The following is a 277,800-nucleotide window of genomic DNA, read 5'->3' on the forward strand; positions in this document are numbered from 1 at the left end:
TCGCTCGGGGACTCCATAACGGTTTACAATGCAAATACTTGATGTAACTACACCATGGGGCTCCGGTGATGTGATAAGTGAGATCAGCATCTGACCAGCATTTCAGCATTTCTAAACACCAAACACATTCGCATCAACTTCACATCTGTTCTAACAGTGGGAACACACTGGTGAGCCAGCCTGGTTCCCGGCTCTGCATTTGTCAGTGTTCAGTGAGGCCTGGGGGCCTTGGCATGAGCTGGCTCCTGGTCTGCCAGCAGCACAGGGCCTTGCTGCTTCCTCAGCCTCTCATGCCGAGTCCCTCCTTGCGGAGGTCAATGGCACTGTGGCCATAGGTGCTGACTTCTGCTGGTGCCGGTGGGTGCTGCCCCGCCCCTGCGCCTGGCCCTGCCCTCACTACACCCCAGCCCTACCTCCTCCCACTCATGCCCTGCCCCCATTCGAACCCCTTCCCCAAAGTCCCCACCTTAACTCTGCCCCCTCCCTGCCCCTAGTCCAACCCCTTCCCCAAATCCCTGCCAACCTCCACCTCCTCCCCTGAGCGCGCTGCGTTCCCGCTCCTCCCCTTCCCTGCTGGAGCTTGTTACGCTGGCAAGCACTGGGAGGCAGGCAGAGGAGCGGGGACGCGGCCCGCTCGGGGAAGAGGCAGAGGTGGAGGTGAGGTAGGTCGGGGGGAAGCTTGGCTGCCAGTGGGTGCAGAGCACCCACTAATTTTTCCCCATGGATGCTCCAGCCCCGGAGCACCCACAGAGTCAGCGCCTATGACTGTGGTAGACTGGAGTCCCATTCCTCCAGTCCCCCTTTGTCCTCTCCCCATGCGGCGTGAGGGCCTTCCCTGCAGCTCCTATCAAATGGATCCAGAGGCTGCTGCCGCCAAGTGCCCTGCCCCGAGCACCCCATCCCTTCCCTCTGCACCTTGTTAGCCCATTACAGCGCACTCGCCAGGGGTTCCCTGTGCGTGCCCCCCCCCCGGGCTGCAGGCCTATTGGGCAGGTGGGATGGCAGCCCCCCCTTTCCTCCCCCCGGGTGCTGGGACTCAGGCCTAGGAAACATTAAACCCTGCACAGCTGGAATGGGGAAGGGGTTGGTTGCCATGGAGCTGGGGGTATTCATGCTGGGCTGTGGCTCTGCTGAGGTTAGTGGGGTGCTCCAGAGAGTTCAGGCTCGGCTGGAGCTGTAGGCTGTCCCCCAGGTCTCCTGGCAGCCTGTCTGTGGGTGCGCACCTTGGGGGCAGGCCTGCCCCTCACCCTGGTGCTGGGGCTGACGTTCCTCTCTATCCTCCACCCCACCCCCCAACAGGACGTCAGCCTTTACTTCATGCTGTGGGGCTGCCTGCACGTCTACCAGCGCATGACTGACAAGGCGGAGGACGTGTGCCACGTCCTGACGCACCCGGCAGGATGGTGGGCCAGCTGGCTGTGCCGACCGGGGAGCCCCTCATCTTCACCATCAAGGCCAACCGTGACTGCACCTTCCTCAAGATCTCCAAGTCGGACTGGTGTCCCCCTTCCCCTCCTCATCCTGTGGGCAGGCTCTGCCCACCTCCCACCCCACTTCCATCTAGACTGGTGGCCCTGCCCTGGCCAGATTGGGGCTGTGTCCCATTCCCCACCCCCATAAACCAGCCAGTTGGGCAGATGTCTCTGCTGCAGCATTTTAATTGTGTGTCCCCAATCCGCCGCCCACCCACCTGGCAGCCGCACAGCAATTATCCAAATGGGCTGGCCTGCCCCCTGCCCTAACAGCCAAGCAGCCTGGGGGTCCCCCCCAGCCCCTCTCCCATCCCACCCCCAAGAACCGACACCACAGCCAGGAGTAGGGGGGAAGGTGCCTTGTTGAGAAAAGCAGGTGGAGCTGGGGGCAGCGAGCTGTGGGGGGCAGAGTCTCTGGGAGGAGGGGGCTGCTTCTAGGCCTCCTCGGGGGCCAGCTGGTCGAGGGTTTGGACGTCATCCAGGAAGCGCCTGGGGGTCAGGATGTGACTGGAACCTGCGGGGGAGACAGTTGGTTGGCAGCAGTGGGCACAGTGGGGGAGGCATGAGGCTGGCATCACCATCTTCCCCATCCTTGCAGTTGGACCCTGCTCTAGTGCATGGGGGGATGAGACAGCCCCTCCTACCCACCGCGGCCTGGCACCGCACCCCTCGTGCCGCTGTACCCTGCATGGCCAGGCAAGAATCCACCCGCTGACAGTGTTCCTCACCCTTGGGTCTTAGAGGGGTGTGTGCAGGGGGTGAGCCATATCCCCATGGGTGTTCCTGGGGGTGTCTGACTGGGCCCCCACACATGGTCCCTGGGCAAGGAGAGCCCTGGGGAGCCAGAGGCCAGGAGATCAGGTGGCTAGATACAGGCCATGTGGGGCCCCCATGCGGGCAGGTGGGGCCAGCACATCTGTTCCCAGGCCCCCCGGCTGCAGGAGGACAGAGGGTGGCATGGGCGCCCTGTGGGTGCTGGGCAGGTGGTTCTAGGGTGTCCACCTCCCAGAGGGTCCCGACTGTCCCTGACCTGGGCATTCCAGCCACCCTCCCCCCAGGACTCGCCCCACTCACCGATCACCACCTCCCACTTGCCCTCGCTGGCCTGGGTCACTTCGTAGGCGCAGCGCATCTCAGACATGGACACCCCACCCAGCACGTAGATGATGAGGCGCTGGCCCGTCAGGTTCTCAGCCGCTGGCCTGTTCTTGTGCCAATGCCAGAAGCGGGTGCTGGGGGGACAGAGGGGCAGTGTGGAGACCAGGGGCTCGCTGAGGGATGCCAGGCGGAGGGGTGGGCACAGCCAGAAGCAGGTGCTGGGGGGAGAGAGGGGCAGTGTGGAGACCAGGGGCTCGCTGAGGGAATACCAGGCGGAGGGGTGGGCACTGCCCGAAGCAGGTGCTGGGGGGAGAGGGGGACAGTGTGGAGACCAGGGGCTCGCTGAGGGATGCCAGATGGAAGGGCAGGACCCCGAGGAGGCTGGGGGGCAGGCCCTGCCCAAGGCCGTGGGACAGGAGACCCAAAGCCGGCAAGAGGGAGTAGGGGAGGGCGGCACCTGCCCTGGGCTGGGGGTACTGTCTACAGCCCGGCCAGTCCCATCCCTCCATCCTGGGCCCTGGTGTGCTGAGGGACTGCTGGGGGCCGGGAGACATGCTGAGAGGGGTCCAGGGCTCCAGGCTCTTGGGCACCCCCTCCCCTGTAGAGGGCCGGGTCCTGGCCACACACTCCCAGGCACAGAGGCTCCTACACCCTGGGGTGGGAGGGGGGAGGATGTCAGGGCTCTGCCCCGCACAGCCCAGCCAGGCTCAGCCTTACCTGACAGCAGCCTGGGAGCTGGTGGAAGGGACCGGGTCTGAGAGGAAGGGCCACAGCTCCCTGTCCAGTCTGTCCTCAATGATGTCCTGGGGGGGGAGGGCAGGGGGGAGGACAGGTCAGCAGGGGCCAAGCAGCAGGAACCTTGGACCTGGTGGCCAAGCCAGGCCCCACTGGGGGGAAGGGCTGGGACAGCTCCTCACTGAATTATTGACAACCCCTGGGAGGAGCAGCCTGGGGCCCCCTTTCTGGGGTGGCGCATGGGGAGCCAGCAAAGAGCACACGGACTCCTCCAGTGATGCCCCCCATCGCCCCACATCCCCCTCAGCCGCTCAGTGCCCTGCTGTGAACTCCCCACCCCTCCATCATTATGGGGAGGGCAGAGACCTCCTGCAGCTGGATCCAGGGCCCCTCACTTGGGGGGGGAGGCTGCCCTCAGTGCCCTTTCCATGCTGCAGGCAGATCCAGGCCCTGCCTCTTGCCCCATGAGGTGTGTCCCAGCCACGCGGGGGCCCAGGCTGTGAATCCGCTGCGTTGACTTGTACAGGGAAGCTTAAGGCCTGACGAGCTGCGGCTGGCGCGGGGGGGGGGCAGCGCCCCTGATTGGATTAGCCATGGGATTGAGGCTACCGCAACTGCCTGCTCCAAAATCCCACAGGAGGAACCATCACAGCGCTGGAGCAGGGGCCTGGGAGCCTCCCGCCTGTGATCTACCAGGGACAGGAGCTCGGGCTAGGGGGTTAATCCTTGGCCTGGAGGATCCCCAAGCCAGTAGGCTGAAGGCAACTAAATTTGCTCCCCTCACCCCCTTGAGGAGTGCCCCACAGGGCAGGGCGACGAGGGGCTCAGGCCCCAGCAAGCGTTGGGGGGAAGGAGCGACCATGTCACCTCTCACAAGCTAAGCAGGTTTGGGCCCAGGCAGTGCTTGGACAGGAGACCTCTAAGGAAAAGCCACTGGGTGCTGGGGGGTGCTAGTGAGTCAGCAGAGGGTGCTCTGTGACCCCAGTGCGGCGCTAAGGGGCTCTGTTCTGCAGGGAGCGGGGAGGGGGAGGGCTCAGCAGGGGGCGCTCTTCCCAGTCAGTCAGTGTTGGCCCCAGTGCGGCGCTAGGGGGCTCTGTACTGCAGGGAGTGGGGAGGCTCTGCAGGGGGCACGCTCCCCGGTCAGTCAGTGACCAGTACTGTGCTGCAGGAGTTTGTCCTTCAGATGAATGTCAAACAGCTGCTCCTCGCTGGAGGTTAGGCCAAGGACCCTGCCGGCCATTCAGATTCCAGTACCAGTCATGACAGTGTGCTGCCTGGATCCCCTGCACTTCCAGCCCTACACACTGATCACCTCCTGCCCTAGACTCCCAGGCAGTGTTGCTGTGCGGCTGTTAACAGCTGCCTGCCACTCCTCAGGAAGAATTCAGGCCTGGTGAGGGACCCCTGTATAAACCGCCCATGCCCCCCCCCTCCCAGAGGTGGCAGCATCGCAGCACCGGGTAAGACAACTCCCCAACACTCGAGTCTATGATATAAGTCCCTAAGGATGGCAGCAGGAGAGGGCTCTCTGATGAGCCCCTCACATGGCTAGAGCCTTGCACAGATACAAAAATGTGGATTTGCATCAGCCCACGATCCACTAGCCCAATGGTCTCCAAACTTTTCTGATCGCACCTCTGCTGGGAGTAGGCCACTGCCATAGGGGCGCACCCCCAGGATGGCCTGGGCTTCCCAGATCTGCCCCCTGGCATGGGTACAGCTACCGGCCCCTGGCCCCAGTCCCTTACCCCAGGCATGAAGGAGGTGCCCAGGCGCTCCATGTTGTAGATGATGTCACCCTGCTGCTGGTTGCTGGCTTGCTGGATCAGCCTGCTGATGGCCTCCGCGCTCACACCTGCATGGGGAGAGACAGGTCAGCGCTAGCACCCCTGGGACGCACCCACAGCCCAGGCACATTCAGTCCGTGGCCCAGGAGTCCTAGTTCCCCGATCAAATCCTGAGATCCTGCTCTTCCCACCCCTCTCAGAGCTGGGGATAAACCCAGGAGTCCTGGCTCCCAGCCCCCTTCTAACCACTAGACCCCACTCCCCTCTCAGAGCTGGGGGTAGAACCCAGGAGTCCTGGCTCCCAGCACCATCCGCTCTAACCCACTGGATCCCAGACAGTTAATGATTGAATTCAGGTTCTTGCTGCTCCTGCCTCCACAGGTTCTCTCAGCGCTGGGGGCAGGGGTCTCTCTAGCTCCCCCTGGCAGTGCAGTGGGAGCCCCCCTCCCCCAATCTGGGCTCCCCCTTCTGCAGCCAGTCAGGTGCAGTGTCAGAGCCGAGGTCTGGCTCTTTAAGGCTGTGAGGCCTTGAGCTGGAGGGAGGGCAACCCCCCCAAACCATTTACTGCAGCTTAGTGCAGAGGGGGAGGCCTGGCAACTCCACAGCACCCCCTGGCCAGGAAACTGGGCAGCCAGAGGAGCCACATGAGGGCACCTGGCCTGGGCAATGGGCGCAGGGGCCGTGCCTGAGCAGGGTTACAGGAAGGGTCCCGGAGCAGGGCCCTGCCCCACCGAGCCAGCATGGGGCAGGAACCGATGGGGGAAGAGGGACTGTGCCAATGTCAGGGTCAGGGAGATTCCCCAGGCCCTGGTGAGCTGGGGGAAGGGGCTGGATGCAGCAAGAAGCAGGGAGCTGGTCCAGGGAGGACACAAGGGGTGGGCAGGGAACTGGTCGCAGGGGGCTCAGAGGCAGAACATGGTGTCTGAACAGCCTGCAGGAAGGGAGGGATGTTCCCCTTCCCTGCAGAGAACGGGCCGGGGGGCTGCTCCTGGTGTGTCTCCCCATCCCCCTCCCTGTAGAGAACGGGCCGGGGGGCCGCTCCGGGGGTGTGTCTCCATCCCCCTCCCTGCAGAGAACGGGCCGGGGGGGCCGCTCCGGGTGTGTCTCCCCATCCCCCTCCCTGTAGAGAACGGGCCAGGGGGCTGCTCTGAGTGTGTGTCTCCATCCCCCTCCCTGCAGAGAACGGGCCGGGGGGCCGCGCCGGGTGTGTGTCTCCATTTCCCCTCCCTGCAGAGAACGGGCCGGGGGGCCGCTCCGGGTGTGTGTCTCCATCCCCCTCCCTGCAGAGAACGGGCCGGGGGGCCGCTCCGGGTGTGTGTCTCCATTTCCCCTCCCTGCAGAGAACGGGCCGGGGGGCCGCTCCGGGTGTGTGTCTCCATCCCCCTCCCTGCAGAGAACGGGCCAGGGGGCTGCTCCGGGTGTGTGTCTCCATCCCCCTCCCTGCAGAGTACGGGCGGGGACTGCTCAGGGCGTGCGTCCCCTCCCTCCCTCCCTCCCTGCAGAGAATGGGCCTGGGGGCCGCTCCGGGTGTGTGTCTCCATCCCCCTCCCTGCAGAGTACGGGCGGGGACTGCTCAGGGCGTGCGTCCCCTCCCTCCCTCCCTCCCTGCAGAGAATGGGCCTGGGGGCCGCTCCGGGTGTGTGTCTCCATCCCCCTCCCTGCAGAGTACGGGCGGGGACTGCTCAGGGCGTGCGTCCCCTCCCTCCCTCCCTGCAGAGAATGGGCCTGGGGGCCGCTCCGGGTGTGTGTCTCCATTTCCCCTCCCTGCAGAGAATGGGCCTGGGGACCGCTCCGTGTGTGTGTCTCCATTTCCCCTCCCTGCAGAGAACGAGCCGGGGGGCTGCTCCGGGTGTGTGTCTCCATTTCCCCTCCCTGCAGAGAACGAGCCGGGGGGCCGCGCCGGGTGTGTGTCTCCATTTCCCCTCCCTGCAGAGAACGGGCCGGGGGGCCGCTCCGGGTGTGTGTCTCCATCCCCCTCCCTGCAGAGAACGGGCCGGGGGGCCGCTCCGGGTGTGTGTCTCCATTTCCCCTCCCTGCAGAGAACGGGCCGGGGGGCCGCTCCGGGTGTGTGTCTCCATCCCCCTCCCTGCAGAGAACGGGCCAGGGGGCTGCTCCGGGTGTGTGTCTCCATCCCCCTCCCTGCAGAGTACGGGCGGGGACTGCTCAGGGCGTGCGTCCCCTCCCTCCCTCCCTCCCTGCAGAGAATGGGCCTGGGGGCCGCTCCGGGTGTGTGTCTCCATCCCCCTCCCTGCAGAGTACGGGCGGGGACTGCTCAGGGCGTGCGTCCCCTCCCTCCCTCCCTCCCTGCAGAGAATGGGCCTGGGGGCCGCTCCGGGTGTGTGTCTCCATCCCCCTCCCTGCAGAGTACGGGCGGGGACTGCTCAGGGCGTGCGTCCCCTCCCTCCCTCCCTGCAGAGAATGGGCCTGGGGGCCGCTCCGGGTGTGTGTCTCCATTTCCCCTCCCTGCAGAGAATGGGCCTGGGGACCGCTCCGTGTGTGTGTCTCCATTTCCCCTCCCTGCAGAGAACGAGCCGGGGGGCTGCTCCGGGTGTGTGTCTCCATTTCCCCTCCCTGCAGAGAACGAGCCGGGGGGCTGCTCCGGGTGTGTGTCTCCATTTCCCCTCCCTGCAGAGAACGGGCTGGGGGGAGTGTGGAGGGTGGACACTGCTGGGAAGGCAGCAGCAGGGAGCAAAGGCCGCTCGCAGGCACCGAGAGGTGGGCAGAGGGGAGACAGGGCCGTAGAGCCAGGCTGGACACAAGCCCCGGGAAGCAGCTGGCCAGGAGGCACCCAGCATGGCTGGGGGGGTGCCAGTCTAAGTAGTGCTATTCCCCCCCAGCCCCACCGACCTGGGCACTGCCTCCAGGGGTGCCCCCTGCAGCAGCAGGCCCCCCAGTGCTGCCCCCTGCAGGCCTGTGGCGTTACCGTTGTTCAAGATGTAGAGCAGGATGATGCGGAGCTTGTCGTAGGCCTGCACGCTGGGGTCCAGCAGGACGGGCACGATGATCTTCATGGGGTCTTTGATCTTCTTCCCATCCACGTCCATCCCCATGGCCAGGTCCTGCGGGGCGAACACACAAGGCCCAGGTCAGGCCACTCCGCTTCCTCTCGCCTTGCAGCAGGATGGGAGACGCGACAGCCCCACAGACCACAGCTCGCCTACCCCCTGTGCCAGGGCCCCCTCCTCCCTGGGGTCAGCTCCCCCTGGGGTGAGCAACAGGCCCCCAGGGAGTAACCCGAGCACCATGTCCCCCTTCTGCACCCCTGGTGCTGCATGGTGGGGCTGGCCCTGGCTCCAGCGAGCCTGTGGGTCTGAGACCCCTCTCTCCGGGCTGAGTCATGAGCCAGACTCTGCCCCCCAGCCAGGCTCTGCCCACACACCCACCTGCTCCACGCCGCACAGCTTCTCCACCGATCCTATGAAGTGCTGCATGCAGTGCTCAGCCAGGTTCAAGTGTGTGGCGTACTGCGGGGAGAGACCAGGGCATGGGGGAGTTTACCGCATCACCGGCTGGTCCAGAGCACCTGCACCCCCCAACCCCCAAGGAGGGCCCCTCGGCCAGAGGGGCAGCCCCAACCGGCTGTATAAGGCCAGTATATAGGGATTGTTTTGCCCAGCACTGATGTGCTGCCACCTCTGGGGTGGAGCGGGGCAGCTGGAGGGGAGGATCAGGAGGAGGAAGCACCTTCCAAAGGTAGTGATCAATGGTTCCATGTCTAGATGGCAGCCGGTATCAAGCGGAGTGCCCCAAGGGTCGGTGCTGGGGCCGGTTTTGTTCAATATCTTCATTAACGATCTGGAGGATGGTGTGGACTGCACCCTTAGCAAGTTTGCAGATGACACTAAACTGGGAGGAGTGGTTGATACGCTGGAGGGTAGGGATAGGATACAGAGGGACCTAGACAAATTAGAGGATTGGGCCAAAAGAAATAGGATGAGGTTCAACAAGGACAAGTGCAGAGTCCTGCACTTAGGACGGAAGAATCCCATGCACTGCTACAGACTAGGGACCGAATGGCTGGGCAGCAGTTCTGCAGAAAAGGACCTAGGGGTTACGGTGGACGAAAAGCTGAATATGAGTCAACAGTGTGCCCTTGTTGCCAAGAAGGCTAATGGCATTTTGGGTTGTATAAGTAGGGGCATTTCCAGCAGATCAAGGGATGTGATCATCCCCCTCTACTCAGCACTGGTGAGGCCTCATTTGGAGTACTGTGTCCAGTTTTGGGCCCCACACTACAAGAAGGATGTGGATAAATTGGAGAGAGTCCAGCGGAGGGCAACAAAAATGATTAGGGGGCTGGAGCACATGACTTATGAGGAGAGGCTGAGGGAACTGGGATTGTTTAGTCTGCAGAAGAGAAGAATGAGGGGGGATTTGATAGCTGCTTTCAACTACCTGAAAGGGGGTTCCAAAGAGGATGGATCTAGACTGTTCGCAGTGGTAGAAGATGACAGAACAAGGAGTAATGGTCTCAAGTTGCAGAGGGGGAGGTTTAGGTTGGATATTAGGAAAAACTTTTTCACTAGTAGGGTGGTGAAGCACTGGAATGGGTTACCTAGGGAGGTAGTGGAATCTCCTTCCTTAGAGGTTTTTAAGGTCAGGCTTGACAAAGCCCTGGCTGGGATGATTTAGTTGGGTTTGGTCCTGCTTTGAGCAGGGGGTTGGACTAGATGACCTCCTCAGGTCCCTTCCAACCCTGAGATTCTATGATTCTATGATTCTATGATTCTAAAGCAGCCCATGGTTTCTCTGTTAGCCACCACGAGGCTGGGGGCTTGGAGACCAGCAGGTGTCAGGGTACCTGTGCCAGTGGCCAGGAGCTTTCCATTGGCACATGGCCCAGTGGCACCAGGAGTGGCTCCAACGGGCTGGTTTGGAAGCCCACCAAGGCCATCTCCTGAGAGCTGCAGCAGCAAGGCGTGGGCGTTACCCCAGCGCTGCCATTGCTGGGGCATTGCTGCTGCCCATGGTGCCACACAGCACCTGGGGGGGAAATGGCTCTGCCCGACGGGACAGGTCAGCAGCTCTCATCAGGCAGTAAAGCGGAGTGCCCCAGAGTGCCCTGCCCCCCAGAGAGTCCCTACTGTGCCTCACCAGCCCCACAGAGCACCCTGCCCCCCAACAGCCCCGCTGAATGCCCTGCCCCCCGCCCACTAACAGCCCCAGCCCCGTTACCTTGTTCAGCTCTTTCTGGTACTGAGGCAACTTCTTCACCATCTGGGACAGGTCCTTGATGGTGGCCTGGAGGGAGGCAGTGGTGAGATCCCGGCCCCTCCCAGTGCACGGAGCCCCCTGCGGGGCAGAGGCCTCGCCTGAGGCCAGCCACAGCAGCCCAGCCACGCATGCCAGGGCCAGGGCGGGTCACTCAGGCCACACGGAGCTGCGGCTTGGGTTAGACCTGCTCTTCCCAGGCGAGCTGGAATAAGACAGGAGCCCCGCAACCCGAGCGCCCCTGAGGTGTAAAGCGGCAGCAGGCCGGGGAGATGCCAGCGTTGGCTCTCTGCAGCTCTTCCTGCACGGCCCCGATCCTGCTGTCTGACCCCGCCCCATGGGCCTCTGTCCTCCCACACCGTGGGGAGTTCCAGAGCTCTGGCTGGGGGCTCCACATACACTTCTTAGCCCTTTACAGGCAAACCCTGGGAGCAATGGGACAGCCCCACCTCCGCCAAGGCCTCCTGGGGCAGCAGAGCAGCCTCCCCTCCCCATCAATGGCAGTGGGATGGGTCCCCCCATCCTGGACTTCCCAATCGCTCCCCCCACAGCCCCCGCCGCACCTTGTCCGTGGTCAGCCTCTTGCTCTCAGAGAAGGTGTGCAGCAGCTCCGTCACCTTCCTGCAGCAGGGAGAGGGGTCAGACTGAAGCCAGGCACTGCCTTGAAGGTAGGGGGCGCCCTGTCCTATACTACAGGTGATAGAGCCCCCCGCCCCACAGCACCAGGGTTTTTTGCCTCGAGAGCCTCAGATGGGGCCGGGGGAGTTAGGGGGGGGCTCTTCCCAAGTTACCCCAAGGCAGAGAGTTCAGTGCACCTCTGGGGGCTCCTGGCGCCTTGCTGGGTGGTCTGGGGGCAGCGGCAGGCCCAGCAGGAGGTTGGTGAGGGACTCCCTCAAGGGGACTGTGAGGCGCATGGGGAGATCCTGGGATCGGGGGAAGACAGTGTCCAAGGGGATCCCCGAGAGGAGCTGCAGACAGTGGCTCTGGAAGGGAGCACTCAGGGGTCCTTTGGGGAGAGGGGCTGGGTCCAGGAGGTCTCAGCACTCAAAAAGGAGCATGTCTGAGGGACCAGCCCCAGCACTGGGTGGGAGGGGGAGGGGAGTCCTGGCAGTGAGCAGGAGAGGGGTGTGTTGCGGGGGGTGTCCCTGCACTGGGTGGGAGAGGAGTGTATCCAAGGGGGAGCAGGGTGGGAAGGGAAGGGGAGGGGTGTGTCCGAGGGGGCCCCAGGGTGGGGAGGGGTGTGTCTGGCCCTGGGTGGGGCACGGTGGGGAGTGTCCAAGGGATGGGTGGGGCACTGAGGGGCGTGTCAGGGGCAGGGCTGAGCGCGCTCACTTGGAGACGTCAGCGATGTGCATGTGGCGTAGCTGCACCCAGAGTTCGTCGTTTTCGTCCAGCAGCGCCTCCTTCTCCTGCGAGACGCTGGTCCCTGTCGTCTCGTACCTGCGGGGGAGGGGAGATGGGGTCAGACTGCGGCACCCCTCCCCCAAGCCTGGGGGCTGCAGAGCAGTGCAGGTGCCTGGGTCACATCCCCCCCAGCCCGCCTGAGGAGGAGTGCGGGGCGCCCCCTGCTGGCAGCCAGGCCCTACTTGTAGGTGTCGTTCTCAATGCTGAGCAGGTCGTAGGCCATGGCCTGGTAGGTGAGCTCGTGCAGCAGTGGGGACACCAGGTCGAAGCTCCGGTCCACAATCAGCAGCTGAGAGCGGGCTTTGTCGGGGCCCTGGGGCAAAGGAGAGAGAGACCCGTCACCCCCTGCTCCAGCGGAGGGGTCCTGGCCTGGCTCACACGGCACAATCCAACGGTCCCTGGTGGCCTGAAACTTCACCACCTGCCCTCTCTGCGGCCCAGCCCCCAACCCCAGCAGGAAGCCAAGAGACACCTCCCAAGCTAGCTGGGACGTGCCCTGGGGTCCTGCCCTGACCGGCAGGGAGAGCTCCCCACTCAGCTGTGCTGCAACGCCCCCTGCAGGGACAGGCCACCTGCCCCTCGTGCTAATAGCAATGTCCCCCTCCCCCAAGCACGCTCTCAGCTTGTGCTTCTCCACCAACGGGACCATGCCCCTTGCAAGGCAGCCCCCCGACTGCCCCCTGCCCCATATGCTGCGTGGGGGCCGGGGGAACTACACCAGAAGGCCCTGGCTGGTCTATCGTTAACCAACACCAGGCCCAGAGACTCTTTGATACAAGGTCCCAGAGGGGGACAATGGGACGTTATCCCGATGCCCCACCTTGCATCTGAGCTGGGACCCCATGTGAACCTCTAGCTCCCCGCTCCCAGCCTGGGTGGCCCCCAGCATCCAGTTGGACAGAGACCACTCAAATGGTCAGCAGCTCAGACCCACATCATGGGCGGGCTGGCCCAGCCCCTGCTCCCTGCCTGATCAGCATGCACTGCCCTCTTGGCACAGCAGGTGGCGATAGGAGACCAGCCCTGCGCTCCCATGGCAGGCGGCTCTGAAACCAGCTCCAGCAGCCCCAGTGGAATCCAAGCCCACCCAGGAGCACCTCGGCAAGGGGCTGCGTCTGCTCTTCGCTGGGTAGCACAGACCGTCTGGGGGGGGCCGAGACGTACAGCCCCTGACGCTTCCCCAACTGTCCCACCTCAGTACATGGCCCAATTTTCAGCCACACTTAGAAGCAGAACCTTGGACCAGTCACCACCCACTCGCTGGCAGGTCTCCACAGTCTCTGGGTAAATGGGTTGAGGTTAGGGTGACCAGATGTCCCGATTTTATAGGGACAGTCCTGATTTTGGGGTCTTTTTCATATGTAGGCTCCTATTACCCCCCATCCCCGCCCTGATTTTTCACACTTGCTCTCTGGTCACCCTAGTTGAGGCTGACGGGGAAGCGCCTCTCTTGGAGGAATATCTGGCCCCCACCACTGTAGCACTATCATTGCTTCATCCTGCCTCCCCCCAAACCATGCACGTGGGGCTGGGCAGCGCTGTCACCCCATTGCAGAGGGGGATGGAGGCCCAGAGAGGCTGGGTGACTCACCCAAGGTCACACAGGGAGTCTGGGCAGAGCAGGGACATGACCCCAGAGCTGAAGCCATCATTGCTCTCCAGCCCTACCCAGCCTGGGTGGGTTGCTATGCCCCCCACCCCTGGACTCTGCTCACACCTTTGCCAGTTAGGCTCTGCTGGAGGGATACCCGACTGCAGATGGGGCCTGGCTTAACCATTGGGTCACCCCACCTTGCCTAGAGCAGAGGGGTTTGAGTCAGCACTCCTGGCCCTGCGGTGGGCGAGCTGTCTGGATTCTATTGAAGGGGGCTGGGCAGTCAGGTCTCCTGGCTCCTATTCCTGCCTCTGCCACCTACTCCTGGCACGCTGCTCCATGCCTCAGTTTCCCCCGGGTAACATGGGGATAGTGCTTACACCTGTGACAGGGAGGCTTGGCAAGAGCCTCAGGAATATCCCTAGGGGGACTCACAGGAGTAAGAGCAGCAGGGTGTGTACGGAGCAGGACTTTGACCTCCCCAGCACCTCCCAGCTCCTGAGAATAGCACAGATCAGACAGGGGCTGCAGGCTGGAGCCAGCTCTGCTGCAGCAAGTAGCTCCGGTGGTTAACAAGCATGCTGTCAACCCCTTCCCTGTGTAGACGGTTTGGGCAGCCAGGTGTGCGCGAAGCCGTTGCTTGCTTCTCAGCCCTCCCAGGCTTCCCACGTGAACAGCTGATTTGCGGGAAGCGGTGGGGGTGGGGGAGAAGCGGGGCGGAGCACAGGTGAGCTGGGGCTGGGGTGGGGAGCTGGAGCACCCACGGGGTCGGCGCCTAAGGTGCCACTTTTAGGTAATGTGCTGAGGGGGAGCGGCTGCTCCCCCCAAGCTACGCTCTTGGGTCACTTAAACTTACCGGTTGTTAAATTTAGAAGCCCTTTTAGAACTGGTTTTCCCGCACAGGACAACCGGTTCTAAAAGGGCTTCTAAATTTAACAACTGGTTCCCGCGAACCGGCTCCAGCTCACCACTGTGTCTACATGTAAACCGCTGCAGCTGCGCCGCTTCAGTGACGCCGCCTTTCTCATGCCCCCGAGCGACGCAGTTACACTGACCCAATTGCCTCATGTAGACCAGGCCTCAGTCTGACCTTGGTCAGTTCTCAGGCGAGAGCTCCCAGCTTCCCTCACTTATCCCCCAGCTCAAACCTTCCCAACTCTGTGTTCTCGAGCTGGGGGCCCTGCTCCGATTCCCTGCTGGGAGTGTCCAGCCAGGAGCCCTTGGAGCTGGCACGGTCTTTCTGGCTCCCAAGCTGATCTGGGTTGGATTCTCTTCATTTCACCAAGACAGGGAGGTGACACCCCCTCACACACCATGATTCTTACCTTCCCTGAGAGTCCTTCCCCCCCCATGTCCCGCCAGAGAAGCCATGCAACATATAGGGGAAACTGAGGCACACATCAGCTTCATAAAAGATATTACAAACATTCCCAGTTGGCCACAGGTGCACAGTCTCCCAGCAGCTCGGCAAAGGCTGGAAGCAAGAGCAGAAGCAACAGGAGGGAGAGATCTGGGCAGGCTTTGGATTTTACATCACTTTGCTTCTCCTAGGGGGACAGGAACCTCTGAGTTTCTTGTGCGAGAATCCAGGGCGGGGTGGGTTTGCGGCTCCCCTCTGCTGGGGGTGGGACGGGGATGGCAGAAGTTGGGGGGAGCCCACAGGCCAGGGCTGACTTGTGGCTAAGGCTCAGGAGAGCTGGGTTCTAATCCTGCTCTGGCAGACTCCCTGCATGCCTCAGTTTCTCATCTGTAACACAGGCCACCCTGCCTGCCCTGGGAGGCTGAATTCATTAGTGAGGTTCCGATACCGTGGGGATGGGTGTAGGCGCACACACAGACAGGAGTGTCCAGGTGTGGAAGAGGCTCCGTGTGCAAAGCTTAGTTCTGTGATCGAACTGCCCTGTTTATAAACAGAGAGATTGTGCTGGGCACACACTTCCCCAGGCGGTGCCTCGGTTTCCCCATCTGTACAGAGGGGATAAGGACACTGGCCTTTGTAGAGCACTTTGAGATCTGCCCACGGCCAGTGTTAGAGAAGGGCTGGGGCCATTAGTCCCCACACAGGGAATGCTATTGTTCTGCCAACCCCTCAGGATCTCCAAGCAGGTCTAGACCCCACCCCTCCCCCGGCCAGGATCTCCAGGCAGGTTCGAAATCGCTCCTCCTTCCTTCTACTTCTCATGTGCTCCCCCCGCGGCTCTGTCCCAGGGCGAGGGCACGGCCGGCACAGCTCACTCACCTCTCCCATGCTGGGCTTGTATTCCTTGAACACCTTGAGTTTGGCCAGCACAGCGCGAGCCAGGTCGAAGTTCTCTTCATGGTCCCTGCAGCAAAGACAAACCCTATGGGTCAGAAACCTCTCCTCCCACAGGGGCACACACACTTCCTGTAGGAGATGACCAGGTACCCTTCTCCCGCTGGGCACACTCACTTCCTGTAGCGGATGGCCGGGTATCTCCCGGGCACACTCACTTCCTATAGGGGATAGCTGGGTACCCCTTTCCCTGGGCACACTCACTTCCTGAAGCAGATAGCTGGGTACCCCTTGTCACAGTGTGGGGGAGACAAGGCCCTGCACCCCCAGCTTCCTGCGACTCACCATGACTCTCAGCCAGCCAGTAAAACAGGTTTGTTTAGTTGACAGCAACACAGTCCAAGTCAGGTCTTTCAGGTACAGACAACAGGACCCCCTCAGTCAGGTCCATCCGGCTAGGCTCCCCTCCATTTTCCCAGCCAGCTCCAAACTGAAACTCCCTCCAGCCAGTCTCACCCAGCCTCCCCCCGACTCCTCCTCCAGCCTTTGTCCATTTCCTGGGAAAAGGTGTCACCTGGCTCCAACCCCCCTCCTTGTTCTCAGGTTACATGCTCAGGTATCTGGCCTCAAGGAAAGTCTCCCATCCCCAATGCAGACAGTCCCAGCAAAACTCCCCTGTAACCTGCCCAGGTCAATACTCCCCTCTCCCTGCTGCATCACAGGCACCCACGCAGTATTCAGAGAAAACATTAAGAACATTCCCACTTCATCACACCCCTTCCCCCGGCACACTCACTTCCAGTAGCGGATGGCTGGAGACTCGTCCAGGGTTTCGCACAACGTGGCAATCTGCTCTGCCAGCATCTCCTGCTCCTTCTTCTTTTCCAAGGCGCGGTAGGGGCTGAACCAGATGTGGAAGGTCTGTGGCCTGTCCAGGGAGTACACCTAGGGGACAAGGGGAGCAGAGATCAGACCCTGGTGCCAACCGCTGGCAGCCAGGCCAGCTATGCCCCACACCACACCCCTACGATGCGCTGTTGGACCAGACCAGCCTGGCAGAGCCATAGCGAGCCCCTAGTGAGGGAGATCCCTTTGCCAGAGCCACTCCTGTTGTGGCAGAGGGACAGCGGCCCAGAGATTCATGCACCAGCCTGGGATGAAGACTCCCTGGCTTCAGGTCCTTATTGAGCTGCAGACTCCCAGGTGCCCTTGGGGTGTGTCTCTGCCCTGGAGAAGTCAATGTTGGGGGAGGGGGGTTGGCCACACTTCTAGTCTGGTGAAAGCCCCAGTGTAGCCACGGGCAAACCTGGCATCAATGCGTGCCTGCCGCTGTCGCTTATTTCACTGGCCAAACAGAACGAGCCATTGGGGCAAACATGCCTGGACACCAATAAAACAGTATCGGCCATGAAGGGTTTGCTGGCGCAACGGGACGGGTGAACCAGCAAAGCCTCCTGACGGACACTCAGCTTATACCAGCCAGAGCTTCTCTTGGCACAGCTGGCACCGGTACCCCAGATGAAATAAGCTACAGTGGCGAAAGGACTGCTTGGCCAGCATATTGGCATCTACCCAGGGGCTCTGCCACCACAGCTGCATCAGTTACAGGGGGGATTTTTTCTCTCATGTCTCCGTGACAAACCCAGACCAACAAAGCTTGTGTGTGTAGACCAGGCTCATGTCGCTCTGTGCCTCAGTTTCCCCATCAATGCAATGAGGCTGACAACACCGCCCTCCCCTCAGGGGCGTGAGGGGGGAAATCCACTGACGACACAAGGAGGGGATGGGGCGGTTGGGCAAAGGGCAGGCGTGTGGAGTATCGGGCTGTCTTGCAGGCCTGGTATAAACCATCAGTAAGAGCTGGTAAAGCCGGGGAGGCAGGGCCCTCCTCCCCCAGACATCTAAGCCAGCGATTCCCCGTCTCACAGGGTGTGAGCAGCCGGCTAGTCCCTGCTGGGCACGGCCGGCACAGCTCACTCACCTCTCCCATGCTGGGCTTGTATTCCTTGAACACCTTGAGTTTGGCCAGCACTGCGCAAGCCAGGTCGAAGTTCTCTTCATGGTCCCTGCAGCAAAGACAAACCCTATGGGTCAGAAACCTCTCCTCCCGCAGGGGCACACACACTTCCTGTAGGAGATGACCAGGTACCCTTCTCCCGCTGGGCACACTCACTTCCTGTAGCGGATGGCCGGGTATCTCCCGGGCACACTCACTTCCTATAGGGGATAGCTGGGTACCCCTTTCCCCGGGCACACTCACTTCCTGAAGCAGATAGTTGGGTACCCCTTGTCACAGTGTGGGGGAGACAAGGCCCTGCACCCCCGGCTTCCTGCGACTCACCATGACTCTCAGCCAGCCAGTAAAACAGGTTTGTTTAGTTGACAGCAACACAGTCCAAGACAGGTCTTTCAGTACAGACAACAGGACCCCCTCAGTCAGGTCCATCCGGCTAGGCTCCCCTCCATTTTCCCAGCCAGCTCCAAACTGAAACTCCCTCCAGCCAGTCTCACCCAGCCTCCCCCCGACTCCTCCTCCAGCCTTTGTCCATTTCCTGGGAAAAGGTGTCACCTGGCTCCAACCCCCCTCCTTGTTCTCAGGTTACATGCTCAGGTATCTGGCCTCAAGGAAAGTCTCCCATCCCCAATGCAGACAGTCCCAGCAAAACTCCCCTGCAACCTGCCCAGGTCAATACTCCCCTCTCCCTGCTGCATCACAGGCACCCACGCAGTATTCAGAGAAAACATTAAGAACATTCCCACTTCGTCACACCCCTTCCCCCGGCACACTCACTTCCGGTAGCGGATGGCTGGATACTCCTCCAGGGTTTCGCACAACGTGGCAATCTGCTCTGCCAGCATCTCCTGCTCCTTCTTCTTTTCCAAGGCGCGGTAGGGGCTGAACCAGATGTGGAAGGTCTGTGGCCTGTCCAGGGAGTACACCTAGGGGACGAGGGGAAGTTAGTTCCCGAATCTGTAAGGATGTCGGAAGGCCAACCTACCCTGGCAAAAATGTCTGCCAATCCCTGGCTCACACTTTTAGCCCTGGTGTTGCTTAGAGCTACTGTTTCATAGAACCATAAAATGTCAGGATTGGAAGGGACCCCAGGAGGTCATCTAGTCCAACCCCCTGCTCAAAGCAGGACCAATGCCCAACTAAATCATCCCAGCCAGGGCTTTGTCAAGCCTGACCTTAAAAACCTCTAAGGAAGGAGATTTCACCACCTCCCTAGGTAACCCATTCCAGTGTTTCACCACCCTCCTAGTGAAAAAGGTTTTCCTAATATCCAACCTAAACCTCCCCCACTGCAACTTGAGACCATTACTCCTTGTTTTGTCATCTGGTACCACTGAGAACAGTCTAGATCCATCCTCTTTGGAACCCCCTTTCAGGTAGTTGAAAGCAGCTATCAAATTCCCCCTCATTCTTCTCTTCTGCAGACTAAACAATCCCAGTTCCCTCAGCCTCTCCTCATAGGTCATGTTCTCCAGCCCCCTAATCATTTTTGTTGCCCTCCACTGGACTCTTTCCAATTTTTCCACATCCTTCTTGTAGTTTGGGGCCCAAAACTGGACACAGTACTCCAGATGAGGCCTCACCAATGTCAAATAGAGGGGAATGATCATGTCCCTAGATCTGCTGGCAATGCCCCTACTTATACAGCCCAAAATGCCGTTAGCCTTCTTGGCAACAAGGACACACTGTCGACTCATATCCAGCTTCTCATCCACTTAACCCCTAGGTCCTTTTCTTCAGAACTGCTGCCTAGCCACTTGGTCCCTAGTCTGTAACAGTGAATGAGATTCTTCTGTCCTAAGTGCAGGACTCTGCACTTGTCCTTGTTGAACCTCATCAGGTTTCTTTTGGCCCAATCCTCTAATTTGTCTAGGTCCCTCTGTATCCTATCCCTACCCTTCAGCGTATCTACCACTCCTCCCAGTTTAGTGTCATCTGCAAACTTGCTGAGAGTGCAGTCCATGCCATCCTCCAGATCATTAATGAAGATATTGAACAAAATCGGCCCCAGGACCAACCCTTGGGGCACTCCGCTTGAAACCGGCTTCCAACTATATATGGAGCATTGACCACTACCTGTTGAGCCCAACGATCTAGCCAGCTTTCTATCCACCTTATAGGCCATTCATCCAGCCCATACTTTAACTTGCTGGCAAGAATACTGTGGGAGACCGTATCAAAAGCTTTGCTAAAGTCAAGGAATAATGGATTACTACTTCCCCTCATTCACAGAGCCAGTTATCTCCTCATAGAAGGCAATTAGGTTAGTCAGGCATGACATGCCCTTGGTGAATCCATACTGACTGTTCCTGATCACTTTCCTCTCCCCTAAGTGCTTCAGAATTGATTCCTTGAGGACCTGCTCCATGATTTTTCCAGGGACTGAGGTGAGGCTGACTGGCCTGTAGTTCCCCGGATCCTCCTTCTTCCCTTTTTTAAAGATGGGCACTACATTAGCCTTTTTCCAGTCATCTGGGACCACTCCCGATCACCGTGAGTTTTCAAAGATAGTGGCCAATGGCTCTGCAATCTCATCCGCCAACTCCTTTAGCACCCTCGGATGCAGCGCATCCGGCCCCATGGACTTGTGCTCGTCCAGTTTTTCTAAATAGTCCCGAACCACTTCTTTCTCCACAGAGGGCTGGTCACCTCCTCCCCATGCTGTGCTGCCCAGTGCAGCAATCTGGCCATCGGGTGGCAAAATCCATGAAGGTCAGTATGTACAGCTTTCCTCTGGGTGTCTTCTTAGGGAAAGGACCCAGAATATCCACAGCTACACACTGAAATGGTACCTCAATTATGGGGAGTGGCTGGAGAGGGGCCTTGATCTGGTCTTGGGGCTTTCCCACCCTCTTTCATACCTCACAAGACCGGACATAGGTAGAAGGAATTACTTTCCCAAACGGTCTTTGGTCCAGCATGGCCACTAGGGTGATCGTGGGCTAAGCTCAAGAGCTTTTTCCTCCTTGTGTCCACCAGAAAAGGTCTCCTTGTATGAGAGTCCTCCTATAGAATTGACACACCACACAACAAAACCACTAATCCAGAAACCTATCCTTGCAACAAGCCTGTTGCCAACTTTGTCCACATATCTATTCAGAGGACACCATCATAGGACCTAATCACATCAGCCACACTATCAGAGGCTCGTTCACCTGCACATCTACCAATGTGATATATGCCATCATGTGCCATGTACATTGGCCAAACCGGACAGTCTCTACACAAAAGAATAAATGGACACAAATCAGACGCCAAGAATTATAACATTCAAAAAACAGTTGGCGAACACTTCAACCTCCCTGGTCACTCAGTTACAGATCTCAAAGTCCCAATACTCCAGCAAAAAAAATTAAAAAACAGACTCCAATGAGAAACTGCAGAATTGGAATTAATTTGAAAACTAGACATCATTAAATTAGGCTTGAATAAAGCCTCGGAGTGGATGGGTCATTATACAAAGTAAAAACTGTTTTCCCATGCTAATTTTTTCCCCTTACTGTTATTCACACCTTGTCAACTGTTGGAAATGGGCCATCCTGATTATCCCTACAAAAGTTTTTTTTTCTCCTGCTGATAATAGCTCACCTTACTCTTGTTACAGTTGGTATGGCAACACCCATTTTTTCATGTTTTCTGTGTATATATATCTTCCTACTGTATTTTCCACTGCATGCAGCCAACGAAGTGGGTTTTAGCCCATGAAAGCTTATGCTCAAATAAATGTGTTAGTCACTAAGGGTACGTCTATACTTACCGTCCGGGTCGGTGGCTAGCGTTTGACTTCTCGGAGTTCGATATATCGCGTCTAATCTAGACGCGATATATCGAACTCTGAACGCGCTCCCATCGACTCCGAAATTCCACCACCGCGAACGGCGGTGGCGGAGTCGATGGGGGAGCCGCGGACTTCGATCCCGCGGTGTCTGGACGGGTGAGTACTTCGAACTAAGGTAGTTTGAGTTCAGCTACGCTATTCGCGTAGCTGAACTTGCGTACCTTAGTTCAAACCCCCCCCCGCCCTTAGTGTAGACCAGGTCTAAGGTGCCACAAGTACTCCTCATTCTTTTTGCTGATACAGACTAACATGGCTACCACTCTGAAACCTCCTTTTACAACAAACCTGGACCTATTAGAAGAGCTGAGAGGCAGTGGGTCGCTCCATGCCACCATCAAAGCTTCCTTGAGGCTCTCATCCACTTCCTGCTCTTCCTGGAAATGCTCCCTTGATGCTGGAGACGTTAGTTCCTCCTCACTGGGTTGTGGACTTGGGCTTGGTCCCACTGGAAGCGATGCAGGTGATGGAGTATCTCCATCGATTGTGAACCGCTCTCTGCTGGTGCACTAGGTTGTATTTCAGTCTTCAGTTGAGCTTGCGCCGGTTTAGCTGCAGGTGCAGGCTCTGTGGCGCCCTTTGGTGCTGGCTCCCCTGACTCTGGTGGGATTGCAAGCACGGGCGCTGGTGCCGACTGCTCTGCCAGTTCCAGTTCTTGGGCTGGTTCCAACTGGGTCCCACGCCAGGAACTGGATTTACAACCGCTGCCATAGACTCTGGTCTGGGGTCTGGTTCCACCACCTCTGGCTGGGTTCCCAGACCTGTAATATCACGGGATGCAGACTGGGCCCTTGTAGGGGCTCAAGAATAGAGTTGGGTGTGGAGGCCAGTTTAGCCTGGCAGTGGGTGACCATCCCCACCCTTTTTGTTAGCCTCACATGGTTGGCTACATCTTCTCCCAGCAGCATGGGAATGGGATAATCATCAAAGACTGCAAAAGTCCATATTCCTGACCAGCCCTTGTACTGGACAGGGATGAGATCAAGTACAAATACCCAGCCTCTCTCAATTCATTGGGTTTTGGAACCCATGTCCCTTGTCTAGCGAGTGCTACTTAGTTGATGTTGAGTCCCTCTGTCATAAAAGTTTCATAGTCATTGATTCACATAATCAGGGTAACAACACTTTATTCTTCCTGCCCCAATAACAGAGAAACTGAGGATCCCACAGCAGCCAAAATGACCATTTGGGTTGCTGTGGGCTCATGCTAGGCGGGGTGGGTGTGCCTGTGCAAACAAGATCAGCCCCTGAAGTTCTTTTCCACAACTTGCCACAATTCACCACCAGATGTCAGGGTAATGTTCATCCTGACTCTGCTTACATCTATTCTAATGAAAAAATGGGCCCTTTTCCCACAGAAATGGTCTGTAAAAAATTGCTGCAGGCAGCAAACAGCCAAATACTCTGATCTATATTATTAAACTATTAAACAAGTTAATCAAAATCACTCAAAAATGTAAAGAGTTTCTATTGAAACGTAACTTGACTAGCTCTAATTGCACAAAATAAAAATGTAATCGAAATACAATTATATAAACATCATAAAAGCAGTGCAAGGGGTGTTAAGCAAAAAAAAATGGTGTGTAAATCTTTTTATATAACTATATAATGTTTTAAGGACCTAAACCAGCACTCATGGTTTATAAAATTCTGTTTGTAGGTTTAAAATAAATTGGTTTGGTTTCATTTTTTAAATAAAAAAAAAAATCAGTGCCACTAAAATTCCATTTCAATCTCTCAGTCAGAGTTGCAACACTAACAGACCCTTGTGCTAGACACAGGCAAATAGTGTAATGTGGCTTTAGTATTTAGCATTTAACCCTTTGGGTATTTCCATGTTTTTTATAAAGTATAATAGATTTTTAAATAAGAACCAAAGAATATGTTCCTGTCTGGGACAGCCAGAACTAAAAGAATGGGGGAAAAAAATCTTTTTTTTTGTAATAAATAGCACTAAAAACTGGAAAAAAATAGTGCACCTCTTAAAAAAGAAAAAAAGGCAAGAGTAAAATGTATAAGGGAGCAATGTTAAAAACACTGAGTCTTGCGGTTGCTCTGGGTAATCAAACTGTCGCTTTAGGGGGGTGCGTGAGAACTCTGTGGGCAGGGGGAAGGTGGTTACATCTTGTGTAAAAGTTAATGTGGCTAATATAATGTAAAGTTAAACTGTGAAGGGGGTGTGTGCATTTTCCAAGACTATGTGCAGTATATATTATAAAAAAGGTTAAAAAAAATGCAAACAAAATATCCTACGTAATTAAAATCCTATTAGGACTCCAAAAGGAGCCGCACTAGGCAGTGTTTTCTTTTTCAAATGGCTGTGTGTTTTAAAAGCAAACGTTAAAAGTAAAAAGTAATCATAACTCTGGTAAAAATTAATTGTGTCCCTTTTATGACAGAGCCTCTGAGCTGCTAATAGCTTTGAATCCAAAAGCAAGCCAGACAGCGTCTGTGTAAATGCAAATCACCTCGCTAATAGGGGAAGGAGAAAACTGCCCATAAATGGCAGCACAAAGGAGCTGCAAATAATAAATAAACCTGGTCGGTTGTACAAAAGGGGAAACTGAGGTACACAACCTCATGAATTTCATAAATGAACAGTGGAATAATTCACCCATTCCCTTTCAGGGTAAAACCCTAGCCTGCCTGTAAAACATAACAAAAAAGTATAAAGGTAATTCTTCTGTTTTCCTGCAGTCAGCGAAAAAAATTGTAAAAAAAAAAAAGAAAAGAAAAGAAAAAGGGGGGGGGTATTTTAAAGCAATAATCCGTCCCCACCAAGGGGCTGGGAAATGTTTGTTTTTCAAATACTGTGGGCAAGCTAGCGCCAGTGAAAGAACAACCCCGAAAACCATGGGTCTCCTGTCGCAACAAAAATTGTGTTGTGTGTTTTGTCTTGTTATTACCATTATTTTGGTAAATAGTGTACAAAAAATATTAATGCACAGAGCAGCAAAAATTAGTCCATGGTATAGCCTGCCTAAAAAGCACGGTCTACCCAACGGGGGGAATCAAGTAATGTACCGCATTCCAGGAGAATACCATCCATTCCCAGTTCCTAAATAAAGGATTCCTTACCTAGTCTGTAACCTGTTGGGGCCCAGCCTGCTGCTATTAAAAACAAAAAAATGAAGGATGGAAATGGGTTTATTGCACACAAATAAAAAGGCACAAAATGGGGATTTTTTAATATATATATATGTATATATATTGTTACATGCATATTACAGGTGAACCTACAAAAAAAACCCAAAAATTCCTGGCCTCGAATGGAACAATCATTGTTGGTAATCACAGTTGTCACTACTGTAAACCCTGCCCAGATCCTTTAATGTTAAGTAGCAAAAGAAGGAAACACATGAGCTGTTACACCCCAAAGAGGTGGTAATGAAGCAGAGAAGAACTTGAAGGATTTACCCGTGAAAAACTACTACTAATCCCCCATGAAAATTTAGTAGTGTTAATACGTAGTGTATAAAGTGGAAATCCTAACTCAGTAAAAAATAGCAAATTTATCAAAGAATATTGCATAGTATTCCTTAAAATGTCATCATAAATAACAGTGGGAAACACAGTCATCTGGACATGTGGTTTGTCATGGAGGGCCCCAAAAACATATAGCCCTTTGGTCTCCTGGGGTGTTTGGGTTATGGGGTTCCACAATGGGGGGTGTGGTATTACCATATGTAATCAGAATGGTACCTCCATAAAGAAGAATCCTTAGGCTTGCAGTTATGTACATACCAGACTGGGCATAAAGTCTCCCCTGGAATATAACAATTTAACCACTTTGCAGAATGTAACCCTACGGGTAATATGGATGCCAAGCTGAAAGGATTCTGATTTAAGCTGGCTGCAGCCTGGGCTGGAAATATTTCCTTACGGGCGAACATGTGGAAGCAGGTGCAACCAGAGCTCGTCAATGTGTCCTTTCAGTCCATTACATGGATGTGTGGTACACCGCACAGAATGGTGGGTGGACCAAGTACACCTCAACTGCAGCACATACATAAGAGGGTTAAAGCAACAATTTAATTGGTGGGTAAGGGAATACACATTAAATTGTCGCTGCAAAAGAAATCTCTGGGCAGTAGGAACCACAGGGTTGGGTGTATGGAATTTGGGGAACCGTTGGGTAACTAAATAATTAATAAGCCAATATGTAAAACTTCAACAACAAATTAATAAACTACTGGCACAGCAACTATCTGCAATTGCAATGACATAAAAAAGGATGGCAAAGGTAAACCTGCAGTTAACTCACTAAACAGGAAACCCTGTAACATGGGTAAAAATAGCTTAAAAAAGCTAACTTAAAAAAAAAGTATATATAAAAATGCAAAATGCTCAACTAGAGGAGCTGGCACCTGAATAATAATTGCAGTAAAATAAAACAGCAACTAAGGTGGTCCCCATAAGCCCTATAAAATAATAATAAATAAAAAAAGCTCACTAAAAAACATTAAAATAAATACAATAATGTAAAATAAACAATAATTCAATTAAGTACTTGTTTGTCCCAACAAAATATTTAAATATGCCCCACCTCAATGGCAATAAAGGAACAAACCCAGTAGCCGGTGCCAGGGCTAAACAATTAGGTATAATGTATATGGGTTATAAAGTGTTCTGCTACAAAGGTGCACAATTCTGTAATATAACACTTAAAAGTACAAGTGCACCAGCATCTGGCACAATTACACACCGCTACATGCTGCCACAAAACTTTAGTGCATGAATGGATCTGTGGAACTCATCGCTGTGGACAATCGAACCAGTGGATTACCCCATTCCATACTAAGTGGTCAAGCTGGTTTGGACAATCCCCCCTTTCTCTGTAAATATTCAATATACTCATGATACGAACAAGAGCACATGAAGACTGTAGGGGCCGCTTGCTGCAACTGCCAACAATGGGACACATTTAATTGGGATACACTCCAAAATGGTGTTACAGAATTTTAACCCTGTCAAAGAAGAAGACGCAGTGTTTCTGGTGGTGGTGGCCCAGATACAGGACTCAAGTCTTAAAAGTTTTGGAATGCCTTCTAACGGGCTACTAAACTGCCTACTGACTGTACTTGGGCTCAGGGCCGGTGCAACCATTTAGGCAACCTAGGTGGTCGCTTAGGGCACTGGGATTTGGGGGGGGGCGCCATTTTCTTTGGCAGTGACCGCGGAGGCTGGATCTTCGGCCGCCCCGGTCGCCACTGGCATGTAGGCAGGGGAGCGCAGGGAGGGCCGCCTGCAGCAAGTAAGGTGGGGGGCGGCACACAGGGGAACTCCCCGCCCCAGCTCACCCCTGTCCCGCCTCCTCCCCGAGCATGCCGTCGCTGCTTCACTTCTCCCACCTCCCTGGTTTGCGGCACCAATCAGCTTAGGTGCCGCAAGCCTGGGAGGCGGGAGAAGTGAAGCAGCCACGGCGTGCTCAGGGTGCTCGGGCGCGGACCAGGGGTGAGCTGGGGGGGTGCCTCAGGGCGGAGAGCTGCCTCAGGGCGGAGTGGGGAGCTGCTGTGGGGGGGGGAGGCGCCTCAGGGCAGGGGCGCGGGGGGGTGTGGCGCAAGGTGGAAGTTTTGCCTAGGGCACGAAACATCCTTGCACCGGCCCTGCTTGGGCTAATGTAGCCGGTGCCCTTTGGACAGGCCTGACGGACACTCATTTGCTTCTTGGTCATATTACTCATGTTGTGAAGATGTTATTTCTATTAATTGTATTAATTATATTTATGGGGTGTTTACAGTTATGTGCTGCCTTAGCCTCTCCCCAAAAGCCATATTTGTAAATTCAGCAGCTTGCCCCTTTTATGACCCCCCTTCTCCCTCTCTCCTCGTAGCAGGGCTGCCCGGAGTGGGGGGGGGGGGCAAGTGGGACAACTTGCCCCAGGCCCCGGGCCCCACAGGGACCCCCACAAGAATATAGCATTCTATAGTATTGCAACTTTTTTTTAATGGAAGGGGCCCCCGAAATTGCTTTGCCCCAGGCCCCCTGAATCCTCTGGGCGGCCCTGCCTCGTAGCATAACCAGTGGATCAAGGTATCCGGCTAACTGGAGCCAGGGCCTCCAGCCTGAATGCTCTCTGCTCAGTGTGCAGCAGGGAAGGACAAGGCCAGGGCTGTGCCCCAGAGCCAGCTGCACTGCTCCCGGGGCACAAGCAAGGAGTGTGTTCATAACCTAGGAACAAACGCCGCAGGCCACGCCTGGATAGGAGCTCAGCCCAGCCAGGAAGAAGAGGCTGATCATGGGGGAGGGATGTGGCTAATCAGCTCCCAGCACCAGGCTGGGGCCGCAGGGGCTAGGGCGAGCTCCCGGCTGCACGCACAGCGGCCGGCCGCTAGGGGCAAGGGCGGCGCTGTCCCCTCTGCGCGCCGCTAGGGCGGCGGGAGACTTTGTCGCGAGGGCCGAGCCAAGAGGACGCGGTAGGGGTCGGACGGACACATCACTCCCCCCCCCCTCCCGGAAGGATGGTCCAGGCCGGGACCGTACCAAGCCCCAGCAGGCGCATAGCGGAGCCAGTGCTCCCCCTGCCAGGCCAGTGAGTCTGCCCGGCGGGGGCGGGGCTAGGGAGCGGTGGCCCCACGTGGTCTCTTCCGCACGCTCAGCGCCTGCAGCATGGAGCGGGCGGAGCTGGGGGGTGAGTCGGGCCGGGCCGGGCCGGGGGGTGAGTGACCCGGGGGGTCGGGGAGTGAGTGGGGCTGGGGGGTGAATGGCCCCGGGGGGAGGTCGGGTCGGGTCGGGGCGTGAGTGGCCCCGGGGGGAGGTCGGGTCGGGGGGAACCCCCCTCCCCTCCTTAATCCGCCCTTTACCGTGTCCTCCTGGCAGGGCTGCCGCGGTTCCAGTGCCCCCCGGATTTCTCCCCGAGCCCCTTCAGACCCGGGGCGCCCTTCGCCCCCGAGGAGCTGCGGGGCAAGGAGCTGTGGCTGATCCGAGCGCCCGCTGATTTCAGCCCGGACAGGTGAGGGGCAGGCCGGCCGGCGGCCCTGCCAGAGGGGGCTGGGAGCCGGGACACCTGGGTTCTCTCTAGGGTTGCCAGTTTTGGTTTGATGTATCCCTGGAGATTTCATCACATGACATAATCTTTAATTCCTGGTGACTCCAGGCCAATCCTGGAGGGTTGGCAACCCTAGTTCTGTCCTGGCTCTGGGAGGGAAGTGGGATCCAATGGTTAGAGGGGGGGTGGGGAGAGACTGAGAGCCAGGATGCCTGGGTTCTATCCCTGGCTCTGGGAGGGAAGTGGGGTCTAGTGGTCATTCACTGGGTGAACATGATTCTTCCCCTCTGTATGGTGAGGATCAGATGATGTTCCTGCCCCCCTGTGCGGGGCTGGGTGGGGTGCTGAGGCTTTCCTTGTGATCTGTCCATCATGCCAAGCTGCTTGGTGGGGGCTTGTTACCTTCCTGTCCAGTGTTTTCTCCCTTGGGTAGGGAGCGAAGCCTAGAAGGGCCCGCAGGACTGTGGCTAGGTGAGGTGGGGAGATCGCTGCTCTTCCTCCAAGCTCTGTACTGGCTTTGGTCCTTCAGGAGCTTGTGCAAAGCCTGGGACTCGCACAGCGGCCAGTTCTGAGCCCTGGTCCGCCGTGGGGGCACAGAGCCAACGGCCTGTGGGTGAGGCTGCCTCGAAGCTCATGCCCCCGGGTTACTGTGCTGCTCCAGCCCAAGGCTCACCTGAGGTTCTCTTGCTTCCCCTTCAGCCTGGATGGCTGCGCTGTGCCCCTGGTCGGGTTCCAGACGCTGAAGTCAAAGTTTGATGGGACACAGCAGGTCTTTGACATCCACAGTGCCCTGGAGGAGCCGGGCAGCCCCTACCTGCTAGTGTCCTCGACCCGCTCTGACCAGCTCTCCTGCACAGCCTCCTTCCACGGCTGCATGCGCATCTGCGAGAGATTTGGGGACCCCAGCAGCAGGAGCCCTGGCCAGGCTGTCACAGCCAGGCCTCCCCCCCAGGTCCCAGAGGGCCTCCGGCAGCGTTTCCTGCCCTTTGGGGGCAGCCCAAAGCAACAGTGCCCAGAGGCAGCCACATCCACGCCAGCGACAGACGTGCGGGGGTCTGCCAGGAAGAAGAAGAAGAAGAGAGTGAAAGAGGAGCCCATGGAGCTGCTGGTCTCGATAAAGCAGGAGCCTCTCGAGGAGCCCTGGGGCTGGGGGAGCGGTGATCCTGGCCCTGAACTCCCCAGAGCGGAGGATGATGGCTTGAGGGGGGTAGAGGAGTCCACTCTGGAGCACCTGAGCCCCAAGCACAAGAAGAAGAAGAAGAAAAAGAAGCACAAGTACGAGGCTTTGGAGGGGGCAGTCTGGCCATGCAAGGCTGAGCTGCTGGACCCCAGCTCCATAAAGCAGGAGTGAATGTGGCCAAAGCCTGAGGGCAGGGGTTTGGCTGAAGACGTGTGGTGGGGACGTCCCATCGCTGCTCCGAACCCTGTGGTGTCCGCCTGCTGCAGAGATGGGAATGGCAGCTTCACATGGGGTGCCCCAGACTACCTGTCTAAAGTGCCAGCGTTCCTCCGTGGGCATTAGGTGCATCAGGCCCCCTGCTCCTGCAGGGCCACCCAGCGGTGCCAGTGCAGTGCCTGCTGCCATAGGAATAAGCAGGAGGCCTTGGTGAGTCCAGGCAGAGGGGACACGTTCTGGGCCCCAGCTGGCGACTGTGTGGCCAGGCTGCTCTGGGTGCGCTTGGTGTTTGTGGCGAGTACTGGCTGAACCCTGCTGGCTGCGGGATCCTGCCCGAGGCTGGGTGGGGCCGCAGGGAGTTGTGGTGTGTCTCTGCCTTCAGTTATAAATGCAAATACATGCGGGGATATGTTCTGTCTCCTTGAATCGCCATGGCTGTAGGGTGTTCCCCACCACCAGTGATTGTTCCCTGTGGGGGAGGGTAGCTAGCTCCCCCTAAGACCAGGCACCCCCCCACACACCCTGGGAGGAAGGGCTGAGTCTGGTGCCTTGCACTGGTTTCCCCAGGGTTCCTGCTGGGGGAGCTGGGAGGTTCCTAGCAGCCCTGGGGCTAGAGGACATGCTGCCCCAGGGGAAGCCTTAGCTCAGGGGCCGGGGGAATCACCCAGCTCGTGTCCCCATTTATCCAGCTGCCGGGGGCAGGGCTGTACTGTGCTCCCAGGCAGCATGGCACAGCTGGGCAGGGGCCTGTCAGGGAAGGTGTAGGGGACCGGGTGGGAGATGGAGGCTGAAGCCTGTTTGTTAAGGGAGGGGAGTTGTGCAGTGGGCCAGAGCCAGGGATGGGGCAGCAGTGCCTGGTGCGTTCCTGTCGGGCTGGGGGGCAGGGGCCTGGCTCAGTGAGCCCCCCTCCCCCCCAGGGGGATCAGCAATGCCCTGTGTGCCGAGGAGCTTCCCCATCCCCTGCTAGGCCTCCCACTTAGTGCCTAGCCCAAGAAGAAGGGTGTCAGTAGGGGAGCTGGGTGCCAGTGGGGCTCTGCCTTGTAGATCCTGCCCTAGTGTGACTCCTGGAGGGAGAGGGTGTCAACTCAGGGCCCATGTGCCTGCCGGGAAACTAGGCCAGGGTGCTGGAGGTGAGTGTGACCAGTCCAGTCACCCCAGCTGAGGGGGGGGGATATCAGGCCAGGCAGCAGGGCGGGTTCTGGGCACTGCTGTATGTGTGGCCACTGAGTCACTGCACCCCCAAACCTCAACCCCCAAGCTCCACCAAGTCACTGCACCCCAAACCTGAGATACTGCCCCCAGTGGATCACTGCGACCCCCAAACCGCAGCCACCATTGAATCACTGCGCTCCCAGATGCCACTCTCCCAAGCTCATGGGAGGTATTTTATTTAACTTGCCTCATTTTAAACCCCAACGCTCCATCGGTCTTAACTTGGTGAGCTAAACCTGGGATGCTGTTATGATGTACCGTGTGCTGGGCGTGAGAGAGACCCTCCCACAACCATCCACTTGTTTCAGCTCCAGTTCTGGGGCTGGCCCTGGAGCCCTACCCTGCTCCCATGGTGCCTGTAACTTGCCCCAGCTGCTCCCATTCTCTCAGCTCTGACGGCTTGAGCAGCTCCCTGGTGTGTGGGGGACGGTGGGGTCTGGCAGTGGCCGTGGTTGGAGTTAGTAACTCCTGAGACAAAATGAGGATTTTTTTGTAATGTTTTTATGAGGCCTGTTTGTGTTTCAGTTTCCCCCATGGGTGGAAAGGGACTGTTTGCTCTCAGGGCAGAGTAAGCCACAGGGGTGAATAGTAACCAGCTGTTAGGGTGATCGAGGTCCACATAGACCCCCTTAGTGGAGCATTTGAGCAGACAACGGCAGATCCAGGGGCCTGGACACTGACACCTAGCAACCAAGGACCCAGAGAGAAACAGATTCCCCCGCCTCTCCACGTGGGGCTGGGCTGCCTCTCCCCAGCTTGGGGAGGTGGGAGCTAAGTGCAGGCTGTGGGAAGCTCTTGGGGGCACACCTGGAGTCTGAGGGACGACGGAGCTTGAAGGAGAGGATTCACTGCCGCTTGGTAGGGCTCTGATTACCCCCGATGGCCTATGCTTTAATCCAGTGCTTTTCAAACATTTTTTTCTGGCAACCCAGTTGACCCTGCTCCCACACCTCGTGACCCAATGGAGCTGGGGGTGTGGGAGGGGCTCAGGGCTGGAGTGCATGGGTGAGGGCTGAGGGGTTTGGGGGGGGCGGTGTTCAGGGCTGGGGCAGGGGATTGGAGTGTGGGCTTACCTCGGGCGGGTCCCGGTCAGCAGCACAGCTGGGGTGCTAAGGCAGGCTTCCTGCCTGTCCTGGCACCACAGACCACACTGTGCCCCAGAAGTGGCCAGCAGCAGATCCAGCACCTAAGCGGAGGCATGCAGCTCTCAACCGCAGGCACCGCCCCCCATGCCCGTTCGGAGCCGGTGTTTGGGGCGGGGGTAGCATGCGGAGCCCTGCGGCCCTCCCCGCCTAGGAGCCGAACCTGCTGCTGGTCGCTTCCGGGGTGCAGCGCAGGGCCAGAACAGGTAGGGACTAGTCTGCCTTAGCTGGGCAGCACTGCCGACAGGACTTTTAAAATCCTGGTTGGTGGTGCTGACCAGAGCCACCGCGACCCAGTCCCTGCATTTCTACACGTGTCTCTGCTAACCTAAGGCCTTCCTATGCTGCGTTCAAAGCGCTGTGAGTGGCTCCAGTGAGCCCTGGAAAATGGACAAGTCTCCTTCAGGGCCCTGCCTCAGTGGGACGTGCTGACGGGAGCTCGCGGGGTGAACCAGGGGTGCTGAAGGCCCAGAGGTCCAATCTAAGGAGCTGGTGAAGCCACAGGGCTAGCCCTGGAGGAAGAGTCAGACCCCTATAAGGGTTCCTCCTACAGCCTGTTTCAAAGCTGAGGCTACAGATCTGACAGCTCCCTGCTGGGGCCATAGCACACAAGTGGGGGGTGGCTTTCCCCACCCCCACTCCCGGTATCAAGGCAGTGCTGTAACCCCAGAGACCTGGAGTCCTTGCTCTAGCAAATCTCCCCTGGCTGCACTAGAAGCTATTGGCTGCTCCCTCCCAGGGGCTCGCTGCCCATGTGGCAGTGGAGCAAGGGAAGGGCTGGGAGGGTCCCCAGCAGGGGACTCCCCCACATATGTGCAGGGAGTGCCAGGTTGGCAGGGATTCCTGCAGTGCATGCCCCTGAGGCTGCAGGCTACAACACATGCTGTCCGTGCATTGGGTGGAGGGGACTGGAGCAGCTCCCTCACACTCCCCAGGCTGAGATTCCTGAGCCAGCCAGCACCCCTCCCGGGAGGATGTGAGGAGCCTAGATGCCAAAAACTCCTGCCCAGATGGGGCTGTGTCCATGTTTCTGCTTTACCCATTATCTGGCCCCTCGCAGTGAGGTTTGATGAGCCCCCCACTCCCTGTGGGCCTACACAGCTTGGGCAGAGGACTCCATGAGCCAAACCCGCGTGAGATGCTGTTTGGAGGCCAGGCCAAGCTGCGATGCTGCACAGAATGTTTAATTGTCAAAGTCCAGACTCAGAAACAGCTGGGCTTTGGTTCCTGGTGCTGCTAAGTGTCCCCCAAGGCCCTGGCTTCCTGGCAGACAGCATACGGCGCGCTGGCAGGGACACGTGGCCTGCTGGGCGGGGGGGGCTGTTTATTCCTGCTTGTCTGTGCTGCTGGCAGTGCTCCACTCATTTGGGGATCTTCAGAAAGGGCTCGTGGAGGGTGTCAAAGAGCCGCTTGGCCTGTAAGGAAAGCAGAGGAAACCCTGGAGCTCTGAGGTCAGCATCCTCTGCTGGGGCTTTCACCCAGGAATGCACCCAGCTGGTTCCATGCAGCCCCTCTGGTGCACAGGTAAGGCACTGGGGGAGGATGAGCACCCAGCTGGTGCATCAGAGAGAAGTTCTCTGTCCTGCTCCCACTCACCTTCTGGGGCCCAATACCTGGGCAGAGGGAGAGATCCTCCTTGGACGCTTGTGCAATGTTCGCCAGAGACTGAAACAACAACGTTCAGAGTCAGAGGTGGCCCCAGAAAGCCTGCGCCACAAGGAATGATCCTGCTGAGTCCTTCCATTTGGCCCCAGTACTCTGCCCCTCACGCTCGCTGGGAAGTAGTGACCCAGTCCTGCCACCGCACTGCAGTATGGTTCATGGGTTGGTCACACGTCTCCTGCCGGGGGGCCCCTGCAGGCTGGGAGCTGTGGGAGGTCAGCAGCTTGGGCCAGGCCAGTTTGCCATCCTATCCTTTCCTGCAGCTCTCATGCCTCTCCAGGGGCAGCATCCTGCTCCGACAGACAGTGCTCATGCACTGCAGGGAAAGCCCAGAGACCCAGCTGGCGACCTGTCCTGGGTAAACTGATATGAAGGGAGTGATGGGCCTAAGTAGTCCCAAAAGGCAGCCAGCCCTGCTCAGAGCTAGCAGCGGTAAGGCCCAGTCTGCACCCTGATGGGCAGCAGGTGGCTCACCCCAAATGTTGCGAGCAGGCTCAGTGCATCCGTCTTGTTAACTGACTTCACGCTGGTCAGACAATCTGTCACCTGGAAAGAGAAACAGCTGTTGCATAGAATCATAGAACCTCAGGGTTGGAAGGGACCTCAGGAGGTATCTAGTCCAAGCCCCTGCTCAAAGCAGGACCAACCCCAACTAAATCATTCCAGCCAGGGCTTTGTCAATCCAGGCCTTAAACACCAAAGAATGGAGATTCCACTACCTCCCTAGGTAACCCATTCCAGTGCTTCACCACCCTCCTAGTGAAAGTGTTTCCTAATAGAGGGGAGTCGCATCTTACGTGGGGGTTAAGTTCTGAAGTCAACACGTAAGGTGAAAATCACGTATAGTCAAACACTCATAGAGTGGAATGGCAGGCGGAATCACCTGTGCTACAGGTACAGTATTTAAATTTTTGTTGTTGTTTTGCTGAGCTCACGTAGTTAAAATCACATAAGTTAAATGCACCTATGATGCGACTCCACTGTATCCAACCGAGACCTCCCCCACTGCAACTTGAGACCATTGCTCCTTGTTCTGTCATCTGCCACCTCTGGGAACAGCCGAGCTCCATCCTCTTAGGAACCCCCTTCAGGTAGTTGAAGGCTGCTATTAAATCCCCCCTCCTTTTCTGTAGACTAAATAAGCCCAGTTCCTGCAGCCTCTCCTGATAAGTCATGTGCCTCAGCCCTCTAATCATTTTTGTTGCCCTCTGCTGGACTCTTTCCAATTTGTCCAGATCCCTTCTGTAGTGGGTGACCCAAAACTGGACACAATACTCCAGGTGTGGCCTCACCAGTGCCGAATAGAGGGGAATAATCACTTCCCTCGATCTGCTGGCAATACTCCTACTAATGCAGCCCAATATGCTGTTAGCCTTCTTGGCCACAAGGGCACACTGCTGACTCATATCCAGCTTCTGGTCCACTGTAATCCCCAGGTCCTTTTCTGCAGAACTGCAGCTTAGCCAGTTGGTCCCTAGTCTGTAGCAGTGCATGGGATTCTTCCGTCCTAAGTGCAGGACTCTGCACTTGTCCTTGTTGAACCTCATCAAATTTCTTTTGGCCCAATCCTCCAATTTGTCTAGGTCACTCTGGACCCTATTCCTGCCCTCCAGTGTATCTACCTCTCCCCCCAGCTTAGTGTCATCCACAAACCTGCTGAGGGTGCAATCCATCCCGTCATCCAGATCATTAATGAAGATGATGAACAAAAGCGGCTCCAGGACTGACCCCTGGGGCACGCCGCTTGATACTGGCTGCCAACTAGACATTGAGCCGTGCAGGTGGGAGTGCCCCTCCATGGCCAGGGGAAAGTGCACTCACACCAGTCATAATCTTAATTCCCCTCTCCCCTTCCCACCGCACGCTGCTGAGAGATACTTCTGCTACAGGAGACCTAGTGAGGACACTGCTGCGGGGAAGCTCAGGGCAGGGGGCCCCCTGGCAGGGCACTGCTGCGGGGAAGCTCTGGGCAGGGGGCCCCCTGGCAGGGCACTGCTGCGGGGAAGCTCTGGGCAGGGGGCCCCCTGGCAGGGCACTGCTGCGGGGAAGCTCTGGGCAGGGGGCCCCCTGGCAGGGCACTGCTGCGGGGAAGCTCTGGGCAGGGGGCCCCCTGGCAGGGCACTGCTGCGGGGAAGCTCTGGGCAGGGGGCCCCCTGGCAGGGCACTGCTGCGGGGAAGCTCTGGGCAGGGGGCCCCCTGGCAGGGCACTGCTGCGGGGAAGCTCTGGGCAGGGGGCCCCCTGGCAGGGCACTGCTGCGGGGAAGCTCTGGCCAGGGGGCCCCCTGGCAGGGCACTGCTGCGGGGAAGCTCACGGCACGGGGGTCCCTGGCAGGGCACTGCTGCGGGGAAGCTCTGGGCAGGGGGCCCCCTGGCAGGGCACTGCTGCGGGGAAGCTCTGGGCAGGGGGCCCCCTGGCAGGGCACTGCTGCGGGGAAGCTCTGGGCAGGGGGCCCCCTGGCAGGGCACTGCTGCGGGGAAGCTCAGGGTAGGGGGCCCCCTGGCAGGGCACTGCTGCGGGGAAGCTCGCGGCAGGGGGCCCCCTGGCAGGGCACTGCTGCGGGGAAGCTCAGGGCAGGGGGCCCCCTGGCAGGGCACTGCTGCGGGGAAGCTCTGGGCAGGGGGGCCCCTGGCAGGGCACTGCTGCGGGGAAGCTCTGGGCAGGGGGCCCCCTGGCAGGGCACTGCTGCGGGGAAGCTCAGGGCACGGGGCCCCCTGGCAGGGCACTGCTGCAGGGAAGCACACAGCGGGGTAGCCTTACTATGGACAGGAAGTCCTGATCCACCTTCTCCTTGAGCAGGTCAGCTGGTTTCTGCTCATAGGCTTTGTACGTTTCCAGGTAGCGTCCAGCCTCTTCGGGGCTGAGGGGAACCGGAGACCCAAGAATTAGCTCAGGAATCATGAGGCTGAGTTGAACAGGCCCGGCGCACACCACAAAGGGTTAAAGCCACAGTGCTGAGCCCAGCTGGACGGTGCACCCAGTGGTGCTCAAAGCCAGGCAAGGGCAGGGCCCAGCTGCCAGGTTTGCTGGGCAGCTGCTATGGCCAACGTTCAGCTCCATGCTTAGGCCCCAGCCCCGCTCCTGCCATCGGCTTCACATCGGGGTCCCTGGGTGCTCCCCAAGGCCCACGGGGGGCAGTCGAGCGGATGTGCCGCAGGTCATGGAGCTTTCAGCACACAGGCCGAGGCACGCGGTGAGGAGGACGGGGAGCCTTTGGGCAGCGCTTGAAAAATGAAACATGCTGCCCCGAGAGGACTTGCCACCTCCAGCCAGCCAGGCACGATCAGCCCCCCACAGGGAAAGGGACCTGGCCACAGTCACAGTGTTGGGAATGGAACCCAGGAGTCCGGTCACAATGGCAGCCAAATCCCCAGGTTACCCACCAGCTCCATCTCATTGCAGCAGAGATAGGAGCAGGGGCCTGGGTCTCATGCCCCTTGGCAGGACAGGCCTGACCCAGCCTCCAGCTCCCCCACACATTTTGCCCCATGGCAAGGCACTCCCAGCCCATCCCTGGCATGAAGCCCACCCGGCCCAGCCTCTGACTCCCCGCTCCCTGGGTCTGGGTCTCACCCTCGATGGGACGGGCCCAGCCTGTGGCTCTCACCTCCAGGCCAGGATGAGGGTGCAGTCGGCCAGGATGCACATCTTGGCCAGTTCCTTCAGTGCCTGGTGTGGGTCCTTCTACAGCAAAGGAAAGCAATTCCCCTCTGAGACGAGAACAATTCCCCTCTGAGACGGGAGGCAGTGGAGAGGGCAGGGAGTATATGAGGGGGGATGAAGGGGGAATTGAGCTGGGGAGGGGTGATGGGAGTGGCTGGGTGAGGCCACGGAGGCTGGAGAAGCAGGCGGATCACTGTGCTGGAGGATGAGAAACTGGGGAGGTGGCTGGGGAGGGGGGGAGCTGGTTCCATCCCCCCAGCCCTGCAGCAGGGAGGGGACAAGGCACTGTTGCAGGAGAGAGTCTGGTTCAGGGCTAGGAGGGGACCGAGGCTCCTTACCACATCGACCTGCACCAGCAGCACCTGCACTGCGTACGTCTTCCCCAGGAGCTGCAGACGCGCATGGATGTAGTTGGGGTTCAGGTTGTGGTACCGCAGGCTGCGAGGGGAGCAGAGAGCACCGGAGCTATGGGTAACCCCTCTCCTGCCCGCCCCACTGGCAACTCTCCTTGCCTGCCCCAAGAACCCGGCTCTCCCAGCCACCAGCCTGACCCGCCCAACACCAACCCCCCTGGAGAGCCCGGCTCTCCCAGCCATCAGCCTGACCCACCCAATCGCCCCAAGTGCCAAGCTCTTCCAGCCATCAGCCTCCCCCACCAACCCCCCACCCAGAGCCTGGCTCTCCCAGCCATTGGCCTGCCCCCCAACCCCTCCCCCCAACAGTCTGCCTCCCCCAGCTATCAGCCCACCCCCTAACCCCACCCCCAGAAAGCCCAGCTCTCCCCGACATTGGCTCACCCACCCACCTCAGGAAGAGGGCACACGTGCTCTGGCCCAGCACATAGTCAGGGACGATCTCTCCAAACTCCCAGGGAACGTTGCGCACAAATTTCAGGATGGGGTTCCCCCGCTGAGAAGAGAGGGGGAGTCCCCACAGCATCAGAAATGGGGTGCCAGCCCCAACGGGGCACTGGCAAGAGATTGGGAGGAGAGGCTGGGAAAGAGGCCGAGGGGTGGGGTGGGGGCGAGCCCTCAATCCGAGCACAAGGGAGAGGTTGGGAAAGAGGGGGTAGGTGAGTCCCTGACAGAGGACCTGGGGAGACGCTGGGTTTGGGGAGAGGGTGGAAGAGGCAGGATGGGCAAGCCCTCAATGGAGGATCTGGGGAGAGGCCAGGGGAGGTGGGGTTGGGCAAACCCTTGACAGGGGCACCCAGGAGAGGGCAGGGCAGGCGAGCCCTTGATGGGGGGCACCAGAGAGAGACCCAGAGTGGGCAAGCCCCCGATGGGGGGCGCTGAACCATGCAGCACAAGAGCCAGGGCCTGGGGAGACCCTCGCTCCACAGTCCTCTCCTGCAGAGAGTGCCCCCTCCGATGCCGAAAGAGAGCGAGGAGAAATGCCCCTCACACAGCCCCCCTCCCCCCACGCCCACTCTCACCTGGCGAGCGCTGACAATGATGCAGTTGCTCTTGGTCCCCGGTTTCGGCGTGGGGCTGGGGTCCGAGTCCCCACTGGCAGCTGGGGGTACAGTGCTGGCCTCAGTGCCTGGAGGGAGCGCTCCTGAGGCAGCTCCCTCTCTGGACCCCGATGACGCAGCTGTCATCCTGGCAGGCCGGGAGACTGGCATGGAGGCTGAGGACACAGAGACCTGTGCCACGACGTAATCGGCATAGGAGGTAGCCCCAGGCAGGGCAGGGGCCCTCGGTTCTGCTGCAGAGCAAGAAGATTTGAAGATGGGTCTCACCTGGCGGGAAGTAACAAACCCTGGGTGAGAGGGAGACAGAGCCAACTGTGCGTGGGCAGGGGCCTCTCCGGGGGAGCTGGGTATGAGTTGGAGTGACCCCAAGTGTGCCAGGGATCCCCTGAGCAAGCAGAGTGTTTCTTGAGGGCCCTGGGAGAAGCACAGAGCCAGCTCTCCGCTATGGCCCCCAGAATGAGCAGCGTAGTAGAAAGAGGAAGCCTGACGCATGAGCCTGGTGCAAGGCCTGAAGCCTGAACCAAAGTTAGCAAAATTTATGCTATGAGCAGCTGCCAGGCCCTGACAAACGCAGATGCTTGCCCGCAAGTCAGTGGCCGGTACACAAACTTGGCACAAGTATTGCTAGCATTACACACTGGCTGTGTAAACACATTCCAGCAGGCCAACACAAGAGCACCCCAACCTAGCACTTGAGAACATGGTTTGACAAAAGTAATAAATAGTGATATTTTGTCTGAAACATCAGGAGGAAAGTACAAAGACAGCTGGTGAATAGAAATGTTTTGTCTGAAACATCAGGAGGAAAGTACAAGGGGAGGTAACGAACATGTCATGAAACCTCTAAGGTGATATGTAAGTTGTTTATCCCAGATTGTTTTCATTTATAAATGTTGGAATATCTCACCTTAACCCTTCACCGGGCCTAGGGGGCAGTGGGACGTTCTGCCACTAACAGCTAGTCCATTGTCATGGGCATACATGTGTTAGTGTCCCTGTAACCATTGAGCTGGGGCATTAGCACTGTGCTTTGCTGGCAATAAATCTGGCCGGGTGCCCTCACTACTAAACAAGTCTCGTGGTCTCCTTGGGCAGTTCGATTGCAGCCTGATGTATCTGGCCAGGGCTAGTGCAGCACGCGGAAAAAACACATGCACACAACTGAACATCTGACGATGTGGGTGTGTCTGGGGGGTTCCTGGGGAGGGGCAGAGCCAACTCCATGCTAGGGGCCTCCTGCCTCTCACTGTGTGTGTGAATCTCAGCAGCCTCGGACACAACCAACTATCAGGTCCTCTCCAAGAGCCACCCCTGCCTCCTTTCCTACCATGGTATGTTCAGGATCCTGTGACTGCACGGTGAATCTCTTCCTCCCCTCCGGGGCCGGGGCTGACTCCGTGGGCTCCATCCTTCAGGACCCAGCCTGGCACAATTCCTGGGAAGAGTCCAGAGCAGACACTTCAGACACCAGCAGGGACCAGCCTCACCCAGCAGCCTGGCTATGAAGAGCTCATAGCCCTGTGGTTACGCACCAAAGAGCTCTCACGGGCAGGGGCTCGAGGCAGCAGGGCTTGAGCTCAGCACTGCACAGCGTTTCTCTCGGCAGCCGGCTCAATGCAGCCCATTCCTTGGGGTTACGGCTAAGGTCCCCCCCCAGGGAAAACATTGGGTTAGTGTCCCCTGGGCATAAATCAGTAGCATGTGACCAGGGGAGAGAGGCGGGGGGGTTTGTCCTACACTGATGTTTGGCTGGTGCCAGGAGCCACTCACTTCTACAGACTTATCTGTCACGGGGAACTACTGGATGACACAGATTCTCCCAGCCTGGTGTTTGTGACCCCCCCCCCCGAGGTCATGGACAAGTTCAGGAGACTTTATGGCTAGATGGGGACGGGGGGAAAGGTCAGCATGGCAGGAGCTGAGAGACCCTATTTCCCAGGGGACTCTGGGGTGCCTCACAATTCAGGCCTCCCAGCAGTAGGGCTAGTGCTGGCTCCCCACTGCAGCCCACGAGTCAGGGCGCAGTGGCCCCCAGCCCAGGTCAGGGCTTGACACCCCCCTGCCAGAGTTGGGGGGGGGCAGGATAAGTGCCAGGACTAGAGTTGCCAACCCCCCAGGATTGGCCTGGAGTCTCCAGGAATTAAAGATGAATCGTCCATTAAATATTCTGTCACATGATGCACTCTCCAGGAATACAGCCCATCAAACTTGGCAACCCAGGTCAGGGCTGGGTTATGGGTCTGGGGTAAGGCGCCCGGCACTGAGTCGGTGATGGGGTCGCGGTTGAGGTCAGAGCCTGATGCCCCCCGCTGCCGCCCAGTCACGTGACGGTTTTCAGCGTTCGGCGGTCACCAGGAGGAGCGCTCCGCCCTGTGATTGGCTGTGCCGCCGCGAGCCAGAACAACGCGCGTCTCGGACCCCCGCGCATGCGCATTAGTCTCCGTCCTCACCGGCGCCGCGTCACCCTAATTAAGGGGGCAGCGGAGCGGTTCCCCCGCCGAGCGCGAGCTGGGGGGTGTCCGCAGCCTCGCGGGGCTCTGTGGTGTCCAGCGATGGCCCGCGGGGAGTACTCCAGCTCCGACGCGCCTCCGGACTCTATGGTGTCGAGCCCGGGGAGAGCGGCGTCCCCCGCTGGCCGCTCTATCTGCGGGGCTGCCGGGACTCTGTGGTAGCGAGATGCGCTCACTGGGACCTGTCTAGCTTCGGGTCCTCCGGACTCTATGGTGTGGAGCCTTGGGAGAGCGGCTTCCCCCGCTGGCCGCTCTACCTGCTTGGCTGCCGGGACTCTGTGGTAGCGAGATGCGCTCACTGGGACCTGTCTAGCGTCGGGTCCTCCGGACTCTATGGTACGGAGCCCGGGACAGCTGGGACTCTAGTAGCAAGAAGGCGGAGGAGGTGTCGAGATGGGCTCATTGGGGGCCTGTCTAGCCTCGGGTCCTCCGGACTCTATGGTGTGGGGAAGGCTGGGGCCCCAGCCTGGGTGGGGTGTGTGGCAGCTCCGCGCTTTTCCCGGGCGGCCCGGGGCCTGGTGCCCTTCCCCTTCTCGGGCGGTTCCTGTGGGGCCCAGGCCTGAGCAGTCGCGCCAAACAGCTGGGCCTTGGTCTCAGGGGCAGCCCGGCATGCAAATGAGTCCAACAATTCCAACTGGGCTGAATTTATGCTAATAAATGAGCAATTCTAGTTCCTCTGGTTTGTTACCCACAGGCCTGGCCTTGGTGGACTGTTCAAAAATCATGGACGGGGGGGATTGTGGAGCGTAGGCAGGGAGCTGGGGGGATTTGGGGGTGGGAGTGGGACAGTTCGGATAAACGGGCCTAGAAATTTACTCTAAGGGTGAACTCAGTTGTAAAACACGTGTGTCAGTGCAGAAGATCTCACAATAACCTGTAACCACACCTGGGGCTGGGAAAAGGAGTGTGGGAGACAGAATGACTGACTGAATTAGTCCAAACAAGAAGGCCTCCTGCTCTAACTCTCCTAACTCCTCCTCTTCCCCCAGGCCTGACCACCCGGCACTGCCTTGTGTGGCTATGGGCCCTCGCCAATAGGTGGCTTCACACATCCACCCCCCTTGTGTGTAAGGACAATGCTGGGAGCAGCAGAATCACAGGGCCCTCACACCATCTGCTCAGTGCCCCCTCCCTCCCACACACATATAAAGCCCCATAGTTCTGAGATTCAGCCCCCTGCTGCAAGCTGATCCATCCCCACCCTCCCCCATTGCAGGGACCCCTGGAGTTCACAGACAGCCCCCAGAGCAGGTGTTCTCAAATGGGGGGTCAGGAACCCTTGGGGGTCATGAGGTTATTATATGGGGGGTTGTGAGCTGTCAACCTCCACCCCAAATCCTGCTTTGCCTCCAGCATTTATAAGGATGTTAAATATATAAAATTGTGTTTTTAATTTATAAGGGAGGGTCACACTCAGAGGCTTGCTATGTGAAAGGGGGTCACCAGTACAAAAGTTGGAGAGATGCTGCCCTAGCGCCTGCTGGGAGAGATGCATGTTGACTGCCAGTGACAGACACCTGACCACCGTGGAGCCTTGCAGCATTGGGGGCTGGGCTAGCTCCACCTAGGGCTAAAGACAACTCTCCATGGTGACCCCAGACATGCCCCAGCATGTCCCTCATCTAGCTGCCCTACAGGGAGGGCTGGGGCCCTGCACTGCATGCCTACAGGGTCCAAATCTAGTGTGAGGGCCCTGTACCAATCTACAGGGAGGGGGCCCTGGCTATGGCAGAGTTACAAGGCCAGACCTGCAGGGGCTGGGAGCTGGCAGAGCGCCATGCCCGAGAGCTCTTTGGGCAGGTTTCCCTGCACAGCCCTGCTCCTTGACCACAGGGGCAGAGGAAACAGCAATGGTGGGGGAGAGCATTTCTAAGGAGCCAGAGTTCAGCCCAGCCTGTGTGCTGAAAGCTGTAGGGTCCCCTGGGCCTGCCAGCAGGACGGGGTTTAGCTGCCAGTTCAGTAGCCCCAGGTGGGACTCGGCCTGAGGATGGCTGGCACTTCAGCCAGCCTGAAGGAGGCACTTCTCCCTCGCCCCTCACTCCCAGGGCCGCCCCCTCTGGCAATGGCTTTGGCAAAGCCACGGCCTAGGTGGGGAGAGCACAGACCTCACAGCTTCCTCCTGGTCAAAAGGAAGGTGTGTGGTGCAGATGGAGCCACAGGGCAGTAATGGCACATGCCAAAGGGCTGGGCTGGTGTCCTGAAAATCCTAGGAAGCCAAGTTGGTGCCACTGTCTCATTTGTGCTATCTAGCCAAGGCTGGTGGACCCAGCTCTGGGGCACTGCCCCATTCTCCCCACACAGGTCAATGCCCATGGCTGGAGAGCCAGTGCAGAACTGCACCCTGGGCCATGCGGGCAGCTGGAGGACCCAGCCCAGCTGTGCTCTGGGACGACTGCATATGCTGGAGAGTGCAGGGGAAGGGTCCTGACCCCACAGGCTCAATGCTCAGCTCAAGGTTGGTCCCTGCTTTCAATTGGTCCTGGCCTCCTGCCAGGCAGGAAGGGATAAGGCCAAGCGCCTCCTCGGGGAGTAGCGTGGTTCTGCTATGGCTGCCCAGAATATGCCCAACACCTCCATGCCAGGAATAAAACCATCTCTGCTGCACCAACAGCTGAAAAAGCTGCAGCCAGAGAGGCGGCAGCGCAGGGGCTGCAGGAGCCTCTTCTGGGGCCTCCTCAGGGTGCCAGGCCAAGCCAAAAGGGACACACACACACCCCGGCAGCGCTTGCCAGCTCCTGGAGGCTCTCTCCCGTGTGAAGGGACATAGAGTGGGCACAGACGCAGGCCAGCAGTGAGCCTGGCCCAACCTTCTGAACTGCTACCTGCACATCACTCTCCTCCCTGCTCCTTCGGGCCCCAACGCTGGACCTGAGCAACCCCTGCCAAGGAGCGCTGGGTGCGAAGGGGCCCAGGAGAGGCCAAGCAGCTCCTGGGACAGAGCCACAAGGGTGGGGTGGCAGCAGTGGCTCACTCCAGGGTCCCCAGGGCCTGCCCCCAGTAACACCAGCATTGTCTAAGGCAGGGGTCCCCAACCCCCGGTCCGCGGCCTCTTACAAACCGGGCCGCGAACCGACCCAGTGGACCTCCCGCAGGCGTGCCTGCGGGAGGTCTACCCGAGCCGCGGGACGAGCGCTCCCTCCGCAGTCATGCCTGCGGGAGGTCCGCTGCTCCCGGGGCTCCGGTGGACCTCCCGCAGGCATGACTGCGGCCGGTTCGCTGGGCGCGCGCCCCAGCTGCACCGCCCGCAGGCACGCCTGCGGGAGGTCCACCGGCTCCGGTTGAGCTGCCGCAGGCATGCCTGCGGGCGGTCCAGCTGAGCCGCGCAACCAGCGAACCGTCCGCAGTCATGCCTGCGGCAGCTCAACCAGAGGTCTACCCGAGCCGCGGGACGAGCGCTCCCTCCGCAGGCATGACCGGTCCCTGGTCCTGAAAAGGTTGGGGACCCCTGGTCTAAGGGACATGGGCCACCTTTCCATGGAGCCCAGACCCGCTCTGAGCATCCCTGGCAGGTGGGGGGCTACAGCCCTGTATCCACCCTGGCCCAACCCCCAGCTCCCCAAAGGCAGCAGTGACGGGCTGGGGGAGCCTGTCTGGGGCGATGCAGAAGCCCCGCTAGAGTCGGCATGGTCTCTGCCAGCCACGTACCTGCCCAGCTGAGGTGCCTGGGCTGATGGCAAACCCAGTGCGGGCAGGGACAGCTGACATGAGGGAGGTGCCCATTGGGGGCGAGGGGGCTGGAGCCATACAGAGCAAGCAAGCTGTTCACCCACGGGGAGGGGGGTGCAGAGCAGAGAGAGGAAGGAGCAGCACTGAGGCAGGGGACTCATGGGTGGTGGGAGCACAGTCCAGCAGGCAGCAGTTCTCATCCTCAGCTGCACTGGCACCGTCCCAGGGTCAGCCTGCAGACCAGGCATTGTGGGGGTGGGGGGAAAGGGGTGCACACAGACCAGGTGGTGCAGGGGGGAGGGCGGTGCAGGCATTGCCCAGCGGGCAGGGGGGGGAGCAGGCCCATCAGGCACTGCTGGGGTTGGGGAGGTGGACAATCACTAGCAGCTGCAGCTGTTTCTGACCAGGTCCCGTGGGGGGGGAGGACAGCACCTGCCTGGCCAGGCTCCACGCCCAGACCCTTGACCTGCATGGGGCACGTGAGTCCCCAGCCCCTCTTCCCATCACACACGGCCTCGAGGAGGCAGCAGGGGAGAGCCCTTCCTTGGGGCCCCTGCCAGCCCGTAACCCACATCCAGGAATTCTCCCGAGGCTGGAGCCCAGCAGAGCACCGCTGCCCTGGCACAGGAAGAGGCTATGCTGGTCACCACAAGGGGGAAGGACAGACAGACACATGCACACACGGCACCGAGCTATCCGCTCTCCCCATCGCACCCCCCCGGAGGAACGGCCAGCAATGCCCGGCCTGGCACACAGCCTCTGCCCCCAGCGCAGCTCATGTGGCCCAAGGCAGCAGTGCAAACCACAGGCAGCCCCCCCCAGGATGGAGCAGGCTCTGAGCAGGGACGAGCTCCATCTCCCTGCCTGTCCCGCCACAGAGGAGCGGGGCTGGCCCCGGGCCTGGGAACTCACTCGCAAGTGTTTGTTCAAAGCAGGTTTATTTGCTGAGCGAGCGGCCGGCCGTGCTAGGGCCTAAGGCAGGGCCGTGTGTGCTGACAAGTCCGGAGTGAGCGCCAGGCTCATGGGGGAGCCAGGCAGGGACTCCCCACTGCAGTCCCTGTGGGGAGTGGCCGCCTTGGCCTTGGCAGGCATGTTGGGGCCTGTGCCTCTCTGGGCCCAGTAGGAGGCAGACAGGCTCATGGCCGCCTGGAGCCGGGCCCAGGTCTGAGAGTTGTTGCTCTGCATGGCCTCGCAGAGGAGCCGGGCGTGCTCCCGCAGCTCTGCGATCTCCCGCTGGGTGCTGCTGTTCTGCCGGATCAGCTCCTTGGTCCGCAGGGTGACACCCAGCAGCCCCGACTTCCTCAGGATCTCCACCGTGTTGTGGAAGCGCCGCTGCTTCCCGAGGCTCGAGCCCAGCTTCTTGGAGGCCTTGGCCAGGATCCTCCCCTCCGCCAGGTCCAGGAGTGCTGGGCTCCCCTGGGCGGCGATGGAGCTGGGCGCCGGGCGAGCCAGCTCCGTGGAGGAGGTGACAGTGTTCTGGGACAGTGGCTCTGAGCTGCCAGCAGAGGGCACCTGCAGGGTGCCACCCTGGCACTGTTCCTCCCGCAGCTCACAGCTGGTGGGGGCATCCAACTCAGAGGACGACACCCAGGCCTCCTCCAGGCAAAAGCGCTTGCTCTTGGCATGGCCGGCACTGCCACTTGGGGGCAGGGGCCCAGCTGAAGCCTCGTTCTCCTGGCTGTGGCCCGGGTGTGGGGCGATCTTGGGGTAGGCGTTGAGGATGGGCAGGTAGGTGTCCTTGGCCTGTGGCTTCCGGCCAGGCAGCAGCGGCTTCAGCATGGCCGTAGTCATCGGCTGCTGGAGGAAGATGAGCCGGGCCGGGCCCTGCTCACTGTCCGGGCGGGCTTGGCCACTCCAGGTCAGAAGCTGGGTGCTGGAGGAAGCTCCCGGGGGCTGCAAGGGGAAGAGCAGGAGAGGAGGGTGAGCATCTAGCCAGCTACCTGGGCGCTGACCACCGAGAGCTGCGCACCTGGGCCACAAGGGGGCACGTGGGTGCTGGCTCTGCTCCTGCGTGGCCCCCTCACCTCGCAGCTTCACCTCTCCCACAGCCGTGTCTGGGGACAGCTCTGCGTCAGGCCCAGGGCTGCTTTTCCCTCCTCCCCCACCGACCATGCGGGACAGCGAGCCCCGTCCCCGTGACCTCGGGGAGCGGCCGATCTGCTGAGGCGCGTCCGAGCCCCAGGGACTCGGGGGGGTGGTGGGGGTTTGGGGCAGGAGGGCTACCTGTTTCAGGACAACGTTTTTGACAATGTAAACAGGGGTGAATCTGGTGAATGTGCTGGCGAGATCCGGCGCCGTCCGCAGCCTGGGCCCGTTGGTCGCCCAGTGTGAGGCACAGATGGACGGCTCCTCCGCTTCAGCCTGATCCAGCGTGCTCAGGGACTCCGAACTTGTGTCTGCACAGGGGGACAGGAGCAGAGTGTAAGAGGCCGTGGGGGGACAGTGGCTGGGCTGCCTGGTGGCAAGACGAGAGCCACAGGAAGGGGGCAGGCAACAAACCCCCCAGCTGCTGGCTGTATGCCCCACCCCCAAATGGCTTCAGCTCCAGGGGTATCTCCTGGCCAGCCCTGCAGCTAAGTCTGGCTCTGGGAGCCAGACATGGGGCCGTGAGGGCCCTGCCAGAGCCCCAGGCAATGGGTCCGTTCCTGTCTAGGCTGGAAGAGTCTGGGGCTGGGAGAGGTGGTGCCATGCAGAGCAGCCCAGAGTCTCCCCAAAAGCTCGCTTGGGGAGCAGAGGCCTGCTAGAGACGAGTGCCCAGCCCCTGCGCTGCACAGTGCCACCCATGGAGATTGTTCTGCTGAGACAGGACAGACCTTCCTAGGACAAAACACAAGCTGGGAGCCAGCTTCTAGTCCCACTCTAGCCCCTGCCAGTGGGGCAGTCTCCAGACGAGAGGGGCACAGGGGTTCCCCAAGACCCCCCGAGGCAGCTTTCCCAATCCTGCCAGCTGGCCCCGTCTCATGGCTGCCCCTGCAGTCTCACAGGGGTTGGAGGAAAGAGGAGCTTGGAGGCCCATGCGCAGGCTCTCGGGGGCTAGGAGAGGCTAATGAGGTGACATGGAGCTGGGGGAAGAGGACGCTGTTCAGGCCACTGAGTCAAACGCTCAGACGTGAGGAAATCCCAAGCCCCGGCCCCCTTGTGCGTCTGCATCGTGATGCCACTCGTAACTCATAGAATATCAGGGTTGGAAGGGACCTCAGTGACTGCACCTACCGCTTCTGATTTAGCGACACAGCGGGCCTGGCCTCCCATGCCCGTAGCCCATTATTATTGTGGCTACTGCTGAAGTTTTGCTGACAATGCAAGTGGGGGAAGGGACATGGTGATTTCCCCACAGCTCAGCTAAACGTGAGAGCAGAATTTCATGGGGAGAGGCGATGCCCTTCTCCAGCCCAGGCTCTCTCCCTGCCCAGCGTCAGAGGCCTGCTGCAAACACTGGGGGTGGCAGAGCCGCTATAATAAGGCAACAAAAACCTTTAATAATGGAAAGCATCAGGCAACTGAACTGAGAAGTCCCCACCAGCTCCCCTGACAGATCGGCTCTAAAACGGCCCCCGGGGGATGCAATAGGTGACAATATTCACCCAGGGCCACTAGAGGGCAACAGGGAACAGGCGACAGGAGGCACCAAAGAACTGACCCAAAAGCTGCTCCGTGGCTGGCCAGGGGCCTCTGGCCCATCCTGCTAAGGGGGCAGCACTGCATGGCCCCTCTACCCTGGGGCCTACTGGTAACGCCACACAATGGGTCTGGGGAGGAGAAGGGGCCCTGCTGCGTGCTGGGGGGGGGGCTCTGCAGGGAGGGAGGCCCAGGGGCCCTGCTGGTCATGGGAGCCCAGGGGCTTCATAACCCAAGGCCCCAGCAACCCTACGCCTCTCATCCCCAGACTGTGGGGTGCACTGGGGGACCAAAGCCAGCTTAGCCCAACTCCCCCTGCTCCACTTGGACCCCCCTGTCCTTCCCATGCACACAGCGCCCTTTGCGCCCTCTGCTCCCGGGGCAGGAGGGGATGGGGGGGCAGGCCGGGCCCAGCTCCAGGCTACCTGCTGCCTCCACCCCAGGAAACCAACTAGGCTCCTCGTACACCCCCACCCCTCCCAGTGGAGTCTCGTCCCAGGCGAAGAGTGGGGCAGAGGGATGGGGATGCGGCAGGGGAGGCCCAGAGATCGGTTGCTGCCCAGTGCTGACCCCGGGACACGTCTCTACCTGAGAAGCCAGAATCCTTCTCTGACTCGCTGGCTGGCGGGTGGGGACCCGGGGACTTCCTGCTGCCCTCGCCCCCCATGGCCGGCTTCTCCAACAGCCCCGTGCGCCCCTTGGAGCCGACGGTCGCCGCTGCTGTCCCCCCCACCGCCATGCCTCTCTCCAGGAGGGGCTGGCACGGCCTCTCTGTGGCGGGGGGCTTCTCCGCAGGCATCTCCAAGCCTGAAAGGGAAAAGCAGAGGATCAGGCGCCAAGGATGGGCTGCCCCAGGCTCCCCCCCACCCCCAGCTTCCTGCTGCATGAGGGAACCCCTGAGATAGCAACTCTCCTCATCCTGCCCCCACCTGAAGCACTGCATTGGGGGCAGGGGGAAGCCAGATGCTACCCAGCAGGCACTGACCCCCCCTGTTCCCGGGGACTACATGGGGTGGGGGGAAAATGCTTTTTGGGACAGATGTACCCCCACCCTGCCCCTCCCATGGGCTGAGCCTCCCTGCCACCATAGCCCCACACGGCCCCCCCAGACTCCCTGCCACACCCCCTAGCAACTCCCCGGCCCTCCCACCAGAGCCCCTCCCCACCACAACCCCATCAGCCCCCCGGAGTGGGAGCAAGGGCTGTTCCCTCCTGCAGCCACAGGAAACCCCACAGCAGGTCTGTGCACCCCCCAGCCTTCTCCAGCCACGCACCGAACCGCCCCCGCTTCTCCGGCAAGTGCAAACGCGCCCAGCCGCCTGCACCCCCCGCCCGGGGAAGAGGCCGGGTCCGTGCCCCTCCCGCGTGCATGTACCGACACGTGCGCGCTCCTGCCCGCCCCCCAGGTCAGGGGTGCGGCCCCGCAGCGCGGCCCCGCTCCCAGGGCAGCCGCCGCTCGCTCCCCTGTTACGTCACTAACCCGCCCGCGGGGAGGCCAAGCCGCCGCCGCCGCTAATCCCGGGGGGGCGGGGGGGGCGTGTCGCGCGGCAGCGGCCGCGGGCTGGCGCCGGTGCACGTGCCTGGCCACGCGGGGCGCCACGCGCCGGCCGGGAGACACGCGGCCCCCCCGGGCGGGGAGGGGCAGACGCAGGCGCGCTCGGCGCCGCACGCTCGCGGACACGTGGTGGGGGCAGCGCGGCCCGCGCAGTAACCGCGGGGGCGGGGGAGAGAGACACCTGTCCGCGGCCAGAGCCCCAGTCCCCGGCCCGCGAGCGCCTCGCTGGGAGCCCCGCTCCCGGGGGGCAGCCCGAGCAGGGGCACGGGGCAGAGCCCTGGCGGGGCTGGGACAAGGGGCCAGGGAGGGTGCAAGGAGGCCAGGCAGGGCACAGGGGAGGCAGAGCAGAGCCCTGGCAGGGCTGGGAGGAGCAGTCGGGCAGGGCACAGGGGAGGGGCTGGGAGGAAGCTCTGGACCTAGGCAGTGATGAAGGAGGTTCTGCACCGGTGGGCGAGGAAGCAGGGACACTTGATTTAAGAACTCCCCGTGGTGGAGACCTGCCCATAGCTCTGGGGGTGACACGCACTGTGGTGGCTTTCCGGGCTGAGGTTTCAGTCCAGGCATTGCAGCAAGCTGACCCTTTGCAAGATGAGCCAGTATCAAATCTTTGGCCCATCCGTCCTTCCACACTGATCATCACCCCTTGCTAAGCTCCATATGCTGAACTCCATGACCCCCTCAGTCCTTCCATCATCCTCGTGGCTCCTCTCTGACCCGCTCCACTTTACCAACCGCCAGCAGCGGTTGCACCAGAACCACTCCAGAGGGAAACTAACCTCCCTGCTCCTGCTTGAGGATCCCATTTTTGCATTCCCAGATCATATTCGCCCTGTGGGCCCACACAGCACTGGGCAAGCTCACATTCAGCTGATTCTCTACCCCTCTGTCAGCAGGGGCCTGGCGCTCGCAGGCATCCCTCGGTCTCAACAGACCACCCCCCTCCCCCCCCCCAGGACATCACCCCTTAGGCCAGGGCCCACGTGTGTAACAGGGACACAAAACCCCCATCAGCCCTTTGATCATCTTCAGCCTCTCTTGGCCTGTCCCCATGCAGACAGGGTGCAGCCTGCCTAGGATTCAGAGAGGAGCTGGGGGTGCCATCAGGGCCAGAGAGAAAGGACTTGGCTTGGAGCTCAGTGACTCAGCTACTTCTACCACTGCCAGCCATAGGGTGCTGAGGGGGCAGTGTCCACGGAAGGAAGCTTGGCCCGGTGGGGAGGAAACAAGGAGATGGGGGGCCAGGCCACTACTCTGCCACCATGAGCACTCGCTCCCTTAGCCTTTGTGTCTCAATCCCCTCTGTGGGGCAGGCGAGCAGCCCGGGGGCACAGGCGGATAACGCACTGGGAGTGGGCAGGCACTACTGCGATGGGGGGCAGAGCAGGACCACTGGCACTGATTAAGGAAATGCAGCTGCAGAGCCAACCTCCAAACAATGGAGCAGAGTAAGCGGCAGGGCTGGCGCGGGCTCCTCTGAGCTATCCCAGAGCACGCAACAACCAGCAGCCCCCACCCCCAGACACTGCAGCTACAAATCACAAAGGGAAACCATTGTGATCACCCTATCTGACCTGCCCCAGCACCCCACCCAATGCCCCAGCGGCTCGGGGGAATCCCTCGGCTTGCACCCTGGTTCAGCTTTGCACCGTACTCATCCCCACGGCCCCTGGGCACCTAACTGGCTTGGAGAGGCACGCGGCCAGGTGAACGACTGGAGAAGGGCAGCAAGCCAAGGGCAATGCTACTGGACCTGGGAGGGGGTGTCTCCGACACTCCTGCAGGACATTTCACCAGCTGGACGGCCCAGGGTGGCACAGTCATTCACTGGCTCCCACAGGGAAATCACCACCCATTTTCAGCCAGGGAGGTGAAGCCACTTGCCAAGGTCTCACATACTGGGGCAGATCTTCTGCAGCTCAGCACCCAGCACAGCCCACTGGGGGCAAACGCAGCCCAGCAAAGCTGTGATAAAGAACCCAGGAATCCCCTGCTCTGACCACAGGACCCCCTGCCACTGCCACTGTTGAAACACACAAGGCCCGGAGAGGGAAGGAGGCACAGACAGAACAAATATGGGTGAGCGCGCGCGCCTGGAGAAAGGCAGCTGATTTCCCAAGCAGAGAGCAAATCCACAGCAGGGCAAGCAGTGGGATCTGGCCCTGGCCATGAGGGGCTGCAACAGCAGAGCCCCCACCCCATCCTTCACCCTGTGGGAAAGCCTACACCACCTTTGGGATGGGCTCTCCGAAGAGGTCTGAGCCCTCTCACTGACCCCCAAGCTGCTCTCTCAAGTGCCAGTCCCCAAAGGTGCCCTGCAGTCCCACTCTTCTTGGTATCCCAGTGCTCAGGCCTCAGCTGCACGGTGCAATCCTACCAGCAGCAATACCCTGCCTCACGGCTGCCAGGTGTCAGGTGTGGGAAGAGGGCCACCCACTCTACTCCAGCCCAGAGCCGCTGCCCTGAGCTCCACCAGTCACACAGGGCTCCGGTGGCTGCTCTGCACAGACACGAGGGCGGCTGCTGGGCGAGCTGCGGCAGGTGCAGAGCCACGTGTGTGTTTACACCTTGCCTCCTCCGAGCCCAGAGATGGGAGTGCTCCCAGCTCACGCCAGTGCACTGCAAACACCTAGGAATGGGCAGGGCTGGGACTACCAGGGAGGGGCCTCGGCCAGTGCCCCAAGCGAGGTGCAATGAAGCTAAGGCAAGGGGAGCAGGCAGCCCCCAAGCTGCCGGCGGGGGGTGGGGAGGACATCCTCCTGGCCTCCCCGGGCTGCTGCTGCCCCAGGCCTCGGCTAGGCCACAGGAATGGAGCTCACCCCCAAGCACCCTGCCCAGCCGGACCAGCCCAGCAGTCACTCCCGGGCTCCCCAGTCCCGCTGCCTTCACAACCCCCGCACCCCCACACAAAGGAGCATGTCCACCCTGATGCAGCGTCTCCTGGGGGAGCCAGGCAGGTGGTGCCCTCCCTGAGACCGGACACCACCAAACTCTACCCAGGGACGGCGCAGGCCACGAGAGCAGGGAGGCCCAGCTGGCCCAGGCGCTAGGGGACAATGACCATCGAGGACTCCTAAGGGTGCTCTAGCCTAGGTGCACCCACGCTCCCCGAGAGCCTATAGCCAGTGTGCTCAGACAGCAGCCACCTCACCTCATTCTACATCAGGGGTCGGCAACCTTTCAGAAGCGGTGTGCCCAGTCTTCATGTATTCACTCTAATTTAAGGTTTCGCAGGCCAGTCATACATTTTAACATTTTTAGAAGGTCTCTTTCTCTTAGTCTATAATATAGAACTAACCTATTGTTGTATGTAAAGTAAGGTTTTTAAAATGTTTAAGAAGCCATCAGAGCCCCACAGAAGGTGGGAAACACCATTTGCCCCACATCACAGCAGCCCATGTGGGGAGAGACTCCAGCCTGCCTCCCCCAAGCCACACTGCTACCTAGTCGGCTCTGCCCCAAGCCCTGGACGACTGGGGAAGGCCACACCGGGTTGCAGCATGGGGGAAGGGGAAGACCACCCAGAAAGGGATTGGTGTCCAGCTTGCTCAGGGAGGGGGCTGTGGCCAGATGGGGGCAGTTCAAACTCCCTAGCTGTGGGCAATGGAGTTTAGAAAAGGAAGGGGGGGGGCAGAGGAGCAGGGGGACGTGCAGCCCAGAGGATTGTGGCACCTGAGGAGGTGGGGGCCGCTGAGCCCCCCCAATCATGCCACAGGCTGTGCCCACCTCTGCCCCTTGCAGCCCACCCTGCAGGCTGCCTGGCTCTCCCTGTGCCCACTCCAGCCCTTCAGTGGCACTGCTGGAGGAGGGAGATCGCAGCCCTTGTCCTGCTCAACCCATCCCTAATCCTGGCTCTGCTTCCCTGCCCCACCCAACCCGTGGGTCACAGCCCCTCCCCACGCTGGGAAGGATTCCAGGGCCAAGCCAAGGGACTGTTCACCCCGGCCAGCCAGGCGAGGCTCCCAGTCTCAGCTAGACATGCTCTCAGGCACAGCTCTCATGCCTCCCAAAGCGGCTTCTTTCCGCTGCCTGTTTAATCCTCTCCAGGGGCTTTCCAGTGGCCCAGCCCCAGCTGTCTGGAGAGCACAGCAGCCGTGCAGTGGAAAGGCCCAGCTCTGTCCACGTGGGAAGGGCTGAGCCACACGTAGGGGGGGCTCTTCCTTCACCCCACTCCAAGGTACTGCACCTTTCAGACATGCAGGGATCCCAGTTCTGGCACCAAGCAGGCCCAGGTGGTCCCGGCGTAGGGACACCAGGGAATTCAAAAGGGCTGCGAGCTCCACTGATGCTTCGCATACAGCCCCCGTGGGGAGAGAAAACTCAGCTTCCCATGTCCCAGCCAGGAGCCAGGGATCAGCGCTAGGCCCCACCTCCTCCCAGAGCTGGAAACAGAACCCAGGAGTCCTGGGTCCAAGCCCCGGCTCAAACCACCAACCTCTCCCCCGCACACACTCCCCTCAGTAATGTCACTAGTTCATTCAAGCCCTGACAACATCCAGATCTCACTCTCACTGTTCAGAGATGGGACGTCTCTAGCACAGGTTGGATCCACACAGAGCAGCCACCTTGTCTGACACATGCAGCAGGAGGCCAGCAGCCAGGCTATTGCGAAAGGTCCCGTGGCTCTCACCTCCCCCAGACACCGAGGGCTCTGCTCCTGCCCTGAACACTGGCACCCCCTGCCCTCGAATTCTGTCTGGGGGAGGCCAGCTGGGAAGTTCCCGCTCTGTGGGCAATAGAGCTGCCCAGTCCTTGTGGAGGGGAACAGGATTGCAGGAGACAGGGACAGGGGCTCCATCTGCGGGCAGCACAAACAGCAGCCTCCTCCAAGGAGCTGCCCTGGAACCAATGCCAAGGGCCCCCCGGAGCCAGCCCGTGCAAAGCCTGGAGAAGCAGCACGGCCCGGGGCGGAGGGTGGGACTGGGCGGCAAGGCTCCCAGGTACTGTCCCAGCTCTTGGATCCTGTCCCCGTCCCTGGGCTAATGCCCTCTGGGCGCCAGTCCTGGGGAAGGAAGTGCCCAGTGCAGCTGCTGCTGTGCACGGTGGGGGCTGGAGCAGAGGCTGTGCAATGCTGGACTTGGTGGCAAGGGCTTGATTGCTACTCGGTTGGGCGAGCGAGTTCATGCCCTCTGGGGGGTCGTTGTCTCTGTCTAGGGCACGAGCTAGTGGTCATAGCAAAGGCAGGGGCTCCCCCAGCTCCGCTGTCCAGTTTCACCACAGCTTGTGCTCCAGGGAGCAACTGGACTCCGACGACAACCCATCAACTACTGCACTGTCCTCTCAAGCCAGTGGCAATTGCTCCCACGGAGCAGCTGCACCAGGAGCAAGCACCGCCCCCCCACCCCCGAAGTATCCAGTCATCTCTACACAAGTGGCACAATGGAGAAATAACCCCACCCCAAGGCCAGACCTACAACCACAGCCTAAGAGCCAACACACCTCCCCCCACTGCCCAGTCCTTTCCAGCTGCCTCATGGCAGCACACGGGAGATTTGAGGCCATGCAGAACGGAGCACACTGCATAGCAGACTGGTTGGTGCAGACAGGGCAAAGCCTGTCCCATGGAATTCCCCAAAGCCCTCCAACCCCAATGGGCAACGGCCGCATTTCCCCGGAGCTGCAGCTTCCGCCGCCCAGCAGCAGGTCCCTGGTGGACAGTGTCTGTCTCTTCCCCCACAGCAGATCAGCCGTACTAACTGCCAGCTCCCAGAGCATCTCCAGCCTAGCACCTGCTGGGGGGTCGCTATGCAGACCACACAGTCAGTCCGGGGGAGGGGGGGGGTGTGGCTTGCAGTCTCATGGCCTGGCACCGAGCTGGCACAGGGTCCAGGCCTGTCTGCTGGGAGAGCCACTCATGCACCTTGCACCCATTCCTCATATCAGCCAGACACCGACTTCCTCCCCACCCCACCAGCCCTCACTCCACACCTTTGTCCACCAACACCTCAGAGGCACTGAGGTGTCCAGCACGTGCCTCGGATTCCCACTGGCCAAGGGGTGTTTTGCGTCCAACTCATCACCTCTCCCAGGACACACATTCCCCAGCCACAAGCTGGGTTGTTCCCCGGAGGAGTCTGCCTGCCCCACAAGTCACTCCTCAGGGGTCCCAGCCAGGCCGAGACTGAACCCCAGCAGCTCCCAGGAGATGCAAGAGGAGAGCGTTTACCCCAGCAGGGGCTCCTGGGCCCTGGCTTGGGACACACAATGGCTGCCCCGGGAACACCCAGACCTACAGCAGGGAGAGGGGGCTGGGAATTCAGCCAGGCCCCAGGCCACTCACTCTCCCTGCACAGGAGCACCCTTGGCACAGCCTGTACCCCCTGCACAGCGCAGCCTGGCCGGTGCAGGGCGCCCCAGGAGCAGGGGGAGGGCATCTTTCCTGGCAGCGGGTCCCCAACTGAGCCTGGCCCTTAGCTGTATTCTGAGGAATCAGCCAGGGGCTGCAGGGCCTGGGTTACGGTGCACGACAGAGTCCCTCTGGAAAGGCATTCAGCACGCCCTCCCCCGTCCTTCCACCCTTTTACAGTGCGGGGGAGAATCCGACACCCCCCGCAGCTCCACTGCCCCCACCCCCACCTGCCAGAGCCATGGCTAACCAGTGGCAATAGCACCCCCAGGACTCAGTAAAGGAGACTGAGCTGCCTTCAGATTGGGGTGTGAATGGGGGCAAAGCGTCTCTGCACCATGCAGCCAGCCCTGCATTGGACAGGGCCCTGGAAGCGAGGTCCTCAGCCAACCCCCAGAGGGAGGGGCCGCTCCCTCGCTCACCCACCCCATAGCTCAGCCCCACACACCACAAAGGGCATTTCGACCTGCCAGTGGGTGCCCAGGGTCCAGCTCCGAACTGAACAAAGCAACAACCCCGTGACCTGTGATCCACCCTGCAATAGCCTCAGGCCAGCTTCCCATGGCCCCCCAGCAGGTAACCCCGCCACACACACGCCCCACAAAGCAGCAAGTGGGAGTCCTAAAATGTCCCCCAACGTCCCCATATCCCCGGGGGCACCAACATCCTGAGCCCCCCACTCCATATCCTAGGGCACCCCCACCCCCACATACTGAGGGGGCATCCCACACACATGCACTCATCCTGAGTACCCCACCTCCACATCCAGGGAGAGCCCCATCCCAGGAGGAACCGAAGCAGCAGAACAGGTGTTGGGGGGGGGGGGAGAGGGAGAATTACCCAAGGTGCTCTGGTATCTATTGCTCGCTCAGGAGGGCTAGAGTTCCCCAAGAAGCAGGCCAGGATTCCAGGGGGAATCAGGTTCTGACAAGGAGGGATTAGGGGGGAAGTTTGGAGGGGGCAGGGGGTTGGCAGGTTTTGAGAGGTTCCAGGAGGCTCGGGGTTCCCTGGGGAACAGGGAGGTCCCTAGGGGGGCAGTTATCTACTTCTCGCCCCAGGGGAATTCAGAGGCCAAGGGGGTTAGAGGTTTGGGGGCATTCCAGGGGACTAGGGTGGTTGCCGGGGCGGGCCGTACCTGCCTCTCACCCCAGGAGAATTCAGGGGGGCCCAAGAGGTTTGGGGGGGCAGAGAATTGAGAGGCCCTAGGGGGCAGGGTGGCCAGTACCTGCCTCTCACCCTAGGAGAATTCAGGGGACCCAGTGGGTATGTGTGGGTGGAGGATTGGGGGTCCTGGGGGCAGGGGGTCCCAGTGGGCTAACACCCTGGGGGAGTTCAGGAGAGCCCAGGGGGTTTGAGAAGGGGAGGACTGAGGGGCCTCAGGAGAGTTGGGGGGGCAGTACCTGCCTCTTGCCCCAGGGGAGTTCAGAGGGACCCAGGAGGTCAGGGGACAGAGGAATGGGGGGTCCCGGGAGGCAGGAGGGTCAATTCTTACCTCTCGGCTCAGGGGTGGCCCAGCAGGTTTGGGTGGCAGAGGATTGGCGGGCCCCAGGGGTTTGGGGGCAGAGGACTGGGGGGCCCCAGGGGAGTTCAGGGGCCTGGGGGCAGTCGGAAGTGGAGGACTGGGGGGCTCCGGGGGGGGTCAGGAGCAGAGGACTGGGGGGGCCTGCGGGAGTTTCGGGGGCCTCGGGGGTTGGGGGTGGAGGACTGGGGGACCCCAGAGGGTCAGGGGCAGAGGACTGGAGATCCCTGGGGAGTTCAGGGAGCCCCGGGGGGCTAAGAGCAGAGGACTGGGGGACAGGGGAGTTCAGGGGACCGCGGAGGGCAGGGGCAGAGGACTGGGGAGTGGGCCTGGGGGAGTTCAGGGGGCTCTGGGGGGTTGGGAGCAGAGGACTGGGGGAGTTTGTGGTAGTCGGGGGTAGAGGACTGGGGGGGCCCCGGGGGTCGGAGGACTACGGGAGCTCGAGGTAGGCAGGGGGTCGAGGGCAGAGGACTAGGGGGGCGGGGGGTCCCAGGGGAGGTCAGGGGGCCCAGGGGGTTGGAGATGGAGAACTGGGAGGTCCGGGGGGTTGGGGGCGGAGGACTGGGGAGTCGGGGGAGTTCGGGGGGCGGAGGACTGGGGGGGCCCGGGGAAGGGCAGGGGAGTTCGGGGAAGGTCGGGGGGCCCCGGGGGCGGAGAACTGGGGGGGCAGAGGACTGGGGGTCCCCGGGGAAGGTCGGGAGCGGAGGACTGGGGTAGCCGGGGGGTCGGGGGCAGGGGAGTTCGGGGGAGGCAGAGAACGGGGGGGCCCGGGGGCCCGAGGACTGGGGGGTTGGGGGACCCCGGGGGGTTGAGAGCGGAGAACTGGGGGGATGGGGGGAGCCGGGGGGTCAGTACCTGCCTCTCGCCCCGATTCTTCCGCCGCACAGACTCAGACACAAAGACTCAACTGTGACCCCGCCCCTCGCGCACCCTGACAGCGCCGGCAACCAATTGGCACCTCCGCCGCGAAGGGGGCGGGGCGAGCGGCGCGGCCCCGACGCCACGTGCGGAAGCGGAGCCTGGTGCGTGTCCACGTGAGGGGCGTGGAGAGAACGCGGAGACATGTGCGGGGGCGGGACCCGGGGAAGAAGGGGCGGGGCCTCTTGGTCATACTCCCCGCGTGGGGGCGGGGCCCGTACGCGCGGCGCTACGGGGCGCCCGAGGGAGCCGCAGTATCGATGCTCCTGCCCCCCGGCATCCCCCAGGGGTCCGAATGAGCTGCCAGCCCCACCCCAACAGTCCCTCCAGCGCCCCCCAACTTGGGCTGCCGGCCCTGCCTCTCACCAGCCCCCAGCCTGGGCTGTTTGCCCTGTCCCCCAGTAGACCCCCCTCTCCTGCCCCAGCAACCCTCCAACCCTGAGCTAGTGACCCTGTCCCCTAGCAGCCCCCAATCTGGGCTGCTAGCCCTGCCCTCAGTAGCCCCCTCCTGCTCCCCAGCAGTAACCCACTCCTGACCCTGCCACCCCAAAAAGTGATGGAACCCCATCTCTGCTAGAAAACCCTTCCCCCTTCAGTGACACTTCCTCACTGGCAATGTGTTGTCGCAGCACAGCGCAGTGCTCTAAAAAAAAAGCACCTCCTAAGCGATAAAGTTGCAGCACTGTAAAGTGCCAGTGTAGACAAGCCCTAAGCCAGTATCACCAAGCTCAAGAATTAAAAAATCGTGAATCAGGTCCCAGTATGAATGAGTCTGGCTTAAAAATGTAAGAGTTTTTTTTTTTTACCAGTAATTCGCATGTGGCCTGGTTCTTTGCTTTCTGAGCATTAGTGCCATCCTCAAGTCACATTTTCCAGCTTCTCCAGAATCAGGGATGCAGGATACTTTTCTCTTCAATGAGGTTCTGCTGTGATCCCCTGACTCCTGCAGTTGGGGCTGCGTGAGCTACGCCAAGAAGTGCTCGAGTCTCTAGAGAATTGGCAAGACTTCCCACCCCCATTTCTATCAGGGACCCATCTGCAAACCCCAAATCCAGATGTATACATCTAAGAACAAGGAATTTCAGCCAGACCTACAGGATGGGGAAACCTATTCTGGGAAGCAGTGATTCTGAAAAAGACTTGGGGGTGATGGGGGAGAATCAGCTAAACGTGAGCTCCCAGTGTGATATTGTGGCCAAAAGAGCTAATGCCCCTGGGATGCATAAACAGGGGACTCAAGTAAGAGCACAGAAGTGATTTTACCTCTGTATTTGGCACTGGTCCAATCGCTGCTGGAATCCTGGGTGCCCACAATTCAAGAAGCATGTTGATAAATCAGAGAGGGGCCAGGGAAGAGTCATGAGAATGATTAAAGGATTAGAAAACCTGCCTTAGAGTGAGAGACTCAAAAAGCTCAACCTTGACAAAGAGCCTTGATTTCAGTCAATCACAGTCTCTCAGTACCTACCTGGGAAACAAACATTTAATAACAGGCTCTTCAATCTAGTAGCAAAAGGTCTAACAGGGTCCTATGGAAGCTGGAGCTAAACAAATTCAGATTGGAAATAAACCCTAATTTTTTCCTGATGAGGGTATTTAAACATTGAAAAGGTTGCCAAGGGTCATGGTGGATTCTCCATCAGCAGCAATAAATCAAGGTTGAAGGACAAGATTTTTCTAAAGCTCTGCTCTAGGAATTCTTGTGGGGCAGTTCTTGGGCCTGTGCTGTCAGGGGGTCAGACCGGACAATCAAAAAGGTCACATCCAGCTTTATAATCTCTGAACCCAACCCCAACAGGGACCCACTGCAAGGCAAGGGCTGCATCCAAGCTGTGAGAACCCCACGTTTAGCATCAGGGAAGCGACGCACCCTGAGATGAAGGGGAACATGAAGGTCATGCAGTTCAGCTCCAGAAGACCAGGAGATGGCAGCGCAAGCTGCCTGGCTAACCTCACTGCTGCCCTGGGGCCTGGGTTGGGCCATTCTGTCTCCAGCTCCCCAGCGCAGCATTACAGTGCAGGTTTCACCACCTCATAGCTCAGCCAGGGAATTGCCTCGCCAGCGCTGGGTAGCACAGCCCAGCTGTCTGATGATGGGAAGTGCCAGGCTGACAGTTAACCAGGGAGCCTTGACTTGGGCCCTTGTGCATCTCTGTGCTCTGGCATGGCTGCTTGCTGAGAGCAGAGCACTGGGGAGCCTAAGGCCCTGGCTTGCACCCACGCTCAGCAGGAATGGGCACTGCAGTGGGCACAGGCCCTCTGTCCTTGTCTCCCGTCCCCTTCAGCCTGCTTCTGTCCTCCACCACATGCCCAGCTTCTGCTCCCTCACACTCATTCACCCCCAGCTCCTGCTCCTCTGCCCTATACATCCCCAGCTCCTTCCCCCTCCTCTTTTGCCTCATCCACTCCCCAGATCCTGCCCCCTCCCCCTAGATCTCCACCCTATCCACCCCATCATCTCCTGCTCTTCCCCCTCCCCTTCTACCATATCCCCCTCCCCAGCTCCTGCCCCCTCTCCCTCCGCACCATCCGTTCCTGCTCCCTCCTCCTTTGCCCTATCCAATCCACCAATGACCCCCTGAATACCGCCTCCTCCCTCTCAGGGGCTGGTCTAGATATAGGTAAACTAGCTAGCTGCCTGGGGCGATAGATAGATACGGGTTGTCCCCCTTAGGATGCCACCTGGTGTGCAGAGATACCACTGAGCCCACCTGTTATGCCAGCCTGGGCACCCTTTTTACCTGTCTTGCTGAGCCAAGTTATTAAGCCTCCTCCAGCACACACTCAGGCAGGGCCACACCCAACTGCAGAACGAAACAGACACTGAGATCAGTTCTGGGAAGGCTCAGCTTAAGGGACTTGCCCCAGCACTCAGGTGTCCACCTGCCCTGGAGTGCAGACCCAAAGGTATATTTTGAAATCCACCTCCTCCCTCAATGTGGAGGAAGGTATGCACAGCCTCTTATCCCCCTGCCCCCCATTATGAATTGCACAAACTGGCTTATATTATAAACAAGAAATAAGTTTATTAACTATAAAAAGTGGATTTTAAGTGGTTAAAGAGATAGCAAACAGAACAAAGCAGATTACTAATCAAATAAAACAAAACACACCGGCTAAGCTTGTTTCACTAAAGAAATTGGTTGCAAATAGTAATTTCTGACCCTAGGTATTGTTGCTGGCAGATTACAGAAAGTCTTAAAAGGCAGCTGCACTGGCCTTGAGCTGGAAACTTCAGGTATTTCCACTCACAGACTGGATGTCCTCTCAGTCTGGGTTCAACCCTTCTCCCCTCAGTTCCATTCTTGCTTCCAGGTGTTTTTCAGTGTCTCTCTGGATGGGGAAGAAGAGGAGAACCCCGATGATGTCACTTCCCTGCCTTATATAGCTCTTGTGTATGGCGGGAACCCTTTGTCTCCCACTGGCATTCCAAAGGGTGGGTCTAGTACCAGGTGACTCAGACCCATGTCTCTGCAGAGCTGTGGCAGCCGTTACTCGTAGGCTGTCTGAAGGGTCTACAGGAAGACTAAGCTCTTTCACAGTCCATTGTCCTTGCTAATGGGCCATTAGCCCTGTCTGGCTTTTCCAGGGTTGTACCTGAAGGGCTAGTTGGGGGTGACACCCAAAGTAATACAGATACATAATCAATATTCCTAACTCCAGATATGGAAATGATACAGGCATACAAATTGGATAATCACATTCAGTAAAGTATAACCTTTCCAATGATACCTTACAAGACCCACCTGGCATAAAGTATATCTCCGTTATGTCATATCCATATTATAAGCATATATTCATAAAGAATATGGAGTGAAACGTCACAGATAGATTAGATAAGACTCATGTGCATGCTGCTACCCTGAGCATAGAAGTACCTTCTGCCACTTATCATACAGGATTTGTAAAAGTAGCCTCTGCACAGCCAGGCATGAAGCACATAAAGGCTGTCAGAATTAATGGCAGGGAGGACCTTGGTGGGAAGACACAGGTGCAGAAATTTCTGTGGTTAGGAGAAGTAATATACAAGAAAGTGATGTACTGCCAGGACAGATGACAGAGCTTTTATTAGGAGGTTACAAAATCCTTGTGCTTTTGGCTAAAGTGCACATAGAAACTGAGAATTTGGAAGCTGTATTATCTGTAGCATAGAATCATAGAATATTAGGGTTGGAAGGGACCTCAGGAGGTCATCTAGTCCAACCCCCTGCTCAAAGCAGGACCAATCCCCAACTAAATCATCCCAGCCAGGGCTTTGTCAAGATGGGCATAGAAACCTATAAGGATGGTGTGATAAATGAAAGGGGGAGGGAGGTAGCTCCCTTTTATGGACACCCAGCCAGCCAGTTAGTGATAAAAACCCTCTTAGTAGTTGTTCTCTACATACAGTAAAGGGTTAAAAAGTCTCCTGCATACGTAAAAGAAAGGGAGTGGGCACCTGACCAAAAGAGCCAATAGGAGGGCTAGAACTTTTTAAAATTATGGAAAAACTTCCCCTTTGTCTGTCTGTGTTGTTCTCCCGGAGAGCAGAGACAGGGCTGGAACTATGCTGTGAGCTTGGGCCAGGTATTAAAAAAACATCAGATCTTACCTAGAAACTGCTCATTTGAAACCCCAAATATGTAAGGAGATCAGGAAATGCCTAGGAAGACACGATTAGGTTTATTTCTTTTATTTCTTTGTGGCTTGTGGATTCCTCTGTGCTAACCCCAAATGCTTTTGTTTTGCTTGTAACCTTGAAGCTGGACCTCAAGAAGTTATTTTGATGCTTAATCCTTATAAGTGGTTCTTTTTAAAAACTAGCAATAGTCTGAGTTTTCAGATGTATTTTCTTTCTTTTTGTTTTTAATAAAATTTACCTTTTTAAGAACAGGATTGGGTTTTTGTGTCCTAAGAGGTTTGTGCACATGTTGTTTAATTAGCTGCTGTGTTACCAGATTTGCCCGTTACTTTGGGGTACGCTCATTTATTAATCTTCTAGGGAAGGGGGGGGGGTTCTGTCATTCTATCAATGTGCTGCCTATGTCACTTGTGTTTTCATAGGGAGCTCTACTTCTCCCTTCGGCAAATCCCCTCCCAATGGAGCTACCCTGCAGGACCTAGGTTCTCCAGCGCTGGGTTCCTCCAGCCCCAGAATCAGATGAACTCACACACAAACACACATTAACAGAGCAAGTCTGAGTGGACCGGCTCAATCAGCTCTCTCAAGCTGACCCCTTATATGTCCCTGGACTCAGTGGGCTGGGTCAAGCAGCACTTCCAAGCTGCCACCCTTATATGCCATAGGTACCGCCCCGGAATAGAGTATGCCTGAGCAGGCTGGGTCGAGCAGCACTTCCAGGCTGCCGCCCTTATATGCCCCTGGACGCAGTAGCCTGAGTCGAGCAGCACTTCCAAGCTGCCATCCTTGTATGTCACAGGTTCAGCACGTCCCTATCCCCACTTTCACGTTACTATTGTTCTGGTAGTAACCCACTTGATGAGCAAACCCCACAGGATTTTGGGGCACTGCAGGGATCTTTAGCTTAGGTAAGAGGAGCGTTGCTGCAGAGTAAATGAGGAAGCCAAAACAACAAAAGAGTAAAGTTCAGAGAGAGAAAGAGAGAGAGAGAAGGGGAAACAACCAGCTTAACCATAGAAGTTATTTATTATATTATAGGAGCCTAAACAGACATAACAGTTACATTATTACAGATTACAAAGGTCAGATATAGAAAACTAGACCTGATCAAACAAGTCAGGGTTAAGAAGTTATACCAGAGGTAGAAAAGAAAACAGAGAGAGAGAGTGCACTGGGGTCTCACCACTCCATGGAGCTTGAACTGGTCGGGGTTCCCAGGTGATGATGGTAGCTCAAGGTCCTGAGTGCTGGAGATAGGCAGAGCCCCCAGCATGATCAGTCAGGCGAAGACAAAGTCCCAGTGGAGCTAATGCCGAGATTGGATCCAGGCATCAGAACCCTTAAATTGAGCTTGGGTGGGGGTTTTTGTAGGGAAACAATAATGGCTCAAGGGAGAACACTAGATTTGTTAATGGGTAAACTGATGACTAGGGTGACCAGATGTCACAACTTTATAGGGACAGTCCCGATTTTTGGGTCTTTTTCTTGTATAGGCTCCTATTACCCCCACCCCCTGTCCTGATTTTTCACATTTGCTGTCTGGTCACCCTGCTGATGACTCAAGGCTAGACAATAGGAGCTGATCACTCCTAGCTATGGGCAGTGTTCCTTCAAGGGAGCTCACAATGCAATTAGGCAGCTTCACTATTTTGGATATCAATCAAGGATTCATTACTAGAATTGGTCTGATAATTGCTGAGCTGGGTGTGTGCAGGCCTGGGTTCATTAACATCTGGAGCAGAGCTTTCCCATGATGCAGTGCGTCCCTGCTTTTCTGGTCCCAGAGTTCAGTGTGGTTCTTGCCTTGGAATCTCTGTTCTTCATTCTGTATGCTAATGGAGATGCCTCCCTGTCCCAACTCTGATGCAGATGAGGCACGGGGAGTTGCCTTAATCCTGTCATCCTTGTCAGGAGGGGTTAAGGTGCGTCTCCCACAGCCTTTTCATTGCTTTCTGTAAGTCTTTCTTCTGACTGGTTTTGGTTCAAGCAGAGGCTGGGGGCGGCGGGTGTCCTTCATGAGTCAGACAGGCTGAATACTGCACCCTGGTTCCCCAAGAACACAGAGCTGACTGGTATCAGGTGGCAATAGCTGATTTCCTTTGTTTTTCTTTCTCAGCTCTTCCCTGGAGGGGGAGTGAAAGGGCTCGAGGGAACCTAGTGACAGAGGATGTGGAGAAAGCTAGTGTACTCAATGCTTTTTTTGCCTCTGTCTTCACAGACAAGGTCAGCTCCCAGACAGCTGCACTCTGCAGCACGGTATGGGGAGGAGGTGACCAGCTCTCTGTGGAGAAAGAAGTAGTTCGGGGCTATTTAGGAAAGCTGGACGAGCACAAGTCCATGGGGCCGGATGCGCTGCATCCGAGGGTGCTAAAGGAGTTGGCCGATGAGATTGCAGAGCCATTGGCCATTATCTTTGAAAAATCATGGCGATCGGGGGAGGTCCCGGATGACTGGAAAAAAGCTAATGTAGTGCCCATCTTTAAAAAAGGGAAGAAGGAAGATCCAGGGAACTACAGGCCAGTCAGTCTCACCTCAGTCCCTGGAAAAATCATGGAACAGGTCCTCAAGGAATCAATCCTGAACCACTTAAAGGAGGGGAAAGTGATCAGGAACAGTCAGCATGGATTCACCAAGGGCAAGTCATGCCTGACTAACCTAATTGCCTTCTATGACGAGATAACCGGCTCTGTGGATGAGGGGAAAGCAGTGGATGTGCTATTTCTGGATTTTAGCAAAGCTTTTGATACAGTCTCCCACAGTATTCTTGCCAGCAAGTTAAAGAAGTCTGGGCTGGATGAATGGACGGTAAGGTGGATAGAAAACTGGCTAGATGGTCGGGCTCAAACGGGTAGTGATCAATGGTTCCATGTCTAGATGGCAGCCAGTATCAAGTGGAGTGCCCCAAGGGTCGGTGCTGGGGCCGGTTTTGTTCAATATCTTCATTAACGATCTGGAGGATGGTGTGGACTGCACCCTTAGCAAGTTTGCAGATGACACTAAACTGGGAGGAGTGGTTGATACGCTGGAGGGTAGGGATAGGATACAGAGGGACCTAGACAAATTAGAGGATTGGGCCAAAAGAAATAGGATGAGGTTCAACAAGGACAAGTGCAGAGTCCTGCACTTAGGACGGAAGAATCCCATGCACTGCTACAGACTAGGGACCGAATGGCTGGGTAGCAGTTCTGCAGAAAAGGACCTAGGGGTTACGGTGGACGAAAAGCTGAATATGAGTCAACAGTGTGCCCTTGTTGCCAAGAAGGCTAATGGCATTTTGGGTTGTATAAGTAGGGGCATTTCCAGCAGATCAAGGGATGTGATCATCCCCTCTACTCAGCACTGGTGAGGCCTCATTTGGAGTACTGTGTCCAGTTTTGGGCCCCACACTACAAGAAGGATGTGGATAAATTGGAGAGAGTCCAGCGGAGGGCAACAAAAATGATTAGGGGGCTGGAGCACATGACTTATGAGGAGAGGCTGAGGGAACTGGGATTGTTTAGTCTGCAGAAGAGAAGAATGAGGGGGGATTTGATAGCTGCTTTCAACTACCTGAAAGGGGGTTCCAAAGAGGATGGATCTAGACTGTTCTCAGTGGTAGAAGATGACAGAACAAGGAGTAATGGTCTCAAGTTGCAGAGGGGGAGGTTTAGGTTGGATATTAGGAAAAACTTTTTCACTAGTAGGGTGGTGAAGAACTGGAATGGGTTACCTAGGGAGGTAGTGGAATCTCCTTCCTTAGAGGCTTTTAAGGTCAGGCTTGACAAAGCCCTGGCTGGGATGATTTAGTTGGGTTTGGTCCTGCTTTGAGCAGGGGGTTGGACTAGATGACCTCCTGAGGTCCCTTCCAACCCTGAGATTCTATGATTCTATGATTCTACCCTACAGGAAGGAATTCCCAAGTGTGCCTTCCTGGGCTCTCAAAGGGTTTTTGTTTTTTGGGGTTTTTTTTGCGCACTTGGGTGGTGGCAGCATCTACCCAGTCAAGGTCAGAGAAAAGCTGTAACCTTGGAAGTTTAATACCAGCCTGAAGTGGCCAGTATTAGTTTTTAGAATCCTTGCAAGCCCCACCTTCTGCACTCAGAGTGCCAGAGTGGGGAAATCAGCCTTGACAGATGGAGATTCCACTGCCTCCCTAGGTAACCCATTCCAGTGCTCCCCCACTGCCACTTGAGACCATTGCTCCTTGTTCTGTCATCTGCCACCACTGAGAACAGCCAAGTACCATCCTCTTTGGATCCCCCCTTCAGGTAGTTGAAGGCTGCTATCAAATTCCCCCTCACTCTTCTCTTGTGCAGACTAAATAAGCCAAGTTCCCTCAGCCTCTCCTTGTAAATCATGTGCTCCAGCCCCCTAATCATTCTTACCACAGGCTGGTAAGATACAAACAGCAGCTGTGAAAGAGCTACTGAGAAAAGCCACACCTCTTAGCTCAGAGAACACAGATCACAACAACCCTCTAGGGAAAGGGAGTGGGGAAAGTCCCAGTGCTGGAAGTGGAAATCATAAGGAAACCCCAAGAAGGGGGTGTAGATTTTTTGGACGGCTTAGCCCTGGAGATCAAATGCAGCTCCACAGAGGACCAGCCCAACATACAAGGTCCCCTCACATCCTTACTTCACCAAAACCCCAAAGACACACAAACTGAAAACCCTTACTGAAGGGGGACACTGGAAAAAACACTGGAGGGGAAGAAAGACCAGTAACCGAACACATGCTGAGGTTCTGGGAGGAGCTGAAAGGCACAGTGGGTGTTGAAGAAACCAGACTGTCTAAACAGAAGGTGTTGTATGATAAAGAAACTTAGAAACACCTGCCTGTGATCAAAACTTTGGTGTTATCATTACATCTCATGGTACAAAGTTTGTTGCTAGTGATAAACCTTATGACAAAAAATTTGGTGCTGAGGGTAAATTCTATAAAAAGGAGTAACATGCATGATCATTGGGAAAAGCTTTTGGACGTGCTAGGAGTGGTATCACCTATAAGGATACTGCTTCTCAGCTAATGCCTGTAAATAGGCTTAAAGCTTGTTGCAGCAGGGAAACCATAACAAACCTGGTCTGCTGTGTGGAAGGGGAAACTGAGGCACACCACATCATGGCATTAATGGCTAAATGCCACGATACCTGCACCAGATGTTTGCTGGCAACCCAGAAAAAGAAACTCAGAACTTTGCACGAACACCTGTGGGTGACACCACAATGTTTGGTAACACTTGGCAGTTATATAGCCAAAACCTGAAGAGAACCTTAGGCACATACCTCCACATTAGTCAGTGACTTAACCCACCGGCAGTAAAGTAAGTGGGGAGGTGACACACTCCAGGTCACGGAGTAACCGGGTGATGCTCTGGAACTACTCCATATGAGCCAGTCTGGACTCTGGGGGAGCCTCCTCTCTCTGAGCAGACTGTTGCCAGGGTAAGAAGCTTACGCAGTTTCGATCTTCCTGGGTCTGACCTCGGAGCATTCAGCATCCCCTTCCCCACTGTGCGCTTCCCACAGTGAGTCCACCCGGGCGGGGCTCCTGGAGAAGCCTGAGGGCCCTGCACCCCAACTCCGCAGTCAGCAGTGACTCTCAGCCAGCCAGTAAAACAGAAGGTTTATTAGTCAACAGGAACACAGCATAGAACAGAACTTGTTAGCACATAAATCAGTGACTTTCAGCCGAATCCATCTTGATGAGTCCTGGGTCAGACACCCTGGACTCCCCCTTTTCCAGTCCCCCCAAACAGACTGCCCAGCTTCCAGCGACCCAACCTCAGACACCCCCGTTGCTCCTCCTCCTTGTCTTTGTCTCGCTTCCCAGGCAGAGTCACCTGAATGCACCCCCCTCCTGGGTCTCAGATTACGAAGGGCACTAGCCATAGCATACAGAAGCCTCACCTGCCCCAAGGGTCTCACAGGCAAAGTCACACACCCCTATTTCACCACCGAGGCATTGGTGCAGCACACAGGGAAACTGAGGCACGCACAGTATTAACGTAAAACTTACATAGGCTCATATACAACATAACAAGGGAAAATCCCCAATTCATCACATCTCTCCCCCTTTGAGAGCAAACTGAGGGCTTGGCTACACTTACAAATTTGCAGCGCTGCAGCAGGGTGTGAAAACACACCCTCTGCAGCGCTGCAAATTGCGGCGCTACAAAGCGCCAGTGTAGTCAAAGCCCCAGCGCTGGGAGCCGCGCTCCCAGCGCTGTCCGTTATTCCCCACAGGGAGGTGGAGTACGGACAGCGCTGGGAGAGTTTTCTCCCAGCGCTGGCGCTTTGACTACACTTAGCGCTTCAAAGCGCTGCCACGGCAGCGCTTTGAAATGCAAGTGTAGCCAAAGCCTGAGTGAGGTCACTTTAGCCAATGACCTAGGGAAGTTCAGCCCCCCTCTCCGGGACAAGGCATCAGCTATAACATTTGCACTCCCCTTCACATGGCCCACCTCCATCTCGTATTCCCTGAGGGACAGACTCCACCTCAGGAGCTTGGCATTGGCCCCTTTCATCTGGTGCAGCCACGGGAGGGTGAGTGGTCAGCGTACACAGTGATGTGGGGTCCTAATAGATTCGGCTGCAGCCCTTTAAGAGCCCACCCCAGGGCCAGGCATTCCTTCTCTATGGCTGCCTAGCTCTGCTCCCAGGTCAGCAGCTTCCTGCTCAGGTACATGATGGGGGTGTTTCTCCCCCTTTGCATCAGGGTGCATTGGCACCGTGCCCAGCCCTGTGTCTGAGGCATCGGTGAACACCGTAAAGGGCTCGTCAAAGTCTGTGTTTCCCAGGACCGGGCCCTTGACCAGATCGTCCTTCAGCGCACAGAGAGCCCTCTGGCACTGCCCGGTCCAGGCCAGCTTGTCTGGCTTCCCCTTCTTGCATAACTCCATGATGGGAGCTGACACAGAACTACGGTGGGGCACAAACCGCCAGTAGTGCCCTGCCATCCTGGGCCTGTTTCTTAGTCTGGGGCAGAGGCCAATCTCTGATCGCCTCCACCTTGGCCAGCTCTGGCTTTAGGCAGCCGCTCCCCACCTTGTGGCACAGGTCAACATCTCTTCCATCCCACCTTGCGCTTGCCAGCTTTTACAGTCAGCCCTGCAGCCTGGAGGCAACCCAGCCCCCTCTTCACCTGGGACACACGTTCCTCCCGGCTCTGGTGAATGACACAAAGATCCATGTACACTAGGGTAAAATTCTCCATCCCCTTCAGTAACTGATCCACCTGGCGCTGGCGAGGCCGAAAGGTAGGACCAGGGATTTGTACAGCCCCAAAGCAGTGACAAAAGCAGGTTTCAACCTGACATCTGGATGCAAAGGCACCTGCCAGTAGCCTTTGGTGAGAACACTGGTAGTGGGGTCCCCCCCAACTTGTCTAGGATCTCATCAGGCCCAGGCATGGGGCAGGCACCAGACATGGTGATGGCATTGAGCTTCCAATAGGCCACACAGAATTGGATCAACCCATCTTTTCTGGGGACCAGCACCACGGGAGAGGCCCTGGGGCTGGTGGATGGCTGGATCACCCCTAAAGCTAGCATGTCTCTGACTTCTCCCTCCAGGGCCTGGGCTGTGTTCCCAGTGACTCTGAATGGGCAACACCTGATGGGAGGGCTGGCTCCTATCTCCACCCAGTGGACAGCTTGGTTAGTGAGCCCAGATCTCTGTCTACTGGGCAGGGGTTAGCTTGTTAGAGAGGAATCTGGTGGCACCTTAAAGACTAACAGATTTATCTGGGCATAAGCTTCCATGGGTAAAAAACCACTTCTTCAGATGCATGGAGTGAAAATTACAGAGACAGGCATAGATATACTGACACATGAAGAGAAGGGAGTTACCTCACACGTGGAGAACCAGTGATAACAGGGCCAGTTCAGTCAGGGTGGATGTGGTCCACTCCCAATAACTGATGAGGAGGTGTCAGTACCAAGCGAGGGAAAATTGCTTTTGTAGTGAGCCAACCACTCCCAGTCCCTGTTCAAGATTAAATGAATGGTGTTAAGTTTGCAAATGAATTGTCGCTCTGCAGTTTCTCTCTCAAGTCTGTTTCTGAAGGGTTGTTTTTGTATTTTTGGGAAGTGTTTTTTTACCCATGAAAGCTTATGCCTAAATAAATCTGTTAGGGCTTGGCTACACTTATAAATTTGCAGCGCTGCAGCAGGGTGTGAAAACACATCCTCTGCAGCGCTGCAAATTGCGGCGCTACAAAGCGCCAGTGTAGTCAAAGCCCCAGCGCTGGGAGCCGCGCTCCCAGCGCTGTCCGTTATTCCCCACAGGGAAGTGGAGTACGGACAGCGCTGGGAGAGTTTTCTCCCAGCGCTGGCGCTTTGATTACACTTAGCGCTTCAAAGCGCTGCCGCGGCAGCGCTTTGAAATGCAAGTGTAGCCAAAGCCTTAGTCTTTAAGGTGCCACCAGCCCCGTTATTTTTGTGGATACAGACTATCACAGCTACCCCTCTGATACTGGTCAGAGGGATGTATTGATTCCATCAAGGGGCCGGCTCCTGCCTCAGGGAAGAGACCCACCAGGGGATCTTCCCCCCTCTCCCACTGGCAACACACGGCCAGTACCAGCCTCTCCCTGTCACAGTACGGCTCCATCATGTTGACATGGTCCCCTCGGTGGCTGTGAGCCCGGTTGGGCAGTTCCATCACAACGTTCTCCACATTCAGCTGATTGATGACCTTGAAGGGCCCGTCCCAGGCAGCTCGCAGCTTATTCTTCCTCACTGGGATGAGAACCATCACTTGGTCCCTGATGGCATAGGAGCGGGCACGCGCTGAATGGTTGTACCAGACTATCTGCCTCCCTTGGGCCCTGGCTAGGTTTTCCCTGGATGGACCCATGAGCTCAGCGAGTTTTCCCCTCCCATTCGTCCCTCACCAAATCCAGGGGTCCCTTCACTCTATTCCCATACAGCAACTGCACAGGAGAGAACCCCATGGATTGCTGGGGCCCTTCCCTGCACACGAACAGCAGGTGGGGTAAATACTTATCCCAGTCCTGCAGATGCTGGCCCAGGAAAGTCTTTAGCATCATCTTCAGGGTTCCATTAAATCTCTCCACCAGCCCGTTGGACTGAGGGTGATACGCCAAGGCCCAGGTGTGCCAGACCCCACACGTCTCCCACAAGCACTGGAGCAGGGTTCACATGAAGTTGGACCCCTGGTCTGTAAGGACCTACTTGGGGAACCCCACTCTGCTGAAAATGGTCAGCAGCATGTCTGCTGCAGTGTCTGCCTTGATACAGGACAGAACCACTGCCTTTGGGTAACGGGTACCAAAATTTACCCCCACCAGAATGTATTTTTTCCCCTGCCTGGGTTGCCTTGCTGAGGGGCCCCTCTATGTCCATGGCCACCTTCTGAAAAGGCTCCTTTATGACAGGCAGGTGTCTCAAGGCTGCTTTACCCTTGTTCCAGGCCTTCCCCACCCTCTGGCAGGGGTCGCAGGACCTGCTGAACAGCGTCTCAGACTCCGGGTCAGTAAAGGTTCTGTAGCAGCCTCTGCCTGATGCGCTGGATCCCCTGGTGTCCCAAGGCAGGGACATCATGGGCCAGGTAGAGCAGCCTCCAGTGGTACTTCTGGGGGACTATCAGCTGCCTCCTGATCCTCCACGGTTCCACTTCCCGTGGGGGATCCCATTCCTGGTACAGGAATCTCTTCTCTCACAGGAGTCTTTCCCTGCAGCCAGCAAGTTTCTCAGCTTCTCTAAGGAGGGGTCCTCCTGCAGCTCAGCCTGGAATTCAGCAGCTGGAGAGGGAAGTGAAACCAGTTCCCTCTCACTGCCTGTGGTCACAGCCCTCCAGAGTCCAGACTGGAGCACTGGGATTTGGGCTCTCTTGGTGAAGAGCCCCCATCTTGATCTTGGCCACCCTCTGACCAGGCGTCTCCGTCACCAGCAGCGCTCTTTTAGCTGCTTCCCCTGCCCTGTGGCCTCTTGCACCTCTGGACAAGGCAGCCCTGGCTGGCAGCCATCCCGCCCTGACTGTGGTTCCCCGCACTGAGCTGGGATCTCCGATCCCCCCAGGCTCAACTTCACCCCTGCTGCCCCAGTGAGGGCAGGCAGCGAGCCTGCTGCTTTGCTCACAGCATCAGAGCCAGCATGAGCCACCTCCCCCGTGTTCAGGGGAGCGGGGAGCATCTCGCTGTCCCACTCAGCTCCGGGGCTCTGGTTACAGACAGGCAGGGCAGCTGAGCTTAGCAACTCCTCCCTCGTGCCAGCCAGGTCATTCGCATTCACATTGACTGCTTGTCTCAGCCGATTGGTTCCCTTAATTCAAACTCGTATCCTTGGCTGCTATAGGAGCAGGGCCTGGATCCTGTCCCAGAGAGAGACAGTCATCCCCCAACAGGACGTCACAGCTGGTTGTGATGTTCCCCTCTGGTGTTACCTGGACCAGTGATCTGCTAACACACCCAGGGTAAATATACCCAGCCCAGAGAGCACAAATCACAGCCCTCTGGGGACACCTTTCCCATAACTGCTCTCTGTGTCTCACCCGCCTGGGGAAAACACCCCCCTCTCTAGCCCTTGGACCATCTGTATTCTGGCAAACTACCACCTGGCAATTTCCTGGTCCCAGCTCCTCTGTTAGCACAGGCATTGGAGTTGCATCTTGATTTAAAGAGACTCAGTTACTTTCCAAAAACCTGCCAGAACTAGCATCCTGAAAAACAGGGACCTGGATTGGGTACCCTCCACCACCCCTTTTCTCTGTCCCTGAGAAGTCAGCTGTGTGACTGCTCCCCTCCAGGAGGTCAGGTACACAGTTCCTTCTCAAAACCTGAGTCACAGGCTGAGTGCTTGGGTGCACAGAGCCTGACCCAGCCATCCTCCTGGTCTCCTGGGCATCCTGCCCCAAATGACTAATGAGGAGACATTCCTGTACCCCCACTATTCCTTCCTCAGTTTCCTCCTCGGGCCCCCTCCTAAGACACAGTCCTCTGTGCTCCCAAGGAAGGGTTCTGTCTCTCGTTCAGCTGCAATAATCTGCCAGCTAACAACTAGGACAGTTTCCTTAATCACTGACACCACCTCTCCTGCCCCTGCGCCTGAGGGTATGATGCTTTCTGCTGGAAAGGAGCTAGTCTCAGCCCCTCCCCTACTTGGAAGCACCCTGCTTCCCTGTGTTACAGAATCACAGTAATCCCTACCCACCCCTGTGGTTTCTGAGATCCTCTGTCCCCTCCCTGGGCTCTCCTCTGGGACACGCTGCTCTATGCTCCCTAGAGCCCTCTGCCTTATCAGCTCCACCCATTCCCCCGACCCTCTCTTCCTGTAACTCCTCCCCTGCTGCCTCATCCTCTCCACCCAACCCTCTGTCAGGGAGTCCCCTGGCGATGCTCTGGAACTGCTCTGTGTGAAGCCAGTCCGGACTCTGGGGTAGCATGCCTCCATAGGCACTTGCACTGTTGCAAGGGCAAGAAGCCTACATGGCCTTCCTGTGTCTGACCTCTGAGCATTCAGCACCCACATTCGCTGTGCGCTTCCTGCAGCGAGTCCACCTGTGCAGGGCTCCTGGGAAGACCTAAGGGCCCTGCACCCCAATGCCGCGGTCAGCAATGACTATCATCCGGCATCGTAAAATGGACGGTGTATTAGTTGACAGGAATACAGCATAGAACAGAACTTGTTAGCACAGTTTCAACCAACTCCATCTTGGGGGAACCCTGGGCCAGATGCCCCGGACTTCCCCCTCCTCGAGTCCCCCACAGCAGACTGCCCTGGGCCCCGCTGCCTGGCATCTAACATGTCGGTTGCTTCCCCACCAGGCTTTGTCCTGCTTCCCAGGCAAAGTGTCACCACATCACATCCCCCTCCTGGGTACCAAGGGAATCGGCCATCCCCTACATGCAGGCAGCTGGGCAACCTCACCTGCCCCGAGGGTCTCAGAAAAAGTCACACACCCAATTCCCACCATCTAGGCATTGGTGCAGTACGCAGGGAAACTGAGGCACACAAAGTATTAATACAGGGCAGTAAGACTCACATGCAACATAAGGGGAAAAACTCCACTTCATCACATCTCTCCTCCCTCTGAGACCGAACTGAGCACGGTCACTTTAGCCAGTGACCTGGGGAAGTTCAGGCCCCCCTCTGCGTGACAAGGCATCAGCTATAATGTTAGCTTAACATGGACCACCTCCATATTGTAATCCTGAAGGAGCAGACTCCACCTCAGGAGCTTGGCATTGGCCCCTTTCATCAGGTGTAGCCACATCAGGGGTGAGTAAAGCACGTCCCAAATAGATACGGCTGCAGCTTTTCAAGGGCCCACACCATGGCCAGGCATTCCTTCTCCATGGCTCCATTGTTCTGCTCCTAGGGGGGCAATTTCTTGCTCAGGTACCCAATTGGGGTGTTTCTCCCCCTTCTCGTCAACCTGCACCAGCACCGCACCCTGCCCCGTGTCTGAGGAGTCGGTGAACGCCATAAAGGGCTTGTCAAAGTCTGGGTTTACCAGCACTGGGCCCCTGACCAGAGCCTCTTTCAGAGCACGGAGAGCCCTCTGACACTGCTCAGTCCAGACTACCTTGTCTGACTTACCCTTCTTCCATAACTCCGTGATGGGGGTGGCAATGGAGCGAATGTCAGGCACAAACCTCCGGTAGTGCCCTGCCACCCCAATAAAGGCCTGGGCCTGTTTCTTAGTCTGGGGCAGAGGCCGATCTCTGATCACCTCCACCTTGGCTGGCTCCGTCCTTAGGCAGCCACTCCCCACCTTGTGGCCCAGGTGCGATACCTCTGCCATCCCCACTTGGCAGTTCCCAGCTTATACAGTCAGTCAATCTTGCATCCTGGAGCTGGTCCAGCAGTTGTTTAACCTGGGATACATGTTCCTCCGAGGTCTGGCTAAAAACAGATATCAATTAATGCCAGGGCAAAATTGTCCATCCCCTTGAGTAACTGATCCACCAGGTGCTGGAAGGTGGCAGGTACCCCCTTGTGGCCCAAAGGCAGGACCAGGAACTCAGAGCCCCAAAGGGGTGATAAAAGCAGATATCGGCCTGGCATCTGGATCCAGCGACACTTGCCAGTAGGCCTTGGTGAGATCCATAGTAGCCAGGTTATGAGCACACACACACACCCAGCTTATCTAGGAACTCGTCAGGTCTAAGCATGGGGTAGGCATCGAACACAGTGATGGCATTGAGCTTCCGCTAGTCCACAAGGCCCAGGGGCTAGCGGTCGGCTGGATCCCCTCTAAAGCCAGCATATCCTTGACCTCCGTCTCCAGGTCCTGGGCAGTTTTCCCCATGACTAGGAATGGGAAACACTTGATGGGAAGGTGGGCTCCTGTCTCCACCCAGTGGACAGCTCAGTTAGTGAGCTCAGGTCTGTTGGAAAACAGCCGCTAATAGGATCGCAACATCTCTCTGATCTCTGCCTGCTGGGCAGGGGTTAGCTGGTCAGAGAGGGGAACTGATTCCAGTGGGAGGCCAGCACTTGTCTCAGGGAATAGATCCACCAGGGGATCATTCCCTTCTCCTCCCACTGGCCACACATGACCAGTACCAAATTCTCCCTGTCAAAGTATGGCTTCATCCTGTTGACATGGTACAATCAGTGACTGTAAGAGTTCCACCACATAGCTCACCTCATTCAGCTGCTTGATGACCTTAAAGGGTCCATCCCAGGCAGCTTGTAGTTTGTTTTTTCTCACGGGATTGAGAACCATCACCTGGTCTCCGGTGTCATAGGAGTGAGCATGCACTGTGCGGTCATACCAGATCTTCTGCCACCCTTGGGCCCGGGGCTAGATTCTCCCTGGCCAACCCCATGAGCTCAGCGAGCTTTTCTTGGCACCTCAGTACATATTCCACCACTGATTCTCCATCGGGGGAGGCCTCCCTGTCCCATTCATCTCTCCTCAGGGGTCCCCTCACTCTCCTCCCATATAGCAACTCAAAAGGGGAGAACCCTATAGATTCTTGGGGCACTTCCCTGTACACAAACAGGAGGTGGGATAAATACTTGTACCAGTCCTGTGAGTGTTGGTTCATAAATGTCTTCAGCATCATCTTCAGGGTCCCAATGAACTTCTCCACCACACAGTTGGACTGAGGGTGATAGGCCGAGGCCCAGGTGTGTCGGACCCCACACTTCTCCCATAAGCACTGGAGCAGGGTTGACATGAAATTGGACCCCTGGTCTGAGAGGACCTCCATGGGGAACCCCACTCTGCTGAAAACGATCAGCAGCGCGTCTGCCTCGATAGAGGACAAGGTCACTGCCTTGGGATAGTGAGTAGCGAAATCTACCGCCACCAGCATGGTGAGGTTTCTTCCCTCACCAGGTCGTCTTGCTGAGGGGACCCACTATGTCCATAGCCACCTTCTGAAAAGGTGGGCAGGGGTCTTAAGACCCTTCTATCATGGGGAGGGGTCTTAAGGCTGCTTTACCCTTGTCCCGGGCCTTCCCCACCCTCTGGCAGGGGTCGCAGGACCTGCAGTAGTGCTGGACTGTGTCAAAGACTCCAGACCAGTAAAAGTTCTGTAACAGCCTCTGCCTGGTGCACTGGATTCCCTGGTGTCCCAAGAGAGGGACATCGTGGGCCAGGCACAGCAGCCTGCGGTGGCACATCTCAGGGAGCACCAGCTGACTCCCGATCCCCCACAGTTCCACTTCCCCTGGGGGATCCCATTCCTGGTACAGGAATCCCTTCTCCCACAGGAATCTTTCCCTGCAGCCTTCCCCAAGGGGTTTCGCCGGCTGTGGCCAGTAAGTTCCCTCAGCATCTCTCAGAAGGGATCTTTCTGCAACTTGGCCTGGAATTCAGTAGCTGGGGAAGGGATGGGAACCTGCTCCCTCTCGCTGGCTGGGTCTGGGGTCACAGCTTCACCAAGCCCTGTCCCTGGTGGCTTCCTTCCTGCTGTGGTAGGACCTTGCGCCCCCGGCAGGGTACCCTCCCCAGTGTCCTGGCAGAGTGACTCTCGCTGGCTCTGGCTATGGGTAATGACCAGGGTACTTTGGGGTCCACCTGGCCAATCCTCCATGTCACTCCCCATCAGCACCTCGGTTGGCAACTGATAGTGCACCCTCGGCCCCTCATTTCAGATGTACCCTTTCCATAGGTACATTAATCGGGGCCCTCACATGCCCATCAGGGCCAGGTAGATGTAAGGCCCCACCTAGTCCAGGGCCACCACCTTGGGCCAGGCCAGTATCACCTCAGCGCCCGTGTCCCAGTACCCCTGGATCTTCTTCCCAACCACCTTCAGGAGAATGAAGCACTTGCTCCTCAGGGGCTGCCCTGCACCCACCCTGTAGGCTGAGAGCCTTGAAACTGGAGCATCAAGCCTCCTCGAGGAAGCTGGCCTGAGAGACTCCTCCCTCTAGGGCCATTGCTAAACTGCCAGCCGCACCTGCCTGGGAAGCCTGCCCCGCCTTGGGCTGGGGCCCCACCCAGTTAACCCTTAGATGAGGGCTCGGCTCACTCATCTTGTCCTGGAGTTTTTGGCATCGGACCCATCTGTAGCCCCTCTGCCTACAGTAATTACACCTCAGGTCCCATTGGTCCCCTGGGGGCAGTCGGTTAGCTCTAGTACTGGCTGTCTCCCTCAGGAGGGGTTTATCCAAGTCCTCCTTTTGAGGGATCCTTGGTGACCCCCCTTCTGTGGCTCCTGGGAACCCATCCATATCCCGACCTGCTGTCTACGCTCATCAGCCGGCCGCCCTGCACTCTGCCGGGCCTTCGGCTTCTTGTCCACCAGCCACGGTCTCAGGTTGTAGTTGTTCCAGCCCCATCAGCTCAAATACATCCTCCCTAGTCAGGGTCCCAGCCCCAACTCTCACTAGCAGATGTATTCCCCTGTCTGGGTGGCCAGTTCCAGGTAGGTCAATCCCTGCTTACTCTGGAACCTTTTCCTGTACGTCTCAGGGGTCAGCCCAAACTTGAGCCTCAGGGCTTTTTTTTAAAAACAGTTCATAGTCCCCTGCTTCCACCCCATCCATCTGGCTATGGCCTTGGGACCCAGTGAGGGGGTGAAATCCCAGAGCTTGTTGCAGGGTCAATCTGGTTCAGATTGCAGGCCTGCTAAAAGGCAGTGGGGTAGGTGTCTATAACCTCCCCCCTTCCTTAAACTGGGGCAACAATTTGATGATAGGGTTCCCTGCGGGTTTGGCCAGCCTGGGCCCATCCCCCCACAGCCTGGCAGGGGTCCTTCTGCCTCTCAGCTCTGCCAGCACCCGTTCATGCTGCTTGTCTCTCATGGTCCTCTAGCTCTTTCAATCTCAGCTCCACCGACAGGGAACTCGGCAATGAAGACCCCCTGCTGGTCGGGGAGGTGGGTCCCCATGTTGCCAATTTAGCTACTTTGTCACTCACTTTAGTGACTTTTGAGTTTCATTAGCGAGAAAATAAGTGTCAGTGACCAGTAACAAATCTAGTGACTTGCACTGCCAATGACAGTGACATTCAGCGAAAGACATCACCAATATGTGTAGTCACAAAATCATTCACAAGCAGCTCAGTAGTGTTAATGAAATCCAGTCCATGCTCTTCTTACTACATTCTGCTGCACACCAAGTCAATGTCATTATGTCTCAACTGAGCATGTCCTCAGAAGGAATCACATTGCAGAGCTTCTTGGGCTGAGATCACTATACTCTGCAGGCAAGGAACAGAAGTTTGTGGAGGCTAATTAAATACTTTGCTGAAACCAGGCACACTTTGGAGAGAGCAGCAGATTTGCCAGGGCTTGGTTTATTTTTTTTGAAGAATGGCTACTTTTAAATCTGTTATTGAGTGTCCAGGGAGACTGAAGTGTTCTCCTGCTGGCTTTTGTGTGTTACTATTCCTGATGTCTGATTTGTGCCCATTTATTCTTTTATGCAGAGACTGTCCGGTTTGGCCAATGTACCAGGCAGAGGGGCATTGCTGCCCCCCACTCTCACAGACCTTAGGAGGCAGGACCAGTCCTCACGTACAGACAGCCCCTAAATCTGACGCAACTACACACCACACCACAGAAACATTAACCCAGGAACCAATCCCTGTAACAAACTCTGTTGCCTTCTCTGTCCCCATATCTACTCTAGTGACACCATCAAAGGACCCAGCCACACCATCAGAGGCTTATTCACCTGCACATCTACTAATGTGATATATGCCATCATGTGCCTGCAATGCCCCTCTGCCATGTACATTGGCCAAACGGGACGGTCTCTACGTAAAAGGATAAATGGACACAGATCAGACATCAGGAATGGTAATACACAAAAGCCAGTAGGAGAACACTTCAGTCTCCCTGGACATTCTATAACCCATTTAAAAGTAGCCATGCTTCACCAAAAAACCTTCAAAAACAGACTTCAAAGAAACTGCTGAGCTACAATTCATTTGCAAACTTAACACCATTAATTTGGGCTTGAATAGGGACTGGGAGTGGCTGGCTCATTACAAAAGCAATTTTCCCTCTCTTGGTATTGACACCTCATCAGTTATTGGGAGTGGACCACATCCACCCTAACTAAACTGGCCTTGTCAACACTGGTTCTCCACTTGTAAGGTAACTCCCTTCTCTTCATGTATAATAATGCCTGCATCTGTCATTTTCACTCCATGCATCTGAAGAAGTGGGTTTTTTACCCACAAAAGCTTATACCCAAATAAATCTGTTAGTCTTTAAGGTGCCACTAGACTCCTTGTTGTTTTTGTGAATACAGACTAACCCAGCTACCCCTCTGATACTGAAAGGCAAAGGATTCTTGCCCTCTGTAAACCCTATGTAAGGCAGGGGAGGAAGATAATCAGGGTTCATTCTTCACTGAATCCCTGCCCAGGATAGATGTCTCCAGCAGTCAAGAAACAAGGAGCGGGAGAGAAGAGCTGAGCCCAGGCTGGAAAAGGTGTCTGGCCTGCAAAAGAAATGCCTAAAACAACAACATTTAGGGTGAGAAATTACTACTTGCAACCAGTTTCTTTAGTGTATTAGGCTGAGTTTGCATGTTTGTTGCCGTAATCTGCTTTGAGCTGTTTGCTATCCCTTATAATCCCTTCAGATCCATCCTTTGTAGATAATACACGTTTTTGTTTTCTCTAAAATCAGTTTGTGGAATTCGTAACGGAGGGGAGGGGGGGGGAAAAGCTGTGCATGTCTTCCTCTGCATGAGGGAGGTGGTGATTTTCAGGGGCTTACAACGTACAGTTCCCTGTGCAGTGCAAGACAATACAATTTGGGGTTCGCCCCCCAGAGGGGATGTGCACTTGAGTGCCGGGCAATCCCCTAGCTGAGTCTTTCCGTGCAGAGCTGATTTCAGTGTCTCTTTCTGCAGCTGGGGGTGTCCCAACCTGTGTGCGCGCTGGAGGAGGCTTGAGGGCCTGGCTCAGCAGAACAGTGTAAGGGAGCCCAGGAGGGTGGAACAGGCAGGCTCAGTGGTACCCCAGTATGTCAGGTACCCTGGCGGGGAGCCGGGGGGTGTAGCCTATCACAGCTGTGACTGCAAGAAGAGCCCCTGATGGCAGCATTTGAGAAACACTGTGCTAGGCACTGGTGGGCCTCAACTGGAGGACTGGGTCCAGTTCTATGCACCTCACTTCAGGAAAGGTGGGAACAAACTGGAGAGAAACCAGAGGAAGGCAACAAAAACGACAAAAGGTTTAGAAAACCTGAGCAGGGAGACAGGTTAAAAAACTGGGCGCGTTTCGTGTTGAGAAAAGACTGAAAGGGGACCTGAGAACAGTCTTCAAATATGTTCAGGGCTGTTAGAAAGAGGACAGAGATCAACTGTTCTCCACGTCCACTGAAGGGAGGACAAGTAATGGGCTTAAGCTACAGCAAGGGAGCTTTAGGTTTGATATTACAGAAGATTTTTAACTCGAAGGGTAGATAAGGCGTCCATGGGAGGCTGGGGAATCCCCGTCACTGGAGGTTTTTTAAGACCAGGTTGGCCAAACCCCTGTGAGGGAGGGTCTAGGTGTAGTCACAGTGGAGGGGGGATGGATTTGATCTCTCGGGGCCTGCTCCAGACCGGCATTTCTGGGATTCTAGATTAAGGCCACAGCGCTGCGCATGATGGGCAGCTATTCCTGAGCACAGGATGGCAGCATGGGAGACTATATGAAGAAGGGCAGGGGAACAGAGGCAGAGGTGGACAGTGGGATGAGGGGTTACATTTGGAAAGGGGGGCAGGGCAACATGGCCTGACATGTGAAGGCAGGGAGCTTGTGGGTTGGAGGGGGAGCCAAACAGGCCAAAGCTGGGAATCGGGCAATTATTTCTTGTTAGGAAATGCAGCGAGAGGAAGATTTTCTAGAACACATGGGCTCTGGGTCCAGCTTCACCAGTGACTCCTCCTAGAGCCTTCAGCAAGTCACTCCAGCTCTGTAGCCCGGCCTGCTTTAACTGAGGAACAACAGCCCTAAACTCCCCGGGGATTAGCAAAGGCACCAGTCCCTCCACTTGGGCGATGAAAATGGATCGACAAGCTTCCGAGCCAGGATTCCTGCCGCAGAAAGCAGAGGCCACAGGTCCAGCTGCACCCCAGACTACCTGTCCTGTGGCACTCGTGTTCCCTTGGCTGGCAAGGGCTCAGTTTCACCACTCTTCAGGGGCAGTAGAGCTGGCTCTGAAGCCCACAGAGCTTCTGGGCATGGCTGAGAGAAAAGCACCATGAGCACATACCTGCCTGCTGCTGTGGGTGCATCTGAGGACAAGAGACAGCCCCTCCAAGCCCCAGTGCAGATACTCAAGGGCTTCCCCTGCAAGTTAGTTCATTTTCCAGCTCAGTTCACTGCCGCAGATGTGGGGTGAGTTGGTGTTTGACATGCCATTTCGGTGGCTGGCATCTCCCGCTTCAAAGAACCTCCCTGAGCATGATGTGAATGGCATGTTCTCCAGGGCTCCATAGTCCTGAGATCTGCCCTACTGGGACTCCAGCTCTTCAGAGGTGGGGGCAGAACTGTATTTTCTGAATTTTCAATTTATGTTCTTTCAGGCATGTGTGCTAGACTCCTGGAGCCTGGCTAGGGGTCTGAGATGCACGGGAAGCAACAGCAGCAGCAGCTGCTCATTTAATAAGGTCTCATTTAATAACAGCAGAAGACCTGGATGGCAGCACCAAGGCTATGAATTAAATCAGCTGCCAAAACAATGCCCTCTCCTCCCACTCCCTTGGCAAAGGCACCTGCACTCAACAGCCTACTGAGCACCAAACGCCAACAGTGGGCTTGCAGGAGAGAGAGGCATAGGCGTGGACGGGAATGAGGTCTATATGGAGTGAAACGGAGCAAGCTTCCCGGGCAGCTGCTCCGAAGAGCCGTCACAGCATGGAGCTTCAGGCCACGGTGGTAACGCAGGGGCGGGCCGCGCGCGCGTCTCACAAGCAGCGATCTGGTGCTGAAAGAACAGAGGCCAGCAGCTGCAAAAAAGCTCCTCAGAAGTCAGCCTCCACCCACCACTATTAGGCTTATGCTCAAGCCAGTGTCCCTAAGGCAGGCCAATGCATCTGCCCCGCGGATGGCTGTAATCAAACCCCCTGGCAATCAAGGAGAGTGACCAGTGTCCAAGTGGCAGCGCAGCCCCTAAGCAATTTCCATGGTCCAAATGGAGCAGCAGAGAGGCCAGGACAGGGCACATCACACCTGTTACTCACCCTTGGGCACTCTGAACATGGCTCTGCTCACTGCAGAAGAGGTCCTGTCTCCTCAGGCAGGTACATCCGCTGACCGACTTGCCTTGGACTCCTGCCAGCCCTGCAGAGCCAACACAACAAACCAGCAAAGCCAGCGTGGCTCTCAGAGGGCAGGCTGGGTTGGCACGGCTGCAGTTGGCACCTCTGCCCTGGCATCACCTTCACTCTGCTAGCAGGGGGCTCCGGGAGGCAGCTCAGCCTGTTCAGACAGAACTGCATGCTGCAAGGTGATTTTTGAAAACAAGAGTTCTGGGTGCTGAAGTTAAAAATGTGGTTCCTGCCACTGATAACATGCTAGTCACCTGGCTTGACCCATTTCTGGGAGGTGCTCAGATGGGGAGGTCTGAGAACATTAGCTAATTCTGGCTTGCATAAGGAATGGGACAGCTTTAAAATGTTCTCTATTATTTATCTTACCAAAACTCGGTGGCGCGACCCCATTTGGACGCTGTGTGATCATCCCATTTTAGAGGACAGTGCAGAACTAGTGGGGAACAGAGAATGATCAAGGCCTGGAAAACTCTCAAATGAAGATACCAAAAAACCAAAAACAAAAAACCCAGATTGTAACCTTGGAGGAGACAAGATAAACGTCTGTAAAACAGTGACAGGTCCCGGAGAAGGTGCGCCTGTTCTTTCTGCCTCCTAACACAAGAACAAAGACCTTCCATTGAATTACAAGGTGGCGCATTCAAAACCGACAAGGAAATAATTTTTCACACAACGTGTAATTAAACTGTGAAACTCATTAACCACAGGAAACCACTGAGGCTAAGAACTTAAGATTCAAAAAGGGACTGGACATATATGGGAATTAACCAAAAAAAACCAATACATGTGGGCAGGATATTAAACCTTGGCTTCAGAGTTTAGAGACCAGGTTGAGACCTGAGGAGGAGAGGAGATTATTCCACCTCTGCTATTAGGGGCTCTCACACCTCTCTCTGAAGCAGCTGATGCTGGTGGCTGGGCTAGATGGGGCTCAGTTCTGATCCAGTCTGGCAAATCCTATGTTCCTAGAGGAGCCTGCATCCAGGGCAGATGTGTAGAGAGATGAAAGAAGAGGGCAAGGTTTAACTTAACACCCATATGAATTTATTCAATCCAGAGTCCATAGTAGAGTGCAATGATGAGAAATGGGACCTGTTCGGATAATCAGCTCTCTTTATGAAACAGAGACACAACTCTGAGAAACTCCTTAATGTCCTAAACACCTGCACAATGGAACGGCGCTCACAATGATTACTGGATGAGTTTGACTTTAAACACAGAGATACGGGGGTTCTCTCCCATGGATACAGCACATCACATGAATGTCACCAAATTCTCAATCCCTCCCCGCCCCAAAGTTACTGGAATAGAAAATAAAAAGCTTTGGAGCCAGAGGACCATAGCAGCTTCCCCGCTTCGCTTTCTGGCCAGGATCCAAGGGGGAGAGTGGAAAGTTAGGCTTTGTTTAAAAATTAAAGTTAGAGCAGGTTAGTCCTTTTTCTTGTCCTCTGCTGTTTTCTCCGTCTGTGCCCCAGGGGAGCCATCGGCCACATCCTCCGCTACTGGTGCAGGGGACCCATCAGCCAGGCCCTCCTTTATCACCCCCTGGGTGCTCGTCGCCTCCCCATCGGGTAGCAGTGCAGGGGCACAGTCTGCTGGGGTGGTACCTTGTGTTAGCTGAGGGACTTGGCCCTCCCCGCTTATCCCAAACTCGTTGACGCGTGTCAGATCCACCCGGTAGATCCAGCGCTGATAGAGGTAAATGAAGAAGACGACATCTGTGGGAGGAGAGCAGAGCGAGCGTAAACAGCAGGCAAACCCCAGGCCAGATGCACCCCTCTGAACTGCCCAGTTCTCGGTCCCCCGTGGCCTATAAGTGCCTCGTGAGCTGCTTGGCAAGAGACCCCCAGGCACGAGTGACAGCATAGCTCAGCTGCAGCCCACAAGGGAGTTGCTGAGGCCCTGGGGCAGAGGAGGAAGAAAGCTCTCTCTTCTCATCCTGCATGGGGAACTCACAGGCCAGCCCATGGAGCCATCACTGGACTCCTGGAAGGCTCAGTGGGAGAAGGGCCATGCAGCTGCAATCAGCCGAAAGAAGTGGGGTCTTGAGTGCTGGGTTCAGACACTGGTAGGGTCCCAGCTAAGCCTGGGTGATCCCCACACTAGCTGGGGAGACACACGGACATGCTACACCCCCATCCCCAAGTAGCACGGCATGCTCCAAGCCTGTACGACACATTTGTAAAGGAGACGCGTTGCCATCCTTACAGACAATGGCAGGGGATGGGAGGCTGGCACTGAGCCCCTTACCATCTCGGAGGCAGCCTATCCTGTACATCATGGGCATTTTGATCACAAAGGCAAAGAGGTCATCGATGAAGGTGTTGAGCGCTTTGTAGGTGAGCATCCTCCAGGGCAGGTGGGCCACTGACTTCAGTTTGTAGTTTATGAACAGCTGCGGCGTCATCGTAATAAAACCTGGGGGGAAATGGGGAGAAATCAGGCCGCGGGCCTCTAGGCTAACTCCGGCCAGTGTGCGTCTGGGACAGGCTGGATGCCAACAGAGCTGGCCCGGGCCATGGAGTTACATCCTGGCAGAAATGAGGGCAAACCCTGTGCACAGCAGCTCTGCCATAAAGCAGGCCCCAATCGCTACGGAGTTCACCACACTCAGAGTCCCAAGAATAAACAGCTGAGGCAGAGGCAGGGAGGAGAGACCTTCTCCGCTATCTGAAATGGCAGAGTCACGTTTTTAGCAGCGAAGCCAATCAGCCACCGAACAAGCTACTGAAGGATGGGGTGCATTCCTCATGACTTGAGCCCAGGCTGATGTGCGCTAGTCCAACTGCAAGCTGCTGGGCTGGACAGGATTCTCTGACCTGTGCTGGGCAGGTGATCAGACTGGATGAGCAGAGTGGTTCCTTATGGCCTTAAAATCTATTAAACACAAGGCGGCTGCTCAAAACAGCAGGCACGGCAAGGAAGAAGGCTCCTGAGCCCGTAGTGGTGAGATTACATGAAGGGCCCGAGGCAGCCAATGCTACGAGCAGAACAGTGGGAGGCAGAGAGGAGGAGAGAGGCAGGCAGCCACAAGCCCACTGAAATCTGAAAGGAACAGGGAACAGTAGCTTTGGGAGGCTGGTCAGCAGCAAAGCAAGTGAAAATAAAGGGAGTTTGGTTTTCAATGCAGGTCGGGTGTTCTGTGGGTAAATTGCAACACGTTAGCTAAGGGAGGTCATGGCAGCCTTGCAGAGATCAGGAGACTGCAGGTCAGGATGGACTGATTTAAATCACCTATCAGGAAACCTTGATTTAAATCACTGATTTTAATCTTGCTTTGCATTGGCACTGTTTAGTTCTTTTCCTAAAGAACGTTCAATTCTCACTGGCTGGTAACAATTAAAACATGCTGATTTGCAACTAACCTATACAGCCTTTACATTCCATTGGTGTTTCTATTGGCTAGCCTGGAGGATACACTGTATCTACACACATTTTAACCAGTTATTTGGCTTAACATACATTGATTCAGATTCTTAATAAAAGATTCTACATTTAGTCTTAACCAGGGGTTTTGCCAGCATAGCTTTGCTGGCTAGAGAATGTGAGAGTTTCCCCACACTCCTAAGGAACAGAGCTCTGCCGGCAAAACTTTGCAGTGTAGACTAAGCCTATGTGAGGAAGACACACTGCAAGCTTGGAAACAGCTTCTATGATCACAGCCTGCTTGGATTCCATCAGTTCATTTAGGCAGAAGAGGTTCCACCCGAGTTCAAACTAGCAAGGCTGGACTTTGACCTACACAGAAAAGGGAGTTGCCCAGCAATTCACCAGCACACACTGGCAACGCACGGGGATACCGCAGGAAACAGAACCTCTCTGAAACAGAAGCTGATGATTAACAGAGTCTGAAGTTGCTACAGTAGCTCCCCCAAGAGCAGGGAGTATGGCCAGAAACAGACTACAACTGTTACTAAGTGAGGGACAGTGAAACCTAGTCACTGCAGGCGAAGCCCATGGGGAATGTCAATACCCAGAGTCTGAAAGGAGATTGGAGGTGCCTACACAATACCGCAGGGCATGCTTCAAAGTTGGGGTTAGGAGACAGGAACAAAGAAACAAGAAGACTGCAATCATCTGCTCTGGATTGTGAGAAAGAGCACGAGAGAGAAATGAGAACATAGAACATAAGAAGGGCCATACTGAGTCAGACCAAAGGTCCATCTAGCCCAGTATCCAGTCTTCTGACAGTGGCCAATGCCAGGTACTCCAGAGGGAATGAACAGAACAGGTAATCATCAACTGATCCATCCCATTGCCCATTCCCAACTTCTGGCAAACAGAGGTGAGGGACACCATCCGTGCCCACCCTGGCTAATAGCCCTTGATAGACCTATCCTCCATGAATGTATCTAGTTCTTCTTTGAGTTTTTATACTCTCAGCCTTCACAACATCCTCTGGCAAAGAGTTCCACAGGTTGACTGCATTGTGTGAAGAAATATTTTTTTGTTTGTTTGAAACCTGCTGCCTATTAATTTCATTTGGTGACCCCCCGCTAGTTCTTGCGTTACAAGGAATAAATAACACTTCTTTATTTGCAGTCTCCACACCTATCATGATTTTATAGATCTCTATCATATCCCCCTTAATCGTTTCTTTTCCAAGCTGAAAACTCCCAGTCTTATTAATCTTGCCTCATGTGGAAGCTGTTCCATACCCCTAATTTTTGTTGCCCTTTTCTGAACACCTTTTCTAATTCCAATTAATCTTTTTTGAGATGGGGCGACCACATCTGCACGCAGTATTCAAGATATGGGTGTACCATGGATTTATATAGAGGCAATATGATATTTTCTGTCTTATCATCTATCCCTTTCTTAATGACTCCCAAACAGCTGATGTGAAGCCAGGCCCTTTGTATGCGATATCAGGAGCTGGAGGGCTCCTTACTGGTAAGTGCAACTCAGTATCTCTTCTCCCTGCTGAAAGCTCATCCTAATTCCAGCCAGACACACATGACCAGCCTCTAACGCGTGCAGAGCACTATCCACGGCCTCCCCCGAGTGCGGGTGGACCCCGAAGCTGGGCACGAGAGGCCGGGAGGGGGTCAGGAGGCCTCGGACAGGGCCCAGTGACTCCAGCAAACTCAGGCATCCAGAACGCTGCCTTGTGGGTGCTACTCACCGAACGTCAGAAGGAAGCCATAGAGCATGCTCAGGACCCACGAGTACCAGCCCTTGTGCTCCATGTACAGCAAGCTGTACACAGCGTAGCAGCCGAGCAAGGGGAAGAGAATCCACGAGAGATACCGGAATGCCATCTGGGGAGGCAATATTCAAAGGTGACCGGTCAGCTAGGAGCCACACAGAATCCTGCTCAGGATCGGGGGGGAGGGTACGTGTGTGCGTGCGCGTGTGCAGGGGCCCACTAGTCACAGACCCACCTCTTTGCAGGCCTGCTGGATCTCAAGCCCTGGCTTCACAGGGGAGACTCTTGTTAGAAGGGGGTTTCTGAACAGTGCTTGGGGTCACAAGGTGCTGGACACATCCCATCTCACTCACTCGCTAGCGCATCACAGCAGGGCTGGAAGCAGGGTCTCAATCCTTTTTCCCCTTCTGCCACCACAGCCACCAAGGAGTGAGCGTGCTCCATGCCCCTTGAACAGCTGTCGCTCCACCTCTCAAAGATGAGGGGTTGGGGGTGGTAGAGCTACCAGGGGTTCTCAAACTGGGGGTCCCGACCCCTCAGGGGGTCACAAGGTAACCACTGACAGCCCTTAGCCCCCATTAAATTACGCACCCCCCATTTTTTATGAGGGGGGGGAAATCACATTCAGAGGCTTGCTGTGTGAAAGGGGTCACCAATACAAGAAGTTTGAAAGCCACTGAGCTACTCTCATACACCGCCACCCTGGCTCTGGGGATCAGACCAGCAGAGTGGCCAAGAGACGCATCTTGGGGATCCTTTAGCAGTTCATGACTATGACGATTTGCTGAGATTCCCGGCTGCGTGAGGGTGGGACTGCACCACCACACACGTGGCTTAATGACAACTATGCCTCAGCACCTGCAGCCATGCCGGAAGGAAAAGACTGAAGGGTGTAACTTGGGGCAGCAGGGCCTAGTGCGGGCACTGGGCCACACACTGAGCTGATGGAGGGGATACCGTGGCTGCAGACAGGCACATGGAGGGCATGCGTCACTCAAGCAGCTGCCAGGGGTCAGAGGTGAGATAGACCCAGGGGAGTAGCAAACTGGACACATGAAAACCCACGCGTCCATCCAGCAGAGAGGAGAGGAGAGGAGAGGAGAGAACAGAACAGAACTCAGGGCAAACAAGCCAACAACTAGAACGTGCTGTGGGTTCAGCTCTCTTGCAGGGCCCAGTGTAGCCCAGCTTAGCAAGGGAGCTGCTGTCCTGCTGGGAGAGCAGCAGCTTCCCAAGGAATAAGCTCGAAGGGATGACCAGGGTACCTCTCCTCTTCCAGGAGCAGGATCCTAATGCAGGGTATACCTGGGTCCCCTTTCCCCGGTCAAGAGCTCCCATGTCCAGTGGCGTAGGAATCTAACCCACACTACCCCCGCCTCCCAGAGGGATCCTACCACGCGCTGAAGGAAATCCCCTGCCAGGCATTGGACTTACATCATCGTAGACTTTGGTAGACGATTCTATATATGTTGATTTGTCTTTGAAGGTTAAACGTGGAAAAATCCCAGCGACTTTGTTGTCTCGATCCACCTGTTTATTGACAAGAGCAGAAGTTACAGGGGAGGCAGTACATAATAAAGGCCCCAAAGGGGCTCCTCCTGAGAAGGCAGCCTAGCTAGGGGTGTGGATCTCACACTCTAGCTTTCTGCTTACTCTGGCAAGGTGGAGAATTGGGTCTTCTACACAGGGCACCCCTTCTGTCTAGTGCGTATGCGGCCCACAATGGGCCGCAGGGGCCAGGGCAACAGCAGCCCTGGACCCCTGACCCCGTGGGGCCTGCGCGGCTGCCCTGGACCCCAACCCTGCGCGGCTGCCCTGGACCCTGGACTCCCACCACATGGGGTGGGCCGGCAGCCCTGCCCCCTCCCCACAAGGCAGCGGGAAACCCAGCGGACCCTGGGCATATGGACCGGGCTTTAGCACACAGCTGTGGGCTAATTGGGCCGCCTGCAGGCTGAGAACCACTGGTCTAGTGCAACAAGCCATGTGCTTACCCTGACATCCATGACTTTTGTGATTTTCCAGAGGTCTATGAGGAGCCCGATGAAGACGCTGACTTGAACCACAAAGTTAGTTTCATTGTCCAGGATGTAGAGAAGGACCACAAGTGACTGAAATACCCCGAAGAACACAGAGCGGACGGAGAGCCCCTCCAGAGACTGCCTGCTGTTCCAGAACTGGATATCTAGGGGCCAGAGAGAAGAGCATAGAGGGAGAAATTCCTGAGCATAGGGGCCCCTTCAGAGGCAGCCAGAGCCCCACTGCAGGGAGGAGTTTCCAGCTTTCTCCTCTACCTTATGAAAGGAGCAGAGCACAGGTCTACTTGCTAATGCCTTTCACCTCCATGAGTGGGAGTGACTTGCGTTTCCCAGCTGTATGGAGAAGAAAATGGCCAGGCCAGCTCTGTGGGCCATGAAGGTGGTTCAGAAGAACCTGGCCAGAAACCCATCCACTGTTAGCAGCAGACTGACTTTGCCCTCTCCATTATGTTGTGGATACAGACTCTCCTGTGGCCAGTAGGTGTGTGGCTAGTATGTGATCATGGGGTCATTATACAGACTGAACTCCCAGCAGCGTCAGAGGCATGAAGCTTGCTGCCCACAGACTTTGTAAGGGAAGCACTTGAAGTTTGCAAGCCCCCACAACAGCTGAGGAGAGAGTTGTGAAACTGGTGGTTGGCAGAATGGAGAGAGTGCTCCTCCTGCCCTAAAGCACATGGGGGGGGGGGAGACGGCAAGGAGCAGAGTGCAGAGAGTTAGGGAAGGTAGCAGAGGGACAGGCCAGCTGAGTCACCCCTGTGGGGCCTCAGCAATTTATCACTGGAGAGCCTGGGCCCAAGTGAAAACAACTATGTTTTCCATTTAGTCACATCCATGATCTTCACCTGTCCCAGACGTTCTTCCTCTTACATTCACATTGCCCCCCCAACAGGGGCACTGAACAACTCTGCAAGGCCAACGCAGACCCAGGTTAAAAACCCTTCCTATGAGAAGGGCTGGAGCCAAAAGAGGAGATCTTCACTGCACTGCAGAACTTACCATTTTTGAAGGCAAGAAACTCAAATATGCTGTGAACTATGGAAACGACAATGGTCAAAGCCAGCAGATATGGATTGGTCTCCAAAAGAGCAACCTGGAAAAGAAAAAGATGTGAAGGGCCTATCCTGCCCCTCCAGCCAGGCCCCACCCAAAGGGACCCAGAGAAGGCAATCTAGACAGAACTGAGGGTTTCAGGTGGACAAACAGGAGCCAGAACATGTGTGGAAAAATAACCCAACCCAGAGATGCTTTAGTAGGAACAACTGGGGGGAAGCAGAAATGCCAACAGATTTCAGAGTCACAGGAAACAGGAAGTTAGATTACATCTAAGTGTGTGGGGGGTACTGTGGATACTCTCCCAGGGACTGAGCAAAGCCCGCTGTGTCTGGCTTTCACTCCAGCCACTGTAATGGAGCGAGGAGAGGCCCTAAGACTGTGACAGCTCAGAATAAAACTGCAGTGAGTGGCACAATCAAACCATTATTTCCTGCACTAGTCTCAGAACTTATTTCTGTAAGAAGGGATACAGCATTAATAGGATTAATTTCTAAACTAAAGTGAAAAGCTTTTAAAATAAACTATGCACTTACATCAAAAGGTACACATGTAATTTTAATTTAAGCCTTTTGTAAAACCATGTATACTGAACAATATGTCTCCTGAAAACACTGTTAAAGAGACCAGCGCTGCCCTGGTTCCTCATGCCCTTCCAGAATGCCCTTCCTGACACTCGGACACTGCTAGATTAGGAAACGCAGATCCCTGCCCCCTCGGGGAAAGCACAGTACCCGTCTCAGACCTCACCAACTGGCTGCAAATACTGCCCAGATTAACAGTGCTGTCCAGAGCGCAGGGAGATTCTATACGAGCAGCAGTGCTGATCTGAACCCCAGCTGGGCACAGAGGAAGTGGTGGGCTTTGTTAGGGAGGGCTGAGGTCCTGCTACAGGCCCAGATTCTGCTGCCAGCCTCACAAAGAAAGAGCTAAGGGATCACTTTCCATCCCAATTGACCTGTGTTTTTCCAGTGATGGAGTTTGGGGGATGACACCCCACATTAACGGCAATGCCCCAGGCAGCTGTTGACAGAGGGGGGGATGGGTTGCAGTGGCAGTTAGAGCCACATACAGCCATCAGTTCAACTCTGAGCACGAGTCAGAACCAACCAGCCAAGCACCTGACAGAGAATGCTCGGTGCCACCTCAGAGGTCTGGCCACCCCCACAATGTCCTACCTTCAGCTATGGCCAGCTCTGATGCTTCAAAGGAGATAAAGCCCTCCCAGAATACATTGGGGCAGGGGAATAAATCTGTCTGACCCCTGGCTGGCGGCCAACTGAAACCCTGAAGGTTGAACTTTAGGGACATAGGACATAACCCCCCAGGTTGCTGAGCCCTGCCCCCACCATCCCAAGCAACCCCATCAGACATTTGCTCTCAAATTTGTTCAGCTTTCTCCAGCAACTCTGAACCTCACCCCTCTGATGTTTAGAAACCTTCTTCTAATTACCAGCCTGAATTTGTTCCTGGCCAGTTTATATCTACTTGTTCTTGTGCCAACACTGTCCTTTAGCTTAAAGAGCTCATCACTCTCTCTGTGTTTACCTCCTTGCTGTATTTACAAGGAGCAATCACATCGCCTCTCAGCCTTCTTTTTTACTAGGCTAACAAACCAAGCTCTTCTGGTCTCCTCTCAGAAGGCAGGCCCTGCATTCCCCTGAGCAGCCTGGTAGCTCTTCTCGGCACCTGTTCCAGGTTGAATTAATCTTTCTTGACCATGGATGACCAGAATTGCACACAGCCTTCCAAGTGAGGTCTAAACAATACCTTGTACAATGGCATTAGTACCTCTCTGGATGTACTGGAAATGCCTCGCCTATTATCCTAGCATCGCATTTGCCTTTTTCACAGCCACGTCACACTGGTTGGTGGCTCAGCCATCCAGCAATGAACTCACACATCCAAGTCTCTCTGCACCCTAACTGATGAACCCCCAGCTTGTAGCACAGATTCTTATTATTAGATGATAAGTGCATGACCTTGCACTTAGTATTATTGAATTTCATCCCATTTCTGTCACTCTAGTCTTCAAGGTCATCCCACTGCCAGCTCCCCAGAGCCCCACTGTTCTAACAGCTGGGGGAGTCCCGGCCTGTCTTGAGCTAGGAAGACAAGATCCAAGAGTAAGTCCTGTGATGGTTGACACCATTTCTACAGAGCACTCGTCACAGCAGAACAGCGCTGACTACACTGGCCTCCGTTTCCTTGGCAATAATATCCTGGGGCCTGTCCTGTTGTACCCAGTCACAGGAGACACTGATACAGCTTAAGGCTGAAGCCCTTCATGTGTCCCAAGCTGAGTTCACCCCACCACACCGGAAGCACTGGCTGAGAACAGGAGCACTCAAAGCTGCCCTGTCCAGGCAAGGAGTGCTCAAAGAAACATCTCTCAGTCCTTGCAGAGGCCAGTTCACGACTGGGCCTGTGCATACTTGGAGCACTTCCTGAAGCCATGGAGTGGCCGATTCTCTATCCCAGAAGAAGAAAGGCGGGTGTTGGGCAGAGAAGGCAGGAATCAAAGCAGGAAGCCAAGGGGACCTGGGCAAGCCCACCAGTTGCAGGGCCAGAAGGGAAGGGCTGGATCTTCCAGATGTATGCAGAATACAGCAGCACGATCCAGACGCTGCTGGGATTTGACAGAAAAAGGAAATTGAAAGGGATCCCAGATGGTGGTGATGTGTGGGCCAGAGAAGGATCAGGAGGGGATAGGCCATTTGGGAATGTTCTGAAAATTGCCTGAACGACTTAGGGGCCTAAGATGCATTTTCAAAAGTGACTTTGCCATTTGGTGTTCAGGCTCCTAAGTCACTTAGTCTTTTGAAACTCTTATCCCAGCAGTTCGGGTTTGGCTATGTTAAAATTAAGCTGACAGCATGAAATGAGGAGCTATTGGAAAGTCAAGCCAAGACGGGGCTGGATGGAGGGGGACAGGCCAGGAGTGGAGAGGTACATTTGGGTGTCATCCACACAGGAACAGCAGTTGAAGCTCTGCAAGTGGGTTAGAAAGGGTGGAGAGGTGCGAGCCGAGGACAGAGGCCTGTGGTACCTCCGTGGAAAGTGGAAGAGAGAGGGACCCACCAAAAACAAAGCTGGAGAAAACCCCCCAGAGGAGATTTGTCAAGGCTGTCTAACCTTTACAGAATCCTGCTCCTCATCCGATTGCTCGTACAAGTCCTCTCCCAGGAAGTTCCACGGGGACTTGGTGCTCTGTGCGGCATAGAGCTGCCAGCGCCACAGCGAGAGTGGGCAGAAGGAGAGGCGGAAAGGTAGCCGCTCCACTGTCTCGTTGATGGGGAAGTAATCCTTCTGCAGGTTCCAGTAATCGTTGAAGTAGAGGATGGGGTAGTAGTCACCACTGACCGCATCGAACTTCACATCTGCAGCAATGGGAGAGAGCGCAGAGACAGGCCTGAGAGAGCAAACAGGGATGGGATAGCACAAAGAAAGCTACCTTCACTCACTAAGACAGACAATGGAGACCCACCTCATCCTGCAGCTACAAAAATCATCCTAGACCAGCACCAACAGAAACCCCAGACCAGCAACTGCTTCTGTACAGCTGGCTGCACATGGAGCCTGAGCCTCCCGGCCTTCCCTCGGGAGAAAGAGGCCAGCTCCTGCAGCACACAGGGCACTAAGTGACGGCCAGAGTGCCAAGGAGGGGGTCTTGCTTTGCCACAGAGGGACGGGAGAGTATAGCACCTCTCTCTCGGTGCCCAGAGCTCAAACCCATTCCCTCTGTATATTACTGACCAAGCTCAGACTCGGGTATTGAAAGCAGTCTGACAGCATCCAATTAACGCCCTCTGGAAACCAGGCCACGTGCAGAATTCCAGTATATCAAACTGGCTTCCAGGAAGTTTATGGTGCCAGCTATTGTCTTTTAAAGAGCGATTGTGATTTCAATCTCAAGCTGATGGATAGTGCCGGTCTAACAACCCTGGAGACGGATGTTTGTTTAGCCACAGAACGGCATGGGGAGCAGCAGGGAAAGTCTGCCACATACCATCCTTCCCTGATAGCGTAACAGAGTCCTTACTTAGGGGCCACCTGGTGAGAGTTTACGCTCCATGACCCATTCGGTCCTGGGTTGCCACTGAGACAGGCAACACGGACCCAATTACAAGGGTGAATTGGTTGGGGTTTTTTAGGGTATTTTTTGTTTTTCGCTGTGGAAGCCTGCCTCTTAGACGCTGCACTGAAGCCATTAACTCACTTCCCGTAAGCAGGCTTGGTAGAATTCAATTTGCTTTTTTAAAAATAATTTTGACAGCTATCAGTGCTTATTTCTTTAAGTGTTTATCCAATTTTTACCTATTTATTTTTTCACAGTTAAAGGATATTATGGAGGGAGGTGTCTGACAATAATTATTTAATGACACATGTTGAGATTAAGAAAGTTAAAGCTCCCTAAAAAGGTGCTCTGCTCTAGCTCTGCTAATGCCGGCATTATAACACCCTCTTAAGCACATTATGGTTGGACTCAAGTTTTCAAGCAGCATTTTTCTTACTTTGTCTACCTATCAACATCAATCATCACTGATGGAAATAGTGTGTGTGTGTGTGTGTGTTGAAGTCAGTGTTTACCAACATTTACTGCTAAAAATCCAATCCTTCCAAGCCTACTCACAAGGCAATGAACAGACAGGAACAATTTAGTTACTACCAACCTGGGAGAAATTTATACTACTGAACTAGAGGGAAAGTCTCCAATATTCCATTTCCAAGCCCCTCAACTGCCCAATCCACAAGCATGCTGAAGAAATTAAGCCAGTCCAAAGCAGACAAAACCAATTCCACTCGCATGCAACTACTACATTACAACAAGTGCCCCAAAGTGGGCAAATATCAGAGGGAAAGTCTGCAGAGAGCTGTGATGAGAGGAGATAACAAGACCAGCTACAAGAACCAGACAGATGAGCTGTGAAGAGACGAGTTCTTGGAGCAAAAACACACATTCCAAAATGGCATCTCAGAGAACGGGAAGTGCTGGCAGATCCCAAGTTCTTACATTGGTCCAGAGGCGGTGGCACACTACCCTTCACCCAGGGAGTATGATCGTCCACTATGTTGATGGTGAGATTAGGGTGCCAGTGTGAGATCACCTCCACAGGGCCAAAGTCTTCTGCTCTCTGCAACAAAAACACAGCCACATTTGGTACAGGGTGCTGGGCATTTCATTGCTCTAGCGATAGCAAGAGGGCGCCACATATATAAAAACAGCCAGTGCAGCTCATTAGATTTGGTCCTGGGGAAAGAGAACACAGATAAAGGCACTGGACTTCCATAATGCAGCTAGAGAGACCATCTGACAGGGATGTAAGGACCCGAGGGGTTTAGGACCATGAAGGAGACAAAGGGGAAGACAGTTTCACCCAGATCTTGGCCAAACGTGGGCAGATGTAGATAGATTAGAGGAGATAAACTTACTCCTGGAGGAATTCTGCATCATTGTGCAATTCAGAATTTCCTTTTCCCCCCCACAGAAATGAGCTGCAGTGCTAATAGCCACCACTAGGGGCCACTGGACTCTGCAGAGCCCAGCTCGCACATAGAAGGAGAGGAGGGCAGGAGAGGGAGCTAGAGAGTTTCGGGCAGCTGCAGTTCCCAGCATGCCCTGGGAAGGAGAGGGCAGCATGTAGGAAGCACTGTGCAAACCTGGGATGGAGCATCAGGCTGTTTGTCCCTCTGGATCCCTGGGTTTGGGGGGCCATGATTATGTAGTGTTATTTTGACAAATAAAATTTGTAGAATTTTAAAAGATTGTGTGCAGAATTTTTAGTTTTAAACTAGGAGATTTTTTTTACAATTTAAAACCCATAAGAACTCTGCTAGGTTTTAGGTAGCAAGGGTCTTCGTAATGCTAGTTACTAACCTTTCTAAAAGGCACCACTTTGACAGGGCAGCTCCAGCCCAAATTGAAAATTTCTGAACCAGGTCAGAGCATGTGTCTGGCAGCTCACTTCGTAGGCCTTTGGCTCCACGTCTCACTTCAGCCAATCAACCCCTTCAACTGTCCATCAGTTTTCCCCCTCCTATGGGCTTTTTGGGGGCTTGTGTTTTTGCCATCTTTGTTCTCCTCCAGCCAGGAGGGAGCGAGAGATTAACAGAAGTACATAAGAATGACCAGACTAGGACAGGCCAATGGTCCACAGCCCACTATCCTGTCTTTCGACAGCGATCGGCAGCAGAGGGAATGAACGAAACAGGGCAATTTACTGAGCAATCCATCCCAGCTTCTAGCAATCAGAAGTTTATGGACACCCAGAGCTTGGGATTGTCAGCACCAGCCAGTCACAGATAGGCAAACAAGGATTAGATCAGACCAGACCACAACCAGCAGGGTGGCCTCTAATAATGCTTTTCTGCATCTCATGAGGCTGTAAATCAGCAGCACCTGGGATCCAGTCTGGCACCCCGCAGCAAATAGCACTGGGTTGTCGTGGGCCCAGAGAACACTCAGAACAGGAAAGCACATGCCTTAAGGGTGAGAGCACCAGGTCTACCCTTTGCAATACAAGGGCAGGAGGAAGCCTTCTGTAGCTGGTTTCTACTTCTCTATCAGACTCAGATTTGTATCCATTTTCAACAGCAGGTTTAACTGGGCTCCCTTTCTGAGTTAACCCTTTAACAGAGTTCTGCCTGGGACCCTTCTTCTCCTCAGTCACAGACTGCTGTCACAGGACTAGAGAGCTGAGGCGAAAAGGGGAGATCCACAGGAGAGGCAGAAGGAGAAGTGATATAGCAGCAGCACACATATAGGAGCACGAAAAGGTAGTTGAAACAGAGTCAGAGTCCCCCAGTGCGATTGTCTGATAAAGGGGTGAAGGAAAACCTTGTATCAATACATCAGCGGGAGGACAAGGTAACGGTTCATTAAAGAGAAGGAGCAAAGTACCAGCCTGTGTAGGCAGGAGAATTCCACAGAAACATCTCCGCAGTACCAAGGATGGTGAACCAACAAACATCTAGGGAACGTTTTGGACTTATTCACTGCTGAGTCTAAGTTCTACTTCCCACTGTTTGGGAAAAGCTTTAACCCACAGCAAACAAAGGGATACACGGATGATAAAAAAAATCTGATTTCTTAATTTATCAATCCATTTGTAGCAAAGCAGCTATTCCCAGGGCAACGATACCTGGGATACAGGAAATTCTGCAGATGTCCAGGTTCTGCTAGGGAGTTAAGATGTACTTTGAAATGTCTTTACCATGTGCTTTACAAGTCAATTTGCTTCACGGCCTCTCTGGGAAATGCTGTAGGCCAGTGTAATCACTCCAACACCCCACCCCAGCAGAGATCCTGACCATTCATCCTATTCTCTCTCGAAGTGGAAGTTAGTACCTGACTGCAGCAAAGCCTAAACTTCTCTCCAAGCAAAGACGCACCTGGGTGTGGAAGCAGAGGTGAGAGAAAAGCCAGGGCCTTGATGAATGAGGAAAGCAGTTAGATACCTTTATCATTTCTGGATCTGCTTCTGTCTCCCCCGTCAGAAGATTCTTGGTTTTCTGGAACCGTCGACGTTTATATTTATTTATCACTAGAAGGAAAGAGACAGGCAGGCAGACGTGAGTAATGCTGAATTCTTCCATTTATCAGTAACACACTCTGCAGGAGGCAGCCGCCCAAAACAGATCCACTTCAAGCAGCATCTCCCTGCTTCTCCTGAGCTCATGATTTGGGACAAAGTGGACCACTGACCAGGTGAATGAAAAGCATCAGTTCTTAGCACTTCCTGAACATCCTTCGTTCAAACTGGACATCTCGTGACCCCCCCATGTAATAACCTTGTGACCGCCTGTGGGGTCACGACACCCAGTTTGAGAAAACCTGCTTTAGATGTATACAAATATTAAAAAAAACCCTATTCAAGGCTCACAGTAAATTAATATAAGAAAAGCATCCAATGGAGACAGAATAGCTTCTTAAGAACATAAGAATGGGCATACTGCATCAGACTAAAGTTCATCTAGCCCAGTATCCTGTCTTCCAACAGTGGCCAATGCCAGGAAATGAACAGAACAGAGAATCATCGAGTAATCCATCCCCTGTCATCTATTCTCAGCTTCTGGCAAACCGACGCTAGGAACACCATCCCTGCACATCGTGGCTAATAGCCATTTGAACCCTGTTATAGTCTTGGCCTTCACAACATCCTCCGGCAAAGAGTTCCACACACTGACTAGGTTGTGTGAAAAAAACACTTCCTTTTGTTTTAAACCTGCTGCCTATTAATTTCATTTGGTGACCCCTGGGTCTTGTGTTATAACACAGTAAATAACACTTCCTTATTTACTTTCTCCACACCAATCATGATTTTATAGACCTGAATCATATCCCCTTTAGTCGTCTCTTTTCCAAGCTGAAAAGTGCCAGTCTTATTAATCTCTCCTCATACGGAAATCCTCTGACTCCCTGTATTACACAGGACTTCACCTAGTTACTCCGGCATCGAGCCCAACGGTTTGTCTGGCTAAAGTATACCTTCCAGAAAGGCAGTCAGCTGGAGAATCTGCCCCTTCCCTTGGCAGTTTGCACCCATGGTTAATCACCTCACTGTTAAATGTGTGCCTTATTTCTAATAAAAGTGTTTGGCTTTATCTCAGTAGCAGCCTTGCATATTCCAAAAATGGTCTCTGCAAAAGCCACATTGGAGAGATTTCTATAAACCTCACTGAGATTATGCTCAGATGACATTCTACCTAGCTTCATGTTACATGACAAAAGACAGCCACATTCCCATCCTACGCAGCACAGCACACTCCCTTTCCAACACAAAATTGCACCCACTCACTTCTGATTCATAGCACATTGCTTTTCTGTAACCCTCTAGGATCATCCCAACTTCTTCACGACTTCTCAGAAATAAATTTCACTTACCATTCTCCAGAAACCAACTCCTAGGTCTGTTGATGCCCATCTGTTTGTTTGTTATATAAACACAAACGTGTCCCTTTCCAAAGGGCATTTATTCAAATTTGTATAATAAAAATAGAGACAGAATTTAAAGCCAGAAGGGACCAACGATCTCTAGTCAGACCGTAAAAGGCCCTTGAATTAATTCCAATCTTGATTTTAAAGAGAGAGTCAGTGATGGAGAATCCATGAAAACCTTGTGACTTTACTAAAAATAACTGGGGGGAGGGAGTGGGAGTGCGCAGAGGAATGACTGCTGGAGCTCCATGGGGGGGCACCCCTCCGCCACAGGGAGGCACAGAGCCCCCGCTCCAGCCCACAACCGTGTTGCATAGTCCTGGCTCCAGTCCTGGGATGCACAAACAAGGGAAAGTCAAGTACAAGTAGAGAGGTTCTTTTACCTCTGTATTTCCAACTGGTGTGACCACTGCTGGAACAGTGTGTCCAGTTCTGGTGTCCACAATTCAAGAAGGATATTGATAAATTGGAGAGAGGTCAGAAAAGAGCCACGAAAATGATTAAAGTATTAGAAAACCTGCCTTTTAGTGACAAACTCAAGGAGCTCACTATTCAGCTTAACAAAGAAAAGATTAAGGGATGACTGGATTACAGTACCTACCTGGGAAACAAATATTTGATAATGGGCTTTTCAGTCTAGCAGTCTAACATGATCAATATTTACTTGTTTGTCCAGCTGACAGGGCAAATTGTCCCAATATTTTGCACTCCAGTGCACAGGCGGAAGGGGCTCACGCCCCCAACTCAGCCCTGGCCCCCTTCCTGCCCCATTGGATCCCTCCCCAAATCCCTGCCCTGGCCCCGCCTCTTCCCCAAGCTCTCCACATTCCTCCTCCTCCTGCCTCCCTCCCAGGCTTGCATGAATCAGCTCTATAGCAGTGCAAGCGCTGGGAGGGAGGAGGGAGAAGCGGGATGGTCAGGGGAGGCGGAGGTGAGCTGGTGTGGTGGGGGGTGGGGAGCTGCCGGTGGGTGCTCAGCCCCCACCAGTTTTTCCTATGCTCCGGCGGCTTTTTTTTTTTTGCTCCGCCGTTGACCCCCACACAACCCCGTGTCCCGATATTTCATGTCTCTCATCTGGTCACCCTAATCCAATGCCTGGAAGTTGAAGTTAGAAAAATTCAGATTGGAAAGAAGGTATACATTTTTTAACGGTGAGGATAATTATCCATTGGAACAACTAACAAAGGGTCATGGTAGATTCTCCATCACTGGGAATTTTTAAATCAAGGTTGAAATTTTTTTAAAGTAAGATTTTCTACTTCAAAAGGAATAACGTTGGGAAAGTTCGCTGGCCTGTGCTGTACAGGACATAGCAGTAGTGGTCCTACTACAGACAAAAAGAAGGGGGCATGATCAAGTAAGTTTGAGAGCCACTGCTGTAGAATCACACCCTACTTCTGGCCTTAAACTCCATGACTGTCTGATTATATATATTTCCTATTACCCCCCACCCCTGCCTGATTTTTCACACTTGCTATCTGGTCACCCTAGCCAGAAGGGACCACCTGTATTCCCTGTAAGCTGCGCACTTGGGTGGCTGCACAGGAGAGATTCAAGCGCCGCTCAGCTGATTAGCAGAGTCCCCCAGCCAGCAGCATGTGTTCAGGTGCCCCTCCCCCAACGCTGATTTCCCCAGCAGCCATCTCTCACTCTCTCCCTGCCCCTCTCCCCATGTACCCCATCTCTGCAGAGCTGGGGAGGGGAGACAACAGGGCTCAGGACAGAGCAGGAGAACTTTCTGTGTGTCTTAAAGAGACAGTGCATGTTTTCCCCAGCAGCCAGCACACACACACACACACACACACACACACCCCTCCCAGCACATACTTGTATTATTGCTGCTGTTACTCCTTGGTACTTCCTGCAATGCACATATATCCTCTGTACTTTTATTCTTTCAAAAGGTGTTTTGACTGGTTTATACTTTTCATAATTTTTATTTCTCTTTAAATTTGATTCTTTGAGTAGTGAGTTCTAGAATGCCTAACCTGTCCTGGTGGAGTAATTATCCCGATGGTAACTTTTTAAAAATATATACAGATTATCTCTAGGTTTTTTGTTTCTACTGGTGGCGCACATCCGCACATACCTCGGTACACGTAACATTTATTCCGCACATGGCTAGAAAAAGTTAGAGGGAGCACTGGGGACCACCACCTCAGAGTCTGACCTCCTATATATCACAGGCCACCAACAGTACCCAGCAAACACAAAGTAAACTCAACAACCAACATTAGACCTAAGCATTACAGCTCACAGGAGACTAGGCTATTTCGTGCCACAGGCAGAGAACAGAAGGGACCAAGAGGCACCAGTGCCCAAGATCCCCACAATTGCAGGGAAATGATTATGTGAGATACACCCAGATAATCTTGGCAAGTGACCAGCACCCACCACTGCAGAGGAAGGCGAAAAACCCCAAGATCCCTGCCACGCTGACCTGGGGGAAAATTCCTTCCCAACCCCATGTATGGCAACCAGTTCAACCCTGAGCACGTGAGCAAAAACCAGCCAGCCCAGCACCTGAGAAAGAATGCTCAGTGCCACCTCAGAGCCCTGGCCCACCCCAGCCAATGTCCCATCTCCAGCCATGGCCGTCCCTGATGCTTCAGGAGAAGGAAATCAAACACCGTTGAACCCCACCACTCATGCCAGCATGAGCTGTCTTACTGCGTGATGTGTGAACCGTAGCAAGTCTTCTGTACAAGTTCTTCTGTTTGGGATCGGGATGGAAGCCACTCTTCGTAAAAAACACATGGACGTACATGGAGCCATTATGCTGCACGCTCTGAAATCACACACACCAACAGGACAGTTAGCTTCCTCATTCCCTGCACTGGAAAACAAGGAACGACATTGCCTAGGCTATGCAGAGCAGTAAGCAGCAAGAAGTGTTCTGCTCCTGTCAAGACACATTGCCTTCCTCTTCTGGATGCACTAATAGTATCCGTTATGCTCCAGTGAGTCCACTGGCCAATCCAAAGTGATACGGCTACTCCCTGTGCAATGAAAAGACTTAATACATAGAGCCTGTACGAGGGGAACATCATGACACTGGTTTTATAACTAGATTTACAGATCTCTACAATTCTAAACATAAAGCTTCATCACCACACGATCGTTGCTCTTTCCAGGCAAGTGCCACACCCCCCTACTCCAGTCTGCTATTTGTTTATATGACTACAGTGCCAAGGCGCCCCAGTCATGGACTAGGACCCTGTTGCGCAAGGTGCGGTACAAACCTGAAACAAAAAACAGCCTTGCCCATAAATTAGCTCTGTGCATAATACATATGAACGGTGGGAATGGCTGCTCTTGGAATGCTATTTGTCTAATCATGAATGGCTAAAGGAGGTTTCCCATGCACTGTCCGGTCATAAGAAAGGCCGGAGCCCACTCTTAACCATACACAGGCTGCAAAGTATTAAAGCTTTTGGGGTTACTCAAGAGATGAACCGGTGATGGATGAATAGGACTGTTTTGTATTACAGTAACACCAGGGGGCCTGAGGGAGATGAAGCCCCATTGTGTGGGAGCCGTTCAGACACGGATGGTTTGAAAAACGTGCAGCTTAATAGCAGACAAGACCAAGTGGGCATAAGAAAAAGAACGTGGGTGAGAAGTTGAGAACAGTGATGGGATCATGTGGCCCCATCACCTCAATGGCTCCACTTGCAACCTGGCCCCCACCACATCTTATCTTTGGCTTTACCCACAGCCCAACCCAGCCCACTCAGCGGCTCCAAGTAACTCTGTTTTGTTTTTAAATGTTTATAAGATTAAAAACTAAAAGACAACCAAGCCAGGCCTTGGTAATCCCCAAGGGCCGTCTGTCTGCCACTGCAGCGGTCAGTGTCCTGCAGCAGCAGATTTTTAGGAGGAGTTTGGAGAAAGGTTGGGTAGTGGCTATACAGACCAATTTAGAGACGATGATCCATGCCTACTTACGGCCCAGAAGCAAGCACTAAGGGAGCTTCAGGCAAGCAGCCTATTGAGGCAGACACTGCAGGAGTGGCAGAGGACCACTTGCTAGCAAACAGTAACAGCTCGGAGGAGGGCCCTGAAGAGTGATAGCCATGCAGCTGAAGTCTGACACAAGGCGAAAGGGGGAGCTAGCGGACCAAACAGAAGAGGGAGAGTAATATCTCAGCACTATCTCAGCAGTGGCATTTTGAACAGGCCAGAGGTAGCAAGGAGCCAGAGTCAGGATGGGACATGAGGGGCCTGGGTGAGAGTTTTAGTCATATGGGCAGAGAGAGATGGCTGGGTTCGAATAAAAGATGATCATAGAATCATAGACTATCAGGGTTGGAAGGGACCTCAGGAGGTCATCTAGTCCAACCTCCTGCTCAAAGCAGGACCAATTCCCAACTAAATCATCCGAGCCAGGGCTTTGTCAATCCTGACCTTAAAAACCACCTCCCTAGGTAATGTTCTAGACTTCATTATTACTGGCAGAGCAGTAGCTCGCCACCACCCAAAGACAGCACCCATTTGCAAACAAGGAAATGGGGCTGGTTTTGCAAGCTGACCAATGCCTTGTGCAGGTACACCTCAGCATGTGACTCCTGCTCTGGAACACAAGGACAGAAAGGATATTGCAGGCAGGGGAGTTTATTGCTGGCCAAATCAGGAGAGCGAAACTCAGGCTTGCAATACAATGCCAGCTACACCTTACTTATGGAAAGATCAGTCACTCTGTAAGATCCCTGAAGGCTGCAGAGGGAAAGCCTGCAATGCCTTAGCCTAAGCATTTCATCTGAGGCTTTAAAAGGAGGAGGACAGAGCAAAAAAGGGGAGAAAACAACTCATCTCCAAGTCAGTGCTCCATTCTATGGCCCATTATCCAGCGTCAGGAGAAAAACCACCTAGGAAGAGAGAAATCACAGTTATGTACTAACCTCAGGAATGTCTAACTCTGCATAGCGTTCATAGCACCCATCTGCATTCTCACCACTGGTCCAGTCACCATAGACAAGGTCCCGTTGCTCCCAAAACAGTGCTGAGGTGACATTAAAATCTGTAAAGTGCTCATGCTCTGAGATATACACGTGAAGATCCTGCAGGGAGAAGAGAGGAGGGTTGCTTCTGGCAGGCAGTTCAGCGTGATGGTGACATCAAAATAGTGCAGGGAGGGTGGGTGAAAGGGGATACTCCCAGAAGCAGATAGCCACCCCGGATGGAACTCCAACTAAAATGCTGTTTTACTTACCTGGGAAGTGCGGTTCTGCTCTGACAAGTGGCCTCTTTTGACTCAGCAGATGGCTCACAAGACAACAGAGTTCGCACTGCTGGCTAACGTAAGTTGCTCCTGCTTTTGACTCCTGTTAACCATGCAGAGGCAGCACAGGAATGAGAGGGGAACCGGGAGTCTGTTGTGGCTCATGTGTCATCAGGATCTTTAGCTGTATGGCAGGACTTGGCAGTTGGCCTCTGTCATAGCAATGTGATCCATGCAGGGCAACACGGTTGCAAAAGTTTACATGACTCTACAATCTTTATTGCTGAGCCAGAAAGACCCCAGCTTGACTCTCAGATCCCACGATGGGTTTGCAAGGAAAACAGCTCTATATCTGTAAGCTGAGCAGGTTAGCTATGCGATCACTAAGGGCTTGTCTACATGGGAAAGTTATACCAGTATAAGCTAAGGTCTGAATATAAACAGCTACAGTTATACCAGTATAACTCCCTGTGCAGACACAGTCATATTCCCATAGAACAGGGCCTTTTTTTTTTTTTTTGTGTTGCTTGGGAAGAGGTTTAAACTAAACTGAAAAAAACACTCTTATTCTGGAATAAGAGTGTCTGCACAGGGAGTTACACGGGTATAGTTATACTGATTTAATTATATCTGTACAACTGCAAACACTTTCCTAAGTAGACAAGCCTTAAGGGCTTTTACATAAAGCACTTCAGTGTAGACGCTACCTTCACTGACGGGAGGGATTCTCCCATCGGTGTACGTAATCCACCTCCCCCAAGAGGTGGTATCAGGCTAGAATTCTTCCATCAACCTGGCGCTGTCTACACTGGGGTTAGGCTACGTCTACACAGCGCACCTTACAATGGCACAGTTGTGCTGCTGCAGCCGCGCCGTTGTCAGATGCGCTGTGTGGCAGTTCTTTATCACCGTGAGAGTGCTCTCCCGGTGACAAAATAAACCACCCCCAACGAGGGGCAGCAGCTTCATCATCGGGAGTAGCGCTGTCCACACCAGCTCTTTTTGTTGTTAAAACTTTTGTTCTTTCGGGGTGTTTTTTCACAGCCCGAACAGCAAAAGTTTTAGCAACGAGAGTGCCAGTGTAGACACAGCCTCATGTCGGTATAGCTATGCCTCTCAGGGTGTGGATTTTTCACATCCCCAAGAGACATAGCCACACCGATGTAAAATTCTAGTGTAGACCAGGCCTAAGATAGAGAACATGGAATAAGTTCTGTGATGTGACAAATCCATCTATGCTCTGAGGCCACAGTGCCACGCAGAAGAACTGCTGCAAATCTACGTGCTTATGACACTGTCCAACAACAGACTTCAAAACGCGAGAGCCAACCTACAGCAGGAAATACACTAGTGTTATCAGGTCCCTTTTAAAGTTAAGAAAATGGAGACAATGAATGAGCACTTTGCTTCAGCTGCACCGTGGAGCAGAGGGTTAGGGGCAGGGCACCACATATTCAATGTCAAACTGGGACAACCCCCATGGCAAACACCTCCCTCCAGGCAGAAGGGAACAGAGACAGCTTCACTGGCTCATCTTCCTGGGTCTCAGCTGCTGCACCATTCTCCAGACAGCCCTGGTCACCACCTGCACTTCCAGCTTTCCTGTTGCCAACTAGCCCCCAACTCTTGCACCTGATCCCTACAGCTTGGTCCCACGGAGCAGTGCAGGGAACACATGCTGGAATCCAACCAGCTCTCCACTTGTGGGGAATGCTGCAGAGCAAAAGGTGGGTGCAGACAGGATCCAACAGAGCAGGGAGACAGGACAAAACATCAGCACTCAGGTCACAGCAAAACAACTCCGCAACCTCTTGGAAACATGCTAAGTTTGCAGGTGCAGAACCGTGGCGTCCATAGGGTCCTGAGTGAGTGGGGATTCACACCTGAGAGCTATTTTGTGGTCTCTCTGCAGCCCTGCACTGGCATCACAGCAGCAGTTTCTGCTTGTCTCAGTTTTAAGGTTATACAACTAGAAACATACATTTTTAAAAGAAATGAGAGCTGAGATTCTGAGCCCAATTCTGCAGCGAGAGGCAAAATCTCGGGGCCATGGTTAGAGGCACAGGCCTGGGAGACAAAAGACTGCAGCTTGACACTGGTCTGCCACAAGTTTCCCACGTGACTTTTGACAAGTCCTCTTGGTGCTTTGGTTACCCGGTGTGAAAATGGGGGAGGAGGGGGATGATGTGTGGGCAGGACGTGAGTGCAGCTGCACAAAACCGAGGTGACATGCATGGTCAGTCAGCGGAAGAGAACGGTGAACCTGCAGCGTCCCAGCCCCACAGCAGAGCCTGTTGGCACGGACCCATTTGGGAAGTTCCGATCCGTGACAACCACGGAGCTGACAGGGAGCAAAGTCAGCTGGGCGAATGCTTTACAAACTTTGCTGGACATGCTCAGCATGTGATGTCCAAACCCAGTGTACTCTGGAAAGAGGCAAGACACCGCTCCCCAGCAAGGGCTAGCCCAGCTTTCAAACCGCCACTACTTCAGCTCCAGGGCTGCTCGAATAAAGGCCACGGGAATCTGGCAGTGGCAGGTTAGGGCTCATTTCCCAGAATTCTATTTTCACTTCCCTTCTCCTCAAGCTGCTCAAACTTCAGAGCTCGAGCCCCCAAGTCTCCTAACCAGCACCTGGCTGATTTGCTGGGGGAAGAATGTTTCCCTACCACATCCTTCTCTGCGTCCCACCATGGATGGGAATTGGAAAGAACTCTTCCAGATTCCTATCCCTTAATGGAAGGAAGTTATTTCGGGGCTCAAAACCACTAGCCAGGAAACCATGGTTTGGGGACCAGGGTGTCCCTTGCACACTCAGGACAAGATTTCCCCACTGGCTCCCATTTTTCCTCCCTTTAAACCTCTCACTCATTTCCCTCATCCCCACTTGTTCTCACTCTTCCCCACCTGTCTCTTCTCATTCCCACTTTACTCCTGGGGGAATTCTGCGCCACTGCACATGTGCAGAATTCATGTCCCACAAGGACTTGAATTCCCTTTGCTTTCTGACGGGGAAGCAAAGGGAATCCACAAGAGCGGTCATGCAACCCTCCCCTGCAGTACGTTTTGGGTACCCGGGACAGCCAGCAGAGGACAGGACTGGGGAAGACCCAGCTGGTGGCTCCTACCCTGTGCTGGGCTCAGCTGCTAGTCTCGGCTGGGCTGAGGAGGATGGGACCTCCTCTTCCCCGCACAGCCTCCAGGACTGGGTCAGACCCACCCCCAGATTTCTTCCCAGTCTTCAAGAAGCTCTGCAAACACCTCCCCAACACCCTTTTTGCACCCACTGCTCGTCAGCTGCGGGGAGAGGGATCACCCAACCCCATTGCATCCAGACTCCCTCATACCCAGACCCTCCCTCCGAGCCTCACCCCCCTACACACCTAGATCCCCACTCCACTGAGCCCCACTCCCCCAGCATCTGGACCACCCACTGAACCCCTTACACCCAGACCCCCCTGCTGAGCTCTATTCCACACACCCCCAGACTCCTCACCCTCACTGAGCTCCAACTACCTTCACCTGGACCCCCCTGCAGAGTCCCATTATCCTTGCACCAAGATCTCCCACTGAGCTGCCCGCACCCAGACTGCCCCTCTCAACCTGCACCACGATCCCCCCATGCTAAGCCCCTCCACGCTTGGATCCTGCCGAGCTGAGCCTGCCTGCCCACACCTGGTGCACCTGGCACAGAGGGGCAGGGCTCTGGGGTGTTTCTGGGGCAGGCATGGTCCTTGCGCTGTATCAGGGTCGGGTGCAGCCTCACCAATGAGTCCATGTCACAGCGGGGAGCTGCAGAGTGATCGCCCACCTCCATGCAGCCAGTGGCCTGTGGTCCCCAATGCCATGCTGGAGCCTCCACATTTAAAATGTGCAGAATTTTAAAATAGTGTGTGCAGAATGTATTTTTTTTTTTGGCACAGTATGTCCTCAGGAGTATCACTTCAATTCCTCATCTGAGAGCGAGGCCTGGGTTTTCCCGCTCCCTAGCTGCTGCCTGGCATTCCTACAAGTGCTGCTCCTTTCAACTCATCATCTAGCCCTCTGCAGCAGCTGCACTGCTTGCCCTGTTGGCTACGTGACCACCTCTGAGGTGCACTGATACTCAAACTGCCCTGCCCTCACAGGGACCATCCCTGTAGCTGCAGCAGCTCCCACCTGGCCATGCCCAAGAGAGACAGGAAGGTTTCTGGGCTAGTTTATATGCAGGAGAGGAAGGGGTTGCTAGGTTCCCTCTATGCCAACCTTCCACACCAAGGAACAAGGCTGCTCAGGAAAGGGCCCTTGCCCCAGGAGAAGTCCAATATGGAGAGAGAGGGGCAGTGACTATGTAGCAGGCTGGGAACTGGAGACGCCCTTGGGAGCAGAAGAAAGGGAAATGAACTCCTCACCCCTAGATTCTATTTATGGCAAAATCCCAGTGGGATCTGGAACTAGGCCCACATAACTCAGCTGAGTTCACTCCAATCAGAATACACTGAAAAAAATGCCCTTGCCTCTGGAATTCATCAGCTGCACAAAGTTAAATGTACCAAAGCATGTCCTCCCTCCCTCCCCCATCACCAAAACAGCCCTTTCCTCTCAAACTCTTCTTAGAAACACTCTCCCTACCATGTCCCCCTTCCCAGAATTAGTCCTCTCCCCTCCATTGCATCAATCGCTTTTTCAAGGTTATTTTCACACCCACGAGGGCTAGAAGCATTTTTTTTTTCAAGGAAAGCTGAGATTCTGGAAGACGTCTGATACAGGGTGGATTCTGCAATTCTGTGCAACATCGGAGACCCATACTGCACTTTTAGAGCATCTTGAAGATTTTGGCCTGTGTCAGGTACATTGACTAATTCAGTCTTCCCACCCCTGGGAGATGGTATTATTTTCCAAGTAGGGGCACTGAGGTGACATGACTTACGCCAGGTCACACAGTGGCAGTGCAGGGTTCATTTCCCAGAGTTCTAGTCTTAGTGCGCTGCCCCAAGCACTAATTACTATCCTCCTAGGACAGGATGATACAGACACCTAGACCGGAGGCCATATTTGCCTTACCTCTGAGATTGGCCGTAACAACTGTCTGATACCCATGCAGTTGCAATGGCTACCCCTACTCAGAACCTGGGTCAGCTAACAGGCCTGCTCCTTTCACCATTACCATTAAAGTGTCTTTAGGGAAAAGGTTGCGGCTCGGAACGCGGGGTGCTCCGCCAGCGCTACTCTGATCCTGTGGTGCCGGCCCACGACGGAACCAACTGCTGATGGCCCAGATGATAAAGATCCTATGGAAGAAAGAGGGGGAGTGAATTAACACTGAGATTTTACCCAATCCTTTCTGACACAGCCAAATGCCCCCCTTAATCACATAACAGAAGCCTCATACCCCAAGCCTTCAACTGAAGTGCTGACAGATCTGTTAGGAGGACTGTGCCTGCTGGATGGCCAGCCAGCTCTGTAAGGAAGAAGCTTTCACTGGTTTCTCTCAGTCATGTTGCTTTCTCAGACTTACAGCCTGTGGTCATGAGGCCCAGCCAAGGCAAACTGGTTCCGTGCCAGTTCACGGTTACAAACTCCTGCTGAGCAACACTATGAAAAACTGACTAGGTCTGTGCTGGAAACGAAAACCAAGTACGCGCAGTACGTGCCATCGATACAAAGACCTGAGAGAACACCCAGTGAGATGAACGGGTCATTTCACACCTTTGCAAGCCTCATATGGGTGTGCAGAACATGGACCCCTAGGTTAGGCTCCAATATGGGGTCCCAAGTGTCTCCTCCCACTTGCTGTCTCTAGCTGGTAGATGTACTCTTCACAGCCCCTCTACCACCACTTTCCCTCCTCCCTCCGGCCCTTCTAGCTCTACCATGGAGAGGCTGGGCAGCGTTGGTAGCTGAGAAGGAGCAAGGTGTGCCCAGCAAGAGGCTCCCATATGCCCCACCCCCGCAGGTGCCCCATAGTCATAACCTCTTCACTGCCACCCCCACTTCAAGAGAAGACCAAAGGAAATTCACAGCCAAACAACTTACAAGCAGAACAGTAGTTGCCTCGTTTCCGACAAGACCCTGAACGAGGGGCTACATTTGTAGCGCCTGGTTTTCAGAAGTTTTAGGTTTAGCTTTTCTCCACATTCTGGTAGGGTACAAGGCAGCATTCACCAGGCAACCTGAGCTCTGCATTAACAAACCTCTTCGGCCATCCAAATAGTCCATGAAAAAGCCAATGAATTCTCACACCGCTCGACAGGGCAAGGCGATAGAGTAAGTGAGAATTTACTAGGATACACAGACCACAGAAGTTGGCAGTGAAGTCAGCTTTTAGTTAAATACCCCAAACCTAAATGCACCTATGGAAGGCTGTGCTGATGCTTGAAAATAAACTATAGCGATACCAGGGACTGAGAGAAGCCCTAATCACACAGAGAAATCTGCAGTACTGAATCCCTACCTAGTAGATTCCCAGATTCCAAGGCCAGAGGGGACCACTGCGATCAGCTAGTCTGACCTCCTGTATAGCATAAGCCAGAGAACTGCCCCAAGATAATTCCTTTTGAACTACAGCCTATCAAACGCTATTCAGCCCTTTGAGCTAAGAGAGGGCAGGCCAAGTAGATATTATAATGGATTTTGTACACTTAACACTGAAACAGCTAACTATGTGTTGCACATTTCCAAGTGGAAAGTCCTTACTGCCAGCCCTTCTGCAAGCTAATTTGCCTTAAGTTGAAAAGTTCAAAGTTCCAATTCTTTCAAGGTTCAGTACCGCAGAGCTATGCCAGTTACAATACTAAGTGCCATAGCCAATAGTTACACCGAAGACTTCGCAGGTAGGAATTTATTTTCTAGAGCAGTTAGCCATAAAAAAACTTGTTAAAAATGTGTTAAAGACACAGAACCAAGAGAGGCAGGACATTTCAGGCACTGAAGGGGTGTGCTGAAATGTGTGTCCTGCACGGCTCGCATCTATTCTGAGTGCCACATTCCAAGCTCAACGTCTTTATCTGACCAGCCCAAGTCAGCCCCCTCCGAGTCACTGGGCTGAATTCCCACATCTGCTCTGTTGAATGTAAACTTCCACCCTTTCCCCTCTAGGCCTCTGCTCTACTCTCACCTCACCTGTTGTCCCCACCCTCACTGCAAACAGTGCAAGCCCCAGAGTACACCTACACCCTGATTAAAAAAAACCCCACACCACCAAGTCTCAGAGCTCAGGCTCATGGTTTCAAGCTGTGGGACTAAAAATAGTGTAGAGACACAGGCTGGAGCCTGGGCTCTGAGACCCTCTCCCCTTCTGGAGTTTTATAGCCCTGGAGCCCAAGCCCTTGAGCCTAAGTCAGCTGATGTGCCAGTGACGGATGTGCCATGGGTCTTTTATTGCAGTGTAGACACCCTCAGAGCCCTTACTGTTCCACATGCCAGCCTGGCCCATGCATGGAACAACCCTCCAACTCTACTACCCCTGCGACTAGATGGTTTGTTCGAATCCCAGGATTTTTCAGGAAAGCAAAGCGGCCGAAGATTTAGTTCTCTCTCCTGGCTCAATGAATCTTTTTCCTGGCCCACGGGCAGGAAGCTGAGTTGCGATCACTCCCGATGAGAGTTTGCCAAAGCAGACGAGAGTCAGAGCAGCCCATGAAAGAGTAAGAACATGATCCTGGTGGTGTCAGGGAAAAAAATCAATTCCTCCTTTTTGAGAACGTGGCATGGGGAGGTGGGTTATTCTGACGAGGCTGGGTGCTTTGTAGAGGGAAGGCATGAAGGGCCTATGAGGCTAAAAAAGGGGTGGGGTGGGGCAGATCCCCTTAGAAAGTGGTGGGCAGTGGAAATCACAGGGGAGTTTGGATTCTGCCGCCTCTGGTGGAGATCCTCAGTCTGCTGCCCACTATAGCCATGTCATAGCCACCTTAAGGTGGCTCAGAGGGGAACACAACGCTACCATGTGCTGGATATACAGAGACTCGAGGGCAGGGTGGAGAACAAGTCAGGTCCTCAAGCCTGTGGGTTTTAGCAGGACAAGTCAAAGCACAGAGAATGTGTACAAGACAAAAAACAACAGCTGTGACCACAGCTCATCCTGCTGATCAGAATTGTCTCACTGGTCCCTCATGCTTCCCCATCGCTTTCATGTTGTATCATGTCTGTCTTTGATTGTAACCTCTTTGGGGGCAGGAAGATTAATCGATTCCAAGGCCAGAAGGGACCATTGTGATCATCCAGTCTGACCACAGGCCAGAGAACTGCCCCAAAACCATTGCTAGAACAGAGCTTTTAGAAAAACATCCTGATTTTAAAATGGTCAGTGATGGAGATCTCCAACCATTGGTAAATTGTTCCAATGGTTAATTACTCTCACTGGCCCAATCTGAATTTGTCTAGCTTCAACTTCCAGTTATTGGATCACATTAGACCTTTCGCTGATAAACTGAAGAGCCCATTATTAAATATTTGTTCCCCATGTAGGTATTTACAGACTAATCAAATTGCCCCTCAAGTCTCTTTTTATTAAGCTAAATAGATTCAGCTCGAGTCTCATTACAAGACATGTATTCTAATCCTTGAACCATTCTCATGACTCTTCTCTGACCCCTCTCTGATTTATCAACATCCTTTTTGAATTACAGACAACAGAACTGGACACAGGGTTCCAGCAGCAGTCACCAGTGTCAAATACAGACATAAAAGAACCTCTACCCTACTTAAGATTCCCGTTTATGTATCCTAGGATTGCATTAGCTCTTCTGGACACAGTGTCATACTAAGAGCTCATAGCAGCTGATCCTCCATAATCTCCAAACCTTTTTCAGAGTCAGTGCTTCCCAGGATAGAGTCCTCCATCCTGTAAGTATGGCCTAAGACTCATCAAGTCTAAGGGGAAAAACAATTGAAGACAGTTGGCAGTTTTTCAAAGAGACATTATTAAGGGCAAAAGAGCAAACTATCCCACTCTGTAGGAAACACTGAAAGTATGGCAAGAGACCACACTGGCTTAAACCAGGAGATGTTCAATGATCTAAAACTCAAAAAAGAGTCCTACAAAAAGTGGAAATTTGGTCAAATTATAAACGATGAATATAAACAAACAACACAAGTGTGTAGGGACAAAATTAGAAAAGCCAAGGCACAAAACGAGATCAAACTAGCTAGGGACATAAAAGGAAACAAGGAAAACATTCTATAAATACATTAGAAGCAAGAGGAAGATCAAGAACAGACTAGACTCATTACTCAGTGGGGGGGGGTGGAAACAGTACAGAAAATGTGGAAATGGCAGAGGTGCTTAATGACTTGTTTCAGTGTTCACCAAGAAGGTTGGTGGCGACTGGACATCTAACATAGTGAATGCTGGTGAAAATGAGGTAGCATCAGAGTCTAAAATAGGGAAAGAACAAGTCAAAAATTAGACAAGTTAGGAGTTTTCAAATCACCAGGGCCCGATGAAATGCACCCTAGAATACTCAAGGAAATGACTGAGGAGATATCTGAGCCATTAGCAACTATTTTTGAAAAGTCATGGAAGAAGGGAGACATTGCGGAAGACTGGAAAAGGGAAAATATAGTGCCCATCTATAAAAAGGGAAATAAGGACAACCCGAGGAATTACAGAGCAGTCAGCTTAATTTCTGTACCCGGAAAGATAATGGAGCAAATAATTAAGCAATCAATTGGCAAACACCTAGAAGATAATAAGGTGATAAACAACAGTCAGCATGGATTTGTCAAGAAGAAATCATGCCAAACCAACCGGATATCTTTCTTTGACAGGGAAACAAGCCTCGTGGATGGGGGGGAAGCATTAGATGTGGTATATCTTGACTTTAGTAAGGCTTTTGATACTGTCTCACATGACCTTCTCATAAACAAACTAGGGTAATACAACCTAGATGGAGCTGCTATTAGGTGGGTGCATTACTGCTTGGAAAATCATTCCCAGAGAATAGTTATCAGTGGTTCACAATCATGCTGGAAGGGCATAATGAGTGGGGTACTGTAGGGATCAGTTCCGGATCCAGTTCTGTTCTCATAGACTCACAGAATTTAAGGTCAGAAAGGACCATTATGATCATCTAGTCTGATCTCCTGCACAATGCAGGCCACAGAATCTCACCCATCCACTTCAATAACAAACCCCTAACCTATGTCTGAGTTATTCAAGTCCTCAAATTGTGGTTTGAAGACCTCAAGCTACAGAGAATCCTCCAGCAAGTGACTCCTGCCCCATGCTGCAGAGGAAGGCAAAAAACCTCCAGGGCCTCTGCCAATCTGCCCTGGAGGAAAATTCCTTCCCGACCCCAAATATGGCGATCAGTTAAACCCTGAGCATGTGGGCAATATGTTCAATATCTTCATCAATTAGTTAGATAATGGCATAGAGTCCACTTAAAGTTTGTGGATGATACCAAGCTGGGAGGGGTTGCAAGTGCTTTGGAGGATAGGATTAAAATTCAAAGTGATCTGGAGAAACTGAAGAAAGGGTCTGAAGTAAAAAGGATGAAATTCAATAAGGACAAATGCAAAGCGTTCCACTTAGGAAGGAACAATCAGTTGCATACATACAAGACAGGAAATGACTGCCTAGGAAGGAGTACTGCGGAAAGGGATCTGAGGGTCATAATGGATCACAAGCTAAATATGAGTCAGTGTAACACATTGTAAGCAAGACACGAGAAGCAATTCTTCTGCTCTACTCCACGCTGATTAGGCCTCAACTGGAGTATTATGTCGAAATTTGGGCAACACATTTCAGGAAAGATGTGGACAAATTGGAGAAAGTATAGAGAAGAGCAACAAAAAAATATTAAAGATCTAGAAAACATGACCTATGATGAAAGATGGAAAAAATTGGGTTTGTTTAGTCTAGAGAAGAGAAGACAGAAGGGACATAACAGTTTTCAAGTACATAAAAGGTTGTTACAAGGAGGATGGAGAAAAATTGTTGTTCCTAACTGCTGAGGATAGGACAAGCAGCAATGGGCTTAAACTGCAGCAAGGGTGGTTATGCATTGTAATAAATTGCCTCGGAAAGTTGTGGAATCTCCAAAATTAGGGATTTTTAAGAGCAGGTTGGACAAACACCTGTTAGGGATGGTCCAGATCAGTGTTTCCCAAACTGTGTTCCGCACGATGCAAATAAGTGTTCCGTGAAAGAATCATAATTAGAAAAAAGGGTCTAATTTTTTTTTAATTTTAAATTTGGCATATTGGAAGCATAGTTTACAACTCTTTTTGAATGACTATAATTTAACATAAAACTTTTTCCAGTTATTGATACATCTTGTATTGACTATCATGGCGTAAAGAGAATGTGGCACGTCTACCCCTTTTGGGCACGTTTCAGTTAGTGACGTCGTACCCCTTCCGCTCAAGGCTGCGCGAACGGCAGTGGTATGCACACACCATTCTCTTTACGCCATGCTGAATAGAACATTAACTCAACACGTTCAAACCTGTGGGTCTTTACTGTGTGTACGATAAGCACAACTAAACTAGCTTCGCTGGAAACAATATAAATATTTGTGACAAAATTTGACAAAAATCAGTATTTCTAAATATTGTTACTAAACCTAATCACCATGGATTTGTGGCTAAAAGAAGGAACTTTGAAACGAAAAGCAAGTTCTTCTGGTACTCCAACTGTGGCCGAAATAAACGAGCAAAATATTGTGACACTTCAAAGGGAGGATGAACAATCACAGTCTTTTGTTGCCGAAAAAACTGTTAGTACTAGTGAGTTATCCAAGGTGAAAGAATTTCCACTGAAGTATATCAAAAAACAAGAAGCAGGTGTTAAAAGACCAAAACGAAAGTATGATGAAAGTTATTTGCCTTTCGGTTTTACGTGTGTTGGAAATAAAGATGTTCCTGACGCGCAGTGTGTCGTGTGCAACAAAATACTAGTGGACAGTTCATTGGCTCCTGCTAAACTTTGTAGGCATTTGGAAACCAAGCATGCTGAATACAAAGACAAAGATATAAGTTTTTTCAAGAGGAAGCGTGACTCACTTGGAAATTGTAAACTTTCGATGATTAAAATTGCTAACAGACAACAAAAGTGCAACAGAGGCATCTTATCGACTAAGTTACCGTATAGCACTTGCCAGAGAAGCTCACACTATTGGAGAAATGCTTATCAAGCCTTGCGCGAAAGATATTGCAACGCTCATGTTGAGCGAGCAGTCTGGTAAAAAAATTAATGCTGTACAGTCGTCAAATAATACTGTTGCACACCGTATTAAAGATCTTGCCGATGATATAGAAAAGGAGCTAGTTTGCCGACTGAAAATTTGCCATGAGTATTCATTGCAGCTAGATGATTCCACTGATGTTTCAGGACTTGCTGTGCTACTAGTATCTGTCCGATATAGATTTAGTAATATTACTGAAGAGGACCTGCTCTTCTGTGAATCTCTGCAAAGCTACACAACTGGAGAAGAAATATTCAACTGCATCAACAATTTTATCAGAAAGCATGAAATTAGTTGGGGAAATGTATTGATGTATGTACTGACGGTGCTCTGGCAATGATTGGGAAGATGAAGGGAGCTGTAACGCGAATCATAAGCGTGGCACCAGAAAGCACTAAGAGCCATTGTGTTCTACACAGACAAGCACTTGCAGTTAAAAAAATACCAGCATATCTGAAAATTGTGCTCGATGAAGCTGTACAAATTATCAATTTTGTCAAATCTTGACCACTTCAATCAAGGTTATTTAAAATTTTGTGAGAGGAAATGGGTAGTCAGCACAAAGTGCTTCTTTTACATACAGAAGTGAGGTGGCTATCCAGAGGAAAAGTGCTTGTGAGGCTTTTTGAGTTTCGCAGTGAACTACTGGTATTCTTCACTTCAGATAATTCAGGAGGAAAATTTAATGACTGTGTGACAAATTCCTCATGGCTAATGAGACTTGCGTATCTTGCAGATATTTTTGCAAAATTAAATGAGATTAATCTGTCACTGAAAGGAAAGAATGTGACCATTTTTACTACAATGGATAAAATTTCATCATTAAAAAAGAAACCGGAATTCTGGGCATCTTCTGTAGAAGAGAATAACTTTGACTGCTTCCCTACTGTACATGAATTTCTGACTGAAATAAATTCTACAGTCCATGAAGAAGTTTCCAGCCCCATTTTACAGCACTTACGTGACTTGCAGACCTCTTTATTAGAATACTTTCCTACAACTACTGATAATGCTTGGGTTGGAAATCCATTTGTAATTACAGCCAAACCAGTGGGCTTTACTGCACATGATTATGAAAGCCTAATTGACTTAATTTCTGATTCTGATTTGAAACAAAAGTTTAAGGATCTCCCGCTGAATAATTTTTGGAGCAGCCTAACAGAAGAGTACCCTAATGTGGCTAAACGTGCAGTTTGAGTGCTCCTTCCTTTTGCTACAACTTATTTTTGTGAGACGGGATTTTCGTATTATACTGCAACAAAAAACAAATATAGGAATAGACTGGATGCTGCGCCTGACATGAGGATTCAACTTTCCAGCATTATTCCTAATATTAAGCGAATTTGTGATAGAAAAAAACACAGGAACACCAATCCCATTAAATCCAAATTTGTATTTTTGTTTATAAAAAGAGATTTTCCTAGTAAAAATTTAATTTGTTTGGTGTTTGTGTATATATAAAAATAGGGTTTTTTTTTTAAATAGAACACTTTTTAATTTTGACTCTTGCACTTGATTTTTGTACTACTTTAACTTTATACATGCTTTCCAGTTAGAAATTGTTAGTTCAAGTTATTTTAAATTTGTACTTTTGCTTTGTTTTATACAATAAAATATATTTGAGCATAAATAACGCAATTTTTTATTTGAAAACCAAACGACTACAAAATAATATTATAACAGCCGTTCTGTAACAGGCTAAGAAGTGTTTCGTGGCCAAAAAAGTTTGGGAAACACTGGTCTAGATAATACTTAGTTCTGTCTTGAGGGCAGGGGACAGGATTAGATGACCTCTCGAGGTCCCTTCCAGTTCTATGATTCTATGACTTGTAGGCTCTAAAGCAGGGGTCCCCAAGCAGTGCCCGCGGGTGCCATGGCGCCAAAATTCGGTGGCATTTCGGCAGCGACACCTCTGGATGACGCTGCTTGCCGCCGACAAAGAGCGTCATCCAGAGGTGTTGCCGGCGCCATTTCGGCAGCGATGCCTCTGGATGACGCTGCTTGTCAGTGGCATTTTGGCGGATGCTTGTCCGCCGCCACGGTCCTCCGTGGTTCGTTGTCTGGTGCCTGCCAGACAAAAAAGGTTGGGGACCACTGCAAAGGTTTGCATTGTTTTGTTTTTGAGTGTAGTTATGTAACAACAACAAAAATCTACCTTTTAAAGTTGCACTTTCACAATAAAAAGATTGCATTACGGTACTTGTATGAGGTGAATTGAAAAATACTATATCTTATTTTTACAGTGCAAATATTTGTAATAAAAACAAAAAGTGAGCACTGTACACTTTGTATTCTGTGTTGCAATTTAAATCAATATATTTGAAAAATGTAGAAAAACATCCAAAAATAGTTAATACATTTCAATTGGTATTCTATTAACAGTGCAATTAAAACTGTGATTAATCGCAATTACTTTTTTGTGTTAATCGCGTCAGTTAACTGCAATTAATTGACAGCGTATTTTTAATCTTGCCTCACACGGAAGCTGTTCCATGCCCTTAATCATTTTTGTTGCCCATCTCTGTATCTTTTTCAATTCTAATATCTCTTTTTAGTGATGGGGCAAACAGTATTCAAGACATGGGCATACCATGGATTAATATAGAGGCATTATAATATTTTCTGTTTTATTGTCTATCCCTTTACTAATAGTTCCTAACATTGTTAGCTTTTTTGACTGCAGCTGCACATTGAGCAGATGTTTTCAGAGAACTAGCCACAATATCTCCAAGATCTTTCTCTTGAATGGTAACAGCTAATTTAGATCCCATCATTTTGCATGTATAGTTGGGATTATATTTTCCAATGTGCATTACTTTGCACTTAACATTGAATTTTACCTGCCATTTTGTTACCCAGTCATTCAGTTTAGTGAGAGCCCTTAGTAACTCTTCGCAGTCTGCTTTGGACTGACGTATTTTGAGTAATTTTGTATCATCTGCAAATTTTACCACCTCACTGTTTACCCCTTTTTCCAGATCATTTATGAATATGTTGAAGAGCACTGGTCGCTGTACAGACCCTGCAGGACATTGCTTTTTACCTGTCTCCATTCTCAAAACTGACCATTTATTCCTACCCTTTGCTTCCTATCTTTTAACCAGTTACTGATCCATTGGATCCCTCTTATCCCATGACTGCTTACTTTGCCTAAGAACCTTTGGTGAGGTCCCTTGTCAAAGGCTTTCTGGAAGTCTAAATACACTGTATCCACTGGATCCCCCTTGTCAACATGTTTGTCGATCTCCCTCAAAGAATTCTAATAGATTGGTGAGGCATGATTTCCATTTATAAAAGCCATATTGACTCTTCCCCCAACAAAGCATGTTCACCTGTATGTCTGATAATTCTGTTCTTCACTATAGTTTCAGCCAATCTACCTGGTACAGAAGTTAGGTTTTACTGGCTGTAATTGCCAGGATCGCCTCTCCAGTTTGGAGTTTAATTTAAGAAGACTGTTAGCCTGGGAACCTATCTTAAATAGAGGACTGTTCCAGTCTTGAATGAATGATGTTAACTTAGAAGCATGGCAGGGGCCTACACCAGCCTGGAAAGCTTATCTAGTCTTTAAAAGACTTGTTCTAACTCTGGGGGCTGGGAGCTAAACAGCACCAAGCTGTATGGGAATCTTTAACCTAAGCTATTTCAGTTCCTATGGGACTTTTATTTTATTTTTTCCCCTGTATTTCCAATGCTCCTGACTCTTCACAATATTAGAGCCCACAACTCTCAATTCACACACAAACTGCTCTCATCACCACCAGCACCAGTGGTAGAAATCTCATCTGAAGCTGATCACGTATGTCAATTTTTTTTTTTAAATATTCTGTCACTGTGGCCATGCAAACGTTAAAGAAATTCTTTTGACTCTACCACATCTGCAAAACCTCCAGCAACAATTTCTTTCAGGTTAACAATTAACCTGCTTAATCCACATTCTTTCCACACACTGGCTGCTGTGAAGCCTTCCTGTTCACAAGAAAACTGAGCGGATTTAGCTTGAACTGTCTGCAGCCATAGAAGCAGGACAATCTCTGAAGGAAATAGACACTTGGCTCTCTTCAGTCACATTTTGACCAGCATTGTTCACTCAGATTCTGGATGTCCTGGGACAACACTCTACTCAACTCATACTTTATCTCCTCCTTCAGTGCTGCTGAAGGCTAGTTGAGAACATCAACATCTACTTAGAGAAGGGCACGATGCTCACTGCTCTAGTGGAGGCATCTCTTCAGACTCTGCTCAAAAGCTCTCACTTGATGCTGATCGTCACTGGAGAGACTAACTAATACCTACGTTTCCATTTTTGGTTGTGACAATGGAGAAGCTGTGATGAGACATTCTGAAGTAGCTCACTGCCTCGCACTTCCCACTGACAACCAGGGCTGTGACCTGGGTATGTACAGAGACATGGCTATCTCCTTTCAGTAATGGATACAGATGAGGTGCCTGTGCCAATACTAGATGATGAGGCATTAGTCTCTCAAGTGCAGTGCATGGCAGAGTGAAAAAGCTGAGCTCAGGTGGCTTTGTTCTTCTCCCTCCCACCTGGAGGAGCCCCAGAGACTAGTTTTAGGCAATGCTCAATAGGTACCCCAAGAGATCTCGGATGTGAGGGACTGCAGCATTCTGTGTGATATGAGACTGGTGGCAGAGCTGGCGGGTGAAGCGTTGAACTGTGGGTGAAGTGCTGTCAGTATGCAGATGACCCCAACTTTATAGCTTTGTCTCAGACCAGAACATGTCTTGCTCTTGCAGGAGTGGCTAGGCTGTGGGGTTTCTCAAGAGACCAGAGGAGCGGGAATTTTTAGTTGTCAATGTTCCCTTGCTGAATGGCAGTTTTTAATATAGGATGGGATCTGTTGATGTTTTGTTACTAAATGTATTTGTAATAACAGTCAGAGCACCTACAGCCAGGGGCAAGGGACTCGGAGGCCAAATTGAAATTAACATCAGGTTTTTAATACGTGATGAGCAGAGGGCAGCTGGGGAAACAACCAGGGCTCACCTGAACAACACTCCTTTGATGACCTGCCAGGCATTGGGAGCTTGTTGCTGGGGCTGGTTCTGCTGCTGGGTCTCTGCAGTCAGGGCCCCCGCCACAGTTCCATTACTCGTTACCTGCTTTGGAGAGAGGAGCAGATACAGGCTGGTAAGCAGTGCACAGGACAGCAGGTTATCTGGTATTACTGGTGGGAAATGGCCACATGTTGGGCAGTGCCAGGTGGTTCCCCCAGCTGGCTACACAGGACAAGCCCCCATCCAGGCCTGCTGGGAGAGCCCAGAGCCCCAGTCTGGAAACAACACGGGGGGCTCCCCTGGATTCCAGGACTGAAGGACCTGGGCCATAACAGAAGGGATGGGGCGGTCCAGCGAGACGAACCTGGGCGGGACAGGAGGCTGGAAGCTGAGTCGGGGCAGCCTGGCGAGGAAGGGGACTGAGGGTCTCAGGAAGCAGAGAATGGGGGGAAAGGGAGGAGGTGGGGAGCTGAGCTGGGACCGGCCTAGGGATGAGTGAGGATAAGGGTGGCCCGGCTGAGCAGAGCCGAGAGGCTCAGGAAGCCGAACCCGGCCAGGGGAAGGAGGAAGCGACGAGCTGAGACGGCCAGGCCCGGCAGGGAAGGGGGCGGAAGGGGGCCGAGCCCAGGGAAAGCAAAGTCGGGATGAGGTGGGAGCGGAGCCGCCCGGCCCGGCGGGGAAAGGGCAGAAGGGCGCCGGGAGGGGACCGAGCCCGGGGAGAGCGGAGCCCAGGGGCGGGATGAGGTGGGAGCGGAGCCGCCCGGCCCGGCGGGGGAGGGGGCCGAGCCCGGGGAGAGCGGAGCCCAGTGGGCAGGGGCGGGATGAGGTGGGAGCGGAGCCGCCCGGCCCGGCGGGGGAGGGGGCCGAGCCCGGGGAGAGCGGAGCCCAGTGGCAGGGGCGGGATGAGGTGGGAGCGGAGCCGCCCGGCCCGGCGGGGGAGGGGGCGGCAGGGCCCGGGGATAGCGGAGCCCAGTGGCAGGGGCGGGATGAGGTGGGAGCTGAGCCGCCCGGCCCGGCGGGGGAGGGGGCCGAGCCCGGGGAGAGCGGAGCCCAGGGGCGGGATGAGGTGGGAGCGGAGCCGCCCGGCCCGGCGGGGGAGGGGGCGGCAGGGCCCGGGGAGCGCAGCCGAACCCGTGGGGAGCGGTTATGGGGCCGGGAAACGACACCGGCCCAGGAAGGGGAGGCTCAAGGGGCCCGGCGACACGCCACAGCGCCGCTACCTGCTCCGGGCCGGAACCAGGAAGCGCCGCCTCCGTCTCCGGCGCCGCCATCTTGCTGCGCCGATACTTGCGTTGATCTCGCGAGAAGCTGCTCCCGGGCCCGCCCCCTTTAGAGATCACATGATGATCTGGTCATGTGACTGTGGCTCGCGGAGGAGCCGCGCCCACTTCCTGCCGCGAGTCTGAGCTGGGGCCGTGATGGGGGCGGGGCCGAGTTGAGGGGCGCGCGGCTGAGCCAGAGAGGGTAGCGGGGGGGGGAATAGTGGAGCCTCAGGAGAGAGTTGAGCCGGAGGGGGGCTGAGCCGGAGGGGGAGTAGTGGGGTGGGGGAGCTGAGCTGGGGGGAGTAGTGGGGTGAGGGGAGCTTAGCTGGGGGCGCGTAGTTAGTGGAGGAGCTGAGCCAGGGGGAGTAGTGGGGGAGCTGAGGGGGCTGAGCCAGGGGGAGTAGTGGGGGAGCTGAGCTAGAGGTGGAGTAGTGGGGTGGGGGAGCTGAGCTGGGGGGAGTAGTGGGGGGACCTGGAGCTGAGCTGGGGGAGCGTAGTTAGTGGGGGAGCTGAGCTAGAGGTGGAGTAGTGGGGTGGGGGGAGCTGAGCCAGAGGGGGAGTATTGGGATGGGGAGAGCTGAGCTGGGGGAGCGTAGTTAGTGGGGGAGCTGAGCCATGGGGAGTAGTGGGGGAGCTGAAGGGGCTGAGCCAGAGGGGGAGTAGTGGGGGGGGCTGAGCCAGAGGGGGAGTAATGGGGGGAGCTGGGGCTGAGGGGGAGCTGAGCTGGGGGAGTGTAGTTAGTGGGGGAGCTGAGCCAAAGGAGGCATAATGGGGCAGGAGGGGGAGGGTTGGGGTTAGGGTGGGGAGCTGAACTAGTGGTGAGGTGGGGGAGGCAATAGTTTTAATCTCTTATTTTATGTGATATTAAATGTTTCTCTGCTGCTACAGCTAAAACCTGAAGTGTGGGGCCCCTAATGCTGGATGCTCAATCCAGAGCGGGCTGTTCAGTCTCTGCACCTTGGGTCCCCATCCCCACACTGTGTATATAGCACTTCCCTATCTCACAATGGGGTTTTGAGGCTCTATGCAGAGGTGCTCATATTACAGTGCTGTGGGTCAGGTAAGGCCCTTAGGTAAACAGGTTACATTGTTTTAAATCAAGGCCATTTAAATCACTGATTGTAACCATGATTTACATCAGCAAGCATGAAATCTTGATTTGAATAATCAGTTTTAATCTTATTTTGCATTTGTACTGTTCAGTTCTTTTCCTAAGGATAGGGTTAATCTCATAGGCCTGGTCTGCACTGGGGAGGGTCAATGTAAGATACGCAACTTCAGCTACGGGAATAGCGTAGCTGAAGTTGATGTATCTTATTTCGACTGACCTCCTGTCCTCACGGCGCGGGATTGATGGCCGCGGCTCCCCCGTCAACTCCGCTTCCGCCTCTCGCCCTGGTGGAATTCCGGAGTTGACGGGAGCGCGTTCGGGGATCGATTTATTGCGTCTAGATGAGACGCAATATTTCAATCCCCGATAGACTGATCACTACCCGCCGATCTGGCGGGTAGTGTAGACATACCCATAGGCTCCTAACCATTAAAACATAGAATCATAGAATATCAGGGTTGGAAGGGACCTCAGGAGATCATCTAGTCCAACCCCCTGCTCAAAGCAGGACTAATCCCCAGATATGTTTGCCCCAGATCCCTAAATGGCCCCCATCAAAGATTGAACTCACAACCCTGGGCTTACCAGGCTGATTTGCTATAGTTTTTACACTAAAATTGGTATTACTTGTTGCTAGCCAGGGAGATATACTATATTACTCATAGACTTTTAGATACACATTTGTGCGATTAGATAGTTTAACATATATTTATTCAATTTCTTAATTTTTACATTTTTCTGTTTTGTGAGAAAATGGTGAATGACACATTTTACTAGATTAGTTTTTTTATTTGTGATATGTTTCCAGCTGCATGTGGATGGAAATTAGAATGAAATTAAAAAATCATAAAACGGCATTTAGAAAGTTTAAGATTATAAGAACGGCAATACTGGTTCAGACTAAAGGTCCATCTAGCCCAGTATCCCGTCTTCTGACAGTGGCCAATGCCAGGTGCCCCAGAGGGAATGAACAGAACAAGTGATCCATCCCCAATCACCCATTCCCAGCTTCTGGCAAACAGAGGCTAGGGACACCATCCCTGTCCATCCTGGCTAATAGCCATTGATGGACCTATCCTCCATGGATTTATCTAGTTCTTTTTTTAACCCTATTATAGTATTGACAGCATCTTCTGGCAAGGAGTTCCATAGGTTGACTCTGCATTTTGTGAAAAAATACTTCCTTTTGTTTGTTTTAAACCTGATGCCTATTTTATTTGGTGACCCCTAGTTCTTATGTTATGAGAAGGAGTAAATAACACCTCCTTATTTACTTTTTCCATACCAATCATGATTTTATAGACCTCTATTATATCCCCCTGTCATAAACATACAGCTAAGGGTAGTATAAAATCCCTCTTTACCCTGTGAAGGGTTAATTTCTCTTTTAACTGTAAAGGGTTAAGAAGCTCAGATAACCTGACCAAAAAAGACCAGTAAGGGGAGAAGATACTTTCAGATCTCTGGGGGAAGGTTTTTTTTGTGTCTCTGGGAGCCAGCCAGGAAACAGGGCAGGGGAAAATACATCTCCCTAGCTATATCTGAACTAAGCAGCTAGTCTTGCTAAAATAGTAAGTAATAGCAGAAAAGAAACGGGTTAGATTACCTTTTGTTTTAGCTTGTGAATTTTTCCTGTGCTAAGAGGGAGGTTTATTCCTGTTTTTGTAACTTTAAAGTTTTGCCTAGAGCAGAAATTGTCTGTGTTTTTGAGTCTTTTGTTATTTGGTAAAGTACTTACCATCCTGATTTTACAGAGGTGATTTTTTTACCTTTTCTTTAATTAAATTATTTTTTTAAGAACCAGATTGATTCTTCATTGTTCTTAAGATCCAAGGGTTTGGGTCTATGTTCATGTGTACCAATTCGTGAGGATGTTATTCTCAAGCCTCCCCAGGAAAGGGGGTGTACGGGGTTGGGGGGATATTTGGGGAAGGTAGGGCTCCAAGTGGCCCTCCCTGAATATTTGGTTAAATCACTTGGTGGTGGCAGCGATACTAAGGCAAGGAAGGAATTTGTGCCTTGGGGAAATTTTAACTTAAGCTTTTAAAAATAAGCTTAGGGGATCTTTCATGCGGATCCCCACATCTGTACCCCAGAGTTCAGAGTGGGGAAGGACAGTGGTGGCAGCACAGTGGGATAATTTTGAACTAAAAGCCCAGTAGGATTTTAAAAGGACAATTCCCCACCCCCACCCCCTTTTTTTTTGGCTGCTTAGAAAGCAGAGAGGGTTTTGGGTTTTTTTTTAAGCTGTGAGCAGCTGGAGATTTTTTTCTCTGCCTGAGGGCAGGGTAGTTAACTTCCTGCAAGGGAATTCACAAGTGTTTTTTTTTTTTCTTTCTAACTTTCAAAAGTTAAGCTAGGATGACAGAGAGTGATGTCCAGAAAAAACTGGAATTAGCCAGATTTGAAGCTGAGGAAAGAATAAAAGAACATAATAAACAGGTGGCCAGGGAAGAAGCTGCCCACAAGAGAGCTATGGAGGCAGAGGAAACTGCCCACAAAAGAAACTGCCCTGCACCGAAGGGTGGCTCTATAGACTCTAGCCGCTAGGCCATACTGCCCTGCACTGAAGGGCTGCTTTATAGACTGTGACCGCTAGGCCACACTACCCTGACCCTAGGGGTGTAGACTATCACAGTGGCTCTATAGGCTCTGGCTGCTGGGCCCCATTGCCCTGCACCAAAGGGCTGCTTCATAGACTCCGGCCGCTAGACTGCACTGCCCCACACTGAAGCTTTATAGACTGTGACCGATAGGCCACGCTGCCCTGACCCTAGGGGTGTGGACCATCACAAGTGGTAACAGCTCATTTAGACCCCATCATTTTATATGTATAGTTGGGATTATGCTTTCCAATGTGCCTTACTTTGAATTTATCAACATTGAATTTCATCTGCCATTTTGTTGCCCAGTCACCCAGTTTTGAGAGATCTTTTTGTAGCTCTTCACAGTCTGCCTGGGACTTAACTATCTGGAGTAGTTTTGTATCATCTGCAAATTTTGCCACCTCACTGTTTAGTCCTTTTTCCAGATCATTGATGAATATGTTGAATAGGACTGGAGCCAATATAGATCTCTGGGGGACACCACTATTTACCTCTCACCATTCTGAAAACTGACCATTTATACCTACCCTTTGTTTCCTATCTCTTAACCGGTTACCAATCCATGAGAGCACCTTCCCTCTTATCCCATGACTGCTTATTTTGCTTAAGAGCCTTTGGTGAGGGACCTTGTCAAAGGCTTTCTTAACATCTAAATACACTATATCCACTGGATCCCCCTTGTCCACATGCTTGTTGACCCCCTCAAACAATTCTAGTCAGTTGGTGAGGCATGATTTCCCTTTACAAAAACCATGTTGACTCTTCTCCAACAAATTATATTCATCTATGCGTCTGACAATTTTGTTCTTTACTGTAGTTTCAATCAGTCTTCCCAGTACTGAAGTCAGGTTTACCAGCCTGTAATTGCTAGGGTTACCTCTGGAGCCCTTTTTAAAAATTGGCATCACATTAGCTATCCTCCAGTCATCTGGTACAGAAGCTGATTTAAATGATAGGTTACAGACTACAGTTAGTAGTCCTGCAATTTCACGTTTGAGTTCCTTCAGAACTCTTGGGTGAATGCCATCTGGTCCCAGTGACTTATTACTGTTTAGTTTATCAATTTGTTTCAAAACCTCCTCTAATGACACCTCAATCTGGGACGGTTCCTCAGATTTGTCACCTAAAAAGAATGGCTCCGGTTTGGGAATCTCATCCTCAATTGTGAAGACCGATGCAAAGAATTCATTTAGTTTCTCTGCAATGGCCTTATCACCCTTGAGTGCTCCTTTAGCACCTCGATCGTCCAGCGGCCCCACTAGCTGTTTAGCAGGCTTTCTGCTTCTGATGTACTGAAACAAAAATTGCTATTACTTTTTGAGTCTTTGGCCAGCTGTTCTTCAAATTCTTTTTTTGACCTTCCTAATTATATTTTTACAATTCACTTGCCAGAATTCAATCTCCTTTCTGTTTTCCTCACTAGGATTTAACTTCCACTTTTTAAAGGATGCCTTTTTGCCTCTCACTGCTTCTTTTACTTTGTTGTTTAGCCACAGTGGCTCTTTTTTGGTTCTCTTACTATGTTTTTTAATTTGAGGTAAGTTGAGTAATTTAAGTTGAGCCTCTATTATGGTGTCTTTAAAAAGTTTCCATGCATCTTGCAGGGATTTCACTTTTGGTGCTGTTCCTTTTAATTTCTGTTTAACTAACCTCCTAATTTTTGTGTAGTTCCCCTTTCTGAAATTAAATGCTACAGTGTTGGGCCACTATGGTGTTTTCCCCCACCACAAGGATGTTAAATGTAATTATATTATGGTCTCTATTACCAAGCGGTCTGGCTATATTCACCTCTTGGACCTGATCTTGTGCTCCACTTAGGACTATCAAGAATTGCCTCTCCTCTTGTGGGTTCCAGGATTAGCTTTTCCGAGAAGCAGTCATTTAAGGTGTCAAGAAACTTTATCTCTGCGTCCCATCCTGAGGTGATATGTACTCAGTCACTATGGGGATAGTTGAAATCCCCCATTATTATTGAGTTTTTAATTTTAATAGCCTCTCTAATCTCCTTAAGTATTTCACAGTCACTATCACCATCCTGGTCAGGTGGTCAGTAATATATCCCTCCTGCTGTATTCTTATTATTGGATTAATTAAATTTATTAATTAAATCTGCCTTAAATGTTCTGGATACATAAGAAAAAAATAAATTTATCAAAACATGTCTTGCATTTAAAATTAACTGATTATTCACCAAGGGAAGTATTATCTGTTGTTAGTGAACTGAACTGATTGTTTTTGGTCACCATGTCTTTCAAGATTTTAGATCTAGTTTTCATCTCCTCATATCTCATTTTTATCTGTTGACTGGGAGAGGAAAACAAGCTTTCCTGTTTTTTTTAAGTCCCAGTCAGTTTCTTGACTTTGAATGAACTAGTCATTAAACTGAACTAGCTGAATAAAGTAAAGTGAGGAAAATATTCTCTATACACTGCAGAAGAGGCTACTGCTGTCCAAAGCTGGTTTAGCATATCAACAAACTTTGTTCCCAGCATAGGCGCCAACTTTCCCCAGTGCTGGTGGGTGCTCGCACCGCCCCTGGCCCCACCCCTGCCCTGCCCCATTCCAACCTCTTCCCCAAAGTCTCCGCCCCCTCCCTGCCCCTATTGGACCCCTTCCCCAAATCCCCACCCCGGCTCCGCCTCTTCCCCAAGCATGCTGTGTTCCCCCTCCTTCCCCCTCCCTCCCAGCGCTTGCTGTGCGAATCAGCTATTTTGCGGCACAAGCGCTGGGAGCCAGGGGGAAAAGCGGGCACGCGGTGCGCCCAGGGGAGGAGGCGGAGGCAGAGGTGAGCTGGGACGGTGGGGCGGGGAGCTGCCGGTGGGTGCTAAGCACCCACCAATTTTTTCCCTGTGGATGCTCCAGCCCTGGAGCACCGATGGAGTCGGCACCTATGGTTCCAAGTACTTAACCAGGGACTCCCCCAGTTCAGTGACTAGACTGTCTTTAGCACTTTGGCAGCAAATTTGTTGCTTAAATGATACTAGACCATAGAAAGTTTAGACCTTAATATACGTTGTCATAATTTCATTTCAAATAGGTTTATTTTAAAAAAGAATGATGTAATTAAATAAAAATCCAATATTTTAAAAAATGTTATTTGTATCCACCCTGACAGATGGCAGTCACTAATTTTTAATAGCTTCTGAACACTACCAAGTCCCCAAAGGTTCCCGTGAGATTAGCAGGTGATTAGCCCCTCTGAATATGGTTCAGGTGCCTACAGTCTGGTAATTACAGCCTGTGGCTGTGATTTTTGGAGGGGGTGAGGGCTGACACACCCATTGATTCAAACCAACTGGGGGGTGCTCAGCACCTCTTAGAAAAAGACACAGGATGTGATGTCAGTTTTCACGATCATGTACCACTGCCTTACATAGCATTTTTGTGTGCTGCATGTGTGGGATCAACAAGCAGCCCCCCAGGTAAGGCAGAGGGTGATTCTCCCCACTGTCAGGCATGGTTGCAAGATGTTTTGGGTTAACTTACCTGCCTTTCAGCTCTGAACAAACAGGTATATATCGTGCAAATAAGGGTCTGAAAATCTGGCTCAAGGCCAAAATTTGCAAAAGTGGCCCCCAAGTTTTGGTATTTTAATGTTTGGTACAAAACTTGAAATGCTAGAATGTGATTATAGTCAGGCGGTGGCACCATTATAGAGACTAGTGGAGACTAGTTCACTGTTCAACTGTCAGTTTTTCTAAGTGCTCTAAAATCTATGTGCAGATTTAGCTTTTCTTTACAAAACTTGACATCTTCAGGGGGATCTAGAGTAGCATTAATTATAGGCACCGACTCCGTGGGTGCTCCAGGGCTTGAGCACCCATGGGGAAAAATTGGTGGGTGCTGTGCACCCACCAGCAGCTCCCTTCCCCAGCCCACTCTGCCTCTGCTCCGCCTCCTCCCCTGAGGCACTGCTTCTCCCCTAGCTCCAGAGCTTGCCGCTGCAAAACAGCTGTTTCGCAGCAGCAAGCGCTGGGAGGGAGGGGGAACACGGCATGCTGGGGAAGAGGCGTGGCCAAGGTGGGGATTTGGGGAAGGAGTCCAATAGGGGCAGGGATGGGGTGGAGTTGGGGCAGGGACTTTAGGGAAGGGGTTGGAATGGGGGCTGGGCAGGGGTGGAGTTGGGGCAGGGCCAGGGGGGCGTGAGTACCCACTGGTGCCAGGAAAAGTTGGCGCCTGTGGCATTAATGGTCCAAACTTGAGGTCATTTGAGCCAGAGGTTCCTAACATAACAGCACCCCTAAAATAATCACGTGACATAAAAATGTTACAGTTCTTATCACTTTTTTTTGTCCACACTTGAGGTTCAAACTCCGGCTCTGATCCTTTCCAAACTGGAAAGTCTCCAATGGAGACTGATCTCAAATAATACACTGCATCCACTGCCCCTCTGAGGAAGCAACAGGCTAAAAGTTGGACTTCCACTGAGGCCCAAGCCATGCTGAGGAGCCAGTGAAAGTCAGTTGCATGGGAACCAGAGGATGACTGGGGCTCAGAGCCAGAGGGTTCATGGGCAGCCTGACATCAGAGTCAGTGAGTGGCTGGAGGTGGCATGCTGTGGCCATTGATCCTGCCCAGCACGCAGGCACTGTGTGAATCCTGCCCTTCACAGCTCTCTGAGGATGTGTGTTGTGCACATTAGTTGCTCTCTGCCTGTGTTTTGCAGGGGCTCATTCTAGAAGTTTTGCTGTATGAGCAAAGCTTCTGGGGTAAGAGATGATGTTTCAAAGTGCTCTAAAGTGCCCCCCACACTCCCAGATTTTGCATTATGCGTTTGGCCAAGGCAAACAGCATTAATTAGAGTGGGGAGGAAAGATTCTAGGAAGCAGCAGCATTCAGGGGCTGTAATTATGCCTTGTGCTCCTTCCTCATTTCCTGAACAATGGGACTGAGTGTGATCAAAGAAAACCAAGTAGCTGCAGTTCATCAATGTTGGCATGATCACAGGGGTTGTTGAGCAACAGAAAATGTACCCAGAATAGAGCCCTATTGTAATGACTGACGCAAGGTCAACATTGACTAATGTGGCACCTGGGTACTCTCCTCAGCCCAAACAGTAACTTATGTTTGTCGTGAAAAGTAAACATAACATCATTTGCAGCTTTCTATAATAATTCATCCAATCTGCACAAACCAAAGTGTCATGCCTCCGCATGGCCCCTCAAAATGTTGGAGCTTCTGGGAAAAAGGGGAAGAAAGAAGTCTGGCTGGCTGTGTTGCATACAGGGCCTGAAACAAATGGCTGGGAGTGGGGAGAAGCTTTCCCTTGCAATAATTAGCCCAGGGGATGGGGCACTCAGCCAGGATGACACCCAGTTCAAGTCTCCCCTCCTCCTGAGGTTGAGAAGGGGTTTGAACAAGGGTCTGACCAATAGGCTATAGAATGATTTTTAACTCTCTGGCCCAGTTAATATTGATGTATTCAGTTTAATTAAAGTGGAACAACTTCAATATGTGAGATTAAGAGAGGCCCATATTGGACTACCCCGAAGAGCCGTGTGGGTACTCACCTGAGGGGGCAGGTCACTGCTTAAATCTTTTTGCTTCATCAGGAGCAGAGGGGACTTGCCCTAGAGTCTCCCACGTGCAGGATGTGTCCCCTAGTCATTAAGCTAAGGGTTATAAGGAAGGGCCTCCTACAGCAGCATTGCCCTGCAACCTTAATTCTGCCCTTTCCCTATTAACGGCCTTGTCATCACTAGATTTGACCTTGTATTAGTTACCCTGTAGCATTAGTGAACATGACATAAGAACACCTCCTGTTACCTATGTGTGGCCTGCCTGGCCTTGACCACTTCACAACCCTGTGCAAAGCTGGCCCGTGTTCCCACTGCTTGTCCTAAGGATCCCTCTGGAACATCCACCCTTCAGTGCACAGGCATGGCTCCCACTGTTACAACACCCCTGGCCACAGACCATTGTACTCCTCTCTTTGCACGACCCACATAGGGGCCAGGCCTTTTGAGTGCAGGTGTCCCTCTTCTCACATTGCAGCATGGCCACCTGCTGCAAGCAATCCCTGACCAGTCACTGCAGCCATCCCTAGTGCAGCAGGGGGCATTTGGAACAGCTGCAGAGAGAATATGCTTGGGGGCCCCCCCACATCAAGGGCACATTTCCTCTGCCTTGTTACAGGGCAGTGCATGCAGGAGCCCACCTGCAGTACGTTCCCTGTGGCTCAGAGCAAAGTGAAGGTTGCAGGGCAGGGCTGATGTACCAGGTGTGACGAAGTTGGGGATTTTTGTAGTGTTTTACATGAATAGTGTGTGCGTGCCTCAGTTTCCCTTTGTGCTGCATGTTTAACAAGGTGGGGGGAGAGGGTTTGTTGTTGCAGAGGACCAGTGTGGCCTTGCCTAGCAGCTGGGACCCCGGCAGCCAGTTCTGGCCAGTGGGAAGACAATGGGTTGAGGAGAGAGGACCCCGGTGTCCTGACCAACCACTTCCAGCCGGAGGAGGAGAGAGGGCCCCAGCGACCTGTTTACCTGGGATTGAAGACAAAGGGCAGGGGAGGAATAGTTGGGGCCGGTGATATAGCATGGCCTCGGATGGAAGGAGGAGGCTTCTGGACTGGAGAGAGAGCAGCCAGTGCCCACCTGGAGGCTGGACAGACCTAGATGTGCTGTGCTGAGGGATGCTAAGCCTGAGGGTCCAGAGAGTTTCCTGTGCTGTGTTCAGACATTCAATAACCCCTCCTGTTTTACACTGGCTGGGAGTCACTCCGGTCTAGAGATCAGGATTGCATTATTCCCTCTAGGTGTGGAGGCCCCGGGGGTTCAGAGCAAGTGGACTCCTGGAAGGGGCCCATGGCGAGAGACAGGCGTGCGGTGCTTAGGGCTGAGAGAAGTGCGGATCCAGGAGGCGGAAGGGTCTACGGCTGAACTCCCGAGACAGAGTGGACCCCTGAGAAGGGCTGTTGCTCTGAAGGGGGTTCCTCCCAGGGACCGTACGGAGCCAAGAGAGCAGAGCCGCCCGGGGGGGCGGCGAGTGGGGCAATTTGCACCAGGTCCCAGGCTCCGCAGGGGCCTCCACGAGAGTTTTCGGCGGGTCTTTGGCAGCAGGTCCTTCAGTGCCGCCGAACACACCCAGATCAAGTGAAGGACCCACTGCCGAAGACCCGGAGCTTCTTCCGCTCTGGGTCTTCATCGGCAATTCAGCGGCGAGGGCTCCTTCCACTCCAGGTCTTTGGTGGCAGTTCGGCGGCAGGTCCTTCACTTGCTCCGGGACCCGCCGCCGAAGTGCCCCAAAGACCCGGAGCAGAAGGACCCCCGCCGCCGAAGACCCCAGGCCCCCTGAATCCTCTGGGCGGCCCTGCGAGAGAGTGCATGAGTCCGTGACACCAGGACTCAGTGTCCCCTGGGTTTCAGTGGGTTCAGGCTGGGTGCATTTGACATTCCTGAGAGGTATGAGATGCTGCCAGACAACTCTACCTCTGCATTAATGAAGTTTGGGCCAGTGAATTTTCAGAGGTGCTGAGCACCCCTTGGCTTCAGCTACTCAACACCTCCAAAAATCAGGCCCAAGATTTTTCAAGAGGGGCTTGCAAAACCTGAGACTGCAAACCCAGCAACCACATGTGTTACCTAAGGAGGTGGAGCAGCCCAGTTGTGCTCATTGTAACCACACAAGCCATTCCTGGACCTCTTCTCCCTCTATTTAGCATCTGCTCTAGTTTGAACAGAAATTCATTCAGGGGAGTTACATGACCTGTGACACGCAGGATGTCACTATATGAGCACAGTGGTCCCTTCTGGGCATAGAATCTATTAATATTTTGTGCCTTGTTTTAGATGGTAATGAATGCTTCAGGGCAGGGACTGTCTTCTCTGTGTGCCTGTACATAGCCCAGCCCCATGTTCTCTAATGCTTTCATAGCATGGGCCATGTTTTAGTAGAGTCTCTCAGGGACCTCCCTGCAATGGCCCATTCGGTGACTCCTTGTTGCAAGGGATTACTGTGATAGAAAAGGAATGGTAGGAAACTGCTTGCATATTTTTAGATTCTTTTAATGCAAATTTGTAGCAGCTGGAAACAAAATAGGAAGTTGTGGCAGAACTGTGCCACCTGCCACCTCCCTTGGCCGGACTGAGTCACCTGCCTCCTCCCCTGTCCAGTCTGTGCCACTGTCCGCCTCCCCCGCCCCCCGGCTGGACCGAGTCACCTGCCTCCTCCCCTGGCTGGACCGTGCCACCTGCTACCTCCCCTGGCCAAACCATGTCACCTGCCTCCTCCCCTGTCCAGTCGGTGCCACCTGCCACCTCCCCTGGCTGGAATGAATCACCTGCCTCCTCCCCTGGCCGAACCATGCCACCTGCCTCCTCCCCCGGCTGGACCCTGTCACCTGCCTCCTCCTCTGTCCAGTCTGTGCCACCTGCCTCCTCCCCTGTTGGAATCGATTCACCTGCCACCTCCCTTGGCCGGACCGTGTCACCTGCCTCCTCCTCTGTCCAGTCCGTGCCACCTGCCTCCTCCCCTGTTGGAATCGATTCACCTGCCACCTCCCCTGGCCGAACTGTGTTACCTGCCACCTCCCCTGGACAAGCAGCAAGTGCTAAACTGACAACTTGGCCTATGCAGGAGCCGCTGACCTAGCACCTGCTCAAAGCCAGTGAAAGGAATAAGGCCGGGCCTCGGGGCCCTTCCAGTAACTCACCAATGGGCTCCCCCAGGACAATGAGATCAGAAAAGCCTAGCAGGGACTGAGACACAAACGGCGGGTGCTGCACGATCCTGGGCATGGAACTGCTCTGGCTGCTCGCTGCACTCACTGCCACCTCCCTGGCCCTTTTCTGCCAGCCCGGGCCCCCTGTCCCCGGCCCGGACCCCCTCCGCTAGCCGCCCCCTCTCCGGCCCGGGCCCCCTGCGCGCCTGGCCTTGGCACCACGTGTCTGTCCCTTCTGGCCAAGCCGCTCTCTGCCGAGCAGCGGTCCCAGCTTCCGGAGGCCGGGGAAGAGCTGGCGGGTGTGGGGGAGTCGGCGCCCCCCGCCCGGCCCTTCCCTGCCTCTGCAGGGGGCCGGGAGCCCGGAAGCGCCGCCGAGCAGGGAGGCGAGATGCGGGCGGCTCAGGGGCCGGCGACCCCAGCCTGAGGGCCGCGGAGAGAGGGCGCTTGGCCGGCGAGAGCGCTGGGTAAGACCAGGTTTGGCCTGAGCTTCCTCCCGCCCGGGGGGCGCTAGTCCCACAGAGCAGGGGGCGCTGGGCTGGCGGGGCGCGGGCAGGGGGAAGGGGGCGCGGGCCGGAGGCAGGAGGCGCTGGGCTGACAGGGCGCGGGGAGGGCGCAGGGGGCGCGGGCAGGAGGCGCTGCGGGGCGCGGGCAGGGGGCGCAGGCAGGGGGCAGGAGGCGCTGCGGGGCGCGGGCAGGAGGCGCTGCGGGGCGCGGGCAGGAGGCGCGGCGGGGCGCGGGCAGGGGGCTCCGGGCTGGCGGGGCGTAGGATGGGGGCTCGGGGTTGGCGGGGCGCCGCGCAGGCAGGGGGCAGGAGGCCCTACAGGGCGCGGGCTGGGGGCAGGAGGCGCGGGCAGGGGGGCTGGGGGCAGGAGGCGCGGCGGGGCGCGGCCAGGGGGCTCCGGGCTGGCGGGGCATAGGATGGGGGCTGGCGGGGCGCCGCGCAGGCAGGGGGCAGGAGGCCCTGCAGGGCGCGGGCAGGGGGCTCCGGGCTGGCGGGGCGCGGCGCGGCGGAGGTCCCCGGGCACTGCCCGGCCAGCTGCGCCAAGCCCAGCCAGAGCGGGCCGCCTTCCCCAGAGCGGGGCTTTCCCGTTTTACGGGGATGAGCTCACCGGGGCCTGCAGCCAATGAGGCGGCGGCAGCCGGCGGAGCTGGGGAATTCCAGAGCCGTCGCCTCCTCGCTGCCTCCCTTGACCGGGGCTTTGGGGGAGCGAGCCCAGCGCGGGGAGCCGAGCGCTAGGCCCCGCCATGCGGGACACCAGGGGACGGCAGCCGCGGCCGGAGGAGCTGCCTCTCCCGCGGGGTGAGGGGATGCGGGGTCGGCGCTGCAGGCTTGGGGGGCAGGGAGCTGCGGGGCAGGGGCGGCCCCTGCCAGTGTTTGGGAGGGTCCGTGGGGATTGCAGCTTGGCCCAGGGGGACCCTTAGGCCTGGGGGGGGGCGAGCGACCCCTGTGGGGAGGCGTCCGGTAGGCACCCTGGGGAGGGGAAGGCGCGGGGCGACCCCCGGGGGATCGGCTTTGCTGTCCAGCGCAGCCTCCCCCGTATGAGCATCTGGGACCCTTCAATCGCTGCTTGGTGCCACCAGGCTGGCGCAGCCCCTTGCCCGCTCTGCCTGGCGTAGCCCCTCGCTCGCTCTGCCTGGTGCCCGGGACCCGGTCCCTAGCACTGGGCTCTCTGAGTCAGTGCTTGGCTGGGGTGAGGTCTCTCCTTGCTGTCTCTGCTCACAGCTGGAGCCTGGTGGGGGTGTTGCCTCCTTCTGGGCCAGGCGCTTGCGGGGCTCAATCTTTCTGGGATCTCCCTAAGCACCTGCCACAACCGCCGGGAGCCACCTGCTGATTCCTGCCAGGTGCTGTGTGGGGTGGCAGTGGGCGGGGCACAAGGCTGGTTGCTGTTGATTGATGGGGTAACAATGGGTCCTGTCTTTTTAGGTGCTGCTCTTCCAGACCCTGGCCTGGTCATGGCACATACAGCGCAGGCCTCTGGTAAGGGAGCTGCGATCTCAGATGAAGGTAATCCCCTTCCCCGCTAAAGCTGATAATGCTTCTGCCTTGGCTAGCGCTGTCCATGGTCCGAGCATGGAGCAAGGACGAGAGCATGAATCTGTCCAGCAGCCCCATCGCAGGGGCAGCATCATTGCCCCCATTTTACAGATGGGTAAACTGAGGCACAGAGCGAGGCCAGGCCATTGGGGGGGTGGCAAAGCCAAGTTAGACTCCAGGAGTCCATGCTCCTGGGCCTGTGCTCATTTATGCCAACTGTACAGCCTCCCCGCTCCCACGTCTGTAGTCTCTTTCCGCCATGTCTGGCTTGGGCCTGTTGGTGCTGCTCCCCCTCCCTTGGCAGCAGGGTCTCACTCCCCAACCTGATCTCCCAAGGGGGCTTGTGGAAAACGTGCATTTCAGTCATGCCTCTACATTTCCTCCCACTCCCCTGCAGCAGGGAGAATCTTGTACAGCTGCAAGAGTGCTGAACTTCAGCACTGTCCCTTGTGCAGCTCTCTGACACAAGGCAGAATCTCTGCAGTGTTGCATGGACACCCCTCCCCCCCCGGACCTCTCATCTGCGTTGGCACTTGCTGTTCAGCCCTCGGTCTCCTGGGGGAAGGGGCAGCTCTTGCTGGTTAAAGGCTCAGTTTGTACTTTCACTGCAGGCTGAGCGGTGCCAGCAATCCCACAGGGCTGAAACTGCCACATTGCTCCCATCTCCCTGGAGCAGACCGGTGACCCTTGAAATAGGAGTGTTCCCCAGCGTAGTGACCACCACAGTGCTGTCATAACTATAAAGGGAAGGGTAACAACCCTCCTGTATACAATTCTATAAAATCCCTCCTGGCCAGAGGCACCAAAATCCTTTTACCTGTAAAGGGTTAAGAAGCTCAGGAAACCTGGCTGACACCTGACCCAAAGGACCAATAAGGGGACAAGATACTTTCAAATCTTGGGGGGAGGGAAGGCTTTTGTTTGTGCTCTTTGTTTTGGGGGTTGTTCGCTCTTGGGACTAAGAGGGACCGGACATCAATCCATGTTCTCCAGATCTTTCTGCACAAGTCTCTCGTATTTTAAACTTGTAAACAACAGCCAGAACAAAGTAAGTCACCAAGCAAAATAAAATAAAATATGCAAATCTATGTCTAATTAAACTGAATACAGATAATCTCACCCTCAGAGATGCTTCAGTAAGTTTTTTCCTCAGACTGGACACGTTTCAGGCCTGGGCACAATTCTTTCCCCTGGTACAGCTCTTGTTCCAGCTGAGGTGGTAGCTAGGCAGGGCCGTCCAGACGGGGGAGCAAGTGGGGCAATTTGCCCCGGGCCCGCAGTGGCCCCCATGAGAATATAGTATTCTATAATATTGCAACTTTTGTTTTTATGGAAGGGCCCCCCGAAATTGCTTTGCCCCAGGCCCCCTGAATCCTCTGGGCGGCCCTGTAGCTAGGGGATTCTGCATGATGGCTCTCCTCCTTTGTTCTCTTCCACCCCTTTATATATCTTTTGCAGTGACAAGCTAAATTGTTTTTTTTTCTTTCTAACTCTCGGGTATAGCTAGCTTAGACCCAGAAAGGCTAAACACTGAATGCTGTAAAAGTCTCTGTTAACTAAGCAGCCCCTAAGATGAGTGCATCCCAGTTTCAGTGAACTGCAAAGGGGGTGTGACCCAGCACAAAAAAGCAGGAAAATAAGTACCAGTAACGCCGCTAATAAACTAGAGCTGGCCAGACTAAAAGCACAAAAAAATTTAAAAAATCATAAAAAACTGCTTGTATTAAAACAACTCAAAAAAAAAAAGCGTATAAAAAAGCAGAGAAAGCCAACGAGGCTGCCAACAAAAGAGCTATAAAGGCAAAAAAAAAAAGCCAAAAAGGCTGCCCACACGACAGCTATAAAGAAGAAAGAAAGAAAAGATGGAGGAGAAAAAAAAAAGAGAAAGCATAACCTGAAGTTAGAGAGGGTAAGGGCTAGGGAAAATATACCAGCCAACCCTAGCAACCCCTCTCCAGGTACTGCTTCCTATCCCCAAAAATTCCCCACCTACAAGGCAGGCGATGATACCGAGGCCTTCTTAAAAAATTTCAAAAGGGCCTGCCTTGGGTACAGCATCTCTACAGACTAGTACATGGTAGAGCTGAGGCCGCAGCTCCATGGACCCTTAGCAAAGGTGGGGCTAAAATGCCTAAGAAAAACATAAACTTTTTAAAAACAAAGAGCACAAACAAAAGCCTCCTCCCCCCCCACATTTTAAAGTATTTTGTCCCCTTATTGGTCCTTTGGGTCAGGTGTCTGCCAGGTTACCTGAGCTTCTTAACCCTTTACAGGTAAACGAACTTTGGTGCCTCTGGCCAGAAGGGATTTTATAGAATTGTATACAGCAGAGTTGTTACCCTTCCCTTTATAGTTATAACAAGCGCTCATACACTTTCTCTGGGCTCTGCTGTTGTATTGTCTCCAGCTGAGTGGGTGGCAGCCTTTACTCAGCCCCTCTAATGTGGGGAGGGGCTGGTTTGAGACGTAAACGTTTAAACACCTGAATCAGAAACGCTCTTGCTTTGATTTCCTTTGCAGATGAATTAGGTGAGTGGACTCTGGGAAACGGGGGTACAGCAACCTCAGGTAGGTGTAAGCGCTCTAGGCCCGTGCGAGTGCAGACCCAGTGCATGGAACCCTGGCTGGAGCAAAGGGGGCAGATCTCATGTAAGTGTGGTCTGCAAGGGCAAGGGCAACGCAAGGCAAATCCTGCAGGCCTGCCTCATGCTCCCTCCCCATGAAGTCAATTCCAGGACTTCAGCATTGGGCCCAAAGAGCAGGTAAGGGAATTCCTGGGAAATGGGACCACATACAAGCCAACAGCTTGCAGGGATGCCTCCTGCAGCATCCCAGGGATCCACCTGCACACTTTCCAAATTGCCGCGGGGCCTGGCAGCCAGGAGAACAGCGAGGGTGCTACAAAGCTCACACAAGCTGAGAAGAGTGATCTCATCAGTTACCATTCCATACATCCAACTTCTACCACTAGGAAAACAGTGGGACGTCCGGGAATATGAGAGGCAAACAAGTACGTTAAGAATGCTTGGCCTTCACCTCTGCTCCTGGCTCCTCAGCCAGCTTTCTGGCCATGGTATGATGTTTGTAGGCAAAAAGCCACTGCCCTGAGCAAATACCAGTTTCATGCCCATCAGAGAGAAGAGGCAGTTCTTACCCTGGCACAGGTTGTCTCTTTAAGGCGGGACCCACAATTAAGGGGGCTCTGTCAGAAACTGGGTTAGGACTTAAAAAAAATTAATTGGTTAGTTTCAAAAAAAGGAAGTTAATAATGTCCCTTGCATGGAGGCTCTGACCTAGTGGTAAAGCAGAGTGGAAGCTCTGGCGTTGTTCTCTCCTTACACTCTCTTAGGCTGATGCTTCTCAGTATGGCCTGGTCCATATGCGGAGTTGCACCGGTTTAGCTGAAAGCATGCCACAAAGTGCAGCGTTTGTGTGGGGACGCTGATGTCAGGTTCCGCCTGGTTTAGCTCGCAGTGATGCCAGCCATGTTCAGACTGAGGGTGGAAGAGGGTCTGCACGCAGAGTTGCACCGATGTCTCTAACCTGATACAGCGTCACACCTTTACCTGAACTGGTGTGACAGGGGCCTTTTTCATATTCCAAGCGCAGAAGGAACCATTGAGATCATGTAGTCTGACCTCTTGTGTACCACAGGCCAGAGGCTGCAAGGCGCCCGGGATGCTAGGGCTGCAGGGAGGTTGGGCAGGCAGTTCTAGTGGGAGAGGTGCCTGAGTGTTAGGGCCATGGGGTGGGCAGGACAGACGATTGGGTGAAGGACCTGGGTGCTAGGGCTGTGGGCTGGCAGGCCTAGTTGGTAAGGCATCTGGGCGCTAGGGCTGTGGGGAGGGTGAGCCAATCAGGTGAGGCACCAGGGCTGCATGGAGGGTGGGCTGATCAGGTGAGTTGTCTGTGCACCAGGGCTGTGGGGAGGGTGGGCCCGCTGGGTGAGGTGCCTGAGTGCTAGGACTGCTGCGAGGGCGAGGCACCTTAGCGCCATGGCTACGGGGAGCGTGGGTCCGTCGGGCGAGGCACCAGGGCTACATGGAGGGTGGGCCCATCAAGCAAAGGGCCTGAGCACCAGGGCTGGGGAGGGGCCCATCAGGCAAGGTGCCTGAGTGACATGGCTGCTGGGAGGACGGGCTGATCAGGTCTTGTGCCCAGGCCCCAGGGCTGCGGGGAGGGCGAGGCACTTTGGCCCCAGAGGGCAGGCCAATTGGGTGAGGCACCTGCATGCTAGGGCTGCAGGGAGGGCAAGGCACCTGGGTGCCAAGGCTGCGGGGAGGGCAGGCCGATCGGGTGAGGTGCCCAGTGTTAGGGCTGTGGGGGGCGCAAGGCCCATCGGGTGAGGCACCGGGGCATCAGGGCTGTGGGTAGGGCGGGCCGATCTAATGCATGAGGTGAGTGAGTGAGGGGTAGGGATACTTAGGCAAGTGCTATGAAGCACCTTGGCCAGATTCCCTGCTGCTTAGCACGTGAGCAGTCGCTGGCTTCAGTGTAAAGTGACCAAGTGTTATTCTTCAGTCAGGACTGAGGTGTTTCTGAGAGACCTGCTCTAGCTCGAACAGGAACGAATTCAGGGAAGCCCTGTGGCCCTTGTTACATGGGAGGTCAGACTGGATGTGCAGGAGGGTCCCTTCTGGCCTCACACTCTTGGTCTCTGTGAAGGCAGGTGTGAAACGCTCCCAGAGCGGAGCAGGAGCACTCAGCTCTGGTGTGGCTGGCGCCGGCCCTGCAGGGCAGCGACGAATCGGGCTCGTTGCTTTTTGGTATCTCCCGTGTATGTCCACTCACTCGCGCACGCACACAGAGTCAGCGCAGTACAAAGCACTGAACCCTCCAGCCCTTGCCTGGGGATCTGCTGCCTTGTTTGCTGGGGCTGGCCCAGTGGTGGCCCTGCAGTGGTGCATGGCTCCTCTCTGAGGGTCCCTCTTCCTGCGTGTGCACATGGAGGCAGGACATTCAGAACAAGATCAGTTTAGGCCTGCCCTTTCCCTGGGTCTTGCTAGGGCAGTAGTGAGGGTAGAGGTTGGCCCATCATGGCTCTCCTCCAGCCCGTTCCTAGCAGGAGGCCAGCCTGTCCTCCTGTCTCACTCTCTGGTTCTGTCCCCGTCCTGCAGAAATCATCGAAGAGTTAATTAAGGAGGATGGATTCCAGCCACAAGCCCTGCCCTTTCTCTCCAAGTCATCTCCCAAGAGCACAGCCAAGCTGGTGCCCAGGGGCTCAAACCCAGCCATGCCCACTGGGATGCTGAGGCTAATGGAGCCGACGGGACCTAGCCCACTGCAAGGTGGCTTGACCTCCTTTGGCAGCTCCCATCCCGCCGCGGCTCACGTCCTGCTACCGGACTCTCAACGTCCCCTGCTCTCGCAGAGCCTCAGTAGCCTGCAGCTGACGCCCAGGCTGGTACCCAGGGGGACGACTCCACCCCCTGCCAGCCGGCCCCACTGGGCTTCGCCCATGCGCTCGCCAAAGGAGCAGTTGGAAGACATGCTGGAGCCTCCCAGGCTGGTGATCACTGAGCAGCCGAAGCAGCGGGGGATGCGTTTCCGCTATGAGTGCGAAGGCAGGTCAGCAGGCAGCATCCTGGGCGAGAGCAGCACGGAGGCCAGCAAGACCCTGCCAGCCATCGAGGTGAGTGTGGAGGAGGAGCAGGGGCCAGTCTCCTCACAGCGGGGAAAGGGGCTGGGGGAGGGCCAGGGGCAGCCTTGGGCTGCCTGTGCCTCATGTGGTGGGGGCGACTGTTCCTCTGCCTGTCCGTTAGTGCCCCCCTCACAGGAGAGGCCGGGACCAGGGACTTGCTGCACTCCCCTCGCTCTCTTCCTGGTTCTTGGCGCCCCACCGAGGTTGGGGGTGGGATACCAAGGGCCCTGGCTGCTCCTGCTGAGTTCCCATGCTGCAGTCATAGCCCCGGCAGCAGTGCCGGCACCTGTGGGCTTGGAAGGGCCCTGTGACTGCCAAACCCTGCCTCTGTCTGCACAGTCCTGGCCAACCTAGCACCGCTGCTGGTGGTGGCCATCCGGGGTCCTTCGCTCCCAGTGGCCAGGCCCTGCCCTCGGATGATCTCTTGGGGTTTTGTTGACATTTCATGCTGTGGCAGTCAGGATCCCTGGCTGGAAAGTGGAGCTGGGCAGCTCAGCGGGTGCAGGGTCACTTGCAGGCTCTGAGCCGCTGAAAGGAGCCGCCGTGCCTTGAGTTCTGCCCCCTGTGGAGGGGGGCAGGCAATTTACTGGGCGGGTTAAATTACACATTGAACCCAGAGCCTGGTCTCTCACCCCCTTGGTGTGGTGGGGGACTCCCTGCGTGGCCTTGGCTCTGATCTCTTGCTCTTTCCCCAGCTGCTGAACTGCCAGAAGATCCCCGAGGTGAAGCTGATTGCGTGCCTGGTGTGGAAGGACTGGCCCTACCGCATCCACCCTCACAGTCTCGTGGGGAAAGACTGCAACAACGGGCTCTGCGAGGTCACCCTGAGGCCCCAGGCCAACCCCAAACACAGGTACCAGCTCCCTGCTCGGCACAGGGACTCCAGGGCTGTCGCCGGGGAGGGGGCTGCTGCGGCCCCACATGCAGTGCAGCATCAGGGGAGCAGGCGTGGTAGCTCCTCTCCACGCATGGCTGAGACCAGGCTGTGAGCTGGTGCTGACAGAGCTCACGTGGGGACAGGGCCTGCCGCTCGCAGCTGGGCGCTGCGCTCCTCCTCGCCCTCTCTGCGAGGCTGAAGGATTTTGAGGAACGCACGCACAGGTGGTTTCAGGGTGGCGGTTACTCCCCAGAGTGCTCCCCCTCCCGCACCATGTGATCAGCACCCAGTGTCCCCTTTGGGGCAGAGTGGGATATCTCAGGCCACATCAACTGAGCCGCTCCAAACCTCTCCGGTACTAAGAACAGGCATACTGGGTCAGACCAAAGGTCCGTCTGTGACGGAGTCACAGGTCTGGTGCTCTGGCTCTGCTCTGTATAAAGTCAGACAGGACTCTGGGTAGCCGCTGTCCAGGGCAAGGAGCCTCTTTGGCTCCAGCCTTCCTGGTCTGACCTTGGACCATTCAGCATCCCTGTTCACACCGTACACTTCCCCTTGGTGGGTCCACCTGGACGGGACCCCTGGGGAAGCCAGAGGGGCCTGCACCCCCCCTCCACAGTCAGCAGTGACTCTCAACCAGCATTGTAAAACAGGTTTATTAGTCGACAGGAACACAACATAGAACAGAGCTTGGGGGCTGAAGCCTGGGGCCCTGAACCCCACTACCCCGGGCAGAAGCCGAACCTTCAGCAACGTAGCTTCGTAAGGGCCCCTGTGGCATGGGGCCCCGAGCAGTTGAGCTGCTTGTATCCCCTAACGCCGGTTCTGACTTTTCTATGCAGAAAACCAGTTCTTGTGGCACAGGTGGGCCGTGGAATTTTTATAGCATATTGGGGTGGGGCCTCAGAAGGAACAAGGTTGAGAACTCCGGCTCTAGCAAACTGCCCCGGAGCTGTGGGGGGGGGAGACTTCCTTCACTTCAGAGGAAGTTAATTAGGCATCTGTTCAAGCTAAGCCAAAGTGAGGTACCCTGACCTGACGCCAGAGCATCCGCATGAGGACTGCTCAGATCTAAGTGAGCCGTGTGCCCACGAGAACACTATGAGCACCATTGGCACGGCCATGCAGGCATGTGCCTCCCCGGTGTGGATGCCCTGATTCTGGGACAAGAGCGGCCTTGTCCTAGGGCGGCCACACCCAGAGCACCCTCTTGTGGCAGGCCATGGCACAAGAGCACCTGCCTCAGTTTCCCCCTCAGGTAATCCAATAGCTTCACTTCAGGCTTTTCTCGCTCAGTAATACCCCTCCTTGGGGCTGATTTATTACAAAACCCCCAACAGAAGTCCCATATTCCATTTCCCATACCCAGGGAGGTGTGTGTGTGGGGTGGGGGGGAACACAACGACAGACATCCGCAAGTCACTGTTAAGGTGCAGGCCAATCGCTGGCAGGCTCTGGGCACCATAAGTGTGGGCCTAAGAGAAGCAGTGTCGTGCCAATCTCCTGACCCCGATGGAAGAGTTGCTTTGGCTGAAAGAGGGGTGATGCCCAGGCCCTCCTTGGGCTGTGGTCCCAGGTGGTGGCACTTCCTGTGCGGAGGTGGGGTTCCTCTCGCGTGGCGCCTGGCAAAGCCTTGGCTGGTCCATGGTGGCTGGCCGTGACCCCAGCCCCAGCCTTGCCTGCCGCGTCTCCAACACGTCTCCCCTTTGGTTCCCGGCAGTTTTAACAACCTTGGCATCCAGTGCGTGAAGAAGAAGGAGATCGAGGCAGCCATAGAGAAGAAGCTGCAGCTGGGGATCGATCCATTTAAAGGTGCGTGGCCCCAAGGAGCCCTGCCCGCCTGCTAACCAGGCAACTCCATCATGACGGGTAGTCAGTTTGGGAGCCATGGGAACCATTGCACCCCTTTAACCTCCCAGCTTGGCCGGCCTTTCCTACACTGCTCTGTTGGTGAGTCTCAGCCTCTTCAGGCCTTGTGGCACCCAACGTGACAGCAGGTGGCACCACACACCCAAACTGAGTTACCTGAGTGCCTTACTCAAAGACAGGCAGGAAACAACAGCCAGTTTCCCAGCTCCTCCCCCCTGCACCCTTGCTGGAGTATAAACCCCAAATTGTACCGTCTTGCACTGCACAGGGATCTGTACAATGTAAGCTCATAAAGTTTGCCCTCCCCTCAATGTGGGAGGGATGTGCACAATACACCTGTGTTAACCAAGCTGAGATTGTTCCCCAGACATTTCACTCAAAGGTACACGGGTTTAGGTAAAGCACAAGCCAGTTTATTAACTACAAAAAGATAGATTGTAAGTGATGATAAGTGATAGCAAACAAATCAAAGCGGATTACCTAGTAAATAAACAAAACCTCAGACTGAGCCTAAAATACTAGAAAGAATGGATATGAATTAGCAGTTTCTCACCCTGACTGATGATAAGCAGGCTTGCAGATTCTCAAGGCACAAGCAGCACTTGCTTTGCAGCTTGGGCTCCCCACCCCTGTTTCAAGTCTTTTTCTTTCGGAGCTTCTCTCTGGTGTTCAGTTGTGGGGGTGTGAAGAACGCCAGATGATGTCACTCCTTGCCTTATATAGCTTTTCCAAATGGTGGGTACCCTTTGTTTCAAACTTGGTTCCCAGACCAGTTTGTGGAAAAATACAGGTACCCAAAATGGAGTTCAGAGTCATGTGGTCTGGTCACATGACCTTGCAGAGTCATAGCAGCCATTACTTACAAGCTGGCCGAAGTGTTTACAGGAAGGCTAAGCTATTCCACAGCCCATTGTCTTTGTTGATGAGCCACTAGCACTGTCTGGCTTCTTCATTGTTGTACCTGAAAGGCTGGCTGTGGGTGTTTTCCAGAGTAAGCCCATTTGAAATACAGATCCATAGTCAATATTTGTAACTTCAGATACAAAAATGATATATCCATAGGATAATCATATTCAACAAATCATAACTTTTCCAATGACACCTTACATGACCCAATTTGTAAGAAATGCATCATAATTATGCCATAATCATATCTTAATACAGTGAAACCCCGCTATAACGCGATAATTGGGGTCCAAAAAATTCGATCGCGATAAATGCGGGGTTGCGTTTTAGCAGGGTTATGAAAATTTACCATTTCAAGCCAGTCAGTTTCAAGCTGGTCAGTTTCTCTTGGGCAGAAAACGACTTGCATTTGCGAACTGCCCATAACATAACTGAAAGGGTGTAGCAATAATTAGTGACAGCACAAGCTAATCAACCTATTAAATGAGCCAGAACCAGCCTGAGAATGGCTGGGTTTGGACTTTGAAAACTGGAGTTTTGAGACCTGGCAGACTGGGGCTGGAGCGGCTCTCAAGAGATCTGTACAAAGGCGCTCAGCCGACTCCCCTCCACCCGGAGAGCCAGTTGCAGCGTTTGACACTGAAGAGTTGCTGATATTCAGAGCAGAGTTCGTGCCACTGTTTCTGTGGCATCCCTCCCAGCTGTCAGCCTGCTCCAGCAGCGGGGGCTCTCAGCCATGCAGCGAAAGAGGGAAACACTTGGGGAGAGGAAGAGCGAGGAGCAGCTGGGGAGGAGAACGGCTCTTCTCGCCAAAAGGGGAAGTGGGGTCAGAGGGGAAGAGGCAGTGGGGAAGGCACTTTTTTTTTTGCTTCGGCGGCGCTCCGGCTGCTTTTTTCTTTTCTTATCTTTTCTTTTCTTTTTTTTGCTTGGAGCGGCCAGAGCCACCTTATGGTCGCATTATATTCAAATTTGTGTTATCGCGGGGTGTGTTTATAGTGGGGTTTCACTGTAATATTACTATATGACTACGGGATGCAGTGTCACACTCTGCCCCCCCCCCATTCACATGCCCAGCCTGGCCCCCAGAGCTGCCACCCCCTGCATGCCCCTGCCCCACCCCCAAAGCTTCCAGAGCCACTTCCCCAACACATGTCCCACCCAGAGCGCCCCCCAGCTCCTCCGAGTCCCCCAGGTTCCCCTCCCCAACATACACACCCACCCTGCCCTGCTCAAGTCTCCCTGAACCCCCACCCCCCACACACCCACCCTGATTCCCCCACAAGTCCCCTCCCCCCACACACCAGAATTCCGTAGCGCCCCCACCAACACTCGTGTGCATCCTTCCTCCATTGCCCCCAGAGCCCACCACCACCAACACACACTACCACCAAGTCCCCCCCAGAGTCCCCTCTTCCAACACAGGCTCTCACTCTGACTTCCCCCCAGCCCAACCACCCCACTGATTCCAATGGACTACAGGGCTGTCCCGGAGCCCCAGAATCAGGGCTACACCCCCAGCTTTGGAACAGCCTCTTGGAGGAACCCGTCAGTGGGCCAGCCCCCCTCAGGGGTCTCACTTATCCTCCAGGGCCAGACACGCGACCTCCCCACCTCCGAGACTGAACTTCTGGGCTCCAGCCCTCCTGCCACAGTCCCCTACTGCAGGGACTGACACCCCCAGCAGTATTTGCAGGGACGCCTGGAAGAGCTGGCAGAACAGTCGGGTTTATTGGTCCTTGTAGCCCAGCACGGGGACATCCCCAGGTTAGTGCCGAGACATGGAGGTTAAAGTATCATCTGGCCTGGTCAGCCCAGGCCCAGCCAAGCTGGAGTGACCCCCAAGGCCAGGCTCTGTCTCTCTCTCCGTCTGACCTCCTTGGTCAGTTCCCAGATGAGAGCCCCTGCTCCTTCCAGAGCCGGCTCTTACCCCCACCTCCCCGTCCTTTGCTCTCAGGCTGGGGGTTCTGCTCAGCTCCCCTGCTGAGAGGTGGGGAAATCCAGCTTTCTCTGGGGTGCGGGTTGTTAGGTGTCAATGTCCTGGTGACTGGATTTGCCATTATCCTTTTGGATTCTCCACTGATACAGAGTTGGCTTCAGCCAGTTCTTTTCCAATGACCTGTTCAAGCTCAGACAACATTCATAGCTATGCCTCTTAGCTTGCCCTGAGAGCAAACAGTCCTGGGTAACAATGCAACACACGGGGACACTGCGGGACACAGAGGCATCATCAAATATTACTGAAAATTCTCACTTCTTTGCAGAGGGCATCTGTTCACGAGTGGGCTGGAGCGGGCAGAGAGGGTGTGGTGGGGAGTCCCCTCCCCCTGACTGAGCACTGTGTGGATATATTTTTGAATCAGTTTAAAGCAGTGAGTGGTGCTGGGGTTCTCAGTGTCACCAGCCCCTGGCATTCAGAATGCCTGAGGCCGGCCCCCAAATTGTGAGATTGGCCTGGAAATCATGAGATGATGATCAACCTGGGGCTCTGCTTTCTTTGCCTTCTGGTTACGGCGCTTCTAGGGGTCCTGGGGTCCAGCTTGTCTCTGGAGGCAGGAGGGTAAGACATGCACTGTTGCTTTTTCTTGGCATGAGAGCCGAGAATCTTACCTAATCACCTGAATGGGTGCAAGCAAACAATAGGCGTGGTAATACGGCTAAATGTAAATGTAATACTGACACGGAGCCACAGGTCTGGTGCTCTGGAACAGTCCCGGAGAGGACCCCTTCAGTGTGTCAGCCCCCCGGGGTCAGAATTTTCACTAGAGCAAGCTCCTTGGCTTCACCACCTCCTGGGACCTAACCTCAGAGCCTTCAGCCCCCCTGCTTCACTCCCTGAGCTCCCCTCAGCGAGTCCACCTGAGTTGGACACCTGGGGAGACGTGCACACCCCAAGGGAGCAAAGCACCCCGACTCCCTGCCTCGGGAGTGACTCTCTGCCAGTGCTGGAAAAGCAGGAGGGTTTTTGGATGTCTGGAGCACAGTGTAGAAATCCCTTAAGTAACAAGTATCAGAGGGGTAGCCATGTTAGACTGGATCTGTAAAAAGCGACAGAATCCTGTGGCACCTTATAGACAAACAGACATATTGGAGCATAAGCTTCTGTGGGTGAATACCCACTTCGTCAGTAACATGGAGAACAGAAAGTTACAGCAATGTCCATCTAGGTCAGTCCAGAGCCCTCCTCTGACTCCTCTGTAGGCTCAGTCCAGAAGTCCTGACCTGCTCCCAGTCCCAGCAGCCTACAATTAACACACGCACCCACACCCAGACCCCGGTCCTGGGCCTCTCCTTTGTTCTTGTTCCCCGGCAAATATCACCATGGTCATCTTCCTTAGTCCTCCAGCTGGTCATAACATCTGGCTTCCTGCAGAGGGGCTGGGCCCCCCTGGTCGTTAGCTGCTAGATACCAGATGTCCAGGCCATTGTCTGGTCCCTGGTCCCAGACAGGTAAGCGACAGTCACACCTGGATCTCTGTGTCTCTGCAAAGAATAAACACCCTTCCCCCCCAACCCAGTTAACTATGCAGCACACATAGGGCACACGCTATTCATACAAACATTACGAAAAATTCCCGCTTTGTCCCATCTCTTCCCCTTTGAGACTGAACTGACTGGGGTCACTTTGGCTGGTGACCTGGGGAAGTTCAGGTACCTCTTTCCGTGACAAAGCATGTGCTATAACATTGGTGCTCCCACTAACATGAATCACTTCCTAATCCTAATCTTAGAGGATCAGACTCCGGCTCAGAAGCTTGGCATTAGCCCTTTTCATTTGATGTAGCCACCAGGGAGGGCTTGTCAAAGTCTGGATTTACTAGGACCCTGGCTTAGAGCTTCCTTCAGTGAACAGAGAGTCCCCCGGCACTGCTTGGTCCAGACCACCTGGTCGGGCTTCCCCTTTTTTGCATGGTTTAGTGATAGGAGCTGGTAGGGAGCTAAAGTGGAGTACAAACCTCTGGCAGCACCCCACCATCCCAATAAAGGCCTGGGCCTGTTTCTTGGTTTGGGGAGTGGGCCAATCTCTGATCGCTTCCACCTTGGCCGGCTCTGGCCTCATACGGCCGCTCCCCACCTTGTGGCCATCCCTCTCCACCAGGAGCTGGAAGGTGGCAGGCGCCTCCTTGAAGCTGAAAGGTAAGACCAAGATCTCAGAGAGTCCTATAGGGGCGATGGGAGCAGATTTCAACCTGGCATCTGGGTCCAAAGGCACCTGCCAGTAGCCCTTGATGAGATCCATAGTAATGAGGTAGTGCCCCTAATTTGTCTGGAATCTCGTCAGTCCAGGGCATAGAGTAGGCATGAGACTTGCTGATGGAATTAAGATTCTGATAGTCCATGCAGAATCTGCTCGATCCATCCTCACCACAGGTGAGGCCCACGGGCTGGTGGATGCTGGATCACACCAAGGGTCAGCGTGTCCTTGACCTCTCTCTCCAGGGCCTGGGCTGTGTTCCCAGTGACTCTGAATGGGGGAACACCCGATGGGAGGTTTGGCTCCCGTTTCCACCGGGTGGACAGCCAGGTTAGTGAGCCCAGGTCTGCTAGAGAACAGCGGCTGGTAAGAACACAGCACCACTCTCCTCTCTGCCTGCTAGGCCCGGGTTAGCTGGTCAGAGAGAGGAATTGACTCCAGGAGGGAGGCTGGCTCTTGTCCCAGGGAAGAGATCCATCAGGGGATCATCCTCTTTCTCCCACTGCCCACACACGGCCATTACCAGCCTCTCCCCGTCAAAGTACGGCTTCATCAGGTAGACATAGTATACTGGCGTCTCTTAGCCCGGTTGGACAGTTCCACCATATACTTCACCTCCCTCAGCTGCTTGATGAGCTTAAAGTGCCCATCCCAGGCAGCCTGGAGCTTATTCTTCTGCACTGGGATGGGCACTCCATCCCCTGGTCCCTGGTGCCATAGGAGTGGGCACACGCTCTGTGGTCATACCAGACCTTGTTTACCTTGGGCCTTGGCTAAGTTCTCCCTGGCCAGACCCATCAGCTCAGTGAACCTTTCCCTAGAAAGATAGGACATATTGCACCACCAATTCTCCATCAGGGGAGGCCTTCCCCTCCCACTCGTCCCTCAAGTCCAGGGGTACCCTCCCTCTCCTCCCATTCAGCAGTTCTAAAGGGGAGAACCCTGTGGATTCCTGGGGCACTTCCTGGTACGCAAACAGCAGGTGGGGTAGGTACTTGTCCCAGATCTGCGGGTGCTGGTCCATAAATGTCCTCAGCATCATCTTCAAAGTCCCATTAAACTTCACCACCACCACATTGCATTGAGGGTGATATACAGAGGCCTAGGTGTGCTGGACCCCACATTTCTCCCACAAGCACCGGAGCAGGGCAGACATGAAATTCGACCCCTAATCTGTAACAACCCCCCGGGGATCCTCACCCTGCTGAACATGGTCAGAAGCACATCTGTCATGGTGTCTACCTCAACAGAGGACAAGGTCACTGCCTCGGGGTAGCGTCCGAGTAGCGAAATCTACCACCAGCAGAATGTATTTCTTCCCTGACCAGGTCACCTAGCTGAGGGGACCCATTATGTCCATAGCCACCTTCTGAAAAGATTCCTCTGTGATAGGCAGGGCACTAGCTGCCTCCTGATCCCACATGGTTCCACTTTCCCCTGGGGAGCCCATTCCTAGTACAAGAATCCTGTCTCCCACAGGACTCTGTACCTGTACGATTCCTTAAGGTGGTTTGCAGCATTATGGCCAACAGGGCCCTCAGCTTCTCTAAGGAAGGAAGGATCATTCTTCAGCTGCTGAGGAAGGGAGTGGAACCTGGCTTCACCTGCTGGTTGGGCCTGGGGAAACAGGCCTCGCCAGGGCCGGCTCCAGGCACCAGCTTATCAAGCAGGTGCTTGGGGTGGCCACTCCGGAGCGGGGCGGCACTTTCAGGTATTTGGCAGCAATTCGGCGGAGGGTCTCTCACTCCCGCTCAGAGCGAAGGACCTCCTGCTGAATTGCCGCAGATCGCGATTGTGGCTTTTTTTTTTTTTTTGGCTGCTTGGGGCGGCAAAACCCCTGGAGCCGGCCCTGGCCCTTGCTGCTGTGCCTCAGTTTCCTCACCTTGGGACAAATCTCTTTCCCCAGTTGGAGGCTCCTGAGCCCCTTGCTGGGTAGTCTGCCTGGCACCAGGGCAGGGTGGCCCTCTCTGGGTAAGGACCAGGGCACTGCGGGTGCTGCCCGACCACTCCTCCAAATCATTCCCCATCAGCACCTCCAGTCGTTCCCACAGCAGATCCCAGACAGCTAGATCAGTCACACCTGGATCTCTGGAGTTGCATCGCACTCGTGCAGGAACAGAGCCCAAGCAGAGAGAGAGAGCGTGTGTGTGTATGCATATCCATTTATTCATTCCCAGCATGCTCTTATATACAATATGGTCAACAATCAATTGCTAATTGATTAATTATACACACACAACCACAGCTGTAACCCCATAGGGTAATTATCATCCTACACACCTGTATCCTATTTACAATTAGCTGGCCAATGAGAACAAGCCCAAGGCCAGTCCTTCACACACAACCCAGCATAATCAGTTCAGCATCTCACATTGTAATCCCACATCTCCCCCCTCTATTCAAAATCAAAAGAAGAGGGAAAGGAAAAAGGATAAAAAACATTCACAAAACATTTCCAACTTATAACAACATAATACCACAGTCTATCTTAGTCTTATCCAAAAAGTTTAGATTATCATAATAAATATTATAGTGGAAAACTAAAGAACAATAGTGTTTAAAACAGATAAGTGCAGGTCCTCAGCTGGTGTAAAGTAACACCAGCTGAGGATCTGCCTCAGAGCCTTCAAATAAGATCACAATACACAACCACTGAGTAATCTGTTCACAAGCCAAAATTAAAACTTTATAAAACCAACCTATATAACCATGCAATCATTAACATATAACCCAACAACACCAAACAAAAACAAAACACAACAAATAAATAGTGCAAACTCTACAGGATTCCCCCCTTCCTAATACCAAAGCATCCCTCAGATGTCAGGCGATCAAACTGACACTGAGGGAGGGGGGGTCCTAGAGAAAATACATAAACCACATAAAAAATCTTAACAACACAACAACAATTCTGGCCAGAAGACATCACAAAACAAAACAAAAAACACAAAACATCTTAATAATTGCATGGTACACTAAATATTATACAATCAACACAAAATTTCTTGAGCAAGTGATAGAATTGTAAAAACTAAAAAGCAGTTATAGCTTTGATTCTCCAATATAGCTTCTCTAACACAATTTTCAAAGCAATATCTTGAGAAGCACAAATAAAGACAATAAACAAGTTGGACATTCTGTAGTGAATGTGTCATAAGAATCAAATCTGTGAGGCAATTTCTATAAAAGACATCAATACTGATTTAAAGGTAGCTGCAAAGCAGTCTGAGTTAACTCCCAAGTCTTAAAAATTTAAAAACAAAACAAAAAACCTTTCCATTTAGCAACACTGTTCTCTTATTAAAACTGGGTTCTTGTATATTTTAACATGCACTCAATGGCACAGAGATAGTGTTTTCTTAAAAAGGAAAGGCAGCTGTTATTCATTTCATGCTTGAAGAGAACTCTCCACCGACGTTGTCTAACTTCAGAGTAAAGCACAGGATCTAAGCTCCCGGAAAAGATTGCTCCCAGCAGGAACACCTATTAGCAGGCGTTCTGCATACAATACTACTGAAGTTCTGCAGCTGCATAAGAGACCTTGATCCTCTCCACCCCCGCCTCCAGCTTGATTTCAAAGTTCCAAGCTCCTCCTTGTAATTGTAGGAGAAGTAACGCACTCACAGGATGATCTCCCGGGCAGTCTTGAGGATCTCGACAGCCTTGCTGTACTCAATGTCCTGAAAATCAACATCATTAACTGCCAAGACCTGGTCTCCCTCCTGCAGCCTGCCCCGCTCCGCGATGCATATCTTCCGCTAATACAGCGGTTTCCATGGTAGCTGCTCTGCCCTTCTCCGCCGCGACTTATAGCCGCCCTTCTTCTCCGCGACTTATAGCCGCCGCTTATCTCCGCGACTTATAGCCGCCCTTCCTCTCCGCGACTTATAGCCGCTCTCCTCTGGGCTCAGGTGTGCCTCCCTTTTCAGACGCCTTGCAGCTTGCCGCTTAACACTGAGCTCAGGTGCGCCTCCTTTCTTTTCGGGCATCCTGCGGCTCCTAGCCGCGCAACACTGAACTCAGGTGCGTCTCCTTTTCTTTTCAGGCCACCAACACTAATGCCCGCATTCTCCACCATTTGTTGCATCGCACTCGCGCAGGAACAGAGCCCAAGCAGAGAGAGAGAGCGTGTGTGTGTATGCATATCCATTTATTCATTCCCAGCATGCTCTTATATACAATATGGTCAACAATCAATTGCTAATTGATTAATTATACACACACAACCACAGCTGTAACCCCATAGGGTAATTATCATCCTACACACCTGTATCCTATTTACAATTAGCTGGCCAATGAGAACAAGCCCAAGGCCAGTCCTTCACACACAACCCAGCATAATCAGTTCAGCATCTCACATTGTAATCCCACACTCTGGGACTTTGCAAAGAATAAACAGCCTTCCCCGCCACCCCCAGTTAACCATACAGCACATAGGGGAAACCGAGACACACACAGTAGTCATGCAAAACATGAAAAATTCCCACTTTGTCACAAATACATTTCAGAACAAAGAACTCAAGCCACACTTTAGGATGGGGGACTCTATCCTGGGAAGCAGTGACCCTGAAAAAGATTAGGGAGTCATGGTGGAGAATCAGCTGAACATGAGCTCCCAGTGCAATGCTGTGGTCAAAAGGGCTAATGCGATCCTGAGATGCGTAAACGGCATATTGAGTAGGAGGAGAGAGGTGATTTTACCTCTGTATTTGGCACTGGTGCAAATGCTGCTGGAATCCTGTGTCCAGTTCTGGTGCCCACAGTCTAAGAAGGATGTTGATAAATTGGAGAGGGGTCAGGGAAGAACCACAAGAATGATTCAAGGATTAGAAAACCTGCCTTAGAGTGATAGACTCGAGGAGCTCAGCCTGTTTAGCTTAACAAAGAGATGGTTAAGAGGTGACTTGATCACAATCTATAAATACCTACCAGGGGAATAAATATATAATGATGGGCTCTTCAGTCTAGTGGAGGAAGGTCTAAAGTGATCTGATGGCTGGAAGTTGAAGCTAGACAAATTTAGACTGGAAATAAAGGGTATGTTTTTTTCCCCCATAGTCTAGGTAATTAACCATTCATAGAATCATAGATATTAGGGTTGGAGGGGACCTCAGGAGATCATCTAGTCCAACCCCCTGCTCCAAGCAGGACCAATCCCCAAATGTCCCCCTTAAGGATTGAGCTCACAACTCTGGGTTTAGCAGTCCAATGCTCAAACCACTGAGTTATCCCTGCCCCTCTCCCCTGGACCAACATACCGAGGGGTGTGGTTGATTCTCCATCACTGGCCATATTTAAATAGAGATTTAGTGTTTTTCTGAATAATCTGCCCTAGGAATTACTTTGGGGCAGTTTTCTGGCCTCCTTTCTACAGGAGGTTGGACTCAATGATCGTGATGGTCCCTTCTGGCCTTGGAGTCTAGGACTCTGACTCTGGGAGGTGGGACTTTAACACCCCCTCCCCCATCTCACAAAAGTTGGTAGCACTGATTTTGCCCCTACCCATTGGCCATCACATGGGGTGGGAGCTGTGGGGGAGGAGGTCCCCGCTGGCTAGTGGGAACGCATCATTGGACCATTCTAGGCTAAAGATTGGTGTTGTTTGGTTCTACCTCCCCTGTGGTGAGAGGGTGGCCGGAGGAGAGAGACTCCAGTCCCTAGATGGCCTGGCTGTTTGTTTGTTCTTTGTTCTCCCATAATGCCAAGAGGTCCCAGTCATATACCAGGTACCAGAAGGTCCTGCCCCAAGGATCTTACAGTCTAAGTACAAGCCAAGAGGCAGCCTGTGGATACAAACAGACGGGGGAGCACAAGGAAATGGGGGTCTCTGCACACCCGCAGCCTAACTGGTGTCAGTTGTCTGTAGGCATCACGGCAGAGGAGGGATTTGCAGGAGGACAGTGAAGGAGGTTTGGGGATGTGTACAGGGAGCTGCTCCCACGGGTGAGGGCAGCAGGCGAGAGAGTAGGAAGGGGTTTGTCTGAAGATGTCACCAGTGGGGGATGGAGGCTGGCGTCATGGGCTGGTAGGAGGTGAGCATCGACAGCTCAGCTGTGAATGATAGTTGCGGGGGACAGGCTGGGAAGGGCCTTGGTGAAGACGAGCAGCATGTTGGATGCCGTAGAGCAGTGGCAGCCAGTGGAGGGATCCCAAGAGAGGGGTGATGGGTGCAAGGCGATGGGCTGGGAGAATGAGCTTTGCAGCAGCATTCTGCACGGCACGGAGCAGAGCGAGGATGCACCTGTCAAGGCCGGAGAAAAGGATGTTGAGGTGTTCAGGACGCGAGATACTGAGAGCCTGGAGGAGTTTTAGCTCTGGAGGGATGGGAAAGCCCAGATCATCGAGATGTTCTGCAGAAAGAATTGGCAAGACTTGGATGCGTCCTGGCTTGGGTCAGCTTGGGCATAGCCCTGGGATGGCTTTCCAAACTCTGTAAGGGCGCTCTCCTCTTGGAGCCTAAGGATGCTGAATGCCCTGTTCTCTCTCTGCAGCTGGCTCCCTGAAGAATCACCAGGAGGTGGACATGAACGTGGTGAGGATCTGCTTCCAGGCCTCGTACCAGGAGCCCTCAGGACAGATCCGGCACCTCAGCCCCGTCCTCTCCGAACCCATCTTTGACAAGAGTAAGTAGCTGGGCTGTGGCAGGGGAGCGCGGGGCGGAGTGGAGCGATGCAGGGGGCCATGGTGATGCCAGAGGAGGGAACGTGGCGGAGCCCACATTCCCTAGGATGACAGTGCTGGGCAAAGGGCAGGGTCAGCACTGCAGCCATGTCCCGGCATGTCTGGACACCCAGCCTGGGCGGGGGACTGCGGGGTGGTGGGGTGTTTCAGAGGGAAAAGGAAACTCACTGCAATAGCTCAACCTGCCCTGGCTGAGTGAGAGAAGTGTCACTAGGCCAGAGCCTGCCACGGCCCTGGGCCCTGTCTGAGAGAACCAGGCTGGGCAGCCCAGTGCTGCGCAGGTTGTTTGTATTGCTGTGGTGTATGTGTGCCAAGTAACCTCCTGCTGGACGGGCTGTTTGGGGCAGGGCTGGTATTGCAGCGGTGCCATGCCGGAGGTCGGCAGCCCTGTGCCAGACGGGCTTTTTGGGGCATGGCTGGTATTGCAGCAGTGCCATGCAGGGGCTGGGCAGCCCTGTGCTGGACGGGCTGTTTGGGGCATGGCTGGTATTGCAGTGGTGCCGTGCAGGGGCTGGGCAGCCCTGTGCTGGACGGGCTGTTTGGGGCATGGCTGGTATTGCAGTGGTGCCATGCAGGGGCTGGGCAGCCCTGTGCCGGACGGGCTGTTTGGGGCATGGCTGGTATTGCAGTGGTGCCATGCAGGGCGTGGGGAGCCCTGTGCTGGACGGGCTGTTTGGGGCAGGGCTGGTATTGCAGCGGTGTCATGCAGGGGCTGGGCAGCCCTGTGCCGGACGGGCTGTTTGGGGCATGGCTGGTATTGCAGTGGTGCCGTGCAGGGGCTGGGCAGCCCTGTGCTGGACGGGCTGTTTGGGGCATGGCTGGTATTGCAGCAGTGCCATGGAGGGGCTGGGCAGCCCTGTGCCGGACGGGCTGTTTGGGGCATGGCTGGTATTGCAGTGGTGCCATGCAGGGGCTGGGCAGCCCTGTGCTGGACGGGCTGTTTGGGGCAGGGCTGGTATTGCAGCGGTGCCATGCAGGGGGTGGGGAGCCCTGTGCTGGATGGGCTGTTTGGGGCAGGGCTGGTATTGCAGCGGTGCCATGCAGAAGCTGGGCAGCCCTGTGCCGGATGGGCTGTTTGGGGCAGGGCTGGTATTGCAGCGGTGCCATGCAGGGGCTGGGCAGCTCAGTGCCAGACGGGCTGTTTGGGGCATGGCTGGTATTGCAGCGGTGCCATGCAGGGGCTGGGCAGCTCAGTGCCAGACGGGCTGTTTGGGGCATGGCTGGTATTGCAGCGGTGCCATGCAGGGGCTGGGCAGCTCAGTGCCAGATGGGCTGTTTGGGGCATGGCTGGTATTGCAGCGGTGCCATGCAGAAGCTGGGCAGCCCTGTGCCGGACGGGCTGTTTGGGGGATGGCTGGTATTGCAGCGGTGCCATGCAGGGGCTGGGCAGCCCTGTGCTGGACGGGCTGTTTGGGGCAGGGCTGGTATTGCAGCGGTGCCATGCAGGGGGTGGGGAGCCCTGTGCCGGATGGGCTGTTTGGGGCAGGGCTGGTATTGCAGCGGTGCCATGCAGGGGCTGGGCAGCCCTGTGCCGGACGGGCTGTTTGGGGCATGGCTGGTATTGCAGTGGTGCAATGCAGGGGCTGGGCAGCCCTGTGCCGGACGGGCTGTTTGGGGCATGGCTGGTATTGCAGCGGTGCCATGCAGGGGCTGGGCAGCCCTGTGCCAGACGGGCTGTTTGGGACATGGCTGGTATTGCAGCGGTGCCATGCAGGGGGTGGGGAGCCCTGTGCCGGATGGGCTGTTTGGGGCATGGCTGGTATTGCAGTGGTGCAATGCAGGGGCTGGGCAGCCCTGTGCCGGACGGGCTGTTTGGGGCATGGCTGGTATTGCAGCAGTGTCATGCAGGGCGTGGGGAGCCCTGTGCTGGACGGGCTGTTTGGGGCAGGGCTGGTATTGCAGCAGTGTCATGCAGGGGCTGGGCAGCCCTGTGCCGGACGGGCTGTTTGGGGCATGGTTTCTATTGCAGCGGTGCCATGCTTGGTGCTATATGGATCAGTAGGAAGAGATGGTGTCTGCACTTGAGAGCTCACACTAGGGATGGGACATGTGGAGGGGCTGGGGGTGATGGTTAGCGTAATGTTTTACCTGGTGTATAGGATCTTTTCCCGGTGGCCCGTGGACCTGGCCATCTCCCACCGCCATGGCAGACGGGGACTCCTGGGAGGATCTGAACGAGGAGGAGGGAGTGTCTTACAGGCCAATTCGTGGGCAGCCGCTGGCCTATCCACTGCATTAGTGCACTCCACTTGGAGGAATGGCAGCCCGCCTCCTGTGTGTCATGGGCCCTGCACTGCCAATGGCTGAGGGAGGCTCATGTGGGCATTCGGAGCTGGCTGCCAGCGCTGCGAGGGGCAATACAGTCTGTTCCCTGGCACAGGGCACCCCCACCTGGCCCCAGAGCTGACGCCACCCAGGTCAGGCAAATAACCAGAATGAATTTTAAAAAGTGTCAGCACAGCCCCATTGGCCTTTTCAGAGACTGCAGGTCCCCCGTGCCTGCTGGCCAGCCCTGCATAGTGGGGCAGGGGCAGGGATGGAGGGGGAATGCCCCGTGCCTGCCGGCCAGCCCTGCACTGTGTGGCTGGGGAGGGATAGGAGTGTCCCTCGTGCCAGCCAGCCAGCCCTGCAGGGTAGGGGATAGGACAGGGTGGCTCCCTGATGCCAGCTGGCCCCATGTGGCTGGGGAAGGCTGGAGCAGGGCGAAGAGATCTGTGCAGTGGCTGAACTGAGTCTTGGCGTCTGCAGAATCTACAAACACATCAGAGCTGAGGATCTGCCGGATGAACAAGGAGTGCGGGCCCTGCACGGGCGGGGAGGAGCTCTACCTGCTCTGCGACAAAGTCCAGAAAGGTAATGGAGAGGAAGCAGCTCCATAGGACTGGGGAGGTGGGAGTGGGTCAGCTAGAATGGGGGGTGGGAGGAGGCATGGAGCTCTGGTAGAAGGTGAGGGGGATAAATGGGCTGGTTCTGGAGCCCTGCTAAAGCGAGAGGCGAGGGGAGGTGATGGTGTGGGGCCTATGGGGGGCACATGCTTACTCAAAAGTTTGTAGAGCTCAAGGCCAGGAGGAACCATTAGATTAGCCAGTCTGACCCAGCATCGCATAAGCCATTGCATTGCACAGAACTGCCCTGTGCTGAGCCCAAGGACATAGTTACACCAAAGGGTTTCAGTCCTCGGACACTGCGCTACTAAGAGCCACGGGCAGAGGACTGGAGAGACCCAGGTGCCCCCAGTGGCCAGGCCCCTGCCACAGCAGAGTGTTGATTAGATCAGACGTGGCCAGCTGATCTACACCCGTCAGCCAGGAAAGGCGAAATGCCCCAAAGTCCCGTCAGTCTGACCTGGGGGGAGGATTCCTGCCCTGCCCCAAACCTGGAGGTCAGCATGACCCTGAGCAAGTGCGTGAGACCCAGCAGCCAGACAAGTAGGCAGGGAGTTCTCTGTGCTACCATACTGTGGGGGCCTGGGGTCTCCTCCCATTGCAGCTGGATTTGGGCCCCAATCGGTCCCCAGCTCCTTCCACCCAACCCAGTCTCCTGGGGCACCCCCTTACCTGCCAGTCACCCAGTCAGCTCCCCAGCCCTCACCCTGCATCCCTTGCAGAGGACATTGCCGTGGTCTTCCGGAGGGACGCGTGGGAGAGCAAGGCAGACTTCTCGCAGGCCGACGTGCACCGGCAGATAGCCATCGTCTTCAAGACGCCCCCGTACCAGCACCTGGACATCCTGGAGCCGGTGGAGGTGGAGGTGTATCTGCAGCGCCTGACAGACAGCGTCTGCAGCGAGCCCTTCCACTTCACCTACCTGCCCAAGGACCATGGTAACTGCCACCCCACAAAGCCCTTCCCAGCCCCTTGGGGAAAGGGGAGGTCAGGGGAGGGCCCAGAGCAGCCCCTCAGGGGAAGGGGGGTCTGGGGAGGCCAGAGCAGACCCCGTCAGACACAGCCCTTCATGGGTAGAGGGGTCGGGGAGCCCAGTGAAGCCCCTGCCAGTCACAGCTCCTGGGGGGAGGGGGAGGACTCAGAGCAGCCCCCACTGGTCACAGTCCCTTGGGGAGAGGGGAGGTCAGGGGAGGGCCCAGAGCAGCTTCCACCGGTCACAGCCCCTCGGGGGTAGGGAGGGTCAGAGAGGCCCAGCACAGCCCCTGCCAATCACAAAACTGGGTGACTGGGCAACAAAATGGCAGATGAAATTTAATGTTGATAAATTCAAAGTAATGCACATTGGAAAGCATAATCCCAACTATACCTATACAATGATGGGCTCTAAATTAGCTGTTACCACTCAAGAAAGAGATCTTGGAGTCATTGTGGATAGTTCTCTGAAATCATCCACTCAATGTGCAGCGGCAGTCAAAAAACCGAACAGAATGTTGGGAATCATCAAGAAAGGGATAGCTAATAAGACAGAAAATCTCATATTGCCTCTATCTAAATCCATGGTACGCCCACCCCTTGAATACTGTGTGCAGATGTGGTCGCCCCATCTCAAAAGAGATATATTGGAATTGGAAAAGGTTCCGAAAAGGGCAACAAAAATGATGAGGGGTATGGAACGGCTTCTGTATGAGGAGAGATTAATAAGACTGGGACTTTTCAGCTTGGAAAAGAGGCGACTAAGGGGATATGATAGAGGTCTATAAAATCATGAGTGGTAGAGAAAGTAAATAAGGAAGTGTTATTTACTCGTTCTCATAACACAAGAACAAGGGGCCACCAAATGAAATTAATAGGTAGCAGGTTTAGAATGAACACAAGAAAGTATTTTTTCTTCAGTGAAAGGGAAGTCGGGGGGGCCCCCGCTGGTCACAACCCTTCAGGGAAAGAGGGGCCAGGGGGCCCAGAGCAGCCCCCGCTGGTCACAGCCCCTCAGGGAAAGGGAGGTTGGGGGGCCCAGAGCAGCCCCCACTGGTCACTGCCCCTCTCTGGGAAAGGGAGGTCAGGGGGGCCCCTGCTGGTCACTGCCCCTCGGGGAAAGGGGGGTTGGGGGGCTCAGAGCAGCCCCCGCTGGTCACAGCCCCACAGGGTGGAGCAGGGCACGTGCCCAGCTGGTGCCAGGCAGGTTTTGGGAGCCCTTGGGCAGAGGTGTGTGGCAGTTTCCCATGGTTCAGGCCATGCCCTCCTCTGCCTCAACCTCTGCAGATGCATATGGGGTGCACGTGAAGAGGAAGCGGGGGATGCCCGACGTCCTGGAGGAGCTTTCAGCGTCAGGTGGGTGTGTGGGCCTCACACCAGGGCAGGCTGGGGGGCTGCGGGGATCGGGCTGGCCTGGCCATGGCCCTTCCAAGAAGCTCTTGGCTCCTGGGCCGGTTCCGCCCATGCCAGGGATGACTGATGACTCCAGCCTGGGCGCTGGAGTTTCCGGTGGGATGAGATGAGGGGCTGGGTTCCCAGCTCTGCCTCTGGCCAGCTAGGGAGTCACTCCCCTCGGTGTGCCCCCATCTGCAGAACGGCACCAGGGATCTGACTCCTTGGCAGAGCACTTGAAAAGGTGGGTTTTATTGCCTGCCGCACACTGAGCAGATCAGTGAGGGTGGCTGCTGCCCCCACCCCCGCTCAGTATGAAGTCCTGATTCCCCACATACACCCCTACTTGATGTGAGGGCCTGATCCCCTGCCCACTCAGCATGATGGCCAATCCCCCCATCCACACAGCTCAGCATAACAGCTGATCTCTCCCCATCCACACTACTCAGCGTGATGACCTGATCCCTACCCCCATCCACACCGCTTAGCGTAACAACTGATCTCAGTCCCCATCCACACAGCCCTGCATAACAGCCGATCTCCCCCCATCCACCCCGCTCAACGTGACAGCCTGATCCCCCCGCATCGACACCACTCAGCATGATGACCGATCCCCCACATCCACACAGCCCAGCATAACAGCTGATCTCTCCCCATCCACACAGCCCAGCATAACAGCTGATCTCTCCCCATCCATACCACTCAGTGTGATGGCTGATCCCCCCCATCCACACCACTCAGCATAACAGCTGATCTCCTCCCATCCACACCGCTCAGTGTGACGACCTGATCCCCACCCCCATCCACACTGTGTGACTGCCGATTCCCCCTATCCACACAGCCCAGAATAACAGCTGATCTCCCCTCATCCACACCCCTCAGTGTGATGGCCTGATCCCAGCCCCCATCTACACCGCTCAGCGTGACGGCTGATCCCCCTCATCCACACCACTCAGCATGATGGTCTGATCTCCCCCCTCCATCCACACTGGTCATCATGATGGCCTGATCCCCACCCCATCCACACTGCTCAGCGTGACGGTTGATCCCCCCATCCCGTTCAGAGTGACGGGTTGATGGAGTGCAGCCTTCAGGCACCTGCTGTTTGAGGGGACGGGGGAATCCCGCAGGGGCTGCTCCCACCAGGCTTGCCGCCACAGTCATAGGCGGCTTTTGGCTCCTTCGGGTGCCCATTGTGGGGCCAGGCTGTGCCCATCGAGGGTGCTGTGAGGTGCCTTCTCTTCTTGTCCCTTAGACCCTCACGGGATTGAAGCCAAGAGGAGGAAGAAAAAGCCAGGTTACATGGACCATTTCCTTGTGCCCCAGGCAGCAGGTCAGTTGTCTTGTGTCAGGACGTGGATTGGCACGTCGCTGGCTGGTGCCCCTGTGCAGTGACCCCCCCCATATGGTGTATTTGTCTGGGTGTCTGTGTGTGCAGTGTTCCCTTCCTACACATGGGAGGGGCCCAGGGGTGCTATGACCTCCTCCACATGGCAGGGGCAGGTTGGGGCATCTGGAGTTGGCATAATGACCTCCTCCACATGGGGGAAGATAGGTGGGAGCCTGAGGGGGACACACTGATCTTCCACGTGGGGACCTGGGGGGCACAATGATTCCAACACATGTGGTGCTGTGGGGAGCCCCTTTTCATGGTGGCAACAATGTCAGGGCCTCAGCTCCCAACTCCCAGTGGAGCCAATGTGAGCTGGGGTCCTCAAAGGCATCCTGAGCCGGGCTCCCACTGCTGGAGCCCCCAAGGCATTGCCTTCTGCCTCCCCAGGCAGGCAGCACTGCAATCCAGCCGGCCAGGTCCGTCCCCTCTAGTGACTGCACTACCATCGCTGGGGTCATGCCCCAGTGACAGGATCCTTGGGGTGCAGCCTGGGACTGTGGGACCGCCGTGACCTCTTAACTCTCCAGCCTGGGCTGTCTCTCACAATGGTTTGCTAGTGACAAGCAGCAAACCCCTCCAGGCGCTGTGATCACTCAGCACAACCGCATGTGGAGCCCCACACCCAGATAGATTGCATGAATGCTCCCAGAGCCACTCATGAATCACACAGAGAAAGGCACCAGCCAAATCCCCCCAGCTCCCAGCACTGTACCTCAGGAATATACCGTCTTGCACTGCTCAAGACGCTTTCTTGAGCAATGCAAGTGTATTAATTGGTTCACCACTTCATCAATGGAAAGTGGATATACACCAGCCTTTGTAAACCTGAGCAGATTTACCAAACACTTCAGGCAAATACACTGCTAAAGATATACAGTAAAACAAGTTTATTGACTACAAAAGATAGATTTTAAGTGATTATAAGTGATAGGCCAAAAGTTGGAATTAGTTACCAAAATAAAATAAAATGTAAGAACACAGTCTAAATTCTCAACCCTATTAGCCTGGGCAACGTCTACATTAAGCAGTTTTTTTCACCCCACTGGATATTGCAGTTCATAGTACACAAATTTCACCCTTGAAGCCTGGGACAGTCTCCTCTGTTGGAGTCTTCAGTCTTCTGAACATCATTGTTGCTTGCAGCATAGGTGGGAGGAGGAGAAAAGGCCAAGCATGTACCACTGTGTTCTGTTTTATACCCTTAGTCCATGTGCCTGGAGAACACAAGTCCAGGCATGGCTGGTGGGCATTGAGCCCCCAGGCATGGTTGAGCAATTCCCCTGGTGTGGCCTTGTGTAAGTGAGTCATTGCATTGGAGCTCCCTTGCTGGACAATGGCTGGTGATGTCTGTTCAGTACTCACCCGGGTGTTGGTTACCTCCCTTGTCATTGTCTCTGGAGAGCTAGTATCTGGGCGCCAGAGCCGGCTCCAGACCCCAGTGCGCCAAGCGCGCGCTTGGGGCAGCATCCTGCGGGAGGGCGGCAGGCGGCTCCGGTGGACCTCCCGCAGACGTGCCTGTGGAGGGGCCGCTGGTCCTGCGGCTCCGGTGGACCTCCCGCAGACGTGCCTGCGGAGGGGCCGCTGGTCCTGCGGCTCCGGTGGACCTCCCGCAGACGTGCCTGTGGGAGGTCCACCGGAGCCGCGGGACCAGCGGCCCCTCCGCAGGCACGTCTGCAGGAGGTCCACCAGCGCTGCGGGACCGGCGACCGCCAGAGCACCCCCCGCGGTGCGCCGCCCTGCTTGGGGCGGCGGAAATCCTAGAGCCGCCCCTGCTGGGCGCTTCCCAAACCCACAGCATATTTTAGTGAAAACCATACAAGATAATTCTTATAATTTTATATGCATTAATGATACACACATTTAGATGGAACAATGGGTTTCAGCAGATCGGAACCTTTCCCATGGTACCTCACGTGGCCTGCTTTAGATGAAATATCGCAATTATATACAAATGATGAATATGAGGGTTACAGGGTATGCCCCCGAGATATAGAGTGTCACACCCATCACGTCCCTGCCTTGGGCCAACCACAGGTATTGCCTCGCTCCAGCCCAGACTGGCAGCTGGACATGCTGGCAAGATGCAGGCTGTTCCCTTTGGGGGCCTGTCTGGCCACATCCCCACTGCCCCCCCTCTGCATGGCACCCCGGCCACCCAGGAGGACGCCCGTTGCCCTTCCCTGTCATTCCAAGGCAGCCTGGGCACCAAGCTGCATTCCTGGGGGAGCAAGGCTCTGTAGCTGACTGAGCCATTCCTGTTCTGATTGCAGAGGAAGGCTTTGCCCTCCACCCCAGCCTGGAGCACATCACGGTGCCTGAGCCCTTCGATTTCTGCCTGGGCCCGGACTACGCCTCCTACAGCTGCCTGAACCAGAGGGACATGCTGCCCGCCGCCTGCTCTCCCGTGGAGCTGCAAGGCTGCCTTGGCGCAGAGTTCCTCTTGGACACCTACAGCTCCGCGCAGAGCAGCCCTGCCCCATTCCTGGCACCTGGGGACAGCTCCGCGGGCGACATTGAGGGTACGGCCAGTCTGGTTGGAAGTAACATGTTCCCCAGTCAGTACAAGGAGGCCTACGAGCGGGCATAGCTGTACACGAGGTTGGGAGACGTGTGAGGAGCAGTTGAGCCTCGTTTCAGACCTGCCCTGGCAGGGAGCCCCTTGTTCTGGCTGGGCAGGGCCTGGAGATGGGAGGACTGGGCCACCTGGTTGTTGGCAGAGCTTCCCGGGCCTCCCGGCAGCGAGCACAGACGAGACTGTCACTGCAGGGCCTACCTCCAGGAGACCAGCTGAGACCAAGGGGTGTGGAGAGAGAATGACAGCACCCCCCTCCCCTAAGACTGTGGGCCGTGAGGAGTGTGGCTGCCTGGGAGTGTTCCACCTGGAACTGGAGGGGTTCCGTGTCCCAGCCTCCTCGCTGTCAGCATATTCACTCTGCAGTTCCCCTTGCTGAACTCCCTCCAGGGCTGGCTCGCTGGGGCAGCGCCTGGCCAGAGGGGCTCTGCAGGGGCACTGTGCCCAGGGTTTGACTGCATAGGCTGCTGCAGGGGTTCACGCTTTGCACTATATTTATAGGGGTTAGTCGTAGGCACCACTTCCCTGCCATGAATGAGGCCAACTCAGGGCAAAGGGGGGACGACAAATAGGGGGGCCACACAATCACTGGCCCCAAATCCTGGCCAATCAGGGCTGAAGAAATTTAAGGTCTGCTCCTCTTCCTGTTGTAGCCAATGGCCAGGCTCCCCTGGCCGGAGCGAGGACAGCTGGGCCATTGGCTTTGCTATTGATAAGGGGATGGTTCCAAGATCTTCCTGAAGGCCGTGTCTTGTGCAGGCTGGGTGCCCCCTCCACAGCAGTCCCTGCAGCTGCTGACCTGAGGAGGGTGGGATTAGAGCACTGCCTCACACCTGGCAGTGCTGAGATGCCAGCTGGAATAGAGCTGCTGGGGAACCGGGAGCCAGGACTCCTGGTGTTTCTCCCCAGCTCCACCACTGATTTATTCTGTGGCCCTGGTAGGTCACTCACCTCTCTGTGCCTGTTTCCCAAGTTGTAAAATGAGGGTGCGTTGTGATGGATGGTAATAAAAACAATACAAATACGTCTCTACTGTCTCATCCTGAACCACTTTACAAGCCCATATACCACCTCTAGATGGGGCTGGGGGGGCCGGGGGGTATGTCACTATCGCTACAGGGCGCCCAGCTCTAGGGTGCAACCCAGCAGACATCTCATAGCAACAGCATGCCGCAACTGAGGGCAGGACACAAGATAACTTTGGGGTTGGGAGATATAGGGAGCCCGAACAGAATTACCCAAGCTCTGGGCATTAATATTACTCATCTTACATGTCATCCACCCAAGCAGCACTGGTACTATACTGACACAAAGGGCAGAGTGCCCCCCACATAGCAATGAGGCCTGATGCCGCCAGCTGTGAATGCTGAGAAGCTGGCAGCACCAGGTGTTAAGGCAGCAGGTTAAGTGCCCGGAGACCCTATTATAGCCCCATGGGCGCCGACTTATATGGGCTCCTGGGGCTTTAGCCCCAGGAATATTTACAGTCAGGGGCTCTGCTCCACCAATAGTTGGAGCTAGGTTTCGCCCCTTTTAAATCCCAGCCGCGGCTGGGAGTCAGAGGGCTCTGGGCTGCCCGCAAGCGCAGGGAGCCCAGAGCCTTTTAAATCCCAGCCGCGGCCGGGAGTCAGAGGGCTCTGGGCTGCCTGCAGCTGCGGGGAGCCCAGAGCCTTTTAAATCCCAGCCGCAGCCGGGAGTCAGAGGCTCTGGGCTGCCTGCAGCCGGGGAGCCCAGAGCCTTTTAAATCCCAGCCGCGGCCGGGAATCAGAGGGCTCTGGGCTGCCTGCAAGCGCGGGGAGCCCAGAGCCTTTTAAATCCCAGCTGCGGCTGGGAGTCAGAGGCTCTGGGCTGCCTGCAAGCGCGGGGAGCCCAGAGCCTTTTAAATCCCAGCCGCGGCCGGGAGTCAGAGGGCTCTGGGCTGCCTGCAGCCGCGGGGAGCCCAGAGCCTTTTAAATCCCAGCCGCGGCCGGGAGTCAGAGGCTCTGGGCTGCCTGCAGCTGCGGGGAGCCCAGAGCCTTTTAAATCCCAGCCGCGGCCGGGAGTCAGAGGCTCTGGGCTGCCTGCAGCCGCGGGGAGCCCAGAGCCTTTTAAATCCCAGCCGCGGCCGGGAGTCAGAGGGCTCTGGGCTGCCTGCAAGCGCGGGGAGCCCAGAGCCTTTTAAATCCCAGCCGCGGCCGGGAGTCAGAGGGCTCTGGGCTGCCTGCAGCCGCGGGGAGCCCAGAGCCTTTTAAATCCCAGCCGCGGCCGGGAATCAGAGGGCTCCGGGCTGCTTGCAAGCGCGGGGAGCCCAGCGCCCTTTAAATCTCAGCCGCGGCCGGGAGTCAGAGGGCTCTGCACTGCCCCAGGGGCAGGGAGCCCAGAGCCCTTTGAATCCCAGCCGGGGAGGCGGCTGGGATTTAAAGGGCTCAGGGCTCCCCGCAGCTGCCAGCAGCCCAGAGCCCTTTGAATCCCAGCCCCTGGCCGCTGATTGCCCCCTCCCCAGACCCCTGCCCCTAACTGCCCCTTGGGACCCCAGCCCCTATCTAAGCCTCCCTTCTCCTTGTCCCCAACTGCCCCCTCCTGAGACCCCACCCAACTTCCCCCCAGAACCCCTCTACCTGTCCCCTGATAAACCTCCTGGACTCCCATGCCTATCCAATTGCTGCCTGTCCCCTGACTGCCCCTCTAAACCTCTGCCCCATCCACCCCCCCCTGCTCCTTGTCCCATGACTGCCCCCCGGAACTCCCTACCCCTTCTCCAACCCCCAAACCGCTTACTGTGCCACTCAGACCAGCGTGTCTGGCTCCGTGCAGCTCCAGACAGTTGCTGCCATGCTCCCCCATGGAGCCCACAGCCCTCTCCCACCCCCAGCACCTGCCTTCCAGATTTGAACACCTCAAAATTCAGGAGTGCTCAAGCTCGGTTTGGGCAGCTTTTACTTCATTTCTCCCAAATCAGTTTCCCCTGCAAGGTGCCAACTGAAGGTGTTCGAGAACAGAGAGATCGGGTGGCCTCCTAATGCCTGGAAAAGAGACAAAGGCCGGAGGAGGGAGTGTCAGTGCCTGTGCGGACTTCTGGGAAGTGCACGGTGTGGAAGGGGATGCTGGGATGCTTTGGAACAACTCCATACAAAGCCAGTCAGGACTCTGGGGGAGCCTCCTCTCTCAGAGCAGACTGTCTCCAGGTTTGGACCTGCTGCCTTAGCCTACCCCTAGGTTGCCCTCTGCAACCCACAGTACCTATTGGCCCACTGCTAGGCCACAGCCTGGGGCTTTCTAGGCTGGAGCTCCCCAGCCCTGCTGCACTCAGGTATCTAGTCTCAAGCTCCTAAGCAGCCAAGCCCATCTCTCTCTATAGGCAGAGAGAGACTATCTGGCTTCTGGCTTCCCTGCCTTCTTATAAGGCTCTGCTTCCCAGCTGCAGCCACTTCCTCAATCAGCTAAGCCTTGAGAGCCACCGCTCTCAAGCCCTGTCAGGCCACTTTTTAAACCCCTTCCAGCAGGAGCAGGGTCCACCCTGCTACAGTGCTGCTGCTGCCTGGGTGCTAACAGAGCAGCTCCAACTAGAGCACGTCCTGCAGGCTGCTAAGTTGCATCATTGCCAGCTGGGTGCATCATTCTGCTCGACATTAGCTAAGTGTCGTACTGTTAACTCTAGGTGGTTCTCCCCAGTCAGAGTCATTAGAGGGCCTGCTCCCCATGTCCTGGGGAAACCTGTGCCCACAGCTACCCTCTGGGACAGGCCCGCAGGGAGCCTGTTGCCGCCCCCACTTCTCAATGTCTCTCTAGCTGCTGCCTCACTGCTCAGGAGGCGTCCAGGGGCCCCATGGCCTCTACAGCTGCCATCCCATCACCCCCTTCTTGGGGTGCTGTTTATTCTTGCTGCCTCAACTTCCTCCCCAATCCCTCCTGGCCCCCTGCAGCCTGCAGGTCTTTTGAGTCTTTGTCCATGTGGATCTCACTGATGGTGCACGTGTCTCAGCTTTGACCAGTGTCTACTGGGGCAGCGCTGGCCCCCTGCATCCGCTCCTACCCTCCACCTATGGGCAGAGTGGCTCTGCCCGCCTCTCACTTCCCTTCCTGGCTGTGGCAGTGAGATGTAGCACCAGGGTGTCCTGGTAGGTCTCAGTAGTGGCTAACGCTCTGCTTGCTGGAGCAGTGCATCCTCTGGCTCCTTCCAGAGGTCTCTAGGGCCACTCCATGATCCCATGGTATCTGGATGCTTGCTACCAGGAGGAAACCTTTTGAATATCAAGCCTAGTTCAGGCAGAGAAGGGTGGGTTGTGGGCTTCCCACTGACAAAGCATCTAGAACCACAGTTACTGTACGGTAAGTACTCGCTCTTTACTGGAGTCCCTGTCCATGTGGAGCCCACTCCAGCGACTAGCTAGTAGCTCCCAGACTAACCGGAGGAGGGTGTAAGGAGTCCTAGCTAGAGCTGACTAAATAAGGATTGCAGAGCTGCTCTCCCAAATCTGGCATCACAACTAGTAACCAGTCCCCCAGTATAATGCGCGATGAAGGCGCGGGCTGCGCTCCATCTGGCTGCCCTCGAGGTCTCTGAGAGGAATACTTCTGAGGCGGTTGCCTGGGCTCTAGTTGAGAGGGCCCTGCAGACTGAGGCCAGGGGCACGTCTGCTAGCTGGTTACAGATTGTTGTAACTGATGGAGTGAGCTCTGAGAAGAGATGGCCGGATTAATAGACAAACGCACACTTCTGGGCTCCTGCTTTCTAATATGAACACCAACAAACAGCCGTAGAGGACACTCTGCAGCCAAGCTCACCCGGTTGTGGATCTGCTGGGCCCGGCTCTCATCTCACCGCTGTGGGTGCTGCTCACCATGATGGGGACGTAGCCTGGCCAAACCTGAGTGGTGCTACAACCCCGTCGGCCAGGTCACAATGCCACTCACTCAGGTGTGGCCCAGCCACCCCTCTGTCATGGTGAGCCTCACCCTGAGCAACAGCAGGATGAGCAGCTGGTCCCAATGGAGCCACAGCAAGGCCAGACCGGCCACGAGCAGCATCCTGTATAGCTGTTTGTTGGGCCTCCACAGCCCCTACCTGCCTGGGTGCCAGGCCCATGCCTAGTTTGTCTATGTGTTAATCCGGCCCTGCGAAGAGATGGCCTGACCTTCCGCAGTGCTAAAAAATAAACAGGGTGATTTCCTGAATGGCTCCATGCTGCCTAGAGCCCTCCTTGATTACTTGAAACAAGGAGCTTGGATTCTCCCAGGTTCAAGTGCAGCTTGGGGAAGAAAACGGTGAGGTGGATGGTTTGGTTTAAATGAAAAATCAGACACCACCTCAATGAGGTGCTTACGATGGGGCCTCACCCTCATCTTCTCCCTGTGGATGACAATATAATGGAGCTGCTATTAGTGCAAAGCCTCCTAGCTGGGGTGACAGCCACCAGGAAGGTGGTTTGGAGAGTGAGATGGTGGCGATGGTACCCGGATAAGGGTCAAAGGGGGTTCCTACCAAGTTCCATAAGAACTACATTAAGGATCCAGGAAAGAGGGGCTCACGGACAAGGGTTAGGTGTGGACCAGTCCTCTTAGAATGAAACAGCCGGACAGGAGAATTAGGGTGACCAGACAGCAAATATGAAAAATTGGGACAGGGGGTGGGGGCTAATAGGAGCCTATATAAGAAAAAGACCCAAAAATCAGAACTGTCCCTATAAAATCGAGACATGTAGTCACCCTAAGGAGAATACCATACAAATTTGCACTGGAGCATGGCTAATGGTGAGGCTCAATAGCTTGAGGTGAAGGACATAGTCCAAAACCTTGGCATCTAATGGGCTGACACTGTATTATAAAGGAAGCCCAGTTAGAAAATCTTTTCCACTACACGATCAATCTATGGATCAGAGTGCTTCCTCCTCTCTATAAGGATTTTTTTTGGTCTTCTCTAAAGCAGACCCTGGCTGTAGTGCACAACCAGCCAATTTTCAAGCCATGAGATGGAAAGAGGTTGGATCTGGAAGGAGAATTTGCCTCTGCTCCTCTGAGATAATACATCTGGCAGACTGGAGCCTTGCAGACAGTGCAGTAGGTCTGTGAAACAACACTGATGCTACAAGTATTACTGTGATCACATCCTACTTGATCTTTTTTATGACCCTGGAGATCAGGGAAACGGGAGGAAAGGCATAAAGGCCTTGAGACTGGGATATGGGGGAAGCATTCCCAAGGGAGCCTGGGCTGGTACCTGTTCTGGAGCAGAAGAGAGGGCATTTGCTGTTCTTGTTAGTGGTAAACAGGTCTACCACGGGGAAGCCTCCTGTGGAACACAAGCTTGAGAACAGAGACCACTGGTGGCTGGCGGAATACTGTCATTGAAGTAATCCACCAGATTGTTATTTGCTCCTGGTTGGTGAAGGCCATGGAAGTTTCCACAGTTTGATTCCCTCCTCACAGAGCCCCCCCTGCTTGTTGATATAATACATTGCAGCGGTGGTGTGTTCTGTCAGGATCTGTACTGTGATTCCTTCCATCACAGTATTTCTTGTGGTCTCAGGTGGGCTGCTGCTATTGCCAGGCATTTTGTGAATACTCCTGGGGTATAAACAGGCTGGATGGTCGTACCCAGTATCGGTAGCTGTTGTGTCCCACTGGAAACTGGAGATATTTTCTGTGGGCTGAATGAATCACTGTGTGAAACAAGCATCCTGAAGGCTGAGGTGGTAGAGACTCTCTGTCCTCTATGCCCTAGTGTGGGGGACACATGGACATGCAGGGCCCAGGCATGGACACTACTGGTCAAAAGATTCCAACCTCATGCATGCGAGATGCATGTGCACCATACTGGATCCAACTGGACAAAATATCTAGACGAACCCCACTTCCTGCAAAGGACAATAGAACCTTGATTTTACAAACACCAGCCTTGGGACTGACCAGTTTCATGAACCCCTTTTCCTGACCAGGAAAAAAATCCTCACATAACAAAAGTGATGTCAATAAAGACTAAGTCAACATCCCTTCACCATTCTGATGCCTTCAGTGCACTGGAAATTGCTCTGCAGTGGCGTGAAGGACTGGAAGAAAGCAATGTAGTGCCCTACATCACAGCTCCACAGGGTCTGGTCTAAGCCCCAACCTGTAATCAGTCCTGTGGAGTGACCCTTTAGTGTGCTGGGCCCCCAGCATCCACACACTTCCACAGGGGTAGGACCGTGGACTCCATAACTGAAACTGGGCCTTTGGGTACCAGTGATCCCTGTGGTTCCCTACTGCAAGTCCAGACTTTTGTGGGAGGCTTGTACAGAGCCCCTTCAGGACGCAATGCTCCCAGTAAGCATTTACAATGTCACCAGGCAGCCTTTTCAAAAGAAGGTAATCTAGTAGTCACCTGGCCTACAGAATCTGACAGTCCTTAGAGGAAGCAAAGATCAGGACAGAGTTCAGCCTGGCCAATATCAGGGCTCTACCCCAAAAAGCTCCTGTAAGATCCATTTTGGCCCTGTCTCTGTCCCTTTGTGTTTGGTTCCACATGTGTGGTGTGTGTGTGCTGTAGGTATGTGAGCTCAGCTTTTAACATGGCCACCGACCACTTTCCCCCTTTGTTCTCCTGCTCGGAGCCCTTGCTCAGCTTCCCTGCAGAGAGGTGGGGGGAAATCTCCTTCCTCTTGCCAGTTGGACACTCGCTAGGTGGAAATATCTTGGCCATTGGGGTTTCCATTTTCTCTTTAGCTCTTTCATTCACACATGTAGACTTTATTCAGTTTATTATTGACTCTGATTTCCAACCAGGCTGCTGAATCAACACCTCATCCCTTCTCTTTACACTCAGCAAGGCAGTGTAAAGCCCAAGGGGAAACTGAGATGCACATAGGTATCATAAAAATATTACCAAAATTCCCACATTTGTCACACCACACTCATGCACCAGACTGACTCTTTTTGAGATGTTCAATTTTAGGAACTTTTCAATCCTCGATTAGTTTATAAGAACCGCCAAACTGGGTCAGACCAAAGGTCCATCTAGCCCAATATCCTGTTTTCTGACAGTAGCCAATGCCAGATGCCCCAGAGGGAATGAACAGAACAGGTAATCATCAAGGGATCCATCCCCCATTCCCAGCTTCTGGCAAACAGGCTAGGGACACCATCCCTGCCCATCCTGGCTAATAGTTCTTTTTTGAACCCTGCTATAGTCTTCACCTTCACAACATCCTCTGGCAAAGAGTTCCACAGGTTGACTGTGCATTGTGTGAAGAAATACTTCCTTTTGTTTTAAACCTGCTGCCTATCAATTTCATTTGGTGGCCTCTTGTTCTTGTGTTATGAGTAAATAACACTTCCTTATTTACTTTCTCCACACCAGTCATGATTTTACAGATCTCCATCCCCTTAGCTGTCTCTTTTCCAAGCTGAAAAGTCCCAGTCTTACTAATCTCTCCTCATACAGAAGCTGTTCCATGCCCCTCATTTTTGTTGCCCTTTTCCAATATATCTTTTTTGAGATGGTGCGACCACATCTGCATGCAGTGTTCAAGATATGAGTATACCATAGATTTATATAGAGGCAATATGATACTTTCTGTTTTATTATCTATCCCTTTCTTAATGATTTCCAAAATTCCATTCCCTTTTTTGACTGCTGCTATACGTTGAGCAGATGTTTTCAGAGAACTATCCGTAATGACACCAAGATCTCTTTCTAGAGTGGAAACAGCAAATTTAGACCTCATCATTTTATACGTAGACATAGTAGGGACTGTTTTCCAATGTGCATTACTTTGCGTTCATCATCATTGAATTTAATCTGCCGTTTTGTTGCCCAATCACCCAGTTTTGAGAGATCCTTGTGTAGCTCTTCGCAGTCTGCCTGGGACTTAACTCTCTGGAGTAGTTTTGTATCATCTGCAAATTTTGCCACGGCACTGTTTACCCCTTTTTCCAGACCATTGATGAATATGTTGAATACAACTGGTCCCAGTACAGACCCCTGGGGGCCACCACTATTTACCTCTCTCCATTCTGAGGATGGACCAATTATTCCTACCCTTTGTTTCCTTTCTTTTAACCAGTTACCAAGCCAGGAGAGAACCTTCCCTCTCACCCCAGGCCAGCCCACTGGCCGGCTCTGACCATGCTAAAGAGCCGAGCCAAGATCACCAAGGACCTTCTGGCCAGGACTAAGGGCACCCCCCTGACCCAGCTTCGCACCCCCCCCCACTCCACTGTGCTTTGGCTCCCTCCGCATCGGCTCCTCCCAGGTTCCCAGGGCGCCCGCCCCATTCCCGCCACACGGCATCTGCGCGAGACCCCCCACAGCTACTGCGCCGCCGCCGCCTCCGCCCCGCCCGCTTAGCCCAGCCCGGCCCCACCCCGCAGGGCGGGGCCCAGCGGGGGAAAGGCAGCCATTGGCTGAGGAGATTTGTTCACGTGATCGGCACCAGCGACACTCTCTCTCCCCCTTTTCCGGTTCCGGGTCAATGACCGCGGCCCTCGCAGGTGAGGGGCTGTTGGCGCCGCTGGTAGGAAGCTTCGGTGCGGGGGGGTGATGGGAGCTGGGCACGTTCCCCCCCCATCTCCCCCGGGCAGGGCGGTTGGGGCCGGCGGGGGGTGATGGGAGCTGGGCACGTTCCCCCCCATCTCCCCCGGGCAGGGCGGGTGGGGGCCGGGGGGGGTGATGGGAGCTGGGCACGTTCCCCCCCATCTCCCCCGGGCAGGGCGGGTGGGGGCCGGGGGGGTGATGGGAGTTGGGCACGTTCCCCCCCATCTCCCCCGGGCAGGGCGGGTGGGGGCTGGGGGGGTGATGGGGGGCTGGGCACGTTCCCTGCCATCTCCCCCGGGCAGGGCGGTTGGGGCCGGGGGGGGATGATGGGAGCTGGGCACGTTCCCCCCCCCCCCCATCTCCCCCGGGCAGGGCGGGTGGGGGCCGGGGGGGTGATGGCAGCTGGGCACGTCGTCCCCCCCCATCTCCCCCGGGCAGGGCGGGTGTGGGAAGGGGGGTGATGGGAGCTGGGCATGTTCCCCACTCCCCCCACCAATCTCCAGGCAGGGCGGTTGGGGCCGGGGAGTTGATGGGAGCTGGGCACGTTCCTCCCCATCTCCCCCGGGCAGGGGGGGTGATGGTAGCTGGGTATGTTGCCTCCTCCCCCGGGTGGGGGCCGGGGTGTGTGTGACGGTAGCTGGGCACATTCCCACCTCCACTGCCCCCGTGTAGCGGGTGGGGGCCAGGGTCGATGGTAGCTGGGTGTGTTCCCCTGCCCCTCCCTTGCAGGGTGGGCAGGCTCTGGGGGTAATGGTACCTGGATATGTGCCCCCCCCCCTTGGTGTGGGGCGAGCAGAGGATGGGGCTATCGGTAGCTGGGTATAATTATATAAATTGGGTTCTCAACCTTTTTCTGAGACTGTGTGGGCCCCCCCCCCACTATAAAAACTCCACTGCTCACCTGTGTCACAGCTGCTTTTCTGTATATAAAAACCAGGCTGGCATCAGGGGGTAGCAAGAAGGACAGTTTCCCAGGATCCCAAACCAATTGCTGAGGCTTTGGCTTCAGCTTTCTGGGCCCCAGTGAGTATAATGTTTGCACTGCTTGGTGGACCTACTGAAACTTGCTCATAGCCCCCCAGGGAGCCTCAGACCCCCTGGTTGAGAACTGGTGATATAAATAAAAGAATAAAGTAAGCTGAGTGAGTTCGGGCCACTGTGTGATGTGAATGGGGAGAAGGCTGAAAGTAATCTAGGTATGAGGTGGGATTTGATAGCAGCCTTCAACTACCTGAAGGGGGGTTCCAAAGAGGATGGAGCTCGGCTGTTCTCAGTGGTGGCAGATGACAGAACAAGAAGTAATGGTCTCAAATTGCAGTGAGGGAGGTGTAGGCTGGATATTAGGAAAAGCTATTTCACTAGGAGGGTGGTGAAGCACTGGAATTGGTTACCTAGGGAGGTGGTGGAATTTCCATCCTTAGAGGTTTTTAAGGCTCATCTTGACAAAGCCCTGGCTGGGATGATTTATCAGGGGGTTGGACTAGATGACCTCCTAAGGTCTCTTCCAACCCTAATCTTCTATGATTCTATGTTCCTAAAATGTAAATGAATGTTTTGCTTCAGTTTTCAGTAAGAATTGTACCATGGAACATGTTCAGGAATGTGCCTGGGAGACTGTCCTGGAAAGCAGTTACCCCTGGAAAAAAATTGGGTGTTGTGGGAGCTAATCAACTGAACATAACCTCACAGTGTGATGTTATGGCCAAAAGAGCTATTGCATCCCAGGACTATATAGACGGGATTCTCAAGTAGGAGTAGAGAAGTTTTTACGTCTGCGTTTGGTACTGGTGTGACCATTGCTATAATCCTGTTTCTGGGTCTGCTGCCCACAATTGAAGGATGTTGATAAATCGACGAGGGGTCAGAGAAGTGCCAAGAGAACAATTGAAGGATTAGAAAATATGCCTTATAGTGATAGGCTCAAGGAGCACAATTGATTTAGAGTAACAAGGGGAAGGTTAAGGGGTGACTTGATCACAGTCTGTAAGTGCTTACATGGGGAATGAATATTTAATACTGGGCTCTTCAGTCTAGCAGACAAAGGTATAACATCCAGTGGCTGGAAGTTGAAGCTAGATGCATTGAGACTAGAAATAAGGCTTAATTTTTTTAGTGAGTAATTAGCCAATGGAACAATTTATCAAGGGTTGTGGATCTCCATCACTGACAGTTATTAAATCAAGAGTGGCTGTTTTTCTAAAAGATCTGCTCTTGGAATTATTTTGGGGAAGTTCTCTGGCCTTTTTTATATTGGATGTCAGATTACATGGTCACAGTGGTCCTTTCTGTTGGAATTTATGAATTAATAAAGATACTGAATAACTGGTCCCAAGACCAATCTTTGAGGAACTCCACTAATAACCTTTCAGTCCATCTTTCAGCACAAGTCGTTGTCTTCTCCCCTTAAGTCAGTTCCTTATCTACCTTACAGTGCTTTAACTGATCTTCCCTAATTTAACCAATAATTTCCCCTGTGGTACTGTATCATATGCTTTACTGAAGCCCAGGTATATTAAATCTACTGAACTTCTCTTATCTGAAAAATTGCTTATTCTCTAGGAATTTAATTATTATTTACTTCACAGTTCAAAGCCTTGCATTCTATTGAGGTCAGACTAACAGGTCTGTAATTGCTGAGGTGATTTTTTTTCCCTTTCTCAAGTATAGGCACAATGTTAGCTGTTCTCTAGTGATATGGTTCAACGCCTACATATGTATATTTATTAACAATTCTTGCTACCAGATTAACTAGCTCATATGCCAGTTCTTACAGTATTCTGGGAGGGAAACTATCCAGTCCCACTGATTTGAGAGCATTAAGTTCTTTAAGTTTTTGTTCCACCTCAGATGTGATAATTAGCATTTCTAGACACTCATTTCCATCAGCTATGCTGCCTTCATGCACATGTTCCATGTTATCCTCCTCACTGAAAACCCAGGCAAGTATACATTTAGTTTTTGGGCCACATCTAGATTCTTCTTCCCTCTGCACTGCACAGTGGCCCAACCTCATCCTTTCCTTATTTTCTTTTTATTTATATAACTAAGAAACCACTACTTATTTAGTTTAATTTCTTTGGCAGGAGCTAATTCAGCTTGACTTTCAGTAAGCCTCACTTTATTCCTGTGTTTTCTGACCTCCATGATGTAGCTTTCTTTGCTTTATCAATCCCTTTTTCCATTCCCTAAAAGTTCTCTGCTTACTCCTAGTAACCTTTTTAAGGTAACTTTATCCTGCTGGCTCTGGAGTCTTTGCCTAAAAATTTTTTTCCCTTGTGGAAAAAAAGGTATAGGTGACTTGAAAAATTCCAAGCCTCCTTCACATTTAAGTCCTTGAACGCCTCAGTCCAGTTGACTTCTTTAACTAATTCCCTTAATTGCTCAAAAGTCTGCCCTTTTGAAATAAAAAATCATAGCTGATGACCTGGTTTTAATGACCTTTCCATTTAATTTTAACTCAATCAACTCGTGGTCACTTCTTTAACGTTATTTCTTACAACCAGTTCTTCTATGATGTCCTCATTACTTACCAAAAACATGTATAAAATTGCATCACCTCTTGTTGGTTCAGAGATGATTTGATGAAGAAAACTGTTGTCATCACATCCAGCAATAAGTGGGCCTAACCAGTGGATTTTATTCTGTAATCTACAGTAGAACCTCAAAGATATGAACACCAGAGTTACGGACTTACCGAACATCCTGTGGAACCAGAAGTAATCAGTCAGGCAACAGCGGAGACAAAGAGGAAAAAAATAAACACACACTGTTCTGCCTTGGGGTTTAGCCCTGGGGCTCAGGGCTTCGGCTGGTTGAGTGGGGTGGCTCAGGGCTTCTGCCTCATGAGAACACTGAGGTGCAGAACTGTGGGGACGGGGAGCACTGGAGCTCGGGGCTTTAGCTACAAGATGAGTGCTGGTTTCATCCCCAGTGTTTCCCCTGTAACTAAAGCCCCAAGCCCCGGCGTCCCCCATGCTGAAACCGGGAGCAGAGCTATAGGGCTGAAGCCCCCAGCCCTAGCGCTCCCCCCAGGTCTAAGGCCCTGAGCCCTGGTGCTCCCCCAGGGCAGAAGCCCGGAGCCATGACACACACCCCCCCCCCCCCCCCCGGCCTGGAGCACTGACTCCACCTCCACTGTGGCTGAAGTCCGTAACATCTTGTTCAGAGTTACGGAACATTTCAGAGGAAGACCAAGGACAGAGTAGGCATGTTAATCAATGAGGTGGGAAAATCAATAACAGAAAATGTGGAAATGGCAGAAGTGCTAAATAACTTTTTTGTTTGTTGTTGCCAAAATGTTTAGTAGTAATTGGACATCTAACTTAATGAATGCCAGTGAAAATGAGGTAAGATCAGAGGCTAAAATAAGGGAAGACCCAGCTAAAAATTACTTAGACAAGTTAGATGTCTTCAAGTCACCAGGGCCTAATGAAATGCATCTAGAATACTCAAGGAGCTGACTGAGGAGATATCTGAGCCTTTGGTGATTATCTTTGAAAAGTCATGAAAGACTGGAGAGATTCCAGAGGCGTGGAAGAGGGCAAATATAGTGCCAAACCAATAAAAGGGGACTAAGGACAACCCACGGAATTGCAGACCAGTCAACTTAACTTCAGTAAGATAGTGGATAGTGGAGCAAATAATTAATTGATTTGAAGACACCTAGAAGCTAGTAAGGTGATAAGTTAACAGCATGGATTTGTAAAGAACAAATTGTGTCAAGCCAACCTAAAAGCTTTCTTTGAGAGGGTAACACGCCTTGTGCATGGGGTGAGGAGAGCGGTGATACATCTTGACTTTAGTAAGGCTTTTGATACTCTCTCGCATGACCTTCTCATAAACAAACTAGGGAATTACAACCTAGATGAAGCTACTGTAAGGTGGTTGCACAGTTGGTTGGAAAACCATTCCCAGAGAGTAATTATCAGTGGTTCACAGTCAAGCTGGAAGGGCATAATGAGTGGGGACCCGCAGGGATCACTTCTGGGTCCAGTTCTGTTCAGTATCTTCATCAGTGATTTAGATAATGGCATAGAGAGTACACTTATAAAGTTTGTGGACGATACCAAGGCTGGGAGGGGTTGCAAGTGCTTTGGAGGATAGGAATAAAATTTTAAATGATCTGGACAAACTGAAGAAATGGTTTGAAGTAAATAGGATGGAATTTAGTAAGGACAAATGTAAAGTACTCCACCTAGGAAGGAACAATCAGTTGCACACACACAAAATGGGAAATGACTGCTTAGGAAGGAATACTGCGGAGAGGAATCTGGGGGCTCATAGTGGACCATAAGCTAAATATGAGTGAACGGTATAACACTGTTGCAAAACAAGAAAATGTTATTCTAGGATGTATTAGCAGGATTGTTGTAAGCAAGACACGAGAAGTAATTCTTCTGCTCTACTCTGCACAGATTAGGCCTCAGCTGGAGTAGTGTGTCCAGTTCTGGGTGCAACATTTCAGGAAAGATGTGGACACATGGAGAAAGTCCAGAGAAGAGCAACAAAATTTATTAAAGTTCTAGAAAACATGACCTATGAGGGAAGAATGAAAAAATGGGATTTGTTTAGTCTGGAGAAGAGAAGACTGAGAGGGGACATAACAGTTTTCAAGTACATAAAAGGTTGTTACAAAGAGGAAGGAGAAAAATTGTTCTCATTAAGCTCTGAGGTTAGGAAAAGAAGCAATGGGTTTAAATTGCAGCAAGGGCAGTTTAGGTTGGACATTAGTAGAGCCCTACGCAGATAGGAAATTTATATCCAGAAGCGACTCTCACGTTCCCGGACAGGAGTCCCTTCCGTGCAGTGGTGCGTGTTTCCTGACCGGGAGCACTTGCACACACATAGCGTGACCTGAGACAGCTGCCGGTGAGCCTGGGGCCCATCCCAGTGGGCGGGGCTGGGGCAGTACAGCCACAATGGAGGAGCTGCCTGGAGCCCAACCTGCTGCTTCTGCCACCACCCCCAGTCCCTGGTCGAGCCCTGCAGCTCCACAGATACCTGTTTTATAGCCACGTCCACAGATATAAATTTTGTATCCACGCAGGGCTCTAGACCAGTGTTTCTCAAATGCTGCCACCGTGGCCGCAGGCAGCTGCCAGGAGCTTTTCTTGCGGCCATAGCATCCTGTGGGGGAGTGGCCACAAGGAGGGGTTGGGCCCTTACCCCCATCTTGAGCCACAAATGCTGGATGAGCAGACAGCCAGTGTGAGTTCCTCACCTTTCCAGGGGTGGTGGGGCTCAGGCTTCCAGCTTCGGGCTCTAGGTTTTGGCTGCCAGGGCTGAGTAAGTCTGCTGTGAAAAGTGATATTTGTATGTTTGTTAATGTCACTTTTCACTGTCTCCCAGCTAGCTAACAAGTCTGCTGCTGTGAAAAGTGATATTAACAAACATACAAAGCAGACTTACTAGGTAGCAAGTCTTAAAAAAAAACAAAAAACCAAACGCACCCAAAAAAGCGAAGGAAACAACCAAAAAAAAGACAAGAATGTGCAAAGCACACCCTATTTGGGTTTCTACTCTCTAAAGAATAGAGACAAGTGTGTGGTGGTGTTGAATCTGCAAAAAAAAAAAACCCAAAAACCCTACATAAATAAATCACAATGATTTGGACATGGACATGTGCATATTTATTTGTTTTTCCTAAAGATAATTATTTTAGGGAAAACTGTCAAAGCAGCCACCAGCAAGAGTTGGTGGCCGCACTCTGAGGCCACCAAAACTGTGTTGTGAGAACCCCTGCAAGACATTAGGAAAAACTTCCTGTCAGTGTGGTTAAGCGCTGGAATAAATTGCCGAGGGAGGTTGTGGAATCTCCATCGTTGGGGATTTTTAAGAGCAGGTTAGACAAACACCTGTCAGGGATGGTCTAAATCAATGGTTCTCAACCTATTTACCATTGTGGGCCACATGCAGCCCATAATGCGTTATGTGAGCCACATCCAATACTACCTGTATGGCCCTGAGGATGTCACATGGGTTGCAGCTGTGTGCTGACTGGGCCGGAAGTGGCCTGCGGGCTGCAGGTTGAGAACCACGGGTCTAGGTAGTAGAAATCATAGAATATCAGGGTTGGAAGGGACCTCAGGAGGTATCTAGTCCTACCCCCTGCTCAAAGTAGGACCAATCCCCAGACAGATTTTTGCCAGAGATCCCTAAATGGCCCCCTCAAGGATTGAGCTCACAACCCTGGGTTTAGCAGGCCAATGCTCAAAGCTAGAGTCCTCCCTTTCAGTCCTACGGTTCTATGAAATTTGAGTGTGATTGTATGATGGGGTTGCTTATGATAGGGTAGGGGACAGGGCTCAGCAGCCCTGGTGCTCTCTTCTGATTTGTGTCATGTTCTTAAAAGCTTGTGCATCAGGGCTTCGGCCAGCTGCCTGCTGGGGCAAGGAAGGGATTTTGTTTTCTTCAAAGTATACTGGGCTTTTTTTTGGCCTCCTTCCTTTGATGCCTCAGGCATGGCTCTAGGTGGAGAGGGGATATTGGGTGAGGATGGCACTGAACACACTCTCAAGTGCTTGGCTGGCTGCTTCTTGCTCACAGGCTTGGGGTCTCACTGGTTGCCATATGTGGGGTGGAGGAGGAATTTTCTCCCAGGTCAGAGTGGCAGGAACCTTGGGGTTTTTTCATCTTCCTCTGCAGCATGTGGGTGCTTGTCACACCCAGATAATCCTGGCAAGCATCTCACATAATCATTTCCCTGCCATTGTGGGGGACTCTCAGTCCCTCCTGTTCTCTGCCTGTGGCACGTAATAGTCTAGTCTCCTGTGGGCTGCAATGCTTAGGTTTAATTTCGGTTGTTGGGTTTTGTGGTGTTGGTGGCCTGTGACACACAGGAGGTCAGACTAGATCATCTGGTGGTCCCTTCTGATCTTAAGCTCTATGGGTGCTGCTGCCCCCCTCCCACCAGTGTGGTGGGGGATGCACGGTGCTGATGTCTGGGCACCATCTCCCTGAGTGCTGTGGGGAGGGGCATAGGAGGTTGCCAGTGTGTGGGTGCTGCCCCCCCATGTGGGGCAGGGAATGGGGGGGGTGCTGGTGTCTGGGCGCTGCCCCCCGGTGTAGAATGAGATGGGTGCTGCTGGTGTTTAGGTAAAAGCTACTCAGCTTTAACTTTTGCCCATCCTGTGCCCTTTCCATGCAGGAGCTTGTCAACTTCTTCAAAGAGAAGATCAGCAAGACGTGATGTAGCCGCTGCCGCTCTTGGATTGGGAATATTCCTTCAGTAGGTCCATTAGCAGTGAGGAAAGCCTTCTGCCCTTAACCCTCAAGCTAGCGATGGCAAACCTGGAGCTGACAGAGCCGGGCTCCTGGGGGGGTTCCCTAGTAAGCTTGGGGTAGAAGCAGCAGCAAAGACTGCTCAGCCAAAGGAGCTCTTGGCTAGCCTGACTCTCCTCAGGTCTTGGCTGTGATACTGAGAGTGAATGTGTGGGCCGGGGCCCGTAGCAGAGACCTTTCCCTGCAAAGTGGGAAGAACTCCTAGCCCAGGTTGGGGGCAGCCCAGCTCCTGTTCTGTGCTGGGGTCAGTGAGGTGATTCTAATGAACCTGTGCTGAGGACAGAGCTGCTCCTGCACACAGCGTGTGTCCCCTTGAGGTAGCGACCTCCATTCCCCCACACTGAGAGACCCCGGCCTTCGCTCTGTTCGTTGTAGCCCTGTGGTGTCACTGACCTGCCGTGTTCTCTTTGTTTAGGCTCCTCTTCCCTCAGCTCATGGGCTGTGCTGAGTGAGCACGCGGCTGCTGCTCCCAAGTCTCCACGCTGCTGTTCTGTGAGTATCGCCCTCCTCCAGCTTGTGACCTCTCTGAGGTGTCTCTTGAGATTAGCCTCCTTCGGCGGGGCACTGAGTGTCTCTGCGGAAGGGCTGGGTAACTGTTCCGGGGGGGAATTTGTGGGCAGGGAAAGGCCCGAGCGTGAGGTGTGAAGTGGACTGGAAGGGAGCTAATGGGGCTCTTCAGTCCCTTGACACCAGCCAAGGGCTCTTGGGGCTTGTCCTGATGTGAGCGCAGCCCGTGTCTGCAGGGTGTCTTTGGGATGCTCATGATGCAAGCACCTGTCTGGCTTGGCCATCCTTCCTTTGAAGGCTGGGAGCCCTGGGGTCAATTCCTGCCCCATCACAAACATCCTGTGTGATTCTGGGCAAGTCACTTCGTCTCTCTGGGCCTCAATTCCCATCTGTGCAATGGGGGTAATAGTCCTGCCCTGCCTCACTGACACGTGCTCAGATGCCACGGTGATTTTGCGCGGGCAGGGGACGGACAGAGAGGTATCCTGGCTGAGTAGGTGTTCCTGCTGCCCCGCTCACTCCCTCTTGTGGTGTATTTCCTTTGGATTAGCTTCCCTGTGCCAAGATGTTTTTCTCCTTTCATTTCCCACCTGTCTCTCTAATCTCTATGCATTGTCTCGCACCAGTAACCTCACTACTGTAATATCCTTCCAGCCTAACTGGCCAGCCTCGAAGCCAAGAGGCTGTTTTTCACCTGCTCAGGTAGAGACCAAATAGACCCCTCGCTGCAGTTATTGCCAGAAGCTGGGACTGGACGACGGGGGATGGATCGCTCCATAATTCTGTTCTGTTCATTCTCTCTGAAACGCTGGCACTGGCCACTCTTGGAAGACAGGATACTGGGCTAGATGGACCATTGGTCTGACCCAGTCTGGTTATTCTTATGTACAGCCCACTTCTCCAGGATGCTCCGACTCTCCTATTCACGGCCCTTGCTTGATGCTCTCCTCTGTACCCTTCTGCCTAAGACTTTGTGTTCTTGGAGTCTCTCCGGGTGGGTGCCATGTAGCAGATTTTTCCTTTTGATTACGATCTCTTACAGCCTCTCCTTCCTGGTCCTGGAATGAGGAGAGCAGCACGATGCTTTTCTACCCTAGAATACTTAGCCTGGTCTACGCTCCAAACTTACATTGGTATAACTGTCTTGCTCTGGAGTGTGGAAAATCCACACTCCTGAGTGATGCAGTTATACTGACCAACCTTCTGGTGTAGACAGCACTATATCGATGGGAGGGCTTCTCCTGTCAACGTAACTACTGCCTCTCGGGGGGAGAAGCTCTCCCATCGGTGTAGGTAGTATCTTCACAAGCCCTTAATGTCTTGAACCCTGTGACTGGCTCCCTGGGGCTGAGGCTTGGGGGAGTGTTTGATTGCAGCCATTGGCGATGGCTGTGGCATCCACTGCAGCACTCTGCAACCATGTTCCTGGCTTAACCCGTAACGCTCAGTCACCGAGCTTGCTGGTGCCTGTGTGCAGAGTGGAGTCTGCGTTTCTCTCCTCGGCTGTGCGCACACATCCTAGAGGGCACCCCAGTCTCTGGGAGTGCTGAGAGGTTGTTGGTTTTACTCAGTTCTGTATTCCCTCCCTTTGACAGCTTGCAGACCGCAGGATGTGGCACGAAGCCCGGAAACATGAGCGCAAGCTCCGTGGGATGATGGTCGATTATAAGAAACGAGCTGAGCGTCGGAGGGAATACTATGAAAAAATAGTGAGTGTCCCTGCACAGTCCTGGCCCCGCCCCCGCCATCCTGATCTGTGGCCCTTGCTGTTGGGTTGGGTAGCACTCCTGTTGTTTTCTCTTCCCATGTCTGGCTTTATGCAGCTTTATATATTGCTGCTCAGTTGCAAAGCATGCACAGGAAGCGTCCAAGGTGTGTCTCTGCTACTGCTGGGACCTTCGGCCCTTCCTCATTTCTGTGACTTTACTCTTGTGTTAAGTTTTTGCCTTTAATGGTGGTTAGGGCTGGACAGTTAGTGCCAACTCTGTGTGTCTCAGGCTAGAGACACCTCTGTGCTGTGGGGTTTTGCTGTAGATCAGGTGGCTACAAACCACATTATAGTGTCTCGCAGGGAAAAATTAAACGGTTGAGTCTCTGAAAGTATCGGCTTTCCCTGTGCAGAGTGCGAGCCTGCACTCTGAGCTCCGGCAATATTCATTGTGCCTCCCTCCAAAGCCGAGGAAGGAGAAATGGAATGAGGCCTTCTGGCAGCCACTCCTATTGCTTTGGAGGCTCAGTCCCCCTCTTCCTAAGTGAATTGATACATGTTGAATCCCATACCAACGTCTGACTTCCTGAGCAACCTCTGCTGTTCCAAGGAGAGGGATGCAGAGTTGTGATGCTGACTTGGGGGCAGTGTGGTTATCATGGTTTGTTGGCCTGCTGTGCTCTTGTGAGGCATTATGTGGAACTGAATTCTTGCAGGTTCAGTTTCCTTTCTGGAAGAACAGCAGGATTACAGGAAACACACCACATGAAGGAGTGCCTGATCTGCAGCACGACTCTTTGGCCTGCTTCCCTGGGATGTGTTCCTCTCTAAAATGCAGTCCTGCTCTGAGCCATGGTTAATGCCATAGCAAGTCTGCTCAGTTTCCATGTAAAATGTTTTTTTTCCCTAGCTGCCAGCATCACAGAATTCACCTGGGATCTGTGAGCAAACCTCGATTCTTTTGTTGCACAGCAACACCAGTAACAAAGGTTCTGCAGGCCAAGCCGGGTCCGCTGTACCGCTTGTGCAGTCCCATAGCCTTTCTTGAATGTGCTCAAGTGCAACTGCCTGCTGCATAGGAAGCAAACTGGGTGACACATACGAAGGGATTGAATCCAGCTCCTTCCATCTCAGCTGTGCTGGCTCTGCAGGGCTAAGAGCAGTGACAATTGTTGTCACTAAAGGCATCAGGCTTGCCCCTGATAAGCACGTGAAGCAGGTTCGAGTAAGCAGGGGCTGCTTCTGTTGTCGCTCTTCAGTGTAGCTCGGCACTTTAGCTGCTGCTGCCTGAGATCCCCAGGATGTGTTTAACACCCCCCTGCACATGGTATTGTCAGACTCTCTGCTCTGAAGGGATTTCACTTGTAGCTTTAATGAATCCTCAAACCCCTTACAATGGCTTTGGACTCAGCCATCAGCATCTTCATAACTTGGCGCCTTGCTCAAACTGACCAGATCCCGTAAAATGCCAGCTTTATACATCTCGGTGTTTGTGCTTCTTCCAGAAAAAGGACCCAGCTCAGTTCCTCCAAGTGCATGGCCGGGCGTGTAAGGTCCACTTGGATTCTGCCGTTGCTCTTGCAGCTGAAAGTCCTGTCAACATGTGAGTAGCTTGAGCGGGCCCTGCCTGCTAGCTCTGCACTGACAGGCCGGGAGCGTAGTGAAGCAGATGGGGATTGTGGCTGGAAGGCCCTCGAAGGGGCACCATCAACTTGTTCTCCCTTCGGTGTGGCTGTTGTATTACTAGTGGGATCCCCTAAGGTGACCGAGTGAAGGAGAAGAGGGGGAAGGGCTGGAGTGTTCCTGTTTGTCTGCTTTTGTGCGTGGTCCATGATGCTGGGTCCCTTCTGTGGTCAGTCCCTTCCCCTCATGTTCACGCAGCACTTAGAAATCTCTTTAAAAGGTGGGAAGAAGCGGCTGTAAATCCCCCAGAATTGGTGGGAGGCTTGGGGCCCGTTGCACCTGAAGCTCCTTTGCTGTCTGCACTTCAGGCTGACTGTCCCTTGAGCATGCTGCCTGCCAGCACGACTACGCAAAGATCAGGGTTGGCTTGGCAGGAGCGTGCCATCCTGTGAGTACAGTTCTGTACCCTAGGGAGTGACACACACACCACACACACAAAACCCCTCAGGGCATATGATCAGCACAGGGATCTTGGGTCCAATCCCCAGGAACAGTGGAGCCTGTGGAAATGGCTAGTTCTCCCCGTAATAAGTCAAGGTACATGAGTAGGCCCCTACCAAATTCACAGCTGTGAAAAATGCGTCACAGACTGTGAAAGCTGGTCTCCCCTGTGACATCTGGCCTTTTGTGTACTTTTACCCTATATTATACAGATTTCACAGGGGAGACCAAAGTGGGGGCCTGAACCAAAATGTGGATTGGGCGGTGGCGGGGGCGGGAGGTTTGCAAGGTTATTCTAAGGGGGTGGCAATATCATGACCCTTCTGCGCTGCCTTCAGAGCTGGATGGAAAGAAGCAGCGGCTGCTGGCCAGGCGCCCAGCTCTGAAGGCAGCACCGCCAGCAGCAGCGCAGAAGTAAGGGTGGCAATGGGTGGCTGGAGAGTGGCAGCTGCTGGCTGAGGGCCCAGCTCTGAAGGCAGCAGCTCAGAAGTAAGGGTAGCAATACCACGCCATACCATTCTCACTTCTGCGCTGCTTCTGGCAGTGATGCAGCCTTCAGAGCTGGGGTCCGGGCCAGCAGCTGCCACTTTCCGGCTGCCCAGTTCTGAAGCCGCAGCAGCGCAGAAGTGAGGGTGGCAATACCACACCCCCCCTACAATAACCTTGCAACGCCCCCACTGCCCTCTTTTGGGTCAGGACCCCTACAGTTACAGCATCGGGAAATTTCAGATTTAAATATCTGAAATCATGACATTTATGATTTTTAAAATCCTATGACCATGAAATGGACCGTGAATTTGGTAGGGCCCTGGCAAGGCCTTAGCCAAACCTCTCTGCGGAGCTGGGGTCCTGCTGCAGGTTTGTGTTGGGGATGGGAGACCACAGGGAACCGTTCTCCCTGGCACAGGCTGACTGTGGGACAGTGGTTTATGGGGAGACTGTCCAGGCTCAGACCCTCCCTCCTCAGGGCTCCTTCTGACTCTTTATCCTCCCTGAGGCAAGTTGGCCTCTTCAAACTGAGGCAAGTTCAAAGATGTTGCCCATTCCCCACCCCAGGAGTGGGGCAAGTGCTGCATCCTGCTGGATAGAGGCACCTCCGAAACCATGCCCTGCCTGGTGTTTACCTTTAGAAGAAGCAGGAACGTCGAGTCAGCTCTTCCCCACGCTTGCGGGGCGCTCACTGACGGGTGGGCAGTCAGCTGGATTGGCTGCGTGCTTTGCTCTTCACTGGAGGGATGGGCATGTCACATCTTTCTGCCAGCTGCCAAATCTGAGTGAAATACCTGGGAATAAAGAGTTCTAAGGTGTCTGGCTCCGCCTCCTTCCCCTCCAGGAGTGCTCAGTTTTCACTAGTGTTTTCCAGCAGATTGAGTATGCTCTGTGGACAATTCCTAATGTTAATAATGAGCAGAGGCCCCTCCCCTGCACCTTATTTTAAAGGACCCCCCAAGCCCCAGGATTTTCCTTTGGCAGCACCTCTGAGGAGATACCCGTTACACGTAACAAGTTCTTCCCCACTAGGGGGGTGAGTAAAGGACGAAAGTCCAAGTGCCCCAGTGTTTTTATGCTGGACTATTTCCCCCTGCTGAGGTGAAGAACAAGACTCTCAAAGGGAGGGCGCTAAGGCTCAGGGTAACAGGTGGCTGCTTGTATTAATTTAGGTGGACTAAATTGGTCAAAAAGTCAAAGGTGATCACGTGACCTGGTCACAGTGTTAAACAAGGTTCAGGGTTTGGTATGCAGAGACCCCAGCCTGCTTAGTGCCATGGCAAACATACAGTTAAAAATCCCTGAAGCCTTTTATTACAGAAGAAGTAGAAACAACTGAAGCATTTGAAATGTAAAGTATTGAGGCTTTTATTGCAACAGCATCCCTAGTTCCCTTTCCCTTTAGCTGGAGACCATTTTGAGAAGGGGAAAAAACCCTTGTGGGATAGTCTATTAGATGAAATCAAATATAACTCTTCTCTTTGGGGAAAAGAGAAAAGACGGGCTGGAGCTGCTGTTGTTAAGGTCTAATCCTGTTTCCTAGAAGACAAGACAAATACTGTTAGAAAAACGCAGGCACACCACATCATCCTATCAGCCCCTTTAAGACCTGGCAAACTTGTACCAGCATCAGGCTGTTTAGGGCCTTGCCTTTAGTTGCCTATCTGATCACAGGCTTACAGCGGTGTTTGCAAAATACACCTCTACCCCGATATAATGCGTCCCAGTATAACACGAATCCGGATATAACCCGGTAAAGCAGCGCTCCAGGGGGGCGGGGCTGCGCGCTCCGGCGGATCAAAGCAAGTTCGATATAACGCGGTTTCACCTATAACGCGGTAAGATTTTTTGGCTCCTGAGGACAGCGTTATATCGGGGTAGAGGTGTATACAGTCTTCGCCTGCTAAGCCAGACTCTTATTAAACAGAAGGCACAGGGAGAGGGATAGGACAGAGAAGGACAAGGGTGCACAAGGAGGTGCGGGACAACAATCTCATATCCCAGATAGTTTTTGGGATTTAGCTGGTGGAGGTGGTGCTGTCATCCGGGTACCTCTCTTTGACCTGGTCTGGGATTAGAATTCTCTTGGGCTTAGAATGCCCCAGGCTCAGCGGTGGTATGGTGGATACCAGTGTTTCAGGAGATGGTGGGGGTAGCAGCCATCACTCCTTCTCCTTGATTTTGTCACCCAGCATTGTTCTTGTCGTCCCCCCCCCCCCCCCCCCCCCCCCCCCCCCCCCCCAAAAAAGTCATTCCTTTTGAGGACCCCAAGACGGAATGATGGAGGGAGTAGCACACCCCTTCGTTGTCTTGTTCATCAGCTAGGCTTCGTTTTTGACACACCAGTGTGGGGTTATTGATTTCCGGTCCCACACATTTTTGTTTACCTGACGTGATGTCCATCTCACATACATGAGTTCTATCAGGAGGCCTTTCCATTTAGACTCCTTTCGTTTTTCTGTCTCCCTTTGGCAGCTTTTCCCACTGACAGTTATTGTGCTAGATTATTGTGACAATTGATGAAGTTTTATCCACTTTCTCACAGTTAGGCTTATCCCTGGGGTAGGCCGACTAGACACCGATTGTCACTGCGCTCTGGCTAAGAGCGTGTCTGTACCATGCAGCAGAGCCAGCCCACAGACGTCACGGGATTGAACTGCATTGGGTCTAGACTGACTTCCCCAGCACCTCTGGCTTCCTCTTCATAGCAGCTTCTCTCGCCGGCAGGTCTGTCATTGGTAGCCAGTTGAGGTGCTAAATGACCTTGGTTTGTCTGTTGCTCTCTTGCCTGCAGGATGCCCTGGCAAGGGGATACGAACAACATGATCGACCGGTTTGACGTGCGAGCTCACCTGGACTACATTCCCATGTACACCCCACCACTGCTCAACCCAATGTAAGCCATGTCCATGCAGTACTGCTTGGGAGCTCTTCTCCGGAAGCCCCCAACCTCCTCTTTTCTAGCAGGGCATAGAATGCTGGGTGATCAGTGCAGGCCAGTGGGATTTGGGAGCATTCTGTGTTGTTGCTGTTGGTATCCCTTAGGGCATAGGGTTGGTAAATGTAACCTGACCCCTGGCTTTTCAGGCTGTCCAACACTGGTGGTGATGGGGAGCTGCAGTGGGTTCTCCAAGCACGGATCTGCTTCACATGGCTCTTGAAGGACCCTGTGGCACTGGGATTCCATGGTTCTGATCGGTTCTGGGTTAAGTGTGCTTGGCTTCCAAGTAAAACAACTGTCTCCTCCTTCGTCCCCCATCTACCATCTCAGACCCGGGCTCTGAGTCCTGCCAGGGTCTCTTTTCACATGTCATTGCTATAATGTTCCCTCAAACAAATAAGGGGCCCAGGGCAGCTCCATGGGCTTGCCCAGGTATGGCTGGTGGGAACAAAGCAAGCAGGACTGCTGTGGTTGAAGAAAGGATCGGATTCAGCTCCCTTAGCTCTGTTGGCTCTGCCGCACTAAGGAAAGCCAAAATCATTGATGGCGGGAGGCCCTAAAGCCAGCTGGGACTGGTTCACACATGGAGCAGAGCTAAGTAGAAAGCTCCATTTACAGAGTCCATTTTGGAACAGAACTTCACTAAATGGGGTTTTTCCCTTGAACAACTGATCTCTGGTACTTGCAGCTCTGACCCCGGCATTAAAGGGGGCTGGGATCTACCTTAGTTTAAAAATTTGATAAGAATTGCCAAGGCAGATGAGTCTGGAGTCTGCCAGATGAAAGGAGCAGGCTCTGTCCCTGCACAACTCTGCCCATGTGGCCCCCTGCTTCCCATCCTGGTATAGAGAGAGCTGCATTGGATGGACTGGGCTGGAGGTGGATTTATTTGGGAAATGGCCAGTAGACTTCTAGATGGGTTCCCTTCCTGCCCATCCCTCCATCTGCCGCTCCTCCCATCCAGATTCCAGACTTTGCAAAGTCTGTACCGAGGCCTGCAGAAACAGCTTCAATAACTAAATTTCACCAGCCAGCTCTCCCCTCTCAGAGCCTGTCTTCACTGAACTTAATGTTTCTAAGCGAAGTCAGCTGTAAGTGGGGACGACCCTGCGTGTCTCCCAAGCACCCCAGATTTCCCAGAACTCCAGGCTTGTTGTCCCCCGTGAAACTTTAGGTCACTGGGTTTCAGGGGAGGGAGAGTTGCACCAGGTTTCTAAAGGAGAGCTGGCTTCAGCCTTGCATATGGAGACTCCCATGTAACCGTGCAGCCTCCTGCTGAGCTCTGTTAATAGCCCAGGGAAGTCATTGATGCACGGGGACAGCCACCAAGGGGTTAATGTTGCACTGTTTGAAAAATGGAGTTAGCAGAATGCCACCGCAATTGCTGTAGGGTCCAATTTCCATAAGTGCTTTGCTGAGATGTGACGTGGGAGCCTGAATCTCACAGGAAGTGACTTATGGAAATGGGCCGTGGGCTGCTAAGTCACTGAGGTGCTTTTGAGCCAGTCACCTTTAGTTCTGTCCTGTCTGCCCAGTTGTCTCCTGGTGCCAGTGTGTGTTCTTCCTTCTCAGCTCTCCTGAGCAGGAGTCGGACGAGAGGAAGTGTAACTACGAGCGCTACAGGGGTCTGGTGCAGAACGACTTCGCTGGCAGTAAGTGTCTGTTGGAGACCACTGTCCACTGGGGCACGGAGACATCTCTGGGGGCGATGCTGTGAAGAGAAGCTGGCTCTGGTGAGAGGTATCAGCTGGCAACAGCAGGGCATGGTTCCTGACACCGCTCTGTGAACTTCTGCTCTGCTGTGCTCTGCCAGGAGCCCCTCTGGAAGGGAGGGAGGGACCCTCCCTCCCTCTCCCTCATGGCCCGTTCGGCTCTTGGGTTCTCTGCCAAGAATAACACTGAGGGGGCAGTTAGTGCACATTTGGTAACTTGCACATGTCACCCAGCCCTTCACCTTGGAGTCCGCAAGCAGTCGTCAGCTGGTAACAGGTTTCAGCCGCTCCTGGGCCAGGCTGCATTCCAACCAATGACTTCTAGGATTCAGGATCAGCAATCCATCCCCGTTCCCCTACGCTCTCCCGGCTCTCGAGGCAGGGATCCTGCTCTGCCCATGTGGTTTGATGATGAATACAGGAGAGGCTCCCTCTTACCTGTGTCACCTCGAATGAGCCCCGATGCTCAGCTGTAATCAAGGCCTGTTGGCATCGGTGTTTGCCCTCAAGCTGGCATGTAACTCCCTTGTCTGTCTGTCTGTCTGTCTGTCTGAAGTCTCGGAGGAGCAGTGTCTCTATCAGATCTATATTGATGAGCTCTATGGGGGACTCCAGAAGCCCAATGAGGATGAGAAAAAGAAGTGAGTATGGGGGAAAAGAGGCTCGGTGCTGGTCCCCAGTGGCGTGCGTGCTGAGCTGCCCCTCTAGGCATGCTTTGGAGGCGACAGAAGTGAATGTATTTGTGCCCCAAGTTGGATCAGAATGAACAGTCACTGCCCTCTGAGCCCCATCTCCCCGGGCCTGGGGGGCATCAGTCCTTCCTTCCTGCCCTGCCTCGGAATTAGGCTTTCCAGGGAGTGTGGCAGAGGCTGATACCCGATGCTGCAGAGGAAGTCCTCCCCTCCTCTTCCTGAATAATAAAGCTGCTGGACGGGAGTAGCACCGGGGACAATTCCTTCCGGACCCTGCGGTGCTCAGCTCGTCCCGAAGCCTGAGACTGGGTTATTTCTGCCTCGGTGCCAGACTGCATGCGTAGCACCACCAACGTGGTGGCTGCTGGCCAAAGCCCTGCGGGAGGGCCCTGCCCAGCGATTGGGAGAGCTGGAATGTGAAAAAAGGCAGCCCTTTTCCCCTGGGCCTCCTCGCCTGGTGCCTCAGCACTGCTTCAGGGGAGGGCAGGGTGATTCGCTTATGTGTCTGAGGTGGGGGGAGGCCTTTGGTGCCCAGGGCTCTTTCTGTAGTGGTTCTCCGTTAACTATGCTTTGGGTTTTCAAACGTAACCGGGGCAACGGGGGGGTCAACAGAGCAGCCCTTTGAGAGCAGGTGAGGCTGGTGCTGCAAGACTCCAGGGACCTCGGGTGGCTGCCCTGTGCCCTTGCCCTGGCAGCACATGTTCACAGCCAGTGTTTGTGCCCAGGCTCGCGGAGAAGAAGGCCTCGATTGGCTACACATATGAGGACAGCACCGTGGCTGAGCTCGAGAACTCCTTGGAGAAGCGGGGAGACGAGGAGGACTCTGAGGAGGACAGCAACACGGATGAGGACGAAGTCATTCCGGATATCGGTGTGTCTCGCTTGCCCCGGCAGTCCTGCCTCGGGATATCGCCCGTCCAGGCTGTGCTTGGGCAATCCCACCGCCCCTCCCCACACGCACAGACCGGCTTTCCCAGGCCTTGTGCTTACAAATTCATCCTTCAGGTGCCAACTCCCCAGTGTGGTGGGCACATGCCTGTTTTACGTGGTGCCTGGGTGTATCTCTAGGGGAGGGGTGTAGGGGAGCAGTGTGTTGCAGTGCAGTTGCTGTGGGAACATGGGGAACCCCAGCTAAGCCTTCCCAGTCGCCTCCTCCCTTCGTGCATCGGTGGTGCTTGCAGGGGCCTGGGGTGGCGGCTGGGGTTGTGTGTCCTGTGGCCCCCACGTTTCAAACCTCAGCTGCACTGTGGTGCAGCAGATACTCCAGCAACACCCCAGGTGGCCCCGGGGCAGCTGGAGAGCAGCCCAGCTCTGCTGTCTGCCCCGAGCGCTGGCGAGTCTGCAGGCACTCTGACACCAGTACTCTGCTTGCAGATGTGGAAGTTGATGTGGATGAGTTAAATCAGGAGCAGGTGGCTGACCTGAATAAACAGGCGACCACGTACGGGATGGCTGAGGGGGACTTCGTCAGGTAAGGCCCACGTGTGAGTCGGGGCCCAGAGCCGAGCTCCAGGCCGACCACCTCATCTCAGAAAACTTCAGGTGCTCTGGGGGGTTGGATTGCCGTAGTCACGTGCCACATAGGGGAGCTGTGGCTACTGCGGGCTGTGGGGGGCAGATGTACCCATTGTGGGTTGGTGTGGGGGCTCCCGTGGCAGCAGGCCCTTGGCAGCCCTGGCTTCTGTGAAGCTGCTGCTGCTGCCCCTCTGCCCACATGCACTGAGAAGGTTGCTTTGGGGCAGATGTGTGCGGCTGTCTGGATGCTGCAGGTATCGGCGAGAGGCTGGTGCAGCCTCAGGGCAGCCCCGTGTGTTTGGCTTGGCTGGCTGCCTGCTGCATCACCTACCATACATGTGAAGTGCCAGCCCTCGGTGGGGAGGAGTGTCCAGCTCTGGCATCAGCACTGCTCCCGTCGAGGGGCAAAGCCTCTGACCCAGTGGCAGGAGAGCCAGGGAGAGGTGCAGGGTTAAATGCAGCTCCTCTCTTCACTGATGCACCTGGGGGAGCAGTGGCTGCTTAGTTAATTTTAGTGTAAGACCCTTTGGGTGGCACCTGTCCTGCTTTCCAGGGGCAGTCCAGACGCTGCTGCTGCTGCTGCATGGGCCGCTCCAACTTGGAGCTTCCTCCCTTGTGCCAGTGGCACCCTGGTACCGATGGCGCTGTTCAGCTGTAGGCCCAGCTTAGCCCTTGACTCTTCCATTGACGGCCCAAGCGCTCTGGTAGCAGCCTCTGTGCTAGAGGCAGATGCTGGGGCTGCGTCAGGGTGGGGGCAGAGCAGAGGCTCTTGCTTGCCATCACTTGTTGTGGCAGTGAAGTCCCTTTGTCACCGCGCACCCATGCCCCCGCGCTGTGTACCTCCATCCAGGGGCTGGGCAGGGCAGGCTCTGCGAGCGCTGGGGACAGCCGCACTTAGCCAGCTCTCTTTCCTTTTCCGGAAGGATGCTGCGGAAGGACAAAGAGGAGGCAGAAGCCATTAAACACGCCAAAGCCCTCGAGGAGGAGAAAGCCATGTACTCGGTAAGGCGCAGCCCTGGGGAGGGCTGTCCCAGCCAGGCCTCTTCCCAACCCTGCTCTGATCTGTCTGTATTTCCCAAGCCTGGCAAAGCATGGGTCAGCGGTGCCCTCTGGAGACCTCCTGTGCTTTCCAGGTAGGCCCTGCTTCCCGAGGGTTAGCAGTGGGACGCAGAGGAGGTTTTAAAAGACCTGGCCATGTTAGCCAGGACTCCCCACAGCTGGCCTGCACCCTGGCTGGGGCAGCTCAGCCCAGAGGAGCTGGATGGGACAGACTCTCATTTCCCACCTCCTAGTACTGGGGTAGAGCAATGGAAGTGCTGAGCCCTGGGCTGGGAGTTCCCGGCAGGCTTTCCTCCGCCACTCAGTGCTGGGCCTTTTTCATCTAGGGCCGTCGCTCTCGCAGACAGAGGAGGGAGTTTAGAGAGAAGCGCTTAAAAGGAAGAAAAATCAGCCCTCCCAGGTAAGGCAGGGACAACGTAACGTCCCCCTGCAGCAAACTAGTCAGCCAGAGCGGGCTGGCGAGCAACAGGGTGCTGGGGCGGGGCCTCTGGCACTGGCTGTCCTGGGCGCAAGGGCTCTTGTTTCCCGTGTCTGGCCCCTGCTGCACTGTCAGGGCAGCTCCCCCGGCCCTGAACACTCCTCCCGGAATCGTGGTTATTTCAAACAACTGGCTCTGAAAAGGCTCCGTCCACATGGATTCTGCTAGTGCAAGCTCACCAAGGGGCCGGGCAGTGTGATGCTTTCTTTGGCCAGGGGTCTGTGTGTAAGGTAGGGACTCTCCTGCTCTCTCACGAATTTATAAGCCAGTGATGTGGTAAATTCACTAGCTCTGTCCCTTAAGGCCTCGGGGCGGCTGGCTTAGCTCCAGATGTTCCATGTGCTTCTGTCCCTGCCTCTCCTTGTCTGGACTCTTCTCTGAACCCCTTTAGGAGGGAGGCTGGTGTCACCGTTCCTTTGTGGGTCACAACTGAGAATACCAAATACAGGACAAACTGCTGAGAAATAGGGCAGACACACCCCAAAACTGGTGGTTATTCTCCTATAAGATGTACCAAACCAGCAACAAAAGGAAACTTCTGTTTCACCATTTCACCACACTGGCTAACAAGAAGTCAGAAAAGCAGTCTCCTTAGCCATTCCAGTCCTTGTATCACCACCAAAAACACTAGACTTAATGAGTGGTTATTTAAAACCAATTTAATCAAACAAAGGGTTCTTTACCCAATAATCACGCCGTTGCCAATCTTTTAATACCTAAAATCTAAAGGTTTATTTATAAAAAGGAAGGTGAGAGTTAAAATTGGTTAAAGGAATCAAATACATACAGTAATTGCAAAGTTCCTGGATCAGGCTTGTAGCAGTGATGGAATAAAGTGCTGGCTTGTGAAGTCTCTGGCTGCTTCCAAATCATTGAAAGGTCCTCGATCCCTTGATTAGAATGCTCCCATTAGTATAAGTTCATAGTCCAGAGGTCTGAGCAGGCCAGAGGCAAAATGGAGATGTTTCTAGGGCCTTTTATAGCTTCTGCCAAGTGAAGGGAAACCCATTGTTCTCATTGTGGAAAATTACAGGGAACAAGATGGTGTTTGGAGTCACATGGGCAAGTCACATGTCCGTGCATGCTTTGCTTAGTCATAGTAAAGGCTGTCACAGGAGGTGTCTTCCATTGTGAGTTAAAGCAGCAAAGAGTCCTGTGGCACCTTATAGACTAACAGATGTATTGGAGCATGAGCTTTCGTGTTTGAATACCCACTTTGTGGGATGCATGTCACCCACGACAGCTCATGCTCCAATACATCTGTCAGTCTCTAAGATGCCACAGGACTCTTAGGCTTTGGCTACACTTACACTTCAAAGCGCTGCCGCGGCCGCGCTTTGAAGCGCTAAGTGTAGTCAAAGCGCCAGCGCTGGGAGAAAGCTCTCCCAGCGCTGTCCATACTCCACCTCCCTGTGGGGAATAACGTACAGCGCTGGGAGCCACGCTCCCAGCGCTGGGGCTTTGACCACACTGGCGCTTTGCAGCGCCGCAATTTGCAGCGCTGGAGAGGGTGTGTTTTCACACCCTGCTGCGGCGCTGCAAATTTGTAAGTGTAGCCAAGCCCTTAGTCTGGATCTGTAAAAGCAGCAAACAGGGCTACCCCTCTGATTGTGAGTTAAGTGTTCTTTGATGGCCCATTCAACTTGAATAGTTCCTTCACAATGTCCTGGCTAAACACCTTGTGGGTGTTTCCACATGAGCAAACATTTGAAATACAGGGACATAGTTAATATTCATCACTTCAGATACAAAAATGATACATGCATAAAAATAGCATAATCCTACTCAGCAAATCATAACTTTTCTATTAACACCTTACTTTGACACACTTTGTATAAGATCTGTTGCAATTATATAACAGTGGTAGCAACAATGATGTACATGGTCATATTTTAATCAGACAACCAACGTCACACCTCTAACCCAAAATTGGTGCAGGGAGGGGTGTCCCAGACACTGCTGAATACATCATAGGAGCCTCCCATTCTTGGTTCTATATTACTATAGTTCCAATACTGGGTTGGAAGCTATCAGTGTCTAACAGAAATGGTTCATCAAAATCATATTTGGCTAAAACAGGCTTTTTCTTTGTAAAGTTCATTCTGGAAGTAACAATATTATTGAATTCCTTTACAAACCAAGGTAAAACTTGGTTAGACCAGTAGTGGATTGGATCTGCTCTTGAATGTCTCTCATGATTTTGCCATGAGCTAATGAAAATAGTTAATTTATCCATGCAAACTCTGGCAAATGTTTGGAACCCAGTTAACATCAAGTCAATGTAGATATTAATGTTCTCCGTAGTGTAGGAATCTTGGCATTTAGCCATGAAAGCAATAGGGTGATGTGTCTTCGTTTCCTTTTCATGCAGCACGTTAGATCTCTAATGCCTTCTCTGATGTGAAAAGTTTTAAGACTGGTGGTTACAGGCACTAGCTGTGACATATCAATATCACGAGGCCTTTTAACATAAAGTGTGTTGTCATGTAAAGAAACAATACACCTTAAAGGCTTCTAGCACATGGTGAGTTCTTATGTACCGCTCCCAACATGTTTACGGGTTTTTCCGAAAGATTGTGCACACTGTACATTTTTACAGTTTTGGGTATCAGCAGCAAACAAGGCACAAGAGTTAACATTAGCCATAATATTAACATCAAATCCGTCACATGTACACTTACAAGCGTTTTTGTCATGCCAGCCTCTGGCTCAATGCTGTTGAGGTTTTGGCGTTTTAGGGTTAACTTGTGGCTTCCATTAGCAAGATGAAGTTTTCCCCTTCCTCCCTGTCCTGAAGGGTCAAAATCTGAGCTCTTTTGTGTAACAGAATCCATTGGTTGACTAGATGTGTCCTCTTTGCTAACAGCTATGGTATGGGCAAGCCTTTCTCCTCCTCCCCCTCCCATCAGTCAGGTAATTTGCATCAACACATTTTCAGATTCTTAACCATTACCAATTCCAAGGCTGGACTCTGTCTTAAAGAGATACCATCCATTTTCACTAGCAAGTTAGACTCAAGGTTCTTTTGTCCTTCCATTACCAACCTCTGCTTCCACAGAGAATCAGATGTCAAGTCCACTAAGAGATTAAAAGTCATATCTGAAGTGTCTAGGGGTGAAAGTTTGCCTGCCATCCCCTGTATTCTCAAGAGAGAACTCCCCAGCTGGCCTGCTCTGTAGATTCAGCTACTCAGTCCTCCCTCCGAACCTGAGTCACAGACTGTTCACAGAATCGGTATCAGAAGGGTAGCGTGTTAGTCTGGATCTGTAAAAAGTGACAGAGTCCTGTGGCACCTTATAGACTAACAGACAGTTAATCTATAAGGTGCCACAGGACTCTCACTTTTTACAGAATCAGCAGGGAGACATTCATGTTCCAACAACGTCGTCTTCCCAACAAGCTGGTCAAGCACAGCCACTTCGTCTTCTTCATAGGGCCGTTCAAATTCCCTGACAATTTTCATTCCATCTGACGCCTTCTCTAAGTTATTCACACTGGGTCTTTCTAAAGCAAAGTCAGTGGATCCGTTTTCAACACAAAAATTCTGGCTGTTAGGAACTCAAACAAATCTCTCAACAAACTGTTGCCTTCTATGGACAGAAATTCATCCTGATTTACCTCAGTTCACTTCCACACCCCTCAGTTACAGCAAACTGCTTTGCAAAAACAACCACGAGGATTCTTCTTAGGACCTTCTTTAAGCAACAATTCACGTTTATCTTGCTCCACAGAAGCATTACTCTGAGGAGCCACAACCAAACTCCTCCTGATTGTCACTTACACTCAATCACCTCTGGCCCATTAGGAGGATTTTTATACAACCCCTTTTAGGCAAGCTGCTGGACTCCATAGTTAGAGGCATTCTCCTTCCCTTTGCAGCTTTCCTCACTGGCAACACACAGGTTACCAGGCTCAGCACACACTAGCTTAGTTACAAGTTTCCACACTGTCAATGGGTAACGCAGTTAAATCACTTTCATGCTCTCCTTGTGCCCTGGCTGTGATATCAACCTGATTAGAGTTGTCATATCTTTACCCAGCAACACACTAGCAACAGGCAAAACAGAAGCACCAGATCGCCTGGTCCCAGGGACTAACTGGATGCGACCTAGTTGCAATGTCATTCTCCCTAGCAGACACAAACTTAGGAAACTTCCTTCCTGGGCTTTAGTTAAATCCAGAGCCGATTCTGATGCAACTGATAATTTTTCAACCATCATAGGCCGACAGGCTTCTTCTGTTCTCTCGCTCTTTGTGATGCGCAGCGGTTCTCAGCCTGCGGGGACGCATGCAGCCCAGTTAGCACACAGCTGTGGCCCAGCTCAGCTGTGTGCTATAGGCCGGCCCGCATGCCGGGAGTCTGCTGGGTTCTCAGCTGCCCAGCGCAAAGAGGTCCGGCCAGGCTGCCCTGCGGGGCCAGGGGTCCCAGCCCCACCCCTCGCGAGCCCCGGGGCTGCCGCTGCCCTGCCACCCGGCCCCCACAGCCCAGGTAACACATTGTAGGCCGCAGCTGGTACCTCCGTGTTCTCACCTCCACGTAGAGCCAGCACAGGCCGTGTGCACCGGGGTTACCTTCCCTCTCTGGGAGAGGCCTCTGCTCCATTCAGTAGATGAGGTCTGTGGGGGGCTGTGACCCTAGTGGGGTGGGTTAAATCCAAGAGTAGCAGCTCTGCCCTGCTTCCTGCTCTGAGTGGGGCACTGGGGAGAGTGAGCGGCGTGGCTGTGCTGCCAGTGGTCACTCCACAGGGCACCTGGCTGCTGGCCACGTGTCAGGCTGTGCTCCTTGGATCTCTCCATGGTCATTGCCACAGGTTCTCCATAACGTGTTCTCTCTTTGCAGCTATGCGAGGAGAGACAGCCCCACATACGATCCCTACAAACGGTGAGTGCCTGTGGCTGCTGGGCATGGCAGGAGTGGTTTGCTCTGCCTCCGCCACTCCTGGGGGAGAGGCCACTGCAGCAACAGTCTCTGGGGATTCTTGTAGTTGACAGACTCTGGCTGTTTCTGAGGGGCCCTTGGGCTGGGGGAAGGTCACCCCCTGCTGGAGCAGGTGCTACAGTACATGCTGCTCTGCTGCTGCCCTAGGAAAGTCCAGCAGGGATCCAGAAACTGCATCTACCCCAGTGTGCTGCCCCCCCCGGGGAGCTTTTGGTAAATTCCACCTCCCACAGTGAAGCAGCCCTTCTGTTCTCCCTTCATCCTCAGGTCACCTTCAGAATCCAGCTCCGAATCCCGCTCGCGCTCTCGCTCGCCTTCCCCAGGCCAAGAAGAGAAGATCACGTTCATCACCAGCTTCGGGGGCAGTGACGAGGAAGCAGCTGCTGCTCAAGCCGGAGGAGTCCCCGGGAAAGCCGTCCCCCTTGGCAAGCCGCGCTCCACCCAAGTGCATCAGGGCAGCGCTGCAGCAGGTCATAGCGCCTCCTCCCGGTCGGTAACTCCCCCGTCTGGCTCGCTTTCCCAAACCTTAACACCAGAGACTCAGCAGGGGCTAACGGCCCATCTACGTGATCGGCCTGCACCCTCTGTGCCCCCGATGGGCACCACGCCAAGCTGCCCCTGCTTGGAGACCCTGTCCAGTGAGAGCTCTTGGCATCCAGTCCTTTCCAGCTGCCATTTCATTGTCAGCCCTGCCCGTGGGTTGGCCAGGTGCTGTGTGGGGTGGCCAGTTGGGGGCACTCTCCAGGAGACTGAGCAAGAGGCCTGTTTGGGTAGACAGTGCCTGGAAGGCCCTGAATAGCCAGATCCTCGACCTGTGAGAGGAACTCCAGGGGGGCAGCTCGTCCTAGGGCCCAGGGAAGGGACCTGGCATGTCAGTGATGGGGAGAGATTCTAGGACATGGGGGATCTGGCAGCTGGAAAGGGGCAGCTCTCCTGCTTGCCCACAATATCCCGTCCTCTCCTCTCCTCGCATTCCCTGCCCTTCTCCTCCCGCCCCCCGAGTTGCTATACTTCTTGCCCCTGTTCTCGGCGCACTGGCCTGTCCCAGCTCCCTCTCCAGACGAGCAGGGCACTTGGTGCAGGCCGAGAGCTCACAGGGTTGTAAAGTGCCTCGTATGCACCGTATAGACCAAGCTAGCGCCTGGCCTCAGGGCCGTGGCTGCATCATTGCCATTGTGTGTCTGTGGCTCACTAGCTTGAGCCGGAGGTTCCACCTGCGCCCCGTTGCACAGCGCTTGGCCAAGGCTGTGTAGGGAGACGGAGCGGCAGACACTCTGCAGAGCCCCTGGGTGGTGCCCTCAAGTGGGACTGCATGTCCTGGCGTCTGGGCTGGCACTGCCTAACATTACTGCCCCTCTCAGTGCCCCCCTGCAGCATTGCCAGGAGCCAGAATCCCAGTTTGCCGCAGTAGCTCTGCCCCATGGGAGAGTTGTCGCACGTTGGAGCCTTCCTGTGGCCCACGTGGCAGGATGGTGGTGGTCCACTCCCCCAGCCCGCAGGACTGCAAAGCCACTTGTCTGTCTGAGGCAGAGAGGGGGCTGTGAGAAGAGCCCAGCGTTCCCGTCGGTGTTTCTCAGAACCACTTCCCTCCTCACTCACTGTGCCAGCCAGAGCTGAGCCCGGTGTGGCGCCTGTACCTTGCTGGAGGCCTCGTTGGAGGACCCAGGCCTGGGCACGGTCTCAGCCCTTAAGGGGAGGGGCGTCATAACACTTCAGGCTTTTCTCCAGCATTGTGGTAGGATGGTGCCAAACCCGCATTGAGCCAGGGCTGACCAGCCTGTACCATCGCGATTGGGTTTCCCCTGCGTGCTCTGGGACTATGGCAGTCACTGCTAGCCCTGTCCTCCGCAGGGTCTTCTGGGGCAGGCGGGAAAGACCAGAATGGACTAGCCTAACGAGCCTTCACAGCGTCTGGCTGCACGAAGGCCTTGGCCCCACCATTCTCCCTGCAGCCTACCTTTGAGGGTCCCCAGTGGGGAATGGATGGTGGAGGATTCTGGTAGCGGAAGGACAGACATGAGTTACTGAGCCCCTCCTGTTGGGGGGCTCCCCCTGTCAGTGAGCCCTGGACACCCCCAGATGCTCTCACACTGTGCACGAGGGAATTGGGCAGCAGGCAGTTGCGTTGCAGCCACTGATGTGCAAGCCCTTCCCCTGGGGACTGGAGCAGAGGTGATGGTGCAGAGTAGGTGGGGCTGGTCCACAGGGTTCTCTCCACAGCTGAAGCATAGGGACGCTGCTGGGGGAGCAGGGGCCACTGGACATGCTGAGAGTCATTTGGGGCACTGCTGTCTGTTTCTTAGCCCTCTCCTGGGCCAGCATGCAGGGATCCTGGCGGCAGTGAGGGGGAGGTTTTCTGATGCCTTCGTGTGGCCCCGCAGCCCACTTGCCATGGTCTCCTGGCTCTGAGGAGCTGCTGTAATGAGAGTGTCTCGGAGCTGGACTGGGGGAAGAGCTGGTAACAACCGTCACAACATGCTTGTTCCTCCTTCATGCCAAGCCCTGCTTCTTGGTGCTGGCTGTGCTAGCTGTGGGCAGAGACCAGGGGCTGAGTCTGCCCAGTGCTACTTAGGGGAAGGGCACGGATCTTGGCGCGCTGTGGTTCTTTGGCACCCCGTGTCACATCTCTGCCCTCTGTGAATGGCTTGCGTTGTCTCTGTCCTCTATAGGAGACACTCCTCCTCCTCTTCCTCATCCCCGTCCTCCTCGTCCTCTTCGAGCTCCCGCTCCAGCTCCCGCTCCCACCGAGCCGGTGGGCACCACCACCGGTCCAGCCGGTACCGCCGCTCCCACAGCCGACGGTATTCCCGCTCCCGCAGCAGGAGCCGGCGCTACTCCGGAGGGGGCTCACGGGATGGCCGCCGGCGCTCCAGATCACACTCGGCCGATCGGGGCCGCCGGTACAGCTCCCGTCGCCGGTCCAGGTACGACCCACCTGGAGCTGTGCAGTGAGCCGAGGGGGGGATTGCAGGAATTTCCAAGTATGGCTTGTTCAATGGGGCCCCGCGCTGCTGCAGCCTGCAGGAAGGCGCCTCTGGAGGCAGAGGTAGGGACAGGCTGGGTGGGGGTGAGATGGCAGCTTTACACCCTGGGTTCCTCCTCCCTTCTCTGTACCTCGAGGAACCGCTGCAGCCCTGGCTGGAGGCCACTGACCCTCTGGATGGGGCTATGGTAGACAGCGTCACTTCCCGCAGTTATCCGCAGCTGTGGGATTGGCAACCCTAATGCCATGCTACTGCTCCACTTCCAGGGCATGTGCGAGGGAGGGTAGCCTGCATTCCTTGGCTATGTCCTTTGCACTTTAGGAGCCATTCCCGGTCCGGGGAGCGCTATCGCCGGAGCGGCCGAGCGGGGAGACACTGGAGTAGCAGTCGGAGCAGCAGGAGTCCCAGCGATTCACGAAGCCGCAGCAGATCAGCTTCTCCAGCAAGAGAGAGACTGCTGAGGCCTGCAGCTTCCCCAGCCATCGGGGAGAAACTGAAAAAGTGAGTGAGTGGAGCCCACCCTGTTCTAGCTCTTCCCCCGGCCTCCCTTCTGCATGCTGTGTTTGGCCTTGAGCCCTGCAGCAGAAGGGGCTTCTCCTGCCCCTGCCCTGGGGAGCGCTGGCACCCGGCAGTGTGGGTACGGGAAGGAGACTTAATGCCGAGCTCTGTGAGAGCTGCCTGGTCTGCCCGTGTCTGAGGGGGGAGGTTAGTGCTGGGCCTCTCACTCTCCCAGACAAGGACATGGCGTCCCATCTGCTCCACAGTGCTTCTGATCTCAGCTCTTTTCCCCCTCTAGGGCTGACACTGCTGGTGGTAAAGAGACAGGAGCTGCCAAAGTCAGTAAGAATTTAACCTCACCTGTTTAATTCACATCACTGCAGAACAAACTAAGGGACCCCGTAGTTCACGGGAGTGAGGAGATGCAGGGACTTGTCTGAATGAAGGGCTCCTTGCCTGCGTTTGAAACTCAAGTCCCCTATCCCTGGGCTGGAAATCCTGAGCCCTCTCCTCAAGGTGCAGGCCTGCCAAGCCCAGTAACTCCTTAGAACTGAGAATGGATGGCAGCCGTCATAGGCAAGTGCCAACAACCCTGCCTCCGGGCGAGGGGGTTAACGGAGCAGTCTCAGCTCTGAGTGACAGGTGGGGATAGCTTTCGGGTCACTGTCCCTTTCGCTGAATTCCTGGGAACAGAAGACACCTTCCCTTCTCCTGGCTCCACAAAGACCCCGGTCCGCTGGGTAGTAGCCAGTCCATAGTGTGCGGGGCGGGACTGGCCTGTAAGGGGGCTAACCCTGATCCCCTACCTTCAGTGACCCCTATAAGCGGATGAACCTGTGTCCTCTATTGCCCTGACTAAGCTAGAATGCAAGGGTGCCAAGGTTTGGGATTATTGCTGTCCCTGAAAACCAGCCTGGTGCCTCAGTCCCCCTGGCGGCTTCACACCCACCCCTCCCTTGCCAGCTGCGCTCTCCAGACCCTGCTGGTCTGGGGCTTGGGCTGCTCTGCAGCGAGTGCCTTGTGACTGTGCTCCCGCTGCCTGCCTGGGTGCAGGTGCACAAAGCAGTAAACAAAGTGCCGCCAATGGAGCTTTGGGAGACTCATTGAGGGGAGAAGGTGCTTTGAGCTGCCAAGGGGGCTGGGGCCAGGACACACCCTCCCTTCCCAGTTCGGTTCCTGGAACAAACCTCCTGGTGCTTCCGGACTCCGAGCCTCGCAGCTGTGGGATCCCTGCATCATTCTGGGTCCTGCTGCCCGTTCCTGGGCGGTAGGTTGGAGCGGCTTGACCCAGGGTTAGGCATGGCCCTCCCAGCCTGCATGGCCCTGACTCCAGATGGAGCCCCTAGGAAGGAGTTCCAGACATGGAGGGAGAGGTGCTGGATTGGAAGCAGGGGGCCCTGCTGTACTGTGCAAGGCCATTTCATGGTCAAGTCAGCCCGCAATGCAGAGGCTCTGTGTTCTGTTGACCCTTGTGTCCTTGAGATCCCGAAGAGGAAGGGGAAGCAGGCTCACTGCATTCCTACCTGGGATCCAGGTGTGCACCAGCTCTCCAGGAATGGGCAGCAGGGTGTTGGCTTCCCTTCATGTGTCTAGGAAGGGGTGGCACCCAATGAACTCCTGATGGTCTAGATCCCCAGGTCGGGCCCCTAGGGAAGCAAGGTGCCTGTGTGGGGGTGTGCAGCGGGATCCTCTGCAGAGCAAGGGAGGGCGTGCCCTTGGGGTTACCCTGGCATCCCTCTGCCTGCTGCTCTGCAGGTCATCTCCAAGCCATCACCACCATGGGGAGCCTTTGTGTGATGCTTAGGGCTCAGGCTGTCTGTCAGAAAGGAGCGAGCGAGGGGTGTATATAGGCCAGGCACCTTCTTGGTATGATTTGAATGTGGGGAGCTGGTTCTAGTCCCAAAGGCAATTGTCAAACATGTTTTCTTGTCTGCTTAATACGCTGGGCTAATCGATCAAATTTGCTAAAGCACTGGGGAAATGTCAATCAACATGACTGACAGCCAACAGCAGCAATCCACATGCTCAGTCTTGGTGGACTAACTTCTCGCATTCGGAGAGTAAGTCTTGGGGACGAGCTTCTGCACTTCCGCCAGTGGGCTAATGGAGGTGAAGCCCTGGCCAGCCTGGCCCTCTGTGAATGGAGCTGGGCTAGGGAGGCCAGGGCTCCCCAGCACTGCAGGTGTTAGACTCATTCTTCCTTGGCTAGAATCCCTGCGAGAGATCAGTGCTGTCCCCAGAGACGTGGAGCTGCTGCACGGGTTCTCTCTGATCCTACCTGTGCTAACTCTTGGTGCCAATGGTCAGGAGAGCGCTAGGCTGAACATAGCAGTAACATAGCAGGAGTCTAGTATCCAGCTGCCCCACTGTGGGTTGATCTGGCTTGCCACGGGAGCGCTTCCGGGGCCCTGCCCTGAAGGACTGCAGTGGTCCCATGCCACTGGCAGATTGGGGGTGGGGGGAGATTCAAAGCCTGGGCGCACTGTTGTGGCAGTGGCATCCTGAGTGCCGGAGGGCTAACCTGTCTGTAACCTGTAACTTAAGGCACGTTAAAGTTGCCCAGGTCACATGCTGGGCAGACTGAATTTCCAGGTGGGGTTGGAGGGTGTTAAATCAGGGGAGTGCTCCAGGGCTTGGTTTCCTTTGCTCCAGGGAGCCCCAACTGTGGCACCAAGGCTGCTAGCTGGCCATGAGCTCCAGGGTTTCCCTTGAAAGCTGCACACTCTGGCAAGCCCCTGGAGTATTGCTGGTGCTGGTCTCCTCCCGGCTGCATGAACAGACATGGCTGGCTGGGCTGAGTTCCTCCAGTCCCCAAGCCCTTCCTGTGGCTGTTAGAGGAGCAGCAGCCTCTGCCCAGCTCCCATCTACGCTAGAACCAACTGGAGGGTGGCCCCTCCTTTGGGTGCCCCTGGGTGCCTGAGAGTGGGTCCCTGCTGGCCTAAGTTGAGTTGCATATTCTCACCAGTGAAGCCTCTTGTTTCTGGCTGCCTGTCCACAGGGCCGCTCCCCAGAGCTGAGAGGCCCAGCTTGGCACGCAGCCTGAGAGTGCTCCCAGAAAAAGGCAGGAAAGTACATTGTCCTCACCCACCTTGGAGTGATGTAAATGCAGTGTCCAGTCAGGCCAGGGACCCGGGCACCATTGCAGGCAGCTCCAAGGAGAGCCCTCTTCAGTGCACCGCTGCAGCCAGGAGAACAAACCAGGGGCTAGGGTGCAAAGGATGGGATAGAGATTAACGGGTGCAGACTGTGTGCAGTGCTGGTCACCCCATCTCACACAGGACACCCTAGAACAGGAGGTTCAGAGGAGAGGGGAGACTTGATCAGTCTACAAGTACCTGTGTGGGGAACAAATATTTAATAACTGGCTCTTCCATCTAGCGGCGAAAGGCCTACCACGGTCCGATGGCTGGACGTTGACGCTAAACAAATTCAGATGGGAACTGTGAGAGTCATTATCCATTGGAACAACTTACTAGCAGTCATGGTGGATTCTCTATCACTGGCAACTTTTAAATCAAGATTGGATGGGTTTCCAAAAGCTCTGCCCTAGGAATTATTTTTGGGCCATTCCATGGCCTGGGTTATACACACTGGTCCCTTCTGGCCTTGGAATCTACAAATCTGTAACAATGGTCAAAACTCTTGGCTGGAGGGAGGGGAAAGATTTGGCTTTATTCCCTTAGGGTATGTCTACACTGCAGTTGGAAGTGGGATTGCAGCATGTGTAGATACGCCTGAGGTAGATTTGATCTAGCTACCTTGGTCCCTAGGAGCAGCTGGCCTGTGCCTCCACCCCTTCCGCTGTGACTTCAATGCCATTCTTACTCAAGCTAGCTTGGATCAAGTTCAGTCAAAGCTAGCTCGAGGATGTCTACAATCTCACCTCCTGGCTGTAGGGTAGACATTCCTCTAGAGGAGGCGAATAAGAAGCGACAGGAGAAAGTCTGTGAATTACTGACTGGTCGAGAAGGGAGATTGGGAGCATTTCCCTGCCTCGCAGCACTAGAAGGGAACATTCCATGAAATTAGAAGGTGAAAATTCCAAACTGATGAAGACATCCACAGACTGACTCTCATATTTTATTCAGAAGGAACTCATTGACACAGGATATTGCTGTGGCCAAAAACTTGGCAAGATGCAATGAGGGACTGGCTGTTTCTGTGGCTGACAAGAATATCCCGAGTTACTCTAGTCAACGCAACACAGAACATTGGAAGTTGGGGGAGAATCTCCTCCTTCAGGGCCTAACCCAGTCTCTAGGTGTCAAGGATCAGGATGAGACCTGCCGGGGCAGGTTGCTCCCCCGTCTGTCTGGTGCAGGGTTTCCTCTCTCTTCCTCTGAGGCATCTGGTGTAGGAGATGCCCTCCTCGGCAAGAGTGCCTCCGGATCTGATCCTGTCTGGCAGTGCCGATGTCCCTGTGCCTTCCCTTAACACGTCTCTGTTTAACTTTCCTTGTAGCCAAAGCTGACTCCGCAGGAGAAGCTGAAGTTGCGAATGCAGAAGGCTCTCAACAGGCAGTGTAAGCAGGACTGGTTTCATCATGCAGTTCACTTGCCGCTCCGGCCTGGCCTTGTGGCAGCTGCTTAAAATCTCTCTCTCTGTCTCTCTCAGTTAAAGCTGACAAAAAGGCAGCACAAGAGAAGATGATGCAACAGGAACATGAAAGGCAGGTACGTGACCCAGCTGCACCTTGACATGGGTCAGTCTCTGCCTCTAATCACTGGGCTGCGCCACTACTCCCATTTCACACCCCTGGGTGGAGTGTCTGGCCATTTGGAATGGCCTCTCCCTGCAGACCCCTCTGCCTGGTTAAGAGCGCTCATGGATGTGTTACCCGAGAGCAGAGGTAGCATCCATAGCGGTGGTCCAGGGGCACAATAGGCAGGGGTGGGGAGTGAAGTCGGGGAGCACTGCTGTGCTGAGGGGAGTGTGTGTGTTTTGGGGTTCACACTGAGCTTGGGAGGCTGTGCCTCAGCTGAGCTTTGAAGGGCTCTGCCCACAGAATGAATGTGTAGCAGCTGCCTCTTGGGGGCACCTCGCTGCCTGTGCATGCCACGTGGCGGTTGACTGATCCGTGCCTCTCTCTTTCAGGAGCGAGAAGACGAGCTGCGAGCCATGGCCCGGAAGATCCGAATGAAGTAAACTCTCTTGCTTCCCCTGTTGTGCTCTGGGCGTGTTCTCTGCAGGGTGTGCGCTAAGCCCTCTTGTTTCTCTGCAGGGAGAGAGAGCGGCGAGAGAAGGAGCGGGAAGAATGGGAAAGGCAGTATAGCAGGCAGAGCCGCTCCCCATCCCCACGATACAGTGAGTACCCACTGCTTGGCACCGCCCTGGCAAATGACACCTGTGCTGTCAGAGAGTGGGAGCAGGCACAGACTGGGGGGCAGGGAGTGTGATGGGTTCGGTCACAGAGACCCCCTTGGGACTGTCACCTCGTGCTGAAATTACCTCTGAGCCCGTTATCCCTGTCAGCCTGGGATTCCAGAACCCTGCCTTGTTGAGCCAGACACACTAGCCTGCTGCAACACAGACCCAGGCTCTGGACCACACCCCCAAAGCTGCAGGCTTTAACTGAAAACCACTCTGCAGGTTACTTGTCTCCAGCACCCAGACACCCAGCTCCCAGTGAGATCCATTTTACTCTGTATAAAGCTTATACAGGGTAAACCCATAAATTGTCTGCCCTTTATATCACTGATAGAGATGCACAGCTGTTTGCTCCCCCAAGCATTAATCACTTACTCTGGGTTTACTAATAAACAGAAGTGATTTTATTAAGTATAAAAAGTAGGATTCAAGTGGTTTCAAGTAATAACAGACAGAACAAAGTAAGTCACCAAGCAAAATAAAGCAAAAATATGCAAGTCTAAGCCCAATACATTAAGAAACTGACTACAGGTAAATCTCACCCTCAGAGATCTTCCAATAAGCTTCTTTCACAGACTAGACCCTTCCTAGTCTGGGCCTAATCCTTTCCCCTGGTACAGTCCTTGTTAGTTCCAGCTCCAGTGATAACTAGGGGATTTCTCATGACTGGCCCCTTTGTTCTGTTCCACCCCCTTTCATAGCTTTGGCACAAGGCGGGAATCTTTTGTCTTTCTGGGTCCCCACCCCTCCTTCTAAATGGAGAAGTACCAGATTTAAGATGGATTTTTAGTATCCTGTGACATGTTCACATGTCCTGTGAGACCCCAGCCTCCATTCTTCCAGGGCTGGCCCACACATACACAGGAAGGTTTGCAAGTAAACAGAGCCATTTACAGGTCATTGATTCTGAAGCACCTTTAATGGCTTCCACTTAATTACACTTAATATGTTTACATCAGTGATACAAGTTTATGGCTTATTCTCCTAACTCCAGACATAGAAATAATACATGCAAACAAATAGGATGAAGACACCCAGTAGATTATAAGCTTTGTACCGATACCTTACAAGAGACCTTTTGCATAAAGCATATTCCAGTTGCATAATATTTACATTCATAAACATGTTTTCATAAAGCATATGGAGTCCGGCATCACAGGGAGCAGCTGCTGTTTGGGAGCTAGCTGCCTGCAGAACTGGGGAGAGAGCTGCTCCTTGCTCCAGCATTCACTGTGATGGTCTGCAGTGGCCGTGGGCCAGGCTGGGAGGTGACTCCATGCTGCATGTGTCCAGCAGATGTCACACTTCATCCTCAGCATAGGCTCTGGATACTGGCTGGGTTCCCAGAGATTAGGGCCTAAATCTTCAGAAATGGCCAGTGATTTTTTGAGGCCAGTGGGAGACCCCTCCCCCCCTACTTCCAGTACCCTTGAGGTCAGTCTCCTGCAGCCCCTCAGAGCAGCTTCTCCAGGGGTCCAGGTGTGTGTGTGAGGGGGAAGCATGATGTGTGGTGTTCTGGGGGAACAGTGCCATTTGGGTAACTTCCAGCCTCACTCATGGCTCGTGCCCCTGGAGAGCCAGCACCCCGGTGGGAGCTGGCTGTACCCAGGGCTTCCCTTTTCGCCAGGGGTTAAGAACATAAGCACGGCCGTCCTGGGTCAGACCAAAGGTCCATCTATCCCAGTATCCTGTCTTCCGACAGTGGCCGACGCCAGGTGCCCCAGAGGGCAGAGCTAAATCAAGATTAATAAAAATCAAAAATACTGATTGTATGTGAAAGTTTAAAAGTGTAATTAGCTTGTTCTGTTTCCATCTGACTAGTAGGACTGCGAGAGTCAGGTTACCCTCCCCTGCTTGCAGGGTCAGGCCTGTACCATTCAATACGTCCTTTCCCCAGAGCAGTTGGCTGCTCTCCTTATCAGCCAGCTGCTTCCCAGTTAGTCTCCAGCTGCTGAACTGGATGGCTCATGCTTGACTCTGCCATTTGCTAACTGTTAAGAGAATTTCAGAGCTTACATAGCATTTTTTCTGCTAAGATGTGTCACTCTTCAAATGCTCATCATTGCTGAGACACACAAGTCCAGGGCGTTGTTAATATCGGTTCTGAAGTCATGTGGGAGCTTCTGGGAATCCCACCCTGAGATGCCTAAATATAGGCTGAAGGGTCTCACCTTAGGCTTCTACTTCTGAAAATATTGGCCTGTGTATTTAAAAAAAAAAAAAGGGGGGGGGTCGTCTTTGAGATGTGTTGCTCATGTCAATTCCAATTAGGTGCGTGCCTGGCAGCTGAAAGATTTTTCCCTGGCAGTATCCATTGGGTTGGCCTGGGCGCCCCCTGGGGTTGCACCCTTATGGCGCTCAATATAGGGCCCTGCCGACCTGCCATCCCCTAAGTTCCTACTTACTGCCAGTGACGGTTAGCCAGAACCTCTTTAGCTCTTGCTTTGGCAAGTGCCTCCACTCTTGCAGTGTCTTTTTGTAAATTGTGACTATAGTTATCCTACTTGTTGTGGGAAGTTAGATCGTTAGGTAGTTTCTTTGCTAAGTTTCATTTTGGGAGTACCCCTCTGCCCCAATGCTCTCCCGGCATCGGGGCATGCCTCAGTCCCTGGGTTTTAAAGCCTGCGAGGACTGTGGCAAGTCTATACCCAGGAGCAACCCGCACACTTTGTGTCTGAAGTGTTTGCAGGAGCGCCATCAGAAGGAGCGCTGCAAGATTTGCAGGGGGTTTTGCCCCAGAACCCTTAAAGACCAGGACCAGTGTCTCAAGATCCTCCTGATGGAGGCTGTGCTCCACCCTCAATCGGACCCTGCTGGGGAAAAATCTTCTGGCGGCCGTGCCCGAAGCGAGCGCACACCTAATTGGAATCAATATGAGCAACCCATCTCGAAAAACACTGCTAAGAAGTGTTTAATGAAACTGCCGCAATAGCCTGCAGTGCTGCGGACACTTACCTGCCTGTTCACCTTGCAGGGTCAGGTCTGTACTGTTCAGTACGTCCTTTCCCCAGAGCAGTGGGCGGAATCCCTCCATTTCTCACTTAGCTCACTATAAATCAGCACAAGTTTTGAGAGACGCCTCCCCCAGCCTAAAGCTGCTGGAAAGGGCTGTCCCACTCTCCAGAGCCGTCAGGTTACTCTTCTCCTGCCCACCGAGCTGTTGTTCCCACAGGGCAGCTGCATCTCCTAAGCCCGTGCCTGCCAGTGCAGAGGCTTCATCTCCAAGTTGTAACCCTTGCTCTTTGCTTTGCAGGTCGGGAATATGGTTCCTCCAGGAGGTAGGTTCAGTCTCCCCTCGCCGGGGATGGGGTAACCAGCCGCCTGCAGCTCCCAGCCCTGCCCATGGGGGAGCTGGGAGGGCAGCCAGTCCTGAGCCTTGGGGCAGGTGGGCACAGGGCACTCAGGACCTCGTCCCTACATCCTCATAGACCTGGCGTGCCCTGCTGGCCCCTGGCACTCCACGGGCTCCTCCAGTCGCTGCTGGCCCTGCTCACACCCTTGGCTGCTCACCTGCATGCAGAGGCAGGGGGTGGGCAGGGCTGGCTGTACTGAGGGCAGGCTCAGGTGCACTCGGCCAGTGGTGTCCATGACAGCTTGGCTGCCGTGTGCAGAGCAGTCGTGCCGGGGCGGGAGAAGTGAGGGGAGCTGAGCCCAGGAGGGAACTGTCACTGTGGTGCTGCTTGATTGAGGCAGGCAGCGGTTTCAGAGTGGCCCAGTCCCTGTGTCACCTCTGACTCCCTCCCGCTGAACCCAAACACAGTGAGGCCTCTGTCAGGCTTTTCCATGGACCAGAGAGATTGATGTAGCTCTGGTGCCCCCTATGGGGAAGGGGAGGGAGTGCTGTGTGGCTGCCCCAGCTGCACATTCCCCTCCTTGCTTTAACCAGCCTGTCTTCTCCCTTTGCAGGCGTTCCCGCTCCCGGTCCAGAAGCCCTCACTACCGCCATTAGCGCGTGGGTCCCAGCGCAGCACTGGTCTCTGCCCCCTTGTGGTGCGATCGGCTCAGCAGGCCCCGCCAGCCCTGCTGTGTAGCAAAACTGTACATTGCTGTTCTGTTTTTAAGATGCCAGTATCGGATAATAATAAAAAATCCGCCTTAGCCCTTGCAGGAGCCTTACACTGGGCATCTGGGACGAGGCCTCAACTCAGTCTCCCTTTTGTCTCTGCAAGGACCTGCACCCAGGGTAACTGCAGAGCTTTCCTGTGACATGGGGTGGGGAAGGGGTGGAGCTGAGCAGTTGGACTTTGGGAGGAGGGGAGAGGGTCTGCAGTGTAAGGGAATTGGGGCTAGGGGGCAGTATCTGTAAGCTGTGCCCTTCCCCCTGGAATGGCTGTGGCCTGCCCCTGCAGACAGCAGGGAAGTGGGAGGAATAAGGCTTGGAGGCTTAGGCTGAGGCTTTCCTAAGGAAATGTCAGCTCCCTCCACTCCTGGGCCCTCTCTGCTAGCTGGGCTAGTGGGTGCTCTTAGGGGATGCAGGTCTGGACTGCTGAGAGGGGAGGCTCCTTCTGGGGTGTTAGAGGGCTTATTCCTTCACCCTCTCACTTCCCTGGTCCTTCTCGTGTGCAACAATACCTGAAGTCCGAAGGTGCAAACAATGCGATGTTTATTGGGGTGAACTTCCAGCAAGCTTAAATTGAAGTTCCTTTTTCCTTATTTTCATATCCCAACTTAGTTCCTGTTTGCCCCTAATTTATATAGTAATAGTCTCAGCCAGACCTTAACCAATCATTTTACTGAAATTTACTTAACAAATCCTAACATTGTAACATGATTAACTAACCCAGGGGTGGCCAACCTGAGCCTGAGAAGGAGCCACAGTTTACCAATGTACATTGCCAAAGTGCCCCAGTACTACATCAGCAGCCCCGCATCCAGTCCTCAGCCCCTGCCGGCAGCCCCCACCAATCAGCACCTACTCCCCCCCACCCCCTGCAATCAGCTGGTTCACGTGCACAGGAGGCTATGGAGGGGAGCGGGGAGGAGCCGAGGGCATGGCAGGGGCCTTCGGGGAAGGGGTGGAGTAGGGGGCAGAGCCGGGGGTTTTGCAATGAGCACCCCCCCAGCACATTGGAAAGTCAGCATCTATGGCTCCAGCCCTGGAATCAGTGCCTAGGTAAGGAGCCACATCATAACCTCTGAAGAGCTGCATGCAGCTCTGGAGCCCCAGGTTGGCCACCCCTGAGCTAACCAATTATATCCCACCACCTTAATGAGTTTACACCCAGCAAAATGAATTCTACAGCTGACAGAAACAATCACAGAACCAGACAGAAACCATGCAAATCAACAATAGCAAAGTGGGAACTATAATGACAAAAAATGCAGAAGTGAGGATTTCACAACTACATCTATAAAGACATGAGGGTTTCCCAACTATGTCTATTGATAAGTGAGTTCTTACCAAACAGAAAACTATCAAACAACATTTCTTTTTACATCTCCTAGGCTCTTCCCTTTCTCTGGAGGTGGTAGATCGGCTCACCGTTCTAACAGCCCTCGATCGCCTTATTTCAATATCACCGGTTTGAAATGTGTGCGGATGTGACCGTTCGCTTCCCAGCTTCTGGCTGCTCCCACTGCTTAGCCAAAGGCCTTAGCTTAAGAACAGGGCCTCAGACTGTCACAGTGAGAGAAGGCCCTTACGCAGGCAGACAGTGACTTTGAATCTTTCTTTTATACCTCTCTAACTAGCTACATGATAAACATACACCTACATTCGTAAAGTACAGGCCTGAATATCTATATCCTAACATGGGGCTGTGAGCTCTCCATGCACTAGCCTGGGCCTTTTCTCTGGAAGGTTCTGTTCCAGTTGGGTATGGACCTGTGGCTATGAAACCTGTACATGGCAGGTGCAAGTAGGGTTTAAACTGATGGAAGTGTTAAACCAGAACAACTTATGCGTGCGTACGGATCAGAATCCAAACCAAGTGCCTGATCTGGTGCAGCGTGCTATTACCTAGCTCTTTAAATGCCACTACACCACTGCGAGGAGGCTGGGTAACAAAACAAGAATTGCAATTCATAGAACTGGGGGGACTGGATGGGACTTTGAGCGGTCATCTAGGCCAGTCCCCTAAGTATTATCTAGACCAACCCTGACAGGTTCTAACCTGTTCTTAAACGCCTCCAATGACAGAGATTCCACAACCTGCTTTGGTCATTTATTCCAGTGCTTAACTGTCCTGACAGGAAGTTTTCCCTAATGCCCAACCTAAACTGCCCTTGCTTCCATTTAAAGCCATGGCTGCTTCTCCCCTCCTCAGAGGTTAACAAGAACAATTTTTCTCCCGCCTCTTTGTAACAACCTTTTATATACTTGAAATGTGTTATGTCCCATCTTTCTTTCAAGACTAAACAAACCCAATTTTTTCAATCTTCCCACATAGGTCACGTTTTCTAGGCCGTGGCTCCGAACCTTTCCAGACGACTGTATCCCTTTCAGGTTCTGATTTGTCTTGTGTACCCCCAAGTTTCACCTCATTTAAAAACTACTTGCTTACAAAATCAGACATAGAAATACAGAAGCGTCACCACACTATTACTGAAAAATGGCTTCCTTTCTCATTTTTACCATATAATTATGGAATATAAACGTACATTTCAGTGTGTAGTACATAGAGAGTATAAAGTCATCGGCTGTATGAAATTTTAGCGTGTGCTGACTTTGCTAGTGCTTTTTACGTAGCCTGTTCAACTAGGCAAATAGCTAGATGAGTTGCTTACCCCCTGGAAAACGTCTGAGTACCCCAGGAGTACATGTAGCCCTGGTTGAGAACCACTGTTCTAGACCTTTGATCAGCTTGTTGCTCTTCTCTTCACTTTCTCCCAATTTGTCCACATCTTTCCTGAAATGTGGTGCCCAGAACTGGATACTCCAGCTGAGGCCAGAGTAGCAGAATAATTACTACTAGTGTGTTGCTTACAACACTCCTGCTAATTTGAGCTGGTTGGTATTAGTGAAACTTGCGGGAATGATTTGCATGCTTAGGATATTAAAGATCAATGGTTGTAACCTATTTAGTAGGAGGAATAAAATGGGCAAAAGGAGAGGGGAGCTTGATGTCAAAAGGGCATTACCTGTTTGAGACACTGATAACAAGAAAGTGATGGTGCATGTTTACGGATCAATGTCTAACAGATAAAGCACGAGATGGGGTATTAGTTGGTGTCTGCAACAGCCCACCATACACTAGGGAACAGGCTGACTGGCTCCTTACACACCTATCTATAAAATGCAGGGGAAAAACAGATCCTGGGAGACTTCGAGTGACATGCTGGAGGTCTCATGCTGCCTGTATTAAAACATCCTTGTGTTTCGGGGGGGCAGGGCTTGCTGCTTGGCCCCTCTTGCTATTTAACATTTTTATTAATGACCTGGAACAAAATAAAATCATCACTGAAAAAGTTTGCAGCTATCAAAATTGGGGGAGTGGTAAATGAAGAGGCCAGGTCACTGGTTCAGAGCAAGCTGGCTTGCTTGATAAACTGGGTGCAAGGAAACAGCACGTGTTTTAATACAGCTACATGTAAACCTAGGAACAAAGAACGCAGGCCATCCCTACAGGATGGGGGACTAGCTTGGGAAGCAATAACGCTGAAAGTGGTTTTTTGGGGATGGAGGGAATGCTGGGTAATCAGCTGAACTGAACTCCCAGACTGATGCTGTGGCTAAAAGAACTAATGTGACTCTGGGATGCATAAGTAGGGGACTCTCCAGCAGGAGCAGAGAGGTTCTTTTACCTCTGTACTTGGCACAGGTGCCAATGCTGCCAGAACCCTGTGTCCAGTTCGCATGTCTGCACCTCAAGAAGGATGTTGATAAATTGCAGAGGGTTCAGAGAAGAGCCACGAGAATGACTAAAGGATTAGGAAACCTGCCTTATAATGAGACTCAAGGAGCTGAATCGATTTAGCTTAACAAAGAGAAGGTTAAGGGGCAACATAATTTGTAAGACCTCCGTGGGTTCTTAATTCAGACATTACCGGTCACACCATGCAGTTACTCAACTGTCAGTCAGACTTCAGGTGTCACAAATGAAATGAGGCCAGAGGGAAGGAGACACTTGTGGTAGAAGCATGTGTAACAAACAGGAGGAGCTGGAATGCTCCCGTGTGTGAGAAATTCTGACGTGGTGTAACAAACTGGCTGGAATATTAAAATCACTGGCTGCAGCTCCGGTAGGAGGCTAACCCTTTAGCTAGCCCCTAAACATTAGCCCCTTACATTATTTTTTACACACACACACACACACACACCCATATTATTGGGTCATCTGAAAACTTTTTCAGTGATGGTTTTTATGTTGCTTCCAGGTCATTACTAAAAATATTCAACAGCATAGGGCCAAGAACTGGTCCCGGAGGGACTCCACTGGAAATGGACCCACTTGATAAGAATTCCCTGTTTACAGTTACATTTTGAGACCGTTAGCCAGTTTTTAATCCATTTAACGTGGGCCATGTTCATTTTATGTTGCTCTGGGTTTTTTTTAATCAAAACGTGTGATACCAAATCAGATGCTTTACAGACATCTAAGTATATTTTGTCTACCCTAGTACCTTTATCAACCAAATTTGTAATCTCATCCAAAAAAAAAAAGATTGTTAGTTTGACAGGATCTGTTTTCCATAAACCCATGTTGATAAATTGTTTGCTGGTGGCAGAGAACAGGAGGCACTGAGGTGCACAGTGCCTGAGGCATTTGCAAGGGCCTTTGAGATGTACCCAGAAAACCCCAGCAAGTAACCTGCACCCCTCACTTCAGAAGAAGGCAAAAAACCCCAACCCTGCCAATCTGACTTGGGAGGAAAATTCTTTCCTAACCTCATGTATGGTGATCAGTTAGACCCTAAGCATGTGAGCAAGAACCAGCCAGCCAAACGCCTGAGAGGGGAAAGTAACAGTACCTAGCACCCCGCCCAGTATCCCATCTCCAGCTGTGGCCATCCCCAATGCTTCCGAGGAAAGAGCCAAACCAATAACACCATCACAAGCCCATGCCCAGACTACACTGGGGGGAAAAATCCCTGACTCCCAATAAAACTAGACTAGATTCAGAAAGTGATGAGAGAGGGCTGGGAAACTTGCCTTATATTGAGACTCGGAGCACAATATCTGTATTTTAAAGGGACCATTAAATGGTGGCTGGATCATGATCTATAAGTATCCACATAGGCAGAAGTTATCAGATACTAGAGGGCTCTTTAATGTCACAGATACAGGCAGACTAAGACCCAATGGCTAGGAGTGCAGACCAGTGGATTGGAACAGAATAATTAATTTACTAAAGGTTGTAGTGGATTCTCCAGCACTCAGAATCACAGAATAGCAGGGTTGGAAGGGACCTCAGAAGATCATCTAGTCCAACCCCCTGCTCAAAGCAGGACCAATCCCCAGACAGATTTTTTACCCCAGTTCCCTAAATGGCCCCCTCAAGGATTGAGCTCACAACCCTAGGTTTAGCAGGCCAGTGCTCAAACCACTGAGCTATCCCCCCCAGTCTTTCACTCAAGATTGGATCTTTCTAAAAGACACACTCGAGCTCAGCCCAAGTTTGGAATGCAGGAATCTTGCCGTGATCCCATATGGTTTAAAAACATTAAAACCTATAAAATCCCCTGTTTAAGCAGAACCATCCAGTGCATGTGCTTACCAAGCAATCCCAAGAGCCAGCTACAGCTACCAACAATCAGTCCTCCATGATAGGGTTGTTTTCCCCTATTCACAAACACATCTATGGCTCACTATGCTGAAGCTGGGACACCATAGAAGTGTCCAGCAAACAAAATGGGGGCAAGATGCCTGGCTTGTCTCATTTTCACAATTAACTTGAAGCAGAAATATTCCCCAGGCAAATGCCAAGCACCAACTCCAGCTGCTCAGTGCCAGGTGGGGAGGGGGTTGTTTTAGGGGCCTGATCTTCAGGGTCCTCGGCAGGTTCTGAAAATCAGGTCTATCTAAGACATCTCCCATTGGATTCCCAAGAAGTGCAAATGGAACCTTTAGTCACTACCAAAAACCTTGGCCACTTAGCTCATTTCCAGGTCAGAGGGGTGAGCCCCATGGCAGGTTCCAGAGGAGAGATTGAAATCCCTGCTCCACTGATGCCAATTCACAAAGTGCATTAGCTTGCCAACTTTCATCTCAAACAGCTAGGCTCAACCGCTCTGTCCCACCAGGCCAACCATCCATGAAGCCACGATAACTTGCAGCCTCCCCCTGCAAGCCAGCAGGGTCCTCTTGTCCTTCTGAACTGGCCAAAAGGAACCAGGGAGATCAGATATTAACTACAATCTGAAAAATTTGAGCTGGAAAATCCTATTGCATCTAGTGAGCTGCCCCTCCGCCCATGCCCGATGGCGCTCTGCAGACTTCTACCAGCTTCCCAGGAGACCAGTGCACAGCCTGAGACCTTGCTCCTGGCTCAGCTTCATCCCATTACTTTTCAGCCTCACCTCAATCACAGTCCAAACAAGGGCGGACACGTTTTCTAACGCTGCCTAGGCCATCACAGTGGCACAGGCCTCACCTCTGTACATCCCAGCTCTGATCTGCATCCTGCCCCACACTATGTTCTACAGAGGCCCAGGGGGCTGGCAGTTCAAACCTTACAGCAGCAGAAACTTTGGTTTTACTGGAGACTTTGGTTTTACTGCTGCAATATCCTTCCCTCCTGATATTCATGAATCCCACACTGGGCTGGGTGTCTAGACAGAAGGGACGAGAGGGGTGCAGCAGTGATAGACGAGGCTCCTCAGGTTTCTTTCTTCCCCAATTTGAATAGGTGCTCATAGTTACTCACAGAGATGCCAGGTGCTCACCGAGCCACCTAGACTGGTAACCTTCAGTGAGCAGATTTAGTGATCATGAGCTATTTGCAGAATGATCATTTTGGCCTCTGTGCTCCAAAGTGGTGGAAACTTTTAGGGGTTCTATTCAGTGGGGCCAAGTGGATTATGGGATATCATGTTTCTATAACTAGCAGTTAAAAGAAACAGAGATGAGTTGTGCCAAATGGATGCCGCTCCATGCACCCCCACCCCCAAGCTCATTTCCACTCCAATTCAGGGCCATCTCCAGAGCAGCACAAATGGGTGGAGGAGAAGCATCACTTTCCAGCTATGATGCTGGGGCCTACAGATTCACCTCCACTCTGAAAGGCGAAGAAAGGACTCTGCAAGCTGTACCCGAGTGTGTTTTTATTAGAAAGCAGGACAGGTGGGAGGCAGGGTGCCTGTGGCAGTCACAGCTCGAAGGTGTAGGAGATGATGTCCGAGCAGCGGAGCAGCGCCTCCCTGTGCACACCCAGCGGGGTCTGCAGGTCGGACACCTGGAAGTTCAAGATGTCGATGTCTGAGGCGTCGAAGAAGGCCGAGACGTTGACTCTTTCGTACATTGTGAAGTGGATGGTGTGGCCAACCATGGCAATCAGGCTGCGCAGGTACCGCTCCCGCAGAGCCACGCGGGCCTGCTGCTCCCGCTCCAGATCTGCCTCATTCCCACAGCCCATAGTGGAGATGCTGATGGGGCTCAGAGCCTGGTACCGAGGGGAGTTGGGGTCAAAGCCGCGGCTTGTGCCATCCGGCCCATGGGGCAGGCGGATCACGCTGACTGGCACCTTCATGGCAGGCTCCTGGGGGCAAAGGCAGCAACACATCAGTTGGCAGCGCAAGTCCCTGTGCTAGAGCTGTGGTTCCCAAACTGGGGTTTGTGAACCCCTGGGGGTTCGTGAAATGCTACAGGGGGTTCTCGGGGAAAAAATCCCTAATGGCGGACAGAGCTTCCCTAGGGACCCCAGGCAGCATGGGGCCAGCAGCTCACAGCCCCTGGACTTCCAAGAGCAAAGCAGATCAAAGCAAGCATCTCTATCACGCTGAGGAGCTTGAAACTTCAAGACTCTTTATAAGAAATGGAAAGGGAGGTGGATATTTTTTGCTGTTTTTAAAATTAAATAGGCAGCTAGGATTGTTTTTAAAATTATCATGAAGAACAAGTTTAAGCTTTGTTGTAACGTGCGCTGTTTGCCTGGACTGCTCAAGACCTGAATGCTTGTGTAGGAGGAACTCTTTTGAGTTGGCTTCTTAAATACCTTCCTGCTGTTTCACATCTGATACTCCTTGATGAAACACAGGAGCCTTGTCTTATAACAGGCTTATTCAAAGTGATACAAGCCAGGAAAGTGAGAGCTTGGAAGAGTGTTGCCGTTTTCATAATGTAATAAAAATACTGTAATGATAAATAATAATTAATAATAAATAGTGTGTAATAAGTATGTCATAAAACAAATTTTATATTTCCAAGATCACTGCTTTTATCATTTATACTCAGGTAAAGGAGAAAATCCCTGGAAATATTCATTTTTAAGAAGGGGTTCACGAGACTTGACATGCTAGTGAAAGGGGTTCACAATGCCTTCCAAAAACTAGGGATGTAAACAGTAGTTACAAAAATGTAACTGTGTAACCGATTACAATGTTATTTGTTAAATAACCGGGGAACTAGCGGTGCTGAAGCACCCTCATGTTTTACACAGGGCCCTACCGCTCGCACACAGGGATGCTGACCCCTGAGCCTGGGGGTCCCAGCTGCCGCCCCCAGGACAGCAGCAGAGTCCTAGGCTCCGGCCGGCAGCAGACGATAACTGTTAACCGAAACCAGTAAGACTGATGCTTATCGGTGAACCGGCTAAATAAACGTTTACATCACTACCACAGACCTGCCTAGGCAGGGCGGGCCAGAGATACCTGGCCCCCAGCTGCCACCCACCCCTCTCCTCCCCCCAGAGATACCCCTACCAGCAACCCCTCTGTATCACCCAACTCCCCCCTCTAAAAAAAATACCCCCCACCTACACCACACCTGGATACACCCAGCCCCTGGCTGCCACCCTCCCCCCAGTTCCTCCTGAGATACCCCCACAAGCAACCCACCCCAAATACACCCATTCCCCAGCTCCCACCCCACCCCTACCCAGCTCCCTCCGGAGATACCCCATCACTCTATCTCCGATACACACAGACCCCCAGACTACTGCCCCCTAGTCCCATCCTATAGCAGCCTCCCCTCACCACACCCCCGACTCCCCCGAGATCTCCCTGCTGGCCTCCACCCCTGATACCCATCCCCCACAACTCACCCCCGAGCTTCCCCCGCCGGCCCCCATCCCGACCCCCCCCCACAGCGTCACCCCCGAGCTTCCCCCGCCCTCCCCCATCCCGATACCCCCCCCAGGCGCCACCCCACAGCTCCCCCAAGATCTCCCCGCCGCCCCCCATCCCGATACTCACCCGCCCAGAGCGTCACCCCCGAGCTTCCCCCGCCGGCCCCCATCCCGACCCCCCCCCAGCGTCACCCCCCGAGCTCCCTATGAGATGCCCCCGCTCGCACCGCAACCAGCCCGAGTCAGACCCGAAGGCTCCGGCCCGGCCTGACCCTGCGGCTCGCTGGCCCCTGGCGGCTTCCGGAGATCGATGGACTCGGTGCAGCAGCGAGCGGAGCCCGGCTGGGAACAGGAACCGCCCGCCTGGTTCCGCCCCGCGCCGGGCCGCCCCCGGGATGGCCCCTGCCCCCAGACAGACACACACACCCCCCGCCTCCGCTCCGCAGCCCCCCCGCCTCTGCCCGGACACCTGCCCTCCCCCCCCCGCGGCTCCGCCCCCTGCCCCCCCACACCTCTTCCCCCGCCTCCGCTCCGCAGCCCCACCTGCCCCCCTCTGCCCTGACACCTGCCCCCCCCGCCTCTGCCCGGACACCTGCTCCGCCCCCTGCCCCCCCCACCTCTTCCCCGCAGTCCCCCTGCCCCCCTCCATGGCTCCGCACTGCCCCCCCACCTCCCACCTCTGCCCGGACACCAGCCCCCCCCCCGCTTCTGCCCGGACACCTGCCCCCTCGCGGCTCCGTTCCCTACCCCCCCACACCTCTTCCCCCCGCCTCCGCTCCGCAGCCCTACCTGCCCCCCCCCCCGTAGGGGTGCCAACTTTCTAATGAGGAGGAGGAGGAGGAGGAGTCCTTGTGGCACCTTGGACACTAACCAACGTATTGGTTTGTCTCTAAGGTGCCACAAGGCCTCCGCCTTCTTTTTGGGATACAGACTAACAGGGATACACTGAAACCCCCCAACTTTCTAGGGGCAGGGTGTAACGACAGAAACACGAACCGCCCCTGTCCCTCCTGATTCGCAACCCCATGGACCAGGCGGCAGCAAGTCCTGAGCAGGAGCCCAGATGGTCATGTTGTGCGACAGAAACTGCAACTGGTTGCAAAACGGGAGGGTTTCGAAATGTGTCGGTACAGTGGCCTTGCAAAGCGCGACGCCCAGGTCTTTTCTTATTAGCATCTGCTGCAAAGCCCTGAACCGACACAACTCTTTAAAAGGGGTGAAGGGAGGGGCTGGACCCTAAAGGCATCCGCCCCCCTCCTTCGCTTCCCACGCAAAGCGCGGAAGAGGCGCATTAGCGGTGCAATCGCAACCCTCCCTACAAAGCGCCTCCCGCGTGGCCGGGCGCCCGGCTCGGGAGTTTCACTCTCTGTTGCGGATTATTGCTTCGCAAATGGAATCGGACCCAATTCCGCTTGCACAGAATAAAGCGCAAAGGAGCTTTGGGCGACCCCGCCTCAAGCCGCCCTCTCGCCTCGCGCCTTCTCCCCCACCCCGGGTAGGACCGGTGGGTTTGCTGTAGTTTGGTTTGTTTCCTTCCCAGGCAGCTGGCCGCCAGCACAGGCGGACGGCGGAGGCTGAAGCCAGCCTGGGCAGCAAGCCGCCGAGCGTGTCCAATGTAAAAAATCATCTGCCTCCCCCCCACCCCCTTTCTGAGACACCCACCGCTAGCACCACGGAGGAGGTCAGACGAGGACGCTGCAGGGCCTGGGCTGTCATAAGTGGGGAGGGCAAAACCAATGCATTAAATAAGCCCCCCCCCGATCCCCCATGGTACTGGAGATGCAAAGCTGGGGCGGGGCGGGGGGTGCCGGGTGTGTCACCGATCAGACGGAAATCCTCGAGGTTTCTAACGCTGGTGCGTTGAGATCGCGGCGTTGTGCAGGAGCGTTTTCACTGATGTAGTTTAAACGGCGTAATAGAAAAATGGTGCAAGAGTGGGAGTGGCGGGGCAAGGAAGGAGCAGCTGAGCTGGGCTCGTGTCATTGCGTTTCCGCGCAGGGCTTTTGGATGGCGATTTCCCTTTCGGGCCCAGGTTAAATGTCAGCGGTTTTAAACCCAGCAAACCCGACTGTCCTGCATGTTGCGCTCGCTGGGGGAGACACTGAACGCCCATCCCAGGCTTCGACTAATTGTAAACGCCTGAGGCAACGGGGCAGACAATCCGCCGGGGGACGGGGGCTCGCTCGCAAGCCTGTGTTTGCAGCAGTCCTTGGTGCATGTCGTGGCAATGTGCAAAGTTCCCTTGTCGCATCTGCAGCTGAGCAGGAGAGAAACTTCCTGTCTGCCCCTCGTGCATCCTCCTCCCTTGGCACCGGGCTGCGGATGGCAAAAAGGGGGAATCTTACTGTTGTTAGCAGGAGGGCTTTCAGGAGCAATGACGGTATCGAGCTTTGCCCTGCGTGCAGTGTATTGGTTGGGTTACGGTGTGTCCGGTCGTTTGAAGCAGTTTGCAGAGCTAGCAGTGGCTGTGCAAAGCTGCACAGAAACCCCATTGCATCTCCCCTGCACCTTTCAGACTTGTTTTGTTTCCTTACAGAGCAGACAACTCTGTGGGTGCACCGCCCGGTTTTGTTTTGTCTGAGTGGTTTAAGCCGCTGTAAGGGAGTGAAACATGTTTCTCCAAATCTGCCCCGTGCGCCCTGCATTCCTGCAGTATCTCAGTGATTATTGGCTTTGCTTTATTAGAATTTGGAGGTTGGTTATTGCAGAATGATTCATGTCTAAGTGCATTTCCCCCGGTTTTAAATCGCTGCTTAGTTCTGATTTTCTTGCAGGTCTTGGGAGAAGTCTCTCTCTCGCCAGTGGAAACACACTCAAACCTCGCTCTAAAGAACAGCCTAACCAAGGAATAAGCAAGAGGAACCCAGTAATGCCAGATGTTCAGTAAAAACCTAGACCTTGAGTTTGACTATTTGCAGCCGTGCTTCTATCCAGACCAAGATGATTTTTCTTTGTGCAGTCCAGACTCTGCTTCCCCAGGGGAGGACATCTGGAAAAAGTTTGAACTGCTGCCTACCCCTCCTCTGTCTCCCAGCGGGGCAGGACTTCAGGTGAACCCCGCAGGAGGGGACCCAGTGCCATGGGCAGGGGTGGCTTTCGGGGGATTCCGAACCCATGATCCTCTGGACCGGCCAGCTAAACTGCTGCTGCCGGCTGAGGCCGACCTTTGGGGGAGCACAGATGAAGGAGACTTATTCAAGACAGGTTTGGGGGAATGCAACAACCTCAGCTCCGTCGTGATCCAGGATTGTATGTGGAGTGGCTTTTCTGCCCACCAGACGCTGCAGAGGGCAGTGAATGAGAAACTGCAGGGCCAGTTGGGAGCAGCCCTGGCACCATTGACAGCTGGCACATCCACCACCATCGCCAGCCCTGGGGCCACCAACAGCAACAGCCAAGCAGAGCTCCCCTGCTCTATGTTGGAGTATATGGATCCTGCAGAGGTGTTCCCCTTCCCCATGAACAAGAGGGAGCCAGTGGCAGCAGCCCCAGCACCACGGGGAAGGGATGGCATCCAGGTGCACTTTAGTGGGAGCAGTGGGATCGAAGAGGGGGCAGCCGCTGCCACCCAGCGCAGCAGCTGCCACACAAGTGCCACCAGCAGCTCAGGAGGTGATACTCTCAGGGACTCGGGTAAATACTCCACTCATCACAGATTTGTTAGCCTGTGTACATATCCCCAGAGGTATTTGTATGTGCATGGTTGTCCCATCCTCAAATGCAGCTTGTGGGGGCAGCATCACCTTTATGATGCATCTCCCCCCAACCAGAGGCACTGAGGGAAGCAGAGTGAATTCATTACGGGCAGCCTTGCAAAATTCAGTTCACTTAAGGAGGGTGTCATTTGATGGTCAGGTAAACTAGCTCTAGTTGTTACCCTGGTAAGGTGGGTGAGTAATGTAGTGCCTGGCTGGTACACTGTGACCCTTCTGCAAGGCTGCCTTAGGCTATCGACATTGAGAAAGAACAAGGGGTGGTCGTTTTCTCTCTCTCTGTCTTCACATTGTCCTTCCTGTAATAAAAATTAAGCTCAGGGCATGTCTACACTACGCACAGAAGTTGACCTGTGTTAGGCTGACTTACAGCCAGGGCAGTAATTACAGCAGTTTTTCATGTCCACACGACCCGCTTTCTGTCAGTGGTGCATGTCAGGAGGTGCCTCTTTTCCCCTAGCAGCACAGCTCAGGTTCTCGGCTCCCTCCTAGGAGCCTGGTTGTCCCCCTGGACTCCAGGAGCGGAGCTCCCTAACAGGAGCCCCCTGGGGGACAGCCAGGCTCCCAGTGGGGAGCCGGGAGTCTGGGCGCAGCTGGGCTTCCAGCAAAAAGCCCGGAGCCGAGGTGGAAACCGGGCTCCTTGCAGGCAGTGGGGAGCCCAGGCATCAGCCCGGCTGGGAGCCAGGAGCCTGGAGTCTGCTGGGCTGCAAGCCGGGAGCCTGGGGTATCTGGATTCTAGCTGGAGCTCCACCACCTGCCCAGGGGTGACAGCAGGAGCTGTGAGCTGGGCACAGGGTTCACAGCAGCGATGGGAGCCTACCAGCCTTTCTTGTCAATTCCATGGCTGCAGCTGTGAGCTCCCTGCTGCCCAGGAGCCCTGAACTTGAAAAGGAGGACAGCCACACGCCCATGTAAGCCATGCGCCGCCCTGAGTACGCTGACATAAACCCTTCGCTTGTCATGAAGGTGGAGTTATTATAGCGGTGTAGTATGGCCCTAGTGGGAGCAAAGCTGTATTGTAGACACGGACACGATTAGTTTGACGTAAGCTGCCTTACATCGGCTGAACTCTGTAGTGTAGACCAGGCCCTAGTCTTCCCTTTCCCCAAGCTCCTCCACACACCCCATGTGGTCAGGAGACCAAAGAAAATAAAGCCATGACCCAAGGTCGGGGTGGGCAAACTACAGCCCGCGGGCTAGATACAGCCCGCCAGCCATTTTAATCCGTCCCTCAAGCTCCCCCTGAGGAGCGGGGTCTGGGGCTTGCCCTGCTCCAGTGTTCCATCCAGGGAGCAGGGTCGGGGGCCTCTCCACGTGGCTCCCAGAAGCAGTGGCATAGCCCCACTCCGGCTCCTACATGTAGGGGCAGCCAGGGGGCTCCGGTCTGCACGCTGTCCTCGCCCCAAGTGCTGCCCCTGCAGCTCCCATTGGCCGGGCCAATGGGAGCTGCGGGGGCAGTGCCTGCGAACGGTGCAGTGTGCAGAGCTGTCTGGCCATGCCTCCGCATAGGAGTTGGAGAAGGGACATGCCGCTGCTTCCAAGAGCTGCTTGAGATAAGTGCTGCCGGAGCCTGCACTCTTGAGCCTCTACCAGCTCCCCAACCCCCTGTCTCAGCCCTCCAAATCGCTCAATCCCAGCCTGGAGCACCCTCCTGCACTCCAAACCCCTCATCCCCAGCCCCACCCCAGAGCCTGCACACCCAGCTGTAGCCTGCACCCCTTCCCACACCCCAACCCCCAGCCCTGATCCCCCTCCTGCCCACCTGAACCCCTTGATCCCAGCCTGGAGCACCCTCCTACACCCCAAACCCCTCATCCCCAGCTCCACCCCAGAGCCCACATCCCCAGCCGGAGCCCTCACCCCCCACGCCCCAAACCCCTGCCCCAGCCCTGATCCCCATCCTGCCCTTCGAACCCCCTGGTCCCAGTCCGGAGCACCCTCCTGCACTCCAAACCCCTCATCCCCAGCTCCATCCCAAAACCTGCATCCCCAGCCAGAGCCTGCACCCACCCCAGAGCCACCCCACAGCCCTCGGTCATACCCCCTTTCTTTGTTTCTTACATCTCAGTGAGTCAATAAAAAAAAGATTGAGGAAACGTGGGTGGCCATATTCCTCAGCGCTTGAGGCTCCCTGCCCCCTGCCTGGAAGCGCTTGTGCAGAGAGAGGGAGGAGGGGTAAGTAAAATGGCGGCTGAAGCGAGGGGAGGGGGTGTGGAGCTGGGGATGAACAACGATTGCAGAATCAGTTCAGTAGAGAACATGACAGTGGAGTGAGCCCTTAGGGCAAGGGCCATCAATTCTATTTTGTTTCTTGGTTAAGGTCCAGACTCCAGAGAAAATAATATAAAAAATAAGAACAATATTGATAATAACAAGTACATACAAAGATGCTGGGGGTCTCTTCAAAAGCCTCTGGTGGTCCAGATTTGGCCTGTGGTTCTCCTCTAGACTATCCCTGCCTTAGGGCATGGGCAGGGCCGGCTTTTTGCGGGGCCCAATTCGAATACCTGGTGGCGGTCCGGGTCTTCGGCGGCGGGGGGATCCGCTCCGGGTCTTCTGCGGCACCGAAGGACCCCGTGCTTTGGAAATGCCGCCGAAGACCCGGACCCCCGGGTGCTGGGTGAGTAAAAAAATTAAAAAGGCGCCTAAGGCGCGGGGCCTTCTTAGGCGCGGGGCCCTCTTAGCCGCAGGGCCCGATTCCCGGGAATCAGGGGAATCGGCCAAAAGCCGGCCCTGGGCATGGGAACCCCTGCAGTCGAAGAGAGGGGAGACTGGGAGAGAGTCCACCCCCAGCAGATTCAGAAGAGGTCAGAGGGCTGTATGGTGCCATGAAAGTTAGTCTGGAAGAGGGGGAAGCTTGTAAATCCCAGACCACTCTCATTTGCTTTTCTTTATTAACAAACACATAGCCAAAAACTAAACCCATTACTGTCCACGTGTTTTACCCCCTCACAGTTCTAGCTGGTATATGGGTTTGCCAGTAGGTGGCAGCATGCTTGTCATAGGGCATTGCCTTTTGGAAAGGATTCCTTGAAGGGGTCCTTTTGCAGGCAGCTGATGATAAAGCAGACAGTGGTATATAACTAAAGGGCATCCTATCCTGGGCACGTTTTTACTTAACAGATGCTGGATGAACTTGAGTGTTGTTTTTTTTTAAACTTCTCCCATGCCAAAGCCTACAGTGTGGTTTATCTCAAAATTCATTCATGTGGCCAAATAAAATGCAGCTGATGCAGAATGTATTGTGTAAATAGTGCATTGCCAAGACAGGAGAAATGTTTTTAGTGTAAAATAATCCTGCCCTGTACATGGCTTTTAAATGGCTGGGCAGTCTAATAATTTAGCAGGGAAATGTTTGACTTTGGGCTTTTGGATTAAGACACAGAGAAAAATCCAGAATGCTAAAAAAATCCTCTCATGTAGAAAACCCACCTGTAATTGCAAAGAAGCCCGGTTCAATTGTAAGTGAGGTTTCTCAAATGTAAATGAGTGGATCCATATGACCATCATGCTAAACTTGATGACAAGTCTTCTGTTTCAATGTCTCTTTAATGGCTGTGACTGGACAGCTTTCTGTGAGGCAGCACTTCCTCCCAACAGGAGCTATCTTCTTGGCAGTAGCCCAGAGCACCGTCTTACTGAGGGTACGTCTACACTACAAGATTATTTGGAATCTACTTAATTCGAATTTGTGGAATCGACCGTATGAAGTCGAATTTGTGTATCCACACTAAATACACTAATTCGACTGTCTGAGTCCACAGTAACGGGGCCAGCGTCGACTCTGGAAGCGGTGCACTGTGGGAAGCTATCCCACAGTTCCCGCAGTCCCCGCTGCCCATTGGAATGCTGGGTAGAGCCCCCAATGCCTGCTGGGGGAAAAAATGTGTCGAGGGTGGTTTTGGGTAACTGTCATCATTGAACCGTCAATCACGCCCTCCCTCCCTGAAAGCGCCTGCGGGCAATCTGTTCGTGCACTTTTCTGCTCAGTGACAGCGCGGGCGCCACAGCACTTTGAGCACGGATCCCGCTGCAGTTATGGCCGTTGTCAACTCCTCGCACCTTATCGTCCACCTCTTCCACAGTCAGCTGCTGAGAAATAGGGCTACTTTTCAATGGTGCTGCGAGCACTGGTGGACCATGGGGGACGTTTTACCAACATCAACGTCGGGTGGCCAGGCAAAGTTCATGACGTGCTTGTTTTCAGGAACTCTGGTCTGTTTAGACGCCTGCAGGAAGGTAGTTTCTTCCCGGACCACAAAATAAGTCTTGGGGATGTGCAGATGCCTATAGTGATCGTCGGGGACCCAGCCTACCTGCTAATGCCCTGGCTCGTGAAGCTCTGTGCAGGCGCCTTGCACAGCGACAAGGAACTCTTCAAGTACCAGCGAGCAGTGAGCAGCGTGACCTGTGACTGTTCAGTTTCTTTACAGAGAAGCTGAACCTGCCCCTGTTTCTTTACCAAGTTACTGTTGACTAGCATCTGCAGTTACATACCCCGCCCACCCCGCTTCCCCAACTTCCAACACACGTATAAAAATAAAATACATGTTCCACTGTAACTTTACAAAGGTTTCTTTATTGATGACTTTGCGTTAGAGGGTTGAAACTGGGACACGGACTGTGCTGGGTAGGGTGTGCGGTGATGTAAAGACCGCCTGTAAACTCGAGGAATGACAGGCTCCTGCTCCCATAGCGGTCTGCAGTGCCGGACTGGATGTTTCAACGGAGCCTGCCATCCCTCCTTTTTGGGACTCTGTGTGCGTGGGCTATGTGGCCTTTTGGCGGGGGAGGACGGATACAGATTCCTCTGCTGCGTGGCTCTGTGGTCCAGGACAGGGACCGTTGCATGAGATCTGTAACCCCCCTCCCCCGCTACAAAGTCACGTACCCCCCCACCCACACAGAACCTGCAAACCACCTCCCATACCGACCAGGGTGCGTACTGACTGCAGTGTGTGTGTGACCTGCTGCTGATCCTGCCCCCATGTCTGTACCCTGGTAAAGGTGATTGTCCTGTCAAATTACCAACCCCCTTCCCCCCTTCAAACACAGTCTCCTCTAAAAGAACATGACGGAAAAAGTAATTAACAGAAAAGTATTTTTTATTATCAACTAGACAGTTAGGGGATGAAACTGGGATGGGGGCTTGGGTGAGGCGGGAAGGAAAGGACTTCTCAAAAATTAGGCTATGAGAGCTTTTGGGTACTTGAGCACTCTGCTGGGGTGCAGTGACAGTTTACACGGCCTCTGGCGCCCCTCCTTCTGGTTATTTTGGGTGAGGGGGGTATGGGACTTTGTGGCGGGGGAGGGCGGTTGCAGATACACTGCAGGGGGGCTCTGTCCTCCTGCCTGAGGTCCTGCAGAACATGCACAAGGCGCAGGAGCATGTCCGTTTGCTCCCTCATTAGTCCAAGCAGCATTTGAGTCGACTGCTTGTCTTCCTCACGCCACCTCTCCTCCCGTTCGCTGTGTGAGCGCTGGTACAGAGAGAGGGTCTCCCTCCACTGGCTCTGCTGGTCCGCCTCGTCTCAGGAGCACCCCATAACTTCAGCGAACATCTTGTCCCCTGTCTTTTTCTTTCGCCGCCTAATCTTTGCCAGCCTCTGTGAGGGGGATGCTGTGGCAGGTCTGGAGACAGTTGAAGCTGTGTGATGGGAAAAAGGGAGTGAATTCCTTGCAAAGATAAATTTTGGCGAACAATGAACACAGTGTAGTCTGTCTCTGTGAATTCTGGGTTGAGATCCCAGTGCCTGATGGGGCAAACACCATTTTCGCGGGTGGTTCTGGGTAAATGTCGTCAGTCATCCCTTCCTCCGGGAAAGCTACAGCAGACAATCATTTCAAGCCCGTTTTCCCTGGATTGCCCTGGCAGACGCCACAGCGTGGAAACCATGGAGCCTATTTTGCCTTTTGTGCCTGTCACCGTATGTGTACTAGATGCCGCTGACAGAGGCGGTCCAGCAGCGCTACACAGCAGCATGCTTTTGCTTTTGCATGATAGCAGAGATGGTTACCAGCCATACTGTACCATCTACCATACCATAAATTGGTAATAAGATGGGCATGGTTACCTGCTCTTAGCCAGGGCACAAAAGCCAAAATTGGGAATGACTCCCTGAGTCAATCCCTCCTTTTTGGTATGTAAAAATAGAATCAGTCCTGCCTAGAATATGGGCAAGTGTACTAGAGAACCACTGTATCAGAGAACCAGAGAGCACAGCTGCTCTGTGTCAGATCCTGCATAGATTATGAGCTGAATGCTATTCACAGGGGGTGCTCCTGCAACAACCCCACCTGTTCATTCCATTCTTCCCCAGCCTTCCTGGGCTACCATAGCATTGTCCCCCCACTTGTGTGATGAAGTAATAAAGAATGCAGGAATAAGACACAGTGCATTGTTAGTGAGAAATGAGTGGAAGGCAGCCTCCAGTTGCTATGATAGTCCAGATAGGACATTAAGGACTGTGGAGGAGAGGAGCCCAGCATCCTGCTGCTAGTCCAGGGGCAATTGAATCTTTTCTTTACACATGAAGGGTGGGGGCTGATGAAGCTCAGCCCCCTGTTGCTATGATGAGGATGGTTACCAGCCATACTGCACCATCTACCAGCAAAAATTAGGGCCAGGCGCCCTTGATCGACCTCACTGATGCTAGTACGCATGGTTACCAGTCCTTTTGCACTGCCCCATGTGCCAATAGGCTGATGATGAGGACGGATACCAGCCATATTGTACCATCAGCCATCCATAGCGTGGGGGGAGCAAGGATGTTGGTGTTGAGTGCTGCACCATCGCGTCTATCTGCAGCATTCAGTAAAGATAGGGTGACATGTAAAAGAGTCAAGAGAGGATTGTTTTCCCTTTCACTTCTGGGGATGGTTGGGGGGCTGCGTAAATTGCCGAGCTATGCCCTGACCCACTGCGGACCCTGTTTTTGACCCTAGAAGCATTTGGAGCTCAGCCAAGAATGCAAATCCTTTTCGGAGACAGCAGGAACTGTGGGATACCTTGCGTCCTCAGTCCCCCCTCCCTCCATGAGCGTCCATTTGATTCTTTGGCTTTCCGTTACGCTCGTCACGCAGCAGTGTGCTGAGTCTCTGCTATGCCGTCTGTCCGGAGATTTTTTAAAAATACTTTGGACCAGGCGTAACATTACAGTAATTCCCCTAATTAGATGCAGGAGTCTCCGAGCGAGATCACCCTGAGGACGGCCACTGAAGGAGATAGAGAGCGCATGCTGCGTGAAAGCCAGCACAAACCAGGGCCCTACGCAGCCGTGTTCGGGGAGGCAATGCTCCCTGAGTACCTTATGAAAGCCTCGCGCGGAAAAGTGTGCTGCCACGGAGCACCCAATAAGGCAGCTCTCCCCAGGAACCTCCTGCGGAGGCTTTTCGATTCCCTCCAGGAGAGGTTCGTGGAGATCTCCCAGGAGGATTTCTGTTCTATCCCCATATATAGAGAGACCTCCTTTTCACATACTTCAGATTCCTGTTATATTAAGAATAAAAGTTTACATGGTTAAAGCACTTACCGACTGCTCCTTCCCCTGATTCAGAATCCGGGTTAATGGCCAGGGAGGGTTGGTAGGGGATCTCCGTGACGGTGATGAAGAGATCCTGGCTGTCGGGGAAACCAGCGTTGTAAGCGCTGTCGCCTGCCTCGTCCTCCACAAACCCTTCCTCATCTTCCCCGTCCGCGAACATCGCCGAGGAACTGGCCGTCGACACTGTCCCATCGTCAGAGTCCATGGTCACTGGTGGGGCAGTGGTGGCAGGCTCCATTGCGTCCGTTTGCCGCTTTGATTTTTTGGTAGCCTTGTCTGGGGTCCTTGATTTTCACGCGGCGCTGCCTTGCATCCCGGCTGTATCCTCTGTCTGGATCATGGCTTTGGAGACCTTCTCGTAGGTCTTTGCATTCCGTTTTTTGGAGCGCAGCTCCGAAAGCACAGACTCCTCGCCCCTCACTCCGATCAGATCCAAGAGTTCCCGGTCAGTCTATGCTGGGTCCCTCTTTCTATTCAGAGATTACATGAACTCCTCTGCTGGAGAGCTCTACATCGCTGCCGGTGCTGCTGAGCTCGCCCCGATGTCCAACCACGAAATGAGATTCTAACTGTCCAGACAGGAAAAGGAATTCAAATTTTCCCGGGACTTTTCCTGTGTGGCTGGTCAGAGCATCCGAGCTCGGACTGCTGTCCAGAGAGTCAACAGAGTGGTGCAGTGTGGGATAGCTCCCGGAGCTAGTAAGTTCGATTTGCATCCACACCTAGCCTAATTCGACATAGCCATGTCGAATTTAGCGCTACTCCCCTCGTTGGGGTGGAGTACCGAATTCGAACTAAAGAGCCCTCTAGGTCGAATTAAATGGCTTCCTGTTGTGGACGGGTGCACGGTTAATTCGAATTAACGCTGCTAAATTCGAATTAAAGTCCTAGTGTAGACCAGGCCTGAGACTCTCACGCTGGAACAGCTTCACAGTCTGCATCAGAACAAATCCAGAAACTGTTAGTTTTCTGGCTCCTTTTTGATCAAGCAAGAGAGGAGTTGTGATATTGTGTGTGCGCGTGTGTGTTTGTGCACGTGCACACACATGTGTGTTCTGTGCCCCAGTTTGATGGTTAAAGTATAAATTAGGGCATTTTCTCTAATACTGTTTCCTCTAGTGTGTTTATTTGGGTTGCACCTTCATGTGTCCTCCTATTGTACAGCTTGAAAGTGCAGAAAACTGTCTGGTTTAGGGTTCTAATTTTAATTTTGCAAAGATCCCCACTTATTGTGTCTGGGTGTGAGTGTATGCACTATCTATCTCCATCTATCTGTAGATAGTACATGCAGACTATTTTTATCCTCAATTACTGCATTTTTGCTTTTAGTGCATACCTTGAACACTTAAAAACCTATGGGTTGCCGTTTGTCCTGAGAATCCACACAGATATGTTACTAGTTTTTAAATGTCAAGGTCCTGTATGAATATTTTTTGTCGAGAACAACTTACTTTCTTTATCTTATATTTTGTATTTCTAAAGATGAGGAAGAGGATGAAGTGGAAGACATTGAGGTTCTGGCAGAGGAGAAAAGACACACTTCCTCCAAGAAGACTGTTATGACTATTATTCTAAAGCATTGCACCCCGATTCACCAGCATTATTACTACGCCGCCACTTCCCCATACATTGAAAGTGAATATGCCCTGCTGCAGGAAAAGCTAAAAAATGAGGTGCCCCATGTCACAGAACCCATGATCCAATCAGAGTCTAAGAGTTCAAGTCCTCAAAATGTAGAGTCAGAGGATAGCAAACGTCTACGCCTCAATTGTCTGGAACGTCAGCGGAATAAGGATCTGCGCTCTAGTTTCCTCACATTAAGGGACCATGTACCTGAACTGGTTAAAAATGAGAAAGTTGCAAAAATACTCATCTTGAATAAAGCCACTGATTATATCCATTCCCTTCAGACAGAGGAACACAAGTTATTGCTAGAAAAGGAAAAATTGCAAGCCAGACAACAGCAGTTGCTAATGGAAATAGAACACATGGAGACGTGTTAACTTTTTTTTTACCTGACCTGGACAGTCACTGCCACTTTGCACATTTTTGATTCTTTAAAAAAAATTGTGTTTTCTGATGTTAATGTTGTTTTCCTTTCGATCCAATCCTTGAACTAGCTGACAAACTGTATTATCCGGGTAGAGAGTACATGGATGTTTTTGCAAGGAGTTCAACAGACTGCCAAACAACGATGCACTGCCCTCGTATTGCTTAAGAACTATAGATGTTCTTTAAAAGTTGTGAGCATTTGGAGCTACTGATGGCACCTAGTTGACTTTAAAAACATTGATTCCTAATTTTGAATGGTGCTTATGTTCTACCAGATGTAACTTCAAGGGTTACCATTTGTACTTCTGTGGGCATTTTCTGTAAACGCGATGTACACACTTGCCTTTTGTACATGTCTTGGATTATGAGAGGTGGAGAAGTTCATACCTAAGTTCGGTAATACCTCAATGTTTGAGGAGCATGTTTTTGTATACAAATATATTGTTAATCTCTGTTATACAGGCAGGGTAAGAATTAGTACAGTACGTACTTTAGTATGATGCTGAGACAACTACATTTGATACTTATATTTTCATGTGAAAATGAGTTCTGAAAGTTGGCCGTGGATATTACTGTATCTCTTTTTTGAACTAAGAAAACTTTTGTAAAGGAATTTACTAAATATGCCTTTTCTTAGACTGTTTCTTCCAGTTGATGTATTTGTTAATGTTTGGTGCATAGAACTGGGTAACCGCAAAGTTCCATTTTTTAATTTCTTCCAAGGATGTACATTTAGTGTGTTTCTTATAACATTTTGAAATACCTTGTGTTTATGAAAATAAATAGCAGTTACATGATGTGCTCTTCAATATTTATTTTTCAATGTAGTTATTCTTTTTTTATTATAAATGCTATTACTTTAATGGTGCCCATGAGACATAAAGACATGATTCCAGCTCCTATGCACTTACAGTCACAGGAGAGATGAAATGCCAGTGAATTACCATTTCTCGTAACAAAGTAATTGTAATGGGAACAATTGTAATGTACTCCTGTCAATCCACGTTCAGATCTCTCCTTTGATACAGTGATCTCTCTAGGGCAATGGTTTTCCACCTATGGTCTGTGGACCCCTGGGGTCTGCAGACTATGTCTAAGATTTCCAAAGAGGTCTGCACCTCCATTTAAAACTTTTTAGGCGTCCGCAAATGAAAAAAGGTTGAAAACCACTGCTGTATGGGCCTTATGCAAAGCCCATCAGGACTCTCGTTGACTTCAGCAGGGTTTGGGTCAGTCACTGAATGCACAGCACTCTCAGGGCTAGGATGCATTGCTGATTTCCACCAGCTGGTGATCTGGCTCCCATACCTGAGGTATCATCATGAGAGCAAAATATTAGTGGAAATAATTGCCCTAGGAAGGAAAGAGAAGTGTTTGTGTGGTGAACCAGGATCTTAGGAGCTGAGTCTTACTCTTGAATTCTGTTCTTTCTTAATGTATCAAAGGACATAACCCAAAGGTTGGTCACCATTTGTTAGGAGAGTCGGTATAACCCCCTTGCTCATTCCCCATATTTTGAGAAGGATTCATAGCAACAGTTTCCCCTTCAAAACCTGAAGCTGCCTGTATCTATTGGGTTTCTGGGAAACTGGCCAAGCGGAAGCCTGCCCAATGCTAAAGGACCCCCCCCCCAGCCTAAGGGGAGGATCTACGGGACCTCAGAAACCCACTAATTTCGGGGGACAACTAATAAAAGAACAGGGACAGGAGTGCGGTCAAAGGGTCATAAGAAGGGAGCCTGATGGGGACACCGAGCAGAGAACCCCGGACAGCGCCCACTGCTCCTCGAAGGCGTCAGGGGAGCCAGTGGATGCCGCCCAGAGGAACTCCGCCCGGATACATGAACAGACTAAGGACCGGAAACAAGCCCCACAGTCACAGGAGTCTCCATTGGCCAACCGCCTCTCCCTGGTCACGTAGATGGCCATTAGCGGAGTGGTTACCTGATCCAGCCCTGACAAGGTAGAAGCCATCCCTGGGAGAGGCCTAGGGGCTAGGAGAAAAAGCCCAAGCTGATTGGGGAAGGAGCTATACCTGGGCCACGCCCCAATCAGGGCAGCTGGGCCTTATACGAAGGACAGGGCAGCCAGAAGCAGAGCAGAGTCTCTCCTCTAGCTGTGGAGGGAAACTGGCCTGGCTGCAGGGGAATAAGAGGGTACCTGGGAGTGAAGCAGGGCTGGGGAAGAGCCAGAGGAGCAGGGGTGCTCCAGTCTGGTGACTCCCCAAGCTGCAGGGCCTGGTTCCAGGCCCATAGAGGTACTGGGTGGTAGAAGAAGGCAGCAGGTCAAACTGCCTTGCCTGTGATGAGTGGCTTTTCTACTGCAGTCTGCCCCAGTGAGTGGGGGCTAGGTAAGGACTGGCAGTAGCCCAGACTGAGGTGAGGTGGGGTAGTGGGTGGGGGCTCCCTGGGGAAGGGAGACCCATAGAGATTGTTGGGGTATTGCCAGAGGGCAGCACCCCAGAGAAAATAGGCACCAGAGTCTGGGAGGGACATGGGGTGGCCAAGCTGTGGTGGATCACAGGCCTGCAGAGGGTGCTCTGGGCTGGGAGCTAATTCCCTGAGAGACCAGCAGGTGGTGCTGCAGGGGTGAGTCCACATGCTTACAAGGCCCCACGTTTGAAAAGGGGGAAAGAAGCACAACCTGTGGTTTCATATCAACATTTGAAACCTGTTTATCCATTTATTAGCCGCCCTGGCCAACCATTCACACAGGTGGAGATAGCCCTGGGTGACATGGGTGGCAAGTTTGTAGAAATGTTGGTGGTGCCCAGAACTCGCCCCCCAACTCCGCCCCCCCAAACTCCGCCCCCACCTGCCTAATGCTCTGGGAGGGGGCTCGGGAGGGGGAGGTCGGGTGCAGATCCTGGGCTGGGGATTAGGGTGCAGGAGGGGTGCAGGGTGCAGGCTTTGGGATGGAGTTTGGATGCTGGGTGCAGGCTCTGGGCTGGGGCAGGGGTGGGTGTGCAGGAGGGGGTGAAGGTGCAGGCTTTGGGACGGAGTTTGGGGTTGGGAAGGGGTATGTGGGAAGGGGGAGGGGGTGCACCTTGTGGGGAGGGAGTTTGGGGATAGGAGGGAATACAGGGGTGAGGGCTGTGGGGCTGAGGATGAGGGATTCATGATGCAGGAGGGGGCTCAGGGCTGGGGCAGAGGATTAGGGTGCGGGGGGATGAGGGCTCTGGCTGGGGCTGAGGGGTTCATGATGCAGGAGGGGCTCAGGGCTGGGGCAGAGGATTAGGGTGCGAGAGGATGAGGGTTCTGGCTGGGGATGAGGGGTTCATCCTGCGGGGGGAGGCTCAGGGCTGGGGCAGAGGATTAGGGTGCAGGGGGATGAGGGGTTCATGCTGCATGGGGGGGCTCAGGGCTGGGGAAGAGGATTAGGGTGCAGGGGTGAGGGCTCTATCTGGGGCTGAGGATTAGGGTGTGGGGGGATGAGGGGTTCATGATGCATGGGGGGGCTCAGGGCTGAGGATTAGGGTGCAAGGGGATGAGGGGTTCATGCTGCGCGGGGGGGGGTCAGGGCTTGGGAGAGGTATAAGGTGCAAGGGGATGAGGGTTCTGGCTGGGGCTGGGGGATGAGGGGTTCATGATGCGGGGGGCTCAGGGCTGGTGCTGAGGATTAAGGTGCGGAGGGGATGAGGGCTCTGGCTGGGGCTGAGGATTAGGGTGTGGGGGGGATGAGGGCTCTGCCTGGGGCTGAGGGTTTGGGGCGTTGGAGAGGCTCTGGGTAAGGGCAGCCTGCCTTGCCATTAGTGGCGGGCAGGCACTAGGATCCTGGGGCAGTAGACAGCCGTTCTGCCAGGAGCTGCTCTACTCCGGCAGCATGAGGAAGAGGCTCAACCTGCTTTCTGTCAGGCAGGGACGTGGCACGGGGGGGCGGGGGACACGCGGCAGGGGCTGGGACCTGCTCCAGGCAGAGACGCGACGGGGCGGCCGGGGGGAGGGTGGGGGGAGACCTGCGGGGGCCGGGGCCGCTCCAGGCAGGGCCGGGGGAGAGACCCAGCTCCAAATAGTGCTGGAGCAGGGCACCCGGCCCTGAATATTCCTCGAGCCCGGGCACCACAGGTCTATATAACCTGCCGCCCATGCCAGCAGATGGCAAAAGACTTTTGTTGCTTGCTGCAACCCAGGAAGAGGAGACACACAAGTGAATTCCTCCCATCAGCTGAGTTTGCAATTTGAAGCAGGAGGAGGGAAGGAATAAAAAGCCTGAACAAGGAGGAACTCTGTCTCTATGCTGCTTAGATTTTCAAGGACAAGGTTTTTCCGTCATAAGCAAGAAATCCCCAGTGTGTAGCCTGAGTTAGCCTTAAGGGACATACACAGTTTGTTTATACATAGAGGCTTCTATTAGTTCTTGAAACTTAAGGTTGGAACTCATTTGTGTGTAGAGGTGTTTATCTGCTTTAACCTTGTAACGAACTCTCTTGTTTAAAAAAATAAAATAATTGGAGCTATACCTATCTCCTAGAACTGGAAGGGACCTTGAAGGTCATCGAGTCCAGCCCCCTGCCTTCACTAGCAGGACCAAGTTTCCTTTTCCTATATAATAAATATTTAGATAGTTCATTATAGGATTGAACAAATGGATATAAACTGGACACTAGGAAGTTTAGACTTGAAATTAAATGAAGGAGTGAAGTTCTGGAACAGTCTTCCAAGGGGAGTAGTGGGGGCAAAAGACATATTTGGCTTCAAGACTAAGCTTGATAAGGTTATGGAGGGGATGGTAGGATGGGATAGCCTAATTTTGGCAATTAATTCATCTTTGATTATTAGCAGGTAAATATGCCCGATGGTCTGGGCTGGGATGTTAGATGGTTTGGGATCTGAGTTACTACAGAGAATTCTTCCCTGGGTGCTGGTTGGTGAGTTTTGCCCACATGCTCAGGGTTTAGCTGATCGCCATATTTGGGGTCGGGAAGGAATTTTCCTCCAGGGCAGATTGGCAGAGGCCCTGGGGGTTTTTCGCCTTCCTCTGCAGCGTGGGGCATGGGTCACTTGCTGGAGGATTCTCTGCACCTTGAGGTCTTTAAACCACGATTTGAGGACTTCAGTAACTCAGACATAGGTTAGGGGTTTGTTCCAGGAGTTGGTGAGTGAGATTCTGTGGCCTGCATTGTGCAGAAGGTCAGACTAGACAATCATAATGGTCCCTTCTGACCTTAAGTCTATGAATCTATAAGTATTGTCTTTGGGGTGAGATCTAAAGTGCGATTGGCCTGGGGTAAGTGACTGGTCCTTTGGGACTGGGTGTAACCAGAATATTGCTGGGATCTTTGGTGCAAGGGACCATCTATCGGAAAGAAAAGCGAACAGACAGTGAGTGGTGAGACAGACAGTGCCCAAGGGGACTGTCTCTGAGTCCATATTAAGGCTCAGAGGGGTGGCCGTGTTAGTCTGGTTCTGTAGAAGCAGCAAAGAATCCTGTGGCATCTTATAGACTAACAGACGTTTTGCAGCATGAGCTTTCGTGGGTGAATACCCACTTCTTCGGAACTAAGAAGGCTGTTATGGAGCCTGAGGAGTTTACACTTTACAATTGGCTGGTGAAGCTAGGTATAAAAGTCACAGCCAATCTGGCCTTTGTGCCCAGCTTCGTAACCATCTGCCCGGAGCTTGGTACCAGGCTCTCGAGCCGTGCAGGACAGCTTGACAGGGGCCTTCTGATCCCAGCATCTTCCAAGATGTGGGACTTCAACCCATCCCAACTCACGTGGTAGGAAGGCAGGAAATGCTCCCTGAAGGTCTCCTCTCCCTCTCCCCCTGCCCCAACAGAGCCACAAAGAGAAGCTGGATGTTTTCCTTGCCGTGGGACGGGCTGGCCGGCTCAGGGGCAGATCAGCCAAAGGACCCTGCACGTCTGGGGTGAGTTCAAACATTGCCAGGGCGGTTTATTGTCAAACAGAAATTATTACACAACCATCTCCTGCCTCTGCAGAGCAGCATGGGCACCTATGGGATCCGGCCCCACCCACTGCCCTCAGGGACCCTCTCCAGGCCACGCCAGTGATTGGCCAGACCCAGCAGTAACAGCAGGGGTCTATTTCCCTCCAATCAGCTCACAGGGTCACATCTCCAAAATGCCCAGCTCTTGCCAGCCCAGGGAGCAAGTGTCCGAACCTCAGGCCAAACCTGCAGGATTCAGGGGGCTCCTTTGAGGCCACTGGGTCTCACGAGCACACTGCACATGAACAAATGGCGTTACACCCCCGTATTCCATATATCTGCTCCCTGAAGTGAAGGTCCATGCAGACAGCGCATGGCGATGGGCTGAAGGGGGCAGGGAGCCTGGTCAGGAGTCCATCCGGTGGCTCTTTCGTCAGCAGGCAGGAGTGAGTGGTGGGTACGTCCCATCAGAGATTCCTAAATTCCCAGGCCAGAAGGAACCGTTGTGCTTGTCTCGTCTGACCTGCTCTAAAGCACACGCCAGAGAACCTCCCCTGGATAATCCCTAGAGCAGATCCTTCAGAGAAACAGCCAGTCTGGATTTTAAAATTGTCAGTGATGGAGAATTCACCCAGGAGCAGTGCCAGGGTTTCTGGCACCCTAGGCAGAATTCGGAGGGTGGCATTTTGTGCACTCCCCACGGGGCGCGCGGGAGCTTGCGGTTCCACACCAATCGCGCTGCCGAAGAGGGACCCTCCGCCAAAATGCCGCAAACGACAGCGGCAGTCATTGAGCTGCTCAATTGCCTGCCGCTGTTTCCCGCAGCACGTCGGCAGAAGGTCCTTCTTCGGCGGCGCGATGGGAGCAGAACCGGAAGCTCCCGCGCGCCCCGTGGGGAGCACATAAAATGCCGCCCCCTGAATCCTGGCGCCCTAGGCGACCGCCTAGAGTCTCCTAATGGAAGCGCCGGCCCTGAATGCACCACAACTCTTGGTAAATTGTTCCATTGGTTAATTACTCTCACCATTAAAAGTTTAGGCCTTATTTCTAGTCTGAATTTGTCTGGCTTCAACTTCCAGCCATTGGATCGTGTGTCAGACCTTTATCTGCCAGACTGATGAGCCCATTATGAAATATTTGTTCCCCACGCCACGTGGGTATCTATGGACTGTAAGGGTATGTCTACACTACAAGAGTAGTTCGATTCAACTTAACTCGAATTTGTGGAATCGACCTTACAAAGTCGAATTTATGTATCCACACTAAGGACACTAATTCGACTTTGTGAGTCCACACTAACGGGGCAAGCGTCGACATTGGAAGCGGTGCACTGTGGGCAGCTATCCCACAGTTCCCGCAGTCCCCGCTCCCCTTGGAATTCTGGGTAGAGCCCCCAATGCCTGCTGGGGGAAAAAATGTGTCGAGGGTGGTTTTGGGTAACCGTCATCATTCAACCGTCACTCCCGCCCTCCCTCCCTGAAAGCGCTGGCGGGAAATCTGTTCGTGCACTTTTCTGGTCAGTGACAGCGCGGATGCCACAGCACTGCGAGCATGGAGCCCGCTGCGATCATCGCTGCACTTATGGCCGTTGTCAACTCCTCGCACCTTATCGTCCACCTCTTCCACAGTCAGCTGCTGAGAAATCGGGCGAGGAGGCTCCGGCAGCACGGTGAGGACATGAAATGTCAGAGTGGCACAGACCTCTCAGAAAGCACGTCGGCAGACTGTGCAGAAGCGAGTGGCCATAGCCCTCTGGAAACTTGCAACGCCAGACAGCTACCGGTCAGTAGCGAACCACTTTGGCGTGGGCAAATCTACCGTGGGGGTTGCTGTGATGCAAGTAGCCCACGCAATTGTTGAGCTACTGCTCTCAAAGGTAGTGACCCTGGGAAACATCCAGGTCGTCATAGATGGCTTCGCCGTGATGGGATTCCCAAACTGCGGTGGGGCTATAGATGGAACTCACATCCCTATCCTGGGACCAGCCCACCAGGCCAGCCAGTATATTAACAGAAAGGGCTACTTTTCAATGGTGCTGCAAGCACTGGTGGGCCATAGGGGACGCTTTACCAACATCAACGTCAGGTGACCAGGCAAGGTTCATGATGCGCGTGTTTTTAGGAACTCTGGTCTGTTTAGACACCTGCAGGAAGGTAGTTTCTTCCCGGACCACAAAATAACTGTTGGGGATGTGGAGATGCCTACAGTGATCCTCGGGGACCCAGCCTACCCGCTAATGCCCTGGCTCATGAAGCCCTATACAGGCGCCCTGGACAGTGACAAAGAACTCTTCAACTACCGGCTGAGCAAGTGCAGAATGGTGGTGGAGTGTGCTTTTGGATGTCTCAAGGGGAGATGGAGGAGCTTACTGACTCGCTCGGATCTCAGTGAAACCAATATCCCCATTGTTATTGCAGCTTGCTGTGTGCTCCACAATCTCTGTGAGAGCAAGGGGGAGACCTTTATGGCGGGATGGGAGGTTGAGGCAAATCGCCTGGCTGCTGATTACGCTCAGCCAGACACCCGTGCGATTAGAAGAGCCCAGCGGGAAGCGCTGTGCAGCCGGGAGGCTTTGAAAGCTAGGTTCCTCAGCGAGCAGCGTGACCTGTGACTATTCAGTTTCTTTAAAGAGAAGCTGAACCTGCCCCTGTTTCTTTACCCAGTTACTGTTGACTATCCTCTGCAGTTACATACCCCGTTCACCCCGTTTCCCCCCTTCCAACACACGTGTAAAAATAAAATACATGTTCCATTGTTACTTAACAAACGTTTCTTTATTAATGACTTCGCGTTAAAGGGTTGAAACTGGGACGCAGACTGTGCTGGGTAGGGTGTGTACTGATGTAAAGACCGCTTCTAAACTCGAGGAATGACAGGCTCCTGCTCCTAGAGCGGTCTGCAGTGCCAGACTGGTTGTTTCAACGGAGCCTGCCATCCCTCCTGTTCAGGACTCTGTGTGCGGGGGCTATGTGACCTTGTGGCGGGGGAGGACGGTTACAGATTCCCCTGCTGCGTGGCTCTGTGGTCCAGGACAAGGACCGCTGCATAAGATCTGTAACCGCCCTCCCCCGCCACAAAGTCACGTACCCCCCCCCCCCCCCACAGAACATGAAAACCACCTCCCAGACCGACCAGGGTGCCTACTGACTGCACTGTGTGTGTAACCTGCTGCTGAACCTGCCCCCGTGTCTGTACCCTGCTAATGGTGACTGACCTGTCCAATTACCAACCCCCTTCCCCCCTTGAAACACAGTCTCCTCTAAAAGAACATGACAGAAACAGTAATTAACAGAAAAGTCTTTTTTATTATCACCTAGACAGTTAGGGAATGAAACTGGGATGGGGGCTTGGGTGAGGCAGGAAGGAAAGGACTTCTCAAAATTTAGGGAATGAGAGCTTTTTGTTAATTGAGCACTCTGCAGGGGTGGAGTGACAGTTTTCATGGCCCCTGGCGCCCCTCCTTCTTGTTACTTTGGGTGAGGGGGGTATGGGACTTTGTGGCGGGGGAGGGCAGTTACAGATACACTGCAGTGGGGCTCTGTCCTCCTGCCTGCGGTCCTGCAGAACATCCACAAGGCGCCTGAGCATGTCCGTTTGCTCCCTCATTAGTCCAAGCAGCGTTTGAGTCGCCTGCTGGTCTTCCTGTCCTCCTGTTCGCTGTGTGAGCGCTGGTACTGAGACATGTTCTCCCTCCACTGGGTCTGCTGTGCCGCCTCGGCTCGGGAGCAGCCCATAAGTTCAGCGAACATCTCGTCCCGTGTCCTTTTCTTTCGCCGCCTAATCTGCGCCAGCCTCTGTGAGGGGGATGCCGGGGAAGGTCGGGAAACAGTCACAGCTGTATGATGGGAAAAAGGGAGTGAATTCCTTACAAAGATACATTTTTGCGAACAATGAACATAGTCTAGTCTGTCTCTGTGAACAAGACCATGCACAGCACCTATCTCATGCGCACTCAGGACAAGTTCGAATTTTCGGCCTTCGCATTCATTGCCTGGGGTCTTGCACTGGAGATCAGAGAAGCGGGGCAGGACAGCAGAATCCGTGGAGCAGCCAGGCATGGTAAGCCGTAGACTTTTGGCTGCTTAAAACTTAATGTATAGCAGTGCCATCCTGCTGCAGGCAATCCAGAAAGCATGAACTCTGCCCCTGTTCCACCCCCTCGCGGCTGTCCCTGGGAAAGATCCCTGTATGCTGCTCCTCTGCAGCCTCCACCACGTGGCTGTAAACCGACGCTTATTGTTATGCAAAGGAACAGTGAAGCATTCCCAATACTAACATTACCCTAATTCACCTAATTCAATGCAGGAGTCGCCGAGCAAGATCACCCTGAGGAGGGTCACTGAAGGAGATAGAGAGCGCATGCTGCGTGAAAGCCAGCACAAACCAGGGCCCTACGCAGCCGTGTTCGGGGAGGCAATGCTCCCTGAGTACCTGAGGATAGCCTGGCGCGGAAAAGTGTGCTACCACGGAGCACCCAATAAGGCAGCTCTCCCCAGGAACCTCATGCGTAGGCTTTTTGATTACCTCCAGGAGAGCTTCGTGGAGATCTCCCAGGAGGATTTCTGTTCTATCCCCATATATATTGACCTTCTTTTCGCATATTCCTGTTCTGTTAAAAATAAATGTTTACATGTTTAAAGCACTTACCGACTGATCCTTCCCCTGATTCAGGGTCCGGGTTAACGGCCGGGAGGGTTGGTAGGGGATCTCCGTGAGGGTGATGAAAAGATCCTGGCAGTCAGGGAAATCAGCGCTGGAAGCGCTGTCGACTGCCTCGTCCTCCTCATCTGCTTCCTCATCTCCCCCGTCCGCAATCATCTCCGAGGAACCGGCTGTCGACACTATCCCATCGTCAGAGTCCACGGTCAGTGGTGGGGTAGTGGTGGCGGCCGCACCTAGAATGGAATGCAGTGCCTCGTAGAAGCGGCATGTCTTGGGCTGGGATCCGGAGCGTCCGTTTGCCGCTTTGATTTCTTGGTAGCCTTGTCTCAGGTCCTTGATTTTCACGCGGCACTGCGTTGTATCCCGGCTGTATCCTCTGTCTGCCATGGCTTTGGAGACCTTCTCGTAGGTCTTTGCATTCTGTTTTTTGGAGCGCAGCTCCAAAAGCACAGACTCATCGCCCCACACAGCGATCAGATCCAAGACTTCCCGATCAGTCCATGCTGGGGCCCTCTTTCTATTCTGAGATTGCATGGACTCCTCTGCTGGAGAGCTCTGCATCGCTGCCAGTGCTGCTGAGCTCGCCCCGATGTCCAAATAGGAAATGAGATTCAAACTGGCCAGACAGGAAAAGGAATTCAAATTTCCTTGGGGCTTTTCCTGTGTGGCTGGTCAGAACATCTGAGCTCGGACTGCTGTCCAGAGCGTCAACAGAGTGGTGCAGTGTGGGATAGCTCCCGGAGCTATTAGCGTCGAATTCCATCCATACCTAGCCTAATTCGACATGGCCATGTCGAATTTAGCGCTACTCCCCTCGTCGGGGAGGAGTACAGAAATTGAACTAAAGAGACCTCTATGTCGAACTAAATAGCTTCGCTGTGTGGACGGGTGCAGGGTTAATTCGAATTAACGCTGCTAAATTCGACATAAACTCCTAGTGTAGACCCAGGCCTAACTTAACCTTCGCTCTGACAAGCCTGGGCTCCATCTGATTGGCCAGCAGGGGTCACTGCAGCTCCACCATCTAGGGACTCGTTTCCTGCACTGGGGGGACAGAGGCTGCAGACAGAGAAGTTGGCAGGAGGTGACAGTGCGAGAAAACTGGGAAATGGACCAGGGGCTGCAAAAGGAAAGAATCCAACAGGTGAATGAGGAGAGTTGGTCAATGACCCTTCCCTGAGCATTAATCCGGCCCAGGGAGGAGCCCCCCATGAACTGCTCTAGTTCGCTCAATGTCAGCCCCCATCACGCCCTGAGCTGGGGGTGTTGGGGAGCAGTCATCCCACGCTGTACGTTTAACCGAGGGGAGATTTACCCGGGCCTCTGACTCTCCTGAATTTCCAGTGACTGTGACAAGCTGGTACCTGAATTCCCCTCTCCCTAGAAAGGGGAGGGTCCCTCCAGGTCAGGGATCAGGGCTGGGGCACAAGTATTTGGAAGCCCAGAGGAGAGCAATGCTGGAGTGGATTCAAGCTGTATCTGTTGTGTTCCCCGAGGGACGGTGCCACCAGCTCTGGGCTGAGGATCAGGCTGAGCAGGATGGAATGAGCTGGGGGTTTGTGTCTTTGGGGCACAGATACGGGGATCTGGGCAGCAATGCCAGGGGAGGCTGGTTAACAGCAGTCACAGGGCTCTGGAACTAAGGAATCCGGACAATAGCCATGAACGGGTCGCTGGGACCCTCTGTACAGACCCGGCGCAGGAAAGGGTCAGAAACCCGGGAATGCTGGGCCCTCGGGCTGGTGGGACCCTTGTTCTGAGGGGTGAATACTCTGGGGCAGGATTTTCAGCAGCGACATGGCTGGGACAATGCACCTAATGTGAGATAAAGGGGAACTGATCCCCTGTGCGTCCCTGGCCCCTGCAGGGCTCCCCCGCCCGCCTGGCTGTTTGGGGCAGGGATTCCAGAGCTCACCAGGGCCCTGGACTGTGTCCCCCGGGGAACCTGCCCCAGCGGAACCCCGGAGGCATTTTCCAGATGGAGGGAGCATGTGGGGAGGAGGCTGCGGGTGGGCAGGAGAGGCGCAAAGGGGCTTCTCTGTGACGGAGGCGCAGCCAGTGCTGGAAAGCCTGGCCAGCTCCGCCAGCTCACCATGGAGCTCACCCTGAGCCAGCAGGACCCACTCTATGGGGCCAAGCCATTCATTCCCCACTTGTACCCAATCCTTGAGGTCTCTGATGCCCGGTGAGAGCAGCAGTTAGTGCCCAGGGAGATGGTCACCTGGGGATGGGGCCATGTGGGCTCTAGGAACTGGACTGGGGCCCTGAAAAAAACACTAGTGATGTGGGCTGGCATCACACGGGGAGGGTCTGTATCTTATGAGCAGCCCCAGAGACATCCAACCCTACAGCACCGACTCCCTATGAGACTTTAACGCTTCCTGCTCTGTTCCTGGGCTGCAGCATTGCAATCCGTTCCCTCTGGCTCCCAGGGGAACTCACGGAAAAGCTGCATTTACCTGGTTACTGTTTACTTCTCAGGGAGAGGAAGAGGAGGAAGGCGGCAGTCAGCACCTTCTCCAGGAAGAGCCCGATCCAGAGAGCTGGGCTGGAGAACAGTCTCTGACCTGCAGTGTAAATCAGATCATCCAATGGACAGGAATCCCTGCGGACAAGAGAACTGCTGGTTCCCGGCCATCCCGCCCTGGCTCTCACACACCTTTATGGGCTCCGAGGAAACTGGCCTTCCATGGGGCTTGGCGAGTTCCTATCTGTGAGCAGCAGGTTGACAAATGGCCCCAGCAGCGTTTGCCCAGCTCTGCCTGGCAGCTGTATCCACACGCTGCTGGCTGGCCCCAGGGAAGCCCAGACTCTACAGTGGAGACCTCGAGCTTCACAGAGCAGGAGGATAAGGACTCAGGAGCCACCTGCACTTTTACCCAAAATCACTTTTACCTCAAATCCCTGAGCAGTGTCGGAGTCCTGGGTTCCCCAGCTCTGCAGGAGTGACCATGTTCCAGCCCCTCTCTAGGGACAGTCACACCCTGCAGGGCTGCACAGAGCATCTGCCCTGGGCACAGAGTGCGGCCAGTGACATTTCCTGCCCCCAACCATCCCCCTCCTGCTCCGCCCACGGGCCCAAGGAGAGCTGAGCCCAGCGATAATCCTGGAATAAAAGAGTGGCTGTTACACTGAGGGGCTCCCCTGGGGGAGATGGGCTGAAATGGCCCCTGGGTTCTGGAGACCAGGCCTGGCATTTCCCAGCAGTGCAGGGGAGGGTTCTGCTGCACATTTACCTGCAGTAAATGAAGTGGGATCTTTACCTGGCTCAGGAGGTGTCTGGGATGATCTCAGCATCTTGCTGGCACTGACGGGGGGCTGGGAATCGTGCACAACCCGACAGGTGAACACAGACTGATTCCTCTGCTCGGTTGCTTTGACCTCCAGGGATCTCTGGAGCGTGTACGTCCCGTCTGGATTCTCAGCCAAGGGGGAGGATTTTCCCAGATTCGTCTCATTTCCGTTCTCCAGCCAGGTGAGACTCGCGTCCTTCGGGTAAAACCCCTCCGCGCGGCAGGTGAACATCACAGACGCGTTCAGTGCGATGGGCACCGCTGGGTCAGTGCCCACTCGCAGCCTGGGTGGAACTGAGAACACAAATATCCTGCGCTCGGCATCTACAGAAATTCTCCTTTTCCTGCTGAGTTACAGGGAAATTCCTGGGCTGGACAGACTGACCTTCCCCCTTCCCACGTCCATCCACCCCCACACCCAGGGCCCTCCCTGGAGCATGTTCAGCTCTCACGGGAATCTCTTCTTTATCCAGGCCCTTCCCAGCTGGGGGAGGCTCAGGGAAATTCTTTAAAAACCACCAGAATTAGCAGAGGGGAAAAACTGTTCCCCACGTCCCCATTTTCCCTCCCCTTCCTCCCTGGACAAACCGCACAGCGGGCTGGGTAACTTCAGCTGCGGGGTGGGATCTTACCGGGGTTCAGACCAGGACGAACACCCTCCACACACACCCCGACCCCTCTGGGCCGGAGCAGGGCACTTCCTGGCCCAACGGAAGGATCTCTACGTTCTAAGGGCCTGAGGGTGAGAGATGGGCACAGGGCAGAGACTGGACCCGAATCTGGATTTCAGTGTCCGACCCCCACAAAAGACCCACCCAAAAGGGACCCCAAGGGGCTATGGGTCCATCACAGCTTCCCCCCGCCCCCCAGTAGCGGAGCCCCCAGTACTCAGCCCCGGCTGGGCTCCTACCTCGCAGGGCATCGCTGAGGTGGTAAGTCGCACGCAGGGGAGCCGGTAAGGTGCTGTGCTCTATCTGACAGGTGAGCTGGGAGCGGGCATCTCCTCGGGTCAGGCTCAGCCCCACGGTGCTGGACACACTGTAGGAGACGTTCTCGTGTGCAGGGAGAACCCGGGTCTGGGAGTTTGGGAGTTTGGCCCCATTTTTGAGCCAGGTCACAGCGATGTCTCTGGGGGAGAATCCTCCTGACGTGCAGGTGAAAGTCACTGGGGGACCCGGCTCTGCCCTGCTAGGGGGGCCGGACACGGACGGGGCCGACGGTCTGGCTGCAGGGAGAAGCGTTTATCAGTCAGATCCCTCTGCGACTGAGAGCCCATCCCCCCACCCCATGGGACCCACCTCTCCACAGGGACAGCCTGAGATCAGGGGAGCCCCAGCTCCTGCCCCTGAGCAAATGCAAAGTGCGGGGAGGGCAAGGCTAGGAGGATCCTTGCTGGGGCTGGGGAAAGGTCACAGGAAAAGAAGAAAACATCCCAGTAACCCTATGGCTGCAGCCGAGCTCTGTGCCCACAGCCAGAGCCCTATGGGGGATGGGGGCGGGGGGTCAAGTAGATTCACCCCAGGACTGGGTCTGGCCACAGCTCAGTTCTGCCAAGGAAGCACAAACTCTGTGCAGCTGCCCCAGCCTGCCTGCTCCTCGCTCCCCATCTCCATGGGGCTGCCCTGGGCACTGGGAGGGGAGGAGAAACCCCCCGGTGCTGGGAGCGATTCCCCCGGGTAGGTGAGTGTGAGGAGTCGCAGCCGGTTGGGCTGGAGGCTGCGAAGGGCGGCAGAGCCTCCCCCTCCCCCGGCCAGCAGCTGCGTCAGCGCCTTCTGGGGGGGCCGAGTGAGAAGAATCAACCCAACACCCGCCCCCCCCAAATGCACCCACCCGGCCAGTCACCCCCCACTGCACACCCTGGCGCACCTGGCACTTCGTTTTCGTTGGGGGGCAGCGACCCCTGGGGCTAGAACAGAATTTTCTCCCTCTTCTCCCCACATCCCGCTAAAATCCACACACACCCCCATACAGGTGCTGGTCTCAACCCAGGTCCGACTTTGCTGCAGTCTGGGTGGGAAGCGCAGCTCCCCGGTTAGTGTCTGGGCGGAGCTGGGTTTGTTCCCCGCCCGGGTACCAGCCCCCGGTGGGGAGGGACGTGTGGCTGGGGGGAGCTCGCACTCACCGCTCACAGACACGGTCGTGCCAGCGCCGGATCTGAACTCCTCATCGGCTCCCGACCCCTTCTTAAACTTCACACAGTGATAGATCCCGGCGTCCTCGGGGCGGGTGTCACTGATGTGGATGGTGTAGTCTGTGTCAGAGCCACTCACAGCCCGCGTCACCCGGGGGAGTGATCCCGTGTCTGCAAAAACGAGCTGGCGGCCACTGCCCGAGCCCTTGAACCACTTCACGCCTCCTGGTGTAGCATTCCCATTCACAGAGCAGCTCAGAGTGAGAGTCTCTCCCGCTGACACCGACACGGTGCCCTGGGGCTGCAGCAGCTGGAACTCCTGGGCCCCGGCCCCTGGAAGGAGAGAACAGGCCAGGCTGGGGGATGCTGGTTGACAAGCCCCAGTCCCGCAGCAGCAGGGGGCTAAGTCCCACGCCCGGCACCGCTGTGTGGATCCTGCTCCCAGCCCTGCCTAGAGCTGGGCCCTGCCCAGGGAGGGGCTTTAGCTGCCCCGGGAGTAACTTTGTGTCGTTCCACAGCGACCCCTGCAGGCTGCCCCGGAGCTGCATTTCCACAGCTCCGCCCCGGCTCCCGGGAGCAGGCAGAGCCCAGGGAGCTGTTGCGCTGAGCGTGAGCAGGGGAGCTGGGGCAGGGACAGAGCCTCAGGGGCACGAGCAGGGAGAAGGGCCCTGAGCCCCCGCTGCTGCGCTGCTCCAGCCACAGAGAAGGAGCTTCTGGGTGTGTCACTCACTGCCCATTAATGGGGGATTATTTTGCCCCTGGATGGCCCCACACAGACGTGGCACCCGATGAAGTCTGAAAGCAACACGATTTAAAGGGAGAAAAAGAAATATTTTTAACCCAGCTCTAACCAACCTGTGGAATTCACTGCTGCAGGATGTTGTTGAATCTAATTGCTCAGTAAGATTCCTACAAAAAGATCAGACCTTTATAAAAAGAAGAACAGCCCCTGCAGTGACACCAGCTGGGATCAAGTTTCAGCACTGTGACCGGTTCTCACACTCCAGAGTACAAGCTGAGCACAAGCTGGGGGTCAGGAAGTTCCTCTTGCCATATAAACTACACAAGGGTTTATTCCTCCCTTTAGAGCCGGGGTAGGCAACCTATGGCACGCACGCTGAACACGGCTGAACACTGTTCTTTACATACAACAATAGTTTAGTTATATATTATAGACTGATAGACAGAGACCTTCTAAAAACGTTAAAATGTATGACTGGCACGCGAAACCTTACATTAGAGAGAGTAAATGAAGACTGGGCACAGCACTGCTGAAAGTTTGCCGACCCCGGGTTTAGAGCATCTGGAATTTCCCTCCGTTGCAAGCAGCAAGAGAGCAGACAAGATGGCTTGTGCCCGCCTGGGCAGTGTCTATGTTCTCCACTCACCAGGGATCTCCAGGAGAAGCAGCAGCACCAGGCATGGAAGAGACAATCCACACACAGGGGTCGACGGAGCCATTTTGTTGTCAGAGGGGCGACCTTTAAACTCCGCAGCCTTTGCCAGCTCTCTGCTGTCCGAAGAGATACTGAGAAGTGTGAGGTTCAGGGTCGGACCGTCCCCCAGTGCAGAAGGAAGTGGATTGTGTTAGTGACATTTCCTGCTTCCACCTCTCTGCAGGCTCGTTTTTTCACACCATTAATTTTACTTCTCACAGCGAAGCGGCTGGTGACCCGTGTTCTCTCGTGAAGCCTCACGTAATCCAGCCTTTGACTGCCACGAGCTTAAGCATCCAGGCTAACACTGCTGGGGTATTGAAGGGTGGAGAGAGGGGCCCTGGCAGAGGGCTGCTCTTTGGGAAGGGAATTCCCTGACACTGTTGAAATCTCCCTTCCGAACACCAAACCAGAGCATTTACCAGCCACTGCACGTTCAGAAACACTGTCCACAGAGACGTCTGAAAGCTGGGCCCGGAGACCCCTGTTCTGGAGCTAGTCCCTGGTTGTGACTGCTACCAGAGAGGCTCCTTCAATACATGTCTCAGTGAGGGGATGGCACATGGCCACTCCCGGCACCTGATCTGTTAATTAGAGATGGGCTGGGCAGGGAGAGGGTGGATCTGGATTATGTCTAGGCTGGAGTTTGGCTTTGGGAGTTAGTTTGGATCCAGTTTGGCTGAGAGGAGAAAGAAGGTGTGTGCTAAAAGCACTGGACTGGGATCCAGGAGATGTTCAATTATCTGTGATCTTGGGGAAGTCGCTGAGTCCTTCAGGACCTCCGTTCCCATCTTGAAATTGCCTTTGTCTGACTTGGCTAGTTCAATGGTATCAAGGCTGAGTTCCCACTCTGGCACTTGGAGTGCAGAAGGTGGGGGCTTGCAAGGATTCTAAAAATTAATACTGGCCACTTCAGGCTGGTATTAAACTCCCAAGTTTACAGCTTCTCTCTGACCTTGGATGGGTAGATGCTGCCCAGGGGCAGCTCTAGGAATTTCGCTGCCCCAAGCAGGGCGGCGGGCGCTCTGGCGGTCGCCGGTCCCGCGGCTCCGGAGGACCTCCTGCAGATGTGCCTGCGGAAGGTCCACTGGTCCCGTGGCTCCGGTGGAGCATCCGCAGGCACGCCTGCGGGAGGTCCACCGGAGTCGCCTGCTGCCCTCCCGGCGACAGGCAGAGCGCACCCCACGGCATGCCGCCCCAAGCGTGTGCTTGGTGCGCTGGGGTCTGGAGCCGGCCCTGATGCTGCACCCACTCAAATGCAAAAAACCCCCTTTTGAGAACCCAGAAAGACACAGTTGGGAATTCCTTCCTGTAGGGTCCCCTCCAGCCCTTTCACCCACCCTCCGGGGAAGAGCTGAGAACGAAAAACAAAGGAAATCAGCTGTTGCCAATCAGCTAGTTAAATAAACATATGCACAAACCTCTTAGGGACACAAAAATCCAATCCTGTTCTTAAAAAAGGTAAATTTTATTAAAAACAAAAAGAAAGAAAATACATCTGGAACTTAGGCTTTTGCTAGATCTTTAGCTTGTGGTTCAGCTTAAAGGTTACAACAAGCAAAACAAACGCAGCTGGGGTTAGCACAGAGGAGTCCACAAACCAATAAGAAATAAAAGAAATAACCCTGATCACGTCTTCCTAGACCTTCCCTGACTTATTTGCATATCTGGGGTTTCAGATAAGCAATCTCTAGTCTGATCTGATGATTTTCATACCTGACCTTTAGCTTCTAACAGCATAAGTGCTGCCCTGTTCTGCTCTTCCCTGGAAAACCACAACACACAGACAAAGGGAAGTTGTTTCCCAATTTTAAAAAGTTCTAGCCCTCCTATTGGCTCTTTTGGTCAGGTGCCCACTCCCTTCTTTTTACCTGTGGGCTTTTCTTTAACCTTTTACAGGTAAAGCAAATAAAAGAACAGCTACTAACAGGCATTTCATAGCTAACTGGCTGGCTGAGTGTCCATAAAAGGGAGCTACCACCACCACCCCTCCTTCATTTATGACAGATGGGAAATTATTTAGGGCAGGGAATTGTCTCTTACACTGTTTGTACAGCACCTAGCACCATGGGGGCCTAGATCTTGGCGGTGTGTGATGATAATTAATAAATAAATGGAGTCCGAGATTAAACCATGTCCCCCTCCAATATTTGCGTGGGTTAGGATTTGAGAGTCTGTTTTTGTTTTTGTCCCATTTCTAGTCTTAAAGCTCCATCAACCTCCGCTCCTCTGTGTTTTCACTCTGGGTCAGTTTGTGGAGAACTCCATCTCTCCCAAATGAGATCACAGGGAGCAGGGCAGGCACCCAAACTGAATTACACACATCTTCATTGTTTGCCTGCTGTGATGTTTTTCCTTTGCCAGCTGAATCATCTGACCACAAACCTACAGCAGCACCAAGGGATCTCTGTGCTTCTAGCCTCCTGTTTGCATAGGTGCTGGTTCTGAGTGGCTTGATCAATGACGTCTGCCATGAAACATTCCAGTGAGTACCCAGCAGCCAGGTGATGGGCTCTTTGGATGCAGTTCAGCGGGTTTAATGACTGGAGAATGAAATCAGACAAGGGATGATGCCTGTGTTTCGGGGCAGACAGAGCTAGTCATCAGCGTATAACAAACGAATTGCTAGTGTGAACACAGATATAGGAATTGTATCTCTCTGACTGTGTCCCTCTCCCCGAGCCATTCCCATTGCACTGGTGTTCTCGGACTCTAAGCTCGTTGGGGCAGGGACCATGTGTTTGTATGTTTCTGCCAAGCCCGGCAGCACTGACCCTGCATGGGACATGACCCTCAAACACTTTCCCAGGGGCTTTTCTGCACAGCACCCCTCTGTTTCCCCCCAGTCCATGAACGGACACACACCACTCAACACACCCACGTCACACAGCAGGGCCACCCAGCTGGCATTGCTGTGACCTCCCTTCTGCAGAGCTGGCCTGCAGGGAGCCCCTCAGAGCTGCTAACAGCCCCCGGCTGGGGGTACAACACAGCAGCAAGTGATGTGGAGCCTGGAGGAGTTGCTGGGCCCAGCTTGTTAAAGAGCAGCGACCACTGGCCAGAAAACTCTGGAAAAGCTGAGGAACAAATTCCTCCCTGTTGCTGTGTCTCCTTTTGCTTATTTCCTTTCACTGAGGAGATCGGCCGGGAACGGGGGTTGGGGTTTGGTTTGGGCCAGGATCATCGGGCCCAACCCCCATTCCCATCACAGTTCTCCTGGCCTCCCAGATCAACTGCCGCACGTGTGTGCGGAAGAAGCAGCTACTGTCCAGGACCTCTTAAAGCGACACAGTTCCTGCTTTCATGCAAATGCCCAGAGCTTATAGATAAAGAAAAAGGGGCAGAGAAATGCCATGAGGGGCCCGCAGAGGCCAGGCGCTTTCTGAAGTGGATGGTTTCCCCCAGTTTAATTGCTCAGGTCAAAGCACAGGAGCTTTTGGTTTTGCTGCCGTTTTGAAACATTCATTACTTCAAACAGACCCAACACCAGCCTTCGGCCACAAACCTTCAGCCTCTGTCCCCCCCAACAGAGGCGAAACTGGGGGTGGGAGGGTGGGTTACATGCGGTAACGTTCCCCTCCTATTTCTACCGCCATTTATATCTGCTGGAGACACCTGACCCCTCCCCTGGGCACAGGCTGGGGGCTGGCTGCTGTATGAGACTCGCCGCCAACTTCTCCCCTTCTCACACAGGCCTGGGCTCAGCAAAACCACCCCAGAGCTTCCCCTGGGTAGGCAGGGCACTGGGCAGTGGGGTGCCAGGCTCCCTCGCCATGCTGCAGAGAGACGGTGCCTGCACCTGCTCTGGGCACTGTCCACAGTGCCTCTCCCCAGCTCATCCCCCTGCACAGCTGGCTCCTGCCCCCTCCCCCCAGCACACAGCTGGCTCTAGGTGCCCAGCTCACAGCTCCCCTGGCACACAGCTGGCCCTTGCCCCAGCTGCCTGCAAGCTCAGGGCAGGTGCCTCTCGGCTAGAGCCTCTCCCCACCCTCCTGCAGGCAGCTGGCTCCAGGCGTTCACTGCCAGCCCCTACAGCTCCTGCCCCCGTTCCCTCGCTAACACAGCTGGGGCGCTGGGCTCTCCGCTCTCGCCTGCCTACGCCAGAAAGCCATTCAGCTCCAGCAGCTCTTTGCCTTCTTCACTTGTCTGCCCCAGGCCCTGCCTTTCTGCCCTGCCCAGAGCTCCCCTGGGCACCAGCTGCAGCAGCCTTTCCCTTGGGTCCTGAAGCCTGACAGGTCTCGTGCCACCAACCAGGCACTGCCCAAGCTGGCCGTCCCAGTCGCCTGGAAGCTCAGGGGCAGCTCTCTGCTGGAACAGTCTCCAGCTGCTATTACAGAGCATCCTACGCCATGACATCCAGAGTCGCTCTAGATCCAAACTCCTTTGTCTCCTGAGTGCCAGCCCTGAACCCCGCTGCAGGACACCGGAACCTTTAAATTGTGTCCCCACTATCCCCACTCACACCTCACCTCTGCCTCCCCCTCTCTACGGGCAGCTCCCCGGTTCTGCCCCTCAACTGGGGCACAGGGTGCTCAGCTCCCAACTGCTTGTGCCAAAACCACCGGCACCGGCTGATTTGACACTCCCCCCGGTAGGGGCCAGGGAGGCGGATCTGGCTCTTGGATGAGACTTTTGTTTTCCGGGCAAGAAATGATAAAGGACGATGGGAAAACAAGCTCCAGAAAAGAGACTCGCCAAAAGGTTAAATAGGACAGAGCAGGGTGGAGGGAGGGGAGCGGTTAAACCCGCCAACTGCAGAGGGGCCAGATAAACCCTGGGCTGCTCCAAAAAGGCTCCAGATGTTCTGGATACAAAATCAAAACGCACCTAGTGCAGGGTGGGTGCTTTGTAACTAACACGTAATAACAAACAGCGATAACAGACTAGCCGCTATCTCCCTTTTCCCTGGCAAACACTTCACTCAGGGGGAGGTAACGGCGCTGCTGCACGGGGGCTGTCATGCTGGCAAACCAGGTGCCAACGGACAGGAGAGTAGCATGAAATAGTGTGAAATGGTAGTTTCTGAAGCAACTGTTATGTCCTGCCTGACACAGCAGGCCCATTGACACCAGACAAAATACTATGGAACAGGTGATGCTTCTTTAACAGGAGAATGGACGGCATGGAAGAGCCAAAATTAAGACATTTCGGTGCCCCGTGACTTGCACAACAGAAACCCACCGCAGAGGCGAATACATCTCAGCACTGGGGGTAGCAACCCCTCACAGAGACCGTTCGTCATGCGGGTTTGGGATACTGCTGGTGACCATAGTGAGGGGCTAATACAGCAGGGTGGGGATTCTCAGCCACTCTGGGCACGCCTGGGCAGAAAGGAGCCAGTCACAGCTGGGAGACACCTACCCCCCCACAAAAGGGGGAAACCTCTGGCTTTGTGTATTAAATATGGGGCAAGTCATTTTCTTCAGCAAACATTTTAATGGAGATAAAGGAATGAGAATCAAATGAGATGAGAAAGTTGACCATTTAAACCCCTGTAACCGCCAAGATGGAGAATGGCTCAAGGCAACACATTCCCTCCAAAACAGGAGAACTTGCTGCAACTAAACAGGGGAACGTCTCAAAACTCCCAATGCTTTTTAACAGACATTTGATAATTACTCAGAAAAAGGCAAAATCTGACAGCTGATATCAATGTTCAGTCTTTAAAGAGAGAGAAGGGTGGAAATCTGGAGAATTTTGGATCAATTTTCACAAATAAGAGAGGAAAATGGAACAATATGTGGGACTTTATATCGATAGTCAATAGTAGGTAGAGGTTACATTTGAGTGACTTAGGGTAGGTCTATACTTACCGCGCGGGTCGACGCGGTGAGTTCAACTTCTCGGAGTTCGAACTATCGCGTCTAATCAAGACGCGATAGTTCGAACTCCCCATGCGCTCCGGTCGACTCCGGAACTCCACCACCACGAACGGTGGTGGCGGAGTCGACCTTGGAGCCGCGGACTTCGTTCCCGCGGCGTCTGGACGGGTGAGTAGTCCGAACTAAGGTACTTCGACTTCAGCTACGCGATAGCGTAGCTGAAGTCGCGTACCTTAGTTCGACCCCCCCCCTTAGTGTAGACCAGGCCTTATATTGTTATTTGACAACTCAAGAGAAAAAGGGCAACATCTGCAAAGATTTTCTAACATATTCAAGAATTTGGAAAAGGTCAATCAGATTTTGTTAATATTTTATAATTAGAGAGAGAGGGGAAAAATCTCAGGGAATATTAAATAAGTAACAGATACTTAGAGAGGAAGTGGGGCAAAATTTTAGGATATTCTCCTGAAGAGCTCCATGTAGCTCAGAAATTTGTGTCTCACCAACTGAGGTTGGTCCAAGAAAACATACCACCTCAACCACGTGTCCCTCTAAATGCAAAGCAATGCACTATTGGAGGGGAAACGTGATCATTTAACTGTCAACTCAAAAAAGGGAGCTGCATGTTGCTGTAGCCAGCTCAATGACAAACTGCACTCAGTGCACAGCTGTCATCACAATAGGGCAAAATCTGAGGAAGAGACTAGAGGAAGGGTCAATAATTGGAGAGAAACCTGACTGGATTTTAAGTATCAGGGCGTAGCCGTGTTAGTCTGTATCCACAAAAACAAGGAGTCTGGTGGCACCTTAAAGATTAACAGATTTATTTGGGCATAAACTTTCGTGGGTAAAAAACCCACTTCTGCAGATGCCACCAGACTCCTTGCTGACTGGATTTTATGTCCCGTCGGTGACAATCACAGAGACACGAGGGACAATTTTATATTTTATAACTATCGGAGACAGAAGTGACACTACAGCCATGCTGCTAAAAGGTGAGCCGTGTAGCCCCTCATTGTCGGCAGGAAAGAGCGCTCCCACCGACACAATGAATCCGCCCCCAGCCAGAGGTGGCAGCTTTGTGACAAAAACAATCCCCCGAATGACAAAAGTTTTACTGAGGAAAAGCGCTGGTGGGGACAGCGATCTGTCAGCCTGAGAGAACAAAATAACCCCTCCCCCCCGCCAGAAGCAGTGAGCTCTCCTCCCCCCGCCGACAAAGCACTGTCCACACTAGCGCGTTTAGTCGGTACAACTTTTACTGCTGGGCTGGGTGAGGGTTGTTTTTTCACACCCCTGAACCAGGAAAGTTTTACCCACAAAAGTGCCGCGCGGACAAGGCTGCGGAGAGGATTTCGTGTCCCCCCCGCCCCGCGGCTCGTGGAGACCCCCCGGCTGCACAGAGATAGTTCAACCCCCGCCCCGCCCCCACGCCCCTGCCCAGACACACAAAGGGGAACCCCTCTGAGCCCCGCCCCTCTCCGTCCCCGCCGCTGCTGTCCCCGGGGCTGAGCCTGGCCGAGCCGGGGGCAGCGGCTCCATCACTAGCCAGGCCCCTGCGCCACCCACGCGTCCCGTTTCCCACCCGGGAGCAGATCCCCCCACCAGGGGCCGCGGCTGCCAATCAGGGCGCGTGAGGGGGGAAAGAACTACGCTTCCCAGCATGCCCCGGGAGGGGAGGGCGGGCAGACAGGGTGTCTTCCGCTTCCTGCAGGATGGAAGGGCCCGTTGTTGGGGGGCAGCCGGTCACTTCCGGTCCGAGGCGCTTCAGGAACTACACCTCCCAGCCTGCCCTGGGGCGCGTCCAGCCTCTCGAGCTCAGGTAAGGGAGGGACCCGGGGTCATCCTGGAACCCCCGCGCAGAGATTCCCCCGCCGGCCCTGCTGACGTCATTCCGGGAGCAGAGGCCTGCGGCGCCCTGACGCCCCCCTCCCCCACCCTGGTGGCCAGTGTTGGCAGAAGCGGGACGGGGGCAGGGCCCTGCCTGCTGCATCGTCCCCCTGCCACCAGCCTTGCCCCCCCCCCCCCCGGGCTGCGAGCAGGGATCCAGCCAGCAGCAGGACCCACCAGCACCGGACAATTTGCCTGTTTTTAAGAAAAAGTCGGGACACCGGCGGGGCTGAAATGCAGGATGGTCCCAGTAGAAACGGGACATCCGCTCACCCTCGCCCTACCCGGCGTGGGGCGGCGCCACACCCCCCGCCGCCGCCTCGCCCCTCAGGACCCGCCCGCTGGCCAGGCTGTCCCAGAGCCAGGCAGTGCGGGGCGGCTGCTCCTCTGGCTGGTGGTGCCATGGAGCAGGCAGCCGGGGCATCCCCCCCCTCCCCCATCTGTGGCTGGTGCCAGGGGTTGCGACTGCTCATCTCCCAGCCCCCTGCGACTCCTCATGCAGCTGATAAGAGCCGCTCGGGTGGGGGGACCTGGCTCCGGGGCCGGTAGGGCCCTTGTGGAGCAGCCACCGCAGGGGGAGCCCTACTGGCACACAGCCCCTCGCTACCCCTCTCCCTGCAGCCTGAGCTGCCCCCTGCCCGCACATTCTCTGGCTGCCCCCACCGGCATCCTGAGCGATTTTCAAACTTTTTGAGCTGAGTCCCCCCTTGGAGTTATATTTTTGGGTTGCGTTCCCCCCATAACCCAGACAGGCTGAGGTGAGTCGGGGGGTGGCGGCGCTGTGCCCTCTCTGAACCCCGCTGTGTGGAGCAGGCCCCCCTCCAAATAGAAGTCAAACTATGCCTATACCCAAGAGTCCCAGCCTGGAGCCCTCCTGAGTCTGCCCCCTGCCTCTGTTGGGATCTGGCATTTTATACTATGTTGAGGTGGGGCTCAGAAAGAAAAAGGTTGAGAACCCCTGCTCCAGCAGTTGTCAAAGATAAGTGTTAACTGTGTTTCGAGATGGCTTCAGCTAACTCCCTTAGTAGCCTAGGATGAATTTCATTAGGCCTTGCAGATAGTAGTACATCCAACTTATCAAAATATTTATTAATGAGGGCTGTTGATTAATTGCACTTAACTCATGCGATTAACTAAAAAAATATTATCGCAATTAAAAAAAATAATTGTGATTAATCACAGTTTTAATCGCACTATTAAACAATAGAATACCAATTGAAATTTATTAAATATTTTGGATGTTTTTCTACATTTTCATATATACTGTATTCTGTGTTGTAATTGAAATCAAGGTGTACATTATTTTTTATTACAAATATTTGCACTGTAAAAATGCTAAACAAAAGAAACAGTATTTTTCAATTCACCCCATACAAGTACTGTAGTGCAATCTCTTCATCATGAAAGTGCAATTTAGAAATGTAGATTTTTTTTATTACATAACTGCACACAAAAACAAAACAGTGTAAAACTTCAGAGCCTAGAAGTCCACTCAGTCCTACTTCTTGTTCAGCCAATTGCGAAGACAAACAAGTTTGTTTACATTTACAGGAGATAATGCTGCCCTCTTCTTAGGGTATGTCTACACTACAAGAGTAGTTCGATTTAACTTAGGTCGAATTTATGGATTTGACCTGATGAATTCGAATTTGTGTATCCACACTAAGGACACTAATTCGACTTTGTGAGTCCACACTAACGGGGCAAGCGTCGACATTGGAAGCGGTGCATTCTGGGCAGCTATCCCACAGTTCCCGCAGTCCCCGCTTCCCATTGGAATGCTGGGTAGAGCCCCCAATGCCTTCTGGGGGAAAAATGTGTCGAGGGTGGTTTTGGGTAACTGTCATCATTCAACCGTCACTCCCGCCCTCTCTCCTTGAAAGCGCCGGCGGGAACTCTGTTCGCGCACTTTTCTGGTCAGTGACAGCGCGGACGCCACAGCACTGCGAGCATGGAGCCCGCTGCGATCATCGCTGCACTTATGGCCGTTGTCAACTCTTCGCACCTTATCGAACACCTCTTCCACAGTCAGCTGCTGAGAAATCGGGCGAGGAGGCTCTGGCAGCGCGGTGAGGACGTGAAGTGTCAGAGTGGCACAGACCTCTCACAAAGCACGGTACGCCGCGCCGTGGAGATTATGGTGGCAATGGGTCACGTTCATGCTATGGGACGGCGATTCTGGGCCCGGGAAACAAGCACGGACTGGTGGGACCGCATAGTGCTGCAGGTCTGGGATGAATCACAGTGGCTGCGAAACTTCAGGATGCGTAAGGGCACTTTCCTTGAACTGTGTGACTTGCTGGCCCCTGCCCTGAAGCGCCAGGACACCCGGATGCGAGCAGCCCTGAGTGTGCAGAAGCGAGTGGCCATAGCCCTCTGGAAACTTGCAACGCCAGACAGCTACCGGTCAGTAGCGAACCACTTTGGCGTGGGCAAATCTACCGTGGGGGTTGCTGTGAAGCAAGTAGCCCACGCAATCGTTGACCTACTGCTCTCAAAGGTGCTCTCAAAGTTTTTTTGTACCGCATATGTAAGTTCAACTTTCATGATAAAGAGATTGCACTACAGTACTTGTATTAGGTGGATTGAAAAATACTATTTCTTTTGTTTTTTTACAGTGCAAATACTTGTAATCAAAAACAAATAAAAAGTGAGCACTGTACACTTTGTATTCTGTGTTGTAATTGAAATCAATATATTTAAAAGGTTTTTTATTGTTTAACAGTGTGATTAATCGTGATTCATTTTTTTAAATTGCTTGACAGCCCTATTATTAACCTGTTATTTCCCCATTGTGGTTTCTGTTCCTTCCCCCTCTTGGTTAAGAATTATTGTTTTACGTATCTGGTCACAATTAAACTTTTTTTAGTGAATGTAAGAAGGCATTAAACACCTTATTCTTCTTTTAGTCACCTGCTATGAGCTCTCCTTCCCTGGTAAATAGAGGACCTACACTTTCCTTTACCTGTGCCTTGCTCCTAATATAGTTATAGAACCTTCATCTTATTGCCTTTTATGCCACTTGGCTAGTGTAACTCATTTGGTGAGTTAATCTTTCAGATTTTGTTCCCACATGCTTGTGCTACTCTTTTGTACTCATCTGTAGCAATTTGTCCATGATTCCACTTGTTTAGGATTCCTTTTTATTTTCTGGTCATTAAAGAGCTCCTGATGGAGCCATATTGCCTGCTTACTATTCTTTCTATCTTTATTTGTGATAGTTTGGTGTTGCTCCTTTAATATTGTCTCTGAGAAACTGCCAGATCTCGTCAACAGTTTTTTTCGCCTCAGATTTTTTTCCCATGGGACCTCGCCTTTTTGAAATCCATTGTCCTTATTCTGTTACTCCCATGCCGTCCTTCTCATAGAATCTTGAAATCTGTGATTTCATGATCACTTTTGCCCATATTGCTTCCTACCTTCAGTTTCCTAACTAACTCCTTCTTGTTAGTCAGAATCAGGTGTAAAATGGCCATCCTCTGGTTACTTGTTCAATCTTCTCAAAGAAACAGGAGTCCCCAGTACATTGCAAGCAGGGGCGGCTCTACGTTTTTGGCCGCCCCAAGCAGTCATGCCCGGGAGGCGCCCCCGAGCCGCGGGAGCAGCGGACCTCCCGTGGGCATGACTGCGGAGGGTCCGCTGGTCGCGCGGCTTGGCTGGACCTCCCGCAGCTGCGGGCGGTTCGCTGGTCCGGCGGCTCCGGTTGAGCTGCCGCAGGCACGCCTGCGGGAGGTCCAGCTGAGCCGCGGGACCAGCGAACCGTCCGCAGTCATGCCTGCGGGAGGTCCACTGGAGCCGCCGGCCGAGCGTCCCCTCCGCAGTCATGCCTGCGGCAGGTCCGCTGCTCCCGGGGCTCCGGTGGACCTCCCGCAGGCATGACTGCGGCAGGTCCACCGGCCCAGCCTGCCGCCCCCCCAGGAAAGAGCCGCCCCAGGCGGGTGCTTGCCCCGCTGGGCTCTGGAGCCGGCCCTGATTGCAAGAACTTATTGGATACTTTGTGTTTGGTTGAATTATCTTTTCTAACAGATGTCTGGGTAGATAAAGTCTCCCCCCATTACTAACTATGTTTTGAATTTTTCTGTTATATGCATGACAGTCTAGAACATCAGTGTGCAGGGAAAGCGCCTGGGGGGAATTGTGCCTGTTCTGACATGTCTCCTATCGCTCTTTTTGCCCTAACAGGCTGCGGCATAACATCCCTGTTTTGCTCCAGATCATTCCATCCTTCCAGGGACCAGGGAAGGGAAATGGCTGCAGTGGAGCCAGTTGAGGTAGGGATTATCAGGGAGTTGCTGGTGGGTTCCCTTTGGCGGGAGAAGGGCTGTAAATACATAGGCGGTGGACACTTTGTGGGGGTTGGTCAGGAAATACACCAGGTGGAGAAAGGGAGGGGGAAGAGTCTGATAAACCTGAGATTTGTTTACTGTGAGGCCTAGATCCTAGTAATAGACCCATGGGCTTGGTGGGTGGGAATTCCCTGATTTGTGAAACAGAAAACATCCCCACTGGACTGGGCTGGGAAAACTTACCAGACTCTAGTACTGGAGCCTGAACCTCCTAGGCCTGTTGTGAGATACAAAGGGGCACCCGCCAGTGAAGCTCAGGGAAGACACACCATCCCTACAATATGGTTTCTGGCAATGGGGAGGGGGTTCCGATTCACACCAGGGAGTTGTCCCTGGACCCTGCTTGGGGCTCCGTCTCCTGTATCAGCCTCTGGCTAGTAGGTGAGTGGTGAATGTGAAGACCCCTGCCCCCTCTGTCTGCTGGGAGGGCTGAGGGGCGTTCCCTTTCTCCCCTCACCCTTGGGCTTCCTGGCTGCTCTGATGGGGTAGGTGTGGGACTATGTTGCCTGCCTGACTCCCAGAGTTCCCATGTGATTGGCCCTTCTCCCTTGGGAGTAGTGGGGTTGTCACTGGGCACCAAGTACTGAATAGGGGGCTTTTGCTCTTTCAGGGGCCGGTGGCCTTCGAGGAGGTGGCTGTGTATTTCACCAAAGAAGAGTGGGCTCTGCTGGACCCCGTTCAGAGAGCCCTCTACAGAGATGTCATGCAAGAGAACTATGAGAACGTGACCTCGCTGGGTAAGGATTCCTGTTATCAGAAGGGGAAATGAAGAGTTAAGGTTCACAATACCTCACGATGCAACCTCAACTCTGCCTTGTTTCAGCAACACACCAACAGGCCAGTGACACATATACTAGTATTCTACCCTCCCTGCTACAGAACACTTTGGGAACAGAGCAGAGGAGCAGGATAGCACAGAGTCTAACATCTTCTCTTTGCTCAGGCAAAGGTTAGGGTTAGGTCCAGTGTATGGGACAGAAGCTACCCACGCCTGGCCTGCACTCAAACACTGAGCCTACTACACACAATCCATCTCACACTTTCCTAATGTTACCACCCCTTTACCCTTGCAGTGAGGATTCCTTATGAGTCATTGCCTTCACTTATCCCTCACTATGGCACCAGATACTCACAACCCTCGTGGGAAGAACACACCCTCGTGTACCTTTATTGACACAACCTACAACACGCAGCACTGAAATTAGGAACATCTGTTCCTTCAGCTGTCACATGCACCTCTCTTCATATCACAGTCACAGCTCTGCCAAGCTGCTCCAACAATTCCTTCCACCGTTCATTTAAAGCTACAGCTGACACAGTGCATGTAGCAGGAGTGCATGCCGATAAATGCTGGCATTCAAATCTGTACAACGCAACACAAACAGTGGCATGTTCTCTTAGTTCTTCCTCCTATTAATTATTCATCAATACATTTGAATGCCAGGGAATACTATTAGGTCATCTGTCTGACCTCCTGTATAAAACAGACCATACAGCTTCACCTATTTATCATTGTAGTGAGATGAATACCTTGTGTTTTCATGAAAACATCTTCCAGAAAGGCGTCCAGTCTTGCTTTGAACAGTTCAAGAGATGGAAAATTTGCCGCTTCCCTGGGTAGCTAGTTAACCTTTGCACCACCCTTACTAACCTATTTCCAGTGACATTTGCCAGTTCCAGAATTAGGAGATAGGGGCAGAGTTAAGGTTGCATTGCAGGGCTGGTGTGTAGTTTTATTTTCTCATTTGCTGGTTTTCAGAGGTTTTAACTTTCTCCATCATTCACATGCTGGAAGGGCATTAGGCAGCCCTGGAAACGAAAATGATTGGGGGCCGGGGCACATGACTTCTGAGGAGAGGCTGAGGGAACGGGTTATTTAGTCTGCAGAAGAGAAGAGCGAGGGGAGATTTGATAGCAACCTTCCAACCCTAATCTTCTATGATTCTAAGTCTTCTTTGTTCCTGTTTTTTAAAGATATGTACTAAGTTTGCCCTTCTCCAGTCTTCTGGAACCTCATCCCTCCTCCAGACTACTCAGAGAAAATTGCTAATGGTTCTGAGATTGCTTCAGCTAGTTTCTTAAATATCCTAAGATGAATTTCATCTGCTGCTTCAATACATTCAATTTATCTAAATGTTCTTTAACCTGTTCTTTCCCTATTTTGGCTTGCCTTCCTTCCCCTTCATCATTAATATTGTGTTAAGTATCTAGTTACAATTTACTTTTTAGTAAAGATGGAAGAAAAACAGACATTAAATATCTGAGCTTTCTCGATGTCATCAGATATTAGTTTTCTTCCCCACTAAGTCTTTCTCTAGCTCCTATATATTTACAGAACCTTTTCTTATTGTCCACCCCTGGCTTGAGAAACTGAGTTCAAGCCCAATCTACAACAACTACAAAATTATATCTACCCGGCCAGCGCAAGTGTGCAGATCCAGGCTGGGAGGATCTCTCCCAGAGACAGTGTAGAAATACCTATCATGTGCTGCTTCCTAGGCGTTGCTTTTTGCAAGGATGGTCCCCACAGCTCCACTACTCTGAGACAGGCCATTCTGGAGGCAGTGCCCCTTGATGGCACTTCAGTGAGTCCAAATGATTTCAGATTCCTCGTAAACGCCTTCTCTTTTGGGGTGCAGCAGCCAGTAGGTATTAGCAGCAACACAAGACAACCTTTTCAGAACAAGATCGCATTGCTTAGGGAACATCGGATTTACAGATCCCTGGCTTAGTTTGGTAAAGCAAAATTGAACTCTACATTCATTTTGACAGTCCTCTGCCCAGCTTTTCCAAAGCCTCCTCGATCTCCTCTCTCTCTCTCTCTCTCTGTTGTCTTGTCTCACATTTTTTGCTATGGAGAGCAGCACACTTAAAGCTCAGTGGGTTTGCATCCTAGTTCCTGTGTCCCAAGTGCAGTTGTCTTGCTTTCCTCAGACCCAGTCTTTGAGACATCCATTGGCCAGTGTGCTTCATTCATCTGTGGACAGTTCTTGATAGTGTGTCCATGGAAATGGAGACAGGCCTATGTTGCTCCAAGAGCAATTACGTCCCCATCCCAGAAAAGGAATTAACTCCTTCACACCCAATGACTCGCGAAGCACATTGAGAGGGAAACTGACTCATGCATATTTTTCATTTAAAAAACTACTAAATAAAGTCCCCATGATCCCGAGGAAGACAAGGTCCAAGCAAAGGACTATGATAATGAATCATAAAATCACTGAAACGCATGGGTAAAAGGACCTCATGATGTCAGCTAATCCATTCTCCAGCCCTGAGGCAGGACCAAGTACACATAGACCCTGGCTGTCAGGTATTTGTCTAACCCGTTCTTAAAATCCTCCAATGACTGGGATTCCACAACCTCACTTGGTAACCTATTCCAGTATTTATCTATCCTCACAGTTGGAAAGTTTTTCCTAATGTCCAACCTAAACATTCCTTGCTGCAGATAAACCCAAATACTATTTCTCCTACCCCAGTGCACATGGAGAACAATTGATCACCATCTTCTGTACAGCAGCCCTTAACATAGCTGTTATCCGGTCCACCAGTTATCTTTTCTCAAGACTGAACATGACCAATTCTTTCAACCTTTCCTCAGAGGTCACATTTGAGGACCGTGAGGTAGTTCTGTGGATGTTACTTCTGAATGTACGCTAGCAGGTCATGATTGCATTTATCAAGGGAGAGAAAAGAATGTCGCAATACTTGAGACAGGAGACGACGATAGCCTGGGCAAGAGTTTTAGCTGTGTGCATGGATAGGGAAGGTTATATATTAGGGACATTATGCAGAAAGAAACTGCAAGATGTAAAAATAGGTTGCATGTGAGGATCTAGAGAGAGGCCTGTGTTGAAGCACATGTTCAGCACATAGACATGGGTGACAGTAAGGATGGTGATGGTGTCTGCAGTGATACAGAAAAGTGGTGGGGGATGGCTTGGGGGAATATTAAGAGCTGTGTTTTGGCCATTTTAGCTGTTGAGCTTGAGCTGATGGCTAGACGTCGATGAGGAGATTTCAGAGAGACAGGCTGAGATTTCAGCTTGGGCAGAAAGAGACAGGTCTGGAGTAGAGAGTTAGATCTGTGAGTTGTCAGCAGAGAGAGGGTAACTGAATTTGTGCTTGTGGATGAGATTCCCAGAGGTAAGGTACAGAGGAAGAAGAGAAGTGGACCAAGGACAGAGCCTGTGTAATCCCCACAGAAAGCTGGAGATGTTGGGCTGAGGAGGATTGTGCAAGGACTCACTGAGGGAGAGGTCAGAGAAGCAGGAGAGGATACGGGAAGATCAGGTTTCAAGAAGAACATGGTCAAGGGTGTCAAAGGCAGCTGACAAGTTAAGGAGCATGAGGATGGAGTCCAGTTCTGAGCTTTGCCTTGGGAGATGTCATTAGAGACTTCAGCAAAAGCAGTGTCAGTGAAGTGCTACCACCTCTGACGCCCTGAAACGTTCCCTTCCCACCCCCACCAGACCCTGCTGCTTCCTAGACCAACCACTCTCCAAGCCCGTCACGCCCCTTGTCCCTCAAACCCCAGTGTTCCCCTCCCCCAGCTAACTCACATCACCTCCTCAACTCTCCATCACCACCACCACTGCTGGGCCCTCCACTCCCTTTCCCCCATTCCCAGTCCCCCACTCTCCCAGCTCACACCATTACCAGTTCATGGGAGCTCTTCTCTCTGACTCCTTTCATCATCCTCCTTCCACTTTACCCAACCATCCCTGATTCCCTCTATTCCTTGTCCTCCACACACCCCTCCCCTTCGTCCCTTCTGTTCTCAGTCCTCCCTGCCTTGTGTCACCCCACAAACACCAGCTCCCCATCATCTTCTCCCCTCCTCCTACTCTCTGCTCTCCCTTGGCTCAGGGACTACTGAAAGAGACCTTCACACTCTCTCCTGTCCACAGGTGGGTGCACCTAATTGTCACACCCTCCAGGCATTTGGAAAGTTATCGTAGCAGACCACCAGCTCCACTAGATTTAGGGGTCAGCATTATGTTATTTAAAGGCCAACTATTCTAATGTCTCAAGAATTTACATGCTTACTCACATTGTCCTGAAATCACTGCTTACCATGTGGGTGCAGGACAAGGTTAGTGGCCCAAAGATGGGTTTAATTGCTCCAGAGGTTCCTGAGCTACAGCCCTTCTAACACAAGCTTTTGACAAAAAGCACCTTGCTGTTATAACATTCCTTGCACACAACTGGGGCTCAAACTATGGTTCTGATCAGGGCTTTGGCGCGGAGCCTGGTGCTGGAGTGTGGAGCAGCTCCGGAGCAGTGGAGCTGCAGGTTTTTGCCTGGAGCTGGAGCACAGCTCCAAAGCCCTGGTTCTGATTATCCCCTAAATAATGTCAGTCATTTGGCATCTGTTTCAGCTGGTGTACGGCACACTGCCTCTTTGGGGAAGCAGGATTAAGCAAGTTAGTAACTGTAGAGCTTGGAACTTCAGATCAGCAAAAGCCAAACTCATAAGAATGGCCACAGTGAGTCAAAACAGTGCTCCATCTATCCCAGTATCCTGTCTTCCAACAACAGCCAATGCCAGAATCTTGAGAGAGAAAAAACAGAAGGGGGTAATCCATCTTCTGTCTTCCACTCAGAGTACTTGGCAGTCAGAGGTTTAGGGACACCCAAAGTATGGGGTTGCATTTATGACCATCTTGACTAATAGCCACTGATGGTGCTGTCTTCCTTGCATTTATCGAATTCTGTTTTGAACCCACTTATAATTACAGCCTTCACAGCATCCCCTGGCAATGAGTTCCACAGGATGACTGTGCATTGTGTGAAAAAGTACTTACCTTTGTTTGTTATAAAACTGCTGTCTATTCATTTAATCACATAACCCCTAGTTCTTGTATTATGTGAAGGGGTAAATGACGCGTCCTTATCCACTTTCTCCACACCATTCATAGTTTTATAGATCTCTGTTATATCCCCCTTAGTTGTCTCTTTTCCAAGCTGAACACTCCTAGTCTCTTTAATCTGTTAACCCTCATATGGAAGCTGTTCCGTAATCATTTTTGTTGTCCTTCTCTGCACCTTTTTCAATTCTAACATATCTTTTTTGAGATGAGGTGACCAGAACTGCATACAGTATTTAAGGTGTGGCATACCATGGATTTATATAGTGGCATTATGATATTTTCTGTTATTACCTATTGCTTTCCTAACATTTTGCTAGCTTTTTTAATTGCCACTGTACACTGAGTGGATGTTTTCAGAGAACTATCCACAATAATTCCAAGATTTCTTTCTTGTGTGGTAACAGCTAATTTAGACACCATCATTTTGAATCTATAGTTGGGATTGTGTTTTCTAATGTGCATTACTTTGCATTTATTAATACCAAATTTCATCTTCCATTTTGTTGCCCAGTCATTTAATGTTGTGAGATCCCTTTGTAACTCTTCATAGTCTGCTTTGGCCTTAACTATCTTTGGTAATTTTGCCTTATCTGCAAAGTTTGCCACCTTTATGTTTTGTTCAACAACTTTATTAATGATCTGGATGATGGGATGGATTGCACCCTCAGCTAGTTTGTGGATGGCACTAAGCTGGGGGGAGAAGTAGATACTCTGGAGGCTAGGTATAGAGTCCAGAGTGACCTAGACAACTTGGAGGATTGGGCTTAAAGAAATCTGATGAGGTTCAAGAAGGACAAGTGCAGAGTCCTGCACTTAGGATGGAAGAATCCCATGCACTGCTACACGCTGGGGACTGACTGGCTAAGCGGCAGTTCTGCAGAAAAGGACCTGGGGATTACAAGTGGATGAGAAACTGGATATGAGTCAACATGTGCCCTTGTTGCCAAGAAGGCTAATGGCATATTGGGCTGCATTAGTAGGAGCATTGCCAGCAGATTGAGGGAAGTGGTGAGTCACAGATGCATGGGCAATGATTATTCCCCCTGTTCAACGTTGGTGAGGTCACATCTGGAGTACTGCATCCAGTTTTGCCCCCCTCTCCCCCCCTCAGAAAGGATGTGGACAAATTGGAGGGCAATGAAAATTATTAGGGGGCTGGGGCATGTGACTTATGAGGAGAGGCTGAGGGAACTGGGGTTATTTAGTCTGGAGAAGATAAGAGTGAGGGGGGATTTGATAGCAGCCTTCAACTACCTGAAAGGGGATTCCAGTGAGGAGAGAGCTATACTGTTCTCAGTGGTGGCAGATGACAGAGCAAGGAGCAATGGTCTCAAATTGCAGTGGGGGAGGTCTAGTTTGGATATTAGGAAACACTATTTCACTAGGAGAGTGGTGAAGCACTGGAATGGGTTACATAGGGAGGTGGTGGAATCTCCCTCCTTAGAGGTTTTTAAGGTCAGGCTTGACAAAGCCCCGGCTGGGATGATTTAGTTGGGGTTGGTCCTGCTTTGAGCAGGGTGTTGGACTAGATACCTCCTGAGGTCTCTTCCAGCCTTGATAGTCTATGATTCTAGCTCAAGGATGTGGAAGGGTTGGTGCTGGTTAGAGAAAAGGGAGCGTGGATTCTGTGTAGTGGGTGCTTCAGGAAATAGGCGTGCTAGCAATGGGATGAACAAAGGGACACAGCTTTGGCAGGAGTTCTTGGGAATCAGGACAAAGAAACCATTGAGACAGTGGGATGATGGGCTGGAAATGACTGAGGAGCAGAAAATTTGGTAGTGAGGAGGGCTGTGGTCAATAGGAGGGGAGGAGAGAACACGAGTGATTTCATCTGGGATCCCAGCATAGGCGCCAACTTCCGCTCTGCCCGGTGGGTGCTTGACCCCCCCAGCCCCGCCTCTGCACTGCCCTCACTCCACCCCTTCCCCAAAGTTCCCGCCTCCTTCCCGCCCCCATTCCACCCTTTCCCCCAAGTCCCCACCCTTGCCCCATCTCTTCTCCGCCTCCTCCCCTGAGTGTGCCACATCCCTGTTCCTCCCCCTCCCTCCCGGAAAGACCTAAGCACCGCCAAACAGCTGTTAGGTGGTAGTGAGGGGAAAGAGCTGGGAGGGAGGGGAAGGATTGGGGACACGGTGTGCTCAGTGGAGGGGGAGAGGGAGGCGAGGACAGGGGAGCTTGGCTGCTGGTGGGTGTGGAG

At 53.7% G+C, this 277,800-nt stretch overlaps 11 protein-coding genes across 25 annotated transcripts in view; 5 read left to right on the forward strand and 6 right to left on the reverse strand.

The window, feature by feature from the left end:
• Window positions 1-1,823: 1,823 nt before the first annotated feature.
• Window positions 1,824-18,560, reverse strand: LOC123350134 (syntaxin-binding protein 2-like). Its single transcript, XM_044988534.1, has 14 exons — window positions 18,347-18,560; window positions 17,537-17,621; window positions 16,352-16,500; window positions 15,541-15,625; window positions 11,890-12,020; window positions 11,636-11,743; window positions 10,867-10,924; window positions 10,268-10,333; window positions 8,476-8,556; window positions 8,016-8,151; window positions 5,054-5,160; window positions 3,288-3,373; window positions 2,547-2,704; window positions 1,824-1,986 (listed from the first exon to the last, which is right to left on the reverse strand). The coding sequence occupies exons 1-14, from the start codon at window positions 18,412-18,414 to the stop codon at window positions 1,907-1,909; spliced, it is 1,398 nt and encodes a 465-aa protein (XP_044844469.1). The 5' UTR covers window positions 18,415-18,560; the 3' UTR covers window positions 1,824-1,906.
• A 9,362-nt stretch (window positions 18,561-27,922) lies between these two features.
• Window positions 27,923-30,193, forward strand: POLR1G (RNA polymerase I subunit G). Its single transcript, XM_044988498.1, has 3 exons — window positions 27,923-28,035; window positions 28,224-28,356; window positions 29,092-30,193. Exons 1-3 carry the CDS (start codon window positions 28,014-28,016, stop codon window positions 29,741-29,743), a joined length of 807 nt encoding a protein of 268 aa, XP_044844433.1. The 5' UTR covers window positions 27,923-28,013; the 3' UTR covers window positions 29,744-30,193.
• A 2,674-nt stretch (window positions 30,194-32,867) lies between these two features.
• On the reverse strand, window positions 32,868-41,644 carry ERCC1 (ERCC excision repair 1, endonuclease non-catalytic subunit). The gene is made up of 10 exons (XM_044988490.1): window positions 41,390-41,644; window positions 40,267-40,374; window positions 38,901-39,206; window positions 38,271-38,374; window positions 37,804-37,903; window positions 37,410-37,486; window positions 36,563-36,662; window positions 34,279-34,350; window positions 33,739-33,807; window positions 32,868-33,557 (listed from the first exon to the last, which is right to left on the reverse strand). Exons 2-10 carry the CDS (start codon window positions 40,345-40,347, stop codon window positions 33,504-33,506), a joined length of 963 nt encoding a protein of 320 aa, XP_044844425.1. The 5' UTR covers window positions 40,348-40,374; window positions 41,390-41,644; the 3' UTR covers window positions 32,868-33,503.
• Window positions 41,645-46,036: 4,392 nt separating this feature from the next.
• On the reverse strand, window positions 46,037-59,131 carry LOC123350093 (CLOCK-interacting pacemaker-like). Of its 3 annotated transcripts, none has more exons than XM_044988462.1 (4): window positions 59,010-59,131; window positions 49,322-49,540; window positions 47,339-47,511; window positions 46,037-47,008 (listed from the first exon to the last, which is right to left on the reverse strand). In XM_044988462.1, exons 2-4 carry the CDS (start codon window positions 49,530-49,532, stop codon window positions 46,088-46,090), a joined length of 1,305 nt encoding a protein of 434 aa, XP_044844397.1. In that variant the 5' UTR covers window positions 49,533-49,540; window positions 59,010-59,131; the 3' UTR covers window positions 46,037-46,087. The 3 variants fall into 3 exon arrangements, with proteins under 3 accessions (XP_044844397.1, XP_044844396.1, XP_044844395.1); XM_044988461.1 differs by having other exon boundaries at window positions 59,006-59,106; XM_044988460.1 differs by lacking the exon at window positions 59,010-59,131 and adding an exon at window positions 50,008-50,132.
• Window positions 59,132-85,387: 26,256 nt separating this feature from the next.
• On the reverse strand, window positions 85,388-125,304 carry CLPTM1 (CLPTM1 regulator of GABA type A receptor forward trafficking). 2 transcript variants are annotated; one of them, XM_044988440.1, is made up of 14 exons: window positions 125,173-125,304; window positions 123,942-124,057; window positions 111,913-112,036; window positions 106,447-106,605; window positions 104,216-104,333; window positions 100,066-100,151; window positions 97,622-97,742; window positions 95,743-95,987; window positions 92,554-92,647; window positions 91,510-91,700; window positions 90,950-91,045; window positions 89,492-89,627; window positions 86,617-86,784; window positions 85,388-86,084 (listed from the first exon to the last, which is right to left on the reverse strand). In XM_044988440.1, the coding sequence occupies exons 1-14, from the start codon at window positions 125,221-125,223 to the stop codon at window positions 85,795-85,797; spliced, it is 1,995 nt and encodes a 664-aa protein (XP_044844375.1). In that variant the 5' UTR covers window positions 125,224-125,304; the 3' UTR covers window positions 85,388-85,794. The 2 variants fall into 2 exon arrangements, with proteins under 2 accessions (XP_044844375.1, XP_044844376.1); XM_044988441.1 differs by having other exon boundaries at window positions 123,942-124,054; window positions 125,173-125,263.
• RELB (RELB proto-oncogene, NF-kB subunit) lies at window positions 122,951-170,029 on the forward strand. 6 transcript variants are annotated; one of them, XM_044988446.1, is made up of 12 exons: window positions 122,951-123,329; window positions 139,515-139,595; window positions 142,146-142,154; window positions 144,743-145,257; window positions 145,962-146,119; window positions 147,864-147,955; window positions 159,602-159,733; window positions 162,540-162,644; window positions 163,399-163,614; window positions 164,936-165,004; window positions 166,296-166,373; window positions 168,704-170,029. In XM_044988446.1, exons 1-12 carry the CDS (start codon window positions 123,266-123,268, stop codon window positions 169,018-169,020), a joined length of 1,836 nt encoding a protein of 611 aa, XP_044844381.1. In that variant the 5' UTR covers window positions 122,951-123,265; the 3' UTR covers window positions 169,021-170,029. The 6 variants fall into 6 exon arrangements, with proteins under 6 accessions (XP_044844381.1, XP_044844383.1, XP_044844385.1 ...); XM_044988448.1 differs by having other exon boundaries at window positions 139,515-139,568; XM_044988450.1 differs by lacking the exon at window positions 122,951-123,329 and adding an exon at window positions 137,841-138,054.
• An 8,364-nt stretch (window positions 170,030-178,393) lies between these two features.
• On the forward strand, window positions 178,394-217,935 carry LOC123350084 (CLK4 associating serine/arginine rich protein). 3 transcript variants are annotated; one of them, XM_044988444.1, is made up of 23 exons: window positions 178,394-178,452; window positions 186,642-186,722; window positions 187,191-187,267; window positions 188,878-188,991; window positions 190,496-190,593; window positions 194,398-194,499; window positions 196,117-196,196; window positions 196,813-196,897; window positions 197,674-197,819; window positions 198,323-198,419; window positions 199,387-199,465; window positions 199,849-199,922; window positions 204,841-204,882; window positions 205,207-205,428; window positions 207,609-207,863; window positions 208,245-208,424; window positions 208,720-208,759; window positions 212,883-212,943; window positions 213,036-213,094; window positions 213,516-213,562; window positions 213,643-213,725; window positions 217,042-217,066; window positions 217,695-217,935. In XM_044988444.1, exons 4-23 carry the CDS (start codon window positions 188,893-188,895, stop codon window positions 217,735-217,737), a joined length of 1,917 nt encoding a protein of 638 aa, XP_044844379.1. In that variant the 5' UTR covers window positions 178,394-178,452; window positions 186,642-186,722; window positions 187,191-187,267; window positions 188,878-188,892; the 3' UTR covers window positions 217,738-217,935. The 3 variants fall into 3 exon arrangements, 2 of the variants coding, with proteins under 2 accessions (XP_044844379.1, XP_044844378.1); XM_044988443.1 differs by having other exon boundaries at window positions 178,409-178,475; XR_006573708.1 differs by lacking the exons at window positions 217,042-217,066; window positions 217,695-217,935 and having other exon boundaries at window positions 178,408-178,475; window positions 208,720-208,763; window positions 213,643-213,678.
• Window positions 217,936-224,975: 7,040 nt separating this feature from the next.
• Window positions 224,976-228,674, reverse strand: GEMIN7 (gem nuclear organelle associated protein 7). 4 transcript variants are annotated; one of them, XM_044988521.1, is made up of 2 exons: window positions 228,614-228,674; window positions 224,976-225,424 (listed from the first exon to the last, which is right to left on the reverse strand). In XM_044988521.1, exons 1-2 carry the CDS (start codon window positions 228,665-228,667, stop codon window positions 225,035-225,037), a joined length of 444 nt encoding a protein of 147 aa, XP_044844456.1. In that variant the 5' UTR covers window positions 228,668-228,674; the 3' UTR covers window positions 224,976-225,034. The 4 variants fall into 4 exon arrangements, with proteins under 4 accessions (XP_044844456.1, XP_044844457.1, XP_044844458.1 ...); XM_044988522.1 differs by lacking the exon at window positions 228,614-228,674 and adding an exon at window positions 227,224-227,361; XM_044988523.1 differs by lacking the exon at window positions 228,614-228,674 and adding an exon at window positions 227,179-227,263.
• A 1,092-nt stretch (window positions 228,675-229,766) lies between these two features.
• On the forward strand, window positions 229,767-240,816 carry LOC123350094 (N-myc proto-oncogene protein-like). The gene is made up of 2 exons (XM_044988463.1): window positions 229,767-230,584; window positions 239,691-240,816. The coding sequence occupies exons 1-2, from the start codon at window positions 229,828-229,830 to the stop codon at window positions 240,209-240,211; spliced, it is 1,278 nt and encodes a 425-aa protein (XP_044844398.1). The 5' UTR covers window positions 229,767-229,827; the 3' UTR covers window positions 240,212-240,816.
• A 10,893-nt stretch (window positions 240,817-251,709) lies between these two features.
• LOC123350098 (signal-regulatory protein beta-1-like) lies at window positions 251,710-258,038 on the reverse strand. 2 transcript variants are annotated; one of them, XM_044988473.1, is made up of 6 exons: window positions 257,622-258,036; window positions 256,225-256,566; window positions 255,013-255,327; window positions 254,073-254,396; window positions 253,269-253,376; window positions 251,710-251,929 (listed from the first exon to the last, which is right to left on the reverse strand). In XM_044988473.1, the coding sequence occupies exons 1-5, from the start codon at window positions 257,692-257,694 to the stop codon at window positions 253,273-253,275; spliced, it is 1,158 nt and encodes a 385-aa protein (XP_044844408.1). In that variant the 5' UTR covers window positions 257,695-258,036; the 3' UTR covers window positions 251,710-251,929; window positions 253,269-253,272. The 2 variants fall into 2 exon arrangements, with proteins under 2 accessions (XP_044844408.1, XP_044844407.1); XM_044988472.1 differs by lacking the exon at window positions 251,710-251,929 and having other exon boundaries at window positions 253,274-254,396; window positions 257,622-258,038.
• An 11,321-nt stretch (window positions 258,039-269,359) lies between these two features.
• Window positions 269,360-277,800, forward strand: part of LOC123350089 (zinc finger protein 501-like) — an 11,000-nt gene continuing 2,559 nt past the window's right edge. The window contains exons 1-2 of the mRNA XM_044988455.1: window positions 269,360-269,652; window positions 270,338-270,464. Of these exons, the coding sequence (XP_044844390.1) occupies window positions 269,467-269,652; window positions 270,338-270,464 (313 nt within the window). The 5' untranslated portion in view covers window positions 269,360-269,466. The remainder of the gene's footprint in view (window positions 269,653-270,337; window positions 270,465-277,800) is intronic.

This window comes from Mauremys mutica, chromosome 15 (genome assembly GCF_020497125.1).
Source record: "Mauremys mutica isolate MM-2020 ecotype Southern chromosome 15, ASM2049712v1, whole genome shotgun sequence".
Taxonomy (NCBI): Eukaryota; Metazoa; Chordata; order Testudines; family Geoemydidae; genus Mauremys; species Mauremys mutica.

What these genes read in the sequence shown, in the direction of transcription:
- LOC123350093 (XM_044988460.1), bottom strand. Translation starts at nt 50,104, where the DNA reads ATGCACGCGGGAGGGGCACGGACCCGGCCTCTTCCCCGGGCGGGGGGT. An exon ending in GGAGAAGCGGGGGCGGTTCG is followed by an intron (nt 49,541 to 50,007) that starts GTGCGTGGCTGG and finishes TTTCCCTTTCAG; the next exon opens with GCTTGGAGATGCCTGCGGAG. An exon ending in GAAGGATTCTGGCTTCTCAG is followed by an intron (nt 47,512 to 49,321) that starts GTAGAGACGTGT and finishes CCCCCTGTGCAG; the next exon opens with ACACAAGTTCGGAGTCCCTG.
- LOC123350134 (XM_044988534.1), bottom strand. Translation starts at nt 18,414, where the DNA reads ATGCTGGCAGAGCAGATTGCCACGTTGTGCGAAACCCTGGAGGAGTAT. An exon ending in ATTGAGAACGACACCTACAA is followed by an intron (nt 11,744 to 11,889) that starts GTAGGGCCTGGC and finishes CCTCCCCCGCAG; the next exon opens with GTACGAGACGACAGGGACCA. An exon ending in CAAGTGGGAGGTGGTGATCG is followed by an intron (nt 1,987 to 2,546) that starts GTGAGTGGGGCG and finishes TCTCCCCCGCAG; the next exon opens with GTTCCAGTCACATCCTGACC.
- POLR1G (XM_044988498.1), top strand. Translation starts at nt 28,014, where the DNA reads ATGGAGCGGGCGGAGCTGGGGG. An exon ending in GGAGCGGGCGGAGCTGGGGG is followed by an intron (nt 28,036 to 28,223) that starts GTGAGTCGGGCC and finishes TCCTCCTGGCAG; the next exon opens with GGCTGCCGCGGTTCCAGTGC. An exon ending in GCTGATTTCAGCCCGGACAG is followed by an intron (nt 28,357 to 29,091) that starts GTGAGGGGCAGG and finishes CTTCCCCTTCAG; the next exon opens with CCTGGATGGCTGCGCTGTGC.
- LOC123350098 (XM_044988472.1), bottom strand. Translation starts at nt 257,694, where the DNA reads ATGGCTCCGTCGACCCCTGTGTGTGGATTGTCTCTTCCATGCCTGGTG. An exon ending in GCTTCTCCTGGAGATCCCTG is followed by an intron (nt 256,567 to 257,621) that starts GTGAGTGGAGAA and finishes CTCTCCTTCCAG; the next exon opens with GGGCCGGGGCCCAGGAGTTC. An exon ending in CACGACCGTGTCTGTGAGCG is followed by an intron (nt 255,328 to 256,224) that starts GTGAGTGCGAGC and finishes TTCTCCCTGCAG; the next exon opens with CCAGACCGTCGGCCCCGTCC.
- ERCC1 (XM_044988490.1), bottom strand. Translation starts at nt 40,347, where the DNA reads ATGGAGCCCACGGAGTCAGCCCCGGCCCCGGAGGGGAGGAAGAGATTC. An exon ending in ACGTGTGCCCTCTTCCTGAG is followed by an intron (nt 37,904 to 38,270) that starts GTGGGTGGGTGA and finishes CTCCCCTCGCAG; the next exon opens with CCTGCGGTACCACAACCTGA. An exon ending in TGCTGGTGCAGGTCGATGTG is followed by an intron (nt 37,487 to 37,803) that starts GTAAGGAGCCTC and finishes CCTTTGCTGTAG; the next exon opens with AAGGACCCACACCAGGCACT.
- LOC123350094 (XM_044988463.1), top strand. Translation starts at nt 229,828, where the DNA reads ATGTTCAGTAAAAACCTAGACCTTGAGTTTGACTATTTGCAGCCGTGC. An exon ending in TGATACTCTCAGGGACTCGG is followed by an intron (nt 230,585 to 239,690) that starts GTAAATACTCCA and finishes GTATTTCTAAAG; the next exon opens with ATGAGGAAGAGGATGAAGTG.
- LOC123350084 (XM_044988444.1), top strand. Translation starts at nt 188,893, where the DNA reads ATGTGGCACGAAGCCCGGAAACATGAGCGCAAGCTCCGTGGGATGATG. An exon ending in GCTGAAAGTCCTGTCAACAT is followed by an intron (nt 190,594 to 194,397) that starts GTGAGTAGCTTG and finishes TCTTGCCTGCAG; the next exon opens with GATGCCCTGGCAAGGGGATA. An exon ending in AGAAAAATCAGCCCTCCCAG is followed by an intron (nt 199,923 to 204,840) that starts GTAAGGCAGGGA and finishes CTCTCTTTGCAG; the next exon opens with CTATGCGAGGAGAGACAGCC.
- CLPTM1 (XM_044988440.1), bottom strand. Translation starts at nt 125,223, where the DNA reads ATGGCGGCGCCGGAGACGGAGGCGGCGCTTCCTGGTTCCGGCCCGGAG. An exon ending in ATCAAAGGAGTGTTGTTCAG is followed by an intron (nt 112,037 to 123,941) that starts GTGAGCCCTGGT and finishes TTTCTTCCATAG; the next exon opens with GATCTTTATCATCTGGGCCA. An exon ending in TGGCTTCCTTCTGACGTTCG is followed by an intron (nt 86,785 to 89,491) that starts GTGAGTAGCACC and finishes ATTTCCCCCCAG; the next exon opens with GTTTTATTACGATGACGCCG.
- RELB (XM_044988446.1), top strand. Translation starts at nt 123,266, where the DNA reads ATGAGACATTCTGAAGTAGCTCACTGCCTCGCACTTCCCACTGACAAC. An exon ending in AGACCCTGCCAGCCATCGAG is followed by an intron (nt 145,258 to 145,961) that starts GTGAGTGTGGAG and finishes CTCTTTCCCCAG; the next exon opens with CTGCTGAACTGCCAGAAGAT. An exon ending in CTGCGACAAAGTCCAGAAAG is followed by an intron (nt 162,645 to 163,398) that starts GTAATGGAGAGG and finishes CATCCCTTGCAG; the next exon opens with AGGACATTGCCGTGGTCTTC.
- GEMIN7 (XM_044988521.1), bottom strand. Translation starts at nt 228,667, where the DNA reads ATGACAGCCCAGGCCCTGCAGCGTCCTCGTCTGACCTCCTCCGTGGTG. An exon ending in CCTCCTCCGTGGTGCTAGCG is followed by an intron (nt 225,425 to 228,613) that starts GTGGGTGTCTCA and finishes CTTTGCCCCCAG; the next exon opens with GAGCCTGCCATGAAGGTGCC.